Raw genomic sequence first — 229,195 nt, 5'->3', positions numbered from 1 at the left:
TTTTTAACGAATTATATCATTTGACACATAGGAGTGAATTATATTTATATTTGGAAACGTTAAAACTGAGCTATATGAAATTGATTAATTTTTAAATTTTATTTTCTGATCGATAGAAGCTGTTGATCGAAAATCCGATTAATAGGTTAAAGATAAATTGCGTTCTTGTTGAGAAAGGACCTACATTGTTGTTTTAATGCAGAAAGGATAGTAATTGAATAAAAAGTGACAAGCTGTATAAAAATTATGGTTTATTACCACGTAAACTGGACGGTGATGAAAGAGAACGTAATTAATACGTTGTTGATGATTTAAATGCTTTTTTTTAATTTTGCACAAGTTTCAAGCGTTTGTTCATCTGTAATAATGGAAAATGAAAGATTCAGTTTTATATCGTCTAGCGAGTTGTACATTTTTTAACCTGTCATTTATGACAACATAAACCACCTTTTATAACGTATATTGAGTTATTGTTTTAATCATTCTACATCTATCCTGTATATAGTGAGAGCAGAATTATAATTCTACGATAAATTTATATTAATAAATTCCATTTCAACTTATATCAAATAGTAAAAACTATTTAGGTAGAATGAAAATTTCTTATTATAAATTTTTTCAAACGAACACAGTCACGTGAAGGTAAAACGAACTGGACAATGGACGATGGATTTCTTTACATATTATTCGGACAGAAATAATTTATTCTGTATTTCCATATTCTTGCCCTTTTGTGTTAATGGAATGTACTATCCTATTTCTTCCCTAATCGTACTGCAAATGTAATATACGGAAAAATTGCAATAATTATACGTGAAATATTACAGAGGTTAATTCTAATTCTTGTAGAAAAGTTCATTCTGTTCATAGACAAATAGATGAATGAATAATTCGCAATGTGTAATCTACAGACATTAATAATTACTGTTACCATAGCAGTTAACATCGTTATTACTGTTACGACTATTTCTATAATCCTGAAATTGGTGTTACGAAACCTGAATCCATTCTAGAACGTAATTTACAAGTAAAATTACGTTATTTATTATTCATTAAAAAATATAGATCTCGAAACAATGTATAGATAGGCAATGACTATATATATATTAATAACAATTAAATTACAATATCATACAAATATTATTATTGTCATAATTATATTTAAAATTATTAACGTTTTTATATTTCTTATCTCTACTATGGTTTCTATCGCAAATGTTAATTCTTTCTTTTAAAAAATTACGACGAACGAACTTCCATCTGTCAATAAAAAGCGCAAGATAAGAGATCAACTGGAATGTATTTTCTTTCAACGATACTTTTTCGAAACTAATTCTCGAAATGGAAAGTCCACGTGAACTTTTCCGCCAGAAGAGACTACTCGATGCAAGAAATATATTCAGGAACATTTTCCTGCGATGAAAAATTTCCTAAGACAAAGTACGAAGTATAAAAGAAAGACGACCCACGTGAATTCCTTTCGAGTTATCTAAGTTATCTAAAAAAGTTTTCCTTTCGATAGAGCAAACCGAAAGACAATTCCCTGGTGAAAAATTGCACGTTGCTCTTCTCTTTTTCTTATTTCTTTCCTCGTAACGAACCTTATTCAAGGTAGGGAAACCGTGACCTTAGTTTTGTGCCGAAAAATGTTTGATACATTTACTGCACGATGGAAATGTATTTTCCAAATTGCCCAGAAAACGCAGCACCTCAAGTCGATCATTTTCGTATTAAACGTCTGGAAAGATCATATACGTATTTCTATTTTGGTTACAGAAATTCCGATGTATTTTAGCTCCATACGTATATATCTTAAGAAAAGCTATTACCATCGTCGTTGAAATTTGGTTTTGTTACTTGAAACACCTGCCGATATTTATGACACGCTATAAATCATTACATATTTTCTGTATTGGATACGTAGTTATTTTACTAATTCCTCGAAAGAATCCTCTTTCGTAATTAACGTTTAAATATCACGATCGTCGTTTAATAACAGCAGAGTACTTTCCATCTCCAAGACAAAACGTAAAATTATTTTTAACGCGTTCGCAACTTCAACAATCCTCTTCGCAAGTAACATTCCCTCAAATACCACTGCTCTTACAAATCTCACAAAGCTCACGACTTCCTCAAACAAAATACCATTGTTCATACGAAATCTTTAAAATTCACCTTACACGATACTATACGTACGAAAAAAAAACGAAAGAACACTCACAAATAAAACGTTAAAATCAGTCTCACTTGCCTCAAACTCCTTCGCCACTACGCCGTAATCCGCTCTTCCACACAAAATATCTCATTTCCTGGCAACAGCAACGCGACTAATCCGTGTGAAAGTGCATACGCATAAAAGAAGCAACAAATCACTGCCAGGAATGAGCCTGCTGGTACGCAAAGTTCGCTGGAATCCGAAGGCAACGGGAGGCGGAACGCAACCCTTCTTTCCGATCAGGCCGTTGAAGTCACCGATACTTCCGATAGCTGATACAGCGCATCGTGTCCTCGTGGCCGTTGCTGGAAGGGGTGCCGGCTGGTGGTGGGGGTGGCCACCCTTGCGTTTCTGCGGCTGGTTTGACCGCGCGGCCGCGCCGTGGCGCCACCGTACAGCCTGCGCGGCGGACGTCCCTTGGCGCCGCGCCGCTCAACTTTTGTCCAACCGTAAGTGGCTGGCGGCCGCGTGAGACGCTCGCCTTCGCGCATCGCGATGCGACACGTTGCCATTGAACGCACTCACCGGACGCTCGTTCCACGCGACAATCCGTCACCGCGAGAAAACTACGGATTTCGATGAACGAACGAACGAAGAGGATACACGGCCACGGACAATAGTTTCGCCGGGGTGGAAAAGTGCGTGGCTGGAGGGATGACTGCGAGGGCTGCAGGAGCCGAGCGTTCGAGTTAGTCTCGGCCAGAACACAGGCCCAGTAGGATCTACGTGCACGCACTGGAGCCGCGTACGGTGCGTGGACTAAGGAAACCGAGGGTTAGGAGAGCCTCCCCACCCCTTCACTGGCCGCGATCGCGAGTTTCGCATGCGACGATTATTGTGCCACGACCAACGGACCGCTGCGAGTGCACAGGTGATTGTTTGTGCTAATTATTGTGCTGTGAACTGTGTTCCCCATCGCGATTTCGCAGCAAGGTCGACGTTATCGCGAGAATATGTTTAGTTTTCGTTTCTATTCGTTGTTATCGTGTCTGGCGTGAAGGAAATGCAATTGGTAGCCCTTTGATCGCGATCTCGCAGCATCTTCAGCCAGTTCACGCGCACGCACGTGCAGCCGTGCCCTCGGATTATCTGAAAGCCGAAACGCGACCGGCTCGAACGTGACCATCGGACGGATTCCTGATCGTCGCTTGCTCGACTCTATCTCGACCGGTCAACCAACTCGGCCTCGACAGAGAGAAAAAGGAACGCGGAGAACCCGAGAACCGAGTGATAGCGCCTAGCTGACTGTTAGAATCTAGCCGGCGTTCTTGGCCAGCATCGAGCTACGCCGCAGAGCTGATTAAGTCCTAAGAAACTGCGAACCAGCAAATCAACTTGAAAATACCACTGTCGTTCATCTCATCGTTGTTTTCGAATCGTTCGTGTCGCTCGTCGATTCGGATATTCTTCTCGAGTATTCTTCGGTGGTATCCTTTGAAAATTCGTCCTCGTGAAGTGATTCGTGCGACGATTTTGTACGTTGAATCTCTTCTATTTGAAATACATTTTTGTGCAAGGAATAGCTCGTACATGGTACAGAGGAATTTGCAATGAATATTCCTTGGAAGAGAAATTTTTGCAGAGGGACGCTTGTGACAGTTTAGAATTGATCGTCGAAATGTTTCGTCTGGAAAGAAAATTTGACGAATTTTCCGCTTGGGACTGCTCTAGTCCGGGGAATATTTCTGTGGTTCTCGTGGAGGACAATTTTATTTGATTCGGTTCTCGTCGATTCAGCTTGTCGCTGAAAGGAAATAAAAATTTGTTGCGTTCTAAGAGACTGTAATCCAAGTCGTTGATTTTTTGCAATGGTAGTGATTGGAAATTTCGTTGGAAGAAAATTCGTTAATCTCCCGAAGAACGTCTCGTAACATCCATGCGAATTTTTTGAAACTTCCTGCTTTAAAATACTTTTCACCAAGTGCACCACATGCTCGGTCAGTTTAATTGCAAACAATCTTCCTCAAGAACTTGCCTCGGAGTGACCTCTCGCCTCTAACGAATTCGTCGAAAGTAACCGAATTTTCCTCCAAAAATTCAGTGATTCTACATTCCTGACAGTTCTTCGAGTAACGAATTCCTCTACGAACTTCTCTAAAAACGTCGCTCTCCTCTTCAAAACGTTCGACACGCTCAAAATTAAAGAGAACAGATCAAATTTGAATCAATTCAAAAACCGTGTTTCCTTGCGCTATTAGCTTTCTTCTAGAAACGTCAAACCGAGATAATACAATTTTTCTACAAAAGCATCCCTAAAACGTGTTCTCCAGCGCAACAAACCAGTGCATCGTCGAAGATTACGCGCACCAATGAAAAATCTCATCGTCGTGTTCTTCGAGTCTGCCGCTGCGGACAGAAAAGCTCGGCTCGGAACCCCCGTTTCGCGTGCAGCAACCCCGCGTGCAGCGATCGTCTTATCCGACGAAAAAAAATCCGCGCCATGTCCCTGAGCGCGGCTCTTGAACTTAGTAGTGTTGTGCGCATCCTTCGCTCGCCTGAAGATATTGTTACAATCGCCCTCGAATAGCGTCGCGTTGCTTTTCGAACGGGGGTCGCGACGCGAGGGGCCGCGGGGGCTGTCGTTTATCGTCGACCAGTATATTGAGTAGCGTGCGACCGCGAGAAGAAAGCGAGTCCAGGTGCTGCGACCAGCGAAATTCCACCGGCGAGACAGTCATCCAGATTCGCCATTTCCATCGCTTCTTTTTTCTTCCATCCGCCAGCTAACCACCCCTTTCTTCGGCCAGCTCATGGTCAGCTTCGAATCTTTTTCCCCCCTGGCTTTCTTTTTTCTTTCTGATAGATGTGCCCGATATTGATCGAACAGCGCGTCTACGCTCCACTTTTGCTGCAACGTATTTCAGTGGTGGATGATGTTTTCGAGTATTTTGTGAGTGATAGGTGTTTAGGTTGGTTAGGGTGGTTGACGATAAGGGGGTGTAAGGGACTATTCAGTGCTTAACAGGCTTAGCAAAACGATATTCCCGCGCAGTGTGTGTGAACCATTTGATGGAAGACGTTCTTCGGTGCAACGTATGTAATGGAGAACGTAATGAAAGATACTAGTGCGGTTTTGTGAAAATGTTTCTTTTCTGTTACTCTTCGGTGGACATTGAAAAGTGAGAAGGAAAATTCGAGATTATTATACTCGATACCTTCAGACTACCACTAGGTACTTGTACAAGGTAAAGAACACACGAGAGAAATTATTTTAGCAAATACTGTTACATATGGGTAGAAGAATTTTCGCAATAATTCGCAATCGGTTTCATTAATATCTTCGAGGTATTTCTTCGAATTCGAATATTTGTTATCTCGTTGTTTTCTTTCCCGTTATCGAGTTATCGCGGAATAGAGAAATTCCTCATCGGCGATTTCTTCGTCGATTTTTCGTCGGTTTTCGGTGACTTTCGAGGGGAGAGACGAGCTGGTTTCTCGGAGGCGAGCCGCGTGGAATTCCACGTCTTACAATTCCAAGACGTCGCGATTCATTGGCGCGGGGATCGTTACGAAATTCGCGGCAACAATGTGTTGCGCTCGGTCGGCGAAGACGCGTGATGGCGATGCACGCGGCGCGTGTACGCGCACGCCGGTCCGCGTTGACAAACTAATCCCTGCGTTATATCGGGTGATCGTAAAGCACGCGGTGACAAGTCAACAGCCGCGTAGTATTTTCGTGGGCGGCTGCGACGAATTTTCGCGACGCGTTTCGCGAATGCCGACTGTGTCTCGTCGAATACGCGGCGCACGTATACACGTTCGCCGGCAGAAATTTCTCCCTATGCCATCTCTGGATCGAGCAACGACCGTTTCGCCTCCTCCATCCGAGAAATTCGACGTTTTGTCATTTCTATAATTCCTTTGCAATTTGCCTTGCGGTTAATTTCGACGTGTTACCAATTTCGAAACATATGGAAGAGCAAGTTGAGAAATGTTCATTCTAACGAGCGTTTTTATAAATTTCGATAAATTCTATATCGAGAAATTGCGTTAAGCGGTTCAAAATTTGCCCATCGAGAGTCGTTTATATTTCGTTCTGCTGCGTGAAGAGTATTTTGCATATTTGGATAATTCGTTCAAAAATTCGCATTTAACGATTATTATACCGATTGCTATCTACATCCTTTTTATCGCATAAGAACAACCATTTTTTCTGTATTGCGTGTTCTCATTTCGGACAGCTTTTCGTCAATCATTCGCAGACGCAATAATTTTGCTCGTTTATTTCGCTCGCTCCACATTAATTAACACGCTTCCTCCGTTAATAGGCAACAATTTTCATCAAAATTTACCAACCAAACGTAATCGTTCTTCCTCCCTAAAAATTCCAATTCTCGTTCAATTCTTAGACCAGCGAATTTTCTACAACTTGGCTGAATTTTTTTCCCTCGTTTTCTTATTTCCGCCAAGTTTCCTCAGCTCGAGTTTATCGACGAATAGACTGCCCGATGAAATCCTCGTCCGAAATGGGCAATTTTCGAACAAAACTCGGACGTGAAACATCGATGATTCCATGACACGGGAAATCGATGAGCCGAAAGGCATAGCAACAAGTAAGCGGCGTTGGTGGCGTGAATCGAGTTACAGTTGTTTTCGTTTCCGCGTCAACAGCGACTATCATCCACCAGCGATGATTAACTCGTGTAACCGGCGAACGCCGCGGAAATTAAAGTTGCATTATCCAGGACCCGGCGCCAGTTAACTCGACTGTCACGAAGTGTGCTTAACACGGTAACGCGGATTAACGCGTTCGCCGGAAGCCGCGCGTCTTTCACGGTTTGCGGTAATCGGGGGACGTTGCTTCGACGATCGTTTCATCCGTCAGATTCTTCGATTTTCCGCCAACCTTCGACAGAACTGCCATCTTTTCCTTCAACGAGTATTTTATTTTTCCCTAAAAAATGATTGCAGTATTTTTGAGAATGTACATTCTCGGTGTTTTATAAATCTTGAGGACACCATTGTGATGTAAAGTTGTGACGAAACTTGCCAAGTTTGAAACACACAATGGTGGTTGATGGAAGAGGGTAAGTGGTTGGAGTTTTTTTCGAAAGTTTTCATTAGCGTTGCTGCACTATCGCTTCTTCAGGATTTCATTTGGTTATAGGATTTCTTAGTACACGTTGTTTGATTCGAAATTGTAATTGGAATTATCTAGGAATTTAATTGCAGGCAAGTTTTTCTTCGTATTGAGAATATTGATCTCGCCTCAAGTTTAGATCTACTGTTATCCTTCATTCGTGTCAAGTTTAATTAACTCTGCTGAACGACAAATTTCAAACGTTGCTATAATCATTGGCCACCGACTCGAATCTCCTCGTAGTTGTCTTAGAAAATACGTACCGTATCGTGACATGTTTCGTACGTACTTGGCCACGTATTTTCCACTCGACGAATCAACTTCTTCGTCAAAATCTTTATCACAGATCATCGAAATTGTTTTGTATATTTTCTGAAAGTATCATAGCCAAATTACAGTCGTATCGAGTGCGTTAGGATACCAACAGAGATACGAGTTGGTGCAAGAACACAGTGTAATCAAAGTTACTCGCACGTCGTTGAGATTCCCGGAAACCAGGAATTCTGTGGTAACCGAAAGTTAGTAAGAAACTATTACGATCTGAATTTCGACCATTCCACATGTAAGAAATTTCAAACAATTCGCAATTTTCATTTTCAACTCGATTACAAAATACTTTATTTTAGAAATAAAGGCAGTGAATTCTCGCAAGAAGCTGGGCTGTCGCGTGTGTTCCCATTTCGCTAATCACAATGCGTAAATAACGCAAATAACGCACGCTTTCGCGGTGTTCCTATCGACCTCGTGTTCTCCTGCGTTCCGTTGTCCGCGACTTTTATTTTCGGTGAAAATCGTTGTCGACGCCAGAAACGCGAGGGGAGCACAGGCTTAAACGTTCGACCCTTTCGCCGTGGCGTAATCTCCGCGAGCATTCGCCGTACACGTGTTGAACCATTGCCCTGAATTTTGAGAAAGTTCCACGTCCAACTAATAGTTTTCAATTATCACGCGTGAATTTCAGCAACGATAGAAAGACAAAGAAAAGGAAAAAAGTGACGTGTATATCGTGGAAAAAACTAGTCTCGTACCCTCGTGGCCTGTGATCGATATCGCTCGTCGGAAGAGATTCTCCATAAACAAATCGTAAAGGAAAGAAACGTTCTGGCAGAGACGTTCAAGCGCAAGCGGTCGCTTCGAGCTAGTAAATTCAGGCGAAGAACGACTCTTGTATCGGAAAGTTGACTGCGACATGGAGTCAGTTGAGAAGCAGAAGGGGCAAAGGGCCGGAGATCGCGGTATTCCGTGGCGAAGGGGTCGAAGAAGAAAAAAAGATGGAGGGCGTCGTGTCGGTGGCAGGGCTGCGCTTCGAAAAAAAAGCCCGGTGGTGCTGGCGCATCGGTAACCCCTTCGAAACTCGATCACACCTCGTTCTGGTGTGGCCGAACGTCTGAAAATCGTAACGGCGCTCGCAACAAAGGTAACGCTCAGTCACCAACGAGCAATCGAAGGGTTACTGTCTGCGGGGCGGTCGGGTGGGTTGATGGGGCGTGTGGAGGGTGGGTAAGGGGATAGGGGGACCACCGCGGACCAAGGGACTGGGGGTTTCGATGGTGCGGAGAAAGAGCGGGGGGATGACGAGGGGGGCGAAAATAAGAAACATAGATACAAAGAGGAGGGAGACGTCGGGAGAAAAAGAGGAAGGAAAGAAGAAGGGAACCGACGATCGGCAGGGGTTGGAGAAAAGGGCGGTCGGGGAGCTGAAAATATGAGATCCGCTCTGGTAGGGACCACCTAGCCAGCCTCCGGTCCTTTCCGTGGCGTCTCCCTTCTCCGCGCAGCTTATCCCCACCGCGACCACGCTCTCCTCTGAACGCGAGGGCCGCGAAGGAGAGTGGGAGAACCGGGCGGCGTGGGATTGGGCAGCCGGTGGGCCGGCCGACCCCCACCACGCCGTCCGTGCTCCGCCCAATCCCCTCTAGCGGCCGTGCACCTCCTCCAGACATCGCATCGGTCGTTCGGTAGCTCTTAGTTTCAGGTTAGGAGCCTGCTAGGACGGGTCTCGTACTCTCTTCCTGAAGTCAGCCGTGAGAAGAGACGTGACGAGACGAGACGAGGGCGAGACGAGGGAAAAACCGGAGCCAGTGAAGTGTGACCGCGTGCAGTGTACCTATATGTTTGTCGGTTTTTCCGCGCGAGTGTGGGTGTGATGCCGCCGCGAGTAGTAAGAGCAGCAGCAGCACGACGACGACGGGCAGCCTGACGTCCGGCCTGAATCCAGATTCGAAGAACACCTGGTGCCGAGAGCCAGGAGCGTACGTCGATGACTTTGGTGAACTCGGAAGGGACATTGTGCGATTTCGTGTGACCGTGGGGCCAGTGTGTGGTGCGACGGGTCCAGTGTGTTCCGGGACAGTGTCCGGGACTAAGGAACAGGAAGAGACGGTAGCGACGGGCCCGCCGGCCGAGGCGTGCGCCCCAGGAGGCGTCGGCGGCGCCGGCAAACCAAGGGGAACAGTTTTGGGCCCGGCGGAGAAGTTCGAAGCCGTCAAAGTGGCTTCGTCACTGGGCCTCCAGGGGCCTTCAGCGCCGATAGGGGCCCAACTACTGGCTACTGGCGGTTCGGAGGATGCACCGTCCGTGTACCACGCGAATCTGCTAGCCAGCAGCAACGCGTCCGTGCTCCAGCAGCCCGTTCTAGCCAGCCTGAACACGCCGGCACTGGCCAGCATGCAGGCCTCTGCGGAGGCCAACTCGCTGGACATTCAGGCCATGCAGTCCATGGACTGGCTGTTCAAGAAGGAGCGTATATACCTGCTCGCCCAGTTCTGGCAACAGGTAAGTGCTCGACGTGCGTCATCTCGTGTTTTCTGTGATCCTCTCTTCTATCTTGGTACGCGCGTGTGTATACCATCAGTGTCGTCAGAAACAGATATTATACAGCAGCGACCCTCTGCACCCTCGAACGTGTTCGCTCGAGTCGATCGCCTCTAACCACCCAAGGGAAACGCTCCGTTTCCAGCTGCACAGTCCCCGGTTTACCGCGGACACTTGTAGCTTCCGGGCCCGGTGGAGCGCGACAACCATAAATGTGATTGTGACTCGGGGCCCAAGTGTGTGATCGCAACGTCAAACCTTGCAATTATCGTCATCGGGATAAGAAATCGTGCGGTGACAGTGTAGCTGACAGTTGAAATTCCCATCAGCCATAGCAACCATGGAAATTTACCATTTTTTAGTGACTAGCAATTAGTAAAGGAATATTTAGTGATTAGAAAGGATCGATCGTGATGTGCAGATTCTCAAGTCAAATTTTCAAATCGAATCACGTTGCCGTCAGTCTTTCCACTGATAATTGCCGGTCAGGTTCCCGGCCACTTGGCCGACCCCGAGTTTCAACGAGGGTGCGAGGGTGGCGAAGTTTCCCCGGCACTTGCTGTTTCGAGGATAGTTCAGCGATTTAGGGGATGGCTTGACCGACTTGCGGCAAAGTGGCCCACATACAGTGGTTGACAACCTCATTTTCTTTCTGCATAGCGTATGTAAAGAAATGGTCGTGCTGCTATGTGTAGGCAATCGAGAAGTGTCACTTTCGCCATAGGAGGACGTTGTACTTTTTCTATAGTCGTAGCCTATCATCGAGAATCTTTCGGCGAACGAATTTCAGCCTCGGGAAAAATGATACTTTCCTTGGTCAGTTTCGTCAAACCCTTTGTGCGAAGAATTAATTATAATTATTTATTTGTTGATAATATTAAATATTTGCCTATCCGTGTATCTCGAAAGGTGACAGAAGCGTCTAAATTTCGTACATTTCTAACGAACGTGAATCGAAAGAAATTCAAAGGAGCAGAATCTTATAGAAAATATCCAGAGCAAGTGAAACAAATCTCTCGTTTGGTCGCGACCATAAAAATACGAATCTGTATAAACATTCGCCGTGTAGTCATAAAGATACTGGTTTCGTCTTAAAATCGACTTAAAATCGGCTATCAACGATAGAGATCGTTGTATGCAAGTGTTTGTCAGTTATAGCTGGTTGAAAGAAGTTTGAAAAAAATTGCAATTGTCAGAGGTGTGTTGGTCGTTTGAAAGAGACGATAGTCCGCATAAACGAACTGACATAGAAGCATTTCCTAGTTCCGCTGGTTTATCGACTGACACGTGAGAGACATTTTTACAAGCTGTTCTTGATTTTGCATATCTTGGACAAGACAGGCCGACGATATTTTCTAAACGTTTGGAACACGAAGCGGGTTAATCTACGAAATTAACGGAAGCGTAATTATACAAATTTTCTGTCCGTTGTATCGAACCGAGGCTTATCATCGTCAGTGATTTTCTTTTTAAAGTGTGTTCGAGCCGCGCTACTTATGGCAAAACTCGTTCCGCCATCAATTTCTTTATTTCACGCGAACCTGTAACGCGAATAAATGCGGTTATTTATTTACCTTGCACCACGAACCAGCGAGAAGAGACGCGATACAAAGTTGACAGCTCTGCACATCTCCTGCTATTTCCTGACAGTTAATATTTTATACGAAACGCAGAAGCTTCTTCTTCTTACGACCAATCAAAATATACATATTCAGAATTTTTCGTCGTTATTATGGAAATACTGTTTAGAATTAATGAATTCCCTGGTCCATGAAGCCTATCATCTACATACTTAATTATCTTTGAATTCCTAGGCCCATGAATTATCGTGTAATCATCTTGGAATATAATTGAATTATATAGCTACATTAGTCAATTATAAATTTCACGTTTAGATGACACACGGCTAATATATGCGCGTGAAAATACGTTGGAAACGTGATTTAAATTATTTTCTTCCAAGTTTAAGTACGTTCGCTTGGTCGTTAAAAATCTCTGTGTTGGAAACTAAATTTTTCGAAAATCACACGTCACGTGTTTTCCTAGTATTTCAGTTTATTAACCCGTTCTATGTTAGGGAACGTTCACCTGGAAAACTCCGCTACGCGTAACTTATCTTTCCCTAAATTTAAACATAATATCGCGTTCGGTATTCAAAATCTTGAAAAGTAATTTCTTCGAAAATACACTTGATGTATCTCTCGTTATATTCGAGTGGCTATGTCATTGCTTCTATCGACAGAAAACGTCTATCTCGATAAGCTGTCGATGTTACCAGTTATCTCTGAAAAATTACCAACAACGGAAAGAAGAATAAAACACTAAATTACAAAGAATAATACGTCGCGCGTATGTTATAGGTTGAGGTTGACTGTAAACTGGCGACGATCTTCTCTCATAGCGTTGGTGCCGGTCGGCTAGATGCTCCCGATAAAATACGACCGCTTAATAACGCGCGAACTAGTCCCGTACCGGTACAAGATTACAAGCTAACCGGGTCGCCACTATTAATGCCACATAGTTTCATAATTATGTATATTGATTAGGCCGCGGGTTAACGACGCCGGAACGTGGCTCGAATGCCCGGAAAGTGGAAGACTCGTCGCGTTCACCAGTTTCCATTGTTCGCACGCGTGCTCCTCCAACTTGTCGACGTACCGTCGTCTCTGTCGTTCGTTTTTAACAGCTGCTTGGAAATTTTACACGTCGATATTTGTGAAACGCGGAGACAATTATTGGCAAAGCTTGTCGTCACGTCCCCTTTCCCGACTTAATTCGCTCGGACGTAATCGCAATAGACGCGGTGCAGAAAGGTCGTAGTGAGAGGATCGATGAAGCGGTATAACCTGCTGACACGTTTCGGAGGAAAGTGAAAACGCCAAAAGCCAACCCGCTCGTCGTTCAACCGTCGACCGTGATTAAACCGTGGTCAGGCAATCTCACGATTTTCCCAGCTATTCTTTCAGGGTGAAACGAACATTCTTTCGTGGAGTAGCGAGCGGTGACTCAGTCAACGGTTTCGGTTTCTTGGAACGCTGACAGCCGTACTCCGATGACATATGCATGATTTGACGATGTTGCGTGAAAACGGAACATTTTTCGTCGATATGTAATGGCTGATTGAAGAAATGTTGACTTACTATCGAGAAATAGGACGAATTAATAAAGTCGTTTTAAGGATTAAATATCGTTTCTGTTTGTCGTAAGACAAATACATAATTTGTTTATATTTTTGAGATTAACTTTCCGATCTTCTAGAATATATCAAATCTCGAATTAGATTGTACCGTTTATTTTTGGAGGTTTGCTAAAGGTGGTAAAATTATTGTTGTAGCAACACTCTAACGATACTCTAACGTTATCAACAGACGAGGTGAGGCAAGATTCTGTAAGAAGCATTATTTTCTACAAATTTATTGTCCATTATGGAAAATCTGACTTCTCTGTTATAACCTACAATTAGATGCGTATCATTAACCATGAAAAATTTCAATTTTCCGCGGATAACATTATACGTGTTCATCGAAAGATGATCGAAGAACGGTATCTCTTACGGTAATTTATAAAAAAAAAAAAAATACTTCTACTCGTAGCGTAGAGCATAGAAAAATTGCTCCATCACATTGATATCTAATCTCGTGAGAATCGATTCTCCTATCGATCGTTATCCTATCCTGTACAAACTTTCCCATATTTTTGCCTCGATCGTAGCTACGCATCAGCCACAGACGAATAATTGGAAAATTAGAAACGCGCGTCGAAGCAGTGTGTCGATCGACGGTGATTCCAGAATCGACGCGCTCGTTAAGAAATTCCTGCTGGCTCGTCCGTCAGTCAGGCAAAAATATGCCCGTCTCGCGAGGATTGATTTACGCGGGCGGCCAAAAGCGAGGTCACGCCGCACGTTTCCCGATTTTTAACGAAACTCTTCTCCTCCTCCTCCTCCCCCTCCCTCCTACTCCACTTCTCCCGTCATCTTCCCGTGGTGGAGTTAGGCGAATGCGTGATTCAGCCGGTGCTAGCCTTGGAAAAATCGCTGCTACGCCAATTATTAGTTGTTCGCGAAAGGGACGGAGGCGCGTTTCGTGCGACTGAAAATTCGGAGAGGAGAGACAGAACCGGCGTCCGGTAGAGTTTCCACGGAGCGGCCGTGCGCGTGGAACGAGACCACGAAGCGTACTCCCAATTAGGAGCGTGTCGACCGTGAATGGACAAAAGTTTTGCCATGACTCGGCTTCCCCTGCCGGCTCCCCACCCCATGCTCGCCGTACCCCCACCAGCGCCAACGATCCGAATGGGAGTAGGGGGATCCCTGACGCGGTTCCCGAGATCCCCGAGTGGCGGCGGCACTTGCCGAGACGCGGAGACGTGAGTCACGCGTGCTCCGATGCCGGCGAGAAGAGCAGCCGCGCGGACACTCGTCTGTCGGGTGCTAAGTCACTAGCGACGGAGACGCGCTCTGCTTTTGTTATTAGATCGATTCTTTTCGGGTTAATGCATCCAGGGCGAAAACTTTCTCCGTGTAAATACAGAGAAATAATAGGTTTGACGCTTTCCGGTAGAATTGCTGCTTCGCGATTACAATATAGTACTTTATAATTTCGACATAGCAAAGTGAGAAAAGCGATCTACGGGGTAACGAAGATGTATATATCCGACGATTTTAAATCAATCGAAGAATGTCGAAATGTATAGAACGTACGCGATGAACGTTGGATGAAGTATAGCGAAACGGTGTACTAGATTTAGCAATATTATTCCCTTTTTCTTTTTGCTTTTTTTGCAATTAGAACGCCGAAAGTTTTGGAGATTATTATCGTTTACATAATTTTGAGAAAATTTTGGAAGATTTAGATCTACTTCGGTGGTTAAAATAAACGAATCGTTTACCAAAGATATATACCGATTGCTGTGTGCGCGAGATACAGGATCGGCACTCGATCCTGTATCTCGATCTAAAACCAATTAGCAATATTTTTACCACTGTTACGGCCAAGTTTGAAGGGCATGGCAGAATGTTGGAAGAAGAAGAAATTTTGATCAGAGATTGCCTACGAAGCGAGAAACGTCAAGCTTAGCGAAGGGACAATTGTCGCGAGCATGAAAACGGGCCAACGAGGGAATCATTGCCGTATTCCACTGACACGAGAAACTGTATCGCGCGGCATGTCGGCCTCGAAATAGAATATAGAGGGTTATTTCGGATGCGTCGTCTCGTTGGTCTAGTCCAGGGCTGGTCTAGACCTCCGAGGTTCACCCGTTTTACGAGCTGCCGGCAGGCAACACGACCGCTTAGGTGGTGACTAGAATCGAGCGCAGGTGCACCGTGCCGCGTGCATATTTGCCGTTCGTCTCGTCGCCTTATTAAAACGCGTTACGAACGACGTAACGAGTGTCGAACACCACGTGAACCCGTTCGAACATGGGAAAGAACAACGGGGGTGGTTTTATAGAGGCTGATCATGCGTTAGGGTTTACCTGTGACAGGTGTTCTTGTAATTTATACCGTGTCTTGTTTTTCTTTCTTTTCTTACCCCTATCCACGAACTATGTCATTTGGGTAAATTATTGCCACGGTTCACGCTAATATGCTTTGAATGCGATATTTGTCAAAGTGTTAAATATATAAATTACTGCTGTTTTGCTGGAAATTAAGTGGAATTATGGTAACGGTAGACCATGGCGATTATGATAATTTCAAATTGTAATATTTATGTAGGCTACTATATTTATCGATTTTACCAAGTTTTACTCGATTCGTTGGAGCATCGAATTTCTTTCTTATTGGATTATAGCACATAAACTTTGCCTTGTATCGATCATGTATCAATGTGTTATTCAAAATTTCCACATACATTCAGACGATAAGGAAATCAATTGCATCGCTGTATCGCGTCTTTTGTAATCATAAATAAAGAACAAGAGGTGCAAAATTATAAATATCGAAACTTTGACGATGTTACAAAATCTTACCATCGAGAAAGTCTAGAAATGTTAATCCCTAAATTGAAACATCTATCGCTAAGGAATCGGAAGAAACTACCTATGGATTTTTCTTTAACGTTTTCCATTCGAAGAGAACGCGAACGACGAGAGGTCGTTTGGAGCAAAAAGGAAGGAAAATTCGATCGTTGGCCGATCAGTCGCGATACAACGATACCTCGGTTATTAATTTCCGTGGCCGTTATTTCTGAAATCGGCGGTTTAACTGCCGCAGCCGTAGAGCTCTCCCGCCAAACAGTGATTCACCCACACTCTAAAAATATCGGGATACACGCATCGCGAAATGCGAGTCTCGTGCGAGCCTTAATGAGCGTTTCTCAGAATTTCTGCAGTCGTTCGCTCTGGAGGGGAAAAGAAAATTCTCTGTGACACCGAGACAGCCGGGAAACCTTGGGCACATTTTGGTTTAGCGAATGACAGCTAATGACTACGCCATCGAGCGCGCATGACGATGACGATGACATTTCGCTTGATTTAACGTCCGTTTCGAACGAATCTGCGTCAGTCGCTTTTCAAATTCCCTTAACGTTCTATGAATTGGATTGCCTATATTTTTCTAATTGATCGTTGATTTTTCATTGTTATTACGCAGGATAAATGAATGATGAATGAATTATACTTTTATATTAGTGGAGAAATCCTTGGTTTGTTAGAAGCTTAGTGACGCGAGTCTAAAAAAAATCCTCAATTTTTATACAACTGCAAATATTAATAACCTAATAAAAAATTATTTAACTGCCTGATAGAATCGTATTATTTAACGGAAACTATGTTAACCCTTTTATCAAACATTAAGCTATATAGAGAATATTTTTTTCAATATTTTAGAAACCGAAAGATATTACATTCTAGAAAGAAAAAAGATTTTTTCATTTCCGCTTTTTTAAACTTCCTATTTCGAATCCAATTTTCTCGAGAAATTTTCACCTTTTCTACTTGCGTCACTGGAAAACCAACGAAATAAAAACATTCTTAACAGCTTTCCATTAAAATAGCCACATAGGTATCCCTGTTATTTTTCGAAATTTCGTGACGAAATTCCACGACGTAATTTGGGCGACTGTAACCCTTGCAAAGCGGTTAACGATCGTTCCGACCAATTTCAGAGCACGAGTATCTGTATACGTATATTTTTATTTCTCGATTAATGCACTTTCCCCGACGAGATCTCTTGTTCAGATTGCTTATTATGGATGCAGTTACGTTTCCCAGATTACCAAGGCTTTTTTATACGTTCCTTCCACGAACAAATTTTACATATTTAAATTTTCGAATTCTCGAAAAATTTTTCTCAGTCGACGTTATCGGCCGAGTTGACCATTTTTGGTCAATGTTTCACGATTACTGAATTTTTCATACCAATTAATATCATCGCAAATATATCTACATTATACATACATGCACATAGAGAATTTATCGGTGTCGTTAAACGAGCAAGCGTTAAACGAAATTTGAAAATAAAGTCACGTAGTTAGCAATAGAGGTACAAAAAAATAGCATATTAATTACACCTATTGAACTGAGAATAATTCGCGTATAAAACCCAAGAATATATAAAATATTTAAAATAGACTAATTGCTATATATGATATTTATTAATAGAAACAAATTTAACTGCTATATCTATGTATAGAATATTTATAAAAGTCTGAATTTATACGAAATGCATAAACGAATAAGAAAATACGATGTGCTCTTAAAAATCGATTGAACAAGTCGAGTCTCTACAATTCACAAAATCATCTATTACATACTTGTCGATATCATTGATCGATTGGACATTGCAATACGAGTGATTTTTCACCTGTTTTCAGGAATCCATCGGAAGTTTCGAATTTCGTATGGCACTGACCGAGTTAATTATCCCGCGCAACCCCTTAAACACCCCTCCCGTGGCTGCTAGGGTGGAAGCTCGAGGGTCACTCGCTACGTGTCGCTAATTTCTACGTAGGAATCGCAAATTGGCACGCGTGTGCGTGCAACAGATGCGCCGGCCACGCGAACGCGTTCCGAAATATTTGCCAGCCCTGCTCCATCCGGAGGGGTAGCAACCACGCTATTGTGTCCGCCATTCGTCGAAACGAAGAATCGAAAATCAAGCAGCGCGGGATTGTTTTCTCTTCTTTTTTTCGCCGTTATTTTCTTTTCGTCTCTTTTTTTCGGTGGGAAGAGTACGGGGCAGGGGACGATGTTTCGACTTCCATTTCAATGTCTATCATCTTCGTCCTCTGGGAAAAATTGACATTTTTTATGGCTTCGTCCGAGAGCTTCTCCATCGGATACGAATATAACATGTCTTTCGCTCGTTTTGTTCAAAATCGCCGATTTGGAAGTGGAGCCCGGCGAGTACAAAAATTTCCACGGTGAAACGCCGTAATTTACGCGGTTTTGAAATTTCTGCTTAATTAAAGCTGGTGATCCAAAGCGAACGCGATAAAATTTCATTGTAATTTTAAACAGACACGCAGTAGACTGTTCTAAGTAACCATTATGAATACTTGGAATACTTTCCCGTGTATATGCGCGAAAATCTAATCTATCTTTGGAGGAATTTTCTTCAGTAACAGGTATCCGGATTACATTAATTAAGAACTTAGCATATTCATTTAGATATAATTTGTAAATCAGATTCCTTATAGACAAGCTAAGTATATTGTAGCGGACGAATGCGCAACAGTGAACATTGAATTCTTTCATTCTATTATCTGCTTCTACGGTAGAATACCTATAATTTCAAAATAGCTGTAATCTACATTTCCTATATATGATAACTATTCTTCTTAAATCTCTTTGAACCTACCTACATTTACGTAACTCTTCAACTGTTAATTATCAAATCTCCGTACTCTCTGTACATTTTTATGCGAAGGTGCACGGAATAAAAAAATCCAAAAAATATCGAGAGCATAATACTCGTCAGAATATTGAGAAGAAATAAGAAATTCCACTTCTCTCATAATATTTACAGTCTACTAGTATCAGATAAATCCTAAATTAATGAATGTTTAATTTATACGTTTATCACGACGTGTACAAAGAAAATTACATAGATCAACAACATTGACGAACTCAGAGTCTCGACTATCATGCAATTTATCAGTCGCTGTTAGGTAGAAACGCGCTAGGATCAATCACAAGTATCATAAGGGGTGAATATCATCGCGAGAACGTTTGGTGAACGAAACGCCTTGGATAATTGTGCAGCGGCCTCGCGACCTGCAATTCACCGGTTTCCCCTTTCTTCTTCTTCGTCATCTTTCTCTTCATCTTCTTCTTCTTCTTCTTCCTCCACACTGCTTTTTCTGTCTTTTTTCTTCGCTTTTTTATAATCCTGCTCCCCGCACGATGGACGAAGTTTATTGTCGTCGTAAATTTTTCCGCGAGCCGGCCTCCGATCGCTAACATTCCCCTTTCTACGTGGCCGCGCGTTCGGAGACTATTCAAAGGTCGCTTGGAACCGTTCCAAAATTCCGAATCGCATGGGACGACATCGCTGCGATTCCTGCGGCGATTCGAGCTTAAGTGAATCCAGAGTGAGCCGTAAACCCAGGCTAAATAAACTTCGATTTGAGGGAATGACGCCCCTCTCACATGACTTTCGTTCGCTCGATTTTCCACCGAGCTTGATCACCTTTTCTCAGCGAGTCGTGCATCGGTACCCTGTATTGCTACCATTCTCACATCATTTCATATTCTTTGCTATCATTCACTATTTCAACTTTGACGTTTCGAGTCTAGAAAGGAGATTTTAGTAATAATTTACGTACATATGTTAATCCGTGACAATTCTTAAGTATTAGGTCGTCCAAAAAGCTTCTTTCGTTTTATAAGCAAATAATAGATACACAACATTTTTCGTTTTATGTTATTTTATTACGAATTACGTATGATCCATTTTGTTTTATCAAGATAAAGATCATAACGTTCGACAGATTAGGTTTCATGTTTGTATAAAGATGCGTCGTTGTAAAGGACGTGTCTGTAAAAGAAAGACACTATTCGGACAACCTAATAGATGGAAGGTGTCAGCAATGTTTCTTTCTTTATCTATTTCGTACTATCACTGCCACTGACGGAAGTAGACATTTTCTATTCTTTCGGTCTCTCTTATTCCAGAACAGATTTTTATTCGCGGTATTTAATTTCATTCGTCTTATTAACGAGATATTTATCAAAACAGTATACTTTATATAAAAAAAAACACTGTACATTCTTAGACTCGACATTGAAGTTATTAACAACTATTGGAGTCACTAAAAAGTCATTCTGTATTACGTACTCTTTAAATCTTCCTATCTATCTAAATCTCTTTTACGTTCCCCTTATATTTCTTATCTAACTTCTCCTTAACTTCTACAATTCATTTGCAACAAACTCCTAACACCCATCCGCGATCAGTTTGTAAACGATTTTGTAACATAGGAAAAATTTGTTAGCAATAACAACGTTGTATCGGAATCATGACGCAAATCGTAGCATGTCAACGTTCCAAAAATTCCTGTACGTATTATTTCATTAGAAAATTACTCGTAAAATGGGGTTAGACCAAAACCAACGACAATACCATTATTCTAACGCGTCAAATCTCGGAACGAAACGGGCCACGTTCACGATCCACTTTCCGGCTGCAGTTGGCGACCGATTTAAATGATCTGTCAGCAGCACACGCGTCGATTCCTTTGTCATCGAGGATGACCAATACCGATGACGGGGTCGGGCGTCGCAGAGCATCGCGGGGGTGGCACCACGTCTGCGTTCTTGCGGAGCGTCGCTGTTTGCCGACGCAAGCGCGTGGTGCACGCACGAATTTATGTTCGACATGTGCGATTACTGCATACGCGGCTACTTCGCGTGATTATCAGAGCAGGAGGGAAGAACTAAGCGAGAGAAAGAAAGCTGTACGACGAAAGTGCGAGGAAGAGAAGGAAAGAGAGAAGCAAAGGAGGAACAGTGCGCGCGAGCAATTACCTGAGAATCATAATTTGCGCTATATTGCTGCAATCAACAAATATAAACGTGCCTTAGCTATGCGAGCTTTCCTTCTCTCTGCCTTCGTTTCTTTATTATCCTTGCCCGAGTTTTCTCGGTACTTGGATAGATAGACTTTTTGTCTTCGTTTTCAGATCATGCTATATATTCAATGAGTTTCTTACGGTTACGTTTCGTATTTAAATTAGTTTAATATATATATACGCGGGATTACGAGATCATAAAGAGACATTAAACACGAAAGAATTAGCTACAACGATAGAGTAAATAACGAGATATTGATATACATATCTGGTACTTTGGTCTGAGCGAAACTTTTGCTTCAGACAGATGTACATAGGAACGAAGGGATTAAGTGTTTCTCCAAAAACGTTTATTAAACCACGCGATTTAAACACTTCATTTGTGCATATATAATTTGTAAACTTCTACATTTCCAAAAACTATCTAGGTATCGTTTCTAATAGAATCTATTTATTTCAAATATTTTATTCTGCCAACAAATTTCCATTTGACTCATTGTCTCGGACGCGTCGAGGTCGAACATTTTCCTTTATACGTAGTCCTAGACCGATTTATTTCAGCCATCGCCCCATCTTTCTCCGAGTCCTTTATTTCGAACCGTCCTATCCGATTCCTATCTTTGGCTGGATTTTCGGACTTCTCCCTTACCCCAGCGAACTTCTTTCTGCCGTCGATTCTGCCCGTTCCTTTGAATCCTTTTTTCCTTCCCCCATCTTCCTTCAGGCCTCCCCTCGCGCTCTTTCTCCTTCACCCGCGCGCGCCGCCCCTCGCCTCCTCGCCCCGTTTCGCTCATTGTTGCTCCGCCTTTCGTTCGTACGTCAAATAACAGCTATTGAAAATCGTTGATTCATGAATAGTCATCGTATCGCCAATTAGCGGGTCGGATGAATATTCACGGGTGCGACGGACCGTCTATCGTTCACCTATACGCGCTTTGTCACGCGATAACGCTACTCGTCGCAGCGCATGGCGCATGTTCGAACGTGGCCCGCCAACGGAGAAATAAATCAGAATGACGGATTAATCGGTTCGGTTGCTTATTCGACTCGTGAAGCCGCGGCCGCGTTTCGATCGAGTAATTTTCAAACGGGCCCACAATGACTGCAAATAATCGCTGCTAATGGTGAACGGTTCCAGCCGCTCCGACCACCACCTCATTCCACCACTCGACAAAATTGACTTTTGATGGAATTACTTTACGAACGGCGATTAGCTTTGTTACACGATGTTGTTGCGCGAATCCCGCGCACCGCAATGAGATTACAATGTCGTGTAATATAAAAACAGCGATGTTTAATTATCCTTTTAAGTTATTGCGTATGAACCTAATGGCCCATCGTTCTCGCGCAAGCAGTTTTACATGTACGTTTCGAGTTGTACGGTACCAGATTACTCGTAAGTGGCTGTTCTCTATTTTTCCCTATTAGTATCGTTGAAAAGCTCAATTTAAACGAGAAAGTTAACTACGTAATAAATACACAATTTTTTTATATCTGTATTCATTTAAATTGAACAGCGAGTAAAGTGAATCATCGCCTAGAAGCCAAAATGCTTGTCGAACCCATACGATAACTAAACACGGTATTTACTATTCTAATATAATCTACTATCCGTTAGAAATAATATACAACAGCCTTTCAGATACATCGTTATTCTACTTTCTGTATGAAATTATAAAAAGATATCGCGATCGGTAAAGGATGCAATTAAGAAACAACAAAATTGTATTTCATTCTGACGAACAATTACGTATCAATAAAAGCATTGTGAATCCCCCATAAAGGTAACAAAATCACTTAAGCAAATATCACAGACTCCTCGAGGCTCTGAGGCTGCAACAGCAAATACATATGCATCGGCGGTATATCGTATGCGCATCGATAAGATTGCTTTCATAGATCAAAGCACGAGCTCGACCCTCGAGATTGATAGATCGAAAACGAATCTGCCGGCAAGTGGACTCGAAGCGAATCGAGTGATGTTCGTTGGAGCGGCTGTCCGCTATCGGAGTCGAGAGGAAAGCTGGGCGTTTGCCCGCGACCAACTTCCGGCTGCTTATCAAACGCTCTTCCGTCCGAATGTTCGTTTCGGGAATTCAATTGTCGACACGCCACGCTGGATTTAACGAATATCTATTTATTTTTCGTGTGGATCACACGGTTCACCGTACGACTGCACATAACAGAAACGCTCGAGATCATGTACACGAAGGAAAAATAATCCTGGAGTTTTGACCTGTTAGGCAAGTCGTCTCTTAACTAGAAATTAATAGGAACGAGCCAATATCGATGTAACAAGCAAGTGTCTTAGAAGCCAAACTGATCAACTCCGGTTTTTATTTGTCTGTTAATTTCATTACATACATAAGTACATGATTAATATTCGATTCTGAATAACTTAGTTTTATAAGTTCGTTCGTCGTATGAAGATTGACATAAATAATGGTCAATTCTAAGATAAATTTATAAAAACAATTTTTGTAACATCATCATTTTTCTGTACTTCTCGATTTGTGCAATTAATCGATGTTGTTTTTGAACGATTCACATATAAACGATATTCCGTTTTTATCTCATGTAACTGATAACCCAATTTTCTGAAAATTTCATCATTTTAGTCTTAAAACGTATAATCGAGTTGTTTAATTTTTCGGAAATCAAATGATTAACTTCGATAAAATTGATCGATTGTATAACATAATTATATTATAGGTTGTCCTTAGTATAAATAAAATGACACAGAAAGATAAGAGATTGCTACGACGACATAATTAGTCTTTGCCAATTAATGTAATCGATAATATCGAACTTTTAGAGGAAAATCGATTGGATGGAACGGAGCGCAGTGGTAAAGGAAACTCGCTATCGACAATCAAGACCCCGACCATCTCATTTTACGCATATAAATTCATCCGGACGTGACGTGGCGCAAGTCTCGTGGCCGTATGAAAGCCGTCTAAGGCCATCTGTACCAATCGGTGTCCATTAAGTCGGCATAGAGACTCGTTTGCCTTTCAGTTTCACGTTTCCAGATTTCTTTCGGCCATCAACCACGCGACGAAATCGCGTGCCTGACAGCGTTAGGCTTTTCTAATTATTAGTTACCCTCTCCTTTCTATCGAGATAGCAGAGATTCTGATCGACGTCTTCTTCGCGAGTGACGTGATCCAACGATTAATTGCAAGTGGTTGAAGTGGTTGAAGTGGCAATGGTCGAAGTTGCAACATGATGGAATTTTATTATACTTTATTATTAGTACAGCGTAGATTCAATGTCGACATATAAATTGTCAAAATTTTGACTTTTAATCAGTCAAAGAATGGAAATTTATTAATTAAACGACTAATTAATTAGAGAAATTAGAAATCTAACCTTAAGAAAATCAAAATAAGAGTCATTGGATGGAAGGAAAAATTGGCAATGTATGTAGGTCACGCTTTAAAATAATTCCATCAAAGTATCATAATTTTCCTTTTCCAAAGAAAAAGTATCGTAATAGATACGTAAAATATCAAAATTTTCATTTATCCCCTTTAATAAAAGAAAATTCGTAAACCGAAAAACACATATTTGGGTGAGGATTTTTATTAGACAATGAGATTTTCTTCAGTCCGAACACTGCGTGTTTTCTTAGATCCAAGTCAGCTAGTGGTTCGTTAATGACACTGCTGATCGGTGTAATTTTCTCTCGACCGGGACTTTCGATCAAATTATCTTATCGACGTTGTCCGCGGTAGATTGTGTATTTACACGGACGTCGGTTCGCATTTGTCTTTGAACTGAGCATCAGTGAAAACATCCTTCGACGTTTCGAAATAGCAAATAATTTATTTTAATCGTTACACGAGAAGGAAATACTACACCGACGAATTTTTATTAATCGATGCCAACGTAAAAGTCACGCGTGACGATGATTATAATAATATGGCGTGTATAATTTATACAAATAAATGCGAATCATATTGCACAAAAACCACGCTTGTCGGGAGTATGCAGCTATTTTTAATACCGTCGTAAATCTTTGACATCGTAAAATATTTCTTGGCACCTACCTACCGAACATCTTCTTCGGAACTTTTGTGCCGGACGAATTAAAAATAAAATCGATTGCTTTCTTTTTCTGTTACACGTCGCGTGCAGATTAGTCAATAAAATATTTTTATCTTTTGATTTACATTTTGATCAAAATCAGCGCGATAAAACAAGACATTTTTACCATATCGTACTGTTTTAATCAAAATCTTCATCAAAATCACTACAGTATAAAAATAATGATCGTTACGAAATGAAAATTAGACTTTTAAACAAATCGCGTATTTTTATATCCTAATCTCTGTATTTTCCAAATTTCCTATTTCATTCCACGAATCTCTATATCTACTGCAAGAAAGTAGTATCAAATCACGGTATATTTGTAATCATCAAACCAACTATTGTCAACAGCGAAATCCCCACAGATCCTCACAATCAGCTTCCTACAACGTCGCACATGCACTGTCGGAATCAGCGCGTAGCTGCACGGAACTCACCGCGGTCCATCACGGCCTCTTGTTTTCCGTCCTTTCTTATTTTTCCTCTTTTTTTTTCTAAATTGTATCTATTGGCTCGAAGCGATTGAAAGTAATTGAATGAAGCGGCCGGTTATTTACGAACGTTTAAGCGGAGCCAACTATCTGTCCATTCATTCGGTCTTGTCCCTTCATTCATTCATCATTCACTCTCGCCGGTGTACGGGCGCTGCATGTATAGCAGTAGTAAAGGCCCATTCAATTGATCGGTGATTGTCTAAATTATAAGATTGCCATACAATGGCTCTCATCTCGACCTATTGGGGTCTCGTTCGACCGTTGCGTCACCACTTTAGGACCGGATCGCAAGCCGCGATCGCGTCAAAAGAGCACCTACGAAATCGACCGATCCTCCTAATGAGGAAGGCGCGGACATCAATCGATACACACAACCCTGATGCCCATTTGTGAAGAATGTGTGGGGCTGCCGGTCGTCTTTCCGCCGAGGGACCCGTTCATGGAAACCACTGGCCGATCGCGGTGCACCGGGACCAACTTAACCACCCGCTGCTAGGAAATGCAGCAACCCGTGACACGTGGGAAACCTAGACAATTCGACGCTGGACGGTCTTCGATCATTTTATTGACTACATCAAATGACCGTTATTAGACTTCTTCGCCGGTTAAACTACTTTTATTGGACGGTTAAATACTTCTGTAATTTGCTCGACACTAGAGCTTCCAAACCTGTTATTCAGACAGGTTTCAGATTTGTTGCCTTGGAGTGAGTAAAAGTACGAAGATGCTCGATGCTTGTTTCTATTACGTTACGTTATTATAATGTCAAACATTGGTAACTTGTTTCTGAAATCAAAACGCATGCTTGTTAGTTTCCTTTACGTATGTGATAAGATATTGGCTATGAACCGAAGGTATTGCCTATGAAATATTTTTAATATTATTAATGCAGCGAACTGTTTTCTATTTGAAGCTTCGATCGATAAACTCAGATGATGTCTGAAAAATCAGTACTCTTATATCTACTTATAAACTCTACTACTAAGAAATCTGTATTTCGACAAAATCTGCACATTTGCCACCAAATAACGAAAGCATGAACGTAGCAAATAGCTTAGACCATAGATTCTGGAAAACTGTAGCTATGCTTTCAAGGCTTGTAATGCGTATAAGAAAGAAGCCTACGAAATAATAAAAACAGGATTGAGTCGTCTTGCGTTGAACAGGAGACATGATTTCGCGCGCATTCGTACGCGAAACTATTCCGACCGGTAGTTGTTCCGGGCTGTAATGGACTCCGACCAAAAAGAAAGAGAACTCAAGCCAGGGAACAGTCCTGGAGTGAGAGCAAGAGAGTGAACGCGCGTGCGGGCGAGCGCTAATCCCCGGAAACAGGCTTAATTACAGTCGCGTCCGAAACAGGATAATGGCCGAAGCGCGAATATGGCTGTCCCGTGTCTGGCTAACTAACGTCAGCCTGGCAAATCGGTTTATCGTTTCGCCGAAAAGTTCCTTCAATTCTAACCGAGAGTCCGTCTGCGCCGAACTTCCGCGCATTAGGCACTTACGCATTACACCTGCATCGCCGTTGTCGCGGAAACTTGCGAAACGTTAATTAGCATCCGTAACATTGCTCCGAAGTGCGTCAACGGTGATTCGATTTGAGGTTAAGACCGCTGTTTGGATACGTGGTTGGGACGGTAGACTAAACTTTTACATTTTTTGAGAAACAATGTTGGTTTCTTTTTTTTCTGAAACAAAGAGGAGGGATTAAGAATTCAGTAATGTGATTCAACCTTGGTTAGTTAAGAAAAAGTTATTTCATTTGGCGGAAGTTGCGGTTCTAAAAACCTCATTACTAGCTCGCGATGGATTTCAAAGATACAAGGATTTTAAGTTTATATTACAATGTCAATTTCTCTGTTTTCTTTTAGGGAGAGATAAGAATTGAGTAGTCTATACAATTCGACCTTGATGTTGCGGAAGTAGCAGTTCTAAAAATTCCATTATTATATAGACTTCTGTGTATCCTATAAATATAGATTCTTTTTCAGAAACGCTACTACGAAGATCATAGTAAAGATTAATAATTCTTATAAATATACTTCGTATCAATGCAATAATATAACAATGGAGTACAATAGCAGAATGGCAAACAAATAAAATGAGAAGAGGATTAATTTCTACTACTTACATAGCCGCCATTTTTATGTATAGAAAGAACGATTATGGAGAGAACGAATCGATCGTGATGAGTTGATTATTGTTGAGTTGATTGACGGCATGATTTCCTGTCGGGAAATCGGAAAATTGTATTTCTTGGTTCGGAAGGACATCGCGATGCGATGGAAAATTTATCGCAACACCGTGCAATCGCGTCACGGCAGACCGAGTTTCTTCTTTCTAGACAATACCAGCTGCGGCACGTGATTCACGAACGTACGCGCTCGCGGAAATTTATTGTGGCGTCGTGTGGGCATCGCTCGTAGAATTTACTGCAATCGGTAACAGTTAGCGGCGCGCAAAAGTCCCTGGAATATCGAACTTTCGTAATCGGTACGGCCATACGTCACAATTGTTACTTCATTTGGAACAACCTGCACTGGTTCTCCTCGTTCATCCGGTCAGATAGCATGCGATTAAACGCCTCGAAACCGTCCCTTAAATTATTTTTTATCAGTGTCCACGTGCCACTCGTTGGACCGAATGATTTTTTGTCACTAAAACTCCCTATAAATTCGTTCCCTCCGATCGTTTAGATACATATACCTTTTACGAAACATCTCTCTTCGAAAAATCTCCGACACTTACCTGAACTGTGTTAAAACGAAGTGGAAGATCACCAGTTGCTCGAGCTGAAAACAAAAGGTTATAGAGAATATTTAACACATACGGAATTTTCGTAAATAATTTAGTAACCACGATCTATTACCGCGTCAAGTGTAAGGCCTCCGACTTAACTACGCAGAAAATTGCAGATTTGCAACGAACACTATCATTACGTCTCCCACTGAGAAAATGTTTTCTAACGACCGCGAGATTGCTTCGGAAGTCGTTCGAAAGAAACGTCTAACCAGTTCACGTTTCAGCTAATCCCACATAACGTCGATATCCGGAAGAATGCGAGATATCGAATCTCGCTTAAAACATTCAATGTGGTAGAATTCTTATAATTCTTATTTTAAGCGACGAAACAATAAAAAAGAATTGTATTTAATTGCTTTTTCTTGAAAGAAGTTAAAACACACGTCAGATTGTTGAAAAATAACAAAAAGAAAGAATGATATCGATACATGTATCGAACTAGAGGGCATCTTGCTTCTCGATACATGTATCGACTCCGCACCGAACGTGTTAATTGCCGTACACGATCGCGACCGATCGAAAGTTGCGCGCGAAGTTTCCGCGTTGAAACCCCCTCTAACGAGAGGTCCGAAGAAAAAGGAAGAAAGAGAAAAGAGGCTCTAGGTTAGCGTGCACGTGCAACAGCACGCACCGCCACGGAATTCTCCGGGTGCACGTAAACGGTCGTAAAGCAAAGCGATCCTCGAACGCCTCGACGTAACTCTCGTTTCTACGGTGTACACGGTGAAGTTATCTGTGCATCGGCCGTGAGTGTACGCTAAGTACGCGCAAGTACAGTGTCGGTAATATCCAGTGTTACACACGTATGTATAAATATATATACATACACGCACGTGGAACTATAGCGTGGTTCGATGGTGTGCCACTAGAGGCGAGCATTAAACGGATACTTGCGTACAAGCCTTTAAGTAGGCTCTCGTTCGGTGTGTGCGTGCCTGCGCCGCGGTAGAGTCTCTGCGGAAGCGTTGCATTGAGACCAATCGAATAGAAACTAATTTAATACAAATGAACACATACGCACATCGACGTTTCTCGCGTTTCCGAGCGCTCAGTGGGTTTAATACGACTCGAACGAATCCGCTTCGGAAAAATGTGCCTCTTTACCTGGGACACCTCTCCCAAACGTCATCCTTCCTGACTCAAGATTCCGGTATGATTGTCACTTATTTTTACTTTGATTCTTTTTTTTTTTCTTTTATATTTATCATCATTTTCCTAGGTATTGGATACTTTGGATATGAATATTTTTTGTAGACGATGTTTCATTTACTATGATTGTCACTGCGAGCAAAATGATTGCATACTGTATAGAATATGTCAGTTAGGTATTATATATATTGAGGATATTATTATAATTTTGAGATTTTGATATGGAAGATTATATAACTAGAGGGAGGCGTGTGTTTTTGTTTTAAGTATATACAGATATCAATAATGTATTTCGTTTATGTGTACTCATAACCTATATCGCGAGCCAAGATTCCTAAAAAGGATGCGAAATGCTTTTTGAGAGGTCGCTGCCGTTATTCTAGTTATTTTATGTCATAATTACCTATAAAAATATTTCGGAACAAACATTTTCAATACTTATTTAATTCCAATACTTCAATAATTAATTTCAATACTGGTGCGATGTTCTTCTTTTTATAGATAAATAGGTATGTGTAATACATTAAATATTATCAAAATCTATTATAAATGTTTTATAGAAATATGAGATGGATTAGCAGGCTCGTATGCACTGTTCTACACCAATGACACTCACTGTATATAGTTGCATGGTAGCTAAAGGATTAATCATACTTTCTAGATGACTTAAAATCCTAACCTTCTTTTTAGTCCTGCTGTTCTCTTCGCTTCTCCTTCGTCTTTATACCTCTTCGGATTTCCTTTTTGGAATACTATACTCATGAAAACGGAGGAACATACAGAGACAGTAAAATTATAATGTTAATTAAAATCAAATATTTAAAAATTATCTCATATATTTCAATACCATTTATTGAAATATAACATCCATTTGAAGTCATATGAACTTGAAAAAAATTGCAAAGTTGAATCTTCGATGACCTAAAATTCAGTAGGATAGTATTTTCCATAAAGGAACGATCGACGTCGAAATCGAAGCGTTTCGAAGTGAAGGCACGGCCTCGCAACGAATGTCGGATCCCACGTCGAGCCAGTAAATCACACGGCTCGCGAAGATCCGCGAACTTTTGCGCCATCGCGCATTGCGAAACGCTTTCAATTAGTGCGCTTTCTAATTGTAACTCATCGCAATTAGAATCGACGAAATTACGTGCCGCTCGCATTATGCGCCGACGCCAGACGTCTTGGTGAGCGCGACGCGTATAGTATAACCGCGTTTACTCGTCTTGCAAGTCGTGGTGGGTGAACATGCGCGCGCGAACACCAACACATACACATATACATAGAAGAGCGATCGCAAGCATACGCGAATCGGTATACGGGTTATTAAGCAACGCCGTTCGCACGTCCTCCCCTTCCCCGCTCTCCACTTGTTTCGTTTCTTTTTCGTCCTCTTCTTTCGCGTTTCCCTCGTACGTTCCACGTCCCCTTCTTCTTCCTGTTCTTCTTAGCGAGTCGTGCTCGACTCAGAAGCGGTTCCGGGCCGATGCAAATGCGCTCGTAAAGACCGATGATGATAACGTTGAGAACGAAAGAAACGCGGGGTGCCATGCCGGCGTGCGGAGAAATTAGCGGGACCTACAGATGGACAGAATGATAACTCTTGAAATTCGAGGCACCACCGTTCTTCAGACGCCTTTGTCTTTCACCTGGCTTAACACGTTGACTGGTGAAATTTTGTATGGCTTGTCTACAGTGCTCGCTCCTGCATGGTACACTGTTATACACAATTTTAATACCTACTTTAGTTAGAAAATAGCATTAATTAAATACATTTTATATGATACATTTAGCACATTGCCTGAAATCATTTGGAATTTTAGAAATATGAATATTTCTTTTAATGTAACGGGTATCACTGACTAGTGTTAATCGTTAGTACCCCTCATGATTTCAACGTGTTAACAAACTCTGTGGATATTCACCAAATGTACATTTGTATATAGGACGCATACGATTACGAAATACGAATTAGTCATTGCTTTGAGAAGAAACATGGCACTAGCCCTATTTTAATTCAACTTCTAACTTTTCTTGATACTTCGATTAAATTTAACAATTGTCATGCGATATTTTTGTCTTATTTACACACGTCGTCTTATTTGATAGTACTCGTATCGGGTTGGTACACGGTAATTAGCGTGAAACGTTCGGTAAATAGCTCACCGCGTTCCCTTCTATTCGGAGGCTACAGTTCCTTGAAATCAGTTGGTAACAGTTTCGAATTAACGTTCAATGTATTTCTCTCATCAATAGCGGTACTTTTTTTCCCACTTTGTCCATGTCTAGGTCCGGCACAGTTGTACCAATTACTTGGTACACGGTTGGTGGTAGTCGGTAGCGGTGTCTATGGTAGTGGTAGCAGCTACTCGACTGTCTGTAACCTCGGCTAACGTTTACTCCAAGAAAACGAGGATGGAGAGAAAGAGAGAGTAGCCGCGGGGAAACTAGCGATATGCATGCGCGATACGCTTGGCCCGATATTTATACGGCCTTGCGCCGTCCGTTTCGGACGTGGACAATGAGCCACAAACCGTCTCATGGAGTCGCAACGACCGCCGCGTCCCGATAAGGGATATAAGTAACACTTGAACCGTGCTTCCGGTTGCGAGCTGTGAACTTGCTTGCTCTCTACGTGGCCACTGCCCCGATACTAATTCGCGGGACACTTGAAAGATATTTCTTTCATGCCTCACGTTTTTCCATGAGGTTCGCTATATTCGCATGGAAATTGTTGGATCCGATGGGAAGAAAATAAGATAGGCTGAACTTCTATGTTTAAGCATATTACATAGTAGTTATTATGAGGATTAGATGTGATCTAGTAGTCTTCGTATGACGTGAGAAATACAAGATTAGTGAGTTTGATACGCGTTTGTTAATTGTTTCTTTCGTGCGTATATAAGAAGAAGTGCATTGGACCTTTATTTTACTTTGGATATTTTCTGCTAATTAATCGGTTTAATTGCAATTGAGGGGTTGAGATAGCGAACGATGCAATTGACAGAGCTAAAAATTTCTGTTATTTATGTCATTTACATTATTTATTATCGTATCGTTATGGACATCCATTTTTTACCACCTGTACAGATTTAGAGAGAGAATAAATGGTAAAAGAATGTGTTTCTTCTGCACGAAGAACGCCTATATTCTACGCGAATACGATGAAAATATTATTAGGGGTAAAAGGATTTATATTCTTCCCCATCAAAAGAATAGCTTAAAACATTTTTTTCGCCATATTGTTTACCATTTCAGTTCGTAAACTCTTTGTTGTTTTCTTTTATTCTGTAGCAACGTTAGGTTAGATTAATTCCGCTGGTAAGGCTTCTGAAGTTTAATTGCACTTGTAACCCACAAAGCCATCAAGTAAACGACGGACGCTGGGATGACGGTACGGGGCTCGTTCCTTCAGTCGCGGGAACCTATTGTTCTAGCTTCAGGGAGAGAAGAGACGCGCGTGACACGCATGTGCGTAGATGCGCGCGATACGAACGCATTACTGTAACAACGTATCCGCTACTGCATCGCATTATACCGAGTTACCGCTATTTTCGCGCGGCCACGGTTTTCTGCACTTTCGGCGCGGCCAGCGGCGCCGCGAAAACGTCGCGAAAACAAGCCGCATCCGGCTGTCTTAACGGGATCCCGCCGCGAGGAAAGCAACTGGCTGCTTTTGTTCGCTCAAACTGTTCTGCTACTCGTTGTTCTTCTTTTTATATTTTTCTTCTCTTATTTTCTTACGCGCAAGCGGCGATATCTTCCATCAAGAGCTTCTTAGAAGTCAAGTTGATCAACTCTACTTTTTGTCATTTTCTCAGGATGCACGATTAGTTGAATGCGGATGTTGCATTATTGAGAACAGCACTAATTGAAGGAACAAACAAATCTGCGCTTAGTTACATTTTTAAAGATGTGAATTTACATGCAGGATTCATAGTATCGTGATTAGGCTTCAACTTCTTCGAAAATAAATTACTTGCATAGTTTCAATTTTTCAAAAATACTTCGAAATTAACGACGAGTTTCAAGTACAATTAGGAAAGATAGTATTTTTAATATCAACGCTTTTCCTACCTTTCAGTTTATGGCTATACGGCTCATGTGTTCTGTATGGCTCTCAAGTGTAAAATTCTAAAATGAATAATGTAATCTGAAATTTTCGAGATACGCTGGCGTTCAAAAGCAAGTAGTATAAAAGTATCTCCAATGATATTTTTCTTTACGATCACTATAGTTATGGTAAGACGTTAATTTCTATTTAATAGGTTTCTTTTTTTAAATTAGACGAGCATAAAATGGACTTTACCTCAGTTATGAGCCAATGAGTTTGAATTGAAATTCATAGTTGACAGTTATTGATATTTATTGGCCATTGTTTGATTATTAGATTAATTAATTGCTGAATCAATGATGAGGATAATTGAGCTTCTCTGCAAGTTATATGCCTTAATTCTTTAACAATGGGTGCTCAAATAGTGACGAGATTGACGCGTGAACCATAACATGCTATGAAAGTTGCATGTACTGAAATTTTATTGAGTATAAAAAAAGTTCTCATATCAATTGACAAGAATTTTGTTTCCTCTTTACCAATTAGAAAGAGTCAACATTAATAGGTAGAAAACGCAAGTTGTCATACTAAACACGTACACGTATACGCGTCTATCATTCGAGATTACGATATTTTAATCCCTGCAAAATCGTACCGCCTGCGCTATCTACGCAGTTGCACGATATTGTAAGTATGTATATACATACATATTACGTTTGCTCGTTTACATCACATAGCTGTGCACTAACAAGCGGTAAGTGGTTACAAACTCGTAGAAGCTCTTACAACAACACTAGAATTACCACTTACTAAAATCATTCAAACGTTTCTGACAAAATTAATATCGACCATTTATTCTCATCGTATCGCTATAATTATAATCGTCTATGTATATGCTACATATTTACGATAATATATAAAAAGACAAATTCCACGTCGCTAATTTTACTGTCAAATGGGACTTAAGTTTTGAATTCCGAGAAATTATTATTGTATAGCATCCAGCAACCCCTTCAAACGTTTTGGTATTCAAAGGAAAGCGCCACGAAGTGGATGGATCGAGCCGATACCAGGCACAGAAGCTTTAACGACTTTCAGCGGTGGTGTTCGCTTCCGGGAGATGGCGTGGATCTTCGCTCCGTCGTTGTTTTTCAGTTTCCGAAACGCATAAAACGGACGAAGTGGCTGCGATTCGAGGGGGAGACAAGTGCCTTGAGGAAGAAAAAAGGGCCAGTGACGCGCGTCGAGCCCCCAAGGAAGCGGGACGCTCGAAATAACGCGGCCGAGTATAACACGTGTGCCCGTATATTTTGAATACGGATACAATGTCGTTGTCGGGGCCGGTTAGAGTGGTAGATATTACTCGGCCAATGTGAATCAGACCGCTTGCTTCCGGTTGTAAACGACCGACTGGGGAGGATTAAGTAGACTCACCTTGGATACGTAGCGAACGCTCGCTCTAATTACTTATCACCTGGAGTCATTGTTGCCGTTACCATGATGAATCTGACGAGAATCGAACACATATACTTCGCAGATATCCAAGTCCAATGGATTTTGGTTAGCTTCCTTTGTTTTTCTGTTAATCCGTCTACCATTAAGTTATTCTTTATTAGATGACTCGAGATGAGTTAAGATAGAGGGATGAATAAGTTTTTTCAAAAATCGTTAGATTGCCTCGTAAGTTTTGTCGATTTTTAATGAAGCGTTGTTCCTTGTTTGTCTACCAGTCGACTATTTTCTTAATTAATGTATTCGATCTTCGATAGAATTTGGAAACTATAACAATGGAAAATATTCATTCGGTTTATCCGTAAGTTCTAGATACGAAGATACGACGAATATGGTTTACGAGGTTCTGAAACGGATATTTTCGTATCGATGTGATTAATGTACTGTCGTATGAAATTTCGAAAGACGAGTTACGTTTTCTTTATTAGATATGATATCGAGTAAAACGTTTAACTCAATAATACATATCGTCAATTATGCAGTCACACGTAGATCGTAATTTGTCGCTAATTTCAACGACGCGTCGAGGTACGCAGAAGGCATAAAAGCTGCAGATCACAAGATGTGAAAATTATGCTTCTGTAAGAAAATTGGCATTAATCATCGGCACAGAAATCGGCAATTAAAATCGTACCCTTGCTACAGAGGGTTGAGGGGCAATATGATGATTTAACTGCTTTTTATGCAACCACCGGAACGAGAAATCCATCCAATCGCAGCTTGAAACGAGTGACGCGTCATCCTGGAGGGGTTATCCCTTCTCCAGCGGCGAGGAAAGGAAGGGGGAACAAGAGGTGGCCCCTCGAAGCGAAGCTAATTTGAACGACACCCGATATGCAGATCGGCAGGACGAGATCTATGTAAATCGCGCGTCAGCCAGAAGAAGAGTGGTGTTGGGAAAAAGAATTGGCCCACAAACTGGTTTCAACTGAATGGCCCCCGCGCACGATAATATATATCGGTCTTTCGTTTTTTACATTTTGCGCTTTACGGAACGGGCTTTGTCGCACGGTTTGCGGAGCACATGCCTCTACGGGTGCCGAACAACCACGCGTGTGAAATACCCTCGCCAGGAATTCGACGCGCGACAAATCAATTCTCGACCGCGAGTTTTTCTATCGGCCACCAACGATTTCAATCCATTTCCCGTTGGATCTTCACTGTTCTTCGAAGTGACTTCGGGGATGTGTTTTCGGAGCAGTTAATTTCTTATTTTTAGACCAAGGGTATCTATGTAGATTCATGTTTTTAGAAATGGAAGCAAAGGAATGGAATATAAAGGAAGATTTGTTTCATTTATTGGATAGCGTATCTAACTATTAGTAGGTATTTTATTTTCCATGTTTAATGCAGTTTGATATTTTATGTACATTTTGTATATTGTTGCAGCTTTAGATTTTCCATGAATACATAAACGCTCTCAGGCTATTTATCGTTAATATTCTTAATTTAGTTAATACGTAACATAACTTCTTAATTGTTGTCTAATTTCTTGGTATCTCATGAATATTCTAACCAGATTTATCAAGAAGATAGATAATCATAGCTATTATGCGATTAACGTAAGCTTTTATAAATACAATAGAACGGTGAAGGGTTGATAAAGTAGATTCCGGAAATTTAAGTTTACTGCCTGTTTGAAATTCAAAGTTAAAAACTGCAGATCTATAAGAGAAATATTAATTTTCAATACATTAATAATAAAAATATACACAAACGTGGGTCCATTATCGAAGAGAAAGCTATTTACCAAACTCTAAACATTCCCACCTCTGGGACACAGTTCGACCCCACCTCCGCTCGATGGCCGATAAAACGTTAATAATTTTCGTGAAAATAGCGTCTTAAGGAGAAACGGGCAGAGTAAGGTCGCGGTTCACTTGTCGGTCGATTTAACTACGCATCCGGTCACAAAAGACATGTACTTGCACGCGTAGGGGCGCGCTGCTTCGCAGCTACTCAAAACTTCGTCCACGGAGAGACTAACTCGTTGTAAATCCAATTAGCGCCCGTGGCTTTGAAGTGGCTTTCCATACTTGAGCTCCTCCGTGTCAAGGGCTTGGCAAAAGTATTTCCTCTTTTTTCACTTTGAATAATTTCCCTTTCGGTTCAACTCCTCGCCGGTTTCCTTCGCTGCATCTTTGCTGCCCCCTCGGTCCAAGCCTTCTCCCTGGGTGATTAAAAGAATCGCTCTCGAGACCCTTTAAAATAGGCCAATTTTCTGAATTGAAACGGAACGAGCGATCGATCAAAGATCACTTTCTGCCTCCTTCGCTCCTACACTTGGCTTTTGTGTTCTGTCCAGTTCGAAAACGTTGAGTGGTAGGAACGATGCAGGTTTGATTTATAGCGTAGCAGGGCCACCTTATGTGCTACTGTTTTAAAAATAGATCGTACGTAGCTTCGTTATTGGAGGAAATATATAGTCACATGTACAAATGAGTCATCTACTCTTTTGTTCGTAAATACTAGTAAGCCTGGTCTGTCTGAATATGAAACGTAACAGTTAATGAAGATCAGAGAATAATTAATAAATCAGAATTTTGTATTCCTGCAAAATTGGCATTTAGTAGGTATAGGAATCGTTTGTTGCACGAACTGCAAGAATATAATCAATTAGAACTATCTTATTGGGCTTCGTGGCTTCTAAACCTAAATTCTAGCGGAAGAAACGAGTCGTTATGAATAAAATCGAAAACTTCAAGAATCTATCGGGAGTATAAAAGCGAAACGTACACTTGTGGCGTTACAGTGAGAATCATGAAATTTATGAGACTTGTGCGATGATACTGACGAATTGCTGTAAAAGGCCACACGTATCAGTTCTTTTATTCGTTATTCAATATCATGGTACATCTTTGCTACAATTCTACGAGACAAGTAGCGACTCATCGAATTATTCACAAGCCAAATCTTACAAATTAAGTTCGTATGAATCGCTTCTTATCGTCTCTTAATAACCTTGCCGATATAATCAAGGTACCTAAGACAAGAAGAGAACAACATTGTGCTGAAAAACAATAGAAAGACAGTGTTTTATTTGTCAGAAAACAGTATGACGCTAGAACAACGGCGATTTTCACGAAGACAGGCAGTAAATTCCGGCGTTTCATCGTGCTCGTAAACCACGATCCCGTCGACGTTTGCCGCGCAAGCGACGCGTGACGTCCACACGCAACTCCATCTATGCACGATCCATCCAGTTGATCCATAAAGAATAATCCAGCGTCGACGAACCGGCAGCTACCTACGTCTTTCAAGGCCGGTAAGAACATTGTTCCGCCGAGGATGATGAAAAAAAAGGTGCTAATTGCTATATGGGGAATCCCCGAACGTGACGAGCTGTATCCCCGAAATGAAAAAGAAACGCGGACTTTCGGAGCGATCGTGGAAGATACGCGATCGTGCCGGGGCAATGGCGGAGGTGCAGTCAGGCATAGATCCTCTCTGACCTCCGTGGCATAATCACGCGTCAGAATGCATCAGACGGCCGCCCCCTCCGGCCGCTCGCAGGCCACGTCCGTTTGCAGATGGTGTTTTAAACGCAGCCATGAACTTGAAGACGTTCGCCTCGACGTTGGCTCGCCCCTACTACGTACACCAAGTCCAGACCTCAGCCGATTTGTCTGTCGCGGATCGCGACGTGGGAATTCGCTTTCCTTTTTCCCCGGTTTTTCCTCCCGGTGCATTGCGTAAGACGAGCATCGCTGCTCGATAATCGGTGCCGGAAGCTCGTAATAACGTCGATCATTGGCCAAAGATAAGGCCTTCGGTGTTTATGGATGATGATTGTCGCGATCGTGGAAGCGAGAAGTACAGGAGTCCCGGTTAGACTCTATTCTGCCTGGTTTTTTTCCTCGGTGACGGATCGTCGCCATGGCTGCGGGAAACGGCGGCCGGGGTCGCGGTTGCGGCCGGAACTCGCTGATATTCGACCGCGAGTCTTGATTAAGGGCTCGAACACGGTGGAATTGCAAACTGATCGACCAGCACCTCCTGCCTCGCAATTAGACTAATATCATTAGCGACATTTTACAAGCCACGAGTCGTGCGTTACATGCTAGTACGTACTGATAAACTATCTTGCCAATAAAATGAGATTTTACGATCACAATTTATAAATGATAAATCGTCTGATTATGTACATTCGACTTGAAATTGCACGAAGAAACTGTAATTTACCAATTCGCTAATATTATTATTAGTAAATTATCGCGATAAAAGGCCCATGATATATATTGGGTTGACAACTAAGTCATTGCGGATTTTGTCAATGCCACGTAATGACAACATCCGCAATCACTTAGTTGTCAACCCAATAGTAAGTAGAACTTTGAAGAGTAAGAACGAGTGATTTGGAAATTTTAAAGGGATTCTCTGCGCACAAACGACATTTTATGATAGCAAATATATACTGGAATATATCAGTTTTATAGGAATTGTCATCTTCTTCGTTTAGCGAAGAAAGTTAGTTCTTTGCTGTTTCTATATTCGTGAATTATTAGCGAAGTTTATACTTAATTATAGACTCTGTTGGCTATTAAAAAAGTATTATGCAAGTACTTAGTAATTCCGTTTTAAAAGTTGTCGAATCTCGGCTCAAATAATTGATTGCATAACGGAGGGTAACCACCACCCTTCGTCAACATGCAAGCAATAGAATGCACAGGCTATTACTAGACGCGTGGTTTCGGTGTACAGTAACTAGCAAAACTTTATAGACTCGCTGATATTATAGACATAATCAACTAACGGATATTTATGAAAGAAATATAGAAAAGTATCATCATATGAAAATACGCAATACTTTTCATTTTATTAGAATAACAATAAGGGGTAGAATAAAAATATCAAATAAATATTTTTCCATCGAAACTGTGCATATAATACACATAATATCAAACACTTAATACACCCCTACGTAATTTATACATATAACAAAATGTTCGTCCTTAATATCGTAGACAATTAACGAAAAAATCAACTGTAATTAATGGCGAATTGAAGTTTTCAGGAATCAAAATTTCATACACATCCACCTGATACAGATATTACGTATATAGATCTTTTCCCTGGTTCTTGAATACATAAAAATACACGTTTGGTATATCCCCATGTCGGTGTTTGCACATTTTTGTCGGCTACTGTATGGTTTGGTCGCCGTTTACGCAACGTGTCTCGCATCACGCGTGGAAACCACGTGGCGTGGTTGACCCCTTTCGGCTACCCCGCAGCTGGAAAAAAAAAACGAGGAATCGAACTCGCCACTCACCCCCGTCTCTCGTTCGTTCGCTCGCTCGCACGCAGGAGTGTGTTTGCACGAGGCAAACCGGGGGGCGGAATCCCATCAGCCGGATGTGCGCCGGATTAACGCGATTATCGCACGTTCGGCTTCGCGATTTATTGATAGATGGCTGCACCACTTCGCTGCCTTTAATCGGCCGTTTGATTGTTTCTCGGTTTCGCTACTTATTCTGGCTTTTTGGTTTTTCGTGCCCATACTCCGGATTCTTCCCTTTTTTTCTCTTCGTTGTCGTTCTTCCTTTCCTCCTTGCTATTTTATATTTATGTATTGTTTCATAGAGATTTCGTGCGAAGTTGCCCTTGTTGAACAATGATCGATTAGGTACTTTAACTTTTTCATTTTTATTACAACAGCATAGCGAAATTGGTTGTATTTTAGGATAGTTACGTCTTTTTGTATAATTATGATACTGCTTTTCGGTGAATCTTGCAGTGCTCTTTGAAGAAGATGATGGAATCGTTTCTCTCTCTTTGTCACATACCAAATAATTATCGGGATTATACAGTAATAAAAACATTATCCTCTAGATCAAAAAGGTTAAAATGTTCCAATTCGAATGAACCTTGGAAATAAAAATTTACTAATGCAAAAATAAAGTTGTACAATATCGACTATGGGACGCGAATCCGAAGGAAGCTGATAAAAGGGAACGTTTCTTCACAAGGAAATCCATTCTGATGAAATGGAAATGTAACGCGGGGTTGATTGTCAGCGCGCGTAAAAAGCTCGCAGCAATGTAACCGGGGGATTGGCAGTGACAGGGCGGCCAAGTGATTCACAAGTTGCAATATGTGCCGTAGACAATCGGCCGAGGATCGATTAATCGCCGACGAGGTGGAATTCCGATAGACAACACAGAAATCTGCCGTTCTTATCGTTTAGACAATAAAAGCGAATGCCAATACGGCGTTATTGTACTAGTGCAAGCACAGATACCGTGACAGTATCCCAGCGTTACGTAAAGCCGCTGCCACGGCCAGATGACACCACAGTAAGAACGCGAAATTACGTGTTTCCTAGCCGGTTGTCGCGTTAATACGTAATAAGTACGTGTCCAGTCGATCGAACAACCAATGGATCGGCCATGGTCGATCGCTATTTGCTCCATTTCTATGCGGAGGCACTGCTGAAGGTTATTAATAAATTGTCGACAGATTGTTGGTATTGATATCGTTGAAACATTGGAGATAAAAGCGGTGGAAGAAAAAGTATTTCGGTCCTCTCATTTTGTTCGATCATTTTTCAATTTCAATTTCGTAAAGATATAATATTCAAATTTGTTTCAACATGGAATTGACGCGAATGGAATTGAAATGAAAATTATAGAACAAGAATTTGAATTTCTTCACTCTTGTATTTCATTCGTGTGAATACTTCTAGTAGTTCAAAATTTTTCACGAAATCAATCAATGAAAATTAAATAGTTGCTTTATAATAGCTTTGCTGAATAATTCAATTTGTATTTATCTCCAGTCATTCTGCATCGAATCTGGATATTTACTTAAATACACAAATTAATGCAGCGCTGTCAACGGGCTTGTCAGCGATCTCTATTGACTAATTAAATAATTCAATAAATAAATCAAAATAAATGAATTAAATAATTTATCATATTATTTATTAGTTTAAGATAACTAATCGACTAATTAAATCTCAATTGCTGTCTATTCGTTAACTCGCGGATGACAGTTCTTTAACTATATAATCGAACTTCTGGCATAGTAAATTATAATTTAGCTTCGTTTATTATTTAAACGTTCCTTTACTCTGTTAGTAGATCTAATAATATAATCGTTGGTAAAAATAACCTATTTAATAATTGAGTGTCACAGAAAGGGTCTTTTCCTTGATATTTAATTTTCCTTCCTGTCGAACTTTTACGTCATATTTCACAAGACGCTCATCCCCTCGTTAAGATCTCTCACTTTCTCCCAGAAACAATGAACCCTGTCACATTTATTTTCCAAACGGCAACAATCACTCGAGCTCGTGTCAACTTCATTAGAAGCGCTTGAAACAGATATAGGAAAACCTAAAGCAAGTAGAAACTCTCACCCCAGAATCTGGCCTGCCGTTAAGAATCCCGGAAAATACGCTTCCGGAATACATCAGACACGCCACATGAGAAAGTACGAGTGCGACTGACAGCGGGATTTCTCAGGCCTCGTTTCCACTGAAATCCAAAATGCTTTGTTTCACGGGTTTTCGAGGAAAATTGAAAAATCTAGTTCGAAAGTTGAATTTCAATATTCTGTCCATCAAATCACTTTTACGTTGTAGCAAACTATCAACACGGGTATAGATAATTGTCCGGATATTTATTTCAAAATAAATCAATTAATTCAGACATCGCCTTATCCATACAGTGTTTCCATAAGAATCCTCTCGGAGCAACGAACGTTTCTTGATACGAAACGCGACAGTGGCTCGTAACTTACTGTGGCTGTTAAAAGACAAGAGATATCCATTTCTAAAACATCAATACCTGAAAATTTCTATCTACCCGCAACTCGTAACGATACTAATGATACCTCGTATTCACCGAGTAAGTTCACAAGATCGCGTGCATTCTTGTAAACCTGTCGAGAACACGCGGATAAAAGTCGTTTCAGCAAAGATGCGATCAAACTACTATCATCTAACCAACAGGCAAATAACCGGTCGAAAGCCAGATAAATCCTCGCTTCCTACAATTTCGTTACTTTGTTATAGCTAGAGCTACTTCTATAACTCCTAATGCAACGGAATCAAGCGAACCTAAAAACACCTTCAACTTCGCTTGCTCCATACTTCAAAGCCGGCTTCACGCTCTGCAACGGATCAAAAACTCGAAAAAAACAACCAAGAAATCATCCACTCTAGAATTCAAGGGAGTAACAAGGATTCCCGCAAAGTATTCTCCGTTTGTCCGCGCAGCAGCATCCCTTCGCTGATGGAAGGAGACTCGAAGAAGAGCGCCGCGTGAAACGTGGGCATTGTATCGTTCCGCGTGGCGGTGTGCGTCCCACATAAACGTATCTCCTCTCGGTGCACGTAGAGAGAAACCCGCGGGACAGGTCTCTGGGCGCGTTGCAGGGGGGCGTCGCGGCGGGTGAGGGGTCCGGGAGGGGGGTCACAGTGGATATAATATTATATCGAGGGTAGGCGTGGTTAAAAAAGGGGGCGGTGCCGCGGATCCTCGTCCCATCTTTCTCTCTCTTTTTCGCTCGATTTTCTCTCTCCCCTTCGCCCCCGCCCGCGATCTGTCGACCGCCTCCGCCCTCCCCCGCCTCGACTCTGAGGCATCGAACTCGGATCGAGTCCAAGACGATCGAGGGAGGTGAGGGAAACGTGAGAAAGATACGATTCTCTCTCTCTCTGTCTCTCTCACCTATATTCTTCTCACTGTCCTTTTCCCTCTATCGGTAGTCGTTTCTCTCTCACACACACACACACACACACACTCTCTCTCTCTCTCTCTTTCTTTCTTTCCGTATCGCCGGTTCGCCGGTGAAGGTATAGCTCTTTCTCCCGCAACTCGCGATCCGCGCCGGACAAATACGGGATTCTTGAGCGCGCAGAAGGGGGCGAAAGAGGCGGAGGGCGAGAGGCGGAGGGTCCTAGCCAATGATAGCGCGCCGCTTTATCTCGATACGTTTATCGCGAACGTTTTATATCCAGCCGTGAAAGTATTGACCGCGGGAAACTCGTAGCCGGCTGCTGAATGCGTCTCGACACGGGGCGGTGGGGGGGAAACTGAGGAGACAGCGGTTGGGGGAGGGGAGGCATCACGCGCGGGGCACGGATCGGTGACTCGACGCGTTTCAAATCGCGGGAGGCTGCGGGGATCCCACAACGCCACTTCCGGGGAATCGCGGGGCGCTGACACTTTTTCGCCCGCCAACGGCCTTCCATCGGGGGTGGATCGTAGACGATCGACATCATAGACGAGCTTCTTACGTTACTGGAGTAACCTTGTCGGTAGACTGTGACCGTTTACGAAGATTCGTAATTATATGGACAGGATTAAAGAAACGGAATTTGAAGGTTTGTTTTATTCTTGGAATATTCTATCGAGTATTTTATTTAGAGTGCTGTTTTTTTTTTCCTTTTTCTTTGTATTTTTGCATGAACATCCGCGATACAAGTATTAGAGAATGTTTAGTAAATGACAAGTTGGCAAGGAGATAAAGTTTTCTAAGTAAATTGTATTAAATCAGACGATCGTAGCGTTAAACGTGAAATTTGTAAAATGATAAGAAGTGGTTTTAGTAGAAAGTGTTATAACGTTATTCGTGTTGTAATTTAAATTTCTCGCTTGTCAATTTACTAATATTATTAGTTAGCAAATGATTGTGCACGAGCACTCGCTTGTCTCGGAGACGCGGGCCCAATCGGTTGATAATCATGATCGATGACTCGGGTTCCGAGGACATTACGGTGATTGTTCTATTAGTAGAAGGATGAAACAATGGGATGGAATTGACGCGTCCACTTAGTTTATAGGCGTTCGAGGTTTGGTAGGGTGGTTTTTCTAAGCTCATTCCATTGTTGAATCTCGATAGATTGAAAAACTTGATAATTAAACAATTCCTTGATTATTGATGAATTTTCGTGAAATATCTTTCATAAGAAATGTAATGAAGGATATTGTTCTTTAAATTTATTTTCTCTCAGAACGACAAATCCGTGCCTTAAAATCCGCTTTTAGAATTTCAAAATTCCTCGTTGTAATATTTTAATCGCCGAGGATTAGTGAACGGAAGAACGTGTTCGAAATGAGGGAAGCATAAAATACAATCTAGTGTATGTTCCTAATTTTCGGTTCCAAAAATTCGATTCTCGTATTTTTCGAGACGTATTGACTGCACGTGTTGCCTGTTCCGATCGAGCTGGTTCCCTAACATTTTCTCCCTAGCTGGGAATCGTCTAAAAATATTTTTATGATGCCCCTGCTGCGATACCGAGCTATCCCGCACAGTTTTTATTTCAATAAACGACAATAAATTATTTAGACAACAAAGCTGCCAAGCTTGGATAAATCAAAGCAGTGTTATTCGAGATAATGCAATTATTATCTGTAGAGAATAACGTGAATTCTAAACACATAATACGTGACTGCTAACAATTGGACCGCGTATTGCATTAAGGGCAGATGATCTAAATGAACAGCTTTTTATCTATGCGAATATATAACCGGCGCGTGTATAAATTAAAACGATAACGACATCTAATTCCACTGGTTTAGCGGAGTGAATCATTGAGTAAAATACTTCTCGAGAAAATAAATCATTTATCAAGATATTACGTAGATAATTACTCGTCAACTACTGAATATTTTAACCAGTAGTGTACATTGCGTATGTAGTAGATACTACTTTTGTAACAAGTGTATGAAAGTAAATGGTATATAAATATCAATCTAAACTAAACAATAAATAATAATAATATGAAATTTCATAATTCTTGGCAATCGTTGAATTTAAGTAAGATAATAGGATACTTACGATATTTAGTTCTACTTAGTTTTCTTCTTAAATATTCTGTAAATTAATGTGTATGACGTTTATCTTTACTATCGAAATATCGACACAATTCTCATCGAGATCTTCCTTTCAACATGGCATATACGTAGCTATTTTGTAGCTGAAATTTTCGTTTCTTCTCTTGTAGGTAATAGACGCATACTTTTAACGATGAAATTAAATCATTTGGAAAAAACTGCTGTTGTCCGAAACAAAGTTAGTCTCGAGCATACCAAGGCGCGTAATTTTCGCTGCCATAAAGTTACGAGTGATATCATATCCTGACCCACGCAGGATCAAGCAACAAGTGATCCGCGTGAGTGGAGCACAATGGAAATCTATTTTCGTCAGTATACTTGCCAGACATTTTGAATTGTGCGATAGTAATTAATAGACTGCGAATGTTTATGCAGATCCATATTCTTATACTCGCAATTAAAGAAAATAATCTTATTGTTCTTATCAGAACGGAATAGCAGCAGTGGAAAATTATTTTATCATTTTGACAATCATGATTCATTAATATTCCAGGAGAAAAAAAATGCTTCTGCAAGTAGCGATTCTTGAGAAACCGTAACGTCTGTCAGTACATACTGATGAGGTGTGTAATATCAGTCAGTGCAATGCAATATCGCGATACACTAGCATGTTAAACATATCAATAAAGAATCTTTCACATTCTCTTTCCTTCCCTGTCAGCCTGTATTCCCACAATTTCTCAGAACAAATATTAGTCTAACAATAGCATTTAATGTAAATTTTTCTGATGCTATTCGAGAATAAGTTATGATTGAATTGTTGCATCCTTTTCAAGTATGAACCGAGTTTCTCATTTTTCTTCAATAAAAGCTCGCGTTCGTATAATAAATACGCTCAATCGACGAAAGTTCAACTAAACCATAAGAAATATTTATATTATATCTATCGATATTAGTAAGGAAAATAGATAAATAGGGAAACGCTTGCTATTTTATAAGGAAAAGTTTAAGTTTCCAAAAGCAACGATTAAAAACCAAATGATAGACCTTCCCTTACAACCGTCACGATTCCAACTGTGTAGAATAATAAATCTCTCAGTGGAAACCACTTTGTCTGAAATTTGCCTATGACGATAACTGGAGTGACACTCTGTTCAACTTCGTGGAAGCGAGTCTATCGCGATTCGATCGTTGTCGAACAGTACTCAAAGGGAAAGGGATGAAACAAAGAGACGAACGAGTATCGGGGCTTGCGAGAAGAAAGAGAAAATGAAAAAGAAAGGAAACAGTTAGCTTCCGAGCCATCTGTCTACGATTGTTTACGATTTTCACGCGTAATTGGACGCGAATGGTTCGCAGTTCGTAGATCGATCGCGAGGACGATCGTGGAGAAGACCAGAGCGGATCCCTTTTGTATGGAAGAGGCGCAAGTGCCGAGTCACGCCTTGACAAACAGGGATGTCAAACAGATGTTTCGGCTCTTCGGGTTACTGTGAGAGCTGCTACCGGACGTTCTTCTCGTAAACTTCTCGGATCGTCTGCCAACGCTTGAAATCTCGATGATCGTTCCTCGATGACGTTTCGCTCGATGCCTACGAAAGCCTCTCAACTCGCTATTTCGCTATTTAATTGACATTCGAAAGGGTCTGCTGCACTTTGTCCGGATAATTCGCTGTGCATTGCTCGTTTTTATTTGTGCATGAAATTTAGATACAGAGTGTTGTAGCTTTTCTCGATCAAACTTTATCAAGTTTTTCTATAGACAGGTTTAAACGAAAAGATTTCTAACTTTCTTGAGAGTAGCTCAATTATTATGTCCATATTATCCGGCCGAAAATTTTCGCACAGGCGTCAGGTAGCTTTTTTAAAAGTTCAAAGTTCTATATAAAGAACACGCCGTTTCGATGTTAATCCATGGCTCGCTTTCATACACAAACTAAACTTTTGTAAGCTAAACTTACGATCTTAAATCGACGCCTAAAAAATATTACTTAACACCAACAGACTGAGGTTTTTGCGACTAAATTCTAAGTGATTTTACACGTTTGCAAAATCTATCATTTCCTATGAAACAGCATAATACCTATTCAGAATACCTGTTTTCGTTTGGGCAAGAAACGTTTATAGAATTTCAGTTTAACTATTTCACATCCGCGTTATGATAGTTTTCATCGTATTGTCGGCTAGCAATCTCGAATCAGCGGTTCGGCCGCACAGCAAGTACTACGTTGCGAGATAATCGTTTTGCAATTAGCGGCACAGCTGCGCTACCGGCGTAAGAATCGCATTGTTTTCATAGTAAAACGAATTTCGCGCGGTTGCCCAAGTGGCCGGTGACGACAGCCGGCCATCTTGCAACGTGTAATGACGCTTCTTACTGTGTTTAAGGAACGCCGTTTACCCGGACAATTAATTTCACGAGCAACCGGGGCCTCGGAACGAATTGCGAAACCTTCTGGCTAAATTTACGGGGTGTTTACGTGTTCCCGGCAATCTTTCCGCTTAGATTTTATCGAGCCACTCTTTCTTCAGATCGTCCTTCTACAGGATAGGACACTTAAATCCGAATCTATTAGGTTGCCCGAAAAATTTCTTTCGTCTTATGAGGAAATAATAGACTCACAACGTTTTTCTTTTATATTATTTTGTCGAATTACGTGCGATCCATTTTGTTCGGTTGAGATAAACACCGCGACATTTCACAGACGGTTTCCCGTTTCTATGAAGGTTCATTGTTGTAAAAAACACGTTTGCGAAGGAAAGACACTTTCCGGACAAGATAATACGATCAGTTAGATGCTTTCTAGCTAACGTTTTCTCAGTGTACATTATTATGTAATTTTTTAACATATTAACGGCTGACGATATTTAAAGCGAAGTTTTGTTGTAAAGAAGGAATTCTTTTAGAAACATTCTCCTTGCGAAATTTCGAAGGAAAGTCGATAAATTTACTGCCGGCCAATTTATCTATAAGATCTCTGCTTCGGCGGAAATGATTTTGCAAAATTAACCTGCTTTCTACTGTTGCGTCAATTTGTAAAAGTCAGTAGGCGTGTATTGAATTCTATAGAAGATGCTGCACATGTAATTTCATAGTTTGGCAAATTGAACATACCAGAGAAATAATTCTTTATCGAAAGAATTGAAAAAAAAAAAAATTCTTTCAAGCAACGCGTGGTCGCGACAGAAACGAAGGGAGAGTTTGTTTCAACGAATCGAGGGGCGAGAAAAGGGAGGCGGGTGGAAACCACTGACGCGAGTCAGGTGCACCAACACGAACCCTGTCAAATTTCTATTTACCGACCGACCGATATGACAAAACGAATTTACCCTTCACAAAAATTGTACGCCATTTATAATCCAAGGGTTGAAATCTACCCTTCTACCGGATTTAATAAGAAACTTCGATCGCTCTAAAAATTTTGCAAAAACGTCGCATTTGTTTAATCTTATTTTGGCAAGTAAAATAAAGAATTATAAAAAAAAAAAAAAATTGAAATTGAAGGAAATTCACGAAAAGTACGTGTGAAGGTTTGAAACTACTGGTTCTGATGATCGACTATCCCACAAGGATCATTTTTCACGAGACACCACCTTGAGATAATTACCAGATAGGAAAACAATACTCAAAAATGTTTACAGCGGGAGATCGACTGGCATGTTGTTTGTTGTTGCTTCATCGGTGTTTAGGTGTCATTCAACTTGATAACGAGCATGGGGTCCGTGCCACCCAGGCGAAGCCATCGAAAACAGCTATCTGTTCTCAGAACCGATCGAACGATTCCGATAGTCAGATTCAAAAATGATTTGTCTCGATTTTTTCAGGGGTTTAATCTATTTTCATATCATAATTTCGACAGAATTATTTTGTCGTATATTTCGTTTAAATTATATGTTTTACTATGAGCGGAGTAAAAAATTCTTGGAACAAAACTAAACATTGTAAAAAAGATGGTAATATTACAGAACGCGATGGTGAAATATCAAAGTAGAGTAAATAGATGGAATTTCAAGTTGTATTAATTAAAATTTCTAATTAATTCTAATTATTAATCAGCGCCGTCATAGCAAATCGTAAATTAACTTTTTCGTATAAAACTTCAAGTTACATCTTGGAATATCGGAGTACCTGAAATACAGCAAGAAAAAATGCACGATATTTAACTTACATTTCATGAAATGTAATATTTTATAAATATATCTTTTGCTTTCATAAAATTAGCAACGTTTTTTCGTTGATTTACTAAAAGAAGATTAACGTAATTTAAAAATCTACGATATATGGAGGAAAATTTCAGGAGAAAAAATGATAACGTCGTTAGAAAAACCGCGACCAAAGTTTTTATTCGAGACTTGCCTCCGGAGAGGAAATCCACAGAAAGGAAGAAAGAGGAACAGTAGCATACTTCCGGTGCAATGGCTCGCAGCATCGAGAACAATTCGAGTCGATAGCGGTATCGAAGCTGATAAGCTAACGCGATACGATATCGTTCGCGACAAAGACATAACACGCTGCCACGTCAGGTCCTGCTGTACAATTCATAAAGATGTGTTTACGGTCCACTGAAACATTCGATCCCTGATCCGAATATTTCGATCGCCCTATCGATTCTAGCTACGATCTGTTTTCGTAATCGGAACAGCTTGGGACATAACGTAACGCGTAGCTTATAACATTTCTTTCGAAAAACAATCAAATAGCATCGTTTTCAATCGAAACATCCACCGAGTCACGAAACGTATCTTTCGTTATCTGCGAATTTTCCTAAACAGACCGCGAACTTCTACAGTTAAATACAGATTTATATATAGAAAAACAGATAAATAAAGAGTTAAATACAGATTTGTTTTCACTCTCTAAATATCATAAACTAAGCGTAATTCTATGCTGTGAATATTTTCCATGTTCATTCAAATTTTCTATTAACGCGTAAGTATCTGCAAACTAACAATACATTTGATTTCTCATTATCGAAGGATCTTGGCAAACTAGATTAGAGTTTAAAATCTTTTTTAAAACGCGACGATATAAAGCTAACATTTCTCGAATTATCTTCGTATCTGGACAAATGTGATTAGAATTTGTCATTTTTCCAGGCATCGAACAACTTCAAAGCATATTTATTTTTCGTTGGTGATGGCGGATGCAAGCCGTCGTTCTTCGTTTCCAATGCTCGTTTTCGGCTCTCTATTCTTCGCGACAAGCAACGCAACGTTCATTGCCCCCCTCCTATGTTTCACACATCCGCTTCCGGTAGTACAATAATCGGTCGCGCGGTACAATTCCTTGGCGTGTTATTTGTGACGGGTACGACCAGCTGGAACATTATCGCGATTCGCCTTGGAAACTTCGAACAGTTTTCGAATCTACTTACAAATTAAAGTTTTCCACGTAGCTATGAGCCAGGTTAGTTACGTATACTCATTCGATTTGGCACAGAGATGCTTACGTAATTTCATTTTTTTTTCCTTTATCTCCTTTATTATGCTCGATTTGAGGTGTTTTGCGGTTGAATTTATGCCAGATGGTAGAGCAGTTTGCTTCAGTCGTACACGATGGTTAATCTAACGTGCGGATTGTTGATGGGGGTAGATTATGTCCTGTCTACATATATCTCTGTCGGTTTTAATTAATTCAAGAGTTTTCGAGGATTACGAGAAAATGTGATATATTAGATATGTAGGTATAATATTTACAATTACTGGAAACACGTTGCTGGACTGATATAATTTTTATTTTTGTTTTCTGATTCTTTTGTCGTAAATACTCTTAAGTTTAGCTTGTAAAACGTAATAATAAATTATAATTGCAGCAATGTAAGATGGTCCATATTGAAATGACGAGACTTCTTCAGTTTTATGAAGAAATCTACGATGCCTAAATAAAATTTTCCATCGTTGAATGACCAAGTCATCGATAACTTTGTTGTGCAGACTCATTTCTTTGAGAAATTGACTTTTACTACTTTACTATATAAAAATGAAATTTATATTTTGTATCCAGTTTATCTGTCACTTGTTGACCACGTAATATTATCAGAGTATCTTTTAATCACTTGCTCGACTCATCTTCGACTCTCAGCAAAATTATCCAGAAGAAACGCTTACAATGTCACAACTCTCGCCTTTGTCGTGAACCTTTGCTCCGCAAAATCACGTAATAATCGGGAAACGAGATGGAGCTTCGAAACAGACGCGTCTGGTTCCATCATTTGCCCTCAATAATTGCCAATAAACACCGCGAAGCCTCTAAAAGCGTGGTCGCGCAGGTCGGCTAAATAACATTGTCTGCCGACCAGACCCTATTCCTCGCTGCCAAAAGCGAATGCTAGTGGCCCGTCAGGCAAAAAACCGCACGTATTTGTTTAATTATCAACGGTACCGCATTAACTCGTTAATTGAGTGTCAGATGGCGCGCATTGTGTCCGTCTGACACGCTTTGTGCTCCCTGTGCCCCGTGTGGGAGTATCGCCGGTCCCTTCTCCCCTTTTCTTCCCGCGAGAACGCCGCATATTTGTCGCACACGCGTTAATCGTATGCACGAATAATTAGAACAATGACCGGCCACCATTATTCACGAACAACATCCCCCTTTCAGCTTAGAATCGCCCCCCTCCACGATTTCTCTGAGCCAAATTGTGCGGGAGATTTCCTGCCGAAAGGAACGTCGCCGTGGTCGTCGTCGCGCGCCCCAATTCTTCGTTCTTTTTGCATTCCTTTGCTGGAAAAAAAAATAAAATGGAAAAATGTGAGTTCGGTTTGAGGAGGAACGGTGAAGCCTAGGGGAGCGAGGGGTAAGCTATGAATACGCATGAGCTCGAATTTCGTTACGAGGGTGAGTTTCGAAGGCTGAGTTTGTTCTTTTCTATTTGACAGCCAGCTCGATTGTTATTTTTCGGACGAAAATATGGCTCTGAGTGGGAAAGGGCTCAGTGCAAAGTTTTTGCCTTATGTTTGTGGTTTCCAGATCTGTTGCAGATGATCCGTATTTTTGAATTGGATACCATTACTTATTGTGATTTTTGCAGCAACGACGATTAGGAGATTTTAAATAATTAAAGTTTAATCATTTCTAATACTAAGAAATATGTTAGTTTAAGAATGATAGTTTGAAAGAAAGAAATTCCAACTACTGGTTTAATTTATCTTTTAAGTGTAATAGAATGTAGTTAGAAAATACGTATATAATTGAAAAATATTATTGAAGTATAGAGTAGACTAATCTTCGATTCCGTAGAGGAAACTTTCTCAACTTCGATAATGAAAGATAAATGCCTGTATTGTTTTGGAGAAAAAATCATTTTATGCAAAACTATAATACGCTTATAAGAATTCGTTTCTTCCTGCTCTGGAGGTTGTCGGATGTTTGTGTAAAAGTTTGAGTAAAAATTGCATGAAAAATCGCACTGGTGACAAAGCGTTGGTTAAACCAATATCGTCAACCGGCGTTTAATCAGGTTTTTCTTCCAACAAATTCATTAAAACAGTCTATTATTACGATAACGTTTAGTAACGCGAAGTATAGTAAATTTTTATAAAGCCGGCTCTATTGTACTGCGTTAAATCAATATCTGTGTTAATATCGTAATGTCGAAATCACCGTGATGCAGTGTAAAACGATGTAACGTAATTGTCTTTACTATATAACGGAGACTGTATTAATTTTTCCTGGAAAAAAATTTGATCTACCATAATTTTAATCCATCATAATTCAAAAGACTTTCACATAGCGAATGTCAATACTATTGGAATTAATTAAAGAATCATTGGTCCTTTTTCAACTCGCAAAATTGAAATTTCAGACAAAACGGAATTTCCTGTGCAATACATATTAGAGTTGCTGAAAAGTTAAGCATTTTACAGAGAAAATTTCGTTTTCCACTACTTCCGGACTTTCGCGACAAAAGAGAACCGAGCAAATAGCGATCGTTGCCTGTTTATCGGGAAAAGGAAATTGTTCGTTTCACAACACGTACGCAATGAACATGGTACCAAGAATGATCGGCGAATTGAAATGGTAAACGATATAAACGATATAAAACGACGTTTTAATAGGAGAAGATGAAAATTCCACGAAGAATACAGTGACGGGAGCAGTGAGAAAATTCATTCTCGTATTAAAAATCTTCTCTTCTGTTACTTACATCCTTTATCATTCTAACACCTCGATTCCTAAATAATCATTCCATAATTTACGTGAAACCCGTATAAAAGCGTTAGAAACTTCGATGATCGGGACGAAACACAAAAGGAAAGAATAATAAGCATGGAAAGAGAAGCGAAGAAGGGAAAGAAAAAAAAAATGCTGGAACGAAAGAGGAAAAGAAAACAAATCAGCGTGAACGAACGAAATCCCCGATGAAAAGAGTCTGCCGGTAATCACCCCTTGATCCCCCCACCCCCGAGGCAATCTTCTCATTATAAGTCAGGCCTTAATCTTCATTTGATTTTCATTTCGTATCGAGCTTGTTTGTCGCTTCGAGCCAAAGGGTACTTAGAAGGGAGGGTTAGCATCGGCGACATTTCACGGGTGAGAGGGGGCGGGGGAAAGGGTACGACGAGGGACGGCTAGGGGGTTGAAGGCGAGCATATTGGCGCCAGCTCGCTATAGTGAATTCAATTTAACGGGAAAGCCGGGACGCGAAACCGGGCCCGCACTCGATATTTATTATATGCCGTTGCATTAATTACCGCGGTCGCATTCTTCGAGTCGTCTCCGGCTCCCGGGACTCCTTTATCTTGCCTTGATAATAGTGATAACGAACCTAATTATTGGATCTCGCGAATCATTAGCGGTACGGACTTAATAAATTAGGCGCGCGAGCGCTGCCTGGCCGGCTGCTCGAGGAAACGAGATTTAATTAATTCCGATATGCGTTATGTCGATCCTCAACAGAGCAGGCTAAGAGGAGACAGGGAGATAGATAGATAGGTAGAGAGGGAGAGAGAGAGACTTCGAGAGTTTTTGTTGCACTTTCAAGGGACATTCGGATTCGTTCGATTGGTTCGAGTCGAGAGATTCCACTGAATAGAAGCTTCTCGGATTTCTCCTCTCGTTGCCCTGGCCGTATCCTGTCGAGAGACGACGATTATCGCGATAATACCTACCCCTTAAAGACTGCGTTGTTAAATAATGCTCCTCATGCCTGAGGAATGTTTTTGTTCTTGATCTTAATAACGTAGGTACTTCGTCGACGGATTATTCCAACGTGTGTTGAGAAAGTTAAGAATCTGATGATTATGTACCATTTAGATTATTCAGAGTGGAAGTTGTTGGATTTTAAGATTTACGAGGAAGTTGGCCGTATTAATAGAGCGGAAAACAGATTACACTTCGAACTTGAGTATATGTGGTCCTCTGTTTGCTGGAGGAGTCAGTCGACCGAGAAAAGTACGTTTTTCAGGGAATCGGTCTTAAATAGAAAATTATATTAATCAGTCAGATATTTAACGAGGAATGAATTTTTCTTTCTTTCACGATCTAGCTAATGATCTTTAGATATTGAACAAGTACCTTGGTTAAATAGTATGCTTCCGCCAAATGGTTTTATCGAGTATTTTTATAAAATTTTTGTCATTTTCCATGTATTTTCACAGTATTACTTATTTAAGAAGCGATACATAATCGAACAAGATCTATTTACACGATATCCTCTGCTCGCTCAAGTTTATTAATACAAGTTTAATACCGAGCAGCACGTGCTTCTAATTATCTTGCCATAAATCAAGATTGTCGTAGATATCTATAGTTTCTGTCACTGTTAATTCAGTTCCACGAATAGTCGTTATATAACAACGTGGTCTAAAAATCTACAGCAGTGGATCGTCGACAAATAAAGTGTCAAAACGATCCAAAATCAAATCTAGACTCAGTCTTCATACTAAATATGTAGAAACGGTAATTTATGTTTTAGAAAGAGTTTACATTTTATCGGCTGCTAGCTTCCAGTTCTCGCTTCTGCGAGATGCATGATTCTATAATTAGAAATTATCTTTGCCGCAATTGGTACGCAGAAAACTATAAGAAGTAAATACTGAGAGTTTCTGCAATGCTCCGTGTCATACGCTCATTCACTCGCACGTTCGCTATAATTGGAACGGATGAAAGAGCGGAAACTCGCGGAAACCGAAGTTTCAGCCTTAAAATCCAATGAAAACTCTTTAAACTGCCCCTATAAAGGACAACGTCACACAGCCTTTACCTGCGCACGAAATTTTCCACGTGGCGAGACCGAATTCGTTATTCGCGCGTTCTCCTGCTGGTACTCCAGTTTCACTGGACGAGAACCTTCTATCGCCAGGAGGTTTTTCTCCGCTCCGGCCGCTCGTTCTTGGACAAATTTTTTCGTAAAACACAGGAAATTACACGCTTGCGGGTGTCGGCTTTAAAATAATTAAAACGTGCTTCGGTGGCAAAGACAAAAGGACCGGTTACCTATCCATCATCAGTTAGCCGATGGACGATATAAGGGTGGCCCTTGCTCTGGCAAGGAAAGAACGGCGAGTCGGGGCCGTGCAGGATGGAAAGAGGTCGCAGAAAGAGGGTAGCAGGGTCTCTGATAGGCGAACGAAGAAAAACACAGACTTGATCAAAGTGAAATACGCATTGCCAGCCATGTGGGTAATTATCCTGGACCTTTGCATTAACCCCTTTCCCGGCGCCCGCTGCCTTTCTACTTGGATTTCTCCCCCTCACGGCGCCGTGAATCCTCCGAAAATTCACCCCTTTCTCTCGTCTCGAATTCGTCGAATCTCCGCATGCGTGCAGAGGCACTCTACATCGAGGCACAACCGAAAAGAACCAGAGAGAGAGAGAGAGAGAGAGACGAGGATTGGTAAGAGAAGGTTTCCGGTAGATAGAGATGACTGGGATTTTTAGGGAGTTGGATGGAGGCGGACGTTCTCGGGCAGTGATTTAATTAATTTGATTGAGAATGTTAATGCCCGGCTCGCAAAATAATATCTAAATGAATTAATACTCGCGGTGAAAGGAGAGTGACGTGCGAGAGGACCGGTGCCAGTGGATAGCCGAGAGATGAGCGAGGAAACGACGATCGGACGGACGAAGGAAGTGGGAGAAAGGGAGAGAGTCCTAATTAGCTAAGTAAAGCTGCCGCATTATCGCTTATTTTCAACCCCCGCCAACCCCTTCACGATACCCAGCCAGCGATCCACCCCTTCCGTTAGAAGTTTTTCTCGATTCGTGTGCAACTTTTGGTGGATCGAGCGGTCGTGCAAACTCTCGTTTCCTTTGTTTGTTTTTTTTTTTTGCTTCCGTATTAGATTGGTGATGGTGGCGGCGGTGGTTGCTGATGTTGAGATAGGGATTTTATATTCTTCGGATTTTTGTTTCTCGTTTCTTTAGGGGGTCGGCAGTGGTAACGTGTCTCCGTTATCTACGTTCGATAGGTTTTCGCGATTGAAAGGGTGCAAGATCGGGAGATAGCTTTGCGAGCTTTCGATAAAAGCTACCGTAGACTTTTTACGCGCGTGGTGACACGCGATGGAATGGTATCTTGGAAATGCATTGGAAATATTTTGAATATTACTTTTCCGTTAAATTAGAAATTAATCTTCATGAAGCTATTTAGTACAATATAATTACGGATATAAGTAAATTATAACTTATATTATATTAAAACGTGACGTGCTTTACAGTTTCGCACAATAAAAAACACTATCTTTCTTTATCCGAAGGAAATTCCAGTTCGTGTCCAATGAAACCAGTTCCTGCTGATTAGAATCCACATATCTAAACGTAGATTCTTATATATATGTATATTATATATGTGTATATATGTATATGATTATTATTAATCAGTGAGAGAAATCACTGAAACACTATTATACATATATAAACCATTCATACCCTAATAGGTCCAAATAAGTGCAGTTCCACCGTACTCGAATTCATACAACGTATCTAATCCAATCGAGACTCTTAGATCTCTGTAATAATTTCTATTTATAATATTTCTATAATATTTCTATAATATTTCTATGATGCCGCATTTGACCGAGTTATATTGTAAAAAATCACAAGACAATCGAATTTTATGGATGCCTGTTATTTGCACGACGTTCATCGCAAAACTCGTTCGAACGCGTTTAAAGAAGCAAACAAGGCTGATCGATGGCGGCGCTATCGCGAGTGCCTGAGCAACGATCGGCATAACAGCCGCGTATCGAGCGAAACTCCTGAGACTCGAATTTTCTTGTCAAAAGAAGCGCGCCTCAACGACGAAGAAAGTGGATAGTCCGGGTTGAGGGGATCGGAAAATCGCTTCTGCCGTCGGGATTTCAAAGACTGGCACGACGACTACAGGGGTTGAAGAGCGGGGGTTTGCCGGGTGGAATCAAAGGGTTGCAGAGCTGCGGGAGTCGGGCGCCCGTACCGTGCTCAGCTAATTATCTTTATCAATCATTAGAAATCCATTCCTCAAAAGACCTCCGGACGATTTTATCGTTTAACTTGTTCAGTCGCCTTGCAGTCGCAGCGAATCGTGCGCGATAGGGGTGACTTTCGTAGGAATAAACGTGTTTGATGTCGTGCTTGTGCTTCGCGACTCGAGATTCCACGTAAAAAGAAACAAATAATCTTTTTCACCGCGTAAGTTGCCAACGTTGGAATATACACGCTAACCGTGAGGGATTCGTAATTTCGTTACGCTATTCACTCTACTACCCCACGTATCATGTAGTTACGTTTTGAATTCGCTTTGAATCGCTTCGACTACCGATCGATCCCGTTCAATTCCACTCGTTTTAAGCATGCGATCGATGCAACGAGACTGCAGTTTCAACTTCTGAACACGAACGCGCGTACATTTCGCGCGATCCCGTATGCAAGCTGATATTAGGGGTTGAAACGTACCAATATATCGTGATGGAGGAATGTCGAGCGTAGGTTGGCGGGAAACACTGACAAATTTTGACCTGCGTGCCTTTACGACATTTTTCTCGCACACGACACGCAAGTATGAAAGAGGAAAGGCAAAATGGAAGGAATATGAACCTACGTTATTTTGTTGAAACATAAACCGAGTACCGTGTAATCGCGACATTTGTGCTTATGAATTTGCGTAGAATCGAGTAATCACTTTTGCGTTTATTACACGGTACGGTGACTGATATCTTGTTTCTTTTTTTATGGAAACTACCGACAATAGTATTTTATCTTTTCATACAACATAAATTCGAATCAGATAAACCGTTCGAAACTGACCATACATACTTAACTTTTTTTCTATTTCTTCGCTTGCAATATCCATTACACTTACACTGCACCGCAACGCGTCTTTCTTTCTTACGTTATATATTTTATTTCGCCCAGTACGTTTGTGCCAGCGAATCAACAACGAGATCCAAATATTACGAGAGGGAAGTATAATTATAGTAACAGGAATCATGAGAACGATCTCTTGGACGTGTATCGATTCGAATCGTGTTTCAATGTATCGTATAATGATCGTAGGGCGGGGTGTACGAGTGTTGGCCTTTGCATATCGGTCGCTGTCGTCGCGGAGGCGACTGAAGAAGGGTTAAGGGTGGGAAACGAAGTTCGCTCGTCGGTTCATTGTTTCGAGGAAAAAGAGGCGGGCGTGGAGGGAGAAAGGGAGAGAGCGCGGAGAGCAACAAACAGGAAAGGGTACCGAGAAACGGTCGTATTCTCATCGAGTAATCAGCCTGTCTCCTGAGAGGTCTTTTTGAAGTTTCCCGCGCCTATGGATCGCGACGCGACGCCGCGTCGTTCGGCTACGTGACTGTGTCGAGTTAAAATTCTTTCGGTAAAAGGCGCGCCGTCCTTCGGGGATTGCGGTGGCAGCGACGAACTCTCGGCCAATTCGCGGCACGAAATTTCTGTGGGAACGGAGCCCCGGCACGCGTTGCGTCTTTGCTCCAACCTTTCGTGTAATTGTAACGCATTACCTATAACCTCTTCTTCGTTTACTTCTTTTTTTTTTCTCTCCGTTGATTCAAAATGTTCGCGCTATTAAAGATTATGCTTTCGATAGTAGAATTCCGATAACATTAATAGAATATTCTTAGTTGGTGTTTTACCAATCACAAATTTCTAAATTAATAAATGAATAATAAATAACTGGAATTAATAGTAAGTTTGTATAACAGTAATTTGCATAACAGTAACGAATTTTGTAGTAGATCAAATGAAAGTTTACGATTAAATCTTACAAATTATCAATTTTATGATTATCACAGTTGGAAAGTTTATCAAAATTGTAAAATTATTAAGTATTATTACTATTAATAATGTACAATTTTTAGTATTACAATTAATTGGTATATTTCCGTATAAAGAGACTTAGGTTGTGCAGTAAAACACGAATATTAATTATAAATTTTCAGTGAAAATGTGCTTAAAAATCTATTGCGAGCTACATTTGGCAAAGATTAGGTTCCAAATTAGATGAATAAAAATCCTGAACAAATTCTGTAGGCAATGTCTGTGTTACAATTTTAAGTCAACGAAACATGTCCATTGCATATCTCATATAGACTACTAAAATATGGATGTATAACGATTACAGTAAACTTTCAAATATTTAACTTCTAACCATAGTTATCTTTCTATAATTTTGCTACACTTGCGTTATCGCAACACTGGGAAACTTGCAAATTATGGTTCGCAACTGTTAACGCATCTAAGTCGTGATTTGTAACGTTTAGCGATTAGATTGAAAATCCTCCTTTTTTTTTTTTTTTTTTTTTGTTAGCATACAGTAAATTTATAATTTTATTAACACATCAGATCGCTCGTTACGAACGTTATTGTTCCCCAGTTAGTTCAAAGTATTTCACTTTGATTAAAATAAAATTAATCTTCTTTGATTCAATAGCACGATATAAAATGTTTTATTGATGAAACAGATCTTTATAGTAATAATAATCAAATAATTTGTGTGTACGAGAGTGAATAGAATGATGATAAGAAGTGAATAAAATGCAGTGAAATTTTAAATTCGTATCAACCTTACTTCATTACCATCGTTAATTGTATCTTATTTTTATACCTTTGATTACAATGATCGCTATCTCTGCTTTTATTACACTGATAAGTTATATTTAGACATTTCCACGTTTCCACTAAATTCTATAAAATCCATTTTAATCGAAATATTTAAGAGATAAAATATTTGACCAATGCGTCTCCACGAAAGAGTAAATTTCTTTTAGTCGAATAGATTGTTACAAACGAATACTAATCAAATATTACTATTCAATGTTATATTATTAATTATTTTTTAGATAAAGCTTTTATGTATATTTGTCCTCGTACATTTCTTCGTTTCACTTTGTAGCACCATGAAAATAATAAACAATCATTAAACAGAAAAATTGATCTTCATAAAATGTATGTTTATCTTTGCAGTAATCGTGAAAAGTACAAGAAAAATATTTTTTCAGAAGAGAAGTATGAAATCGTTGTAAAAATGAATACGGAAATATTTGTTTTTATCTTTCTTATTACGTTCAACATTCCAAGAATTATTATAATTCGGATAATTTTTCGATAATTCAAGCGCATATTGTGTTGCTCGAACACAAGTTTAATTACTCTATTTAATTAATCTATTATAACTTATTTCTAATTATCTTAAAAGCAACAAAGATTATGGGTTAACAACAATTACATTTTGCGTCAATTTTCCAAACAATATTCTGTTTTTTTACACGATTGTTTCCATCTTCGTGGATTATTTCATACATCATTTTAAAAGCATCATTTTAATTTTTTATTTTTACATATAAAAGCCGGTAATGTACATCGTTAAAAATCGCCTATTTCATATATTACAACCTAATAATTTTCAACAAAGAACATCGTTTCCAGTTATGAGAAACGATATTGTTCGAAATATTTCAGAGTATCCACAGCATTCATAATATCAGAAGTCTCAATCATGCCGCCTATCACGATATTGTAGCGTTATCGAAACTCTCATAAATTGGATTTCGTTCCAAGAGAGGAAAGAGGTAACAGAGCCCTCGAAACGATTCGCAGTCAGCGTTATCAGGGCAAGAACAATAAATCTATTAGTCCACGGATCATCGCGAACATCGTGGTTCGTCGAAACGCGAAAATTTACTGGCGCCCCCGTGTCGAACCTTAGCGTCATCCGTTTGAACTTGGAAGCTGCCTGCTCGTACGTTTCGGAATTTTACCTTGAGATTTATGGCGAAGTATCTCGCTTTTCTTTGCTCAGGAATTAAGAGAGTTCAACGTTTCGCGACCATATCAACTGCTCTGTGGTTTCTTTTGAAGGAAATTTTTTTATCTTATTAGTATAGATGCCTCTCATAGCTATTGTGCTTTATCGAAAAAATCGTTAAGATTACGAAGGTGGAGATTAATTCGCTGAAAGAGTCGATTAGTGGATTGCAAACAAGATAGCGAATCGAAAAATCAGGACAGATATAATTCTTTGTTTCTTTCAAGGCGTTTGCGTCCTCAATTATTCATTTCCTCTGAATGCAAGTGATGAAGTTTCAGTATCAAACGTTCTTTCCGAATAAAATCTTAATCGCGCGTGATTTCATCATATTACACATGATTCAATGCAGTTCCCAACCACTAATTTGTTTTACTATGGCAGATTTATAAACGTTATCAGTTCTAGAATTCCAAACTTCTTGGAATGATGCAATCGCAGTTCCTTTAAAATAATTTATGGATTAAGGAATAGTGTCTGTAATATACAGGATATCTGTAACCTTCTCCAAATGCAACGTTCCCACCAATTTTCACATTAATTTTCTAAATTCCAGCTTACATAAGAAAATCACACGAATATACCGATCATTCATAATGGTCAATAGCGAATCTTGTATACTTGTATTATTAATATTCTTAACATTTTCAATGTATTCGTAGAAAATTTCTTCCTTATTAATACGATTGATAATTGACTAGAAAATAGAATTTCATGGGCAGTTCTTAATCCGCTGTTAACACTAGAAATACCACACTAGTGAAAATGAGACTGGTTCTACAATTTTATAAATGTACCAACCCTCGTTTAGGGATCATGCTTCCAGATGATATAATAATCATAAATAAATATAAATATAAAAATATTCTATTGTTGCGTATTTTTTAAAGACCAGTCATTTTCACTGGCTTTGGTAGAAATAGCTTCGTGTTAACTATCGGTAGTTCTAGTGTTAATATCCAAATCCTGACTTCTTACTTAAATCGGTACTGGACGAATAACATAAATTGTCCTGCAACTGGTTATTTACAGATTTAATCGCCATGCAACGTACACATTAATACACTTTGCCGTGGCGTATTACCGATCCTCAAATAATTCAGGCCTCTGAAACCATCGGAATCCCCTTTCGCGATTGCAATCGTAATCTTTGTGGCTGGCTTCAATGCGAAAGAAATTAAGGGAATTGAATTAACCGCGACGGGAGAATTTTCATTATCGGGAAAATTGGCAATTTTCCACTGTTAAGCGCGTAACGCCCGGTTCTTGTGCAGCCCCCTTGGGCAGACCAAGGGGCGGGCGCAGAGCGGGGGTGTGTGGAAACTCGCTTCCGATGTCTCGGTTAATTAGTATTGCTCGTACGAGCGAATTTCACCGTTGATCCCTGATGGGTGAGTCGCGTTTATTCGATTACTTAATTTTTAACGGCCCTCCGCTTCACAAGGAAGAACAAAGTGGCCGGATAGGCTGTGTAGACAAGCGTGCAGGTGAAAGAATAATCGAGGAGTCAAGGGGACGGAGATGGTTCGATAAAAATGTTTCTTGTTAAATGCAGCCGCGAATTTTGGTGTCACTTTCGTGTTCTGGTAAAATGGAAATGATCGGGAAATAATTCTGTGCAGTTATTAATAATTCTTTCGTTGAGAAATTATCTTGGAAATTATTTTATTGCGTCGAATTAAAAAAAAAAAAGAGGTACATAGATAATTAGACTTCGCGTATGTTGAATTCAATACCTACGTTTTCCTCGATTTCAATGTATTAGCGTCGTTGTAACAAATGAAAGAAAATATCGTACGTCTTAAGAGACATTTCTAGAAACATATTTAAAATCTGACAGACTATGGATCTATCTATCTAAATAATAAATATATAAAATATAATTAAAGGGAAGAATCGTTCGTAGCTCGCATATATCGTAACGGCTATTATTTGTGTTGTTAATTATTTATTTTCTAAATGAGATAACCGAGGCGAAAATACGAACGAACGTATCGGATAACAGAGTTTTAAAAGTTAAGTTCTCGAGGTATCAGCAGATTAAAATTAAGAAGAAATAAAACGAGAAACTGTTACACAAATCTGATCGTGGTTGGCAGCGAGGCGAAATATAAATTCTCGGAAACTCCGTCGAAATAACGTAAGACGAGGCAAAAAGTATTATGTCAAGAGATGAGTCACCGGGGTAATCGTCGAATTCCTGTCGACGCTTCTCGCCGCGAACATTAGTCTTCGCGGCTCCTTTTTGGAGACGTGGCCGTTTATTTAACACAGCGTGCAACTAGTGAAATCTATCGAATAGTTGCTTCTTGGAACGAATCGAAGCGTATATAAGTATATATATCGACGCGAATATCGCTAATTATAGCGATGACTGGGCAATACCAGAGCGACGACAACTTTGTTATTGGAAACATTGTAGATTTCGCAACTGTTTAGCGAGACAAGTAACAAATCGCGTCTATAAAAAGAAAGTCAATAAAATCTAGGAACAGACTACTTATATATATATATAAAATATATATAAATTATCGCTCGGCATATTCTCAGATTCCTTTCTATATGATTATATTCTCCAATTTCAAAACTAGAAATTTGGTTAAGGGGATCCTTTTACAGTAATAGGAATACTTTTTATTGATACTTTTAGTGTTAATGCAAACAATCATATTCAAACAGTAGATGCATGTTGTAGATGTAATTTAAATCTGCCGACTCCATACAAATGTAGTAAGTGTTGCTTCTAATGACTAATTCATCGTTAATTAAACTTCATAGAAACCAAACCGATCAACTGCACTTTTTTCTCAGTTTCGTTATATAACTACACGATTAACATCCAATTCTTAAGAAACAAATGACTCGCCTCTATAAGTTCATCTATTGCAAACAGACGCAAGTGATATTTTAAAAGGCATTGCTCATAACACCGATGATTTTCTCTGGGTTTAAATTTATGAACGGTCTCGGCTGTACATTCTGCTCGAATTCAAGTATCTTGCAAACTGACTAAAGTACTGACATACCGAATACTTCTGAATGTTTCTGAACAATTTCGCGGATGATGGAATATTTGCGATCACGATTTATGTAGTATTAATATACCTATTGTCTTACTAGGTTTAAAAATTAGCGCGAAGGATTGAAAGTAGTGTAAATGAGCCGATGACAGAAAGAAACCATTTAATCACATTCTCGGAAGGATGAGCGTTGATCTGCTTAGTCCGGGGCGTCCCGTGACTCCGGCAGTTTTCGTTTTTCCGCTTAACAAACCCCTGTCGGTGCGGCCCTCTCGTCCCCGCGCGCACTTTTGACGCTTCGCTTTGGAAATCCTTTGATTCCCATCTTTTCGAGGGCTCGGGAAACGTCGATGCGCCTTCGCATGAAAAGGGGTTCCTTGCGAGCCTGTCCCCTGATTGGGACGATAAAAGAGGGCCGCAGGGACCGAGCTGCGCGGGGAGGTAAAACACTAATTAGTTATCAAAGGCCGAGGAAGGGTTTGGTGACAAAATAGTAGATCCTGAAACGAGGAGCACCCTCGCTCCGCACCCCCGACAGATATACTACCATCATCAAACCCTCTAGTTTCTCTTCCTACGGACTCCCTTCTTCCTCGCTTCCTACCTCCTCCCCTTTTCCTTCCTCACCGTAGTCCCTTCTTCGTCTTTGGATACCGTCAGCTTCGTCAGTGTCTTAATACTCACGGGAGGACGGGCCTGTATTGATTTTCGAATCATTAATTCTACCTCTAATCAGAAGTTGTTGGGAGGCATTGAATGTGTGCGTGTGCACCGACGTTGCACGTGTGTCTCTATAGCACATCCCTACCGCCGATATGTTCCGTAGCCAGGTATGTTTGACACGTTCTCGAACCGAGACGACGGCCTTGACGCAATATCGAGAGCTGTTTGGAAATATTGGCACGTGAGTAATCGTGTTGCAAAAAATTGCGCGCAGGGTTCTTAAGGACACTCAACTGAATAAAGATCGATAGAGCGTTGAGAAATTTGGGTTATTCAATACAGACAAGGTGAACATTTTGTTAACAAGCGAACGGAGAGTGTAAAAAATACAAAACACAATGGGTAAAGTACGAAGGTTCTTAGATTTGTCCACTTATCGTCGTGAAGCGTGAGAGAAAAAGCTTGTTAATTAATAAAATAATTTTACAAGTTCTCTGAGTTTTATCATCGCGTTTATTGGTTGCTAAATATCGATTATATAGAAAATTAATGTAACATTTATTTGACAAGCTTGCGAATTCTTTTCAACGTTAAAATTCCTCGTAGATGTAGAACGTATACCGAAAATCGAAGAACGATGCTGCGGGGGGACGAGAGAAGCTTTGCAGACTGGACGAGTAGTACGAACAATTAAATGGCGTGTTTCGCGCGTATGTCGACCGGGAAAAGGGGTGGCGGCGTTCTCCTCCAAGTAGCTCGGTCGTGGTGTGGGTGTCGTGAGTGGTCCAGGGAAAAGGGGGTTGACGGTTGCACGCACAGGAACTGGCCGGGCCAGGCGGCCATAAATATCGCTGCGTTCTTATATTTTCATCACGGCCATCATTAAAATTTATGTTATGATCAGAAGTGCGCGTATATATCAGAGGACGCGTTCCGGCGTTGCGGCGCGGCTAACGGCGCGCCGTTGAGGGTGGGTTACGCGGTAATATTGTAATCTATGTGTGAAAGAACGCGGGAAGAGAAACACAGGAGAGATGAAAAAGTGGCTTCAATGGCAGCCACACACCGTTGTAAGGGGGTAGTTTCCAGTCGGGGGTGGAAGAAGGGTGCCGAACGGAAACAATGACGTCTATACCAAATCCCTGTTTCTACCCTCTCCCTCGCGCTGACTGCCATTAGACTCCCGCGGCGGCCCTATAAAAATATAGCCCGTATTGTGCTCGCTCAGGTATCGATATCCTCGCAGCCACTAAAAGTCCCTGCTGTCTTCGCCACATGTATCTTCGTACAACGCAAGCCTGCGCCCGTCCATCCTGTCTCGCACTCCTTCGCCAACTATTCCTTTTCCATTTTTACCTATTATTTTGTTGCTTTTCAAACGCACATTATTCTTCTTTTCCTTAATTCAAAATTAAGCGATGCTTGGTCTTTTTGCTATGGGTCTCGAGATTTTTCTTTCTCGTATAATCATACTTCTTCGTTTTGTAACGTGTAGAACAGTTAACTTGTTATATATTTTTTTACCATTTCCAATGCAGTTCTTTTATCTTTATTAACATTATTAATTTCGTGATTACGGTAAGTTTTGATTAACTGGTTGCACTGGTTAGACAGGTTAAAAAAGATCTCCTCGCTTTGAAGGAAACATTTTTCGTTGCATATAGCATATATTAAAACTTCCTTATATCGGTCTTGAATTGTGAAGATATTGTTTAAGAAAAGGAAGACGCTAGTATTCTAGTAGTTCTAGTATCTTTACATTTCTACGCACACGTCGAACGTCTAGTTTATATAATATACCTAATAAGATGAGTTTATAGATACGCGTTTTTACCCTTTGTACACGATATTATATATATTCAGTTTCTCTTATTCTTCTATTAAGAGCTGTAGATCCATTCGGTCCTTCGACAAACCAACTAAAAATAACAACCTTGAAGTTCAAATATTAAACTACCGAACCCATTGTAATAATTTAAACACGCTTGCCTGCGCACGTACTTCGCGTTCTTCAAAAAACGTCCATCAAACTGAATTACGCAAATTCTACATGCCAAAGACTTTCAAGCAGAATAACTATCGGTACGACCTAATAATCAAAGAACTCGATAAAAGGTCCAATTTAAGAACAATGATGCAAACACGAGAAATTTTCAGCAATACTAACTGACCAACCGAACCAACCGATTAGCTGACTAATTCAAGGACCGTAATTGAAATGTTTTAACGTCGAACTGAAAGAGGAGACATTGTAGAGGAGGTTTCGATAAAAACGTCGCGATGGTGAGAGACGAACGAGACAGATGCAGAGGCGAACGAGACGCGACGATCAGTCGGCTCAGATCACAAAGATGATTCGCTTTTAGCGTATGGCCATTGTCGTCCGTTGGACCGAGCAGAATCGAAATGGCAAACGGTAACTCGATTGGCCGGCCTGTACACGGATTGCAAATTATTTCTCCTGTGGTGGCGCGCTCATTTCGCGGCCAAACAATCGTGATCGATTCATGCAAATTCCAACAATCGCCCTGCCCACCAACCACTGTCCCTTTCGCCGATTCCGCCGTATCAAGTCCTCCATTGTCCCAACCGAAATTCGTTTTCGAGAGCGCGCCGCGATCCCCAAGAGCTTTCCGATCGGAAAAATCGGACTCTCGAAAATTCAGAGAAAATAGGTTTCCTTCTTTCTTTGCGATATGCGTTAAGCTGGTTAATTCATAGTAATGGTCGTATTGTCAATCGGAATATTTATCGAATTGTTTGCGTATAATAAATGTATCGTTTTATCCTTGTATGGTTTGCCTATTGATTTTATTTATTGAAAGATCTAGGAATTATGGTATTTTAAGTAGAACGTGGATTTGATATGTTTTGACGTTTAATATAAAATTGTTCTATTTCGACTGAAATAGTTCGACTATTGTTCGACTGAAAGTTAATCGAAATAAAGATTTAATAAAAGATAATATTGCTGCAAATATCTTCGATGATTAATTGTGTATTGCGAGTACAAAATTTCACAAGATATTGATCGAATAGAGTGAAACTAGATATCAAATAAAAAATGTTTTATGTCCTTGTAATAATCAATTACTAAGCAGTAATTTTTTTCTCACGACTGCATAATTGATAATTTTTTATACTAAAGGAAGAACGTAGACGCAAGTAAAATCAATTGGAAAATAAAGAATAGCAAGTAGATGAATTCGTAATTTTATAGAAACCTTGTAGATTTATTATATTTTTGATGTGGATGATCTTTTGCAAATAATATAGACAAAGCTTTCTTTTCCCATTATCTTTTAATTCTTTGATGTATACAAACCATCGATAGAGTGAATGAAACTTCAATCATCGATGAAATGAGGAAAACTGAGCACTAAGAAAGCCAATGAGACATTCACTTCTATCGTACAGGCATATAATCGTTAAACTTTCATCTTTACTAACGAGAAAGTATTTTTAAACATCGGATAGAAGCGCTCCTCTTGCCCACCTAATTTATACAAAAAAAAACACGCTTCATATTTAATTATATATCGGCGTGGTTGATATCTTTCCTCGAGAGAACGAGGATTTTTCTAACCGTGGCCGTGGTCTTTTTTCCATTCGTACTGGAAAAAGGAAGTAGACGCCGACGCTTCCTAAGAACGCCGGCTGAAAGAAATAGCCCGTTTCTCTCTTTCCGCAGCAGATGATCACCGATTTTTTCCTTACGCCCATCGTGATTTATTAGTGGATCGCGCGTGAGAAGATCTCGGGTGCTGACTCGCACGTGTGTCTGGAATTCGCCGAGGGAATGATTGCATAGAGAAAAAGAGATTAAAAATAAGTCGGGTAGCAGCTTCGACTGGCTGGCATCGCTGTGTCGCAGAAATAACGACTGATTTGGTTTTCCTAATATTCCATGTCTATCTATAATTAACTCGAAAACGAACTGTAGTATAAAAATTCTATTTTTAACAATATTTATAATATTCCATCGTAATTTTCATTTGAATATTTAATGCTTCGATTTTGCGCTTTCGCTGAGATTTAAAAGCATACAATTCATTCATTGCTTGTGACTTCTTCGAATAAACCGATCACGTGGCTCGTTTCAACGTACGGTCCAATATAAAGGTTCTATCTGAAACGATCTATCGTAATATCTGATATATCTCGTTCCAAATCAAACACGTAATATTTGCCTCTGCTCAACATCGATCAGCTGCAACCTAAAACCTTCGAAAAATGCCCACTTGCAAACTCACTAACGGCCTGAAACAGCATCGTCAAACCTCTCGATCGTTTGCCTGCGGCCAAAACGCGAGGCATCTTCGTTCGGGGCCATGATTACGCGCTGCAGGCGTATCGCGAGTCGACGAGAGACTTGAAAGAGTGGCCGTGTCTAATGATGTTTAAGAAGGGGCTTTAATTTTTCATTAGGACAACGGGGAACATCAAAGGGGTTCGTTCGTTTTTTAACCGGTGCCTCGGGGCTAGTTGCTCGGGAACTGATGGCCCCGCCATTGGCATTGTCGTCGTCGTCGTCGTCGTAGCGCCCGGCTTCTATCTACGAACCCTTCATCCGCCACCCCTTATCCATCGTCGTCACGATGTATTGACATTTCTTAAATATCGCTGTACGAACGCGTTCTTATTGGAAGACGTGCTCCTTGTCGCTCCCTTGCTTTTCCCTCTTTTTTTCTCTCTTTCATTCGAGTCTCTCTCCTTTCGATGTGAATGTTGAAACTGGTCCCACACGTGGGAACCTGTGCCACATGGAGTGCCGTCCTCGGCACACATGCTTCGGAGAAAAGCAAACGAAGGCGACGCGACGGTCGATGACCCTCCGAAAAGTATCTCGTTCGAGAAGAGGACCGCGTTTATTGTCCTACGATTAATGGACCTCCCAAGACCGCCGGCTACAGACGGCTTCGGCCCTCGCGGTTTTCTTCGTCGCCTTCGGCCGCTTCTTTCCAACGGATTTTCGATCGTCGTAGTTGCAGCGGTTCTTGCGAACTCCGAGTACAGCCTTTGGAAAAGTTTGGAAATTTTGCACAGCGTCACTGTTTATCCATTAAAATTGAAGAAATTGTGAGAAATTGAAAGGTGAAGATATTGTATAACGTGAGTGAGTGATGTGAAGTGCATAAAATAAAGCATGTATTTTGTAACGTTATTTATTTTCATTTATTCGCTTCGTTTTTCTAATTCCCATGAATTATGTGATTATAAATTTACATTTCTATACATCTTGAGTTTGATAGAAGTTTGCTAGGAGTTTCATAGGTAATCGATAAAGTTGTACTACGTACATCCATGTGTGCGTACAATAGATATTTAAAAAGGAACGATATCATAATACAAGATAGAGTTTACCTCTTTTTAACCCAAAGACTCAGCAAAACCAGAAAAATATTCTGCTACTACTGAATCGTTGAGTAGTCAATAATTTTCCATCTCGGAAAAACTTTTCGATTTTGTAGTTCTTCGTAGATAGCGGCTGGAGTAAATATATTTCCAAAGATATTCGTAGCAAGATCTTCGTCGCCGATTGAAAATCGGCCGAACCAGCGAACACGCGAATATCGACGGATTCTCGAACGTCATACACCTCGGAACGAAATATTCATAGACACAGGGAAATAATGGCCGTCGCGAGACAATATATCGCAGAAATCCCTGTTCTTAGGGAGGGCCCCGAGAACGTCACATGCGCGAGCACTTCAACGGACTACTAATTCAGGCCGCGCCAATCAGCGCGCCATTTAATCAGATCGAAACAAAGAGCACTCTCATCTATTTCACTTTGCCTCCGCGTTGCGTTTCTGCAGTGGCACAAAAGTGTCCCGAACAAAGCACGAATTAGCATCGATGGTATTCTGCTCCCGTCGAAAAAAGAGGAGACCCCTGAAAGCTCCTCCGTTGTGGAGGGGGCTAAAAGAGAGAGAGAGAGAGAGAGAGAGAGAGAGAGCGCGCGCGAGAAAAAGAGAGAGAGAGAGGGGGAACAAGTAAAGAGGGGTCGAACCTCGGGTATTCTCTTTCGCGACTCGTGTGTATGCTTCGAGTGTTTCCCGCCGCATATTGCACGTAGTACCTAGCGGGACTTAGAGCCGGTCGATATCTTAATAATAAATACAAGAGGGGTTCACCCTGATGGCTGGTTGGTGTGAGATTGAAGAAGGGGGCTGTGGGGAGGTGATTGGGGGAGGTGGTGGAACGGCGCCACGGTGTATCGGTGCGGTAAAGAGAGCCTGCGCTAGATAGGGTAGCAGAGCACGACGAAGGAACAGAGCGAAGAGGTGGGGTGAGAGAGCTCGAGAGAACGAGAAGAAGGAAAGGGAGAAGGAGGGGGTGGAGATCATTCGCACCTCGAGGTGTAATGAGAAAATTTGAAATATCACGACCGTCTCCTGCCTCCTGCCACCAGCCAAAAAAATATAACACCGCCGCTAGTCATAAACGGCTGATCCAAACCCCGTGCCACCTTTCCACCACCCCCTCTGTTGCCACGCGGGAGATTATAAAGACGGCTGGTGTAAGGTATTCCTCCCTTTCTTGCCACCATATAACGCCCCGGCCCTTGGTGTTCAACCGGGCAACCGCGATTCTACATACACGTTCACAGTCCTTTGCTTACGACCACCGATCGATTTGCTTCCCCGTATCGATCGACAGAAATTCTTAGGGAGAGTTTGTAGTTGTACAAATATCGGTTCGAAGGGTCACCGGATGGTTTAAAATAGATATTTCGTATATAGTTCCTTTGCAATGGAATGGAAAGCTGGATATGGTTTTTCGAAGCTGGTTAATGTTTCGTTGTCTATTTGAAATGTAATTCACGTATAATAACATATAGTGTATAAAGCGAAACATAGTTTGGACGTATACGTTGTATAGGCACCTTCGATTTCCTATTAGCCTAAAATACTGGCGTTACGTTCAAAAGCCATATACTTCTAAACGATTTTCAAATGTTACATTCGCATACACGTCTAACGCTTACTGGAAATCCTAGCATGACGTGTCTACATCAAAGCTCTTGCGATTACGATATACATGGTAGGGATATCAAATATCTTTTTAACTTTCAAGCACTATTCGCGAATTTGTAGCAGACAGCGTTTGCGAGAAAAGCGAAAAAAATAGAATGATCGTAAAATGTTCTTGAACGTCTTGCGTAATAATCGCGATAGCGTAAAAATATTTCGCGAGGATCGACTATCGAGACTTCACCGCTGAGACTCGTGTATTTTAAAACGACGCACAATAGTCGCACAAAACAGTTACTGCAGCGTGTCAAAGGTCAAATATAGGAAGTAGCGACTAGCTGGATCACGCGAATCTGGAAACGAAACCAAAGGCGTAGTAAAACACGTCGTAAAGGTAAACGATGCATTTCATGTTAATTAGATATTCGTTTTAGTTGCTAGTATAAATTGCTTTATTTAGCTGCTGCGGCTTTCCTTTTATTTCGAAAAAGTATAGAGGGGAATAGCGTGGCACACGATCGTTAAAATTCATTTCAATGAGAACGAGTATCATGGAAACGCCTCTAGTAACGTCTCGGCATGAATGCGTGTTTTATGGTTTAAAAGAAAAAAAAAAAAAAAAGAAGAAAAGAAAGAACACTCGAGGTGAAAGCACGTGCGAGGTATTCGAAAATAAATTTCCAAATGAGAGAATAAATCAAAGAAGTGTATCTTGTATATCGTAGTTCGACGTCGTTACGCTCGTTTGATGTGCAAAGAGTTCCATTATAGTGATAAAGCAGATGCGTGCATACACAATTTTAATTTGATAATTGCTTAACATGTACTTATGTAGATTATGGAGAAAATTGTACGGTACACGTTGTTTTTAAATGATCTGATAATGAGATAATTCATTCAAATTTGACAAGTGGTCTGCTTGTAATTATTGTACATTTGTTGTTTCTATATGGCTGATTTACATTTATTCTAATTAAGGTTCATATTGCTTCAATGAGCGATCAGTATCGTGTCTCGTTAATCCTCAATTATAAATTTTTAGAAACATTTTAACATATGTTAATATATGTTTAATTATATCAAAAATTGGATTTCAATTAGGTAACAATTATAACAAGTATTTGAAAAATACTACTCGTGTATTTTCCTAATATTTTATATATAACTAATATAATAAATTACACACGATTAATACTTCCATACTCAATAGACATACTCAATTTTCCATTAATTACAAGAAATTGCTATCAAGGAAAAATATACCTATAATACGATCAATTCTTCACGATGTCGATGTACTTTCAATGCTTCTTAACCAACCACATGTATACTTTATTTCTATCAAACCGGATTACAACAAAAAAGAACAAATTCTATATATGACTGATCGAATGGAAAAGCATAAGCCCGAAAGAATTTAAAACCACCAGGGGATTTAAATTGAAAATAAACGATTAAAAATTAATCAAAAAAGCTGTATCAATCTCCCGCTTTTTTTTTTCCTCGCGCTTCTCACAATATCCAGAGTGAAGTGATACTGGGGTGCAGGTCGCATCGAAATACACACGCATCGATCCAACCGGAATTCCCGATGCCTCTCGCGCATTAGTCAACCGTCACGAAATAAATGGTAGAAAAGAACGGGACACGCTGATGATTCGGGCCAGGGCGTAAAAATAGAAATACGCGCGGCAGGGTGGGTACGCGAGCCGCGAGGGAGGCTGATCTATTCGGGATATTCCGCCGGCAGGGCACAAAGAATGCTCGGCGTTTGACGGGCTACGACACCGCGCGTCGCCAGCTGCGACACTCGCATGCCGTGCACTCGCAAACGTTCTCGAATCACGCTTATACGTTGGCTATGCCAACATGCTACGAGTGCTCATTGACGATTGCCCGTTTCCTTTCTGAATTCCGTCAGATTACTCAAACTTGATGAAAATATGGAGAAAATGTAGAATATGCAGATACGATGACTTTAAGTGGAGTTGACTTTAAGAGACATTTAGGTAGATTTTGACTTTTCTGGACAGACGTACTTCTATTTGCGTATAGTCTATGTACGAAGATGTTTATATGTAGAAGTGCGAAGAACTTTCTATGTATACTGTAGGTTTTATGCTGAGATGACTAAGAACCGTTTTATTATTGCTTTGTATTAGGTTGTCCGAAAAGCTTCTTTCGTTGGATGCACAGCTTTTTTTGTTTTGCATTATTTTGTCGAATTACGTACGATCCAGTATGTTCTGTTGACATAAACACCGCGACATTTCTCAGGCTTGGTTTCACGTTTGTATGAAGGTGCACTGTTGTAAAAAACACGTTTGCAGAAGAAAGACACATAGATTGGGAAATAAATTTGAGTAAAAGTAGTGGTGTTTTATAAGATGTACAAGGACCATATTTGTATAATTTATTTCCTCTGAAAATGTCCATAAATTCATAAATCTTTTGCAAAGTTATATTATAATATAATTGTTATTATGGTTTTGAATATAAATATGTGACAATGTAAGGCACAGAGATTGATGGTAGATTTTCTTCGGCGATGATTCTTTATTGCGAAAAATGTTATTTTTCAACGTTCTTTACTCGCATTTCCACCTATCTAAATTTGATATATTTGTCGTTATACTGGACATAAGTAACAACTTGAGCTTATGTGACTTTCTTCTTGCGCTTCTATAAACGTACTATAATATCAGGAACACTACCGCTTTCTTGCAGCCTATACTACTTACGTTCGGCTTTTGCATTACGGATCGTTTCTAATCATCTAATTGCGTATAGTTTTATTAATTCCTTAGTCAACTGTCGCCAAAGCACATATCTAAAATTTCTATAAAATTCGCTGCACGAAACTTGAGGATCAATTTCCATTCAAATACTTAGCAAGCTCGGGTTATATTAGAGTTACATAGCTGTATACCTACATAGGTAGGTACATTAAACTAAATCAATCGTTATATCAACGTCATTCTGAAATTATAATTTTTCCGAGGCCAATAGTAATTTAACAACAAGCCTAGAGTCGTTTCGTAAAAGAAATCACGATCGTGTTGGAAAACGAACAATCAAGAGTCGCGTATCGTATTTGGGAATCGTATTGGGAAAACGAGTAACCAAGAAAAACAGAATTTTCTTATCTATAAATCTCAAATGCTGCAAGAATCGGCGACGCTTCCTTTTCTCAAGAAAAACTTAGTCGAAAACGGAAAAAGATTTGAATTACAAATGCCGTACGGCGGCCACGGGGATACACGAAACCGTGGCCGCGAAATTACAACGAATTACGGGGCTTAATTACACGACACAGCGAAGTCTTTGAACGGGCAGAAAACGTGGAAACAAGCATTAACACGACAGAAACCGATCGATGCCCTGGTAGTTGATCCGAAAGTGCGTGACCACCCGGCCTAAAAGCAGCCCCGAAGCAGGTTCTTGCACACGCGGCCAACGTGCAATGAGCCGCGATTCCGTATATCGAATCGGTGAGTGGCGATCGATCGATGCTCAGAACGCCGTGCAACTCGGATAACCGTCAATTTGCGAAGGGGTGTAAGACGAGCGTCGGGCCCAAGACGAAACGCCTTGTCGTGATCGAAACTTCACCTCCCCTTCTCACTCTGTCAGGGTCGAAAGGCGAGTACGTAATAGGCGCTGTCTGACGATCGAACCGAGCATGCTCCTGCTTCCTATCAATCCTGCGAATTTTCTTTGTCAAGCGATGTCATAGACGAAAAACGAACGTGATCTCTGTCGCGTTGAATTATTGTGTTTCGCAAAATATCTGTGTTAACGCGTTCGACTCTGATACAAGTCAGCAGTCACGGCAAAATCTGTTATATTTTTTCATTTCTTTCATATGGGAACGGATATTCAATTCTGTACACTGTCAATCAATCACATATTATTTAAATCGTTTCTGTCGTTTCGTTTTGGTATTGAATATGTGTGCTTGGTTTCATGTTTAAATAGTGAAAAAAATGTTGATAGAATGTTCGCGATGGAGATATGAAGTTGAAAGATGCGAAAGTGTACATATACGATATGCGAAAGCATGTGATCCAAACTATAGTAGTTATAATACTTAGTGGACGAAACGAATCTTTCTTTAGGTTCCATACTTTAGCGCGTATTGCCAAAGATATGCATTTGCATGAACAAGCTCAGTGCGATCATAACGTTAGTCCCTAATGTTTTTCACGAAACTTTCTATCATCTATGAAATACGTTCGAACAATTGTCAACGTTCAAAACCATTCTTATCCAGCTGCAATTAATTCATAATACGCTGTACAGGTGGAAGAAAAGGGACGTTTAGCGTCTCCTTATTTTCCACGTTAATATCCGCTGCGACAATGGAACATTTAATGGCAATATTTCATAGGCAATCTATTAGAAATCAACGATCGTTGAAGCAATCATATCGATTGATACGAAGGAGGAAGAGAATCAAGGAGGAAGCATCTGAAAGCCTTGAAATGAATCGAAAGAGCGGAAGAACTGCTCGAGTTTCCCGTAATCCCATAACTTAAATTTCTTAACAGCCGATTGTTGATAGAACAACGACAAAAGCAACGTCGTTAGGAACGTTCAAAGAAGCCATTATCTTCCAACGACTTCCGCCGCTAATGTGACGATCGCGGACGGACGATCTTTATCGGCGATCTTCTCGATCCTCTTCATCAGCCTTATATAGCTACGCTGACGTTGCTCCCCCACTTTTCCAAACGACTCGTGACAAATACACAGGATGAGCCTCGACAGCCTATCGATACTTCGTCCGCCATTCCGATGAACGTGCATCGTGCACTCGGATATGTATTTATGCTTCCCGTATCATTTCGTAATTATCGATAACATCGTCAAGGCTTTTTGCAGGAAACAATGGGTCATTACTACAGCTGTCTCGTACTTCGTCTCGACGACCACTGTCTCTCTTTTTGTCGTTTCGATGTCGGCTACTGTGGTCGTCTTCCTTTTTTTATTTACGATCTCCTCTCTTTAATAATCGAACCACCGGATGACTAGTGGATGTACATTTCGATTGTTCGAAATCTTCGTTCGCGATTTTACGCTGCGAAACGCTTTTGATATTCAACTTTGAACGTTTAGGGTATATCAACTGTCTTTTCTTTCTTTTCCATTTTTATATGAAGTTGAAAATATCTTATTTCTACTATTTCTACGTGTCACACGACAGAATATTTGAATTATTTACGTTAACCTCCCGATCAATAGCTACTGGTACCATAAATGAAATGTAAGATTTGTATATCGCGATAAATGGGAAATTACGGTAAATGAGATAGCGAAGGCTAATATTCTGGAATAATATATAATTATTTGTAATTCATCGACAAGTGGTAAAGTCGGATATCGGAAATATTCTACGATCGTTGGCCGAAGAATTGGGATAGTTTTAGTATAGAAATTAACATCTCTAACACTCGTGTAGAATCCATTTCTATGCACAGGATGCATTCGATATTCTCTTATAACTTTGTAATTTGTATTATATTTTCTTATAAATCTGTGCACTATACTCGTACCGTTCGGCTGGAGATATCAGAAATATTTTGCATAATCACAGAATTAGAAATTAACCGACATGAAGTGCAATTTTAATCCTTACAGACATAGATGCAACGTAACATATTTTGAATGCAAATGTGACAATGAATTTCCGGACGAATAAATTCCTACGTTCTCGATACAGTAAATTCAGGTAACAGATCGTTGAAAAAAGATACGTTCACTTGCCAGTATATCGACAACGATTGAACGCAATTGGCTTCATGAAGAAAGAAAAATATGGAAAGAGAAAAAAGTCGAACTCGTACGCTCAAAGAGAATTATAGGAAATATATGCGGGTCGTGAACGAGCATGTTATAGGATGGCCATATGCACGATTCCGTGTTGCCGTACAATTTCAAATCGAAGAGAAGTTAGCGTCGGTGTTTCGCGGAACGATCGATCGATGCTTCGATGCATCGAGTAAAAACTGACGTGGACTTGTTGCCTATTAGTCCGCGGCGCGTTCTCGATATTTTACTACCGAATTCGCAATTACTTTAATTGCCTCCAGATGTCAATTAATGACTTTAGCATATGCCGTTGCTGTACAGATTGGCCGAATAGACGAAGCACTGGAGCGGGACCAGGACGCATGTGTTTGTCATTACGACACCGCGATGATTTTATCATCTTTGAGAACGTTTCCGTGATTCCTCTTTAGCCTTCTAGTGTTACTCGTATCGAAAATATATCGATATTCAACAAGCTAAAAATACGAACTCGTAGTAGTTATTATTAGAAAAACATGTTTCTACTCCTACATTTTACAGAAGCTCATACAGTGTCCTAAGAATATATCGTTATATCTAAATCTCTAAAATTTGTACGAGTACTTATGAATTGATAGTGATTGAATTCAGTGAAATAAATATAGCTCATGTGTCGATTAATTATTTGCCAAGTATTTCCAGCAAGACTCGCGAAATAGTAAATTTAGACACTAATTTCAACTTATCCCAAACCCTCTATGAGTAGTTAATTTGATTAATCGACAGAATTCCATTTGTGTATATATCTGTCGTAGCATAACAAAATAGTTAACGTAATAAGAAGATGGTCAAAAATTCTTTTATCGAGATTAAACCAATTAAACTGTGTATATTTGTTTTCAAATCGGTTTTCTAAATAATTTCTTTCTCTTCGTTAAACTATCTTTGTGGCAAGCCGGTGATATCAATTTTAATTACACATTGAGTAGGAATTAAATAATCTTATAAGTACGTAAGGGCAGAGGTTTTAATTTGCTGTTTGATTTGATTGCAGAGGGCGACATTGGCGGAAAAGGAAGTTTCTGCATTGAAGGAGCAACTTGCCGCGGCAAATGATGGGAACTCGAAGACTGAGGGACATAAATTGTCTCAGACTCCACAGGCAAGTGATCAGCAGCAGGTACACGATGCCAGCAATCCCAGGAGGACGCCGAACAGCAACCTGGAACAGGAACTGCAAGCGAAGGACAAAGAGGTGAGTCTCGTATTTTAACGTTCCTAAAGTGTCCCTACATCTCGCTCAAATCGGTCAAATTGATTACGATACAATGAAAACTGAACCTAACTAAAATTCGAAAGATTTTAATATTAAACTCGGCTGAAGATGTTCATAGGATTGAGAATCTTTTGGTTTCGTTACAATCGTGAACAGTTCGAGCCCTTCAACAGCCATACTGATCTAAACTCTGTAAATCGAAAAATGAAAAAACGTGATGACGTTACGATTCACAATAAATAAATTTACTCAGAATTTTCTATTACATATGCCATTTGTATCTTGCGAAAAAGGATAATTTACAGAAAAATGTAGTCGGTTCGAGACTGAGTTTCAAAGGAGTTCGCATCAACGCAATCAATTTGACGCGAAAGGAATTACAGGTGGACGAAACTTGTACGATTGTCGATTAATTATCGAAAATGGCTCGAGAGTGCATCTCGAATTTGAAGCGTTTTAACGGTTAAATACGCTGGCTTTTTCATCTGTAAAAACGGCACACGGGAGCGAGTGCATCGAGCTTCTCACACCGATACAACACCGTGTAATTCCGTTGAACTGTTGCACACAGAGATTTGCGCCGCGTGCGCGTTGAACTGAATGACTGACGTACTCGATAGAGCACGTGGTGGCCCTCCCTCACCCCTTCGTTCGTCCTCGTCTCTCATTCTCTCTCTCTCTCTCTCTCTCGATCACTCTCTCCCCTACCCTTCTCTTTCTCTCTCACCCTTCACTGTTTTCTCTGCAGATCGTACGCACGAAGCACGCGCACACCAGTCGGTGAAATTCACCCCCGAGTGCACTTCACCTTCCCGATTCGCGATAAACGCCTGGAATCACGCTTTCGGTACGCAAAGTGTGACTAATGGCAGTCGACGAACCGACGGAATTGGTAATGAAAGAAGATCATAAATAGGAAACGCGGTATCGATGAATATTCATCCGGTCGGGGTTGGGTCGAGGTTGGGAATCGTTTGGATTTTGACGAAGACGGTTTGACATACACTCTATGGATATATCAAGAGCCACGATGAATCGACTGCCTACCTTGCTTTCCTTTTCATCGATTCTACCTGTGAATTCGTGACAAATTGACGATCAGAGAATCTTTAACGTGCATAAATTGCTTTATTTTGTTGTGTGTCTGTACGTCGACCTTAATTGAACGATTGTGTGTTCAAGGAAAAGGGTATAAATGAATTTGTTTGAGAAATTGATGTTCTGTACGTATAATTTTTCAGTATATATCCTACCTGTTTTCTTGTATTCGTATGTAATTTATCCGTGCAAAGAGTAATTCGAAATTATCCTTTATTTATCTGATAGAGAACAGTACTTCGTTAATACATCATATTATTCGGAAGTTTTACTAACAAGTTAATATTTCAACGAATGAATTAAAAACGCACTGTTACTTTACTATTATGGTATATTATAATCAAGCAATACCTTATCAGAGATCGTAAAGCGGCAGTTTTTTAAAGCGTAGTATAACACTACGATATTTTATTAAGGTAGACTGCTGCGATGCAAGCCTCTCCTAAACTGCATTCCGTCGCGTTAAAATCCTCGTAAAGTCTTCCCACGGACTCTTAAAATAACATTCCATTGTTATATACCATCTAAAAGATCCTTCTACGAAATCGCCTCATTTTCTACTAACATTCCACCAAACTATATAATGTACCAAATATCGCTCTATTAAAATACGTATACGAAATTCTCCACAATATAACGTAACGCGTGTCAATTAAAAATTCATTGCAAAAATTCATCTATACCATATATCGTTCGCGTAACACCTCTCCGCGTTTGCTAGTCTACGGATTTGCCCTATTTTCCAGTAACATTTTACAAAACCATACGCTTTACAAAATTCCGCTTCGTCCAAGAAGCGTACATAAAATTCAACATAAGAAAATGTATTTCGGTGGACAAAAATTCACCATCATCATCGGAATCTTTGAAAGTCTGGTTGGAAGCAGATTACCAACTGGAAAAAATCGAACCGCGCCTAATTCCACCGTCAGCAAGGGGGTCTCGAGTTTCGCGGCTGTTGCAGCCCTCGAGAAAAAAAGGACACAAAGTGGTCAAACCCTTGAGCGACGGTTTACGGATCGGAGTCTTGTAAGAACCTCTCGCGGGCCACGAGAAGGGTGCATAATGCGAGCGGCACGAGGGCGGGAGAACCGAGTCCTTTAAACAAAGGCGAAAACACTTAAAAGCTTCGTTGCCGGTGGTGAGAAGGTAAGCGCGCGCGCGAACACCAGAAAGGAGTGATAAAAACACCGCTAAGAGTTCAATAAGTATCCTGCTTAGGGCCAATAATGCTGCCACCCCTTTTCCACCCTCGTCCGCCCCAGCTACCACTTTGCACTGGCTGCTCTGGTATTCCCGTTTCGAAGGAAATCGTTCGCTTCAGCCCGAGTTGTAATCTCGAAGCTCGATAATCCAACCGCCCTCCCCCCGCCATTCTTTTTTCTCTCCCCTTCGCCGATTCTCGAAGGGTAACCGGAACAACCCCTTACCACCGAACGCGGCAACGACGCCTTTTCACGGATAAGAATTTGCTTCGCGGACAATGTCTTTATTGAGAAGCCATCGCGCGCGACAGGGATGATTTTTATTATTCCCCGATTAAGGGGTGGAAGTCGGTAGATGACGGGATGCTACGCTGGCCCCGGATGATAATGAGGAGTAAATAATGCGACAATGTAGCCGAGGAAAGGAGTAGTTCGATTATCTTCGCTGGAGATGAATCGTTGGCAGGCTCGTGCTATCGAGGGACTGGGTTTATGGTTACCAAGCGAGGAAATCAATTGATAGGGATGAAAGAGATGTTGTTTTGCACGATGGATTTCAGACCATTTATTTAGAAAGGGGATAGCTTCCGTGATCTTCGTTTTTCTTCCTTTTAATTTATATACAAGGCGTTTCGGAATTAATGGTATATAATCTGTACGAAGGAATTTGTCGTAAAGATGAGGCACATTTCTTGCTGCAAACTTTAGTTCTGAACAAATCGATGTTGCTTCGACGATTTTTAAGATTCGAGACCAGCGACGTGTAAAGTACAATCTTCTAATATGTAATATACAACTTCTTTAAAAGTTAGAACACGTTTTCAAAGGAATTATCTATTCCTAACTCGCAATGAAATGAAATTGGTTTCTTCAAAGTCTTTCTAGAAATAAAAAGAAAACTGTCTAAAAAATTAATGGTCGGCAATAAGGAATTTTGTTACAATTAGAACATCACAATCGACCATTGTTTAACAGCTATTCTTATCGGTAGAGCATCTTATAGAAATCAGAATGGAAATCAGCTAAATGCTTTCTACCATAGCGACTGACGTATTTGAGTTATAAATATCACGAAGTCATCATTTTATATCGGGGACATTCGAGACCAACATTTTTCGATTGTTTACAGTATCGGCCTCAAAACCCGGATTCCTTTGATCTGCCTCCGACGAAACATATAGTTATTACAAAAAAAAAAAAGAAAAGAAAAAGGAGGGATAAGAAAGAAGAAGACGAGAATTTTTCTTGAAACGTAGTTGTAAAATTCTCGACTCGAACTTTATTTATTATCTCTAAAAATCCCAAATAATATTTGCAGTAGATATTTCTCTGGAATTTGAAACGTTTTCTTTTCTCCGATTGCACGTATACGTACAGTTATTTCTTAGAACAGATAGATAGCACTTTTGAGAGACGAAGGAATTTTGTTTTTCGTTATTACCGACTTGGATTCGATATTACTTTCTAACGAATATTGGAGCAAACACGTTACGTATCTGTACGATTCGATCATAAATTTGTCATACAGCGGAGGCAAACGATTCGCTGATGACGTTCAAGATCATTTGCTTTTCATCCATAGAGGACACAGCGATAAATAAATTTATTATCGTACCGTAAATTTCAAACACCTTGAGTGACGGTCGATATGGCGCTTTCACATTTTGGAAAAATCACGGCCGGTATCATAAGAAATTGATAGCGTTGCCACATAACTGAGATAAAAGGGCAAAGATTGCTAAATCAGTGATCACATGCTAGATAACGATCCAGTTTAATATGCAGTTACGAATCAGTATCAATTCAACGCTTATGCGCCGTTTCACTGGAATCAAGTGGTAGTGAGAAAAATAAATATTTTACTTAAGCCCGTTGCGAAATAACCCTGATGGAATTAAGTACCGTATTCAACAGAATAATTTAGTAAATTATATAGACAGTTACAGATCGTATCCAACAATACTCACTCTAGGACTCACTCTGGAGTTGTAATCAACTTCTAAACGCTACGCTGTATCAAATATATTATCTGAAGATTGTATTTCGTACTCTTAAGTGGTACGCGTAACTTTTATTTATTAAATCGTTTTGTTATACAAATTAATCTTATTACTTTATGGTGTACACATACTCTTTTGTTCAGATTTTTTACAGTTCAAAATACGAGTTATGCGTATCTTAATTGTAGTTTTTCACCGTATGATCAACACTCGTATTAGGTTACAATACATTTGTAAATAGAATACGTACCTTGTTACTTTCCTCCTTTGTTACCTTTGACTTCGATCTGGCTTACTTATTACAGATAATAAAACCTTATGATAGAATACAGCGAATTTATCGTCGAGCAAAGAAAATCGAGCGCAAAGGAAAAATTATAGTTTCCATTTAACATCAGTAATCTTAGAAATTATATTAAAAAGTTCGTGCAAGAAAAATCCTTCGATAAATATATTTGATTACTCACAAAGGTCCAAGAACGGACAAACAAAATACTTGGCGCATTTTCATCTTAATCGAACAAGAAATTTATTATCTGGAATACCGAGTATAAAAAGAATTCTCGTTTCTGTCACCGGTAATCTTCTGAAATAAAAAAGAAAATCCTCCAACCAAGAATCGCACGACAGATACATTTGGTCATGCACGAAGACTTCAGAGCATACCGAATTACCTTAACGCCTGGCGTAATTTCATTTAAGTCGGTGTAATTCTTATTTGGACGAATTTACCACGGATCAGGATGGTAATTAACTCCCCGCAAGTTCGTTTGGCGGTGCGTCGCGGATGATTGACAGGGTTGTTCGCGACACGACGCAGCCATGTCTTTGATCTGTTCCGGGGAAAAGAATCGCGAGATCAAGGACAGGTCGTCCTAGGAGGAAAAGGGTTCGCAATTAGACCGCTAACGACTTTGTTTCTCGGTTTCGCGGCACGTTTCACGCGAGGCGAAGAGTCTGGTACCGTGGGGAGATGAAAGAGAGACAACGCGCCGCCGATGCCAACACAAATACGCTCGGCGAGTGTTTCAAAACACGTTGGCTAATGTACCCAGAGCGATAGATCAAGAAATAACCGAGAACGCTATTCGCACTTATGCTAGGCCGGACGATCTTTTGCGACGACCAGACTTCCTGCTTCACCAGGGCGGCCTCTTCAGGACGGCTCGGTGAAGGGTGTTATTTTTCTCGCTCAAGTATTTTAGACAAACTATCATCAACATGTCTTCTCTTTCTCTCTTTCTTTTCCGATGTTTGTTTTTATCGATAGCTGAACGGCGAAGATGTGGAAATTCTTTTCGAAATATTTCTTCAGTTTCTTTGTACGAATGGTTGACTTTTTCTTTTTATTGTATTTGTCAGTTTGATTAAAAGGAGTACGCGTTATGTATTTGGACTTGTTTAGCAGCGAAGTGAAATGATAAAAAAAGATGATAAACATGTAAATCGTTCTTCATTTTACTTTACTTTATTTATTATTTTAGCTTTATTTATATTATTATAATTATTTGTACAAAACCTTTAGTACAAATTCATTGATATATCTCATTACAATCAGAGTTAATATTTCTGAATTGTTCTACTAGCTACGATAAATTAACCGTTCATTTACTTATACTATACGTCTCAATTAACGAAACCTAATCGTCATCTTGACAAGCAGTTCATTCGTAACGAATTTCTTTAGTTCCACGATTCTCCCGATTTACTAAGAACACATTATTACTCCGAAACTATATAATATAATAATATTATACATTATGTATATTCATTAGTATCGTTAATTTTTTCGAACACCACGTAAGATCTCAAATTTATTTTAAAACTACGGTGTCTTGAAACTTTTCCTAAAACTATTTCTCTAAATATCTATAAGTATAAATCTCATCACTATTTCCTTACAATTTGCGTTCCCCAACACCAATTATAGCAATCGACGAGTTACACGAAACCTCCCTCGAGAACAAATCCAATCACTTCATTCATTAATATCATCAATCTTTTTCAAGTCCAAATAGTCCCAGAAGTCCAAGTCTCACATTTGCCTATGGACTTTCTCAGAACTTTTGCAAAATCTCCAAATATCTCACAAAAGGTACAAATCTACTGTACCCACAATATGTATCTACCAATATCCTTTTACGATAGCAACCGAAATCAATATGAACCGTAGGAATCGACGAAATACACGAAACCATGTAAACATCGACAAGCTTTCTGAATCCGAACGAGTGACGTTAAATCGAGGCGAAATCAAAAAATCTCCAAAATGGCAAATATTCGAGTGGCGCGATTTTTATCGATAATTGCGATCGCCGGCGATCACGTGGACCGCGAAGCCATCGCGGAGACATCGACGACGCGGCCATGTCGTTTCTAACGCCAGTAGGCCGAGCATTCCCGCCACGATGTTACGGTATTTGTCCTGATACGAAGATTTGCTGATAATTACCGCGATAAGGGGCAATCGAGTGCGCAATACGCGCCGCGACAAACAATCGCCGCGAACGGGACGACGAATTTTATCGCCTCTCTCCGTGCGAGAGCGTACGAACGCACGAGCGTATTCGCTCGCTCGCTCGCTCGCTCGTTCGCCGCTCATCGTGAAATCGACTGTTGTGAAACGGATTAGAGACCGACTGACAGATCGGTGGGTGGATGGAGAAACCGAGGCTTTCACGATTGCGTAATAGTCCTCGGGAAAATCTCGCCGCGCCTCTGTACCGTCACGATCCAGCGTTTCACAGAAACGCGTCGCATTTCGATGCAACCAACTTTCGTTCGAACGCGGCATCTCTCGATCGAATGAATTTGAACTGAAGCCCTTCGAATCTACAATTTGTCATTTGTATACTTGGTCGCGCGAAGAAAGGGAGCAATATTATACGGTGAAGGTTTTCTGATGCATTTGAAAGATTCTTAAAATTTTACGAAGATTTTATAGGTGAAAAGAAGGAAAGTAGATTTACTTTCTTTGCGATGTATTTAGTGTACAATGGAGCTTTCTATATACGAATTGTCGCGTAGATTTAAGATTTTTTAAATTCAACTGTATTAGTAATAAACTTAGATACACACAGTGTCCAATTGAGAAAATGATTAATAGAAAATATATTTAGCACGATTTCTCGTACTATATTAGAAACATACGGGTGAGGTGTTAATTATTTACAAGTTCTAAAAATAAAGAAATTAATCTCTTGTTATTTATATAGAATGGAAGTATTTATTGGCTACTAGTTAACGATGATTTGTATAAAAAATTTCTGGAAGGCTACAAAGCATTCCTCCTAGGCCGGATTTCGATCGTTTTCTTATCATATCAGCATGAGTCGTTAAATAGGTAAACAATTTGCGGATGGCATCGTAAATTTAGATTTCACCAAGGTATATAAAAAATCGATATCATTGTCACCCTCGTTGTTTGTTCCGGTGTTCTCATTAATACCATACTATCGCAAATAATCTTCCAATTCTTATTAACAGCATTACAATCTACTTTTCGAACGTCTTAGTTCCCTTCCCACCAACTTCTAAATTCCTCCACTTTATCGATAAGAAATTTCGTACGCGATTAATTTCACGCGTCAGGAGAATTTCATTTTGTATCGCGAGCCTGGCTCATACGTCGATGTTCGTACCATGGTTTACCATGAAAACCGATGAATTTCGCGTTTAGTGGTTTTGGAACATACTGTCAGAGGATGGGTACGGGTGAACTCTGACAAAAACCGGCGAATATTTGCACTCGAGCGAAAATGACGCGAGTCAGAGGCGTAGCCTGAAACAGCCAATATCGTTAGATATTCATTTCGTAAGTTTCAAGTAGAACAAAATATACGGACCAAACCTAGAATAGTTGCCCACCCTATTCTCGCTTTTTTTCCATCCTCTTCTCCCTATTTTCAGGCTGGCCAACTTGCAAACCCGCTCTCTTATCTATGTAACCCGTGAAATTGCGTTCGCAATGAGAACGATGCATATGTTTCGGTGAGGTTCGTTGAATCGACCTCGACTCCGATACGAGTGCTTTCTTTCCCCTTGCGTTAAGGGATGTTTCTCTCGCTTGGTCATCCAAGGTTGTTTCTTCGTAAAGAGACACGAACCAGACTTGATTTTTCTTTTCTTTCCGAAGTTCTTCTTCTTGCGTATCTTTTAAGTTGTTTTGAAGTATGAACGAACGAGAGTCGCACTCGAGTCAGCGCCATCTGTCGATACTCTTCGACAACATCCTTAGAGTCTGTTCTCAATGACGTTGGAGCGGCTGATAAGGTCGTGGTAATGACGGCTCTTCGCGAAAGTGCTCTTTATTATTTATCGCGCTTGCACGTCGTCGAAACGATACGATCGTTTGTCAACAGATTATCGTTCCAAACTTGCCATCTTTTCTAGTCGACGCTTTATCGTTTAACAATAAAGAGGTATCATAATTGTTCTGAGTAACCGCCTCGATATTCTACGCAATTGTACTATTTCAGGAATTCTCTGACCGTCGATTGTCATTCGCTACGATGTTAACAAATAATTTTCACGCGTTTACTTCCATATTCTAGAACTTTACGTATGAATCTTCTATAAATCACCATGAAGTTTCTTTCACCACCTCCGTGGGTCTTTCGCTTGCGTTACAAATTCAAATCGTACATCACCAGCGAACGCGTTAATATTCTTTCATAACTTAAACTGCCTTCGCGAAAGCATACACCTCGTGCAAAAACTTGCAAGATCGATCCGAAAGAGCAATAAAATTCCCGATTATACGTAACGCTTAACGTTTGAAAAAAAAAAAAAAAAAAAAAGAAGAAGAAGAAGAAAGAAAAAAATGCACAGCCAAATGGTATTCAGTGTCATAATAGTGTACGGTTCACGGTGTTCTCGTCCGCGAGATCGATCACGCGGTGATTCTTCCTATAAGTATCGCGCCATTCGTCATGGAAGCATTAAATTCCCATTAAAAATAGGTCTGAAAGCAGCTAATTTCCCGGGCGGTCGAGACAATTACAAATAAGGAGAGAGAACTCGCGCGCGCACAGGGGACTGCATGTGCGCGCTCGATAAAGGAAAAAAGAGGGAGAGGAAAGACGAGCCGGATGCTCCATCATCGTCGGCTGAAACATTAATTAGAAAATCTGAATAATTAGGAACTAACTTTTACGCGATGTGTAAAACTCGTTTCTACCCCTTCCCCCCTCACGCCGCCCCCTCCTCCTCTCTTCTCGTGCACATGCACGATCTCGTATACAGCACGATCGCGAACGTCGGTATGGGTGCGCGTCGTCGAAGTGGACGGGGGAAGACCGCTTTCCTCTGCCTCTGGCTCAACGGCAGCGGTTAAAACCCCCTACCACTTTCTCTCTACTCCTGCACCTTTACCCTTGCTCCGTACACTTTTAAAAAGGGTTTTCCAGTTCGAACAGATCGATCGCGACCCCCTGCTTCCTCCCTTCCTCTCCTTTCATCCCTGAGATGCGTATCTGGTCACGGCGGCCCGCTGATTATATCGTAATTACGGTTTTAAGTATATTTCATCGAGCACGCGAGCCACGAACATCGGGGGTGGAAAGCCGGAACAGCCACTGGAAGAGAGACAGTTAAAGTCGTGCCCCATTCGATTTAATAGCGATTGTATAGGTATCGTTGTATCGTGGAAATGGCGGAGTACCGATAGTAACGCGAGACTCTGTTTCTTAACTCTGCTAAGTTCTTTGAATTATTTTACAGGATCGACTGTTTTATTCTTCGTAAATGTTGTTGTTCTGCGAGAAGAATAGAATAGAATTATTTCTATGCACGATATTTTGTTTCATTTGCGTGTTAGAGTTTCTTTTTTTTTTTTTTTTTAGAATATCCAAGGTCTGTTTATTTGCTAAAACAAAAGTGAGAAAAATTCGAGAACTGTGGCACAATTACCCTGTATTTGGAATTGCACGTCTCTTTCATCGGAGGAATCTTCGTATTAATAACGACGATTGTTTCTAAATGTTATACACTGTTTATTGACTTCTTTAACTTCCAAAGTCATTTTGTCTAAACACACGAGAATGCAACAGATATGTCAACAGTATTATTCAACCGATTTCATGGACGCACCGTATGCGTCAAATTATCACTGCTTCTTTTCAATTCTTTCCAAATTTCGAAATTTTATTTATGTCTTTATTCCTGCAAGGTGTGGAATAAGCAACAAGTAGTAAAATCTAAATACGTGGAATATTAAATCCTTGTAGAAAAAAATATTTAAAGAGCATTCTGATAATATCTACTGAAATATAATTTTTATTTCGAACAATGTGGATACCAGAGGAACAATTTTAAGGTTTTCTTTCAGTCCGCCAGGGTAAAACCATCGATAGGCAATCTTTTCTTATCAGGTCACCGAAGATTTATAGAAACGAACCGCAATGGCGTACTGTCATGACTTAGCATCGTACACGAACCATGATCTAGAGCGAGATATATGCGTGGTCGCGCGCGCGGGCGCACGATGGTGTGAACGTGGCCACTGCGGCCATAAGAGGAACTGGAAGCACTAACTGGAATTATCGCTTATAACCGTGACGAACGCGAGCTGGGGAATTACACGCTCGATCCGCGCGAGTGATGTATGGGGAAATATAGGGAGTTTTTGGCTTGATTTACACTAGCGCCCGTGTAGTGGCCCAGTCACAGCGTGGTTCAAGTGTTATTGGATGTTGGCGACGCGTGACTGCAACGTAGATATTAGCGAGCCGGCTTGATAAAATTAATGACCCGAGTAAAACGTATCCATACGATCGGATGATTAGGATAAAAATCAATTTCTCCTGTTCCGCGGTACATACAAAGTTCCAAATGGAGCAAAAACCCCATTTCTCTTTGCAGTTATCAATCTGTCAGTTCGTTTTTTGTTCGATTTTCCTTACAGATTTATCATTTAATGCCACGTAACTTACCATTTAATGCTCTCGTATTAGTACACTCTATGTTCTTCAAGGGATTTCATACGGTATCGCAGAGTAACCCTTAAAAGTACCAGGGCGAGCCGTGCCACGTCGTTGAGATCCATCGTGAAACCCCTTAAATTTTAGATCGCTTTTAAACCGGCACTGAGCGCAACGCAAAAGGTAATCAAGTTTCGAGTTCCGCCTAGCTTCTCCGACCGACTCCTCCTCGTAAAACAAGAAAAACCGTGTGTGCGTTTGAGGATAAAGAAAACGTCACCAGAGTACGAAGCGTCCATCTTCCTTGCGTTACGCGTACGACGAACTTGTCCGCAGGTGGAGGAAGGACACAAACGAAGGGGAGTATGGCGAGTGGGGATGGGAAAACCATGGCGTCTCTCGAAATTAATTTTTTTTGCTGGCCGAGATAAAAACCTAACGAAGCCGCGGCGCGCTTTATTACGCGAAAGCGAACGACGGAAGAGGTGGAGAGCGCGAGGGTGAGACAGAGAAAGGTGGAGGGACGCGTGTATTCAGGGACGAGGAAAAGGACAGAGACGGAGATACGGAAAAGGGGGATTGATATAGGTGTTCCTGGTGGCGATGGCGGAGCAACGGGAGGGTAGGGGTGGCTGAGACACAAATACGCTGAAAATTAGATTCATAACTTTTCTGCTGCGCTTTCGCGGCGGAACGACTAAAGGCTGGCCAGGCTAGTTAAAAATTCTGTGTGCCCGCGAATATCAATCCCTACCCACCTCGAAGCTGGGGGCTTCCAGCCTCATACACGGCAAGAGATCACCTACGACCCCACTTTTTCACCCCTCATCACCCCCCCGTATATCCTACACGGTTATAGCCCTCCGACTCGGCTTGTGTGCCTTTCCTCCGCGCCACGTACACGCCTCCATCGTCCAGACGGACGACCAGGAATTATCTCCGTTTTTCCGCAAACGCGATTAACCAGAAACGTCGGTCAGCAAGCCCTCCGGGATCCTCTCGACCAGAGGGTGCTGCCGCTGCTGCTGGCTCTTCTTCGGCTTTCGACTCGACTCGGCTCGGCTCGACTCCGTCGATTGATAATTCACGATTAATCCGCTACGAGAGCCGGCCTCTCCTCACCGTGGTCTCCGCAAGCCTGTTTCCACCCCTGGGTAGACTTCACGGCAAATTCCACGGTGGCTCGTAATTTCGTTGCGCCGCGAATTTGAAAATGTTCGCGATAGCATGAAGACGCGCGGGTTTCTCTTTTAGCGTTCTCTTTGGCGTTTGAGGAGTTTCATTCCTGAGTGGAAATATAGGTTCGTGCAGTCGGCCGAGAGCAAAGACATCGACGATGAGTGGCGATTATACGTATTTTGGATTTTGATGAATATTTTGATGAATGTTATTTTTGCTGGTCGTTTATTTGTTTTACTTTATTAATATAGTATAAAATTGTATAAAATATAATTGTATAATACAGTATAAAATTAATATGGTATAGAATTGTCACGAGATTCTCATTTCTGATTTCGTCACGAGCATCCATTTAACGCTTGGATTACCTTTACCACTACTAAGCCTAATTATTGTATTCCGTTCTACGTGATCCATTTTCGTTCTTAGAACTTCTATTTCGAACCTTATTAGAGTTTTTCATCTGCTTCTTTTCATACATACGAATATTAAGATTCGTCAGAATAATGAATGAAAACATTCATTAAATTTGCGTACAAGCTACGTAGTCGGAATAGACTTATATCGTATAAATACAAGAAAACGAAATTTCTCAATTTGGATTAGAAGATCCGATATTATAGACGCGTTAAGAAATCGCGAAATCTAATCAACCATAGAACACAATCCCCATTAATAATCCGAAACCACCGATTAGCGAATGGCTCCCTAACGTTCAACCCCGAGCAAACAAGCTCGATATTCGAACCCTTCCACAGCTGACCAATAACTTATTCGCCAAATATTTACCGATAGCCTCGAGCAGGCTGGACAACGTTATCGCCAACGGAAAGACGGCCGCGCGAAATAACACGAAACAGCCGCGATTTCGCTTGTCTCATTGGCGCGAGACAACTACAAGTTTTCGGCGGGTGCGTTCAATTGGATTGGCAAAATGTCAAAGGCTCGTTAGCCGCGGGCTCGTTTGCCGCGCGGTACAACGTTCGCGGAATATAGGTTCGAAAGTGTAATAATAACGGGCCGACATTCCTTGGCGGCGCGGCGAGGTTCACGGAGTGTACAGTAAATCGAGCGTGCGATACAGAGGCCCGCGTTGAATTATCGTCAGATAAGAATTCCCCTGCGACGTTTATTCGCGGGCCGAACAAAAACTGCGCGTGTATCGCTTCGTCCAAAGCACGAACTGGTGTATTATTACGCAATGGGACGTAATATAATGCTGGAGTTCTTAGATTGTGTTCCGCATTGTCGCGGAGCTTTATGCGATTTCGTGGCCGCGCATTGTTCCCCGCCACCGCCGCCGCTTCCGCTTCTCCGCGCCGCTTTTTAACGGTCCCCACCCTTTACCGCGAAGCTTTCCCTTTTGCTTCCAACTTTTTTCCATCTGTCGAACCTACGCGATTACTTAGGTATTTCAAACCACGTTTGATGAAATTAATAAACCGAGTCTCTCGAAATGAACTCCACTTTTTCTCATAGTACTCGCCCCAAAAACGAAAATAGCGTGACGAAGTACGCTACCGATCGAATATTTGGAATCACTCTTCGCTTGTACCGAATCTCCTGTCAACTTTATTATCGATTCGAAATCAATGCAGATATCGATATTCATTTTCTTTACTCGAACAGACTTCTGACAAAGCAATTTCCAGTATAGAAGAATTCTGAGCCGACCATCTTCGAAAAATCTCGTCTTCCATACAACATATATAATTCTACATTTCTGGTCACTGATATATGTATAAGTTATCAATGTCCATCAAGTAATCATCCAAATGAATAAGTAATCTTCTAAAGAACCGAATAAAGAAACACGATTTTTTCGGGCAACTGTGAAATTACTGTGGCCTTTTACCAGCCAAAAAAAGGAAGGGGGGAGGGAATCCCCTGAAAAGCTGGCTCACCCGGTGAGGACGTAACTTATCAGTCGTCGGAGTTCCCCGGCGACGGAACCCTTTCCACCTTCGCTTTTAGCCCGGCAAGTATATGATATTTAAAATTAATCCTTCCTTTGTGCGAGCTTCTCGCTTGCTCGACTGTCTGTCCGTCTGTCTTTTTATCGCGCCGATATGGAGTCGTATGAATTTTACTCCATTATTCGTGCCGTCTGTGAGCCGGTTCGTGAACCATTGAGCCGCGGGAAGGAGAAGCCCGGAGCACCGGTGAAAAAGAGAGGAAAAAAGAGAGGAAGCAGCCGGAGGAGCGGCACGGGGGACGGGGTTCGTCTTTTTGTCTTTGCCACCGGGACCGCCGAGGCTTTCATTTCGAATCCTCAATCACCGTCGGTGATCAATCACAATTGAATTCGAGCGGCGAGGACGCAGCAGCCTGAAAAAAAGGAACTCGAATCGCTGAAGAAGACGAGTCGAAGACGGGCACTCTCGATGTTGAACAGCGGCGCCCTGCAACATATGTGCAACGTGTCTAACGATTTTGAATATATTACGCGTGATTTAAATCGATGAAACTTGCTTATGTTTCTGACAAATTGGCAAGATTTTGTATCGACTTTAATCGAAGTATTTTTAAAACGGTAAAAAGTTGGAGTAACTTTAAAGTAGAAGATAATTCAACGTGATACGGCAAGTCTATATTTTACAATTCTTTTCGCTCGCTCCGAGCTTAAAATGCTTATCTGTATCCGCTTTATGATTATATGCACAAACTAGAATAGGAATTAGTAATCAGACACCGAATTGATCAAATCCACGTTTTCGTAACTAATTTATAAACAGCATTCAGGAAATAAAACAAACGACCTATTTTCAAAGATGTATCATCAAAGATAAGGAAATGCATGAGATAATCGCAACTGGCAAACATCAATATATTCAATATCGTTAGTTATTTCCCCTACATTTCGATCTGCAAAGTCGATCAATTCATTTTCAGCAACTAGGCATGTGCAATAATATACATACAGCACTACTGACCAAGTACACGATCAACACCGACATTCACAAACATCCCGTATCCTTAACCACCCCATAGAAAGAACTTTCGTACGATCAACTCCTGGATGAGCATAGAACAGCCGGTAAACGGTCGCAATACCGTTGGAGTTCCTTCAAAAAAGTCATCGATAGCTGCAGCAAGCGGCAAGTAGCATTACCCGATTGAAGTCAGACGGCAATCGGAAGAGTAGCAGCAGGATTCAGTGTCTGGCGGGGTGTGGGAAAGGGGCTGGCCCGGTTCGTGGATGCCTTTTGAAGCTTCCCCAACCGCGGCCCGAAGGATAATGCGCAAAGCAAAGGATAATTCCCCGATACGGGGACGGAATCCGGCTAGTGGCATGACGAGGCAGGATAGAGAGCGTGGGTGGAAGCGTAGAAAGGGGGTGGAAGTGGGAGGGGATGGGGGTGGGGAAGAGGAGTACACGGGGGCGTGGAGTAAAAAACTCTTATTTAAAAATGTATTTACCGTCTGGCTCGCAAGGATCGCCATCCGCCTGGAAAGTTCGGTGTTTACCCCGTTGAGCGTGTGTGCACCCCTCGCCGCTTTATCTGGAGACGTAGAAACCGCAGGAGGCGCACGGGGGCTTGCAGCCACCCCTGTTGTTATCCGCGGATGCGTGTGTGCAAACATCGGGGAAGGGGCGCGTGCGCGACCGAAGGAACCCGCGAGTCCGTTTCCTGGCCTCCGCAGAGGCCTTTCAAACCTTTTCGGCTACTCTCCGCGCCGTAGAGGGAGAAAATTGCAACCCTTATGGAACTCCACGACCCTTGCGGTCCACTCGATTGTTGTAGATTCCACGGTAGCTTCGAATTAGAGGGTTGTCTCTTCCTTCTATTTTTCTTTTTTTTTTTTTTATTTCATTTAGGGATTTCGTATTTGTTGCGTTTGTTCTTCCAGTTCTTTTTGTTTTTAGGGAAGGTTCGGAGTGATAGTCTCGTGTAACCCCGTAGCATGGGTTTGCTTTATGGACGTTGTTTTTTATAACCTTGTTAGGTTTTTATTGTGACCGTAAGACGCTCAAGGAGTTTGATTCTGTTCCTTCGACGAGTTTACGGACTTTCTATGGACACCGTGCACATTTTTATTTACGTATAGATTTGAAACAGTTGTTTCATTTTGATAGAAAATTCTCTTATACAAGCTTCGTGCATAAAATGTACCTATAAAACGGTGTAGTCTTTCAGGATGATCCGTTTTATTTGGCTCTCTTCGCCACGCCGTAAAACGGCCAGAAAATATTCGTATCGCTGTGAAAGCTTATATATAGAAAGTCATAAAAATAATTCTGGCTTATTTAAAAGAATTAAGGTCCTTCTCGCTGTATGTACAATTCCATCTAACTATAAACTAATTATCGTTCAAAAATCGACCATCAACAGCGACAGCTGACGCTATCCGTTTAAATCGCGTTTAAATTGAATCGCAAAGTACGCGAACGATAACACCGGGTTACCTCCTCTTTCGAACCGCCATTGTCTTCCCACGCGAAGCATCAAAATCGTAACTTTAATCGGACAACTGCAAATACGGATGTGCAAATACATAGACACGCATATACCCATCTGTATCTGTATACACAAACGTCACGGGAACGCGGCGCGAGTAGCGCGCGAGCGCAACGTTCCGATTTCGAACTTTACATCGAAGCAGTCCGCGGAAAACGTATTTGGGATAGATGGATGAAACGTAACTATCAAAGTTGGCGATCGCAGCTTGACGGCATTTTCCCACCCTCCCGCCCTCGCACAACCGGAACTCACCCCCTTCACGTTCGTCCCCGACGCTTGCTCACAATTTATATTACGACCGAGGCGCGCATATAATTAATTTAATTAAACGCTCCGCGTTGAAAATCGTCCTATTAGTTCGGCAACTTTTGACGGCTGCTGCCTGCCCCATCCCTCTATGCTCGCTGTTTCTCTGGTTCGTTTTCTGCGCTTCTATTCATCCCCCTTCGCATTTTCGTCGCTTCGCCACCGACCGAAGCAAGTTTCTCTTTTTTTTTCACCACGCTTCGAACTCCACTGCTCTCCCTCTCTTTCTCCTCCTCCCTTTATCTCTCTCTCTCTCTTTGTTTATCGAAACTAAGTTTTCGTTAACACTTTGCGACGAATAGCTTTTTTTTTATTGTCTCTCTCGGAGACATTGCGGCGGCCTTGTGAAAGCATGAAAAGAATCAAGTTGTTCGAGGACTTTAAACTGCTTTGAAATTTTGTAAACGAACTTTTTTTACCTTGTTAAACGCTTCCCCGTTTAATCAAGGTGAATGAAGTTTTCACGAGTTGAAATAGTAACTCGTTTCTTGCTAAGCTCTTCTGATAACTTTGCGATCTATCGATAAGCGCAGCTACTTCAACGTCTGAACTTGTAACTGTACGTGTGTTACGGATCACATACTTCTACTCACTTTCTTCTCACTGCACTATCGACTGCAAAGAAGCGTATCAGTTTTATATAAAACCCTTGTTTATTGTGATTTTTAATTATTTTCTCCGAAAATTGCTATCATCGAGAAAGTATCATCGATAAAGAAAATACGTATGTATGTATATGTATATTTTACATAGATGTACACGGTGGCTACAAAAAGTATAAACACATATCCTTACTTTCCAAAAAAACGTCCTTTTCTAGATTTCATTGTCATAACATCACATTCTTGTAGTCACACGTAAGCCCTAGTAAACAATACGAAATTTAATATACGTGGACCCAATTAATTAGCATGTAAATGCCTTGTATACAAATACATATAATAGCGTGGAAATACTTTTTGCAACCACCGTAGATGAATATTTTATACGACCAGCGATTAAGCGATAAACTAACATGAAAAGGGACGTGTTTTTACGTGACCAGTAGTGTAACATGTTAAATGGAGTGGAGAGTATGAAAAGTAACTGACGTGCAAGTGCAACACGGTTCGTCCCGTTCCGTCGATCTCATCTTTCAACGAGGGTTGTCCTCGTAAGAAATTCCTCCGGGCGGTTTTCCTGCTCGGAGTTACAGATTTATCGCTCGAGTAAACAGTCCTGATATTACCAGGCCGGGGCACTCAAGACGCGCCGTAATATTTCTTCGTCCCTTCCAAAGATACTTGTTGAAGCGGACTTTCAAACTGGCTGACAAATGCCGGTGTTTCGCGGCTCGTCCAAATCTCGATGCGGAGCCGATTACTCTTGGCAAACCAGCTAGACAGTGGGCGTTAATAGGTTAATTCCGATGACAACACACACCGATTATGCCAAGACGTGGTCGGTCACGGCTCATCGACTCCCGTTTGCTCCTCTAACCGATACGACACCGGTAATTGTTGATGGATACAGTCGTCCTAATCGGTTCTCCTTACGACGAAGGTAATATTAACGCGTAGTTTGTCAAATAGTTGCGTTCGTAGCTATATATTGTATATATGGTATACTAGATATCACGATTGTATCGAGAATTATGAAAATGATTTGAGAAGCGAGTAATACATTTTTAATGCAAGACATACTTCGCTAATTTTGAGATTCTTCAGATTCTTAATTTATATGAAAATCGTATGATGTATTGATTAAACGAAGCAAACGATATGGTTTAGGATATATTTAACTTTCTGAATATTGGAAATTATAATTTCTAATAAGATTCGTATAAGGTACTCTTAACCTCTTAATCGGAGACCATTTTCGTGACAAGGATCGATAATGATACACGCTACTTTTCATGTTTTTGTTGGACGAATAATCTAAATTGAACATATGTGATTAACACGTGTAACTTTGAACCAATAACGCAATAAAAACAGTATTCGTTGTTCTAATAAATCGTATACGTTAGCAATAACAAGGAACTTATCTTTCATAACAGACATGAAAAAACTGCAGGTAAACGAACAATTATAACCAGTGTTGTACATATAAGTAATATAAAAAATGCAACGAACGTTGAATGAGCAAGGAATCGTTTCTTTCTTTTAAAACAAAAACGACTCAAAACTGATCGAACAAATTTATTAGGTTGTCCGGAAAGTGTCTTTCTTTTGCAAACGTGTTTTTTACAACAGTGTACCTGCATACAAACGTGAAACCAAGTTTGTGAAATGTCGCGGTGTTTATCTCAACGGAACAAAATGGATCGTACGTAATTCGACAAAATAATATAAAACCATTTCCTCATAAAACGAAAGAAATTTCTCGGGCAACCTAATACATGTCGTGAAGTAAAAAAATCTTTTTAACCTACGATCAGAAATACTTTAACTTCGATCTACGTATACATTTCTGAATAGACAACGCGAAGCTGCAAGAACTTTCGGAATACCTAACAAATTTAATCCATTTGACCAAAATCGAATCACGTTGCCCGACCCATTAGCTGCAGCAGATTCGCAAGGATTGAGAACCATCGTCGAGCGACAATAAATAGGAATCGCGCTCGATTTGCAGTGTAAGGGGTGCAGGTTGCACCGCGGCCACCTCTAAACTCCAAAGGCTAGTCGGCCAGGCTTCTTGGAGCTTTGCTGACCCGACCGGACAGATTGCGGCTGGCCAAGGAAACCACCCTCTGATCTCACCCCGTTTTAGGATTACCGTTATTTCCAGCCTCCTCCCTTCTCCGTCTCTCTCTCTCCTTGTCTCGTCGCCTCCTTCCTCGTTTGGCCACCCTCCCTTCGTCATTCACGCTCCTCTGTCCGTGCTTTGTCATTTGCTTAGGGCCAATCTGCGCCGGAAATCCCTTCGGTGCACCTTCTATCCTGGCAGATCGGTGATCGTGATTCGATGTGACTGCCGGCACAGAGCTGGCCAATGATCGGGTCCAGCCGCAATCCCCCGTGCTTATCGCACCCACCCTCTGTCGCTCCTGTTCGCGCTGACCGCAGCTTCGAGGGGTTGCTTTTGCGATCAGCCACGAAAACTTACCTTCTCAGATCCTTCCAGCCGAAATCGTCCGGATCTTTCTACGGAAACTTAGGTTTATCATGGCTCTCCGCGGAAGTTTGGAATTTTGGCGGAGAAAATTGTTTACAGGCAATTTTGGAGGTCGTTGAACGAGATATTTGATTAAATTGATTGTTTATTGCGAGTGATTAATAGAGAGATGGACGTGTTTTGATACTTAGCTTTATATTTTCTTCTTTGCTTTATTTGGTTTGGTGAGATCGATAGAAAACGATATTTACGGGAAGATAAGTTGGTAGAATAATAGCGAAGATTTGGACTGAATTATGAAAGTTTAAACAATTTGAATAATATTATTGGGAATTTCATGGTATAGTCTTCGTTTCGATTTTTTAATATTCTATTCTAATCTCTATGCTCGATCTATCCTATTCCTAATCCCTACCCCTATTCCTTAAATCAAAATTGAAACCTCGGTACGTATTCCCTGCAATTTAATTTTAATTTCGTTTCTAACTCTAATTTCCAATGTATAATTCGTTTCGTCAGAAATATCGTATCTTACTACTTCAAATTAAAACCAATAGTTTCAAGTTTCAATCATTAATTGTAATTATTAGCTAAAAATCTTATTTCTACGATTATCGACATGAAAATTTGAATCGCAAATATTTTTTTCAAATAAAAATACCACCAATTTTAGTCGTAATAATTTTAGAACACCGTGTAATATTAATCGGAAGATCAATTTGTGATCGAATGAATACGGGCAATTGTGCCGATTTATTCGACCTATTTATACTCATATGGTGGCCGAAACGGAGACCTCTTATCAATTATCAACGGCAACTTCCGCGCGTGGACCGATCGGAATGAAATAGTTCATCAGTCGATTCGATAACTTTGGACGCTAGATTTGTTCGTGCGCTGCTCTCATTATCTTTACAGTTTTCCCGCGTACGCGTGACGCTCGATTCCTCGAGGAGGAATCTTTATCACAGCGGCTTCCTTCGATGGTATTTGTACGCCTTTTCGAATGGGAGTAATATGAATGACTCGTGACCTTTCCAGAACGCAGCGACCAGAGATTCGAAAAACGACGGGCTTGTTTCACCGACTGCGTAATTACTACGCAACGGCCTTGTATCATTTCTCTTTTTTTAATTGCAATTGTCAAATGAAAATCTTCGATATATATTTGTGAAATTTATTTCAATGAAATTTTGTTTCAGCCAAACTGGATTATATATTTCACTACCATTATGTTGCAATTACGCCGTGATCGTGGCTTTTTACGATTTCATTTTTTAAATTGCGAATATCGAATGAAAGTGGCCGAAATGGATCTGAAAATTATTCGAATACATTTTTATCGCAATTAAGTTCAATTATATTTTAACATGATCATGTTACGATTGTATCGTAGTCATGGCCTTTTACGATTTCCTTTTTCAAATTCCGATTGTTGAATGAAAAGCCTCGAAATTGACCTGAAAATTACTTGAATAAATTTTTATTACGATTAAACTGAATTAAAATCCACTACGATTATATCACTGCAATATAAGTTACATGCCTGTATCGTAGGCGTTTTATTATCGAATAGAATAATTTGAAATACAAAATTCTTCGTTTAAAATTTCTGTATTACATTAACGAGTATTATTCGTATTCGAAAAAAGAAATTTCTACAAAACTTTCAGTCAGTGAAATACGTCTTTGACATGCAGTAGCGAGCGTATAAATAGGTACAAGTAATTCTGAATTTAACTGGAATTATTTTTTCTTTGCACTTTTCAGATATCAGAATTCGTTGAATCAGAGTTTCACTAATACCTCGTTCCACGAAATAATATCAATTCAGAAACAAATAGTATCCTACGTTCTTACAATGTTTGTCACTGAATGTTCCAATACAGCCTGGTACATTATTAATATTATTATTTCAACAAACATAGTATTATTTTACCAAAAGAACTTACATTCGGCTACATTACTTTCATACATTTTCAAAAAGTTTCATTCGCCTGACAGCAATATACATAACTATGTACATGATTTCTCTCATCGGAATCGATTAATGGCATTTGATCGAAGACAGAAACCTGCGTTTCTTATCGGTACGGAGAAATTCGACGCCAATGGCCAGCTCGGCTGTTGCGGGAAGCTGGGGTTATCTGCCATGAAATAAATAAGTTTATACATTTCGGCTAATCGTGCGGCACCGTTCGATCTCGTGAAACAGCTTACTGTACTCCTCGACGCCTGCTGCAAGGATGGAAAGGTCCAATGATCGTGGCCCTCGATTAGCCTCGCACTTCCAAATCGTCCGCGTGCGTGACAAGTCGTCGCTATCCATTTTCCTATCGACGATTTTTTCGAAGATAGGAAGCTTCGCGATCAGACGTACAGTTTAAAAGTGCAAGTTTTCTTCTTTAAGTGATTCGATACTACCCTTGACTGTGTTGGGTATGTCACAGTGAAGTTCGTGATTTTAGACAATTTTTTTATGTGAAATCCTTTCCTTGATATTTGCCCCTTTCTTCTTTTTTTTTTTTTTCTTTTTTTGATTCATTGAACTTTTGTGATTATGTGTTAAATTAGACCTGGCATTCTTCTCAGTTTTAATACGTAAGATTCTACCGTGTTAAGAATGGATTTTATCGAAATATATCGATATAGATGTTGGTTACGAAAATATGAAAATTTATCGAAATTATAAGCTAGTTTTGAAAGTAGTTTATTGAGCACGAGCCTGTTGAAATGTCAAGTGCTGCGCGGACTGCGAAGGGTTAAGGAACAAGTAAAAGTTGCGTAAACGGAATATTATTGGAAAAAATAAACGAAGTAAGTTATCTATTGTTTTGTCGAACGAGGAAACTATTATAGCAATCAGATGCACAGAAAGAGTTTCTATTATTCTGGAACAGAAATAATCCTATACTGCAACCATAAATACTTCGACTTTTGCAAATTTCATAAAATTATCCAATTTTTATAGTAACGTGCAAGAAAAAATAGCGACATGAGACATATAATCAAATGGTTGAAATTTCCTCTCATTTACGTCTCGATCTTATAAAACGAAATTAAAATGAAAAATTAAAAATATACAAACTGCAAGAAAATTTCACATGCAACTTCAAATCACACTGGTCCTCGACGAATTAATTATTATTATCAAAAACAGTGTGTCTCGTCTATTCTAAACATCATTGATCAAAATGCCAAAACATCGCGATTTCTCTGATTCAAAATTCCTAGTTAAAAAGCTAGTTCAGCCTGGAGGCTTGCAGGGGGGCCGCAGCCCCCCCTGAGCCCCTTGACAACGTGGGTCGCTGAAGAATGGTTGAAAACATCGGGGAAAATCAGCGTGGAAATTCGAGTTAAATGCGCGACGCCCCGAAAACGGATTACACGAGAACCGGGCACCACCGGGTGACTGAGAATAATTCGAGGGGGCGCGGCGATTCGAGATCTCGACTGGAGAATCGGGTAAGTTCTGGGATTTAATTACGGCAATTAGAGCCCAAAAGATTTCTCGTTTCGCCATCCTTTCTGTTTGCGTGCACCCTCCTCCCTTCTTCTTCCTTCTTCTTCAGCTTCCTCCCGATGTTTCCAGATCAATCGAATCAAACCCTCCAGCCATTCACCGCAGATACTCCGGCTCTGTCGTTGATTGACAGGAAAACTTTTAACTTATATCTTTCGCTGTTCCATCCACCCGGCCAACCACCTATAGTCCATCGTTTTGGCCTCGTTTCTCACGTTTGACTTTAACCTGTTAACCGGGTCGACTTCTAGAAGCAGAGAATTAAAAGTTAACGATAGGCTGCGGATTTTTATGCAAATTTATGTCTCTGCGCGTAGTACTGGAAGAGGGAGGGGATAGAATCTAAACAGAGAATTGTTTTAAACCGTGAATGTTATAATGAGTACTTTAGTTTGAATATTTCACGTGTTTTCTTACGTATTTTGGATTTCCTATAAATATTATTGCCCCAAATTTTCTTCTTTCATTCGCTTGCGTGGAATGTAGCTTGCGTTGATTGGATATGTTCTACTTTGATCATTTCTTTGCTCGCAAAATTTCTCGAAAGTTTTATAAAAAATATTCGAGGCTAAAATAAGTCCTCGTAGAATTATTAATTGTCTAGTTAAAATAATAATTATTGGTGCCGATGAAACAAAACAGAAATTCTCTAACTACACCTTTCCAACTTTCAAACTCCTTCTAACTGTACAGAGTAACTACTTTTAAAGGATTATAGTTCCAAAAGAGATAACTCGTCGAACGTAACACCTGACGTAACATCTACTTACTTTACGTCGAAGAGTTTCCGTAGTGTCACAGATTCGATTTAATAAGTTGCATGAAAATTGATCTGACGGTGGAATTAAAGGAATATCAGGCAACCTTCATGCGTCAAATAGACGTCGACGTAAAGACAACGTGTACGGGATGCACATGCACACGTCATGCACGTTTTGGCTGCACCGTTAAATGTTGGAAGCCGCGTGTACGAAGCCACGCCAGAAATGCGTATCACGTGTCGCGCGCGAAATAACATGCGGCACTTGTGACCACTATGTAGTATATTTATACCTCATTAAGCCGTTTCTAGCATCCTGCAAATTCACTTTCTTTTCTAATCGATATTCTTCGCCATTATTACAATTTCGGAAACGTAACTTCCACATTACGCATTTTCCAATGTTTCTTGCAAATCAACAATAATTTCGACGTTTTATCTTGTTTTGGTTTTCGGATATAATTAAAAATATTTGTAAATACATTTATGATATGTATCATGGGATTATTTATTGTTCGTTTTCTATTTGTGGCTATTGTAATTCTTTATGATGAATATATTATTATTAGCTTTGATAAATTATTTAGTTTCTGTTATTCGAAGCTATCGATCGTAATTTACCTTACATTACATTGAAAATTTCCTTTATAATGATTTGTATATTTCGTTTAACATCTTTTATCATTACCAAGATATAATTTAGATACAAATAGTATTAATATAATATGTTGATAATATGTTTTCTATATGTATAATAGTTGATATATATCATTTTACGTATAGAAGAGTTAAATAAGAAGACAGCTTTGATGTCTTATTAAAGAAATTAGTTTTTCGAGAAGTTATTTGAAGTGACACACCATAACACAGGCCACGTGGTATTTTCTCGCCAGACGGTGAAACGATAAAGCCATCAGAAAAGAGATAGAACGTGACGCCAGCAGCAATTTTTCCAATCGGAAGTGAAATCGCGCAGGTATTTCCAGCCGGGGTACTAAGAAGTTGCAGGTGGCTGATAGACATGACCGGCCATCTGAAATAAACATAAGCGTTCGTACGATTGCCACGTCATGGTACGTATGGCGAAAAATCTATAGAGCATCGTTACGGCGACAGACGTCCGCGAAACTCGAGGCGGTTTCCCTCGTCGCAAAGCGAATGAACATTTATAGGTCGGCTGGGGGATCGATTGACGACTTGTCCAATAAAAAAACATTCGTCTAATTCAAATGTACCTTGCTGGCTGCGTTATCGATAATTTTACCGCAATATCTTCAACATCGATTTAACTCCTTCCCCTTCTTTTTTCATTCCATATTTGCAGAAAAAAGGAAAAGAAAGAGAGACACGTAGGCAATGTTAAATTTACATTAGGCTTCGATTGAAACCTTTAATTTTTATTTAAAGATGTACGACGATTCGACGATAAAATCAAGTAACGAAGTTCGTTATTGCGTTAATGCAGTCCTTCGTTGCATTGATTCCGTCATACGAATGGTTTTTGCTTTCGAACGCTGGCCCTTGTGGGAATACCGAGAAACGAAAAAAAACCCTGGAATACTGATTGTGAGTATAATTATTGGAAAATCGTGGAATACCGACTCGTAGATCATGAAGGGCTTAATGAGGGCTTTTATTGTCATCTATGCATGGTCTACGTCAGACACAATCAATAGTAATTTAAGGTAAATTATTGGACGTGTTAATTTGAAAATTCGATTCTCGCAAACTCACGGACGCTATAATTTTAGAACATAGAAGTGGAATTAATTAGCAGCGTTACTCTTAAAGTTAATGTTATTATAGATTAATATTGCTAAAATTTAGTAGAACAAGAATTGCTTTTTTTTTACGCTAGAAACATTTAATGGGTTTAAGTACAAAGGCTAATTCTGTTTCGTAGAATTATAGATGACCCATGTTAACGATAAATTATAGGTCTCGTGATCCACAATGAAGTCAAGCGTGGGTTATTTGTGAATCGTGATCTCAGGACACCAGCGTTTTATTGAAACTTCCGTCAGCGATCTGTAATGTACGAATTCCGGTGAAATTAAAATTTATCTGATCATTACATCGTCATTCCCTTTTAAAACTTTAGAATTGTAGTTTTTAATTTAATCTTTGCAACTTGCAGTGTACATCACAGACTAAACATCGATGAAACTTTACGATTAAAGTTCAAAATCGACAGTATAATAAAATATATTAAAAACGAGGACGATTAAACATTAAGAATATCAATGTCAATATAATCAATGTAAACAACATTTTTAACTTACATAATCTGTAACTTGCCGTGTATGTCACACTTTTAAACATACCATCAACGAGAATTTTCAATTAAAACTCGGAAGTATAGTCTGGGACTATACACTGTGTCTCAAATCTAATAACTAGACTATCAATGTTTATGCATTTATAGAACATTTAAAGATACAAAAGTTTGTAGAATACACGTAATATGAAATATGCGTGTAAAATGTCCAAAGCGAAGAACACGTTGCGATTTAGTAGGGCAAGACAAATTTCTATTCAGATTTCGTTCGTTCAACTACCGTTTGAATAAAAATATGAATTTACGTAAATATCTTCGATAGATATTATACGTACAAATGTTCACGATAATAACATCCGATAGAAACAAAAATGATTAAACCTTGCGAATACCAATACCAATGTAATCAATGTAGAATGCGTTTCTGCCCCTCACCGTTCCTAATTCACAGACTAACGAAATTAATTTATCTACCAAGACTAATGTAATGTATCCGCGAGTCGATTGCCGCGTGTATCATTCGCAAGGGTTGCACGAGGGTTGGAGAACTAGTTAAGCAAATAGACACTGTTCCGAGAGAAAGACGCGAAAGTACGAGAAGTAGAAGAGAAGAGAAAAGACGAAGGATAGAAAGAGAGAGAGAGAGAGAGTAAGGTGAAGGTAAGAGAGGGGATGAAAAGTGAAAAGGGGGAGATGAGTTCCTCACGCTGTGGCAGGATTACGTTTTTAGATCGGCTCCTTAACTTCTCCGACAGGGGTAAAACTGGGGTGTACGAGGGATCCGATCGAAATTAAAATTAAAATTATCATAGGGACCGTCGAGTGCCTTTGGTGAGCCGCGTTCCCTGGCGTGCAGTTAGTTTTAAGTGGATGGATGCTAGTGGAAACGCGTATCTCGTGTGCCGCTGATTGGAGCCACCCCTTCGAGTGTCCCGGCTTCGATTATCGTGGCCTCGCGGAGTTTCCGCGATGGCGGGGAAGTTTTTCGAGATGTTTGTTAAAATCGAGCGTGGATGAGGGTTAGTTTTTCGGGGTTGATTTACTCGCTTCGACGCGAGAAAATTTTGCTTGTTTGAGGGCGCCGCGGCAACTTTCCTCCGAGCGGCAAAATTTAATTTCGTTCTTCAAATGATTCGACGACGGAATCATTTTAATTGATATCGAATGAATGGAGTATTGCCGATGAGAATACGATTCATACGACGTTAATTAACGATTCACAATGGAATCGAACTTTCTCCAGTCTTTTTTCCTTTTTAATCTATTGTTATCTAATGATAAGAGCATGAATTAAGTAGTTCATTGTGCGCTTTGAAACTTCAGTTTATACAGACGAAACAATGAAAACAGAAATATATTGTGCTGCTTGTGTAAACCTTCCAACTTCATTTCTGAAAACAAAATAACCAAAATACTGTAGGTACAATGTTTCCTGAGTGATTCAGTAATGTATTGTGCATTTCACAATTTCAGTTTGCCAAGCCAAAGGGACAATAAAGACACAAATATCTAGCAACCACATTCTACAATTTGCGTAGTTAAATCTTTCAACTTCATTCCGAAAAATGTTTCGACAGTTAGAACCAAAATAACAAAACGTCTCTACAATATTTCCTGATTCACCTTAACATCATACTCTATGGTAAATTACCAACCACTCGACACAACCTGCTTTTATTAAAATCACTTTAATACGAATATAATTCGTTCTCGACGACAATTCAATTGAAATATCTTCGTTTCCTCCTCTAATAGGAGAATAAAGAAAAGAGAAGGGCCTTACGGAGAGACGCGTAACTGGAACGAATTTCTCGAGCGTCATTTCTCACATTAAGGAAAAAGAAAACGAAGCCGAAGACCCTCGAACGAGACAGTAATCTAAGAAACCGCCGCGCGGATAATCGAGAACCCCTCCAATTAAAGAATCATTCCAGGGAAGGGGGAGGGTGGAGACTCGATCGAGATACGCCGAAATTCGTCGAAGTTCACGTAACGTTCCAGAAAATTAATCGCGTCCAATATCGCGCGGGAGCGAGAAGCGCGACGGCTACGGTAATTTTTGCGCGATTTTATGGGAATTTAAGAATAATTCAATTACAGGTGGGGGATCGCTTCGCCGAGATATGCTAATTCCGAGATTCGGAAGCACCCCCCTTTGCACCGCGCTCTGACCCACCCTCTTCCCCGACAGAAACGCAACTCGGTGTCTACGAACACCGAGATCGTTTCCAATTTAGAAATCTAATCTCCGACGCTCGTCCAAAGTGTTCGTAAGATAAAAAGCGGAGAGTCAACGACGGGACGAAGGCTCGTCTCGAGTCACCGCATTTTCAATCCAGCCTGATTAAATTCATTAGTTTAATAGGTATCGATATCCAGACGATTTTTCTCCCTCTTTATTACTTATCTTCTCCTATCCCTTCTTACCCATCGTTGAATCGCCAACGACAGACCTTAAACCTTTTTCACACGGAGATACTGTGAACAGACAGCGAGACGTGTAACCTTCGTCGCTCATTGATAGTCGCGCGTTGATATATGATCGTATTCGTTGATATAGAAGCTTCCTGTCATGTGTTTATTTTTATAATTGTACTAGGTCTCTCAGAAATAATCGAACTGACGTTGTTTTGTTCAGGCGTCTTTTTGCCTCTGTATTTTACTATGTGTATCGTATTATACTATGCAGCTATGCATATAGAATAATAGAGAATAATAGTCACGTGAGAAAGTATCCATCAGATTTTTATTTCTTAAGTAAGAAGCGAGTGGTAATGTAGCCCCCGTGTGAATAAAACAATCTATGAAGGTAGAGATACTAAGAAAATTTAAAAATGCAAAAATCCACTGAACTTGCTATATGTAAACATATATAAAATATCTATATAGTGCGACGCTCCTTACAGAATTTAGTGGATAAAACAAATCTTAGCTTGAGTTTCATTTTTTCTCTTTACTTAGGTCCACAAAAATATGAATTGCCATAGACATTCCTATTTCCTGTGTGAAAGTAGCTTTAACGTCTCCTCTTCTGAAAGGAAGAGGGTGGTTTCGGGGAGAAAAGCAAATGTCTAGTAAAATTGGCAAGAATCACTTGTTTAACCTTCGATCGGAATCGTACTTGTCGATTGAAGAGGGTTTCTCATCCCTCCTGCCATTCTTATCTTCTTTCATCAAGTACCTCTTCTCTGTCCACTCGGGGATGCGCGAGATATTCCATCTTACGCCGCGCAACAACTCGAAGGATGAGGCGAAATGAGGGTTTATCTGGTAAACAGACGAACGGTTCGAGTAGCTGAGATATTCTAATGGCGGAACTCAGTGGGCCCCATGGGCGTCGTCACGGTGTATCGGGCCAGGTATATCTTCGCTGCGACTAATGCCTGTGGAAAAAAAGGGAAGCGGTCCCCAATGGTCGATTGCAGGAGCAAAAGGGTGGAGAATTTTATTTGGACAGCTCGTAAGACGCTGGGATTATTTTCTGAAAATTACAAAGTAAATGATGTAGTTTTGAGAATCAACGGAATTTGTTTTTAATCCTACGAATTATTTTATATTTCTTTATAGGAAATGTACATCTTGTTAATTAAGCTTTATCGAATATGGACGTCGATTGAAACGATATTTTTTTAAGATTTTTATCTTATTCATCAACTCATTGAAGGGATAATTAGATTTCATCGATTGCAGCTTTCGTTATTTAACGTAGCGAATAAACTGCTGCATCGATTGCGTTAAATATGTAGTTTCAGCTATTATATGAGAATTTAGGTAAATGTTTTTCTTGATGGAGAATTACTTAGATCCATTCGAATTACTTGAAACGTTCGATAAAACAAACCTGAACCTACCCTAACGTCCAAGTACTGAACTACTCCATTAACTTCGTCAAAAGTTTTGTCACTGTTTTTAATCAAAAGTTCGAAAATATAGGGGAGTATTGTAACTTTAATTATCGACGTATTCTTCCTTGTCTGCTAGGACTCTGTTTCATTTATAAACGAACTACGTTATCCTTATCTTACGAAATCTCTGTGATTTAGAATATGGTCTAATTTTAAAAGAACTTTGGTAGCTATATGTTTTTACATTTAACATTTGTGGATAAACCGAAATAATATTTTTAGTCCACGCTATTATTCTTTTTTGTCAAATTCAGTATCTTTTATCGCTGTAATTAAAAAAATAGATAACTAAAAACTAAGAGAATTTCGGCTAGTAGGCAGCGATAAGTCATTAAAAATTGATGATAATGAAAAGGAAGGACCTCATAAAACGACGTAATAACTATTTACACAGTTTTGACGATTATTAGCAGCTATTTGGTAATTTTATTTTCGCTCCAATTGGCAAGCCACGTCCGTTGAGCATTCTGAACGCTGCTATTCTACGAATAGGTTGAAAAATGAAATAAAGGAAGAAATAGCAAACAAGAGAACCGGGTAAATTACAGTCATTTTACGCGGCCTGTACATGAACCCATGTCCTGGTCGTTTTCACATTTGTCTCCGGATCTGTTACTTCAGGACAAACGACAGACGTTCTCGAAAGGGCCGTGCATTCCACGTTGACGGCAAAAAAATTCTTCCCGCATTCTCCAAATGACACTAATCGCCTTCCTTTATCTTCCCACGGTTTCGTACCGCGGCAAAAAAAGCTCGATCTCGCTGGACACTCGGCAATTCGATAATTGTTTCTGTGTTTCTTTAATAACTTCTTGCTCGTCCCAAGTGCCACGAAATTTTCGCCCTCCCCTTTAACCCCCTCAGTCTATTTCTTGCCAGCGACGTATGGCGTTGAAAATCGTGGGACTCGAAGGTACCATTTCTGTCTTGAAAACTCGAACGTAGATCTTTTACCGCTAATTGTACACAGATTTATAGTTAAAAACTCATTATAGTTATGTTTATACTTAGAACAATTTTTTATTTAAAAGTCGAAGAAATATTTGTAGGAATTTACATAGAAGGAATACTTAATTGCTGAAAACTATGTATAGCATAATATTTCTATATTATTTAATAAGAATGTAACGTTAAAGAAAATTATCATTTTTTTCTTTGCAAAAGCAATCTTGTATCTAGTTTCGTACAAAATGATAATGATTATTATTATGGTAATATTCCATTATAAAAATATAAAATCCATAATAAAATCCAAGTCCATTTCATATATGAAAGCTATTTATTCTAAGCTATTTTTATTCTTGCAAGTATCAGGAATCCTGTCATATCGTATTAACGTCTTTCGATACTCCCCCAAATCTGTCCCTTTCCTGTCTCCAACAACTACAAAGAAAAAGAAAAAAGGAAAGAACCGCGAAAAGTCGAAGAAACGACACGACTCGATCGAGCCTACCAGTAGTTACCAAAAAGTTTTCCTATCAACCCCCTCGAAGGCATCTCGAAGCTCACCCCCTCAATCCGTTTGCCTGTCCAACGGAACGGAACCGAAGTCTTTAAAGATTTCACGAGCCGAATCTCCTTTCGCTGTGAATTTACAGCCGGCACGCCGCGTCGGCCCACTTTCCCCCGATTTCGTTGGCTCAACCCTGCCAACCTCGCCCACCCCTCGGCATGAAAGTCGAGAACAGAAAAAAAGAAAGAAAGAGGAAGAGGGAGAAGGGGAGGGCAACAGAAGAAACAGGCGACCCTTGTTCAGAGCACTCCCACGATTTCGTAGCACGCGATCCAACTATCGGCTGTAGATTCCACCCCTCTCCCCTTTGCCGCCCCTTTGGAGCCGCATCCTTTTTCTGTTGCTCGATTAGAAGACCGGGTGGTACACGAACCACGAAAGTTCACGGGGCCGTCTTAAATCATTGTTTAAGTGGCTGGTACCCATTATCTTCTTCTATATTTCGTTGCCACGCTCGTTCCACGACGTCTTCGCGTTCGTGGCGTGGGTCTTGATTTTTGCAGCGACAGGGGGCTAGCGACCCTGGCAAGCCACGAATTCAAAGCAAGAAACCGAAGTGCCGGTCGGATTATTGATTCCACCGGTGAAAATAATGCCGGCGGCGGCGAGAAAGTTGCTTGCATGCGATCGAATGTTCGCCTCAAATAAGGGGGAAGGGGGTGGATCGAGGATGGTTGGGGGGCGGGATGGTGGATTTGAGACACCGCGGCGATACGAAATAATTGCGAACGAAGGAGCAATGGCTGGCTGCTTTTTACCCGATTGGGAATGGGGTTCGTGCGGTAAACGCGATTTTACGATACTTTCTGCGAATATCGATTCTGCTTCGTTGTTAATGAGCCGCGGGAAAATCAGGCTCAACAGAGGCGACCTACGGGAAATCGATGTTAGGTCATTGATAAGTTACTGCCTCTGCTAATCTCATAAATCATCGTCGAGGATAACCTGGTTTTTCTAATATTCCCTAGAAAAGCTCCTTTAAATTGTAATGTGGATATGTTACTCGAGCCACTTTCTAGGCAAATTGATCAGCTTCATTTTCTGAAAATTGTTTGGTGTTCGTATTAGAATATGTGATTCGTTTATCAGATTGAATTTTACGAAAGAATTTAGGAATTTTATATGATTGTTTTTTAATGAAATGTATGGAAGTATAATTTATTGAAAATCAAATGATTAACCTCCATGGAGTTGGTCAATTTGACTTTTCCCGACAACTACTTGCATCTTCGAAATTTTTAAGATTGTATTAAAATATTCTGCCTCGCGTGTATATATATATATATATATATATATATATATATATATATATTTTCATATACGTTACTTCATTGTATAGTACAGACCAAGATACAACGAGGTCGTAAATTAAACTATCGAGAAACAGCACTGATTGATGTCCTCGACTTGCAGACCCGTTTATATAGAACTGTACCTACGTTGTACGCGTTCTATTTTAAGGTCCTGCACGAAAAGAAAAATGACGACCTAATGTCTACAATATTTCATCCACAAGTAATAGAGCTGAAAATATTAATTGCTATTCTGATAAGTCAAGAAACGAAGAAGGAAAATTAGAATGCGAATAGAACTTCTTATTTCAATTGGATTGCCGAATGAGTGGTCGGTAGTTCACTTGACATACGGGACGAAAGAGAAAGCAAAAGGAGCGCGAAATAATCTAGCCACTGTAACCGATCCCTGAAGCTACCCGCATGACGTTCCACAGCCAGCCACTGGCGAACGCACACGAAGCCTTAATAACTTATGGATTGGATATGCGCGTTATTGAGCGGCCGGTTAGAATCCGGGCATTATCGATGGAACTTCGCTTGTAAGTCTATACGCGCGCGCGTATATACATACCGATGCTACTATGTATCACCATTTCATCTTCCAGATCCTACAGAGTTACTTAAAGGGGTTGCGCGAAATCGTAACGTTAGAAATACAATTAGAGTTTCATTCTCTAGAAATATTTTACTATCCTTACTATCTTTTCATATTATCATCAATCGTAGGTCGTATTTTGTCGTTTCCCTTTTTCTTCTTTTTCTCTTTTGGTGTCAATGATGCGTACTTTAACATTTACGTTTCTTTGTTATTCCTTATAAATCATCGATTTCGAATAGTACAGTGAAAAATGAAAAGACTATAGAAATTGTTCAGGAATCTCGAATAATACGCGACATTATTTTGTTAGAAAATTTATTCGCCAAATTATCGATTTCTTTATTCTGTATAATTCAGTCGCATATAATATGGTAGAATTTAGTGGAACGAAAGCGTCTGACTAAACGAACTCCTGTCGATTGAATCTACTGAACAACGAAAGTAAATGGAAAGAATCAACAAACTTCTATCATATGATTTGATTTAATCGTCACCAAGTGGATTCAGATAAATGGAATTCTACTTAATGATAGTTTATCAATTTTAGAACAACTTTACCCTGTTTACTCTATCATAACTATTGGATTATAAATACTTGTATATTTGTGAAAAATTGAAAGATACAAAAATGTACAGAACATACAAAGTTATATAAAATATGAAATAAATCCTTATTTAGATTCCATTTTCTTAATTATATCCCTAAAAGTGTATAGTAAGCGTTCACACTCTGGTTAGGAAAGTAAAATTTTATCAATTAACACTTCAGTATCGGAATAATGAAAACTAAGATAAATAAAAGTGACTGAAAAATATACTAGCAGATGCATTAATCGATTAAATCAAACTACATTAAATTTTCTATCCTTTAGTAATATATATAATCCTTATAACTATACAAATTTGATGCTATAAAAATGAAATATAAAACCTGATTAAAAATAACGTTTCATCGGTAACTAAGGACATGTGTAAATAGCTTTTGTAGCCACTGCAATTAATCCTTTTTTTTTTTTTTAATCAGTTTGTTCAGGATTTGTATAGTTACTCATGGCTCGTGGTGGTAACGTGCTTTACGCGTTTCGCACGAAGTTCGTTGGCTAAGTGTTCATTACCGAGGGACACTCGACGTGCAGCCGCTTGTCGATACACTCGTAGATGGCCGGCAACGCCGATCGAGCGAATTGAGCCACTGCCATTATGGGGTTCCGTTCCGGTTAAGTGTCGTTGGTCTCTCTCTCTTCGACTCTCTTTGTCGGGCCGCGACACCTTTAATTAATCGGGTTCCTTGTTGTTTGCGTAGGAGCTCTTTGATGAGAAGCAACCGGCAATCGATTAACTATTTGGTTATCGATATGTTTGCCGAAACCTCATCGGAAATACTTTATTGCATTTAATACGTACAACGGCTAATACGAGAAACGATAAAGCGCGAAAATTGGCACTCGTTGATCCAAAAGAAAAACCTACTCTGGCTTCTCCTTTAAAAATTATGCTTCTGCATCAGTGGAAATTATCGAATCACAGAATATAACGTAATTTTACTTCTCGAGTTTCTCGTATTCGTAATTTCTCGAAACTCACCGCACTTGATTCACTCGTATTAGTAATATAGAGTTGCAATCATACAAATTTCCTGATTACGGAGCTTCGATGCGATCAATTTAAACACTGACGTTTCACACATTTGATGCGAACAACATAACAAAATAAATAACTTGCTTTCTATTTGTTTGTCGAAACTTTAAAAGGGAATTTAAAAAATAAATGAATGTATCGTTTATTCTCTACTTTAATCCATGTTAACCAAATTACATATATTACGGATGTTAATAAATTACAAACATTACGAATGTTACTGGTCTCTTACACAGAGAAATGGATTAAATGCATGAAAGGCTGATCGTAGGAAGTTTGTTTTTTAATACCTCACCGCGGAGCGAAGAAATGAATTATTGGTCGATTGATTATTATTCCACGAGGTTTATTGACAGTATCGACGGGTTCTTCGTAGGACGAGCGTGCGACACGGAATGACAGCGTTTGAATTCTTTATCAGCGTTTCCTGCCTGAATTTCTGTCCGTCTCTACTCGCCGGCCGCGTTAATGCAATTTAACCGCTTGTCCGGGCATACTAAGGGTTTATTATCAAGAGACACGTCTCGATAGATGTTACTCGGTATCGATTAACGACGGTTCAACTGACTCTAATCCCCCCGAGCCACTTCCAGTTTCAATATATCGTATCGATTTTGCAGGCCTCATCTAACCGATGCCCTCTCCTATACTCTTCTGCTCGCTGGCAAATTTTCAATTATTCCCTGCCACTCGCGTCCTTTCTGCCGCGAAACACCGTCTATCCGAACACCCGTTGTGCAATAATTCCATTATTTATTCGGCTGTCGATGGTTGACTCGAAATTATTTCGTTTATATTTATTTGGCTGTTTGCGACGACGACGCTTGAATTATTGATAAAAGAAGCGCAAAAATAAAGGCGACTGACAAAGATAAAAGGGAACAATGGAGACATTAACTGATCGCGTAGCTAAAGAGATTATACAAATTGGATGCCCTGCATGGAGAAACGAACGGATTTGTTCTAGAACGAGAGACGAAAGAAATAATGCGTTGTGCGATACGTGTATGACTTTTTATTATTTCTTCAATTCGATTCATTTTCGAATACAGATGTTGAAGGAAGCATTAACGTGATCTACATTAACAGATTTTGAAGGAAGAATCGATCAGGATGTTCTGTCAGCAATTTAAAATGCACCGTAACGGGAACGCATGTGATAACTTGATAAAATTAATAAAACCAATGAAATTTATATGGAACGATTTTCTACGTGTATGGTTCTTTAATTTTTATATCGTAATTGTACTTTCATTTTAGTAAACAATAAACAAACAATTGAATATTTAAAATGTTTTTAAAATGGAAATGGGGTAACTTTTCGTATTTTATTCAAACTCAAGATTATCTTTTAAGGAGAATCATGTCATAACTGACCGAAGAAAGCCAACAGGATTAGACAAACTACATTGATAAAACACAAGTATATTTGATAAACGTTGCGATCAACAATAAAAAAAATCTCCCTACTAAAAATTCCTACATATATCTTACTTAAAAATCTTCGATCTAAATCGTAACGTACTTAAAAATCTCTATATACGTTTCAATGGGCTGGCCATTTGCGTGCCAAATGGACACAGTCCTTTCAGACACAGCTCGTTCTACTCGTTTCACGGGCAACAGTATCTGAATCTCGAGGCGATCAAACCTCCTACAAGATCAGCCAGAGATCGTAAAACCATACACCCGCCACGTGAACGCGATTTTGTTTAGTTCTCCGCCGCATAAATGTCCCACCTACATCGCATGACACCGGCTTCCTCATCTTCCCCTCTTCAACGTAATCGCGCGCGCGTGTTCTTCCTCTCTCTCTCTCTCTTTCTCTCACACACACACACATACGCGCGCACACACGCACACTCTGGAACGAACATCGGCCCCTCACGTGCCCACACACGCGCACGCGACCGTCTCGTTCTAACCAGCCTACGTTTCTTTACTCTCTCTGCTCTCTCCTCTCCTCTCTTTCTCTCTCTAACCGCCACGGGCAGTCCCTTTTTTTATAGCTCCGAGTATTGTAAATTCAAACGATACGTGTACGGCTCACGCGGCGGCTCGGGCGTAATTTCTCTGGCCCGATAAAAAGCGACGACGCCGGACGAGCTTCTCTATTTATTATGAAATTTCTTTATGAGTTTACAAGCTTGTCAACGACGCACTAGTGCCGTTGAAACGTACACCCACACGCACACCACCCGGGAAACGTATTAACCGACGCCTGCCCGAGCTTCCTCTCTCTTTCCTCTCTTTCTCTCTTCTTCCTCGTGTTTTTTCGTTTTCTCGTTCTTTCCCTTTTTCCCCTTTTTGATTTACCTTTTTTGCCCTGCTTCCTCCCGCGTTGCTTCTCGTTTGTAGGTTATATGGCGCGTTGCTTCCATCTCTTTTTGTCTTTCCAGATCTCACTATCTACGTATATAGAGACTTATCGATGTGTTTCTCTATATTAGACCTTACCGAAGATGAGCATCTGTAGCTTTGGTTTATTAGGAGTTTCGCAAAATTGAGTGCGATTTTAAATCTAACCATCTATCGATTCGAAAGATACTTGGACATCTCTAGACGAGTAGAGAAATGTAAGAAATACTATCTACATTTGGGAGATATTAGAAGAATATGAAAACGAGCAAACATTCTTTAAATAAGACGGTGTTTGCATTACACGAAGTCTCGAACAGGATGAAATATTAAAACACGAATGTTCCTCCAAATATCTGGAACACGACAAAAGTTTTTTCGGGATAGTTTTTCTTAAGAATAACACCGAAACATCGAGGAAGCTTTTGCGAAATCGTTGTGTTCCTTATCTATTACGTTTATTCACACTGAATTATCGCGTGTTCGAAATTAATCATCCACTAATAACTTTGCAGTTTATACAAATATAAATAACGATAAACAAGCAATAGATTTAGTCATAGGAATTTTTTACGGATTATGACTATCAGATAACACGTATAAGTCTGATTTGTATCAATTTCCTAAATCTTTTCTTCCTTCAAAAAATATTCTTACCTCTATAGATCATTTTAAGAGAACGTTCTATGGAGGACGTTTGAACGTGTTGGTTTTATTAAGGACTACACGAGTTAATATTTGGTGTAGTCAAATATATTTAAAATTGGCTGTAGTACAGAGTTCACCTTCGTTCGCTAAGCTTCGCTCGTTATGCGTATACACGGTAATGAGTACGTTCGCTCGATGATATTCGTTCTAAGATTGCTCGATACTCACTAACTGATTACTCATTGATTGATAACTGATCGATTGACTACTGATTTGCTACTGACTCCTCCAAAGACTGACTACTGATCGCTGATATAAGAATGCTCGAGACTAATTACTGATCGATTCGCTCTAAAGACTGACTCCTCCAAAAACTGACTGTCTTAACGTTCGTGTTCGGTTATTTATACTGGTCGGGGGAGTACCGGAAAGTTTAAATTCAACTTCGATTGACGGTTCCACGTAGCGAAGATATTGTTTTGCCCGGAGTTTGTTTGTCGCTACGTTTGGTATGTCAAAACGGTGTCAATGTCCCAAGGCAAAACAACAACATGAATCGCATCGTTCTCTGACTCATGTGCCGCTACATTTCTATTTCGCATATCGTGTCAATCAAAATTCGGCAAAATGCAAATCGTCAACAATCAGAAATTTCATACGTTACAACCTAATGCGTAACCAACAATTTATTTATTAAACGATCAAATTTAAATGTAACCAGGAAAATCTATTTCCACTGAGGCTTTTACATTGTACGTATATCTATAGGTAAAAGGAAGTTGGGTCGGTGTGTATCAGCGGACACGTGGATATGCTCGATTAACCGGCAACGTTTACTGCTCTGGCCTGGCGCGTTCACCTGCCCAGGGGGCATCTGAGATTTTTACGACGAGTCGCGTGTCACTTGGGGGTTGCAGGCGATAAAATCCTCCCGTTGGCGAGATTAACGTTCCTGCGGCTCGCGAGACCCTGTACCTGGAGGACACGTTTGCCTCCCCCGTTTTTATGATCGATAGTTCTCTTTTTTCTCCCCCTTCTATTATACCGTGTCGTTTCTTTCTCTCTCTCTCTCTCTCTCTCTCTCTCTCTCTCTCTGCGCGCCCTAGGGACGTAGGTGGTAACACCGTTCCGGTGGACAAAACAAGTTTCCCTCGAATAGATATTTTCCCATCCTTTGAGCCACTCATTTGCATACGTTTAACTTATAGGAAATTGCGTGAACTCTCTTTGAAGAAGCTGAAGCTTTGAAGAAGCTTTTAGCTTTTCGTTAAACATTTCATTTTATATTTAACGTACGCTTCTGTTATTACTTGCTGGAAATTCTCTTTACTGCGTGGATCTGAGAAATGATCTATCCTTTGACTTATGATATTGAACCGCGAGTTATAGTCAAAGCACGATGAAATTGAAATGTGTTCGTAATACAGCTTAATTCGAATTCTAATTATAACTGTGCTTCGTAAATTTGATTATTCATCGGCGATTGGGGTCGTTCAATTGTAGTCAACACAGGAGATTTTATTGTAGGTTATTTATTCCTAAAATACATTTAAAATACTATCATTTTTATTGTATAGCTTATGTCTTAAAGACAGTCAATAACATCTATCACGCAAAGTACAAAATACAGATCAAAGTTAAATCCTTTAAAACTAAATAAGCAAACTAATCTCACAACGAACCTTCGTTTCCTATATCCCAACAATACCAATCGTGAATTAACGCTATAAGGGTAATTTGAAAGATAACCTTCGCGTTAAGATGCTAGAATGATATACCATAGACAACTACACACAATACCCTACTTTAACACACTGTTTATCGTCTAAATCTTTCTATCGCACCGCATAAACCCGAAAACACAATAACCACCTCAGCAAAATTATTTACGACTTAAGTAACATAATTGAAAGGTTATGTGAACGTATTAAACCGATAATAATCATTCTTCACCACACCTTGCATCATTAAAATACCGTAATTACTCTTGTTGTTCTCTATTAGAGAACTAGCCAAGGCTATCAATTTGGTACCAATCGAGATCGATAATCTCGTATCGTACGTGTCCTACAATATGAATTTTTCATTGTATCTCGAAGACGTCGAACTTAATCCCTTCTCGCAGGGAGGGAGCCAAGGCTCGTGAGTGAAAATCGACTTTGAATCGAATGACAACGAGCGGGCACTCGTTTACAGGGCGGACGGATGTCAATTATATCCCGGGGGTGCGTGCGTGGGAGGCGTGCGCCGGTAAAGGGATGGTACCGTAATCGATGTGTGCACCTGCCTTGTGGCTGTGTGTACACTGAGGGGTGATTGATAGACCGATACAAAGCATCGAGCGTGGCGCATCGATATTTCGACGCTATGAAAATTTCATTAGCTCGTCATATAATGATATAAAGGTGATGTCCCGTGAGAGGGATGGCGAGCGAGCCAGTGGAGGGTGGGAAGCTGGTCGACACTCGTCGAGCTGTCGATTAACTTCGTTCATTATTCGACAATTAATAGAGCGCCTACGCGCGGGACACCGTCGATACCCGCTTTCGGCGGGGTTTTAATAATCGACATCGGTGCTCTGTTCATCCCCCCGCCCATTTTCACGTGTCGACTAGTTCCCGACTTTTCATTGCTTCTCCCTCGTCGATGATGGTTTTTTTTGTTGTCTTTTTGTTTCCCGATCGAGGTGCATGGAGATTATATACACTTTCGTTAAAAAATCGTACGACTGAATCTGGTTCTTGGACTGTGTGAAGAGAATGTTGATAGTTATTGAAGACAGAAGTATATTTTCTTCTGGTCTTCTTGTAAGAAGGATGCGATAGGTTAATCTGTTTTAAAGAGAGAAAGAGAAGGTGGAAATAGATAGGTTTATTATTTTGTTAATTAGTGATATTTTAAGTCATTGTTACTTAGTATATTTCAGGTACAATGATACTTGTAAGCAAATTCAGTCTGAAAGGTTAAGGGAACATTGGTATTTAGTCCAGATAATGAATTTTAAATTCTATACATTTTTGGGTAAAATCGTTAATATTATAAAACCGTGTTCCTTTATAATGTATGAAGTATAAAGTTAAATTCTGTTTCTCATTAGAGATCCGTCTTTATTACGTAATTAACTTTGTACAATTTCAACGGACTCTATTTCTATGTCTATTATAATTGGCTGCAATATGAAGAATTACTAGAGGAAAAACTAGTTTAAAAGGGCAGAATAGAAGCTTAACGATATTAAACACATCCAGGTATCGATGGATAGAATATATCGATTTTCAAGAGAGAAGAATTAGCGAAAATCCGCGAGCGTAGTACATATCCCATTCCCGAACTGATACCTCCCGAAAGTCACAAATCACGGCCTCCATATCCGAACGCTCTTTCGGAGTTCCACATTCCAATTGAAAACGAATTTCAATGATATCGACTAACCACGTGATTCCCGTTTTCTGTTGCAGGTGAGTCGACGCAGTTTCCCGCCCCGCGGAATTACGAATTAATCGTGGTCCGCCCGGGGTACACAGGGGTTAGGGATGAACAGGCGATAGGTAGGGGTGAGTGTAACTTTCATAATTAATCCCACAATTACCGATCGCCGAGACCGGTAGCCAACTCCGTAGGAGATCCCAGCCTCGAGGATTACGTCGAAAGTGAAGGAGGATACCGACAGATCGGAAAGGGTAATAAGAGATGGGAGGGGAATAGGAAGGAAAAAAAAACGTCCTCCGGCTGAAGGGACAAAGCGAGATAGACAGAAAGCGAAGAGGCTGGTGGAGTGTGGGGGATGATATCGGGATGGCGTGGGTGGGTGGATCGGTGGGTGGTCGATGCCGCGGAGAACGAGCGTGAATTCGGTGCGAACGGGGTCGGCGGGAATGTTCTCCCTCTTCGGTCGGACAGGGTGGAACGAGTTCGAGTGGTAATGCACTAATCAACCCCTTGGAAGGCGGATGTATTGGCGCTATAGAGACGAGGCGCAGGGGTTTCGGTTATAATCGAAGGCTGCTCCGAAGGCGGAGAGGTGGTGGACACGGACGAGTGCGAGAACAAGGAAGAAGGCAGAGGAAAGGGGTAGATGGGGGGTGGTTGGTGGCAACGGTGGCAGCAGGCAGGCAGGCGGCAGGCAGGCAGAGGCAGGCAGGCACCATTCAGGGTTGGGAGGTAGCTGCTGTAGGACGGCACCGCGATCGACGTCGTTGTAGCATACACGATGTAAATTTCGCCCGGGTGTGCGGGTGCACCCTATACGATAGGGTGGAATCAAATCGATAGCAGACTAAGATATACCTATCAGTCTAATTGTCAGTACAGAAAGACCGAGAGAGACAGCGGCCCCGTGGTATCGGAAGAACGGATGGCGGGCAAAGGGGTTGGGTGAGTGAAAGGCGAACGCAGAAGGAGGACGAGCGAGCGAGCGAGCGCGCGGGGTAGACCGGAGGGTGATAGCAAGGGGTGGGATATGCCAGGCATATAGCTTAATCACCCTCCTACCGTTCTTCAACCTCCAGCCAACCCTCTCGAACGTTGGTACCTACACCAACCCTGCCTTCTCCACGTCCTAGAGTAGCCGGCCTTCCGTCGTCCAATAATCAATAATTATACTCAAATAAAGAGAGAAGGGGATGGATGAATCGCTCGGCAAAGGGTTAGAACGGAGCGAGAGTTAGGTATCGGCGTAAGATACCGAGCGAGATGAAGCTAAAGCCACCTAGTACCACCTATACCGCATCCACTCTGGTCTCCCTTCGCCCTCTCCGAGCCACTGTCTATTTCTCTCACTCACCCCACCTTCTTCCTTCCACCACCATCGCGACCGCCTCCACCACTATCAACCCTTTAAACCACCCAGCCTCCGATTTCTCATCCTCCTTCGTATAACCTAGGCACAGGCGAAACCCCCGACGCGGGCTTCTGACTTGCTTGTCGTGTTACCAGCCCGCGAATCGGCCTGCGACAAGACTCGCATCTTCGCGGCTTCGATCACTCGGTCGGTCTAAACTTGGTTCCACGGTCTGGTCCAAGGTCTTTGATCCTTGGAACATCGGGTGTCGATCGAAGATTCTTGGCACGCAAGATTCTTATTGGGCAAGGAAGGAATTCCTTGAAACCATATACGATAGATCTGGTTCGGTTTCTTCAGAATTGGCAAACAGTAATCTTATTGTAAAGTTAAATGTTTCTCAGTCGGTAATAATTTTATAACATTCAGCTTAGTTGCATTTCTGAGACGTTGAAACCTTGTTGCACGGGCAACACGTGATATCCTACAATTATCTTCTGAGATTGGAACACTTATATACATTCGAAACTAATTTAAACATGGCCACAGAGCAACTATTAATTTTACCATCAAGTAAATCTCTAAATCCCTTGATACTGAAAAAGATGCTACTAAATAATAACAAACAGGGAACATTATCTCCTTAAACTTCCTCCTCTAAGTAATACCTAATTAACCGTACAACTGCTTCCCAAAAAGGGAGCATCGCTTACATCTCTTTTCCGTCATCTTGCTTAAATCTACCCTTAAAGGGTAAGGGTCAAAAAATTCCACCGATTTCCCTGTAGTTCACCTCTAATCCCTTGTTCGCCTGCGGGAGGTGGCTCGAAATTCCACGGCGTCCCAGTTTTGCCGGTAGACGCGCGGCAGCCGCGCGTACCAGACGTCCCAGTTAAACGGCGCGTGTTCAGCTGCACGCGGAACGTGGGCTGCGTTCACTTTCACTCCGTTCAGCGAAAGTAAAGGCTGCATCCCCGCTTTCTCTCTCTCTCTCTCTCTCTCTTTCTCTTTCTCTCACACTCTCACTCTCTCAGCGGGGGTCTGCGAAAGGGGCAAACAACGAGGAACCGACAACGCAGACTGTGGTGGACGGCGTGGTAGGGTGTTTGAAAGGAGGATACCAGGTCGGACGCAAGGGGGTTGAAGGAGGTAGGAAGGTGATTGTGGCATCGAAAGGAGAGAGAGAGAGAAGGGTGGTGTCTGCTTCGCCACTTCGGAAACTCTTGTGAAGTAGCGGGAACTCCGAAGCTCGCACTCCCCGTAAGCAGGTCAGAAACTTCTTTCGGGCCTCTCCACCCACCTTCTCGTCTTCCTTTCCTCTCTCTTGGTCTCTTTCCTACCCTTGCTCGTTGCCTGAGGTTAGGGATTACGCGTTTGTATCCACAAACGGCCAACCGCCTCCTTCTCTTTCTTCTTGTTATTCTTCCCGCTTTTGTCACCCTTCTGTACCCCTGCCCCGGCACGCTTTGTCTCCCTTTTCTCTCCTTATACTAGCTCCACCGCGGCTCTAACACGGATGATTCCTGTATCGGTCCTTTCAGAGATTCCAGAAGTGGACACGAAGGTCGAGGTTACTAGTGAAACCTCGATTCTCTTGGGCTTTCGAGATGTTGCCCTTCTGATTTCACGCGCAAGTAGACTGTTCTTATGAGATGTTTGGTTTAGGTAAAAGTTATTTTATCGGTTGCAAGTGTCACCCAGGGATATTGCAGCATTTCAGTTATTATAAACGTTCTAAATTTTACGTTAAGACGAGAGTCGATGTAATTCCCTTTCACGTACAAGTCAAAGATTACATGTAATATTCAGGTAGAAATATTAGAAAGAAAAGAAAGTGTTTGTACGGATATATGAATATAAAGAATATGTTTTGGTAATATTAATTGATGAAATAAATCACAGAATCGCTGCAATTTATCCACCGCTAAAAAGAATTACTAGATAAAATTTATTCTATCGATTTATAATCGCAGCGGAGAAAAAAGATCCCGTTACGATATCAGTGAAATACACGAATGCTGGGACGTGAAACGTGGCCATCCTCTGACTTTTCCTTTCGGAATCACGAACTGCACACGGTTGGATTCGAGCTGCGGATAGAGGAATGAAGTTACTACTTGCGGAATCAATTTGTTGTTAAAACGGATCATAAGTATGTTCCTATTGAAACTGGCAGAAGGTTCAGCGGCGTTAGGAATTCAGAGGCAATTTAGCGATTATCCACATTGCTTCCTATCCTGCTGGTTTATTAAAAAGGATTTCTCTCGCGCATCCAGAGGCTTGCTTTTTCAGCCGCGTTCTACGTTCTATCGATATAACGAGAGTGATAGTTTGAAAGCTCGCCATCGATGCATTAATTCCACGTTAATTCGCGACTTTTCGATTACCTCCCAATGGATTTGCTTTCTTCTTGTCTTTCTCCCGATGGAAAAAATAACTCAAAACGAAATCACAATTACGATGAAACATTTTATGCTTCTCAATGTGTAGAATTTTAGAGATTTACGATAGTTAAAAAGTATAACGTTCCTGTATATCATTTGACCAGTGTATATATATACAAAAATTTACAAAAATATTCAAGCACTTGTAGATACATTTTATAAACATATGTGTGTTACATGAAACATTGTGAAATTTCACTTACACTGTTACGAGGTTGGACTATCTTGATTATATTGGCCATCTTTGAAACCAATCTGAAAATTGTACAATTCGCAAAAGTATTTAATCTGTCAATTATCCATTATGTTAATAAATCTCATCGTGCTTGCATACTATCTTTTTTACTAAATATATGTCTCAAATTCGATCGATATCTAGAATCGTAATAAAAGTTTCTATATCAAATCTTCAAAATCGCGAGCCAGTATCACTCTCTCACATAACCTGCAAATACCATCTTTCCTAATCTTTTGAACATTATTGTATACTTGATAAAATGACCTGCCATACTAACTCTGAGTATCGTAAATATGGGGACTCTTGAAAAGAGTACCAACTCTTCCGCGATCTGCACGAAAAATCAGGAAGCTCGTAACGTCTCCAGCGGAGGCGTAGCCAATATGTGATTCGGAGTTTAAGTCTGGTCCCGCAACACGTGCCGTTGCGTTCGTACGAGGGCGAAGAAACCCTACGGTAGGTCCACCCCCATGCCTAACGAGGGCACTTCAAAGCAAACTGGAGCGATATTAAAATTAGAGATCCGTCATCGAAGCCCTGGTGCACCCTTCGTCGAACGCGGGGACACGCTCGGACGATGGTAATATTTCGGCTAGAGGGGTGGTGGGCAAGAGGAGGAAAGCAGGAAGAAGAAAAGCAGAGACAGAACGATCGAGGATGCCGCGGGACGGAAGAGGTGGCGGAGGTGGTGGAGGGACGTTCGCTCGGCCAAAAGGGTGTTACGATAAGGGGTTGAGCCTCAGCGGAGAAGGCCGCTGTAGATCAATGAAAAGGGTTGCCTCGGTCCGGGGGTGGATTGATCGCCGATAGGGAAATTTCGTTAGTTTCCTCCAGTCATAAAAGGCGGCAAGGGTGGTAGTGATGGTGGTGGTGTTGGTACTTTAACCACCACCGCGGAGAGGCCTAACTAACGTTCGGAGCCACCCTTCGAAATTCACCCTCGGCCAGCAGTGAGACGAGGGTGTTCGTACGGGGAACGAGGCTAGAAGCTCGAGAAAGAGGAACGGGTTGCGCTGGGGTTGTGTGTATACCTCCGAGGAGCCGACGCGAGTCCATGGAAGCACACGTCAGAGTATTAACGAAATTTTAACCAATCAATGAGAAGTTCATTAGCCCGTACCGCGAGCATTCCCTCCCCACCTTCCGACCCGATCCGGGCCTACCTCTCTCTCTCTCTCTCTTTCACCCTTTCGATGAGTAGTATCGCCAGAGATCACGTGGCGGTGATAAAATACAACACGTACATACATATATATAAACCACCCTTATTGTTAGCCAGGTTGAATGTCTGCTCGTGAAGAACACGGAACGATCGGTCTGCCGAGGAGTTGGTTGCTTGGATTTGCTTTTGCGCACTTTTTCCGATTGTAAGGAAGATTGTGTATCTATAATGCTTGGAAGTTTATTCCATCGGACAGTTATTGCTGCTGGTATTCAAAGTGGAACCGATCGGGTAGAAAGCCGTGTCAGGAGGGTTGCTTCGTCCTTTCTTTTCCTTTTTTTTTGCTGCGTCATTTGTCTCCAATATCTCTCGAGCTACCCTCGATACGATGGACAGTGCAGGCGGAGAACTCGACGACGCTTTGGTACCGCGTTCCGCGGCTTTGCCGGTGCGAAGAAGATCATTCAAAGAGATTTCGATAATTTGTAAAAAGTATCGGTTACCTTGGGATGTTCAATGGTCTCTTAATAATGCGGAAGAAGATGTAAAGGAAAAGGGAAGAAAGGAGATTCTTTCGTTTACTCGAGAGAAACTAATTTGATAAACTTTAGAAATACGTTTCAGCACGCTTAACACGTTCGCTGCTGATCGAATTTTCAGTACTTACAATGATATGTGATAACGAATAATTTCCACACAACACTTGTTTCTATATATTATTACATATAATATATTATATATATTTATACAATTATTGTGAAAATGTTTTTTCTTTCATATTTAATTCCATATTATACATATATTAGTAGCGATGATTGTATTTCCAAATTAATATAGAAATGTCGTATTTGTAATAGATTGAGAATTGTTAAATACACAATGTATTATTCCTATACGACTTTTTTTAAATAAGGTAATTATTAGAAGTCAAACGTAGTAAAAATTCCTCTTACTTTCGTTCATTTACATTTTTACCTAAATAGAACACCTGGTTAATAATACTACTACTACTAATAAGCTCGTCACTTTTACGATCACAAAGAATTCGGTATTTTAATCAAAATCCGATTTCGTTATATAATTTTCCTTTGCAGCAAATATTCCTACTTTTCCAGATTATTTTATGTATCATTTTAAAATTACAAATTTCCTCTTTCGTATATGATTTTATCTCCTCAGCTTGATACATATAAACGCATCACTTTTTATCCTGGATCATTAAAAATTCGTTTGAGATATTTGTTCAATTAACATACAGTATCAAATTCTATTTTTTAACATTCTGCCTATGAAGGGAGGCTGCAAGAATTTGCTTAATATCTTTTCCATCGCTATTTCTCTTCCTTCTATTCTATAATTTCATGAAATCTAGAGAAACCGGCTTATTCATAAATGTATGGAAACACGCACGCTTCTACCCACTCGCAGAACATCTTTCCCATTTCCAAAAAAGCAACAAAAAATCATGGAAAGCTAGGGTCCTTAGGTGGCGCGTCGGTTCGCCTTATCCTTCCATCCCGTCACGGATCAACAGTTAGCAAATTGTCCCCCGCGTCCGCTGGTTTTTTGCCCGTCCGTCATTTGTCTCCGATATCACTTCGTTCCCGTTCCCGTTCCCACTCGCCGTGGCCCAGGGACGCGCTACAATATATCGAATAAGCCGCAACGACAAAAAGAGCCGGGCGACGCCGCGAAGGAAGGGTTGCGACGGTGGCGGAGTTGGCCCGTGGGAGGAACAAAGACCGCGGACGGCGTACGGGGGTGGTGGTAGAAAGCGATATAAGCGGAAAGGGTAGCCGACCGCGTAAGGGAGGCGCAGACGGAACGAGCGAAAGAGAAAGAGGGTGGAATACGACGAACAGAGAGAAGTATAGGATAGGGGGTGGCATTTAAAACCGAGACGCGCGGAGAAAAAGAGATTTGCATTGCCCAGGCAATGGGGTGGCCAGGGGTGGCACGGGGTGCGGTTTTCTGTTGCGGAAGACCGAGGGGGTGAGTAACGACACGTATCATACGCGGAACCATATAACGTCGGCGGACACGTACGTTCGATATCGCGCTCGTTTTTACGGGGAAGTTCCACCCTTCGGATCCACCAATTAGACCACGCGAAGGAAACCCCCGTGCCGGGTTCTCCGCGATCTCTTCGCCTCTTCCACGTGTGCTTCAATGTATTTTCCGCGGTGTAACGCTCGGTGTATCGGGTTTCTTTGGCCGATTTTTTTTTAACACTACGCCTGTTTGAATCGAAATTACCGATTTGCAACCGTCTACAGGAATTTTGGGGATTTATGGGGATCGTAGATCTTCGAATTTGAACGAGCTACTTTGTCAAATACATTTCCACGATACGTATCTGTACTTTGGTCTGTAGGACCTAGCTGTTCTTTTCGTAATAAATTTGCGACGATTTTGTGCAAAATTACAAATCAACTATTAAACCGTATATCCTTAATTTTAATTCGAAGAGATTTCTTATCGTAACAAAATACTAAGACGCTTGTAGAAAAAGTATTTGTAAACAGTTTTCGTGTTTTCATTGCTTACTATTTTTTAGCATTCCTTACAATTTTTGAACAATTTTACTTTAACCGAGCTCGCACGAGAATTTTCTAAAACAGATGCAAACTTGTTCCCTTTGTCTAATCTGCAATTAACTCGATCAGAAATTTGTTTCTTATAATTGTCGTCATATCTAATATTATTAATGATTCTCCATAGCTCATAAATATATAAAATACAACCATAAAAACCCGACAGGCCTTTCCAAGAAGTCAAGGAATTTATGTGACGTAGTACATTGCGAACGAATAATTAAATAAGGGATTCCGAACCATCGATGGAATAACGTGTTCACTCGAGACCGGAGAGTCAAATCGCATCCCCGGATCTGGTCGTTTCGTCGTCGCGTCGCTGCTCGCAACTTTCTCATTAGCCAGCGCGATAATACGGTGGCCGCGTCCGTGCACGCGACGCACAATGAACGCGCGCGATCGCCGGCTTCCCGCCTCGCATAAATGTCACCGAACACTTCGCAGGTATATCGAACGCTTCTGTCAATAAGCGACGGCCACCGCCACACTGTCGTCGATTGCAAATCCGATGATTATTAAACGAACGACTCAGTCTTTCACGCCTTTCTCTTTTTCAAACTAGTCGACTTATTATTCATATCGTTTAACACGTTGCTATTAAAATTAGCTAACCACCTTTGTGGTGTATATAATTATTTTTCATAAAAGAATGGAATTTCGTATTTCTTTCTGTGGATAATCAATATTGGAACAGTAGAATCGCCAATGGCGATTATTATCTTATTATAATTCGTTTATATAATAATAATAGTTGTATGATCATTTTTATTATTATCATTCTCGTTCGGTTTCTGCTTTCGTAATTTGCACGGGGAAAACTATGCACCTGTTAAATATGAACATGGTTGGATAGAAGCTATATGTTTGTCCGACCACTCGTCCTAGAGAAATATTGAAACAAGAAAATGACCAGTTACAATCGGAGATTCTCTGTGAGTTAATTAATTTTTGTCGACACGAAGTAATTTCCACAATTATTCAAGAAAGAGCTTTATAAATTGATTGATCTTTTCCAATGACAAATGGAGCTGCATGTGTATGCTCTAATTATTCGTTCGTGTCGTTCCTTTCACAAATTTAATTTTGCCGAATATTATATACCGTGGACATATTTAGATTAATGGAAAATAGCTATCGATCTTTTTCAACTAAAATAATATTTATATTATGTGTAGTATTAAATCATATGTTAGGCTAAAAGAATCTACTTATAATTAACAACTCGTTAGCTCTTCTAACATCTAACAATATGAAAGTACTTGAAATGATAAATTTTTCAGATAAGTAAAACTGTTGAAAATAACATTCTATAGAATCGTAAAAAATTCAAAAAGGGAAAGAAACATCGAAATTATAAATTTTAGCAACAGATAGAAAGATCGGGAAACGAAGGGTGCGAAGAGAAATCAAAGTTTCCGAGGTACGAAAGCAAGAATTAGGAAGAGAATCGAGCAGAAGGATTAGAGAGGATTCAGCGAGAGAATCGAGCAGAAAATCACAGCACGAGGAAAGGAACCTCGAAGGAACATCGAGGAATCGAGGGTCACGGAAACAATGACAAAAGGAAAAAGAAACCAATGAGAAGGAGAATCTGAGATTGAGAGCGAGAGAGAGCAATCCTCTCTATAACAAAGAGCAATGACAGAAATAAAATAGACAGCAACACTGAATACAGCGTAAAGAGAGACAGAAACAAGGACAGAGAAAGAAAGGGATACCATAAGAGAGCGAGAGAAAAGATAAACGAGAGAAAGACAAAGGGAGGGAGGGAGTACCACTGTACAGAAATGGTTTCGGCAAAGAGTGCCCTCGCTGGTGCTCGCTCGTAATAAGCATAAATCCTCGGAGGCTTATCTAGCGGCGCCCAGAAGAACGCTAAAATAAAATATCATACATTCTGCCTTCTACCCTTCGTGCCAAGCTATGTTACGACTACCACCCCCTTCTCTGAATCGTCCGTCTCCACCCTACTTTCGTTTCACCTTCCACGGTTCGCGGATAACGCTAATAAAATATTTTTACAACAAAATATTTCTTTCGTAAACACGTTACTATGAGATCTCGAAAAGCTCCTGTGAGAAAAAGGGGGAAGAAAGAAAAGGAATCTATCTCATTTGTCAACGATCATGGAAGGAAGAAGGAAATGCTCGGGAAGATGAAGATAGCAGCGTTCGCTCTCGAATCTGGGTCAATTAAAACAAGTTTGAAAAAAGAGATCTCGCTTCTATCGTCCCGGTTTCGATCGCGTATCGAGGGAAGGCACCCGCGTTTGCCAATGAGTCGGAGGCTGCGTTTTAGATAGAAAAAATTCGATAATCAAGTAAGCATCGAAATTGGAGAAAAAACGACAGTCGAACGTACAAATACGAGAGAGAGAGAGTCTTGTACCGCGGAAGGGAGACGAGTGGAAAAAGGTGGACGGAGGTCAGGATGGATTTTTGTGCGCGTCGATGCAGCGCGAGATGTCGGCCAAAGGCACGTAGTCGGTGTAATGAGGCGAGATACATTCGCCCGGGGGGCGGCCCCGTCGGTGGTAGTAGCTGCCGGAGAAGCTCTGCCGACCGGTAGGAGGCACGGGGGGTAGTCGGAGGGAAAGGGTTGAGCTCGAAGCCCGATCAGTCATTAGACAAGTGGGTATTCACATATATCGAGTTGTAAAATCGATAGGGGTGTCCGTTAGCCGTGTATCCTGTAAGGAGACGTTGGTGGGGATGAGATGCGAGCAGATAGGGCGGCAGAGGGTGGTCGGGGGGAGGGACACAAGCAGGGAAACGAAGCTCTTCGCCTCGACATCAGACGGACGAAGACAGAACGCAAACCCCTTTCCCTCTTCCCGCGCGCTTCCCCTTCGACCCCTTTTGTTGCTTCGCCATCCACCACCCCCTGCCACCGCACGTATCCAGTCCTTGCATATTAATCCTGCCCATAATTCCCACTTCCCAGTTTGGGCAACCCTTCGGCTCCGACTGCCTCGCTACCCCCCCGTTGAGAGAGCGAAAGGGAATCAGAATAAGCAAGGGAAAGAGGAACCGGTGCGGTGGTGGGCTGAGAAGGGAGGGAAAGGGATAGCCGCCTCCTATCGATTGGGCTTTCTTTCCAAGCCCGGCTTTTAATTGGCATTCTCCCGTGGCGAGAAAAGGAGAGAGCCTCCGGAGATCTCCTCTAACCCCACCGGAGGGATACGCGCCGCTGCGTTACCTTACGAGGGACGGCCAGCCCGCGATCTTTTCCGCGTGATACGAAATATTCCACATCGCGATCCACCGACTCCTGTTTCCGGAGCGAACTCACGTATCTGTATAACACGGAGTCAAGTTTGTGGAAGATATCGCTATCTTGGCGAATGTTTCGGTACTTTGATACTTTGGATTAGAACATTGATTTCTAGCAAAGCGGAAATTAGTTACCTACGACTCGTATAGCAGTTACAAAGAAAACTTGCAATCCTCCGCCAGGAAGTCAACCGTTCGATCTCCCAAAGGTAAACATTCCTCGAAAACAAGAAGAGGAAAAGGGACGGAACGGTAAAAAGTTCTTCATCGCTTAAAACCCTTATCGTAGTCGAGTCGATATTAGTATCGAACAGGGAAAACAAAGAAGACTAGAGAGCGCGATCCCACGGCGCGTATAGTATCAAGCATCGGTCGAAACTTGCGTCATCCCCTCCTCCTCTGGAAGAAAGGAGATCCACGGCGGAAGCACGCGGGCTCCTGCGGCCATAACGATCCCCTCGCGGCGCATCATTGGTGGACAGGCAACGAAAATTAATACGCGAAGCAACCGGCCTCCTTGCGCACCCCCTGCGTGCCGTCGCGCACACGTACTCGTTTCCGCGGTCACGTGTGCGCACCCCCGCGGGCACATAAGTGCGAGGAGGGCTGCGGCCGTGTGCGTGAAGATTGATTATACCGCGGGAGAAAATGTGATCAATAGCTCGACAAACAAAGACCCCTCGGACGCCTGTGTATAATGCAAATAGCAAAAATCACGGAGCTGGGGCCGGCCGAGGCGCACAGAGGGTTGAAGGAGATGATCGACGGTCAAGAAACAATGGCAACGCGCGCCGGCTACTTGGAGCCACGCTCGACCCGACACCGTCCCCTTTTCTCAAACCCTCTCCCATCCCTGTTTTCACTCGCCTTCTCTTTAACCGGTGCTTTCTCCGTCTATCGTTCGACTTCTCACCCTCGACGCCTTTGCTTCCATTTTAATTTGCATACGGCCGATCATGTCTTCCGGTCCGACTCACCTTCGTCCTGTTACCCCCGCCATGCTTCGCGTCCATCGATCAAGCCTCGCTTGTTTTTCCCCCCCCCCCCTTCTCGTAACATCACCCCTTCCACAAAACGGTTCTCGTGGTCACTGGCCGTGCCGTGCAACGCTGATGATGCCTCGTTGTGTCCCCTCTCGGACCAAGATCCCGTTAACGAGGATTGCTCCTTCTATCGATGACGTTGTTACAGTACGAAGGTTTCTTTGGCTAGAGGGTGAGGATCATACAGTCGCCGGAAGAAATAATGGGCGAACGGTCGTGACGTGACTACGCGGTATATTTTTTTAGTTTTTTAGGATAGGGTTGGGTTACGAGACTATTTGGTGGTTTTATTTTGAAATAATTTCTCTGTGATGTTTGAAAATGCAGCGCTAGAAATTGAGTATCGTGAGTTGCATTGTTAAATTTATAATACAATGTTTTGGATATTTGCGATATTTCTACATATTTTCCCTTTTCTTTGCTGTAAAATCTGTTTATCTTTAAAGAGTAGCTAAAATGAATTACAGCTTCCTATTTGTCAGCAAAAAGAAACATATACCCTTCGTAACCAACGAAATACAAAAAAACAAAAAGTGTTTCTCTAGAAAAAGACGAAAAGGATGGAAGAAAGGATTGATCTGTCAAAAAAACATTCGCGAGAAGGATCGCAAGAGACACGAAAGGAGAGAGAAGCAGAGAGTCCGACCAATGAATCACAACGATTACAATCTCCTCCTCTCTGATAAAAATAAGAGAAGAGAAGCTGCGGAAGGGTGAGAAACAGAAGGGGTGAGAAATCGCTGTTGTCATATCCTAATCTCTTTTCCTCCCTATGAAACTAGTTTCCCTATCCCTCGTCAAACCTGATTAACTCCTCATCTGTTCATTTAAAGTTTTTATGATTTCTTCGAATGATTCGTACGATTGGTCAGAATTTTCTCAAATTATCCAAAAGATGAATGCACGTTGGACCATAAGCTTTATTTCTCAAGCGAACACATCGAAGCTTTACGACGTCGGTCTGCCCCCATCTTTGTTTCCTTTTTTCTCGGTTTTTCAAGCACGTCGAACGATACGATTCCGGATTTTATTCGCCTGGAACCGTATCACCGGCTTGGTGCTCGTATCTTTCATTACCGGCTGGTATATCGGCCAGACAGATTGAACGATCCAAAAGCGGGACAAAAAAAAATTTATGATCCCCGTGTCCGCGAAATATCCCTATTCAGCGGCGATGCCATAGGTCAACCTGAGATCTGGGGCAAGATCGAAATTCAATATGGAAGCGCAACTCGTGTTGGCCTGGCCAATCGAGTGCCCGCGGATTTTACGAACCACTCGGAGACATTAAATTTTACGAATTCGCGGACAGAACGAACTCTCTGGCACTCTCGCAGTTGATGTTATCGATACTGGCTGGTTCTTAGGCAACCCGGTTTCAAACTGCTCGAATTAAGCTTCGCGATGGCTGGATAATCTACCAATTCCTTAGCAGCACGCCGGCTAATTGAATTTCTAGGGGTATATAAGGCATAGTAAATTTCTAGTAGCAGCGTTCGTTGGATTGAGTTTCTAGTAGCGTGACGATCCGGTCGAGTCTGCAGCCGACCCAGCCAATTGAGTATTTAACGGCGCCAAGTTGTTAGTAACGATTCACCGCTATTCACTTCTCACAGCGTGACAGTTCTACCGCGTTTTAAACCGAATGGCTGGTTCAATCGATTGTTCGATGCCATTGTTGTTTGGTTAAAACTCCAACCTGTATAGTAGATCATTTTGTTTAATGAGCCGAATCATTTTCTAATGCGGAGAACGAAATTCGAAGATGAAATAAGGATGCTAGTATAGAATTGTAGTAAATTAATTATTTAAAGTTAGTCGATCGGTTATTCAAATATTATTTTCACGCAAATTATCAAAGGTATTTAGTATCTAGAGCTGTAAAAGTGAAAATGTTTGTATTTAATTAAACAGCCAGAATTGTATTAATCTGGAGTTAATCTATTTATTTCTGAATCTTTTTTATTTGTTACTTAGTTCAATTTAATATTCTAAAAAAAGACACAATTAAAACTATGAACTAGTTTATTAAAATCTTTAGTTCCGCTATTGTAAGAACTGTTATTTATGTGAACTATTGTTTCAAATATTATTGTTTACAATATTAATATTATTACGCGTAATCTCTTTGAAGCCTTACGATCTTAAATATTTTTTCCTCGACTATTCTCCTTCCTCGTTTCATTCTTCATTATCTTTGCTTTGTCCTCTTCGTCAAACGCGTGAAAGTCTCGTTAAAATTGTACAAATTTGGTCAACAAATGTCACCGAATTCAGTATACCTGTACATTGTAAACTATAATGATATATTATATTATATAAATATATAAATCATTTACAATATTATTAAAATAACTCTTTCAATACACGTTGCATCGCAATTTCTTATGGAATACCCATACACCAAACACAGCTTCCTCTCTTCTTTCACATTATCCGGATAAGAATTCTATTTCCGATTCCTGGGCAGGAGAAAAAAATTCGTCCAGTTGATTGTCGCATTCACGGAGATAAGTTCGACGATATCGACACGCTGTTAATTCCAGCTGTCCTTCCTCTCAGCTTTGCCCGCAAAGCGATAACCTGCCCCATTGCTAATGGCAGACATTATTACGAGCAACTTCGAGAACTTACCCCCACGTCTGCCCGCAACCCTCCCCACGTGTATAGAACATCAATGCGTAAGTACTTATCTCTAACCCGCGCCATCCCCATTCCACGTCGCCGTGTGATCGAAACGCAGGCTAAAGTAAACTTAAAGCTGTAGGCGTGTATATCGATTGCGGCTGAGGACAATTGACAGGTAGCTGCCCCTGATAAATAAACTAAAAGATAAGACTAACCAGTACTTTGTATCGAAGACCTTCGACCTCGTATAACCACCAGAGACTAGAAGTTAGTTGGAGAAATTGTATGGTTAGCTTTTAAAAAATATTCTTCGCAGAAGAGGGCGATACGACATACTGATTAGGGCTTTTTAACCTTCTTATATTACTTGAATTTAAGTATTTTCAGCCTACTGCACTTTTTCATTTTCAACGTAATATTTTTGATCAACTTTTTGATTTCTTTAGTTGATGTTCCTGGAAAGAACAGGATAAAATTGTTATTCTTGTTTCAATTTTATGTTAGTTTCTCTCAAAAGCATTAAAAATTCCTTTATTTGATGAGATAAGAGGGATGACTGAGATATAAAAAGTTTCGCGTATTTAGATACCGCGGTAGTTAGCTGTGTTTTTAAAATTAGATTCTTTAAAACGCGATATTAAAAATAAGATGGTTCAATTAATTTTCCATTTTCCATTTTCTAAAAGTAATAATATGTTTATTACGTAAGTTACAATACAAATCGTACAACCGAAAATCAAATTGTAACATTCTATAGGAATTCTATATGAAACATTGTTACTTCTATATTTTCCACATGAAACAAGTTACTTCAATAAGTTACACTAATTAACTAAAGGATCAATATATGTACTTGTTTGTGGTAAAACTGATCTCAAGTGCACATTACATTTTCTTTACAAAATCATTGAAAAAGAAACCAATCCTATTATTCATATCGAATAAAAAAAAACAATTTTTCCTACTGGGTGAAAAAAGTTCATTCTAAAAATCTCCAACGTAAACGTAATCTAAAATTTTACCTTTATATATTTATAATTATTATATGATACTTTCAACAACCAATTACAATTAACCTAACCATATAGTGTTACAATTTTTCGTAAATCTCACGCCTACTATAATTACCATTATTATAATTAACATTAAATAATGCGATTTCCAAACACAAATTCGCGTTCTCTCTTAATGCACCCGTTTCCACAATTATATTTCCTGCGTTAGAGGAAAGAGGAAAGTACAGAGGAAGGAGGAAAGAAAAAGGGTGGCATGTTTGTTTGTTAAACACCGTCGAAAACAAAAAAAGAGAGGGAAAAGGAAAGAGAAGGGTTGATAAAAAAGGAAGAACGACGCTTTTTTTTTTAAATCCGCAGCTCATTCTATCGGCTAGACCTGTCGATGCATGCCGGAGGCGTGAATTCCGCGAAATTGAAGCTTTGCTCCTCAATTAACCCCCGGAAAAGGGATGATGCCTCACCGGGGAAAAACAATTGGTACGATCTCGTTCGCATCGCCCGTTGCACCGTGCAAAACGCATTCAGGTTTAAAATCGTCCCCCTCTCGCCTGCTGCCGGCTCTTTCCACCCCTGGCTACCCTTTGCACACCCTCGCAACAGATATTTTCGTCGAGCTATAGCCGGTCGCGTAACACGTGGATGGGTTCCGATTCGAAAGTTCCGAGCGCTCTCGCGATTCATCGCAATTGATCGCGTCACGACGTGATTGCCTACCCTTTCCCACCACCTTGGCTGTGCCATTTTTGCCCCGTTCATCCCAAGAACTACCCTCGTTAACATCCACCTTAGCAAGGAATAAAAAATGTTGCGATAATTAAAGATCACAGGGGAGAAACATGATAAGTACATTTCTTCTTGCTTTTCTGGTTTTAATGTCACTTTTTGATTAAACAAAGGAAAAGTTAATGCGACATAATTGAAAATCAGAACAACTGAACATGACAGGTTTAAAGGTGCAAGTATTTCAAAAATAGCTGGTGGGCTGGCGAAGTTTCATAGTTACAGATATAAATTATTAAACTTAGTTATTTGTTAATTTTATTATTAGGATAGTATACAATATTTTAATATATTTAATATTGTTTTTAATTTTACTTTAACATAACCGAATCTTATCGTGTTCGATTACGAGCAAACATCGGCTATTTTCTGTAACTATCCCTTTCTTTATTTGACAATATAAATGGAATAATTGTTGCTATTGATAAGGCTGTTTCCTGTAGTTTCTGGATGTATTGGTTTTACCACGATCACGCGGTGGCTTCCTTTTCTTTCACGTTTTCATTGAAATTATTTTAACAGAAAATTGTACCAATTATGCCATTATCTCATCGAAGACGCGGTGTGAAATTAGTGATATCGATATTCCCATGGATCTTTATGTAATTGCTGTTTTTATAACTGATGTGTTAGCATTTCTCAATTTTGCCGCGATGTGAGTTCTTCGCTTTGTGGTTCAAGTTTCGATAGTGTTCGCAAAAATTCACGATTCTCAAATTTCATGTTTTCCTTCGTCGACCCTGTCCAGAGTCCAGACACAATAATGATGATTCCTGATAAACTTCGATAAATAGCAAGATTAACATATTGTGAAACATAAACGTGTCTTCATTTGTTTTCTACGCAGTTGCCTAATATCTCATCACGCAGTTTTAAATTTGTAGTATGTTAATCGGTAACGTGATGTTTGGTGACATTACAAATACTGAAAATTTTCAATAATTTTCTTTCGAGAAGATGACACACACATTCACACGAAAGCGTAATAATAGAAGAAGGCATTCCGTGACGATAGATTAATCGATGACAGCTGCCCGAAATTATTTATTACTTCAACGATTTTAACATTCTAATTATTTATTTTTATTACAACGATTCTAATATTATAACATTGCGACGATTCTAATATTTCAATATAAATTCATTATGCTTTCTTAATTATGCATTCACGATAAGCATTTCTCTGGTCCTTTCAGAATATTCAGACTTCGTAATCGTCTGCTAATATTCTTCTCTCAATTTCATCAAATATTCTATCCTCCTCTTTTCATTTCTTTCTTGTTTTGTTTAAATCTACTGCATTTTAATCGTTGTTTTAATCTCCTTTTTTTTTAGCCAATGTGTGTCTCTAAGCCTGTCCCCTGGTTCTTGCTCCCTTTTCCTCTCTCTCTCTTTCCCTTTGTTTCTCCACCTGATCTGCTATTCATTCTCCTTTTTGCCTGTTTGCCCCTGTCTCTCTCTCCACACCATTCTTTTTCTTCATCTCCCCTTCTCGTTGCACCCTTTCTTCCTGATCGCATTTTCCAACACGTATTCATTGTACCTATTCATACGGAGCCGAATGAAACAGCTAGATGGGACTCGAATTCTCATGCAATTGATTACTTTCCAAGGGGGCGGAATAATAATACTTTCGTTATTGATGCGCGACTCGACTACCCCGCTAGATGTCCGTATTATTCTACAATTACGGAATAAATTCTCATAGACGGCGATGTTTTATCCGACTAATCGATACCACAACCTTCGTTCGATATATCTTTTTGCAAAATTCCTGTTACATCAACTCAATTGTATATGAACATACAAAATGTTCAAGATTACTCATAACACGATTCCTTTAACGTAACTTAGATTTGCAATTCAACGTTTTGAGATTTCTATTTTCCAGACTTGCAGTTTATTTTTTATGAGTTTCTATTCTTTTTTCATTAGATACAAAAATAAATTATGTCGTATTTACACTACCATCGATAAAAAATAAACACAGCCATTGATTTAATTAAGATCGTTTATCAATTTTCAATCAAGGTGATTATAAACAGTTGTGATTAAAGAGTGATTTGATTAATAGGTTAATGGTTCAGGATAGGCGACAGAATGGGAGCTTTCGTTAGGCAAAGCTTCATTCATTAAAACAGCAACGCGTTACAACGTAAAGCAAAAAGTAACCGAAACTTTCAATTCCGTACAAAATGGAATATAACAAATAAAAAAAATAAAATAAAAATTAAATATGCTGATTTTTTTGGAAAGTGACACGACACGGAAAAGCTAGACGATTTAGGCGTAATTTAATCCAACAATAATTACATTGAGACTCGGCGAGATTTAAAGTTCCTGTTCGGTAAGCGGCCGATATCGATTCGGTACAATCGATTCGATAAAATTAATAAAGAGCTCCTGCTAAGCTTCTTACTCGCTGATAAACGGCCCCCGAAGCGGACCGTACTGATTCAAGGGGTAGAAAGGAGCGGCTGGGCTGGATTCCGTGAATGTGATTCTATATTTGTATCGATGGTAATGTAATTACGTTCATGTTCGCTTCATGACAACTGGGAACAGGTATACCGATTGGCGAGCACCGCTGGGCGAGCCAGCAATACTAGTAACGCGATACGATGATACTTTATACAATTAACCGCGATACGAGTCCCCCATTTTATCGACGCATCCGTAAAGTAATTAATAAATTCGTTAATCTTTCTACTGACAATCGAGAATTTTTATTTTAGAAGATTTTTATAGATAATTTCTTGTTTATTTAATGTATAGTGGTTGTTAAAGTCGAATGCGACAATAGGTTTCATCTAACGTTTTCATACAATAAAAAACACGTGTTTCTTATTTTAAGAAAAAAAAGGGAAAGAAATCATAAATGAATAATATAGATGAGGCACACTGCTTTGATGAAAGTAGGGCATTTTTTACATATTCAAAGCAAATATCTATGTCTCTTGATTTACTACTAAACAAATGAATAGCGCTCATTGTCTTTCGCGGGTTACATTTCGTAGTATTAGTAAGTAACAAAGAAATCTGATTTAACAATCTCTTTCACAAATTAAAGTACACGTCAAGAAACCGAATAGAAGATAAAGTTCATTATCAAAAATTTTATACTCACCTTTTCTACTAAACAAAATATGCGAAATGTGCTTTGAACACACATTGTTAATTAACAAATAGTACAAGACAACTGATATAAAATATCAATCATTTATACCAGATCATACCCTAATGTTCGTATTATTCTTTGATTATGTCATTGTATCATAAAGATGTCACATTTTTAATATTGTAACATATACTGTAATCATATTCCATAGAAAGAAGAAAATTCGATTCTTAATTCACTAGAGACGATAATCGATTCAAAGAAGAATCTCATCAACGAAACAAACGTTTGCTTTCAGATCAGTCAGCTGGTCGAGGAAGTGTCCAGGTTACAGCAGAGCCTGCAGCGTCTTCAAGAGACGAGCGCACAGGCGACGGCGCGGCTCGAGGAAGAACTCGAGGCGCGCAGACAGCACATCAACAGACTAGAGAGCAAACTAGAACGACAGAGGGACTATGACGACCTAAAACGCGAGATAAACGCACTAAGGTCGGTCGATCTCTCACAGATACCAACCGGTGAACCTGGCAAGAGCTTGGAGCACCTTCTAATGGAACGCTCGAAGGCGCTTCAGCAAACCGAGAGCTTGAAGCCATCCAATACTCCGGACGCGCTCGGTAAGTCCAACCATCGATCACATTCCCAAAATCGTTACTTCGTATACATGGCATTCAGGAATCCATTGACTCGCTTCTCTTTTTTTTTTTTTTTTGTATTTGAAATATCACCAACGTTAGGTCAATCTTTATAAAAATTTGGCAAAAGATTTGAAACGATTGTTTGAAAGAAAAATTATCGCGTCTGCTTTAGATCAGGAATTTTTAGAAACACTTGTTTTAACATCTGCAAAGATTCTGATTGCAAAGAATCTAGATTTCATATTCTAGCGGTATATAAATGCGGTCACATGCGTGTGCAGCATTACATATACGAGATAACTGAGAATAGTTGAGAAAATCATTCTATGTATAATAGTATCACTGCTACTAATTCCTGTGCTAAAGTGTTCTGGTCTTCGATTCCCCGACTCTCTCTCTCTTCGAGGCTACGTCGAAGGGCTCAGTATCGTGTATAACAGTACAAAAAGGACACGAGTCACGCAACGCGGACGCTTCTATAAAGAACGAGGGATGACTGAAGGAGCTTACCGAGAGAAAAGGAACAACAAAATAACTCTTGCTTGCCATTGTGTTCGCACTTCTTTTTTAACTCTTTTCATCTCTATCCATCCTCCTCTAACCTCTCTCTTTTTTTCTCCTATTTAACTTATTTCTCTCTTACCCCTACAATGTTCCATTATCATGGCTCTGTTTTATCACTTTTTCTCTATTTACTTTCTCTGTCGCTACCGTGCTTCCGTCTTTTTCTTCGTATCTCTATTTCCTATATCCTTTTCTTTCCTTACACTCTTATATCTCTGTATCTTTTTCTTTCTTCGAAACGCTGTCTCTTTCGTTCTCAAGCCTATTTTCTCCGGGATATCCTCTACCGCTTAGATTGCACATTTTTCGAGCTACTCTCTCGCTGTGGTGCGTGAATCAACGCGCCGTTGTAGATGGTACTAACGTAATCGACGATACCAGCACGATATTACATACATGTATATTCTCCATAAATGAATCCGCGATCCTTACCAAAACACCATCGGACATCTCCGATTCATCCAACCTCAAGTCCAGCTTACATACGTCAACCGGAGACCTAGCCCCCAAACCACGAGCATCTGCACGCTGGGAAACGTAAACCTCGTACACGCAAATTTCTAGACGGTACATGCGTTCGGGATACGATATCTGCCCGGGTCAAAGCATTGTTCCGCGAAGCAAACTTTATTATACCGAATCGATCGGGAACGAACAAAGAACGACAGAGCGAGAGAGAAGCCGCGCGAACGTGCCAGAGAGGGATACACGACTGCTTCGTTTTCGGCTTCCTCACGACGCGTTACCACCCACTCCAATCTCTCGCGACTTTTTCGAAATCCCTTGAAAAGGAGCAAGTTTCTTCTTTCCTTCGGCGAAAAGTAAAAAAGAGAGACGTTTATAATTAGAAATGTTTCTTCGTTGATTGCGAGGAAGCTCGAGAAAGTACAGTCACAAGATAAGAGAAGATAAGATTTCTTTTGACGATGATAGTAATAGAAAGTGGAATGTAAGAATTAAGAGGAGTAAGTAAAATCCAATTTTCACTGACACGCGACACTTTTCCTCTCGTTGGGCCACGTTGTTCCTCGTTTGTATGCGTACGTGGACCACGCGACGAAGCGTCGAAAAAGAGAGTCTCGGTTCGTCGTTTATCGTCCAGGAAGCTACCGAAGAACTTAGGATGACCAGTTTGTTACAACAGACGACGCGAGAAAGGAGAAAGAAATGATCGGTGATATCAGAGTTTGTGATCTCCGAGTTAAATGACGAGTTCGAGTAAGAATTTTCGAGTCCGGTAATCGCGGAACCGTTCTAAGCTTGACTGTCACATCTAGGTTGCGTGTGTGAGCTCGTGTTGACGCGGCCCCTTGTGTTTTTGGTGGTTGCAGGTGGACTATCGTCACCCCTGCAGCGCGCCTCAACCGCCTCACCCCACGTGGTCGGAGGTGTGCCGCCTTCGTCCCACGTGTCCTCCCAGCAACCACCGCCACCGCCCCCAGCAGCAGTCTCCCTACCTCCGCGTTCCACTCCGACACCATCTTCGGCCACCTCGACGACATCCAGTCTCCTCTTCCCACCTCCTCTGCAAAACGTCGAGACCTTCGGCTCCTTCCTCGGCGAAGAGATCGTCGCAAACTGGAGGCGGACGTTGGAGAGGTCCATCATGAACCAACAGCAGCAGCAGCAACAACAACAGCAACAACAACAACATCAACAGCAGCAGCAGCAGCAACAGACGACTTCTTTAAGTCAGTTGTCGCAACAGCAGCAGCAACAGTTACAGCAAGCTCAACCACTGATCGGTTTACACCCACCGACCACTAGCAGTAGTTTAAATCATCTTCCATCGCCAACGGATCCATCATCCAGCTCCAATACGCCAGCCAAATCGAACACCCCGTTAGGAACCACTCCATTGAGTTGCCTTGACGCCGAGAAGGCACCGACCCCGGTGTCCGGACACGAAACACCCGCGCCACCTACCCCATCTTCTACCACCGCGTTGACATCACCGCCGAGCTTTCAACCGCCGACGTCGATGGTCGAGACAACCACCTCCTCCGCTTCCGTGAACGGTGGAAGCGTGACACCCGCCGTTTCAACGGCACCACCACCTAAGAGCCCAGCAGACCAGGAATCCTGCCACAATAACAATAACAGCCACCATCTAGCGAACAACAACATCGGAGGTCTGAGTGTGCTGGACACACTGAAGAGCCCGTTTCGGTTCGACGATAGGACGCATCCGTTTCGATTCAGCGACGAATTCGGTGCTGCTGGAATGGCTGGAAGATTGGGTGAATCACTCATCCCAAAGGGCGACCCTATGGAGGCTAGGCTACAAGAGATGCTACGGTACAACATGGACAAGTACGCCTCGCAGAATCTAGACACGCTGCACATAGCCAGGAGGGTCAGGGAGCTGCTGTCGATACACAACATCGGTCAAAGGCTGTTTGCCAAGTATGTGCTCGGCCTCAGTCAAGGAACCGTCAGCGAGTTGCTAAGCAAACCGAAGCCTTGGGACAAGCTGACGGAAAAAGGTCGCGATAGCTACAGGAAGATGCACGGCTGGGCGTGCGACGAAAACGCTGTAATGCTGCTTAAATCTCTGATACCCAAGAAAGGTGAGTACCTGTGAACTGTACGACAGCTCTGTCTCTCCAGTTTTCCCCGTTTTTATTGTTTTCTCTGGACACGCATATATGTACAATATGTACGCATACTTCTATCAAGCGGTGAAGATCAGACATCTGCCAGAAGACAGGATCGTTAGAGGTTACGTGTTTCGTGCTCCTAATTCCAGGCTTTGGATAAAGATACATTATACGTGTTATACATGTGGTGTACACGCTTCTGGTAACATGGCTGATCAGATCTTCGATCAAAGAATCCCGGAAGTCGTAGAAACAGGCTACAGATGTCGGATCGCCTGTCACATCAGAGGATACGAGTAATTGCTTCCGTTTGTTCTTTGATTGTTGGGAACGGTGCTCATCAACAAGTTTGGCGACACAATGGATGAAGATGTGTATGAATTGCTTTATGGATTATCGCGAGATAAAGATAGTTCAAAATGGCTTAACCTGTTGATGATTTCACCAGTGATCTATAAATGGCTCGTTCCAGCTTCGCCGCTGACAATTGAACGTTTGACTCCTACGAAATCTTTTCTGCCTCGCACTGCCAATAATCTGTTCTGCCGAACCACTAACCATCAAACTGTCAGTTAACTATTTTTATTTCGGCTGTCTAATACGGGTGTTAATGGTATCTCTACTTGGTCTAACTTCACCGTGGAATAAGGACACGTATAACCCTTGAACCGGAGGTCGCATCCCCCTCGATGAAAGATAGAGAAACAATTGTCGTGGTAGCACATGCGTTGGTGACGTCGTGAGCTTTCACTCCTCGTTTCAAGAAACTCTGCAGATAAAATAAATAATCAGTTACAATTTTGTCGTGTTTTCATATTCACTATCGTTCATAAGCATTAGTAATACATACTTCCACATTTTGCGAATATATGAAAATATACTTCGAATGAAACTCTTTGATATAATAATTTTGATCTTTGATTTTATATCAGGTAAATCATATTGGCCCTTTAGTTTATGATTTTTTAATTGGTATTTAAATAATCCTCAGCTATTCGTCGCTATAACACAAAATATTTAAAAATATTGAATCATTATACGTAGTTCGTATTTGATGACTCTTATTGAAGAATCGAAGCTAAAGCTAGCGTTAAAATTAAACTGCGAAACCATAAAGCTATATAAACTTTCTAATCAAATCGTGCCAAGTGTCCAAATACTTGTAGTCTATGACGTATCTACGTGGATCATGACCTTTCATCGAGTTTAAGAGATAATGTTAAAAATAATGCTATCTATTTATGTGATTGTTGAATTCGATAAAGGGTACGAATATAGGTCAGGTACTTTTATTCAGAAAGATTACTTAAAATAGTCAACAGGGAGGCATCTTAAGATATTTACAGGTATTCGAAGCATCTCGGCGTTATAGGGTACTGCGCAACAGGCTGTTTCGCCTCTACGGAGGACCACGTGCTGAAATTGAACTGCAATAGGCATTTCTCGACCAAATATTGCACAACTATAATAATGAAATATCAGTGTTGAGAGTGATAGAACCTGTTACAATCGAACGAAAATGTTTTTCATGATATTACAATACGAAGGTTAATATATTACGTAAAACACTTTCGAACGTCTTCGCTTATCGTTACTTTATCACGGTTTACAAATTGAAGAAAGTTACGTAAATAAAAATAATTATCTACTGATTTGAGAATTGTTTCATTCATATTTACAACTTTACGCTATAATTAAAAGTTGCTTAGACCATTCGCGTATTCTTCTAAAATTCTTTATCGCGGATCTTGCTATGTGATTCTATGAACAAATTTAATTTCAATTATGATTAATTATCTATATTACCTATCAAAGGTAAAATAAAATACTCAAACTAATGCCTACACGAATCATTCTAACTTATTGCGATTTAAAACTATTTCACTATCAAAATCAATTTCACGATCGTCATAAACTGATCATCTTATGATGCAATTAATTCCATAGAACCACTTGAAAAGATCAATTGTACGCTATTAGGCGACGGTCTTACTTAGTTCGACAAAGGTTGATGGCATAACACCTAAGGATGACAGGTGTTACGCAAAACAGTTGGAAGATGACGTTCGATTTCGTCTTTAATAGTCTTAATTCAATTATACAGCCAGTTGACGCACCATGCTTCGCTATCGATTGTTCGCTGCGTTTGGCAGCCATATTGTTTAGACTAATAGCTCTTGGGAGTAGGAAACTGGGGATGACTTCTAGGCAAGGGTGCAATACATAAAGGGCTCCAGGAGAGAAAGGAGAATGAGAGAGGGGAACGAATGGAAACAGGATCCAAGAGAGAGGATAGACGTTCTAGGTACCGCTGCATTTATCGCAAAAGGTAATTTACACTTACGCCAGATTACCGAGGGATCGCAGAATCGCTGTGGAACGCATTCTCTCCGCGTTTCGATCCGATCCAACCTACTAATTGCTTGCTATCGAGACAAAACGATAAACTGTCTCACGTGTTTCCACGATCAGATCGAAGATTTTGAAAATGGACTAATAATTTCCAGTAATTAACGCTATGAAGATAGCAATATCTGGATGTATTAGCGTATTTTAGCAGCAAAGTACGTGTCGGTGTAGTATAAGCTATTCTAATAATAGAGAAAGAGATCCAAGTGAATGTTATTGCCCTAACACTATCGTACGCTAATGTAGGATATAATATATGTTCTATATAGATACCGGAATTAAATTTTCATTATTCTCTATTTTTAAAACATCTGGTTTTATACCGTTTCAACGATTGCAAATAATTATTGCTGAATCCTATAATATACATCTATAGGTATACTTCAAATATCTTGCTCTTTGTTGGGTCATTGTATAAGTTTCATCGTTAGAAAGTGTCCATTCTTTTCCTCGCTCTTCTCAACCTTTTTGCTGAACTAACCTAATCTCGTTAACAAAATAAACAATTAAAAATCGTCATGCGTTCGACGCACGTAGAGAACGGCGCATCATTAGAAACCAGAAACAAGAAAACGACAGAACTCCTGAAACTTAAAGTATCATCGTACTTTCCCACTCAACGTCCTAAGAATATTTGTAGTTCATATTACACAAAAGTATTTTCCAACAAACTCACCGTCTCCCCAAACCTTTCTCGAAGCTCCATCGTACGAGAATTAAAAAAAAATCCTCGCGTTTACCAAAAACAGTTTATCTTCTAAAAGCGTCAATATGGATGAAAAATTCGCCGCGCGATCCCGTATTAGGATGGTTCTTCCAGCCGCATTACACGCTTCGGAGCGATTCTTCATATTTTTCCATGAACCAGCGTCGAAAACCGCGAAACGTCCATCTGTCGGCGCGAAAACAATGCAAACATTCATTACGACGGTGGTGCACGCGCGTCGAAATCCGTGTTCCGTCATAAAACATTCGCGTTTCGCCGGTGCCCGGTGACATGAATCACTTCGGGATACATGGTCCCTTGTTTTTTATCGTTACAAGGTCACGTTCGTCGAACCACTGTTCGTCTCACTTATTAAACCATATCCTCTTCTCCCGTAACTCTGCCGGCCACCTATCATTCGGCCATGTCGATCGGTTCTCCCCTTTGCTTTTTGTAAATATTATTTAATACCGATGGCTGCGCGGAGAGGATGTACGGTTGCCATAATGGGGTATCCGCGTCCGACGCGCGAAATATCAAACGACCGCGTATAAAATATACGGTAACCACGGATAAATGCATGGCCGGACGAGGTTCCAGCAGGAGGAAAGGGAAAAAGGTCGACGCAGACGTCGTGCATCAATGGATTGTCGGTTTCCGTCGAATCGCCGACAACGATAATCATGTGCATCGCGCGGCAAAAAAAGAAAAAAAGAAATACCAGGAAAGAAGGAAAAGGGAAAGAGGATCATGCGGAAGGGTGAAGGGAAGAGGGAGGGGTGAAACGATGCGACAAAAATGGGGACTCGTAGAACGACCATGTGCTGTCTGTAAAATTGCGGCTACAAGCGAGAAGCTTTGTAACGTGTAACATAGGTACCTTGAATTTCCGAATTGGTATTAGTATTAATCGGAGAAAGAATGGTAGTTGATGTTTTGTTTGTTGAAACTGGAAAAATGGAATCTTCCGAAGAATCTTTTCATGAGATATTCTTTTATTATTTGAGGTTGAATTTATGGTTAGTGTTTAAATATTCGGTCAAATGTTGTGGGACTAGCGAATAGAGAAAGTCTACCATAACAAAATTATTAAGAGGAAATTGTAAAAATATTAGACGTTTCGTTTTCATCGAAATAATGAAATAAAGGAGATTTGTGGTAGAATTTGAGCTATAGAAATCGAGAACTTAAGATACATGGACAAACGGTCTATCATCTTTTTTAATCAATTTTATAATATTTTCATAAATATTCATTCAACCGAGGATGAATATAGACATTCGTTAATAAAAGAATGATTAACAAACGTACCAGGTTTTATCGATATTATATTGTAATTACCATCGATATTATGTGATAAGTGGCATCGATATTGAACAAACGTAACGTCATCGCTGCTTCGACGGACATTTTAATCGCTAATTATTGCACCAACTTCTTGTTCACGGTTGCAACGAGCTCTTTGTGCTACGGACGGACGAGTCGTCGGCTGTTTCTCAATTCAATAAACGTACCTGCGGCATTGTTCGAAACTTCCATAATCGGTGGTGATTTATGGGCAAAAATCGATGTCTTTATTTCCGTTTGAAAAGACGATACTTAAAAGCAATAAATAAGTTCTTGATGGATTTAAATCAAGGCCTGATACAAAGAATATTTCCAACGGTGAGTTAGTCTTCTTACTCGTGTTTTAATAGATAGTCGATGCGGAATATTCGTAATTAATTAATTAATTAAACGTTTGTTTTGAACGATACAAATATATTTATCTTCCATTCATAATTGTATCATTGCGAGGGAAATGAACAATTTAAGAACAAATAATGTAGGATTGAAAAGGTACGAGTAAAAAAATAATTTAAGAACAGGTAATTTCACTGTTATTCATAAAAATAATAAAGTGTATATCGGTTGTCATTTTATATTTTTAGCTTTATAATATAAAATATACTAGCATTATTTTACGAAAAAGAGTAGGGCATCCTGTATATTAATAAAGTTCCATTAATTATAGTTATTTCAAAGCTTGCCAAACATTAAGTAATTTAGACAATTTGAGAGAAAATTATTATATCAAGACTGGATATGCTTCACAAATCATTTAGAAATATAATTTCTTAATTTCGTAGACCGTTAGATAACAATTTTACAAGTAGAAGCCGCCATCTGGGAGCAAATATCTTCAGTTATAAATAAATATTTACTGAACTGTATCGTAAAAATCTCGTGAACTTTACTAATGCTGTGACAAATATACCTGGATCTTGGCCCACTATTCAGCGAAGCGCGTTCGGACATCATTTATTATTGCTCATGAGCGGTGCAATACAATTGATCTAAGCTGGTCCAAGAGCAACGCACCACGCGATTACCGTAATGAAGATAGTTGGTACTAGTCCAACGCTGTTTATCGAGAGATTTTCTTTCTTTCAGGTACAGCTCGCGCTAATCTCCCGTCAACTTCTCGGCTGATATATTAGATCGTCTCATAAGACTTGTTGTTAAATCAAACTCTTGATGCAAATTTAGTAGAAATTGTTTGGCAAAGATTTTCTTCTGAAATCTCGAGAACTACTTTTTCCATGTTCGTTACATACATATCTTTTTAGTTACTTCAGTTACTTAAAAATGAGTGTTGCATTATTTTTCTATTCTTCATCACAAATATACAAAAATATATAAGCACAACGAATAAAGTTACGAATGATTGTTCTGTACATGTAAATCTATAAAAATTATAGAGTAAATATCAAGAGAAGAGAAATACTTACAAACAATTAATCTATAAACATCGAACTTGAAAAATTATAAAAATTTATAAAATATTACGTGAAGATTAAACTCTAATAATCGTCCGTTGCTCTAAAAATGCTCTACCGTTTTATCTTTTGATTAAAAATAAAGAAGAGTCGATTAAAAGATCGACTAATGAAATTTTCCCAATACGTTTCGATCACGACATTTATCATTTTTACGGAAAAACAATGAAATTACCGGCGCGCCGTTTATCTGTTTTATTTCACTCTTTGCTTTGATGTCGATTCATTATTCAGCCGGTTTTAATACTGACAACGTTCGTTGCCCGAACTATCTGAAATCACTGGAATTCTTTTTAATTCAGTTACCCTTTAGAGCGTGATCCGTTTATCGAAATGCGGATATGCATCACCACGGTCATAGGACTCTAATTGTGCGATTATAATTGTAAAGTTGTTCTACTGCACGGCTTGAAATATGCTTGTTATTTCCTCTTCGCCGCGAGACCGCGTAAATAAATGAGATGTAAAACACAGGAAACCGGTGCACCATTGAAGTTTTGATTTTTAAGTTAGCCGATCGGATTCGCAGGAAGAAGGAACGAATATTTCTAAAATAAGATTCAATGTTAATAAAATTCTATTTACTATACTGAAAATAATTAACATTATATCTATTCTTCTATATCCTTTACATGAAATGTTTCTTCGAAATTTCATATTGGTTAATCGATACTAATTAAATTTTGTCCCGTCAACGAGAATCATAAAATTCGAAACAAACCAAGAAATAAGTTCCATCATTTGCAAAAAGAAAAAATATTAGAAGGAAGAAGATAGGTACCTCATTTCTCTGAAAAATTTTTAGAGAAAGATACTCCATTCTTGGAAATTATTTTCTATATAAGGTCGTAACTGAAACAAGTATTAATTAAAACGCTCGATCGTAACGTTCATTGACCCAATCCGGTAGAGATAACGTTATCAGAGTGCGCGATTGCGATTTCGAAATCCGATTGCGTAGGAGTTGACTATGAACGAAAGAGCTGAAAGATTCGAAAGAGTCGTGATTCGTGAACGATTCAAATTCCTTAACATAATCAGAACCATGATTTTCGCCTGAAATATATCGGTATCGAGAATCGTTCACGCTTCACTCGTGTACGCTTTCTAATCAGTTTTCAAAGTCGGTTTGAATTTCACTCGTACAGTAACAACTATACGACGATCGTCTTTTTTTTCTCTCTTTACTTATTTACTTTTTTCTAATAGCACGCTTTAATTCCTTAATTGCGTGAAAGCATCGGAACGTTACAAGATCGGCTCGATCGCTGCCAGTCTCTACGGTATTGCGTACGATTTATCGCTGGAAACCGGGTTTTTCTCTAATTACTGCCTCGAGATAATGTTTCTTCGAACTAGTTACGAAAATTCAACTAAATCTTCGCTGTTTAAGTTAATTTTCTGACAATGAGTTTCATCGAACAGACAATTTCTTAGATCAAAGTCAATGACCAGAAAAAGCCTAAGAACACTGAAAATTATAATTGATTGAAATGGTTCGAGTTTGAAATATAAATTACTTTTGCTGCTGTTGCTAGTTACCTTATAGAGGCTAACGATAAAATTTCCACTGATTAATTGACCATGATTAATTGATTTCGTTATTTTATGTTTGAAGAAATCATTAGTTCCAGAGTCCAAACATTCTACTAAATCATTATACCGACTATCAAACTTAATCATTCCGCAACTCAAACATTCTACTATTTCTATATTTAACAAACAAGCCATTGGAAAGTTTTCTTGTTTTATTGGAAAATCTTCTTATGTTTCTAGAAAATTCTGCTGCATTTTTTAAAGTTTAAACTCGTACCAAAAGAACATACAAGTATACTATTTATTTATATGTCCATTAATCGACATAAACATATTCGTAATGAAAAGATCTGCATTATGAAACGCAGCAAGACGATCCATTTAAACGGTCTGGTAGTTCCAATCGAAGACAGAATTTTGTGGTAGCAATTGAAGATATAAGAAAATTTACTATATAATATTGACTCAACAAATTGGAACAGCAGGGAGATATATCACTAGATCGTGAATTCTTACGCAGCTACATGTTTCACAGATTAATTCATATTCTAAAATCAAAAGAGGAGAACCTCGGTTATAAATTATTTTACATACCAAGTATCGTAGAAAGTACTATACTTTGGATATTTTATATATTTTCTCACATTACGCGCGCTCTGTGCAATTTTGCACCTTCAAATTTCTTACGAGTGCATACAAATCCGCAGTCTGGACATTACATATCCACGAACATAATATATTAAGAGCAGACACCGAGTTATATTGGACGATGATTTTCCGCGAGCAAGGCCGACCATTCCGAATTTCGTTCTCGACAACGCGTTCTCGAGGTTGTTACGGAGCTCGATTCGAAGAAGGAACCCCCGTCGGTGCCTCGCAGTCGCGTATTTCACCGTCAATTAAACGCGCTATATGCAGCCACGCACATCTTGCGCGTGTACGCGAGAAAGAGCCACGTAGAACCGGCGCAACGCGAAAGAGTTACGTTCATTAGCGAGGCTACTCTGGTTCATATAGCGATTTTATCAGATTTTCTGTCCCGGTTGTATCCTTCCACCTCCTGACGCCTCGCTCATACAACCGTATTGCCCTTATGGTCGTTCGAGTCCACGGAAATTGCATGGTCTTAAGGTGCATCTTGAAAAACAACCCGACCGTTCCTTACCAGTTGTGAAAATTTCTTTTTAGCTTTTTTAACCGTGATTTTTAAACCGTGAAAAGCTCTTCTTTCATTTACTCGAAGGAATTTATGGTATAGGCTAGATTGTCAAAATAGAATCACAGATTCAACAAGTAATGATTTTTATTTCAGGAAATATGATTTTTCAATTACATCACATCGAAACAAAATAATAAACATAGACAATATTAAAGAAAAAACACTAATACAGGAAACATTTGAGATATATCGTTTTCGAGATATTATCGATATTATATGAATTCTCATTTCGTACAAGTAAATTATATTCGTGATCAAATCTTTGCTATTTTACTTGGATGCGATACAATTAAGAAATCGTGGTTTTCGAAACAAGGATTATTTTTCGAATCTGCGTTAAATATTCTTCCATTCCTCTTCTCCAATACTGTGCATTTGCAATGTCTTAAATCTCCTTCCTGAATAACTAATGGATTTCTTTAATGAAATAATTATTACTGTAATTGTAACACGTGTAATTAATTTCCAATTTCATTTCCAATTTTTTTTACACAAAAATAACAGTAATAACCACACTATATACAGTCCAAAGAATTCTATTTCCTCTTTTATTCTTAACGTTTCCGAATTTAATCTAATCATCTGAACAAAGGAATCTAAATTTTCGATCCTAAAGAAGAGGAAATCGCAATCATTGAAGAACCTTAACCCAAGTTCCCATCGATATCCAACCTGTTCTATTCTCCTCTCTCAACCAAGACACCATTGTTCGCGGTCCAAAAATACAAGGACTAGCAAACGCCAGTTCTCGAGAACCTATTTTTCATCGTTTCTGATTCCTATCGACCTCATAGACACGTGTACTTTCCACGGGTCAGCCAACAATCGCGGCTGGCGTAAGAATTCTCGTTGTCGAGAACATAAATCGGGAACACGCGTTCCACGTAACAATCGTTTCGTTTCTTAAGGTACGTCATATTCGTTGAAAGGTTCTCACGAAATTGTACCGAAATTTTGTAATCAGCCATTGTCAACGTTCACCGCCATTTATTAGCTTTAAAACAAATTTCATGGCCTGCCTACTGTTTATGGCAGCCGTAATTATCACGAAATATTTTCCATGGAATGTAGGATAAAAGGTAAAGCGTAATATGGATTTCTTATCCGGTTTGGCCATTGTCCTTACCAGAGCCCGATTGTTCTTTCTTTCGACGATTCTTACGAGCCTTTGATGCCTTGGCGCGATCTGAACGAACGAACCGTGACGTTTCATCATCCGGGAGAAACGATGGTGGCAAGACTGCGTGCGCAACGGAAACAACGAGCTCGCGACACCTAGATTATTCTTTGTCTAATTGGCTCAGGCTGGCTCTACTTCGACGTTCAGCGCTTATGAGAAGAAAAGAAAGTTAACACCGAAGACATTGTGAATTAGAAAATAGGGCTGTAGAAAATCTCTTCCTCCAATTTTCACGGAATTGTATTTATGTAATTACTATAATTACGAATTTCTGATAGACACGTGAATGTTGTTTAAGCAGTGAAAAATGGAAAAGTTGGCTTCCAAATATCTTTTTCCTAGGAAAAACAAAGACGTTTCTTTGATCCACTTTGATGTAAAGCAATTGTGAAAGCAGATCAAAGCGTGAAGAGTTTCTTAAATGCTATTAGCGTCTTTTTTTTAAATAAATTTCAGTATTCTCGTATGATTTCTTCTTCCTGGAAATTTCTTCATTGTTAAGGTAAAAAGGTTCTATAAATTTATGTTTTCTAGCTCTTTCAATAAAGAAAAACTTATCGTCTTTCGTCTGAAATAACATTAATATTTTTGAACCGTATGCACCCAGTATCAACAAAAAGTTTCGTAGATTTAAAGTACGTCGTAAATTCATATCGTAGATGTAGCTTTAGAACACGAGCAAATGCGTCGATGAAATATGAAACTATGAGATATTTATCGCGTTAACAATAATCATGATATTTACGTATTTACCGACATTTGAAATAGAAATTTTTCTTTGATGCGTTTAAACGCGCAGTTTGATAAGATATTGACGCACGTTCCAATATAGATGTTATGAATATAGATGCGACGTAAGGAACAAGATATTAATGCAGGAACTTTGTGGTAATTGGACACGATAAATCTTTATACGTAATATGTTACGAAGTATCGTTGTTCTCACCGCAATACGTTAATCACCATTCCGTTCGATAACGATAATGTCAATTTCATCAGTGTAAACCGCAAAAAGTCCGCTTACAGGAAAAGGAGTAACGCATAATAACGACCTGGATTCTTTTTATCTCGGCGAAGTTTTTCTGCTGGTAACCAAGTTGAAAACACGTTTTTCACCGATCTGTTCATCGTTACAACGATGTATCCGAGACGCAAGCGTATCTCGTTCTTCTGCGACGCAAAACGTGAACTGCAACCAAAGATTCGATGGAAAATTCACTTGCATATATACGTTACTCTGATTGGAATTTTCAGTTTCTATTACTAAACATTGGAAATGATGTAAATTGTTATCAGAAACCCTTTGCGATACATGTAATTGAATCGATATTATTAGTGAAACGTTACGAAATTTGCAGATACCAAAATGCATAGAATGCAAATGATATACACAAAGATGTAAAATATCCGAAACGTATTGTTCTTCGTAACGTAATATTTAATGGGTAAAACAAACTTCAATCTATTGTACCTATTGTTCGAATTGTGTTCGTGGAAATACGAATTTGCAGAAAAATCCGCAGTCTATCGTTAAGTTACCTGGCATAACAGTAACAATTTTGATAATTGATGAAACTTTACAATCAATTTGTACAAATTACAAATCGCACGATTATTCTTTATCCGACGCAATATTGTGGAATTGTAAGAGAGAAGTTTAAAAGATGACGACATAAAGAAGCTAGTGAAACTTCAGTCGTCTTCAGTGGGTCGTTTCAACTACAAAATGTAGCTGTAAATATAGGTGGAAGTGTATTTGCCGAAAGATCGCAAAATGTACAGATCGAATTTCAATGGTCATTGCCAATCAATCTGGTAAACAGCCGATTCTTTCGTTAAGAGGTTGCCGTAGTTGTCCCACGAAAATGTCGTATGGGCACAGAGAGAAGAAGGTTGGCATAAGTCGAAGTCCGTTGGCACGAATTCAAACATCACGAGACAATACAGGCGTACCAGCATCGTGTGTACACGTCGCGTTCGATTCTTCACAAGCACCGAACGAACCTCGACTGTCGTCATTGTCCCCGTAATGTTTCCACCCACCAACGTTGTCGATTTCTTGAAACATTTCCCGTCGACCAATATTCTCGCAATAACTGCAACATCGGTTTCTTGGATCGCCGTCTACATTCCGACCTTAATGACCAATTAATCTTTCCTTTCTTGCGTTCCGCATTCGACACTGTACTTATTCTTGTTATAAATAAAAAGGGAAAGAAATTTTCGGTTATAGACGGATTTACGATCGAAAGTGTAGAAACTGAGAGATTCGTTTCGTTCGTATGGCGAGATTAAGAGGCATCTTTTTGCAAAGAGGTGAATTATAGATCAGTTTCTGTTGCAAATAACAAAGCAAAGGAGGAACTGTTTCTTTTTTTTATCGACGAATTTACAATGGAAATTATGGATAGCGAAGTATGATATAAGAGCCGATTCATTTATACGAGATTAAAGCAGATTTTCTTTTTTCTTAGGAGTGAAATATAGATCGGTTTGTGTTAAAAAAAAAATACAGATGACAAAGGTATTTTATTTCATCGACGAACTTGCTACTGAAACTGTGCACCGTTTAGATCGATTTAATTAACAGAGATCTAAATAATAGATTAGATGTTTAAATGAAATGGATGTTTTTAAAAATGGTGAAACGTAGATCGTTTAATGATCGATACGTTTCTGGGTAAATGTGGAAAAAGAGGCACATTTTGTTTCGAATATCGTATAATCGATACTCGGGGATTGTTTGAGTTTAACACTGTCGAGACACGTGAAAAGGAGACAAAAGCTAGTGGTTCGTAGAACGAGGTACGGTAGATCTGAATAGAAAATAGAGTATTTAAAATAACAGAGTTACAGTCTATTTATGTCATGTGAAACATATCAAAGTGAAAACAGTCAAGCAATGACACCGTTTACAAAGTTCAATCTCTTTTGAATGATTTTCTAAGAATTATTTTCACGATACAATTAAATTCATTGAATCTAATTTCCTCAGAGCTGAGTTAAAGTATTGAAACTAATTTTGTAACGTTCTTTCTTCTACCCCTTTACACGAATACCTAGATTTAAGCTGATGACGATTTAGTGATACACGACATAGCATAACACTTCTAGAAGTTCTTTTCATAATATATTTTTTGATTCCAATAATTATTTGCTGATCTATAGCGAAAGCTCGAAATGCAATCTATATTTAATTATAATTTATTTCGAAAACAGAAATTACTACAAAATTTAAGCTTCCTATATTCTTGATCACTTGGAAAATCACTCTTGCAATTCACTCTGATATTTTCATAGCTAGTAAATTTTAATTCAAGAGATATTGAATATAATTCTAAACGATAATACGGTTCTAAGTGAAATTTAACATAAAAAAATTAGCAGGAATACACGGAAATTCAAGTTTTCTACAAATTAGTCAACACATGTCGTACGTTAAAATAAAAAATGATAAAAGATCATTATTAATTATCTACGTCCAACGTATCGAGTATAATCTTCTCGTAACTGGTTAAAGAAGTTTTCATCGCATGATTCTCCCTAATCTACCTAACGAGTAACATCTTCTATTTTTCGGCCGTAAACACGTCCGTGGCGAGAATATTTGGTTGAGTGAGAGAGCAGAAAGGTAGCGAAGCAATCAAAGACATGATCGATGGCTCATTCGTCTGAATCTTACGGCTGATTGGTCAATTAGACAGGAAACACGTACGAGAAGTAGACTGTTGGCTACGTGTAAGAGTAGGGAAGGCCACAAGGGTGAGGCTTCGGAAAAGGATATTTTAATTATCGTCGCTGGGTTATGCTTCTGCCTTAGGCTTCGAGCCGGTATTATTGATTTTGCTTGTATTAATTGCATCCACGTTCGATCGAACGTGGAATCAACCCTCGGATCTGATTAGGTTCGTGGGTCTGCTTCTTCCTTATCGAACGTCGTTCGTAACCGACGAAATTAAAAGACACTGATCACCAGGGAATTTGAATTTCAACCTGTTCGTTCTGGCATTCTTTTCGACTCAACCAGAAACGATCGTTAATTCTTTATTCTTCTAAGTAAAATTGTTTCTTGGCTGTATAAAAATGCTTCTTGTAATTATCGTTTTGTTTAAAATGATTATTTATTATTTGTCTTAATTTTGTAGTTTTTAATTTTCGATATAATTCTGTTCCATCGACTTCTACTATTTATCATTTCAAACATCCTAACATTTATGAAACAGTGAAAACTTGGAGAGACATGTAGCGTTATTTTCGATTTCTACTTCATCCAAAAGGTATTGGAAAAGTAAATCAAGAGGCGATTTACAATATGATAATTTACATTAACATGCAAACGATGTAAAACGAATAACAGCTTTTGAGGATTTCTGTAAAATCTACGTCTTGTATTAGGTTGTAACATGCGAAATGTCCATTTGAAATCTTCAGATAAAATCATCCTACTATTCGCCATCGATCTTCCAAATTTTCTTCCAGCGATACAAACCTGTAAAATAGCAAATGGAATAAAGCTTCGAAGATTTTGCAAAATTCCCAACTATTATATGTACTTACACCGCTAAATACTTTGCAAAAGTAATATTAGGAACGTTATATCGATAAAAAATTCCAGAGACCAGGTATTTCCATCGATAAACAAACTTTAATAAAAAAAAAAACAGAAGTAAATTAACTAGAACCAAAGCAAATGGACTTTTCACATATATGAATCGCTAATTCGCCAATTAACTCGACAAAACGAAATGTAGAGGAAATCGATGATTTTAGCGCTAAAATCTCAAAATTTTCAAAAACTGGAGTTAACGAATTTGGCGTGCGAACGGTTCGTATTACAAACCTAATAAAATCTACAGTAGAAAGCAGAGCGTGGATCCAAGCAGTGAAACCAGCCTCTTACCTCTATTTATATCTTAATCTAATGCATCTTTTCTACATTTTCTACATACCAATAAGACCAAACCGAGTAAGAACGCACCACAAGTTGTGCCTCACCCGTAGAGTATGTTTCAGGCAAGGAGCAGGGAATGCCAGCGTTCGCGCGTGGTCCACAGGAAGGTGGTCCGCCGGAAATGAGTGACGAAAGATTGGCGCATATCCTCTCAGAATCGGGCCACCTACAGATGAGGGGTGAGCACGAGGTATCGAACGACGCGGACAGCAAAAGTCCAAATAGAATCGGTTGTCCGAGCCCATTTAACAAAGACAGGCTCGACAGTCAAAATAGGAGACTGAAGAAATACGAGAACGATGACATTCCGCAAGAAAAGGTAGTCAGGATTTACCAGGAGGAGCTGGCTAAACTTATGGGAAGAAGGGTGGAGGATCTACGTGGACCCAGAGAGTTCTCTTCCAGGTGAGGCCCGAACAAATGAAAACGTATCGCCATCACTTGCTGGGTTGATTGGAAAATAAGAAAATTAGAGATAGATATAAATATTCGATTTTAAATTTTGTATTTTTATGAACACAATTGAAGAGATCTAAGGAAGGATATTGTTTCGTTTATTGAATATCATAAGAAGAACTTCAATTTGGATATTTGATATAGTTTTAGTTGGTCATATACATTCTAAACATTTTTAATTAGAAGTACAATTCCACTATTTATCAACCCTATCTTGTCACGAGAAATTTATTCCTCGTTAATGGAAATGAAATTCCATTAACAAAATCTATAAACAAAATTATTCTTCCGGCAAAAAACTAAAAGCTCCATCGAATTAATAATTCTCCGTGAAGATAAATATTCAGTGTGCCAAGAATGTGACTCGTATCGTCAACACCTCTCATCATTACTCAATTCCTCTATTCGCGAATCTGAAAACATAAGTCCAAAGAATCAAAGCAAGAAACATAATCAATTTAAGAATAAGTAAAAAGTAAAAGCACACACGTTACGATGTTAAAAGATGTTCGATAGCGCATCAGGCCGCTATCCATGCGAACCGGTAGCGCATCCCATAGATCATATGAGTCACGGCGGATCGCGGCCGAGCAACAGAGAACTATGCCGAACGGATGACGTATGCGGCTAAAATTAATATGCTAGCTATATTTGTTTCGTTGCTTAACACGAAAATGTCAGGTGTAAACACGGGCTTTTTTGGTCGAAAGCTCGGATTACAGGGCGCAGCTATTGTCAAGCGAGCCGCCACGATTGATCATTATTGAGGACAGCACGCGACCTCGATTAATTGTAGCGCGATGTTCCCGCACTTTTTCAGCGGCACGCAAGGTGGTCTTCAGGGTATAGAGCGGACGCAGGAGGACATCAGGTTGGCGCTTGACGCGTACCACCGTGAGCTACAGAAGCTGAACGCGACACCAGGTCAGAATCCCTCGTTGACAGGACTGCCAGGACTACCTGGCCTGCCTGGCCTCTTGGCTCTACAGCAGCAAGCGCTTCAGCAACATCATCTCGCTACAAACGGTGGTGGTGTCCAAGATCTGAGCCTCGGTAAAGTCGATCCAAGAAATAAGATGATAAACGGAGTGTCCGAGGAGGAGAAAGAGAAGATAGAGGAAGCGATGAGACACGCAGGAAGTGCTTTCTCGTTGGTCAGGCCAAAACAGGAACCAACCACCGCACCCCAATCGACGCCAGGTGGATCTAGCGCGAGTTCACCGCTTGGCAACTCTATTCTTCCACCAGCAATGACACCTAGCGAGGAATTCTCGGGTGCAGCGGCGGCCAGTCCTCTTCAGAGGATGGCCTCTATCACGAATAGTCTGATCAGTCAACCGTCCACGCCTACCCACCACGCGGCCAACCAGAGGCCACTGAAAGCTGTACTTCCTCCCATTACCCAGCAACAGTTCGACTTGTACAATAACTTGAACACAGAGGACATTGTTAAGAGAGTAAGTTGAATCGTAACATTGTTTAGAAGTAGTTGGAGGTGGTCCTCCAAGCATGCCGTTCGAAGGTTACAGATCGGGATTAGAGATAATTCGATTATTCGCTTGCATCGCACAATTGTGTGCATCAGGAAGGAAATATCGTCTTTGCTTTATTGTCGTATTTGCTGCATTCTTTTGCCGGGTATTCCCTTGTGCCTCGCCAGTGAACTTCTTCACAACCTTGATATTTCGATTAATTTATGATGTTATGTTTCATTTAGTGTGAAAGAAACGTTACTTAATCATCAGTAAATTTCGTCACTTCGCTAAGATTTTCACTGGTATTTTATTCTGGAAGTTACTATAACTTTATTGTCGCAGTGATCCCGTCGCTTCGTTTAACGAATTATTTTTGGCACAATTTTGATGCAAGTTTCAAGTAAATCTACTTAAAATTCGAAGTATCCTGATAATTCACGTAATCTATGTTTCGAACGGACGATCCCTAATTTTCAAACGGCAATATATATATCACCAGATATAAGAAGCTTTTAAACAAGATATTCCTTCGACTAAGGAAAAATCAAACAGTGTTTCCAAAAGTAATAGACAAAAGTACAAAAAAGAGTTCGCTCGTTCTTTTCAGATACATCGATGCACAAATACGTAGAGAATCTATAACAGTAAACGTTCTGTTCTGAACTATTTTTATAGCCTCTCTTCTATCTATAGCCATTTTATTAACATCATACATTTCCAGTTTTGTGAAACACCCTATATAAGAAATATATGAGTTATAAGTCTATAAACTTGTTTAAAGTTCGACTCAATCTAGTTAGAGTCTCTATATCTCTTCTAGCAATTGTTCCTTAGCCTAAAAACGACATTAAATAATAAAATAAAGAATAAAAATTCGTTTTTGCAGGTGAAGGAGCAGTTGTCTCAATATTCGATCTCGCAACGTCTGTTCGGTGAATCCGTGTTGGGCCTGTCGCAGGGTTCCGTGTCAGATCTGCTGGCGCGTCCGAAGCCATGGCACATGCTGACGCAGAAAGGCCGCGAGCCCTTCATCAGGATGAAGATGTTCCTCGAGGACGATAACGCGGTGCACAAACTGGTCGCCAGCCAATACAAGATCGCGCCAGAGAAGTTGATGAGGACCGGCGGCTACGGTGGCCTGCCTCGTAAGTTTAACTCAGGTCAATATAGATGTTTTGTTATTTTACTAAAAACAACATAGTTTGGGAGCTCGATATCTCTGTGTGACGAATGCTGCTGCCTTAAAAAAAAAAAGGAAACGGGAGAAACAAAAAGCAAAAGAGAAAACTAAAATACGAAGAACATGCGTTGAGTGAAATTGAACGAGTGAAAGATATGTTTGTGGATGAAGGAAGCTAATTCTAAGCCTAAAGAAGGGATTTTCTTTAATCCCAGCTTAACGAAGCAACTGACAACTGTCAAAGTGAGCTTTCGGACTATAACTCAAAAGTTTCGTGAGCGACCACCTTTCAGCGTCTCTTTTTCTTCTTTTTGCAGCCTGTGGAACACCAATGAAGCCAATGCCTCCGACGAAACTGGTACAGGAACAGCTACAGAACGCAGCGAAGGCGCAAGCAGCGGCGCAAGCTGCGGCTCAGGCAGCAGCGCAACACCAGCAGGAGAATCAAATGCAGCTTGGTCCGCCTCAACAGAGTCCGCAACACCCTCAACATCCACAGCCACCACCGCCAATGATGCTGACACCACCTGGACCTCATCATCCCCATTCTCAGCTCAGCATGCAGGAACTGCAGAAAAAGCAACAGCAGCAACAGCAACAGCAGATGAACCTTCATTCCCCGCATCACCAAATGACCCCATCACCTCTCCGTGGTCTTCATCCACATATCTCGCCGAGTGTATACGAAATGGCCGCGTTGACGCAAGATCTGGACACGCAGACGATTACGACGAAGATCAAAGAAGCGTTACTTGCCAATAATATCGGCCAGAAGATCTTCGGCGAGGCTGTGCTCGGACTGTCGCAAGGCTCGGTCAGTGAATTACTCAGCAAACCAAAGCCATGGCATATGCTGAGCATAAAGGGCAGAGAACCTTTCATAAGAATGCAATTGTGGTTATCGGATGCGCACAACGTGGACCGATTACAGGCGCTGAAAAACGAGCGTAGAGAGGCGAACAAAAGAAGGCGTAGCAGCGGGCCAGGTCACGATAATAGTTCCGACACCTCGAGTAACGACACGGCCGAGTTCTATCACGCAGCGTCGCCCGGACCTGGACCAGCCTCCGCTAAGAAGCAAAGAGTCCTCTTCTCCGAAGAACAGAAAGAAGCTCTGAGGCTTGCCTTCGCGCTCGATCCATATCCCAACGTGGCCACCATCGAGTTCCTCGCTGGTGAACTAGCGTTATCCTCGCGGACGATAACCAACTGGTTTCACAATCATCGGATGAGACTGAAACAGCAGACGCCACACGGTCAGCCGGAGCCTCAATCGCCAAGAGAGCCTGGCCAGCCATTCGACCCGGTCCAGTTTAGATTGCTGTTAAACCAAAGACTGTTGGAGATCCAAAAAGAGAGACTAGGCTTGGGCAACGTGCCTCTGCCTTACACGCCGTACTTCAACCCTAATCTGGCTGCCTTAGTAGGGAACGCGCTCAAGGAACAGTGTTCCGGTCTGGATCTTTCTATGAACGCTCTGAAGAGGGAGCCAAACCAAGAATTCGAGGACGAGGATGTGGAAGACGCTATGAGCAATCTCGGTAGCGAGGATTCGGAAGGATCTGCGGGGAGTATAAAGAGAGAACCGGCGGAAACGCCTACAGCACCGGCCACTGTCAGATCAAACAGAAGAAAACCTGCAGCGCCGCAGTGGGTGAATCCTGAGTGGCAGGAACCAGCCAGAACGGGGGACGAAGTGATCATCAATGGTGTCTGCGTGATGCAAACGGATGATTACGGCGTTAAGAGAGAAGCCGAAGAAACGATTAGGGTAGAACCGACTCCGGTACAGGACAGATACGAGGAAGACGCGCAAAGTGACGTGTCTTCTGTGTCTGGAAACAACGGTCAGGACCGAGATAGCCCTCTGCCCAGTCCAAAGTCTGGACAGAACAGTCCGGTAACCTCGCCCAGGCCACCCTCGACGCAGCAGACGCAGCAGTCCACCGATGAGAGTCCCAAGGACAGCGTGGTGAAACACGAACCCGAGGAAACGTGGGATTATTAAGGAACTCTCTGTCTCTCTTGTCGTGATATCGTTACTTTCACAGGATCAAAGAGGGAACGCTAAGAGTGAGGACGTTGTCGAAACATGCCAAAACGATGCTGCGAGTCGCATACGGTCCCCGTATCCGCGTGGACCGCGGGCCTAGTTAAGTTCTTAGAGAGGAAGAAAGAGCAAAAAAAAACCAGTCATAGGATTCGACCAGGCCTGGTTGGTCGATTCCTGCCTACCACGAGGGCATTATCAATAGGGAGGCAAATACAAAGTAGGATACGTGAAATGGTAAATTAAAAGAAACTAAAACGCAAAAAAAAATAAGAAACAAAAGACGCATCAGTGTATGAGAATTGTCGGTCGAACTTTTTTCGAAGACTAAACAACCAGACACACGCTGCTTTATCAAAGAAGACGGAGCTCAATCAAAAAACGAAAAAAAAAAAAGAAAGAAAGAACAGAACTGTTTTTCGTAACACACACGTGGTATCTGTGCGAGAAAAGGGGTTAGTGATGGTGTGCACAATTGCTACGTATTCGGCGAATTCGTAATTGTTAAAAGACTGTGACGCGACTGGATAGCCTGGGGGATAAAGAGTAGCAAAAGGCGTTCGTCGCACATTCGCTCGAAAAAATCCGAGGAAACCCTGGCCGCTTCCGTTTTTTCTTCGATGGATCTCGAGAGAGTTGGCTTCAGTTAGAAAAAGATAAAGAGATGAAGAACGCGGTGGAAGAGATTGAAATAGAACCGGAGGAAAGTAAAGAAATAAAAGAATACGATGATCGATCGGTAAAACGGAAATGGCCCGGATTCATAGAGTGCAATCTACGAGTAACCAGAGAGTTGTTAGATCAAATTATTATTAATTTTATCTAATTACGCGACGAAGATGAGCGATTAATAATTATTGCATAATTGTGATTCATGTTATATTGTTTATACACTTCTCCTATCCCAATAGTCGTTAAGCTGTTAATGTTATTACACTCCGCTCTCCGACTACGTACCTTTTTTTGTCTGTTCGGTTAGTAGGCGCGTCATCTTTCGTGAAGAAGGAAAAAGAAAAATAAGGCAACGGTTTAGAAAAGGAAAACGTGTCCTCTCGCTCTTTTTCCTGCTTCTTGCTTGTCCGCCAACCTATGGAATAGTAAACGTCAATCCCTTAAGTAGAACTGGTTAGTATTGTTATATCTATCCTTTTTTCGTATTTTATTTGTTTCTCTTTTTTTGATGATTCAACGCGCGTGGTTTTCGTTTGCTGTTCTCGTATGGATAAGCAGAAAAAAGCAGGATCAAGCAAAAAAAAAAAAAATCTGTCCACTTACGAATATATAGTTCTTTATGTTGTTTTTCTTTCTATTTCCGCCTAGAGAATTTGTGAAAAGAGGGAGAGTAAGAAAGATAGTTATACAAAGCGATCGGTGATCGAGGTTATCAGTTACTACCAATTATTAATGTATTATTAGGCTTACGTTATCACTGCTATTTTATTATTATTGAATAATATTATTATTACGATGATTATTATTAATATTATTATTGATTATATTGTATTATTTTATTACCATTCGAATTCTTATCGCGATAACGACACGGCTTCTAAAGCCAATGTGATAGAGCTTATATGCGATGATAAAAGTAAATTGATGAGAAATTAACAAATGAGAGAAAGGGATTGAGAGACTGGGAGAGAGAGAGAGAGAAATTAGAGCGATGTGCCGGGAGGTCGGAGGCCTCCTTCTTTTGTGCGATGAAGATGCGCCGGCATCTTTAAACCGGACGTTATAAAGCGGTGGCACCGTAAAGCTCGCATCCACATGTAAATAGCTGTACAAAAAAGAAGAAAAAAAAAAACGACGAAAGAAAGAGAAGAGAAGAAGAAGAGACTCGGAACATGCGAAACATTACACGTACATGATCTTGTATATTATACTTAATTACCACACTTAACTCTCTAATAGCGGTATATTCACGAACACAGAGCTAAGGGCGCGAATAGTGAACACTTAACGCCCCGTTTCCAATTAAACGATCGAACGATAGGTATAAAATCGGTGGTCGTTGAACAACAAATTTTAGGGGTAGTCCCTTTTTAAAATGTACGAACGTATATAATATATATATATATATATACATATGTGTATATTATATATGTACACACATACACACATACAGAGAGAGAGATATGTGGAAACGCGGCGTTAAGGCTGTTATACGCAGCGCGACAGGTGAACATAATTACGAAAATTACCGTACACTATCGATGCCTGAGAAGGGAGAGGAAGTGAGGGTGAATGCGTGTGCTTGTATGTGAGAGAAAGGGGCAAAAATTATCCTCGATATTACGAATCAAACTTGTATTTACCAGATTAAATTTTAATCTTCGATTAAATTCTAGTCCGCAATTTAAACGAACGATGGCTAAAGAGAGTGAGAAAGATAGCAGAGTGAAAGAGTGGGAAGGAAAAAAGGGATCGAATGGATGAACGAATGGAAGGAAGGGAGCGAATGAGTGAAAAGAAAAAAAGACGATGCGCGATCGAGACAGCCAACCAGTGAGAAAAACACTTAAACAAAAAAGGGCATTGCTAATTGAGAGACCAGTGATCCGACATTCTTTCTTTTCGATTTACATTTTTTCGTGAAATCTATAACCATCGGGGGAATAGTGTGAAACTGTATACAAACGCTATTATCATCATCTTTAAACGCTAATTATCGCTAGTGTCACCCTCATTATTCTTCACGTTATTATTATTAATATTATTATTTTACCATTATTATTATTATTATTATTATTATTTTAATTCTTATTATTTTTATTACTATTACTACCGTTATTATTATTATTATTATTATTACAATTACTGTCATTACGATTATTATCATTACTGCTATCGCTATTATTATTACCTTTTATCATGATTATTATGTCATCGTTGTTCGTAACTTAATGACATCGACCAGTCGCATGGGGCTGTCCGACGATCATCATCAATGGCATCCAAATATAACAGACAATGATAACATGATAATATCAAATCAATAAACTATATATATATATATATAAAGAGCGTGTAACAAAGGGAAACGTAAAGAGAAACGCGTATTAAATAGCCGTGAAAAATCGATTCAGCCCGATGAGACCGTCCGATCGATCGTCAATCTCGTTAGGTTACGACGTCGAAATTGCCGCGAAAAAATGCCGATCGTCGCCGATCGTCGCGCGCAGCTGATCAAACAAAACGTGTAACCGGATCTTCCGGCGACGATCAGCGCCATGGTACACTCCCCTTTGTTTTCTTGCCCTCAAAAAGACCTACACCACCCACACCCCCACCTTTCTCTTTTCACGGTTTATTTTTTCTCTTTTCTCTTGTTTATTCGAACGAGACGCGAGGCATATAGGTTCTTCTGTAGATACCGAATAGACTCTAGATAGCAGATAGCTTTAATTATTTAAGCGGTAAACGGTAACTTTCTTAGACGAAGTTAAAATCATTCGCGATCTTCGGCTGAGGAATTTGTAATATAGGGTTGAACGCGGAGGTTCGCGCGGACAAAACCGAGCGGGGGTCGCATAAAGGACCACCGAAAGGAGGGAAAATCATATCGTAAACCTAATAATGAATATTTTACAGAAACGGCGGCGAAATATAGGAGGGAACGAAAGAAAAATAAACGTGAATAATAAGAGAGAGAAAGAAAAAAGAATAAAAATCGTAAAGATAAACTCTGTAGATAGACAGGTTCGGAAACATTAAAGAGATACAAAGGAAACAAAAGTGAAATAAGGAAACACAGAGAAATAATAAAACGGTTATCGAGGCTCTTGTACAACGCGCGTGTTCTACGCGCCACGCGCGAAATGATCAAAAAATGAGTAACAAATTTTCGGGGATAGAAGACAAAAAGAAAAAAAAAAAAGAAAGGTAAAATAGCGACGAGAGGAGCGAGATATTACATGCCGAGAAAGGACATTGTCATTTCAGTAGTGAAAATAATTGTATTTAAAAAAAAAAAAAAAACACACACACACGAGACGAAACGAGAGAAGGTTTACCTAACGTAATAGTTTATTGATTTGTATTTCATTTCAAATTGTATTATAGCTTAAAGATTATCCTGTACATTGCATACACATACACACATACACACTCACACACGAGCACTATTGTTTTAAATTGTACGTTTATGATTATTATACGAAGATAAAAAAGAAAAATAAATAAGGTATACAAAGTATTGAAGACACGTGGGAAATTTTATTCTGAATCTCTCGGTCTACGAGAATCTTCGATGATTCCTTTACGGCAGATTTGTAGAAATCGCATCTTCAGAGGCATCGAGCGTATATTTATGTAAAAATCTTCTTTTATATCGTAACAGAATGATTTGAGGCTTTGTAATATATGTTAAACCATCGAAACTATTCGAATTGTTTTAATAGAAAGTGATTAATGTTACAGTAATTTTGCGAATTACACGTTTTGTTTCACGAATGTAGATAGAAATTTTCTAATAAATTATTAGTAAATGAAAACATATGGAATATTTAGAAATACACGCAACACTCGATGTCTCGAACGCTACGACTTACTGGTGTACAGATTAATCAATTCCTGTTTGGTAGGGAAACTTGATAAACAGTCTACATCGATCTAAATCCCGCGATAGCGTTAGACACGCAATAATACGATTTAAACACAATACGAATGGAAAATTCTCTTTATTGTATATACGTACATGATTATATTATTCATATCAGTGTCTCCATTCAAGAATTTCTAAATTAAAAGGACTGTATTGCAAATTGTATTGCGCTTATTCTATTGATCCCTCCTTTCAAATTTCATTGTTAATATTTTTAAATAAGAAAAATTTGTTACGTTTTTTAAATCTTATTAGATGTTAAATATTGAAAAATCATTTAACCGATAATGTCTATTAAAATATAGAGAAGAATATGTATACTAACAATCGCAACAGTACTAAAAACCAATTTCATTTAGTTAAAAATATTAATAGCGGTAATTTAAAAACAGAAAGATTTCAGAAATTCCTTTGTGAATATCGATTTTTCTGTTTCAACATATGTCAATAAAGAAGGAAATAAATTGTCGATAATATCTTCTGTCGTTAAAATTCACTAAATTACTTACTGTTGATATCCTTCTATTATCCTCTAATGGTAACACAGTTCCCTACTTCTCTAAAAATATATATTCAAAAATTACACATTTTATCATTGTTGCCTATGATAAAAATTAATACGTTCATTACAACATTAAAACACGTCTATTGGCAAATATTCCTATTATTGCTATTATAAGATATAATTCTCATTTTTTATCTTTACTCTTTCTAATCGTTCACAAATCATCACAAAAACTGATGAAAATACTTACTGTGTTTCTTAATACAATCCCAGATCATGTTAAATATAGAATATAGATGAAGTACGCTATACTAATTTTATTAGCAAAAGCAACTATAAACGAAGCGTAATATATTGCAAAACTGACTAGAAAAAAATTTTTTTAAAGTAATAAAAAATAATAAAGATTAATAAAAACTAATTCGAAATCTAAGACAAATAATGACTTGAAATCGATTTCCAAACATTATCTACAATCCTTTCAGCCGAGATATTTTTGAATTTCATCTATCATCAATCACATAGGTAAGTTTTCGACATATGTCACATTATATAGTGTAGTAAATAGTACTATTATTCAATAGTAATCTTCTTTTGGCACTTTTATTACATAGTAATCACCAGTAATAAATTAATTTCCCAGAAAATGTTTAGAAATTTTTAAACAATTTTAGAAAACCATTACTGACACATACTTCAAATCACAAGAGGATAAAGAGTACAACCTTTATGTACTTTTTACATGTTCCACTTAAATTATAAACTTCTTTCTTTATAATTACTAATTGCAGAAAATAGTTTTGTATGGTTTAATGTATTAAAAATAAAAGATTCTCAAAGAAAAAGAAACAATATAAAGGAATACAAAATAATTTTAATATGTAACTTGTAAAAAGAGCACTATATAATAAGATCGCCAATTTTAACTGAACTTTTTTTTATAAATTTAAGCTAAGGACACAGTTGAAATAAATTCAATTGTAAAAGTTTAGCAAATTAAAATGAACATTTTTTATATTCCTACCTCTTCAACTAATAGGTCTCTGCTGATTATTTAACTATACTTCTTACAATTAGAAGAAAAAATTGCACTAATACGTATCAATGAAATTAAAACGTATAAAAAACATAAAAACTAAAAATATGAAATAAATCCTACAATATTGACTCATACGCTGGCCATCCTATTAGAACAAAAATATTTGTTAAGGTAACTAAGTTTTTACTATGTGTCACACACGTACCTGTTCATTTGCATTTTAAATTCATAAAAGAAGACTGTTATTGATGATCTTATTATTATAAGCTCTCTCTTTGTAAGCCAGTAAGGCGTAGGCCAGCATTGTACTCGCCGTCGCGGTTTCTTAAAAGACTTTTATTCTTTGTCCCCTTATTTCCCTATGAATTCGCTAAAAATTTCGTTTCCAATTCCATAACGCAAGGATTTTTAATGAAAGTTCATCGACGTGTACGTATATATCACAAATGATGATAACACTTTATTGTTTACTCTACTAAACGTGTCAGCATCGTCTTTTCTTTAGTTGTTTCGAAGGGCGGGTAGAAAAAGCGAGAAAAATTACTAAAGCAAGTGCGGCGGAATTTACGAAAAGCAACTACGACATTACTTTTATTACGTCATCCTACGTATAAATACCGAACATCGAATTGTGTTTGGGTTAAGTTTAGCTTGTTCGATACGCGTATTTTCGTTTTTACTGCTCAATTACAATAATATACTTATGTGTGTATATATACACACTGTGTTCTTTGTGTATTATATTTGTGTGTGTGCGTGTGTGTGTGTGTTGTGTGTGTTTGTGTGCGTGTGTGTGTTTGTGTGCGTGTGTGTATATATATATATATGTATAATATATATCGTATATTATAAATATACATGAGTGTGTATACGTGTTTGTGTACGTGTTAGCTTTTTTTTCTCTCTTTCTATATTATAAATGTAAAATACTGACATGCATGTACTTGCGGAGTCGTGACTTAAATCGTACGCATTGCTCGCCTCTACGGAACCTGCGAGTATCGTACATGCCTCGCGAACGAAATCGAGGTACACGAGGTCGGTCGGTTGACAAGAAAGAAAGAAGTCTGTTCTGGTTTTACACGCGAGCCTTTTCAGAACACCATACGTGTAGACGTGCGATCCCGCCACGCTCCGATTCCAAAGAATCGTTTTGTACAAGAGTGCTACATTAAATTCTGTCAGGGGAAAGAAAAAGTAAACGAAGTTTCAAATCGACAGACGAACGAGGCTGTTTGATTCGAATAAAAATATTACAATTGGTCTTGTCCTTACGGAAGAATTTCCATAATTTCACCGATCCGTTTTATAGTAGACAAATAGGGACTGTTGTTCCCAAAAGAACAGAATTTCCAATATTTGTGATTACTACAAGGTTTTTTATTATCAATGGATCGAAAAATGGCAAACAACGATGCACGAACGACGACGAAACACACAGGTAATACAGCAGAACCATCTTAAACGATTGAATGAGAACTTTTGTTTTTATTGTTCATCAAAATAATTTAGTACCATATATATATATATATATATATATGTGTGTGTGTGTATATATATATCTTTTGGAGAGGTTTTTTTTGGGGGGGGGGGGCAAATGGACAAGGGAATACAGGGCTTTTACTTAGACGATGGAGGAAAAATGGTAGGAAAAATGTAATAGCGGAGAATAGAATATATCGTCTGAAAAATCGGCCTTAATCAATTAAGCATTGTTATACGAGGTCTCGATGAATACCTGCGTAAATATTATATATGGTGTGTGTTGTGTTTGTACCGATCGATCGTACACTCGTGGCCTGATTCTATTTTTCTCTTTTCTTTTTTCTCATGTTTCTTGTCTACGTTACGTCTGCACTACCGCTAATAGTAGTTTAGAGCTAAATATACAACTAATACCCCTCGTATCTCGGGACCCACGCAACGAATTATGCGGCTCAAGTACTTCCATACGAATACATGCTTGTACATATTTTCCTCGTATTTTCTTCACGAATCGCACGCTCCATTCGGCCGTCCCTTGTTTCTAGTATTATCGTTAATAATGCACGTTGCTTGGACGTCATGCATTGCCGAAAAGCTACGTCTCGTTTATCGATACACTATATTATTCCTTCCGCATTAGGTACGCCTTCGGCCAATCATATCAGATGTTCGTTCGTTCGCTTAACTCTTTTTTGTCAGGGGAACAATTTGAAATAGTCCACTTGTATGAATAGTATGAATATACACATACGGAATATGGAGTATGAATAAAACGTTCCAAATGGGCGCTACTCGATTCTCAACGTCACTTGAAATCTGTCCACCCGTTTGGCACGTCCATTCGCACTTTGTTATTATTACATCGTGTATCCTTTTACTTTTTTGTACGAAGATACATGCCACGTACTCGGTCGGAGGCTGGATTCAATTTTATCGACGCTCACAGTACACGACAAATGATGACGCCTCGCATACCTTTCTTTATAACTTTTTCTTTTAATACGTGTATACGCACGCGCGCGCGAATCTCTGTTATACGTATCGATGTCATTTTCCGATGTCACATCGTCAAGAACGCTCGAGGAGAGGTCAGCATAGCAAACGAGCGACTATGTTCTTTTCTTATATTCCAGAGACGCAACACAAGCCGAAATTCTCGTCATTGTCGATGGATCGAGGAGGACGACACGTTCGAACGAGCCAGATGTACAATTATAACATGCTTCGTAGTGGGATAATGTTTCTGTGAAACAATCAACCAATCGTTTCGATGAAGCAACATTGTTATGTCGGTACATTTTTTGTCAGTCAATTCGAAACACTTGAATTTCTTCTTCTCTTGTTTTTTCTTTTTCATCGTCGACGAAATTATGGCAATGTCCTCCTCATGAAAGAAAGTTAATTTCGACCGACTCTCCTCGAATCGTGCAGTTCGTTACCGTAAAACGTATATGTAATATTAATAATTACTAATTATACTTTATTATAAATTAATTAAAGAGCTCTTAATCGTACGTGTTTATGTGTGTATAATAATATTAATATTAATAATAGTAGTATGTACGATAACTTTTTTTTTTGTAGCAGCTTACTCTCTCGGCCCTTTTCATCGAATTCGACGCGCATCGTTCGCCTTCTCTCCAAAATCTTTCTTCCTCGACGAAGGTTTAACGAGACCCTGATGTTTTGGTGACTAGCGGCACTCCCAAATCTTCACCGTTTGATCGACACTACCGGTGACCACGTAAGGATGGCTTTTGTGAAAATCTGCAATTTATGAGGAGTTTATGCAATAATCAATAAATGCAGATTACTGAGACAGTATTTTTTCAGTTTTAGGAGTTTAAACATTTATTCTTTTGAATATTTATTATTACGTTATATATATAAATAGTGTATTTTATCATATAGCGTCTTTCATACGATATATCATGGCAGAGTTGAGGCATTTATATTTGAGTAACAGATTACATAACTATGATTACTCAGAGATAAGATATTTTGTCAAAGATATGAAATAAAAATTGTTTTTTCCCTTAACTAGACTGTCATTGCTATAACAGTTCTTCGAAGTTTGTGAACTTAACATTTTTTCCTAATTAACAGAAATTTCAAAATAAATTCATCACATATAGAATAAGTTACAAAAAACAGAGCACTTAATAAATAGCACTAAATACATATTATTAAGATTTAAAACTACACTAAAAGATATGTAGGCCACTGTTTCAACAATTTCGAGAAATAAATAATAACTTTTACAAACTTTTATCGCTTTTGGATTCACGTAATTATCGATTCATTTTATTTTTACCACTACAGATAAGACGATATATTAATCATGTTTCAGGATTAAAGAAGTAAAAACATTCGAAGTTTTAGCAGCGGCAACATAAAAATTCATAAGATTTATCATTCAACTGGTAGTTATTGATGTATAAATTGTTCCGATCAATGTATCGTAAAAATAGCACACCGGTGGTGTATATATCGAATAATCTATAAACTCACTTTATATCAAGGCCATATTGTGATATGCAATACAATTTGTTTTGATATTAATTAGGATATAATGCTATTTAGAAAAATCTTCGACAACCGTAAACATTTCGAGAAAGTAATCTTAAAGTAATCTAAATTTACGCTTCAATTAACCTTTAAGTTACGCATCTATTTATATACATAAATTATTATTCTATATACATAAATTTTATGAACTATTTCATATTCAAACATAAAATACAGAATATATTAAAAAGATTGATCAAAACGAAACTTGAGATGCAATAACAATATCCTAACTTATGTAATCAAAACACTTAATCATACGTAAGATAACAAAAATGATTCAATATGTTATACGATCACTTAATCTTTTTAATCGGCAACTCCGCTATACCTCTTGGATGATTAAGTAAACCTTCGTAGCTTCTTAAATTTCCAAGTAAATGCGTTTCGTTAAGCTATGAAGGCCGCTTGCGAATTGTATACTCACCAACGGAAGTGCAAAAGTGGACGTGCGCTTCGAGGGTTTTCATTACCCGTTTGTTGCGCGTGTCCCAGACTCGCAGGGTCTTATCGTCAGAGGCACTGACGATAAACTTGCCACCGGGATGGAAGACGATGCCGCGAACCCAGTTGTCGTGTCCCAAGAGGGTAAAGAGACAAACACCGGCACCGACGTCCCATATACGAATTACCTTGTCTCGCGAGCCAGATGCGAGGAAAGGTCCTTCGTGGGCACCCTTGTTGTCTGCTCCTGCCGCAGCATTGATCGATGCCCTTGCACTGTCTGGTGCCCATGCGATACATTCCACTACGTGTTCGTGGTCTCTGAGTTCCACCTAAATCAAGAAATGTTCGTTAAAAAGATATATTGAATAATGGAAGCGCTACTGAAGCTTAAAATTCTTTAGGATTTATTATTACTATAAATTGTAGATGTTTTGTAAATACAATTATTTAGCTTTACAAGTAGTAGTTGCTAATAAAACAATACTAAAAATGTGACCACATACATCTGGCTCGCTGCACAACAACTCAGTAAAATAATATAGTAACCTTATCCAAATCACTTAAATGCTTCGTAGGATTACTATTATCAAATTTCAATTTAAAGTACCTCGTTTTTAACATCCGTTTTTAATCTACTCGTACTAATTGATTAATTTTTACCTGGCAGAACAATTACGCTACGTAGCCAAGTGTCTCAAAGTCAACTTAATTGCGTTATATAATGCTTTATTATCACACACTTGTGGTAATAAAGATTCTTATACAAAATACTATCCGACGATCAACTAATTAGTAGATAAGAAAATATATTTAAAAAAAATCCTCTGTTTTAAAATGAAAAGAGACCCTACACCAAATGCATAATTTTGCATTACAAATCACAGTAAAATTATATCGTAAGGAATCAACCTTAGATTCTAAAATAAGTTTACGATTTGATCGTACGAAAGTACCTTCGTTTCTTTTGTTGCAACATGCCAAACCCGTACCGTTTGGTCATTCGAGCAACTAGCAATTAGTTCCCCACAGGGGCTGACTCTGGCCATTCGTACCCACTCTCTGTGTCCCGTCAACGTTTTAACACAATACCCTGTCGCGACTTCCCATATTTTGATGGTTTTATCCCTAGAGGCGCTCACTACAAAATCCCCTTGTGGCACAAATGCGACAGAGCTGACACTGTGATCATGTCCGTGCATGGTTTTCACGCAGGCGAATGACTGGTGAAAGTCCCACAACTTAATAGACATGTCTGCACTGCATGAGACTAACAGTTTCCCAGAGACATCGAAAGAAACATCCTGTACGCTGTCAGTGTGTCCTTTCAATGTTCTTTCAAATTCGCCGCTTTCGAAGTCCCACACCTAAGTGAAATTAACACAAATGAGAAAACCAGTTTTAGTAAAAACTAAAGGAGGATAACTTACAGAGAGGAAACACAGCTGGAAAAAAGTTGAAAGCAATTGGCTTGGCTTGAAACGAGTATACCGAAGTCGTTTACCATGAATATCGTTTCTTATATTAAGAACATACTCGTTTCAAAATATCTGCCATTTAGTTTCAACGATTCCTGTCTACTTTGAAAAGTAAGTGATCCTACCTTAATGGTGGCATCTTCGCTGGCAGATACTATAAGACTAAAAACCGGATGGAAAATGACTCTGTTGATGGGAGCTCTGTGTCCAGTAAGACTGTACTTTTCGGGTGGCCTTGGTATCCACTCGGATGGTGATCGTTTGCTACGTGTCGGTGCTCCTTCGATGAACTCCTTCTCTGCTTCAGAGAGTTTGGATTCTAGTTCCATTACCTAGAACATTGAAACAATATTTCATTAACTATTTACTTATATTCATTTTATGGCGTCGCCTTTTATCCTATTTATTAAAATTACTTGTAACAAAAGCAATTAATTTCAAAGGTAGTAAGTCAATACTTTGAAATTAATGCTTGATAACGAATAATAGACAAAGACTAATTGATGAGTTCATGAGATCAACAACACCTATAGCAATACTGCAAATTGTAGCAATACTGCAATTTGTACCTTACAATAAAAGTGAACGCTCTTATAATCTCTTTAGCTTATAGGAGTTATTTTAACAAAAATTAGTCCAAGGAATAACTTGACATTAAGGATCTATGTTAAAATTCTAATGTGAATACAAAATTTAGAAAATGATATTTCCATACATATTAAGACTAATGCTTCCAGTACTGCAATATCTTTCATACATATTCAGAATTTGCTAAAAAAATATTTACATCTTCTCTACAAACTTTGTTCTCTGTACAAGTAATTTCTCTTAGATGTACTTTCTTACATCTACTTATTAATCTACTTATTACTTTTGAAAACTTATTAACTAGCAGTTTTAGAACTGCAAAAAGATACTAAAATCTTTTTACCTTCTTCTGCAAGCGTATGACGGAAGTCCATTTCTTTTCGAGAAGACCTCCATATTTTCTTTCTACTTCCCCAGGCATATCAGCTTCTTTTTTGAACGCTTCCAACGCATCTTGATAGCCATTGGTGCTTAGATAGTCCGCAATCGCCTTATTTCTGAAATAATAGATTAATTTTAGTATGACATATTGCGGAGATAGCTAACAACAACCGCCTCCGATATTGTGTGTAACCTTGTAATCAAAACCAGTTTTAAGTAGGAAGCATAATTCATTAAGCACCGCATGTGTGACAACTTTTTCCTGTATAGCAATTATCGATGCAAGGCAATTTGTTTCGCACTATCTTGTTACTTATATGTTAGTACATAGTTATATTTAAACTCTGTGTATCTGACGTAAAGAAGCAATACTCAAAAAATTAAGTAATGTATGATTTAAATAAACATTGTTGGCAGTATCACATATATCTTTTCATAAGAGAATTCAAAGTACTCAAAACATCGTTATTTTAATTTATTCATTTAAAAAATTGCAAATTAATTGTATATCCTTTTCGTGTAATTTACGGTTCTTACTTCTTGCTATGTGAACATTAAGAAAGAAATTTTTCTATTTATGATATTATTAATTTCGAAATATATGATACATACTAAGAATACGTTAAAAATATGTGAACCGCTCCTGTATTTAAAGGATTTCTTTTTATGTACCAAAAAATTTGTATTAATAAATAGCAGTGCTGTTGGCCCAAACATGATATTATAAAATAGATATTAGAATCATTAAACGAGCACAGTCTAATCTTCGCAGGTTTAATCTTATCGTGTTTGTGTGCTACGTAAACCAATAATGTCAAGAGGTTTCCTACTTTCAGTCACTAATATAAGTCATCAAAGTTGAACCACCGATTTCTATGTGTATTTAATAATCTGTTAATCCGTATAGTGTCTGAATTACACGTTTTTGTTTACAAATGAAACGTTATCGCCTTTGAAATCCTCGTCGTGATGAAGGAAGATGAGATCTTTGCATTAACGGAAGTAGCAGAGGTACTTGAACATTCTCCGTTAGCCTCATTTCATGAAACAAACTTTCTTCGTCGCTTCAACGTGTGAAATAACGCTGCGAACTTACACGCGTCGCTCCTCCTTCGCAATACACAGTGCTTCACAAATACAGGTCGCTATTCTTAATATTAAACTAAACCTTTTTGTTATTTTATTATATCGCCGTTTTACTAATTAATAGCAAGTAGTTAGATGGTAAATTAACTTACATCTTTTATAATTATTAGTAAATTAACTTCGCTATAATGTTTTTCGAATTTTTTAATCGACAGTATCTTCTCAAGAATCAAACTACTATGGCATAAAACAATAAATCATTTTAAATAAATATGAAGTAACAATTGTATACAATAGTTTAAAATATTGGTGTATCGTCAGTCTTATTTGTACTTTTCTTTTCATTAAAAAATTCATATTCTCGTCTTACTAAGTAGTTTCAAACTTTTGAGTAGTAGTGTATATGTATATAATTTATTCTTCTTTGGACCTATCTAGTACAGGTAATCCTGTTATAACACGAAGACGTGTTTCATGGTTTATCGAAGACATGTTGTAGGAAATCGTGTTATGCGAGACCAAACACGTTTCACGAATGCAAAAGGTAATAGATACTATAGACATTCCATTTTGAAAGATATTAGAAAAGATTCATATTCGTGCTATTAAAAGTAAACGAACATAAATGAAGGTATACTTATAAAAATGAGATGATAATATACGATAAAAACATTGAAAATTAAGAAACAATTCACAAAAATATTTCACTGTCGTTTGATAACAGAAAAATCTTCATCGCTCGATATTTCTTCGTGAAATCAGTTTTAGAAGATTGTCATCCCTATTAAATTCGCCTATAATTTTAGAAGAAATTAGTTTGCAATAGAAAAATCCTAACCATAGCCAACAATTTTGCAGTGACAAAATTTCTTTTTCCAATGTAGGAAATATTCCTATTCAATTTGATCTGATATTACTAATAAATTGAAAGATTAACTTTATTAATTTAATTTTAACTTATCGTATTTAATTAAAAAAAAAATTAGTTTTAGATCGAGTTGTATCGAAGACATTTTCTAAAAGAATTCTATTATACAAATGCTCTCACAGTATTCACACCGTGCTATAGCTATTCTAGGCTTATTACCTGTATACAGTATCAGCCGGACTCCATTCCTACGTGCAACATTTGCATATAGCTTAGATTAATATCTTCGAAGCATTTTAACGCCTCAAATGCGCTAACCACCGTATCACGGTCAGTGGTCGAGCTATGGTTTTCAATAATGACATTTCACTAACAACTGTTCGCAACGTAGGCCGATACAATAGAGGGCACAGGTTGAGTACGTGGGAAAGAGATTGAAAGTCGGGCAGAATTATGCCGGGGTGAAAGGCCTGAAGTCGGTCGTTCGTCTCTGTTCACCTGCTTCACGTGATAGTACGTGGCGAATTATCACCATGAGTTTTGTTCCGCGCCGTTCAAATGCCGGCAAACAAAGCAAATAGCCGGAAAGCGCGATCGATTCTCTTTCAACGATCCACCGAGACCTTTCACTTGATCGAAACGAGAGACGAGACGTAATAAATTACTATCGCCGCGAACCACTTTGCTCTTCGTTCCAGTTATCGGGACATGGCCATTTCGCTAATTATTCAACTGTTTTAGGACCCGGCCGTCGATTAATCTCGAGCAGAGAAAGTTACGCAGGTGAGCGAAAACGCATTCGTCGAACCGTCACTCGAGGCGGCGCACGCTGGTCCACATAAACGAAATTTAATCCAGTGGTTTAAAAAAGATGAATTAAACGACCCAAAAATGATTTATTTATTTATAGATTCCTTGGAGCTATTTTCCAATGAATTTACCTTAAGTAATTCAAGTAGCAATTGCAGGTTTGAAATTATTAAGAACGTTTCGAAATTTAATTCTTTTTCCCATATTTTCGAAATAAATATTACTAGTGAATTACTGCTTCGTTTATTATTCACTCGTCAACCGGATTCCCACTCCTTTGGACATAATTTTTTTATTTATAGATTTCCTATTTCTTAATCTGTCGTGTTATTTCTCGCAAAAATCAGTTACGTTATATATTTACAAAAACTAAAATTAACCCAACTATAGTTCATTCGTCTATATTATCTTTTAGTTCTATAATTACTTATAAAAGTTTCTGGCGAAGAAATTGATTTCCTAACTTTTAGTCTATTATAAACGTATCAAGATTTATTTTTATGTATTAAAATTTCTAACTATTTAACGACCTGAACCTCTCGGTTTTTCGATCTTGGGCCAGTATGAGCCATACGGAAGAAGAAAGAACGTTGATCGATTTTCGATCGATTTAGTGGGTCAAAGATTGCTATGCATGAAACAGGTCAGACAAAACGATTCTGGTTGTTTTATGCTCGCGTGAATTTCAAGGATCGGAGGTCACTCAGCCGATTCTTCTTTTATGCGAAGACGATCCCTTTCCACTCTCTTTTGCTCTTCTTTTTCCATTTACCTTAACACACCCGTCAACGGGTATCGCGTACTCGAGATATAAGGTTTCCCATCGCAGGAACGCGCCACGAGAACTGCATCCATACGCGGTTCTACTGCTTAGATTCTTCGCCTGAATTTGTTTTTGCCCTTCTCAAACCAATTCATTTCATACAAATAGCGTGGTTAATTTAATTAATTTATTTAGACGGGAATTCTCTTTCACTGTACATACATTTCATCAATCATTATGAAGTATCTTTGTATTAAATTTTAAACAGCTTGGAAATATTTTGATATTACTAAGTGTAGTAGAATAAATGTAGGGTAAAGTAATAGTGATATATTATCTACTATTTAGTACTTTGTTAGTGTTTCTAATTACGTAAGTAATGTAATTATACACTGTGAAGTCCGCGTACCTTTAATAGCAATACAAGGTTCATCTTTATCTGGGTTTTACACATTAGACTGAATAAAATCTACGATTCTTCTGCATTAGCGTGATACAAAAGATGTAAATAATTTTTCTGGTGATTATTGTTACGAAATTAAAAATCAGCTATCGTGAGATTAAAATCCAAAAGGTATTAGCCAAATTGTAAGAGAAAAAAATATCCATAACTAAATAATTCAGCAATTAATCACTTTCTATTTTCTAAATTTAGTTATGTCACTCTTCTAGCAAACCAACAATACGAACGAATTTTGCTTTAAAATAAAATACAAAGAATATCGTCTTTTTCACCAATTTGAATGGTATAATATCTAATAATTGCAAATTATATGAAAACTGATATATGTACATGTTTACTTAATATTTTCTCCAATAATTACATTAACCATACACCCCATTACAGTAAAAACGGAATATTATCTTTGTTTCTAACGTTCTTTGTAAATCATTTTCTATTCACACTCGGAGCCTTCTTCAATCTTATGCATAAAGTAAACGTAGTCACGGAATACGTTCTACCAGATAATCAACGCGTTTGTATCATTAATTGGCTATTAACATTTAACAGGGCACACATAAATAAAAGTATGCGAGATAACGCAGATTAATTTCTCTGCAATAAAATCTATCGGCACGGCTTGCTACTTATAATTTACGTGTAAATTTCAACTCTTTAATTATAGTTCCATATAAGCCGGAATAACAAGGTAGCTTTTAGAAAGTGATTCTTGCATCGATCAACGAAAGTTTTCTAGTTGAACGAGCCTGTTACTTTCGTAAACAATCCTCTTTCTTTGAATAAGATACCAAAGAGAAGTCGAGGAAGTAACTATTCCATAAATAATGCATTAGACAAGAGCGTGCGAGATGTTGAAGCAAAGATTCTTAAGAAGTTACTTGAATAATTGTGAAGTTGAAATAATAATAGACGTAAGCGATAAAAGAGATAGTAAAAAAAATATTTTTAGTGGTAGGAGGTATAAATTCTGCATGGTAAAGATATTTATAAATATTAAAATGATATATTTTAATTCTTACATCAGTTTTAGAGAACTTCAATTTGAATAACTCGTCTTTCGATGTCACAAGATACAGCCGAGTGAGATAAATTTAACTAAATATATTCTTTACCACTTATTGTTTCTCTGGATTTATAAATATGTTAAATACAAAAAATCAATAACATGCAAGTGACAAATAATATAAATGAGATAATAGACATAAGAAAGTATTTTATTTCCATTGGAAGTCTTCAGTTCAGACCGTAACATAGTCTACTATCATCTCAACTCTTCAATTGAACAATTCACATCAAGTGGAATAAAACCCTTTTCTGCTGTAAATCACTCACTGTTTCGTGTCACGACCATCCTACTACTTATAGCAATTTCGTGGTGAGGTTTAAGATGCCGAATATACAATAAATAATCTAGATTTTGTAACAATAGTATGAACGTAGAGATGTTTGAAAAAAATGTTACCTAATACGATAAAAAAGTAAGTTAATGTAGTTTCGATCATAAAACATTCATAGGCTATCAATGTAAGTTTAAACCTGTTCTCGCGATTTTATTCTTTTTTTAATTTTACTAAGACCATAAACAATGTTTCATTTATGTGTAAAACCGACATAACTCCGAGATCGTGTAATAATAACCAGGGAGTGAATATTATTAATATTGCCCATTTTAATTTTAATTATTACAAATCATATAAATTTTAAATTATAATAACAAATAAATATCTATATAAAAAAGTAAGTTTCCAATTAAAAAAGAAAATTATGTGTTAATACAAAAACAATTTATTTATCAATAATATTTATAAATATTCTAAAGTAAAAGAAATGTTACTAAATATTATTATTAAAGTCGGAGAATGATTTCGATTAAAAGAAAATAAAAAATGTTACATAAATTTGCACCAAAAAAGTCATTATCTTTTATTACTGTAATAACGTACAGCACGAAACAGATTCTTTTTGCTGAACGAGGAACGCGTCGTTAAAAAAGTCGTCTCTCGAGACTGCAATTCTCTGTTACATCTCTTCAAAAATGAATGCTTTTGAAACCCTTTTACACGGTGGTTTGTATCGATCGTGTTGTATACCACTTTCACCCTTCTCCCCTATTATTTTCCACTTTCTTACATGGTTAACGAAACAGAATGGGAGAAACGTTGACCAACGCGAAGGGGAGGAGCTTTATCGATTGCTAGGTCTCATTGCAGCCAAGCCGATCTTCCCCAACTTTCGTGTATACACTCAACTCGAGTGTTCTATACGACTTAAAGCACAGTTAAAAACCTTTTTCCACGTTCTTTTACCCTCTATTGTCTCATTACGAAATCCAGCGAATCTCATTTCCCTTTAACATCGTGCTCAACCATGTGCATAATTGCGATATCGTAATTACCCGTAACTTAAAGAAATAAATTAAAAATTCCATTTCACTTGCCAATTCAGTTGTAAAACTCACTAGCCTACAAAACATTAGTTTCTATTGTTTCTTATTTTAACAAGTAAATAGGGAGATTCCAAAGAAAATAATAATAATAATTATTTTTTTTAAACTTAAAATTATTAATGAAAGAACCACCAAATACTGAAATTCACAGAAAAATTGTAAATTTTTAGAGCAATTTTTATAGTAATTTTTTAATTATTAGAATATGATATACTAAATATTATTTTTATAGTAAATTACAATTATTGTATAATTTTTTATAGAACCTACATTTAATGCACTAAATATTAAAAAATTATTAATTTTGCTGATCTTGCTAACTTTCCAATCATCATTAGACTGTGCATTTTTGCACACCTATGTGAAATTTAAATGTGCGAAGATGCACAGAATAGATATAATATGCAAAAGTATAGAAAATATAGAAGTATACTACTCTTTATATTTATTCGGTGGTTAAAACAAATTGCTTAGGTTCCATTTCTCTACTTGATTGCATTTATAAAAATATAAGTTTAGATGAAAGTCCACAGTCTAGTGATAATAATTGGTTTGCGTCAACCATGATTAGCTCACTAATTTCGTTGTTTCATAACTTCTGCATTAATCATCGGTTTGAACTCGGACAAAAAAGAACTGCTTCATCAAGTATTCCGAGTTGAAATCGATCGTTTCCTGCGACGAAAGCTAGCCAACGGTGGTTCGTCAAATATTCCTAGGTAGCAATTTCCTTGTTTCCCGGATTTCAATGTTTTCGTGGTCAAACGATTTTTACGAACAAAATACAAACAAAATAAGAAAAAAAAAGAGCAAGTTCATTCATCGATCATAACTGGATCAATGAACGTTTTAACAACGAGGCGTAAGTTTCACTTGACTCTAAAGAGCACCGAATCGTAAACACTGAAGCCTGGTAAGAGGTAGATATACTCTAAGTGGCCACCTGCGATGATCAATGAAACCCTTTACCTCCCTCAGGTCTTATATATTCTTTCCAAAGATCCTATTGCACTTTAATATAATGACGCATCTGTTTAGTCATTCAAACTTCCGCAGATCTACTCCGAAAACGTTCCTGTTATAATTTGTAAAATTATAATGTTATCAGGTAGTAGAATTTATGTAAATTAAAGGACAGTTTGATTATTTCTTCTTCGTTTTGCCTATTAACCAGGACTTTTATCGTTCCATAATTGGAGCTATTATCCAGTTAAGAAATTTATCTGCAGCATGAATTCAACTTGGCTCATGTATATTTACATACAATCTTTTTATTTCTTTCGGATCGTACCCTGGATATTTCCCTGACTTCGTAATTTTTTATTAGCAAAATTCACGTCATTTTTAGGCATTTTGAATGTCTTAACGATCCAGTATCAGTTTTCTTAACACTACCTGTCAGTAACACTATCTAACTATCAGAGTGATCAAAGTGATTAAGAATTTAAGAATTTCATTCTACGCAACAACCATTTTGCATATTAATTAAAATATTTTAACATAATTTAACATAACTATAACGAAAGAATTTTGAAATAAACAAAAACAGGAAAAGGATTCCTTTGCAATCGCAATATTTTGCAGAATTTTACATACGCAGCGAAATTAGTACGTTGTGTAAACCTAATCAACTGACGCGAATATGTTTGCTGATAGTGAAAGAAAATTAATTCACTCTAAGTATCCACAACTCGATCTAACTAAGGTAATAGATTCATTGAGTGAAGTATTTCAAGTTCAAGTTCACAGTATCAGAGAAACCTATAATCATGTTTTCGCATAAATTCATATAATTAATATGCTAACGTTCATTGTATTCGTTTGTTTATTACAACATATACTTTCTACTATTATCAACATTTTTCAGTAATACTAAATATCTTTAAATACTTTAAATTTTTTAATTACTCCCTTAGAACAAAACTAAAGGCTACAATTAATAGAACGACCTCCTTTTTCTAGCATACTAATCGTATATATAAATAATATGTATATCTAAGCTAGATAAAAATAAATCAAATGAAATCATTTCGGTTTCGCGTCATCTTGTTAGAATTTAGAATAGTTCATTTGCATAAAATTAAAAGTGTTTATGATAAGAGTATATATTTATTACAGATAATTTAATTAAGACAAACGATATTCATATTTAGCATCTGTTACAGGAAAGTTGTCTAGTTATATAATTTTTATAAACAGTACTCGTCACTGTTCATTTGTCAATGGATTCCTAATAGAGTAGCAGCTGAAAGACTCTCAATTCATATGTTAACGAGGAAGATACTTGAGAATTTCGCACTCACAATCAGCACACTACCTCAAACATTCTATCATTTTTATTTTTAGACCATCGTTCTTCAAAGCGTCGATATTATTTTAACATAACTTTCCCACAGTGCGTACCACTCATTCGATGTATTGTTCTTCTATATCTCTTTCGCAATACCTGCTGTAAATATCGTTTTGGCTTTCAATAAAGTTTTTTAGTACCTCCATATATGCCGTTAAGAAAGTTCTTTCACAACGCACCTGTCCATTACTAGTCTATGCGTTGAAAAGCTACAATCAACTATCAATAGGTATATCTCATTGTCAAATAACTACGTTGTCGCAAATGACGTTTCTAACTTGTGAAATTTAATAATATAATTTATTTGCTGGCAGATTTTAAGTATGATGAGATCAGTAACCCGAATATTCGTGTAAATAAATTATGTGAATTTTCAAGTTAGGTTAGTGTACGTATAAATATTTACAGCAACTAATAGAATTGATGATAAATACCGAAGCAAATTCAAATACGTTCCTATTCGTATTATACGGTATTGAACGCTCAATTTCTACCGTATGCTTTGCTAGAGGAGTGACGCAACTAAAAAAAGAACATTTTTCAGGAAATAGAAGATTTGACGTAGAAAATTATTACTCAACTATTTGGCAACGAAAACATCTTTTTCTTTCGCGATTAATATAACTCTTAGGTTATGCTTCACAACAATTTTGAATTACAACGGCGCTCTTTTGAATTTTATTTTAAATAGTAATTTTATTCAATATTCATAACACCCCCCCCCCCAATAAATATGTCCTTTTATCATTTTTGTAGGCTTCCTGAAATTAACAATTTTTTAAAAAATATGTCATTCTTCTAAAGCTATCGTCCACTGATGACGTAAGACTGAGAAAAATTTATTTCGCAATCGAAATTATAACATTCATTGCATGCAACACATTCCCTGCATATTATATCATGCTTCGATTCTACATTCTGACCTACTTAATCCCCACAACCATATTTTCAGCCTGTTAATTGTAAAACCATGATTTTCGTTCGTGATTCACATTTCTTCCATAGTCTTGCGAAACCCAAGCTATTTACATAATAGTTTCAAATAATATAATGACATATACAATTTGCACGAACGAATAATACAATAAAAAAAATAAAGCTTTAAATAGGTATAGAGAAAAATGCATTCGTTAAACTACAATGTAATCCCCTTTTTGTTTTACATGCGTCTTGTATTGCTCCAGAAATGTGCGAAAGAGAATAGGAAAATTTTCTTGTGGAATGGTGTTTAGATGCTTAGTCACCGCTATCTAAATCCTCTCACGATCAGAAGTATTTTCACCTCCGAGAACAGAAAAATGTATACCTGTATCAATCAAATGAATAGGAGAGAATCTAGTTGATAATCGAGCTTCTCAGCAATCAAACTGATCAATTACACTTTCATTTTTATCCACCTATGTGATTAGCATTGAATTTCTCCATAAAAATAGACGATCTTACTTCCGTAAGGTTATTTATTACAAGAGGATGATATGAAGAATTGAAAATTCTTGTAGTTTCATCCTTCTTCTCTGCTATTTCAATTTATGGTATCGATCAGTGTGCCTCCTGAGAGACGCAATTAATAACACACAAGCGACAGTAGGAAGTTGCTTTCTTTAAAAATAATAGCAAGAGAGTAAATTCGCTTAATTCCTTACGAACCTATCCCACTTCACTCTCTCTAATTGTAACATATTAGGCCAAATCAACACTATTATTCTTGTTTCCTTTTTTGACGCTAATATAACTTGTCAATTTACTAATAACTATCAGTTGATGAATCGCCCTGCTTCAAACATTTCAGTTCAGCTAAAACCACACGCATCGATCTTACAGATCACTTTACTATGTAACATTCCCTCGTAAAATACAAAGAAAAAAAAGATTTCAGAAATTTCCTAGACAAATTGTATTTATGCATAACCGATTCGTTTTTTGCCGGCGAATATCAGCCGCGTCAGTTTTCATTTCTAACCACTTTATTAACAGTTGCCCAAAAGAAAGAAAATAACTATTTGAAAAGTTTCCTAGCCATCTGTGCGTAACCAATTCGTTTTTTGTCCGCGAATATCAACCGCGTTCTTTTGCATTTCTGATCACCTTATTAGCAGTTTCACAGGAAAAAAGCAAGTAATAAGTATTTAGAAAATTTCCTAGACCAACTGCATCTATGCATAACCAATTCGTTTTTTGCCCGTGAATATCAACCGCATCCTTTTGCACTTCCGATCATTTTACTTTATCATTTCCTCGCCAAGTAAATCTCATCTATTTATAGAAAACTTAAAAAAAGACATAAAATATATATATACTGGTATTTAAGTGCACAAAATAAATTTTTCCATAAATCCGTTTCATTAACCAAGATAAAAATGTAAGTTCGCATAAGCATCCGCGACCTACCCATAAGCGCCTGTTTCAAAAATTTCCTAAACAAACTGTATGATCGTATCAATTCAAACTGTATCAATCCATTCTTTATTAACGGATATCAGGCTGCATCGTTCTGCATTTCCCCGCTCGTTCGTTTCTTTCTCTCCCGGGTCAGGCTGGCAGCCGTCGTCCACCGGTTCGACGCGTTATCGATCCCGCTATTCGCGCGTGCTCAAGAGACGCCCTCTCCTGCGCCAGCTGCCGCGCACGACACGCGCCGATCCACGACCGATTTGACGTCACCGGAATTAGTCGGCATCGATCGACACCGCGATCGATGTTGTCCCGTTTTCCCATTAATAACATCGCGAAGGGTGGACGGGGGGTTGTATCGCGAACACCGACAACCCTTGGCTCCCGACGCGACAACCGACCGCGACCGTCAGTCCCCCTTCAAGGAGGAAATTACAGAAACGCACAGTTTTTCTTCACGCTGACTTATTGATTTTTGCCATGCTAATTTCAGTCCCTACGTTTCAAACGAACCCGATTAATTGATCGCTCGAGGATAGTTATAAGGTTTCGTGCAGACACGATGAAAATCACTTTCAGTTCGACGATAGTTTTAGCTCTTTCATTCATCAAGAAAATAAGCAAATGGAATAAAAAGTGACGATAGTTGAAGGAATGTCGTAAAGTACATACACGTGAGTTTGTACATTTTTAACGAGATTCGTATAGGTTTTTGGAAGATGTATATGAATAAAATGATATACTGAAAAAGGAGCAAGATGAATAGCTTCAGAGGAAGTATTTGAAATTGTAAGGCTTCGCAAGACTGAAGGTTCCAGCGAATCGAGTGATGATATACGACTGTAAAATTAATCATTATTTGGTGAGAAAAATCTTCGAACCAGAGAAATTTGTCACGGGTGTCATTAACTTTGAAACAGATATAGATATCTTAATTTTTTGCCAATGTTCCCTTAATTTGATTCTCTCCTTAATTTTTTTATCATTGAAAAAAAGATGGATTTAGGTATAAAAATTTTGAAACAGACTCATTATTTCGAAAATATTACACGCCTCATCACACGCTCATGAATGACACTTTTATACACTATGGCTATCCTATCGACTACGTATGACGTCATTATGACAGGTAAAACATTCCGATTGAAAGTAACATTAACTTCATGATATGTATGTAACGTTTACTCTTATTTTACGCACTGAAATTGTCTAAACATTAATCAATTCCTTTATTGAATCAATTTATTTTAAGATTAACTTCTCAAAAAATATTTACGAAAGCTCCTCGATATTTTTCATCGAAGTAACTTGCTTCCATTTACAAAATTATTTCACAATACTTCCACAGGGCGTAACAACGTTTTCTCGTTGAAACACAACGTGGAAGTGTGTTATGTTCGTTTGATCTTTAGCAAGCTTGCATTTTCGAGAAAGATAAATATATTTCTGCAGAAATATTTGTTTAAAACGGTAGTTTCGCTGGGTAGTTTCTCTTTTATCGTGAGCTCGTTTCTTTCTATTCCATTTGCTATCCCATTTCGAAATACGAGGTATAGTGATTCATGATTGATGACACTGGTTAATTCATGTACCCAACGAACCTGAGTCAGATTTATGTTTACAGATCATTTCGCGGGAATCGAATGAAAACCTATTATACGGAATAAATCGTCACACAGTCATCATATTTGATTTCCGTATGTACATCGAAATACAGAAAATACACAGGTACAATAAACATTTTAATTTACTTATTCATCCATCAGTAATTATTATTCGCGTTACTCCATTAGCATTATCATTATTTTTATCGTTATATGCTCGATATAATTTCTCACGTGTATATCTACTACAAATTCAATAATTAACTCAAAATTCGTCGATTAAGAATTTTGAAAACAAAATGAAAAGTAAATATCTTTTAAACAAACTACTTTTTTCAGTTACGGATAGAGATAAATACTTAATAAGTTGTCTTTTTCTAGGCTTTTAAATTCTAAAAGAATTTATCATTTTACATATTTACCTGGGTTTCACTTATTTAATCTGTATATTTAGCTTTCTCGATATAAATTTCCAACCATTGGATCAAGACATTTCAAGATAAGAATAAAACTAATTATGCTTAATTCCAATGATTAGCATGTGATGCTACAGCCAGAAAGGTATATGCAAATGCAGTTTAATCCAACGTTTATATGAAAATTATATAATTTCATAAGGGTTCCGTATTATCTCAGTTTTTCTACCAACTTCGCTAAAATTATTTCGTCATACGTTCCACTGTATATTTTTACGGAGCACGCCTGTTTTTCAAAATGAGAGAAGCTTTAAGTAGCTGTTAACTACTTAAGGACATTCACTTTTCTGATATTTACAATCGCTGTTCAAACAAAAGCTCATTAGCTAATTAAACTTCTATAAAATTAAGGTGGAGCCACTAAATTCTTCAAAACTCTTCTAGAAGAATTCATAATATTAAGAGAAACAAGACTGTGGTAAATATGTATGATTTTTAACATTTTACAAGCACTGGAAAAGAAATACGAAAACATTTTTAAGTTATCATCATCACTCTGTTATCAACATCTTTCTCATCAAAATCGTATTAAAATATTAAGAGCAATACATCATCTCACTCTTAAAAAATGCATTACCCAAAAATCATCATGGAACAGTTCCATGAAAATTCATGGAACAAATTTATCAAGATACTTTTAACAGACTACATTTCTCTCTCTGAAAACATCGCTATGTATAATATAATCTAATTTCCTTCCAAATATCCTATCATCTTAATAATTGATTATTCTTAACGAAGATGAAATCAATACCGTCGTCTGGCATTGCTATTTTTGTACGTCACATAACATTTAATTGTATTTTATTCGTCTCATTTTTAATTGTACTTATCAGTGATATCTTAAATGTTATACGTTTCGCAATACTTACAGAATGATCTCAGATTTCGATATTTGTAATGTTTTGAATCCAATTCCCAAATTATATCACCATAAAAAAGAAAGAAAAGGAAAGTGGCTAGTACGCAATAGGGTCTTTTGTTCTCGCGTATTCAACTGAGATTAATGCGACCTTACTGGATAAAATTTCGTTACGTTGCAATCCCTTTCATCTTTTCCTGTTCTCGCGGTGATTCTACTCATTATGCACGCCTTACATGTGCGTAACAATTGACATGTTGGTGCGTTGCCTGTATTATTACTACCATATAAATCTTACAACAATTCTTACTAGAAACACGTAACGTGTATACTTTACCGAACCTTAGTTTCTTTCAGTAAATAGTATGTACTTTCATTTGCAAACAACTATCCGTAACATATTATTTTTTGTCCATTTTATCTTGATCGACTTATTGTCATCCATATATTCGTTAAAATAAAATGTATATTGCTGAACAACTTCCTTTCATAAAAAAAGTAAAGAAGTGAAAAGTTATAGATTTATTAAAATAAAAACAATGTCTAAACAAATGTTTTAAAGTATTTACCTATCTAAAGCTTTATTTTAATTGTTGTGAATATATTACACAGAATGAAATATTTTGTGAAGTTTAATTTAAATACTTTTAAATAATTGATGTACCTCTCGAAATTATTAATCATCAACTATTAACACATACATTCTTAAATCTACTTCTATTCATGCAAAATTATTAAAATACAGAATTAAACATTTAACACTATACACAATTAAAACATTTAGATTCGCTTTTATCAAATTCCTCATATATTTGGAAAAGTTTGAATCCAAACAAGAATTTTTCAACACTTTCCAATCCTACAACTACTGTTTAGTCTTTCATAAATTGGTTTATCGTGGTTTCCAACCGATTTGCTAAACTAGCTCTCAGGATAAGGGTTACCCAAAATCGAACAAACGTTCTCGTCTCTCTCATTATCAGAATATTCTAACCCATCGCTAATGCTCCTTCATTACTAATTAGTATGCATTGCGTGTTACAAAACATGCTCCGGCTATAATCGCGCGATAAAAATTTCACGCAACGTGCTCCTTTCCTGTAGATGTTTTGCAATAACAATAAATCTTTACTGTTCAATTTCGATCCCGTTCCAATTGCAAGAACTGTCAGAGTTATAATAACAATTTATGATCTTATAAGAATTGATTGTTCAACAAATTTTTTCCTACGCATATTTTCAATTATATTTTAATATCATGCTACCGAGAAAAGAAAAAAATAAAAACATCAAAGCTATTATGTAAGAAATTTTGAAGTTTCAATATACAAAATAAAAAATTTTAAATATAAGTAGATATACAAAAGATATATATGATGTTTATAAGATATAAATGATGTTTAATAATTATTTAAAAAATAAATTATTTTCTAAAGAAGATGACTTCGTTTCAAAAGAAACGATATTACTTTTTATACAATATTTGTAATTACACTCGTTAATTTAAAGAATTTTTAAATAATAACAGCCAGAAATCAATTCATTTGAACTTCGTTTATTGAAACGAAATTTTAATTAGTAAATACTCGGTCAATTGAATACCTGTCGATTAAATCTACGCATCTGAGTATGAAGTTCTACTTATTTGAATAAAAAATCGTAGGAAGCGTGGAGAGTCGATGAATTCCTATTATATGAACGGTTATATGAACTGTCTCCTTCCCAGACGAGTAGAGATAAATGATATTCTTCTATTTGATCTATTTGATTCTATATAATCAGAATAACGTTATCAGAATAACGTAGTCAGAGTAACGTAATATAATCAGATTTTCTAGTGATTTTGATAAATGAGAAAATTTGGAACTTACAACTCCTCCCTCTGACGTTGAGACAGCACCATTTTCATGATCCTTGTGTGTGTTTACTGGCTGATACTCAACAGTGATTCAAATGAGCGCGACTAGATTTTTCTCCAGTCAGCTCCTGGTTGCTTTAATACCCAGCCATCGACATCGCCTACAATAGGAAATAGACAGTTTAATTTTTAACACAGTTTCATGTTTAAGGAAATAGAGTACGTTGAAAATTATAAATTTTGATTACGGTCATTATATTCTAAGATCAAAGATTGTTATTAAACAATTGTCTAGTGGACTGAGATATACAGTATATAATTTTTATAGAAGAATTATAGTAATTCTTTCGTTGAATGCTAGAGACTAAAATGAGATTACATTCCGGGAGAAAGTAATAAAGTTCCCTTTTTATATTTGTTTTAGACCACTTAATTTATAAGATTATTTTTCCTTATAAAATTCTGTTTCCTTTTTCTTAATTTTATCCGGATCTTTTTTTATATAGATTATTTTGATTGGGAAATAATCAATGTTGACAACATAAGGATTCAAATTTGTAATTATAGAGACTCTTAGTTCGTTCTTTGTTATGAGTATAATTAACTAGTGAAATCAACAAGTAAAATGTGCAATTCTAAATAAATAGACATATCCATTTTGTTCAACAGTTGCAGTTACTGCGTCTAAAGAAGATCCCACATGCATAACAATCTTGCCACGTGCTGTCATTCCTCAATCGCAAATGATACTTCAACATCATAATCCAATGTCTCCTCCTCTTGGACAATCGATCGATTAAAATTAAATAATACTTTGTTTTTCATTAGATTTTATGGGAAAAGAGATAACATTTCAAAACGATAATTAACAGCTATTATCGGAAAAGAATATTACTAACAATTACATAAATTAAATAACAAAAAAAGAAAGAAGAGCAAATATGATTTCAATTTCTCAGAGAGAAAACGATAAAATAATACAATTTTTTGTATTCCTACAAAAGTTACTGTTTAACTAGGCTTTACCGTTTAAAATACTTCCAGCGTAACAGTTATTTTCTTATTTAATAAAAAAAAATAGAAAAAGAAAGGAAATACACGAGCATGAAAGGAAATTCAGACGAATGTGTGAGAGCGGTTTGTCCTGAAATCCTTAATCGGAACAATAACATGCTCCTAACTCTCATAATTTATTTTACTTTCCATTGATGGTAAAATAGGAGGTGATTCGACAAGAAACTTCGTTCATTTTTTTGATCTTCACTATCAGAAACATTAAACTTAACAATAATGTAGAAGATTTTTGCACACAATTGTAATTCTAGTTTTTGAAACAATTTCCATTTCAAAATCTTTATTTTATGTTATAAATCAGACGTCATTCAAAGAATAAAAGTATTTATTTTCCTTGGGAAGTTGTATCCTAACCCAACTAATAATCTTAACAATATGCTAAATTTTTATATCAAATAATTTTATATGAATACTACACAAAATCAAAGAAGAAGAGAAAAAGAATTAAATACGTACGGTATTTCTGTATAACTATACTGATCGCATAGTTAATACTTAAACGTAGTATTTGTAAACAACGTTTGTAAATATCAACATATCCGTATATTGTCCACTTTGCATCACTAAATTTTCTTAATTAATACCTTAAATAAAACCTGATCATCTATATAAAAGACTGGAATTGTGAAATTTTATTTGTAACGAAAGTTTTCGATGGTATTACAACACTTTATTCGGCTAGAAACAGCAAGGACCAGAATATTGATTATATTCCTTAGCCCCTGCCAAACCCACCCTCGCGATGCGATCCGTGGAATGACATAACATTTGGCAAAACACGCGGGTCACGACCAAATAAACATGAACGCAATTGGACGACGATGATTAAACGGCGGTCACAAAAGTCTACTGTAATTGGCGAATACGAAACGAAATCAGCCAATTAGAATGAACGAATCGAAAGCGGCCATCTTTCCCCGGTAATGTTCGAGTCTGACCCAACGATCAAAAAACGCTCTCTTCAAACAATCTTCCTGATTGCGTTTCGTACGCAAAGAAACGTGTCGTGGGAACAAATACTTTAAAAGGAAGGACCTTGACAATCGAGAAAGCGCGCTGCGTCGTCGCGACGCTTTATGACGATGCTTATCGGCGCGATGCGCCGTAATCGATAAACCGGCTGTCCGCCCACCCTCGTTGCCGTGTATTTCACCTTACGGTGCATTCAAATATTCATCACGGCCTGCTTTAATTCCCTACGGCCAGTCACGTTAATATACACTAGAAAAACTCATAATAGAATTGTTCAGTCAATCAACGAAATCTCTTTTAATAATATCAACAATGGTATTGATACGTCTTGTATTGACGCCACTTCGACTAGATACAACCCCACTTTTCGAAAGTGTTTTATTACGAATTGAGTTAGATGTAGATATAACTCGATGAAATTATATCTCTGAGCAGAAAACCATGTTTAATAAAAGGAAGAAACTCAAACTCGTAGAAAATTTTCACAGAAAAACATGAAGGAAAACACAGATATTATTTCAGACGGTAATGATTAAACCATCGAGTTACTTTCTAATTCGCGATTTTGCTAAGGCGCATTTGTATGTGATATTAATGACCAATGAATTTTTGCAACGACTATTTCCGGGATCATCAGTACGGGTGAGCGACTCTTGGCCTTCTCGACCCCGTGCACCGTGAATCTACCTGTGGCTTCGCTTCTCTCGACTCTAATCTCCTTACATGTTGGCACAACGAGTTGATCGAAATCGTTCACTGCTTCAAACATTACCGTGACTCGTTTACGCGCGTACGAATAGGACGAATTCAAGACTCGTTTGACAACAATGCTAATTTTCATGAAAAAATTCGCGTAACCTTAAGAGATATAAGCCCGCGACGAGGATTGATCAAATAATCCATGTTATAATATTCCGAAGATATAAGAACATCAGAAGGAATTCAGTTCGCTGACAGACTCGACAGCTGATCGCTGAGTCGACAGCAACTCGCACAAACAACGTCTGTCAAAAGATGTAATCTGATCATTTCTCATCGTTTGGTAGCTGACAGATAAGATAATGCTCGAGACTGGAGAAAAAACTGAAATTCGGTACAAACGTTTCAGTAGGCTGGCTCGCGAGTTGCGGCAAAGCGGTTGTACCACCGCACGACGCAAACGGTCATTCGCGAAAAAATCAATTCGAAGTGACGTGCAACATGTATGTTGAATATGTGTAGAACATGGTTGGATGACTGGCCGAAAATCATCAACCGGTATTTTAATCGGTATTTGATCGAGTGTACACTGTCAGGCAATGTCACGTCGGTCAGAAAGCGCTGCTAGAAGATCATCGGGCGAACGCGGAACAACCGTTTGTTGTAAATCGTGCACGGCCATTTTGCTAGAACCTGTCACGTCTGGTTGCAGTATATTTTACAGTCAGATCAACGTACTAACTAACGAATGCAACGTGAGAATAAAAGTCCGCGTACTTGGAGTCCGATACTCACTCTTTTTAACGGAGTAGCAGTAACCGGGATCCTTTGAGATCGGAAAAAATCACGGGAAAACCGGACTAACACAACCACCGAAGAACTACTCGAAATAACTTCTGCGATAGGACTGTCTCACAAGGTGGCGCCTGCGAAAGTCTTCCTTTCTAACGCATGCGCCAAGTATCGATGTCACTAATCTTTTTCGCTCTCCGAAGGAACTCACTGATCTGAAGGAACTACGTTTCGACCATAGACTTATACAAATAGTCTGCGTGTTCTTTTAAGAACCAGTGAAGAGAACACAAGAGTGAGAGAGCAATATTCTAGGTTGTAAATCGGGATATCAGTTTCTGTCTCTAGTGGGTATTTTGGTGGGAAAAGAAACGAGCGCGATCGTATCACTGATATATATATTCTATGGATACGAGATTCCGTGAAGCGAATTGATCACAGCTATAATGGCTTTGGCATGAAGCGCCACTGTTGTTCGCCTAGTGTACTTCATTCCTCTCTATTACTGATACCAGTGTCCTCTATATTCATTTTCCCTCGCACCACTGTCTATGTATACCAATCCGATATAAGTATACGCACACAAAATCAAACGCAACAATACCTTACTATGTAGAACAAAGTTAGAGATTATCGAAGACACGTAAATATTTTACAAGCAACAAACTTTTGACATTGTAAATAATTTTATGTTAATAAAAAAGTAGATAAGTAGTTATAATATCGATAATGGCAGTTAAAGTATTGGTATAGAACTTCGTTTAAAGATATTTTTTAGGAGTTTCATGTTTTGACGAAATTAAGGTAACGCAAAATGATTAACAATGAAACTATTAGCATGATGGCGAAATTATAAACTGTCAGCAAAAATTTATTTAAATTAATATCCCTTTGTTAAATATCTTTTATATACTTTTTAGGTAAGATTTAATAATAAATTATATCGTAAAATATAATCGGCGACGTAACTTATTTCCAATTTAAAAATCAAAACTTTGATGGCTTTTTCACAATCAAATTCGAGAGGTAATACTATTTATAATTATTTTCTTCAATAAAATTGATACTGAATCTTTATTCGCACTGATTGTAGAATTACAGAATAGAAAAATCTTAGAAGAATTGCAATTAAAAAAACAATTGCTTTTAAAGCAAGGTGTAGCACCAACATTGAATACATCATTAGCTGTTACATCAACAGGTCCTTCTAATTTGGTAAATATATATTCTATATATCATATTTGTTTAGATCGACTGATAAATTATATGTTTTTATATTCTTAATCATCTGTTTTCATTAGCCTCCTACACAGACCTCTGATGGTGTTGTAATGAATGCATCCCAAAGAGCTGCTTTACATAATGCGCATGCAGCATCATCAGGTTACTTTGTAACACAGGATTCTTCTTTTGGCAATCTTATTTTACCAGTTCTTCCAAGATTTGATACTAAATAGAAAAATTAAGTTGCAGTTTCAAATAATAAGTAATAAATAATTCTACAGACTTTGAACAAGTGTGATAAAGTGATTTTTAATATGAACTAAGTACCTCCTTCTAAGGGTACCTCTTAAAAGTAATAGAACTAAAAGTGTAACACTGGGTGACAATTGATGATTAAACACAGAAAATGGCTAGCATTACACTTCGTAATTTAGAGACATGGTTACAAGAGTTAGACAGATTTGAAAAGCCTAAAATATTGCTTGAACAATATTGTACTAGTGCGCATGTAGCATCACACATGTTGTACTGTGCTCAAGTACAATTTGGTGATATACAAGGACGAACAGTTGCTGACTTAGGTTGTGGTTGTGGTCATTTATCAATTGGAGCGAAACTGCTTGAAGCAAGTCATGTAACTGGTTTTGAAATAGATCCTGATGCACTTAACATTCTCTCTAAAAATTGCGATGACTTAGAATTATTTGTGGAAACTGTACAGTGTGATATACTACAATATCTACCAGGTATAGATATATAAATATGTAAAACTCTTTTTTAAAAGTAAAAATCTTTATATTATATACAATCTTACAGGGAGATTCGAGAAATTCTTTGATACAGTTATTATGAATCCACCTTTTGGTACCAAACATAATGCAGGCACAGATATGAAGTTTTTGGAAATCGCGACTAAATTAGCATCAAATACTGTGTACTCGTTACATAAAACAAGCACGCGTAATTACGTTCTTCAAAAAGCTGCACAGTATGGAGCCAAAGGCAAAGTTATTGCAGAAGTGAAATTTGATATACCACAATCATATAAGTTTCATAAACAATACTATGTAGATATTAAGGTGGATTTTATACGATTTGAATTAAATTAATAAAATATTTTCATGACGCAAATTGTATTCTAATTACTCAAATTTCAAGCCTTGAGCCAATGGCATTTCATTTCCACAATTGAAAGTTATAGTCGAACGTCGCATGTAATTCTTCCATGCATCGCTTCCACTCTCGCGTCCACCACCTGTAGCTTTCTCTCCTCCAAATGCTCCACCTATCTCTGCTCCACTAGTTCCAATATTAATATTTACTATCCCACAGTCAGAGCCATGTGCAGACATCCACTACAAAATATTTATGTTTCAATATTTTGAGACATATATAATGCAATCATGTAGTTATATCCTTACCTGGTACATATTTCGTACATCCTTGGTAAATAGAGTACTACTTAATCCTTGTTGTACATCATTATTAATAGCAATAGCATCTTCTAAAGAGTTTGCTTCAAGAATATATACAATTGGTGCAAAAGTCTCCCTTTGAACAATTTCAGCTTTAGGTGATAAACCAGTAATAATGGTTGGTTCAACATAAAAGCCAACTCTGTTTATCTGTTTTCCACCAAATTCAATTTTCCCTCCATTTTGTAAAGCACTATTTATTGCTTGCTATAAATGATTGTTAATTATATTATCAGTTGATTATTTGTAGTTTTGTATTTTTATATTTTATATTTGTTAAATCATTTGTAAATCATATTAATAATTGATTTCATGATATTAACACAACACTTGTACCTTATATTTATCTAATGTTTGTTGATTGTGTAATGGTCCATACAAAACATTATCATCTAAAGGATCTCCTACTCGTTCCAAAATACTCTTATATCCCGTTTTCAATTTTTCTATTAAATTTACACATTATCTTTTTATTAAATGCTTGCTGTAATTACAGTTAATTGAACTAAAGTATAAAACTTTACCTAAAAATTCATCTTTTATCTTGTTGTGAAGAATTACTCTTCTAGTACTGGTACATCTCTGTCCAGCTGTTGCTACAGAGGAAAATACTACTGCTCTAACTGCCATTTCTAGATCTGCATCTGGAGCAACTATTACAAAAGATAATAAATTAAATTAAATTTAATATACTGTAACCATGTGATAAAGATATAATTATTGCTATTAGTATTGCTTAATTTACCTATTGTTGCGTTGTTGCCTCCTAGTTCTAACAATGATCTTCCGAATCGTTGCTGAACTTTAACAGCTACATTTCTACCAACTTCAGTACTTCCAGTAAATGAAACTAGAGGTACGCTATAAATAATAATAGTAATTGCATTGATTATGATATTACAAAAATTTCCTAAGGTTTAAATATATTACATCTTACCGCGTGTCGTTAACTATAGTTTCACCAACATCTGATCCACCTGTTATCATACATGCAACCGAACCTGGTACACCATTTCGTTCTAATACTCCTGCAATTATTTTTGTAGTTGCAATAGAAGTCAATGGGGTAGTAGGTGCACCTTTCCAAACAACGGTATCTCCGCAAACCATTGCTATAGCAGTATTCCAACCATATACCTAGAATATCTTTTTTCTTAATTCTAATTATTTTTTTTATTTACCAATCATTTTATTATTTCAAATTGTGCTTACTGCAACAGGAAAGTTATATGCAGAAATAACTCCAACTACTCCAAGAGGATTCCACTTCTCAAAAAGTACATGATATTTCCTTTCTGAAGGAAATATACTACCAGGGAGCATTCTAGATAAGCCAACAGCATAGTCACATATGTCAATAAATTCCTGAACTTCGCCAATACCTTCTGGCAATATTTTGCCTGTAATGTCATATATTATAATATTGAAATTAAGTTACAATATTAAAAAGTAGAATTTTGTGGATAAACAAAGCATACCCATTTCTAAAGACACTAATTGTCCTAATGGTTTTAAATTATTTCGTAGTTCTTCTCCTATTTGCCGCATTATTTCGCCTCTTGTAGGAGCTGGCAGTGATGCCCACTGAGGCCATGCTTTACGAGCTTCCGTAACAGCATTACTTGCTTCTTGAGGTGTTGATGTTTGAACTTTTGCTATTACTTTACCAGTTGCTGGTGAAACTGATTCTATTACCTGCATTGCATTATTAATAAAACCATTTCTTGTATATTGTAATTGGTATAATTTTAATTACTATTAACTGAATCAATAATATGAATTAAATTAAAAGTCATACGATATGATTAAATAAACAGAAAAGAATACTTTGCCAGATCCTCCCCATCGTCCATCATAATGACCCGGATTCTCGGTTGTAAGGCCTAACTGCTTTAAGAATCCATATTTTGGATCTGTTACTAAGTGCCTCACTTTCTGTAATTGAGGGATGTAGATGCTATTGCTTGACAACGCACGAATCATTGTTAAATATTTACGACTAACTCTCTAATCTTCAAGCCGCAATATAAAAAGACTCCGGGTTATCAAAACAACCGCTTATCGACAAAAAGAGAAGGGGTATGATAAGCTTAAATACCAGTAAATATCACAAAAAATTGGAATTGAGTTTAACGTTCATACATGTTACAAAATAATTACAATGCTAGTTTGACACTAATATACAATGTTTTTTTAAAACCTGTAATAAAAATTCTCTTGCGTATATTCAGTTCTCTAACAGAAGTATGTTTCTTCAATAAAACTTCATGAAATAGATTGAATTAGAAAGTATAAATGTAACACTTAAAATATTTAAAAAAGAGTTTTATCCTATTTTACTAACATTAAAATAATGTTAGTAACATCACAAGGTGATACAGAATTGTAACATTAAGAAACATTCGTCTCTTTACATGTTATGATTTAAAAATGTTTGGTATATGCCACGAGGCACGGAAATTGATAAAAAATGTTGCTTTTTCAAAATTTCATTACTGAAATTTTGAAACTCATATTGAATATGTCATCGTAATGCATCTTCGCATTGAAATGCAACTGCTTCAGCCCGGTCGACAAAATTGATAACACCGTAGATCAGAAATTAACTGCAGCACTGATCTCGTCAAAGTCGGTTGATCCTATTAATACGTAATAAAGTCAGTAAGAAAATTATTTATTAACTTACTTACGAAATGATCTTTCTAGTTCTACTTACCGTAGACTTGTCAAAGTTTCCTAATAATGTAGCTTTTTGCATGTCATCTACACCCTCACAACTTGCCAAGAATGTTGGCAAAAAATGTCCGAAAAACCATGCTATATTAACTGAAGCTAAACTATGAATAGCAGTTGCAATCTCATCCGCCAATAAATTATGGGATCTAGAAATAAATGTTTAAGATATTTTATCACTTCAAGTGAAACAAATTGTAATTCAAGAATATCCCACTAACTGTTGAAATAGAACAGTGAATAACGCCATTAGAAATCTCTCGAGTAAATGAACTTTGAACACAGCTCGTTGATAAAGCCGCCATCGTACATTTAACTGTTCTAGACTTTGTAGACTTTGACGAAATATGTTAACATCCGGCTGAAGAAGAGCTTGGCCGAAAGCTTCTAAAATTGCAACTAATTCTTCCTTGTGTTCGACGGATTCCTCTTCATCAGTATGACCGAGGGTGCGTAGTATAGAAGTATTATAAAAATATTGCCATCGATGCATAAGTATACTAAAACAAATATTTAAATTTTATTATTGTTACATTAATGATTTAAATAGTCAAAATACAATTCGTATAGTACCTGTGGAAAAGTTTTAATAACACAAGTGTAGTATCTGGATATGCACTAAGATCATTCCCGACAGCAGGCCAGACTTGGCCTAAACATAAATTAGTCACTGAAGGAACAAATGCTTTAAATGCATTACTAGGTGCTGATACGACCAATATTAAGATTTCTAATAATTGATCTAATGCAGGTCCCGCGGATATATTTTCTCTGCAAATGCATCAAATATGAAAATAAAATTATATGATATAAATTAAATAAAATTATTAAAAATGAAATGATCTACCTAGTATAAATGTATAGCATTCTTTGAACTGCATTTTGAGTAAACTCAGGGCCTAGTTGCTGTTGTAGTACTGAAAACACTGAATGCAAAAAACTAAGCAGAATCTCACATACACTTTGACATCTTATCATATATGGCAATAATTCTAATGTTCGATTTATAGTTGATCCCAAGCACGAATGTAACATTTTTTTTATCGTTGTGGATGAGGCAGAACAGTCTTCTAATAATTGAGTTAATGGCACTACTGTCATTGAAATGGTAGATTCCGAAGGTGCAAGTTGTCCTTCTAAACCGAGAGGTATAGATAATGTCGATACCATCGTGCCTACATGGATTGAAATCATACATGTATTATTAAGATTTATTACTTAGTAAGCATTTAATTACTTACCCAACAATCTTTCTCGAATAGATCCATCACCATGTGGTAAGACAATTGCATTTACTAATGCCCTTCGTAGTACTTTTATTGTATCAGGTTTAAGGAATGGATATGTTACCATTGAAATTAACTTTCTAAACGTGGGTTCATCCCATAAAACAGGTTTCAACACAGCAGTGATACTTTGGAAAAGATGTGTGGCGGAATGAGTTAAATTCGCTGGTGGTGGATTGTCACAGAATGTTGTATAATCTAATGCTAAAATGCATGAATCAATACATCGTTGACATAGTGATTCTTTTGTCTTTTCTGGCCTGTTGGCTATCCAATGGCACCAAGCTTGGAGTGATGCTAACAACTGTGAATGACTGGTCAACAAAACGAAGCATTTTTATAAGCTGCATTATATTAAAAATTGCATAAAAATACTTTTCTTTATAAATATTACTTACACTTCTATAAGATCTATTACAATTGCAGCTGGTTGCAATGATGCTTTGTACAATTGGTTTGTTTTGGCAAATTTACAGGCATCTAATGTTTGAGACACTACTTCTTCAGCTAATGACTGGTCAATACTCTGATCATCACCTTATTTTTTATTAAACAATTATATTGTGCTAAATCATAATCATGATATTATTATATGTATAAGAACTAACTTACCGAGGAAAAGTGAATACAATCTAGCTAACGCTTGAGTAGTAGAAGCTAAATCTCGTAAATGCGCGTGTACATTTGATGCTTCTGATTCGTTTAACAAAATAACTTGATTGTTAGCAATAACAGCACCTAATTCTCCAAACATTATTAATCCTTCCCTCCAAGAACGATACTAAAAAGGTTTTACACAATTAAAAACTGTGAATTAAATGATATATATATCATTTAATTCATCATTTAATTATATAATATATATATATATATTATATAATTATATATATATAATTGATTAATTAAATGATATATATATATAATATATATTTAATATATATATAATATATAATAATTATATATATATATATAATTGATGAAATTTTGATGATATATATATATATATATATTTTGATTGATATATATATATATATATATGTATAATTGATGAAAATTTTACCAATAATGTAAAGATCGGAATCGGAGAAATATCTGCTATTTTTGCTAAACACTCTATATTACATCTTAAGAAATGCTGCCACTCTGTTTCTTCCTATAATAAAAATGTACAGATTAAAATAGATCTAAATTAAAAACAGGACAAATACGATGAAATTTTGTAGATTACATTTTCCTTACATTTTCGTCTAAGCTTTCTGTATCAAGATCTTTCAATGTGCGGGTATTGAGCTTAAAACTCATTTTTTGCAATACTCTCTCGGCAAGAGCTAATGATACTGGTGAGTACCGAGACTGAGTGCTTTCTAAAAGTGTAGTCCAAACATCTAAGCATCGTAGATATCCATTTACTGTTGAGCATTGCTGAAAGGTATGATGGCACAAGACTTCTAATAACGTATTTACTGGAAATTTCGGACACGATTCAACTCTCTTCAGATGATTTGTTACAAATAATTGTAAGAACTCTGTCAGCTTTTCCATATAACTAGAAATATAATAACTTTTTCACAAATGTAATGCCTTTAGTTACAAGAATTTGTCAGATGCTTCACACCATTCAATACCTTTCATTTATAGAATCCAAACGTTCCAAAAATTGAAATAATGTGACTCCATTTTGAAATATTTCTACTAATAATCTATCGGTTACGTCGGGAGAACATAACGGTCGATATAAAAGTTCATTTATCGTAGTCACAGCTTGTACGGCCATTTCAATCTGTTTGCCATTCTGTTGATAAAACATATGATTAATATATTTGCTAATTAAATTACAATATATTGTGATATTTGATACGCAATCCTACCATTGAATCGTGATACCTGGCACAGGTAAAGATAGCATCCAGTAAATTTGTAGAGATATGTTCTGATAATTCAATCCAACTGAAAAGATGTGCTAACACATCCAATGTTGCTATACACACTTCACTAGTTCCTGTGGCTAACCCTTCTACGTCTAGAATAGCTCTTGCAGGTGCTACTGTTTGACCGCTAGTGGGTGATGGAGGTGGTGTAACTGTTCCAGAACGACTTTGCAATTTTGTTGCTTCTTTTAGAAGTACTATAAATATTTTAGAATATTTTAACAAATATTTTAATAAATATTAAACAAAAATAATAATTACATAGCTTTTTTTAATGAAGATAGAAATAATGTAAGATATATGAACTATACCTGTAAGAGAATCCAAAGTCAGTGGTACTTGGGCACTAAGAAATCTAAATAACTCATTTTTCCTTTGTATTGGTAAATCTTCTCTTGGAGTGGCTAGTTCCTCCGAAGCTGTTCGCAAGTAAATGAGACCCAACAGTCTTGTATGCTTGTGACTTAATAACTATCAATGCATACAAGGAAATTAAAAGTTAGATCGAAACAATTAATTGAAAACCTAAGTTCAATGCTAAAATATATACAAACCTGTAAGATATTTGAATAAAAATCTGGATAGAAATGTGGCCAATCATGCCTAGCAATATCTACAACAAGTTTTACTACTTTGTTTCTTACAAAAGGAGCTACACCTCTTTCTAATGATAATGTATATAAAGTTGATCTTGTGAGAGCTCTGTCTTCCCATGGCAGTATTGGCCATCTTCTCCCAATTGTCGTCTACAATAATTTTCATTTCATAACTAATTTAATTTTTTATCCTTTTTTGAATTGTGAAAATTTTACTTTACAAACAATTAAAATGATGGAATTCAATTGTGTTAGTTCATACCTCTAATGTAGATAAAGCAAACATACTGACATAATGATTGTTAGTAGAAGACAAGAAATGTAAACACGGTCTCCAGGAATCAATTTGTCCTGCGAATTCCTGGAAACTTCTTTCAATTATACGTTTTCGTTCATTTGTTGTTTCTGGAGAGAAAAATTCAGTCATCAGATGCTCCAAATTCTGCAGAGCAACTGCATCATTGTCCTGTAAATGTAATATTTACTTTGTGTTTCAGTAATGAAACAAAATATCAAAATACCAAACAAAAACTATGCACAGTATTATATATGATAGAAATTGGAAATTATGAAAACAATCTTTTAATCAGAATTTTTTAAACTTTTCTTTATGAAAGTGGAAAACATTTCCAAAATATTCCTTAGTAATTTTCCTTTATTCAGTTTAATTTAATAATTAATGATAATTTTGACAAAGGAATCCATTCATTTCCTAAGTAGTAAATATTAAGAGATTTACGTGTTATCTTTAAAACCCATTAACGATATACCTGCATTTGTTTGTAAAATAATTCACATTGATTATCATTCATATAATTATTTAACGATAACGTATATTTTATTTTAAAACGTACATATTTATTTTAGGACATAATATAATACGCGTGTTTAATTACATCAAACGATAATTATTTCACGTACCATGATAGCTACAGTTAAAGAGCGTGTATTGCTATAAATGCCGTATATAAATACACAAATCACACAAGGTTAGGCTCTCACTTGTCAAACGTCATATTTGAACCAACAAAGTAATTAAATACTCGATCTCTCGATTCCTGCATGTAAGTACTTAGATACCACATGAATACATTTAGTATACTTATATTTCTGGCATATGTGTGTACGAATATAAGCCATCATATACCATTACTAGATGTATACCATTACTAGATGTATACCATTACTAGATGTAGCCAATAGTAGGAAAGAATGAAAAAAGCAATCGTTTTTATTGAAGATTCGTTTTAGAGCTTTGGTTCTTTATTTCAACCGCGAAAAATGAAGTACTTGTAATGTTACTTGAAATTTATACGATTTTTTTTATTTTATAGGATTATATACATATAGGTAAGTGTATAATTCTCTATCGTATTTCTCTCTAGTCTTTTCTCATCTATGCCGTGACTTCATATTTCTTTTCTATCTTATACATATTGCTGTTTTGTATGAATATTTATATATATCCGGTTAGAAACCGATATTCATTCTTTACTTAGTAAAAGAAAGATAGCTCAAACAATATCTCCGAAAAAGGAAGTATAAACATAGCCGAGATATGCATATCTATCGCATAAACAGATCTATTGCACAACGTATCACATAGTTGTGCAGTATGTAGTTGGTGAAATTGAAAAAATGACGTCTTTGATTAAATTATTAAGCAATAATAGCGATTAAAATAACTTTGTCGAGAATTGTTTTGAACCTTACACTGCAGGTCACCTCTGATATTTAAGATCATTTATAAAATATGTATTGCATTACGTGAGAAGTGAAATATAACATAAATAATATACGATTCTAGAACCTGTTTTCCGAATTGTATACTATACAAAATTTTGTTAAATTAAATGCAAGCAGATATTGATCTAATCTTTATCTTTACTTATGTAGAAAAATGTAAATTCGTGTCATATAATCCAAAGACTACGTAATTTCCGTCTCCATAACTTCTGACGTTAACGATTCAGAAGAATACTATCAGATTCTCATATAGAGATCATATAGATCATCATATAGAGATTCAGGAAATTTTAATATTTAATTAATATTCTATTTATTTATTTTAATTACTATCCAAGTATGTACGTATAAACATATATATGTACGTTTGTACGTACGTTTAGCGAAAATGTTATCTTATCATTTTTGTGTCTCACGCGACATTACCGACTCGGTGTTGAGAAAGACTATAGCGCCAGTGAAATGATGACGAACGATAAAATGTGTAATTACATCTAGCGACATTACAATATTCGATTATTATTGATATAATTTCGTGCCATCAACCTATAATCTATAAGATTTAACGTGACAGTAAGAAAAGAAGAAAAAGTGTCATCCAAAGTATCATCAACTAAAGATTGAAATCAACAGATTTTAGATTTATTTTTACATTGTCAAATATTTCTATGATTTCCGGTTGCACAGAAATGTAGAAATAGGGGAAACTGATAAAGTTGGAAACTCTGAAGGACAGGATAAACCTGAAATACAATACCTTTTTGTGCTTCACAATTTTGGAGATTTAGGTGAGTGATTGAGTATAATTATGGAATTTCAAATTAGTATCGTAAACGAAATAAAAAATTCTATATGTCTATAATAGTTGTCATCTTTATACACATTGAATGAATAAACAGTTTATTGAAATGATAATTCTGAGCAGAAGCTATTATACTCTTAATTTTTCAACGTGATCTGCCCGCGCTGTTTCATCTCCGAAATTATTAATAACGTGAACGTTATGCTTATCTCTTTTATTCTTGCTTCGATTACTTTGAATATTTGTCGAATTCAGTTCATCGTACTTTTTTTAAATTTTATCAAACAAAACAACATATGTAATTAAATTGATAATTTAACTAAAATAATCTTTAACATAACCTTATACATGAAAGTAAAACAGAGTTGCTCGCGTTGAAGCAAATTGGATTTAGTTTGAGAGATTTCGTAAATAACTGTTAACGATATATGCCTAAAATTGTTAAGTTGAAGAAATGCTGAATAATTTCAATTAAGTTGCCTCTATCATACATGAGATATAAAATTATTTAAGATTAAGAATGTTAAAGTTATAGAAAATTTTTAAGTTTAGTCACATCACCTTTATTTACGTGAATTTTGGTTATCCATCGATAGCTCAAACTGATTGCTTGTCAATATGAAAAAAAGCAAAAGAACTAAAAGGTATTTGATAGAAATAACTAGGATAGGGAGAAAACCATACTGCGCTACGCGGTTAATTTCCTTCATAGTCCGCTTTTAGATTGCGGCTAAAATTTGAATCAAGTTCAGTTTATACCTTGGGATATCCTCAACGTTCGCGGGAGAATTGATTTGTTATCATACGTGGTTTATTCTCTGGATAATATTAGTCGAATGTTCATTACCTAATGTGAGTGAAATATGACGTGCAGATAAATAAACAATATATAAATATATTGATATTAAAAGATTTATTAGTGTTATTATAAGGCTAGACTATTATTATTGGTAAAATACATACAAATGTTATAGGCTATTTTTCTCGAAAGTAAAGTTTCATATGATAAACTTAATTATTTTCTTAATTTAATTTTCTTTGAAATATAAGATTGGATCGCTATTCGTAATATAAGTACAAGTCAACCGTTTTATTTTGTTTCAAAAGTAAAGCTTTATACGATAAAAGGTTATTTTCTCATTTTAATTTGTTCTATAAAATCTCCATAAAAACTCTTGCACTACTCTTGTATAGTAATAAAGCAGTGATATTGAAATTTTATACTAAAGTGAAGAAAAGAATATTTTATATATTACATATATTATATATTTAATGAATATTTATATTCCAAAGGATATTTTTCTCTCTTTGTATATACTCCAAGATAAATAATATTGTAGAAGATAAATAGAAATCATTTATTAATTATTTATCAATTACTTATTAATTGTTTTTTTGTTTGCAAGTGAATATATGTTCATTTATCATGATTTTCTGTTATTAATTCGTATTATAATTTATATTATCGACAAATTTCGAAGTAATTATTTATTAGTAAACCGAAGTAAGCGAATGTTTTATTCATTTTCTTATTCATTCGTAAATTAATGCTGTTACGCAATACATGAGTTCTGAACGAAGATATCTATGTATGATCATTGAATAATAAATTCACTTTCCTTTCAATAATGTATAATAAGGTATATAAACATTTTAGAAATAAGATTGAAGTAATTTCAAGTAACTTAAAAAATTGAGTTTCATTAAATTTTAATTTTAGATAACTTAAAAACTTTAATTTTTTATTTTAAATAACATACAAATTTCTTTTATTTTGAAATACGATAGAAATCATTATAATTTTATTTATAATACCTATATAATTGTATTATTATTTAGAAATTCCACGAGAGTTCATTAGAAGGTTTATGAAATATAGAAATATACGTTAAAAAAATTGTGTATAAGGATACAAGCTGTTTTAAAAGGATGGGATATTTAGCATACGTATTAACGGCAGATGTAAAAGAAAGTAGAAACAAAAACTGAGATTTTATATGAATTTATAATTACTCTAACTGTAATTGCATACACTGTTGTGGGAGTGCAAACTTTTCGAGAAATTTTTGGGTCGAATGTAGAAGAGGAACATTTTGTAGCTATTTTCTCATTATTTTAAAAGTATATCGTTAAATGGAAAACGTATGTTAGGAGTATTATAAAACTTATGGATACCATCCAATGAAAATTGTAAAAAATATTCATACATGTCGACGATCCTTTTTGTACCATTCGGTAATTTTAGTTATAAATAAAGTTAGAAATTTCTCTGTCACGAAATATTCTCATTAAAAATATAGATTGAAATATGTCATATCGTATTAAAGAAGGGACTAAAAGTAATTATCAAAAGCATTTACAATTAAACGGTCAATAGTATACTAGCTTTTAAAACAAAACATGTTAAGTTTAGTTAAATATTCTCCAGTTTCAATTTCAACATCAAAATCTATTTTGAATATCCAAAACTATGAATATCGAAATTTGTCTTGTGATAATTCTAATGATGTTATTGTATTCTCATAAGTGCTTCTCGTTTACATTATACCGATTATGTAAACAGTGGAAAGCTTGAATTACTGGAATTTGAATTAAAGCATGCTCTAATTAGTGCTATTAAAATATACTCGCAGTTGATTAATCGATATAAATATTTTATTAATCTTCAAAATTGTTGCTAAGCTAAGAAAAATACGCGATTTTTATTTAAATTGAATTTTCAAGACACATATTGGCAAACAGTGGCATGCACATATTATCTGTGCAGATTATTCAGATAGCGAGTACATGTACAAAGGAAACCTTATCAGAGTTATATCCAAATATCGTCTACATCAGTGTGCTATTATTCGCCTAATCCTTGTCTCTGTAATACACACGTTCCTCTTGAAAATTGAGTTTCACACGTCGAACTAATTTAATCTTTTTATTCTTTAATTTTTCATTCTAAAGTTTGGTCAGCTGTATTTTCTGGGCAAACAGTTGAATCATTAACTATTATTCGCTTTTCAAATATAAAAAGTTCTTTAAAGGTCGTTGTAATTATTAATTCAGACGTAACTAATATTAAGAGATGGAAAGTAAAACTAACGTAGTTTTCTCATCTTCACTTTATTAAAAATCTTGAACTGAAATTAATAAAATTTATTAATTCATTACTTCATTCTATTGATTCTTTCTCAATTTTAGATGAAACAGATTTTAAATGGAACAATGTAGATGAGTAAATTAAATAAAATATGTATCGCCATAAAAGCAGGTGTAAAATTACGTTTTATAGCAAAAGTATTGACTTTGTGACCTACATATGGTGTCCTATATTGATTTAGGCATATGTCGATATATGTCAATACGATGAGTACTATAAGCTTCCAGAGCTTTTAACGTCTTTTTTTTTTTTAATACGTCGTATAATATCTAACACGTATAGTAAAGAATATTTAATTTATGTTTTAAAAGGGTAAAGTCAAAAAATGTCTCCTTTATATGTTTTTCTAACGTATTTTACTGTCAAAAATAAAACGAAGATCTCATATACGCATAAGCTATACATTTTTCGCTTTTTTAAAGACTGTTTTGCTACTCCCTATTAAAAAGTAGCAATGAAAATTCAAAATATAAAATAAATGATGGTTAATGGATTCATTTTTAATGCGATACAAGGCAAGAATATGTACATAAATAACGTATGCGTTTTCTACTGATTTACAGCAGTAAGCATAACGCATTAAGTGTATTGAATAATAAATAGACTCGCTGAATAAATCCGATAATACATTGATGTTACATTATATCTCATATTTCGAGATAATATCGATTATATAGCTTGTATTGGCGTACAATGTAAATTTCATTTATCTATTTTTGCCCTGTCCAGAGAAGAAAACAGAAAGCCATTGCCATTTTCCTCACATATTGTGCTTTTATTGTAACCTTTTAATACACCTTTTAAGAAGCTTTGTTTTATGAAAAACAAAAACTGTGTTTCATGAAATATAAAAATAACTATGATTTGCAGAAAGGAGATCAAATAAAATACATGTTTTAATTTAAAAAATTAGGAAATTTTTACACAAATACTTTGACAAAAAATAAAGAGTGGGTGATTATTCTCAAAGTTAGTTCCATATATTCGTTTTCTCCTCGATGAAAAAGTTGGCACGAACTTCTCGAATAACCTGATACAATTTCACTTTTTGTGGGAAATGAAAAAGAAGAAAAATTAGATTTAATAGTACTCCGATGTTCTTTATTTGTCACATAATTTATTTATTTCCAGAGCTCTTTTGCGCAATTTAGCTAATATTATTAATGAAATTTTACGAGTCATAAGGTCTCAAGTCACAACTTAGAAGTTAACGATATTAATACATGAATATGTATCTCGGTTACGCAGCAGTAACAAATCTGGTAATAAAATGAATAAAATTTCACAAGTAACTTTCACACATTATTGCAAGTTATTTATTTGTTCCGTTTAATATAAAATTATAAAATTGTAAAAGAGGCCTATAATATAGATAGAATCATAAAAGAAGAGTATATTACCTATGAATTGTTAAATTTTAATCAATTTACTAATAGTTGACAAATTATCGTGAAAGAGGGAAGCCAGAAAATTTAGTCATTAGAAAAATGACAAGGCGAAAGGTTAAAGACATCGAAACGCGTTATGACCTGTACAGATGGCAAAAGTCTTTACCGTCGGTTCGCATGAGCGGAATCTTTGATGCTCAGTTGACACGTAATTTCCTCGCCTTCTTCCTTCATTCTCGCCGCGCGAACCCGGGAAACGGAGTAAGTTTCGACGAAGAGATCCGATGCCGGGCATCTCGACGTTCAAACTTATTCCTTTCACCGTGAAATCGAATGATTCCTCTTGGATTTCATCTCAACGGTGACGACTCGAAGAGGAAACGACTGTCGTGACTCGAGCGATTCAACAGCCTAAGTGTCTACCAATAACAGCTGTATTACAAATTCTAAATTGTCACTATAAATCAAACTTGATGATCTTAGATAACCTAAAAATATTTTCGTGCAAATACGAGTTAAATTTTGATTTGTTTAGGGCCTTCAAATTAAATCACAGAGGGTTGACTATTTATTGGATTATATATTTGCTATTTATTAATGATATAGTATATGGTTGTTTATTTATCGGATTATATTGCATATATACAATGTATATTAACTGTACAGTTTATTTCATGATATAGATATGTAATGGCAATAGAGAAGCAAAAGTAAATTGATAGTCATTTGCACGAAAGACAAGTTTATATAGATAAATTTTATATATAATCGTCGAATTTCTTCAGATACATTGTATTATATTAACTTCTTATTATAATCCTTTATTCTGTGTAAGATGCAATGATCGTTACTCATAGTAAAATCGCGTCTCAGTTATAATCAATGTGAAACACTGTATCAAATGGAACACGTCCGTAACACGAAACACGATATGGGAGAGTCTGCTAATCGATGTCGGATTAATAGATTCGTGTTTCTCAAATGGACATACATGGCCATGGTATTATCTTCCTCGCAAAGGAGACCAGTATCCGCGGGGATAATCAATCGATGGTACCTAGATCTTGATCAAAACTGATGTTTGTAATGGGAGAAGACCAAAGTAGGAAATCTGTAAATTGCAAATGGGCCCTATGAAGCTGCTATAACTATAAATAATCCTTGCAACCGATGATTAGTTTCGAAAGAGGAGGTGCTCTAATAGTAAGCGCACCGCAACGTGCGGCTTATGATTATCTATAATTACAAAGGAAGAGTAGATCTGAAATTTCTTAATAAAACTCTGCAGATATTTAAAATTTTCATCTCTTCTCAGTCATAACGAATAATTAATAGATATATTTTTATAGCGTTTTACATTTTCTATGGTGATTTATTGAATTAAGTATATTGCAACAAAGAAAAGGATATAGTATTTTATATCATAAATTAGTTTACTTTCGGTACTTTTCTATTCGAAATGTTTTTCATCCCTATCGATTCATATTTTCCATATTTCTATAAATTTGTACGAATGTTAATTATACCTAACATCGCTGCATCATCTTTAGCATTAGTAAAATACGACCATCAAAATTTGTTTAAATGTACTATTGAACGAAACGATCTGATTAATCAAGTTATATAAAATTTTATTCGTAATCAATCAATGACATAATAATTATTTACCTGATTGCACGATAACGTGATCATGTCAACGTAGTATGAGACGCTGAGACACGTTCCGTTCTAATGAAATGATTACTATACAGAAGTGTTTATGTACGTTTACATCCAATTGTGTCTACGGCAACTGTTGTGTAAACATGTAAATAGCATACATTCAGGTGCATTCATATGAAGCTTATGTTAGTTCAGAAATCCTATAAGGGATGTATCGATATCTGTCACGCAGGGAGCAAATTGATTATGTTATACAAACATAACAGTTGATGAAAGCATGCTTCACAGCACCTACAATACTTTTCAAATACCGAGGAATACAATAAAATGATGCTGGTTTCAACTAGAATAATTATCTTGGATATTTTTACGCAAAGATTGTGTTCGTTTGATTACAAAATAAAAATTTTGTGGTAATTATGTACATAATAAATATAAGTCGATTTAAACTTGACTTCAATATTAACGAATCACGTACTTAATTATAATATCTTGTTGATAATTTTCATAATGAACAATTGAAAATCATGAACAATTTGATAACTCCGCAAGAAGATCGTAGTTTATTGATATTCAGTCATTAGTTTGCAATTAATTTACATATGTTAATAATATTCATTCACTGTTACGATAAATCAGAATGTAATTACGAGCGATAATTAACTTAATGGAACCTCAATTTAATTATAAAACAACAGATTTGAAAGAAGAATTAAATTGATTATATATAGCGGACTAAAAATTTAATCTCGGAGGAGCTACTTTTCTATTTCTTACCTTTTCTTGGAATTTAGAAATGGGTAACTATTTTCGTTGGTTATTACGTATTTCATATCATTTCATTAATTTGGTATAAATACTATTGACAAATATACTTACAGAACACAAATGTCAGACACTTTCCTGTTCCCTTCTTTCTCCGAAAGATTTAAGTTATTCTAGAATCATTTTTCTACCCCTCTTTTAGCTTCAATTTTCCTCCCGTCGTCGTTAGTGTTTCAAATTCGCCTGATTAGAGGAAGAAAATGGTCGTTTTAAGTTAATTGGATCATCCAGGCAAAGTGAGGTTCTGCAGTGACGCAATTTCACACTCGAGCCTCAACGATAATTAAACGGCCTATGCATGTAGTTGGGCTATGTCGATCTCTTCTTTCTTCGCTGATCTGCTAAACTACCATGACTAATATTATGAATTACTATATAAGACCATTCTTTCGGTTCCTCGTGAATTCGCATCTTTTTCATCCAGAAAATGCGATAATCAGTTTTTATAAAACAAACCCCATTTTGTTTCCGTATTGGGTTTTTGAAGAGGTACCGAACAGGCAATGAAATATTGAGTTACGTTAAAAGCTGTTCATAGAGTGAAAACGATGGAATATTTATTGGATTTGTACGAGAATAAAGTAATAGTCCCTTGCTTTGTACAATCATTTATTCTTTTATAGGTGCTCTTTTGTGAGAGATTTGAATAATGTAATTGTATACTATTTTAGTATATGCACTGGTATTCCTTCCAAGACGGATGTTTCTTTTAACAACGACGTTAATCATGATTGAAATCAATGACGCCAATAAAATAGTAACCCAGTAATGTTTCCAAATACTAATTTATAAAGCCTAAAATAAGGCTATCCAATTTTTTTACTATTTTCTTTCGTCAAGAAAATTTTTATTTTCAATAATAATATTTATTTAGTATTTATTTTAGCACAGTAATTATTGATTCGTTTCTCTTTTTAAATCTTTTTTGTCGAAACGCACAAATTCAAGAACACAATAGCAGTAATAGTAGAAGGATTGCACGCGTCAATAGCAGCCAATCCGTTAATAGATTAATAGTCTACGTTGCATGGGATATCGTGAATTGATAAAAGTTGATTAAAATAAATCACAGTGAGTATTTAATATTTATATTCATGGTATATTCGCGGTGCATGTGTACCAATTATGCATATACACAGCTATGCGCAAATATTAAGATATTTGCTGGCAGGTAATAGAAATTGAAGCCTTTTAACATTATATGTGCTTTATAATTTCAAACGTTAAACAACAAAATGAAAGAGTATTATTTCACTCACACCATGCATGCTTTATAATGTAAAATAATTGTAGTACGTTATCGTACCTACAGAAAAAAACCATGCTATAATGGACAGTGTTTTTACAAATACAAAGAATTATAAAGTTTTCGAATAAATGTAATCACTCTTATTTATATTCGACGGTGTATGTACATAGATAGAAAATTACGTCGAAAGGGAAGCTTAATTAATTCCGTTTATTACATTTACTTTCATGCCGAACTAACTTCCTTATCATAAAAGTTGGTTTCTCGGTGGTTCGTATTTATGGAATTATTTCAAAGCACGATTTGGGAATTAATGTCTTCAATGCTCTGTTAATTAACACTCTAGCTCAATTAACGAAAAAGTGTATTCGAGAATCGTTTCTTCCGCTCTTTATAATGACACGCTATTACACGAATCGAAGAACGTCTCTGGAAAACTTTTCTCGGCTCCTCGGTAAGCTGCAACCGCAATCCCGGTATCCTTTTTCCTCTTAATTAAATTTATTGGACTTCGAACTTTTCAATCGATTATTACATCAAACGTAATTACCTCACCTCCATTCAGAGTATTATCGACTATATTATATCTGAAAGAAACTGGGAATTCGGATTCTGCGATAGCTATTTCATTTGCTCGTTCAACGTTTCCTATTACAACTATATCGTTAGAAACATTTTTTTTATTTGTTTATGAAAGAACCAAAATTCGTAATTCTGATATTAACGAGATGATAAACTACGCTAGAAATTACGCTAATAATCAGAAAATGTATCTAGTACAACACTGAGGTAGATTCCAAATTTGTTGAAAAATGTAATATATGTAATATAATATAATAAATATATGTTTTAGTACAATAATTTTTTAGTACAATATCAAATCTATCTTCGTATATTCATACTTATCTATGCACGTGACGATTTTTCCATCGAACTTCGTTTAAAATCGTACAATATCCTTCGAATGAAAGTTTACTAGAATCACACAAAGTTCCTGAAATTGAAATTTGCTGGAATCCTAACAAAATATTCTTTACGTAAATACTTTCCTGAAAAATTAAATTTTATCAACAATAAGTAGAGATGCATATTTAGTGCACATTTAATTGGATATTACAATGAATCTGATATCTCCTGTTCTTTATAGTTTCGATTGAAACTAACAACGAGATTACGTGTCTCGTATCGCATTCGCGAATAGAATCTATCCAGAGCTTCGTCGTTGATAGACGAAGTTTATATTAGAAAAGTTTTTATGTTTTCTACTGGTTGTATAGGCCCATCCTTTTACCTCTGTACCTGTCCTCTCGCGTAACACGATTGAGTCTCGTGACCTATTCGTGTTATAAAAATATTCCATTTCCACCTAAGATGAAGCACAGCTTGTATTATTCCTTTTATGACAAATGGTGTAATTTTGATAACGCATAAATGGTATCTACAAATTCATTTTGTGTTCTATTTTAACTGGTTGACTGCGTTCCACGTGTATACACGTCAATCCAAAACTTTATTTCGGGGCGGTTGACGTGTAAAATAGAAAATTACCATTTACTATAAAAACTCAAAATTTTTGTGGAACTATTATCCCAATAAAACTATGATGTACTTAAAAAAAGAAAAGGTTTGTTTATTTGATTATTCCTTTTGGTATATCGGTTATACTTCATATAATATATTGCTTTTTACAAATTGAGTTGATTATATTCCCCAATGCATCGGCTATTCTCGAATTTGTTTTCTGCATTTTAGTCCGTATATCGGCTATTCCCCAAATTGTTTTGTGTACTCTGTTATTTTTTGACAATTTTAAAGTTTTTAATAACAATATCTTTTTTCAACAATGAATTGTGAATTTTTTACCGAGTGAAAATGTAATACTTCCTTGTTTCGCTTTATTTTCTTCGTAAAATTTTTAACAGGAGCATTTGCCCTGTGGCCGACGTATATACTCGTCATTGCTTGATTTTACCTGCGTATCCCGTAACGGATTTTTGAGATTAAACTCGGCAATTAAAAGGTTAATATCTTAATATTACAATCGAATAATACAGAATAGATAATTTAGTAACATAGAGCAGATAGTGCAGAAAATTATTATACAAAATTAGTATCAAATGGAAAATATAACAGTGTTTGAAGTATGTGATGTTCTCAAATTTCCGCTAAATGTAATAATGGATATATGTAAATTTTGTAGGAGCAAACGATTAAAATTTAAACTTTATTTCACAATTTCATTTTATTATATCGATAGAGCAATTCAATATCGAATCGCACAAAGGTGTAACGCAAATATATTAAATGCAATTAGCATTTTCGATGTTTACCTCATAAATATGTATTCACATTATTATATTGGAACAATGAATCGTTAAAATCTTGCGCAAGAACGTGACATAAATAATTTAATTAATTAATTATAATTGTTAATGAAGAGCAAAGCTAATTACACAAACATGCTGTTAGCACATTTCAAATAGAATTTTTTATAGCATATTCGAACAAAATGTTTGGGGTATAATAATAGTTACCTGTGCCATTTGTGATTATGGCAACTTAATTATATGATAATCTTTAAAATAAGTAAAATATTAGTAAAATATACAATACTAATGTACAAAAATTTTTGATAAAAGAATATAAAAATTTGTTTATTTTAAAGCTTGATTATCGTTAAGCTAAACTTATTTTTCAATTAAAAAAATATAAAAATTTATTCCTTTTAAAACTTTATGCAAGAAATACTGTAACATCTTGGAAAACTATAACAAAACTCTTAATCCCAAAAAATTCTAAAACTAACGTTCATTGGTCAAAAAATTACGTTAAATTTAAAAAAAAAGTTGCTTCAGTCCTAAGTCCCTCTATGCAGAAAAATCTTCTTTATTTTCCATCCTTAATGAGTATTTTCTCCGATTGCTTTTTTACATATGTACGTAATATGTATTGTTGTATCTACAATTTACTCAAGTGCTCAAGTTCAAAGCGTGGCAGCAAGTCGAAGTTTCGGTCATTACTTAAGTACAGGACATACCGGTAATTTACGATTGTCTGGCCGTGTGCGGTCGATCGTCCGTGAATTACATTTTGTATATGCGTACATCGTGCGGTCGCACACATGTGCAATTGTTGCTAAAGCATCCGTGACGTACAACGGTCAGGTCAAAGTTACTCCCAAACTCTCGTTAGGCAAGAAGAGAGAGAGAGAGAGAGAGAGAGATCGAGGGATTAACAAGACAACGGACAAACAGAGAGTATAGTTATGTAAAACATGACCAAACACTAAGATATAGAGCAAGGAGAGAAAAAAGGGAAGAAAAGAAGAGTGGGAATTTAAAGGAAAATGTAAAGTTGCAAAGAATGGAAAAGAGGAGAAGAATAATAGATATTCGCAAAAATCTTCGTACACCATATAAAAAGATTATTCTCATGAAAATAAAATGCTACGAAATTTCATTGCAAAGTTTGAATTATTTTATTATCTTTTCTGCTTAACTGCTTTCAATTGTTTGCTTAAGTAGAAATGGCTTTTTATAAGCTGTGCGAAGACTTTTGTGAATGATTAATATGTAATAACTAACGCTTAATCCAATCTGCCGGAAAAGTTATTCCTGCCTGTACAAAGTTAGACAAAGATACCTAAATTTAAATAATTTTCTTATGTTCGATGTTCAAAGGGTGATTAATAACAAATACTTCTAATTTACTAAAAATTTATTTCGTCACATATAAAAGTAATCCTTTACATGGCTTCGATATAACGTTCAGAAACTCATTCGTACATTTGAGCAAAGTTCTAATCGAGTGACAATTAAATTCGATTTCCCCAAGAGTAAACCAATTCGTTTCCATGAAATGTTTTCGTCATCGTGGTTAAGAAACTACGCAAGATTATATCTGTACGCCGTATTGTCGAATGGTTGCTTCTAACAAAATTGTCAAATTTATCCTCCATTTCTTTAGAAAAAATAATTTTTACCAGAGGTTTGTCCAGACAATTTTAAACCATTCTTATATCTAATTTTTCTTTTACACAACTTTCACATATCGTCGGGTAAGATTGATTCAAATAGTTACGTAAAATTATGGAAGATCTAAGGTCGCGCTGCGACTTTACAACTTATTCTGGTATCTTTACACGGACACTACGAATTTTCTTTAATTTCACCACCCTCCTTGTTAAAAGATTTATTCTTTTCTTTCTGTAATTTCGCTTATAAGTATGAAAGGTTACAGTCGACCAGGAATATCGCGCTTAGATTAATTATGTAAATGAAATCTTAAAATACTTTCTAGCTCAAGTCCACGAGCCAAAGGACAGACATATTTCATCTGAAACAGACATTAAAAAGTAGTTAGAATATTACGTGTTCATAAAAAATGTGTCTAAATGGGAACAGCGTAAAAATAATTAAATCAGATGAGACCTAGGTGTACCGTTTAAACGAGACATTCTGCATATTATATTGCACGAAATTATAATTCTCAAACTTATTTGCATAATCATTAGAGAAGGATTGAATATAAATATTTTATTATATTTACCTTTTTTAATTGTATTTCTATTTACATTTTGTAATTGGATGATATATATGTATATATAATGAGTACATATGCATTACTAAAAACAATTTCATTCACAACTCAAACATTACGATGAATACTAGCCTTAAGCAATTAAACTTCGGATCTCATCATAAAGTGAAAATGATTATTTTAGTACGTATATGCACAAGTGTACATAAATGTAACCACAGTCGTCTCATCGAAACGATCGCAATAGTTCGTTTGAAATTCAAACAAAACTGTGGCGAACTACCAATCTCCTTCGCAGAGACCAAACCTCATCCTCTTGCAAATACGCTGTTCGAACGTGTACGAGAATCTCTTGGCCAGATTAGAAAAGACTTTTTTCAACCAATATGTAGTTGGACGAGACGTGACAGCTTTTCTTTGTGCCGTATATGACGTCTCATCGCCCTTTTTCCTATCAATGACCAGTGATTGTTATTTTTCAAAAATATCGCTGAAATTTACATGCAGATATACCAATTGTTTGAGATTTCAGTTATTTTAAGAGAAACTTTTTCAAATAATTTTCTGTTCTACTACGTTACTATTTTTTTTTCTTTTTTTTTTTTTGTATTAAATCAGTCGTGAAAGTTTATTATCTGACGCATCGTGAACAAAAAATAATGGTCACGGGTAACAACATTTGTATTGCACTTTTATCAAATACAGAGGCAGTTACAGAGATATTCGTCAAGGGAGGGAAAGCTGTTCTCTGTTCTCTATACAGAGCATGTGCTGGAGTGATGTAATTTCTAGTCTAACATGGTGTAGCTAGTTCGTAAAATACACGAGTTTCGACATTGTACGCTCGCGTCCGTCTCGTAAATCTGTTAGCCCCAAGAAGTACGTAATTAGTTCTCACTGTATTAGAGCAATAAATTTAATGAAATGTACCGCATTGATAGAAAGTTTCCACTGAACTGAAAGATTTCTTCTTTCCAGTGGATTAACTCTTTCAGTAACATTAATGCAATTTTTCTACCACTTTTATTTCACAGTTTCTTATATGGTGCCATAAAAACTGTGTAAGGGTCGTAAATAGAATTATTCCTGACAGAAGACAGTAAATCTACTTCTTTCAATTGATAAAAATATAAAACGTAGAACAGGAAAAGAACTAAAATTAAAATTTTTAATTATTTTTTTGTATTAGTAATGTCAAAAACGTCTTTGATGTTCGTACTTGAAAATTTGAAAGAACAGCCTTATTTGAAAGAATTTGAAAGAATAGCTAGTTATGGTTTTTATTGTAACAAATATGATTCAGTTAAGATGTATAATTTCGTTAAGTTATTCAAGATTTATAAAATAGACAATTTAGAGATCGTATTAAATTAAAATATTTTCTAGTAAGTTTTTCAATCGGAATCTTTCTTAAACATAGAATTAAATTCCAATATTAATTAAATCCGTAATTTGGTAATTGTGTTGTGAGAAAATATATCTATATGGTGGATCAATCTTTTGAAAAATTTGTATTTCGTGCATGCAGAATCTTTTAATATAGTATCAAATACGTCTTCTATATATAGAATAGCTGGAAATTATTCTTTATCCTAATAAGATATAATGAAAAAGCACAAATGTTGTAATTTTTACAAGTTCGTATAGAATAATGTAATATCTCTTAAAGTTCAATTTAACGACAAAATATTTTACTAGATCGTAACATTAATTCGTACGAATGCTTTTAGTCAGTACAGTAAAATGTGATGTAAAAACACAAAAAACTGACTCCGTTGTTTAGTAGTACCTTTGAATCATCATCATCGCGAGAGTAGCTTCCTTCCACTATGTTTTTGCTTTCGTTCCTTCCAACTCGACCGGAAACCAGGTAATCGCTTTGATCCAGCTACCGCTTTTCGCTATGTAAATTTTTTTAAATCCGCTCATGTATGTTCCGTCTGATTCGACTGACTGAAACGCGAATGCGCGAAATTTCCCTTTCTCGGTTCTGTTACTATTGAAATATACTAACCTAGCTTTCAGCCATAGAAATCTTCGTAAAACACGCTTTCCCTTGGAAACCTTTGCTTTTATCACGTTGCTCTTCTATCTGTCTTTTATTTCGATTCATAGTATTAATAATTGCATGTGAAATGAAAGACAACGCACTAAATATGTTCCTTGTTATCTTTTATATGTTACACAGCAAAATTTTTCATTTATATGAGACATTTTTATCAAATCCATTTCACTATGTGTCTAAACAAATAAAATTGGTAATAACATAACACGAGTCGCGATATTTTAAGAAAAGAATTTATTTCATTCTAATACTAGAATGTATAATACTAATACTAATACTAGAGAGAAACTAGAAATAAAAAATAGAAATTTATTTATTTGGCTTTATTGGGTAGTTTGGAAAATATCAATTTGTGTTCTATGTTGTCTATGTTCTCAATAATAACTACCATATAATTTATGCAGAATAATACAAGTGGAGGTTTATATTCGAGTGAGCATAAATAAAGCGTAAAATATCAAGAACACTTAGTGAAATGATTTTATTAAAAGCAACTTTTAATATTGAAATTTCAACACTATCGCGTGTAAACCATTTTGTTTTGTCTTTTTTTTTTTTTTTTTTTTTTAGATATTTTGAATAACAATATCGAACGTGGGGATACATAAATGATTAAAATTTAGAAAATTCCAAGTTAATATTTCAACGGTGTTTTTCTTCCCCTTCTATTTTTAATTATCGATGTTTTTCTTTGTTGAATTGTGTGAAATAATTTCCGTTACCGCCAATGTACTTCTAAGTTACGTGGCACTTTGCCTGACGTACATCAAAATGTCTACCCCTGTTTAATCAATATATCAGCAACTAATTACAATAACTTCCTGGTCTCAGTGATTATTATTGTGTTATGTAAATTTAATCAACCGTAAAATAATTGAGGCGCTTCGTTGCGCAGCTTGTTACGGGGCTGGCCGACGCAAGATACCAATCGACCATAAATAAATTTCGCAATTCTAAATTAGTAATTCACGCGAATAACGACAGTCATAATCGGTATATCAATTTGAGTACAGTTCGTGCATTGATTTTATTCGATGAAACTTTATGCTCGTGTGCTGTAATAAAATATTACTTTCATGGAATAATTTATGAAAACATCAAATGTTTTATTTGTTCGTTAAAGATATTTATTCCTTATAAAATAAGTATTCGCGTTGAAAAATTTCGCAACGATAGATTCGTTTCCTCTTAGAGAACAAAACTTTTCAACGCATAACAATATACAACGAACCTTCCGTTATATTCTTCACTAACCACATCACAATAAATTATACAAGAATAAGTGAAAAGCTGAGATTTATCGGAAATTTGTTGCAATATATAAGAGTATATGGAAGTAATATATTATCCTAAAGCGGTGGTTCAACAATTCTCAAAATCCTCATTTAATTTTCAATCGAATATTATTTACGTGTATTTCATTCATTGATTATAAATGCGAAGTTAACGAAATTGCACTAACTCTTCCTCACGTATAAATCAATTACGTAAACGATTATGTGATGAACAATTACCTGATGAATTTTGGGACGATTATCGACACAACGTGCCTCACGTTCTGCTCCTAGTAACACAAGGCGCACAGAAGAAGATTAATATCGTACCACCGCCAAGGATTAAAGCGATCATGGCCAAGATCGTCCATACGGTAGAGGCTGCAGTCACACGGGCAGATAATAGTCTTTTGGCCGCTGGCAAGCCGACAACCTCGTCGGTACTCAAACCTAATCTCTTAGTCTTGCTGAGCAAGAACTTGAGACGCCGCGATGCCTTCTCACAGGACATCCTGGACGTCCTATTCTAATGTACTTTCCAAACTTTCTCAAATTATGTTCCCTCGATATTTATCATTATATTCAAGTCACACGATATTTTTTGCCATTCTTTACGTTTTCGTATTATTTGCTACTTTTTCTCTTTCCATAAAAAATAAATTTTTCTTTGTTGATATGAATTGTATTTTTTAAGATATTCCACAATGAATGTTCCCAGAGAGAGAATTATTACATGAGAATTTCAGTGGCTCGTTTCTTCAGAGATGATATAGCGATGATGTCCTCTTGCATCGTGTAGCTTTATTTCAATTAGTCTGTATTCAGTGTGACAATATAGAACATTGGATTTTCTTAAGATGATTCGAGGATGGTAACTGGCACAGTTTTATTTATGGACTCTTTCTAACAGAGACGTTCCAGAGCAACATTTATTATATCTTCCACGATTAATCCAAAGTATAGTTTACCACCTGACAATGATATATCAATCCCTGGCTACATGGAAAATGGATGGCATTGTGAACCTCCTTAATCCTTTGTAAAACGCTGCGAACAGAACAAAATGGAATTTTTTAGTAATTTCCATCACGAAGAATTGAATGATTAACGGACAAATACCACTCAGTTAAAGTAAAAAAAGGATTGAATATAAATTTCAAATGAATAAAAATCTGTCACCTGGCAAAATTGCGAACTTTGTAAAATCGATATTTACGAGCTTGTTTTTCATGGAAATATATAATTGCGTGTGAAGGTATTTTGATGAACGGATTGGTGTTTTTCTACATTTCTCGCATCTTTTGTTTCTGTCATAAGAGAAACGGCAGAACTTCCTTGGTTATCTGATATAATGTATAGTTCCCTCAGGTAGCGTCACACTGGTAGAGACATTTTTCCTATTCCTCGAAATAACGCTGGATGCTTTAGAGAGTTCATTTGACCGATCATGGTCTTTTGAACGTTTCCGCTCGCAATTCGAGAATAACGATGTTCCAGATTAGTTTTAGAAATTGCGAGGAATAAGCAGTCACAGAAAATGAGATCTCTAAGGATGAATTTAGAACAAAATTTGTTACAAAAGTTTTGCTAAAATTTACGAAAAATCTATTGATTCGAGAACGTTACAACTTGAATAATGAATAACAAGGATTACAATAGAAAGTATTTATTTCCGTGGTGGTATACACTATAAATATCGGAAAAATGTACAACTTGTCATCAGAAATATCTGCCAGTTACGATTTTGTGTTTCCCTATCAATTTTTATATACATATTATTTTTAGTATGTTCGATAAATATTTGACATAGATTTATTCGAATCTGAAGCTTGAACAATGAATATTGTTTCACATTTTTATCTCATATTTTTATATTAAGTAATTCCTCGTGAATTAAATAACGTTCTGCATAAAAATATCCAAATATTGCATTGCAGTTTAAAATAAATAAAATTGTTTATCTCTCCAATTGTTCTAAGCATTAACAAATTTGACAGTGTATACGTTGAAATGCAGTTTTGCACATTGGTTTCGTTTGTTTTTCAACGATTTTTTGAAATATCTTCCAGAGAAAATGCGTTCTGTACCGTTTGATTTTCTAGCTATACCTCCTTGTTATTCACTACGATGCTGAAACGCGATAAAAAAAAAAGGAGAGTCGCAATAAAAATAGAAAAAGAAATATTTCATACGTATTTCAGAATAAAACTTCAGGAATCTATAGATTTTATATTAATCGAGATAGAAATTAAGAAAATTGCTCAAATATAATTCGTACAGTTGTAGTTTGAACTGAAAATTGAAAAGTCGAAAGTTACGTTAAAAGCATTCAATGCAGCCACTTTCTTTATCAGTATGAGATAGTTGAACACGACAATACATTGATTTCCAGCATTTACGTTTAATCCGTGCCAAGTGTTCTCAGTCCGATCTCAATTCTCGTTTCTCAGTCTCTTTACCCGTAGGCTAATTACGTCACTTAATTATAGAGAGTTTTTGCAGTAGTCTGACGCGTCCACACCCTTTGAAAAGTAGTCAGCAGTGTAAGCGAATTTCAAAGGAGAATCAAGAAAGAGAAAATTAGGGAAGATAAAAAGGGAATTATAATCCCATCGATACGTATTTTGCCCGAGAATAAAGGACATCGATGCATTAAGCATGAAATGCGTTAATTCTTTTCCTGTACTTCGAACTTCCTGCTTCGTCATTCTAAAATTATTGAAATTTATTATGAATAAAAAGGAAATGTCTATGTCTATGTAAAGGATGTGCCTGATGCCGTATTCTTCTCGTAAAACTTTTAGTTAAAAGACTAATTATGTTATAATGCATTTTATGTATTCTTTAAATGTATCGATCTGTAAAAACGCATAAAATTAAATGATTAAAATGTTGAACTTAATAAAATTCTCTTTCTATAATATATTATATTATATATTTTATTCCTATATAATTATTTATCTTTATGTGTAAATAAAATATCATAGAAATTCAAAATTTCTTTGTATTTATTGTGTAACACAATGGCAAA

The 229,195-nt window shown here is 38.1% G+C and overlaps 6 protein-coding genes across 16 annotated transcripts; 3 read left to right on the top strand and 3 right to left on the bottom strand.

Moving 5' to 3' along the window:
- The first annotated feature begins 2,708 nt into the window (after positions 1-2,708).
- On the top strand, positions 2,709-167,090 carry LOC117232608 (homeobox protein cut). Of its 8 annotated transcripts, none has more exons than XM_033492107.1 (9): positions 2,709-3,086; positions 9,258-10,070; positions 79,754-79,954; positions 142,135-142,453; positions 144,370-145,608; positions 160,509-160,863; positions 161,711-162,371; positions 163,276-163,534; positions 163,887-167,090. In XM_033492107.1, exons 2-9 carry the CDS (start codon positions 9,963-9,965, stop codon positions 165,575-165,577), a joined length of 4,833 nt encoding a protein of 1,610 aa, XP_033347998.1. In that variant the 5' UTR covers positions 2,709-3,086; positions 9,258-9,962; the 3' UTR covers positions 165,578-167,090. The 8 variants fall into 8 exon arrangements, with proteins under 8 accessions (XP_033347998.1, XP_033348017.1, XP_033348024.1 ...); XM_033492126.1 differs by having other exon boundaries at positions 2,710-3,086; positions 160,521-160,863; positions 161,735-162,371; XM_033492089.1 differs by having other exon boundaries at positions 2,711-3,086; positions 9,271-10,070; positions 163,276-163,549.
- A 5,106-nt stretch (positions 167,091-172,196) lies between these two features.
- LOC117232667 (lissencephaly-1 homolog) lies at positions 172,197-198,453 on the bottom strand. Of its 2 annotated transcripts, none has more exons than XM_033492195.1 (7): positions 196,218-196,361; positions 194,701-194,848; positions 178,673-178,826; positions 177,867-178,073; positions 177,220-177,630; positions 176,247-176,595; positions 172,197-175,018 (listed from the first exon to the last, which is right to left on the bottom strand). In XM_033492195.1, the coding sequence occupies exons 2-7, from the start codon at positions 194,736-194,738 to the stop codon at positions 174,945-174,947; spliced, it is 1,233 nt and encodes a 410-aa protein (XP_033348086.1). In that variant the 5' UTR covers positions 194,739-194,848; positions 196,218-196,361; the 3' UTR covers positions 172,197-174,944. The 2 variants fall into 2 exon arrangements, with proteins under 2 accessions (XP_033348086.1, XP_033348078.1); XM_033492187.1 differs by lacking the exon at positions 196,218-196,361 and adding an exon at positions 198,228-198,453 and having other exon boundaries at positions 172,201-175,018.
- Positions 198,454-198,659: 206 nt separating this feature from the next.
- On the top strand, positions 198,660-200,574 carry LOC117232676 (methyltransferase-like protein 5). The gene is made up of 6 exons (XM_033492209.1): positions 198,660-199,028; positions 199,145-199,250; positions 199,318-199,439; positions 199,526-199,677; positions 199,848-200,194; positions 200,265-200,574. Exons 2-6 carry the CDS (start codon positions 199,223-199,225, stop codon positions 200,555-200,557), a joined length of 942 nt encoding a protein of 313 aa, XP_033348100.1. The 5' UTR covers positions 198,660-199,028; positions 199,145-199,222; the 3' UTR covers positions 200,558-200,574.
- LOC117232657 (putative aldehyde dehydrogenase family 7 member A1 homolog) lies at positions 200,245-202,939 on the bottom strand. The gene is made up of 9 exons (XM_033492176.1): positions 202,751-202,939; positions 202,402-202,618; positions 202,136-202,323; positions 201,861-202,060; positions 201,669-201,784; positions 201,448-201,576; positions 201,260-201,369; positions 200,870-201,130; positions 200,245-200,803 (listed from the first exon to the last, which is right to left on the bottom strand). The coding sequence occupies exons 1-9, from the start codon at positions 202,904-202,906 to the stop codon at positions 200,591-200,593; spliced, it is 1,590 nt and encodes a 529-aa protein (XP_033348067.1). The 5' UTR covers positions 202,907-202,939; the 3' UTR covers positions 200,245-200,590.
- A 96-nt stretch (positions 202,940-203,035) lies between these two features.
- On the bottom strand, positions 203,036-208,621 carry LOC117232639 (exportin-6-A). Of its 3 annotated transcripts, none has more exons than XM_033492154.1 (16): positions 208,388-208,621; positions 207,729-207,932; positions 207,425-207,616; positions 207,182-207,341; positions 206,811-207,067; positions 206,568-206,734; positions 206,182-206,488; positions 206,003-206,095; positions 205,555-205,723; positions 205,341-205,479; positions 204,898-205,256; positions 204,504-204,831; positions 204,230-204,427; positions 203,878-204,156; positions 203,640-203,805; positions 203,036-203,562 (listed from the first exon to the last, which is right to left on the bottom strand). In XM_033492154.1, the coding sequence occupies exons 1-16, from the start codon at positions 208,388-208,390 to the stop codon at positions 203,485-203,487; spliced, it is 3,099 nt and encodes a 1,032-aa protein (XP_033348045.1). In that variant the 5' UTR covers positions 208,391-208,621; the 3' UTR covers positions 203,036-203,484. The 3 variants fall into 3 exon arrangements, with proteins under 3 accessions (XP_033348045.1, XP_033348043.1, XP_033348054.1); XM_033492152.1 differs by lacking the exon at positions 208,388-208,621 and adding an exon at positions 208,237-208,257; XM_033492163.1 differs by lacking the exon at positions 207,729-207,932.
- A 17,761-nt stretch (positions 208,622-226,382) lies between these two features.
- LOC117234423 lies at positions 226,383-227,009 on the top strand (the record flags this gene model as incomplete). Its single annotated transcript, XM_033495595.1, has 1 exon — positions 226,383-227,009. A coding segment is annotated over one exon (312 nt), but the record flags the coding sequence as incomplete, so codon positions are not given.
- Between the last annotated feature and the right edge of the window lie 2,186 nt (positions 227,010-229,195).

The sequence above is a fragment of the Bombus vosnesenskii genome, unplaced genomic scaffold (assembly GCF_011952255.1).
Source record: "Bombus vosnesenskii isolate JDL3184/JDL3185 unplaced genomic scaffold, Bvos_JDL3184-5_v1.1 scf7180000013263, whole genome shotgun sequence".
Lineage (NCBI taxonomy): Eukaryota > Metazoa > Arthropoda > Insecta > Hymenoptera > Apidae > Bombus > Bombus vosnesenskii.
Note: the sequence above shows the minus strand (reverse complement) of the source record. Positions and strands in the feature narration are given on the sequence as shown.

Coding starts and splice junctions, on each gene's coding strand:
- LOC117232639 (XM_033492152.1), bottom strand. Junction 205,480..205,554: donor ATTGTATTCACTTTTCCTCG/GTAAGTTAGTTC, acceptor ATAAAAAATAAG/GTGATGATCAGAGTATTGAC. Junction 204,832..204,897: donor TATTCGAGAAAGATTGTTGG/GTAAGTAATTAA, acceptor CAATCCATGTAG/GCACGATGGTATCGACATTA.
- LOC117232657 (XM_033492176.1), bottom strand. CDS start 202,906: ATGATTCGTGCGTTGTCAAGCAATAGCATCTACATCCCTCAATTACAG. Junction 202,619..202,750: donor GATGGGGAGGATCTGGCAAA/GTATTCTTTTCT, acceptor AATGCAATGCAG/GTAATAGAATCAGTTTCACC. Junction 200,804..200,869: donor ATGTACGAAATATGTACCAG/GTAAGGATATAA, acceptor AATATTTTGTAG/TGGATGTCTGCACATGGCTC.
- LOC117232676 (XM_033492209.1), top strand. CDS start 199,223: ATGGCTTTTTCACAATCAAATTCGAGAG. Junction 199,251..199,317: donor TTCACAATCAAATTCGAGAG/GTAATACTATTT, acceptor CACTGATTGTAG/AATTACAGAATAGAAAAATC. Junction 199,440..199,525: donor CAACAGGTCCTTCTAATTTG/GTAAATATATAT, acceptor TGTTTTCATTAG/CCTCCTACACAGACCTCTGA.
- LOC117232667 (XM_033492187.1), bottom strand. CDS start 194,738: ATGAAAATGGTGCTGTCTCAACGTCAGAGGGAGGAGTT. Junction 178,827..194,700: donor CAACGTCAGAGGGAGGAGTT/GTAAGTTCCAAA, acceptor CTATTATTTCAG/AAATAAGGCGATTGCGGACT. Junction 176,596..177,219: donor TTGCAACAAAAGAAACGAAG/GTACTTTCGTAC, acceptor TTCTTGATTTAG/GTGGAACTCAGAGACCACGA.
- LOC117232608 (XM_033492089.1), top strand. CDS start 9,963: ATGCAGGCCTCTGCGGAGGCCAACTCGCTGGACATTCAGGCCATGCAG. Junction 162,372..163,275: donor CAGAGGACATTGTTAAGAGA/GTAAGTTGAATC, acceptor TCGTTTTTGCAG/GTGAAGGAGCAGTTGTCTCA. Junction 163,550..163,886: donor GCCTCGTAAGTTTAACTCAG/GTCAATATAGAT, acceptor TTCTTTTTGCAG/CCTGTGGAACACCAATGAAG.